The sequence below is a fragment of the Phascolarctos cinereus genome, unplaced genomic scaffold (assembly GCF_003287225.1).
Source record: "Phascolarctos cinereus isolate Bilbo 61053 unplaced genomic scaffold, phaCin_HiC Scaffold_5;HRSCAF=322, whole genome shotgun sequence".
Classification (NCBI taxonomy): domain Eukaryota; kingdom Metazoa; phylum Chordata; class Mammalia; order Diprotodontia; family Phascolarctidae; genus Phascolarctos; species Phascolarctos cinereus.
The window spans coordinates 13,194,466-13,425,490 of record NW_027555958.1 but is presented as its reverse complement, the minus strand read 5'-3'; the positions used below and the strand labels follow the sequence as shown (position 1 = coordinate 13,425,490).

Genomic DNA, 231,025 nt, shown 5'->3' with positions numbered 1-231,025 from the left:
GGATGGACTCAGAGGTTATTCTCAGTCTTAGAGTCACTGAGTCTGGGAGTATGTCATCTCTGCCAAGCCTCAGTTTCCTCATATGTAAAATAGAAACAATAATACCAGTAGTGCTTTCTTCATAGGGTGGTTGTGAGGGTCCAGTGAGATAATGCATGTAGAGTACTTTGTAAAACTTAAAGCATTATATAAATGTGTTGGGAACAATCTAGCTCTCATGATTCTGGGGTCAGGAGACTTGAGTTCAGATCCTTCCTCTGATGCTGACTATCTGTCAGACCTTAGTCAAGTCAGTTGACCTCCCTTGACATCAGTTTCCTCAAGTGCAGAAAGAAGGAATTACACTGGATGGCCCCTGAGATCCCTTGAAGCTCAACATCTATTATCTTCCTCATATATGTAAGGCACAGCTCTGCCTCACTTAAATCTGACTCGTGCACAAGTCAAAATATCATCCTCATGATGTCATTGGTGCTCTTTGAGAATGAAGGTTGAACAACAAGGTAGGTGTCCGGCTTTAGACTGAGCCCTTACTCCTGACTGGGGAGAGCAAGGTGCTATAAAATACAAACTGTTCATTACGGAGGAGGAGGAAGAGGAGGAGGAGGCCTCATTACCCACCAGACCCTGATGATGGGTGGACATCTGTGGGATCCTGGAAGATTTAGCCTTCCAGCATGGTCCTGAGGCCCTTGGACAGAGGAGCATAACTTTCAGATTGCATAGAGGCCTAACCCAGGGAAAGGAGTCGTCCCTTGTAACAACCAGGAAACTTCAGAGAACAGAGATAGCCAATGGAACACAACTAAGGATCAGTTGATTAAAAGCCTTAGTTTGCTCTGAAACTCTGCCAGAGGAAGACCTTTGCCCAAAAGTTCTCCAGGGTCCTGGCAGCTTTTCCCTGAAGCTTTCCGAGAAAGCAGACTGCTACTATTGCTTGTCTGTGCTGGCCTTAGATCAGCCACTGTATTTCAATTTATTTCAAGACTGGCTATAAAAGATCTTCAAAGCAATGCTGGTTTACACCATGAGAGGCGGCATAGCATAGTGAACAGAGAGTAGAGAACAGGCCTCAGAGCCAGGAATGCCTGGGTTCTGAGGCTGCCTCTGGGGAAGTCACTAGATAGTTGGTGCTCTAAGCAACTCTGTAAAACTGTAAGTGGGAAAGGTGCCAACCTGCATGGGCAGAGGGAGTCTCATTACCTGGTTCCCTGTACCAATAGAATCACAGGTCTAGTCCCTATATCCTTACATGTATTTATGTATATATAAACACATGGACATATATGTATGCATGTATGTATGCATGTACCAGGGTGCCCCCAAGGAATTGTGGTATCTTTAATGCTGTTGGCTCAAGCATCCATTCCAGTGTGATCTGCCTACAGTTAGCTGTCTGTGATTAGCACACCTAATCAATTTAACCAATTATCATCAGTTAGCTTTCACAAGAGACATTTACTTCAAAGAAATAGCAGGAACAGAAGTAGAAAACCAACATTCCTCCCTCCCTCCCCCCATGCACACATGTCAGGGGAGCATTCTCCCCTACACTAGTTTAGTCCCTGGGAGAATGGGTTCAGACAACATCATTTCTGCATAGCATCGGTCCCATCAATTTCATGTCCACATGCAGGATTGTGGCTGCATGACTCCTTGTGTCAGCTGCTGCTGGTCTAGGTCCTGAAGGTTCTTCATAATTTCTCAGGGTCACAAAGCTGGACTGGCTAGCTATAAACTCCAGGATGGGCTCCACTCCCAGATCTCCTGTTGGCTCTCTTTCCTGACCTCTCAAAACTAACAAGGTTGTGGCCTCTAATATCCTTTACCTAAAATAAAATAACAAATCCTGAGGCAAAGAATCAAGGACATTTCGTAGGCTGTAAGTAAGCCTAGGATGGGGAGGGTCCAAGGGCTCTCCTTGCCCAGCACTGGCTCTCCTCTCTTAATGGAACACAGACTGGAAGAAGTAGGTAATGTTCTGGTTGGCCAATGCCTTTAGGATGCACCCTGCCTTTGGCCTGTGTGCCATCTGAAGAGACTTCTCTGTACCCCAGCAGAATGAAATCAATGATAGAATGGCTGCATGTGCTTCAAAATCCATGGAGAATGCATTAGCCAAGCACTCTGCATATGCTTAGAAGGACTGGGCTCATTAACTAGTACTCCGTTCTACCAAATGTGTACTCTTGGCTTCGTGGTGCTGGCTCAAGGAAAGAGCCAGCTCCCACATTATATATATTGACACGCACACATGCGTATGTAACGATACACATACCCATGCACTACTCCCCCTGTCTGGAGCTTGGGGACTATATCTGTATGCATAAATACAGATCACATTTATACACATGTTGCATATACACATCTCCATGTAGGTACATATGTATAGATACAAATATATTCTATGTGTATATACTCATATTATATATATGTGCATGTATGTATGTATGTATGTTTGTATGTATGTACACACACAGAGCCCTAGGCAGGTGGAGTGGTTCCCTGAAGGAGAGCCTTCTAATGCAGCACTCTATGGATGTGGAAAAAGATAGCACTTCTGACTAATGGAGAGCCCTTTCAGCTGTATGAGTGTAGAAAAACTTCAGAGGAAAAGAGAGACAAATTGAATTGAAGAGTAATGGAGTGGTGAGTGAGAGGCAAGACAGGACCTTTGGAATGGCTTGGGGGAGCCAGCTAGAGATGACAGCCCCACCCAGATGCCCCTTGATGATCCCACCTGGGCTCCTGGAGACCTCTCCAAGCAGACTTTCCTGGGGGTTTGTTCTCTCCTTGGCCAAGTTGGAGTTTGATTTTGCTTCCAAGTTGAAGAGCTCATTGACTCTCATGTATTCTATCATCTATGCTAATCTCAGAACTTCCCTGATTTCTGTTTAATGTTTGCTCAGATAAATACATTTGCTTAATATGTAAGATTATTTTGTGTACAATCAGCATTTGGTTGGAGGAAGCTACATGAGCTGAAAGTAAGTTACCTGGTACTTTCCCCTTCAGAGAGACCAGGAAAGAGAGCACAGTACCCCTGGGTAACAAATATGTGAATGTGACAGATAGTGTAATTCTATTTTTTCAAAAGTTTTATTGATGTGCTTAGGTTTTCCATCACATAGATTATGTAGACCTTCATGAGAGGTCTCTTGTAACAAAGGAAAAAAAGTTTGGTAAAACTAATAATATGTTGATCTCGTCTGAAAGTACATACAACATTTCACATCTGTGGCACTCTCTCCCCTCATTTGAAAATTAACAATAAATATATTTTCTCTCCCTCTCACCCCAACCCCATTGAGAAAAAAAAAACAAACGTATTCCTGGTAACAAATATGCATAGTCAAACCAAACGAATTCCTTCAATGACTGTATATAACAATAGATGTTTCCCTGTGCACCCTGAGTCCATCGCCTCTCTGTAACAGTAAGTTTCCTCCTCAGAACTCTGGAATGATGGATGATCATTATACGTGTGCTAGTTCTTATAGCTCCAAAGTGATTTCTTTGGCTAGTTTGGTTGCCAGTGTTAAAGTTGTTCTCATGGTTCTGTTCATTTCATTTGCACTATGAAAATGTTAGTCCTCTCTGCAGAGCGATTTATTTCAAAAACTTAATGAAAATGGACAATTGTTGCCAGTGGGCTGGAGGCTTGAGCAGTAAGGGAATTGGAAATGAACAGAAGGGTTGGGGAAGCTGGAAAGGATGAGAACAGAAGCCTAGTTTGGGGGTAGCCAAAAGTTTCCGTATCAATGGGCCTGAGTTGAGTGTGCAGACTGAGACAAGGACATGGGAGGTTCTTAGGAATGGGTATGGCCCATGACTGGCCACTGGAGGAGAGCTGAAGCTGGAAGCTGACGTTGGCAGGTACAGGGGAAGCCCCATTTCTAGGTTCTCCAGAGGGCAATGACTGTGATTAAGGAGGTCACAAACAACAGGTAAAGCCAAAAGAGCAATGTGTCCAGAGCAAGGCTAAACTTCACCCACATGTCCATGGTCCTGTGCCTCTGGATCTGCTGTTCTGACTCTGCCCATGTGGATTGTGGGTCTTCAGTCAGCTCAGCCTTACCTGGGCCTGGCTCCCATCCTGCCAACGCCACTGGGTCCTTTTGGCCTGTAGCAAGAATAGGAACTCAGACAGCACCACTGGAAATAGCTAAGTTGGCAGCTTTAGAATGGTGGGCCAAGGGGACATTGCGAGTGGGGTTAATGAGGCTGCTTACCTGGCAGATGGGTGGAGTTGGGTCCAGGGCCCCTGTTCTCTTTCTGGGATCCTTTGTTAAAGCATCCTGTAGCTGCGATGTACCTCAACACCAGTGAATAGAGCCAGGATGGCATGGGAGGGGGCTGTGTAGTGACCGTATGTAAGAGATAGGTGAGGAGGACTGACTCCAGCAGGCTGGTTACCATCAGGGTCAGACAGAGAGCAAAGTATACACCTGAGGAACATGCAGGACTGCTGTAAGACAGGGCCACAGTGATTTCCACTTTCCTCCTTTGTCATCTTTCCCCAGTCCCAACCTGGCTAGGACCATGCTTTCTCCCCAAGAACCCTTCTCCCCTTGAGTTGGTGAAATCAAATATTCCCCCTTCTCTTTACTCCTTCTTTCTTTTGGCAGTGGAAGGAGCCATACTTATCAGTGGGATACCACTGGCAGGAAGTAAGTCGTTCATCATGAGTAGGAAGACGGTGTAGCCCAGCAGAAGGGTCATCTTGAATGGGACTTGGTTCCCACTTTCAGCTGGCAGAAGGAAGCTCAGGGCATCGATCACTATCAGAAATCCACTGGGCACCATCAGGTTTATCACATAGAGGCCAGGTCGGTGTTTGATAGCCACCTGGAGGTGAAGGAGAAGGAGGAAGTGGGGTATTTTGAAGAAGCTAAGCTTGATAGGAAGAGCAAGATTTGTTACAAAATATATTGGCCTTTTTGTCCAGAGCCCAATGGGAGTATTGCTCCAGACTGCATTGAACACAAAGTGCACATACGCAGAGGTCACAGACAGGTCTCAGGAAAGGGTTACAGTTTAGGGCCTCAGGACAGAGCTATAGAGGGATCATTGGTAGGAGAAGCTTTCCAGGCAGAAGCAATAAGAATATTCTGAACCTAAATATTCATAGAGAAGCCAGTTCTCTGATACAAACACCAGATGGTATCTGAAAAGGGCCCTAAATAGACTGGTGACGAAGAAAATTGAAGAGGAAAAAAAAAAAAGCTAATTCTCCCATCCAGCCCAGAACTATATGAAAATATAGCCAGCAGAGGCTAGTAATGGGGTTGCACCATGGAAGCCAAAGCAAACTCTGGACAATGGGCCAGAATCTGGACAAGGAGATATAGAAGCGAAGCCAGTACAAACTCCTACACGTGGACCTGAAGCAAGCCACTGCTCTCAACAAGGGGATTGCAAGCCAGTGGGAGCTCTAGTCATGAGGTGGCCTGAAACCAGATCCCAGCCCTCGTCTGCCAGAACAGGAGCAGGGGACAGAGCCAGTCCCTATGCAGGGAGACAAGGTTGACCGTGCACTTCTTTGAGCACTGGGAGCCACAGTAGGACACGAGACTAATTGGATTCCTTGGTGCAAGTACAGGGTGGGAGTGAGGGTGCCCTGCGAGGAGACTGAGACTAGAGGATCAAAGCAGCTCCTGAACAGCGATTGGGCAAGAAGGGGACAGGACCAAACAAAATCTATCCAAAGCATCCGGAGGAGAATGAGCTGAGCACAAAATCCCAATCAAAGAGCAGAAGCTGGAAATTCGAGTAAACAAAAGAAAACACTGAACATGTTGAAGAAATACTGGGGTCAAGAGAAGCCCCAAGAGGTAAGCCCAGAAGAAAAGAATTACTCCCAACTATAGAGCTCCTCAGAGAAAAAAAAGTGGCTTGGCTAGGAGGAACCGTATAGGAAGCCATGATTACAGACGTGTCTGGAAGAAATGAAGCAAGTGATACAAAATGACATTTTAAAGGAAATAAGAGTTTAGGAGTAAAAAGTTGAAAGGAGAATAAATAGCTTAGAACAGAAGGTGGAAAACTTTACCCAAGTAATGAACTCCCTTTAAGACAGAATGAAGTGAAGAGAACTCAGTGTTGTCATGAGAAAACAATTCAAAAGTCAACAGTTTAAAAAGAAGATGAAAATGTAAGGCCTCTACTATTAAAAAAAAAATTGACCATGGAAAACACGCTAGAGAGGGATATTTTCAGCATCATTGGACTCTCTGAAAATCATGACCAAATAGAAGCCAAGATGTCTCAATTTACAGTCTGTGAAACCCAAAAAAGGTTTTGGTTTGATAAGATAAGGGTGGTGCTTGGGTGAGCAGGTCACAAGATGGGGAAGTGTGGCTCGCATGAAACATGATCTGGTCATAAAGGCTGGACCCCACTGCCATCTTTGGGGTTGCTTTGTTGATGCTCAGGAGTTCCCACTCCCCTTGGGTCTTGATAAGATTGCGCGATGCGTCTCCCACACTTCCTTTTCCATGCCCAACAGTAGGTCATCCACTGTAAGGGAGAACGAATCAATCACTAAGAATTTATTGTCTTCTATGTGCCAGACACTGTGCTCAGTGCAGGAAATACAAAGACAAGAGTAACACAATTCCTGACCCTAAGGAGTTTATATTCCAATATGGGAAACAACATTTATAAGTGCAGGACATACACACAATGAATACAATCACATCCTGAGATACATGGGTTTTGATCATTTGATTTTACAAGAAGTTTAATCTAGTGGCTTTTCTAAGGTTTATGAGACATTTCTTTGCTTTTTTTTTTTTTTTGGTGGGGCAGTGGGGGTTAAGTGACTTGCCCGGAGTCACACAACTAGTGAGTGTTATGTGTCTGATGCCAGATTTGAACTCAGGTGCTCCTGAATCCAGGGCCAGCACTCTATCCACTGCGCCTCCTAGCTGCCACATTTCTTTGCATTTTTCAGAACCAGTTCGGATTTTCCGTGCTTCTCAAACAATTGAGATAAGAATCATGAGCTACCACACGATTGTTTGCAGTTGTATAGTGTACACATGAAGTGTTAGCACTTCAGACTACTAGAGGCTTCTATTTTGTAGCAGTGACAGTCTTAGCATCACGCCCAGCTGTGGGTCTCCCTCACCTCACCTTTGTTTCCCACCAGAAGTCAAGTTGTTTGGTGAATGGGATATAATCTGCATTCTTTTCAGTGACTTTTGTTTTTACTCTGTTGTTTTTTGTTTGGTTTTGTTTTTGTATTACTGGATCAATTACATAGACTTTGAAGAAATTGTGTCCCTTTTAATAGGATTCAGTGTTTTAGTATAAACATGTTACATTAAGGGCTCAGGAACAAGTAAAAATGTGTCCCATTGTAGTAAATGGTAATTACGTTTTTAAGTTAAAACAAAATTGATCCACAAATGGCTTTTCCAGAAGGAATTACCTTCATCAGGCTGTGAAGCTGGGAAAGACTGTACAAGGTAGTTTGGGGAAAAGGGGATTAGCATCTGGCAAGGTCAAGGAAGCCTTTATGCACAAAATAGAACTTGAGCTGTCTCCATGGAAAACAGATTCCAAGAAGTTCCAGCAAGGTGAGAAGGCATAGAGGATAACCTCTGCAAAAACCCAGTGATGGGAGATGGAATGTCATCTATGGGGAACAGCAAGGACACCATGTCTGGGCCAAAGGATGCATGGAGGGAAGCAGTATAGAAGAAGATTGTAAACCTAGCAAGCAGAGCTTTAAGTGCCAAACAGAGGATCTCATATTTGATCCTAGAGGTGGAGATCTCTCTAGACCTAGGATATTTTAGGGAGCCACAGGGAAGTGACCTTGTAGGACAGTCCTTTTGGCAGCTGAGTGGACACTGGACTGCAGTGGGGCAAGGCTTGAGGCAGGGAGACTAAATTGTCTAGTACAGAGGTTCCCAAACTATTTGGACTACCACCTCCTTTTAAAAAAAAAAATTACTCAGCACCCACCTGGAAGTCTACTTTCTTTAACCCTTTAGCTTTTTTTTTTTGAAATTTGTGTCATTTCAAAAAAAATTTTTTTTTAAAAAAATGATGCCTTTTAAATATAATAATTTATTGTAAATTTGTGGTTTTTTCTGTATTGAAATTTTGATGACACAACATTGTGTCATGTAACCATATAGTATCATATTGTAAACAAGGCATTAAATGCACATATTCCTGCTGATGCATTCTGGACTTCCCACTAATGCACTGCAGGTTCTCCTAGCAACACTTGATTGTTAAGACCTTTCGGCAGACTTGACCACTGATCATTTATAACTTGCATTTTGTGTGCTTATATGGAAAATAATGTAATCACTATGACCTTGTTACACAACAGATGAAACATGTACGAATGGTTTTTCAAAATTTTCTTCTCTTCTCTTCTTTCCTTATGTTTCCACCACCCCCTTATTTTTATTCAATGCCCTCCAATTATACCCAAGGCTACTACAACCCCCCTGGATCATTCCAGCACCCCCAAGGAGCAGTATCACCCACTTTGGGAACCTTTGAATTAATCCAGATGACTTCAGGGACAAACACAGGAGATTTCTTCCTGAAGGTTCAAGGGATACTTTCTTTTCTCTCCTGTCTCAATAAACTTGACAGACCTCTTAGCCCCTTGCTGTCCATCCATCTGAACTATCTCCTGACCTTCAATTGGCCCCTGCCTTGGGCTTTGTCATTGCCTCTCTGTTTCCTTTTAGGAACCCACTGCTTTCTCTTTCTCTCTCTTCTCCCATCCCCACCTCCTACTCACCTGTGTAGAGAAAGGAGCTAAAGGTCAGAGTGCAGTTCTGCTGGTCAAAGGGGAAGCGGAAGATGTCCAGGTTACAGATGGTGGTCACCCTCATTGGCTTCTTATACTTGATGCGACCTTCATTACTCACATATGCAGTGAGACCTGTTGGGGTCTGATCCACATCTACACTGCATTTAAGAGGTTACAGGAGGTAGGAGCTATGGATTCTTCCTTCTACTTCCCTCTTCCTTCCCTCTTATCCCAGGTCCTCCCAATGCTAGGTTCCTTATCTTTCCCTTTCATGCTCAGCCCTCAACCAGTGGTTCTGTGGGAGCCATTCAGTTCGGCTTCTGTTGATTTCTCTGTTGCCTCTCCTGGTCTCAATGGATGCCCTGCTAAAATGCCCTCCCCTCCTTTGCTGGGGATGGGGTGGGTCTCCTTCAAGGTTTTACTATGTCTAATACGCACGACTCTATGACGAAGATGTCTGGGAGCCACAGGTTTTGAGCTGTCATAGAAATTCTCTGAATGCCCCCACACTCCTCTGGGTTCCAGCTGATGAAGTCATTGTCCCAGACCTAGAGTCCAGGGAAGCAGAGCTATAATGAGCTTGGAACAGTCAGGTTATGCCTCCCCTTTTACTTTTTATTCCCTTTTAAACTCTGATTTCTCCATCTCTGACATACATACTTCATGAGTGAGGTCATCTTCTACTTTCTGTCTAACAAGGTCTCATTTGTCATTCCTTGCCCCCTCATTGGCCTCTTCTCTAGGGAGATCTTGACTATGGGCTTGGATGTTTCAGAGCAGAGCATCTGTAGTTACTTCTTGACTTCCTCCCCAGAATCCCTTTCCCTGTGTGGGCTGCTTTTCTTCCCTATGGGTCCCATTTCTGCCTTCCCAGTTGGCTGGCTGCCCAGGAACCTTTGTGCCCCCAAAGCTGGATCAGCTCCCAGTGGCCTTATCTAGTTCCCAGGACCCTGTCAACTTCACAAAATATTATTTGGGCAGCAGGAACAGAGGAAAGAGAATGTCCAAGGAAAGGCAGAATGAGGTTGAGTTTGCCATACCAAGTCCAGCCACAGGAATGATGTCAGAAGCTGGAGCTGTTCATCCTGTTAAAAGATTCCTGTTCTAGGCATATGGCTTGGTAACACATATGTTCCCTGCCCTCTTATTCTTTGTGCTATCCTCCATGGTACCCTCAAAGAACACTTGTGGCTAGAGTATATGATGGAGCAGGGCCAAAAGCTAGATGGCACTGAATACTTCCGATTAAGGGGAGGTGTAGCTAGGCTGACACTGTAATCTTTGCTAATGCGTTACTTACTGGTAGAAGGTTCAGGACCTCAAGATAGGCTAGAAGGAGAGACCGTGGCCTTTTCTGGGCTATATCCTTACCTTGAATCGCACCAGCCCAGTCCTTTGAAGGCACCAGGAACATTCCTAATCTTGAGATGATCCCTTGTTGATATTTGGGTCTTTGTGGTGGTGGTAGGGGAGGGGAAGTGGGAAGACAAGGGTTTCAGTAGGTTATGGAGCCCAAGAAAGGGCTGCAGGGCTAAATACTCACCACATCCAAGATGGAGGACACGGTGAAGGAGACATTGACCTGGGTTGGGACACTGTGGTTGACCACTGGACGAAAGTCCTTTCTCATGATCACAGATGCAAAGACAGTGAGGTTCACCCCTTGGGAGTCAAATCCTGAGCAATTGATGGTGAATTCATTCTCTTTGCCTGTTCAGGATGAAGGAAGTGTGAGATGTACAGTAGAGGTTTTATATTTTGTATGTGATAGAGGTGCTACAGAACAGGTCATTGTTGCATCCATGCGGGGAATCCTGGGGAAAAATGTGAACCCCTCCTTCCTGTTCCTTAAATCCAGATGACCAGAGAAAGTCAACGTCCTGGGGCCCTTCCTTCCTGGGGCAGGAAATAAGGAATGTGATTGGTAGGGAAATGACTGATATGGTAAGCTCAGTCAGTCAGTGCTCAATTCTCAGTTCCATTGGGTTTCTGTCTCCATGCAAAACTTGCCCAAATCTGCATGCAAACTCAGGCCCGGGGCCAGGAACAGCTTTATTGACTTCTGGCCCCAGACCCCAAATGGAATATGCCAGCTATCTCTTTAATTCTGCTCTCCCACACATCCCTCCCAAACTTCTCCTTAGCTCAGCTCCCTGAACCTTCCTGTCTGGAGTAGCAAGATAGCTGCTTCAGTTTCTTCCCTTTGACATTTTTGATCTTTTAACAGGGATTTACAAGATAGGGGGTATCGAAAGGGAGAACAAACATGAGCCATGTAAGATGCCCAGGTGGCATTGCTGCCTTATTCATTCCCAGTTATGGGTTCCCCAAATATCCAGTGAGTGGCCATTGTTTGCATGACTAGGTTGCAGTAGCTATGCTGGTTCTTGGGTCAGATACAGAGAAGTAGTGACTCTGGTCCAGTCTTTTTTCCCCCTCGTTTTGTGGAGGCCATGTAGCAATACGACAGAAGCAGTATGCGATGCCCTTTAGGGCAGGGACTGTTTAGCTTTTGCCTTGCATCTTTAGCACTTCATACCATTGGTATTAATAAGTGTTTGTTCAAATCAAGCTCATCTCTTTCATACTAGGCATTTGCTATTCTGATAGCTTTCCTGCACTTAAGATCATGAGATCATAGATTCAGAGCTGGAAGAGACCCTAGAAGTTGTCAGAATAGTTTGGAGATCCCTTGTGTTCCAGGGCTAAGGCCTAGCAAGCAGGCTGTGTCCCGAGCTTGGCTTAATCCTTGGCGCTGTGGATGACATCACCCTCTGGCAAAGTGTATTGCTTGGACCAGCATCAGGTGTTCACTGAGGGATTTAGCTCCCCCTGTTTCCCAGGGCCATCCATCACACATTCACAATCCCTGTTCGTTGTCACTGACAGGTACTGCACTCCTATTCCCATCACAGCACTATGGTTCTATGCCCCGCAGGTGGGCATGACCCCTAAGATTTGAGAAAATGCTGTTCCTACAGGGGAGTAACTCAAGACCTAAGAATGATTAGGTCATAGTCCAGCCCAGGATGTATCTAAGACCTGCCTTTAGTCCAGCATGTTAAGCCCTCCTTCTTAGGAGGGGGGGGGGGCTTCCGTGTGCATACGTCATTTCTGTCACTTTGAAATTAATTAAACTCCTGTTTTGTGTTCTGACTCTCTTGTCTCTGGCCTGCTCTGTTTGTTTGGTTTCAGCCACTCACAGGTTAGAGGCTGGCTGCAGTCTGGTAGGCAAAGTCACCTAGCCCAACCCTCTTATTTTATAGATGAGGAAAGTGAGGCCAACAGGGGAAGGTGATTTGCCCAACATCAGGCAGGTAACAAGGGAGATTTGGACCAACTTCCTCTGATTCGTGGCAATTTGGTGTAGTTGAAAGAGTTATAAGCATCAGATAACTTGAGTTCGAATCCTGGTTCTGCCACTTTATGTCGGTGTGACCTTGGATAAGTCATTTCACCTTTTCTGTGACTCAGTTTCCCCCTCTGTAAAATGGTTTGGACTAGAGGGCCTCTAAGGTCCGTGATCGTATAATCTGATTACTCTTAATGACATAAAAGTGTTACAGCTGATGTCATTGGGCATCTGACTACTGTGGGGATAGAGGCATAGGCTATTCCTTCAGTTATCAATAAGCATTTACATTACATTGTGAATAGTAAGTCCTTTTTTTGCAGTGCATTCATTGTCTATAGTAACTATTTAAAATATTTGTTGAATGAATGAATATCATGCCTGAGGGTGAGAATGAGAGATGTGGCATAATACAGCAAAGGATCCATCAATCAATCCACAAGCATTTATTGAGTACCTGCTGTGTGCCAGGTACTGCCCTTGGTGCTGGAGATACAAATTCAAAGAATAAAACAATCCCTAGTTTTGAGTTTATCTTGTAATGAGGAAGCCGAGTGCATATATAGGGATATGGGGAGGTGACTACAGAAGGAGGGACTTCTGAATAGGCTGCTTGCCACTCAGGAGTCAGTAAGGACTGATGTCAGCAGATGCACATCATAAGGTTTTTCTTCTTTCTCAGAAAGCTGACACAGGCATTATGGGAACCTCATTATAGAAAAATCCAAGCGCTCAAAGTCGGAGGCATATTCGACAGCCTCCAGTGGCTAGAGACAGAGAGAGGGTACCCAGTTTTCCTCAAAGGGCATCCCTCTTTCCCCTCAACTCTTGCCCTTCCACCATCTTACCTGGCAGTAGAAAGCTGAGGAGACAGAGGAGAAATCCCAGGGGCCAGCACTGCATTCTGCTGTCCTCTCTCCTGCTCTTTGGTGATATGCCTGGAACCAGAGCTCCCTTAAACACTTGAATTTGAAGGAGCACAGGCCACACCCCAAATCTCAGCATTTAATATTGCTGGTGTCAGGGGACCATTAGCATTTCCCAATTCCCTGACAAGTCTTGGTGCCCCGAAAGAACTTGGCCTTGGCCCAAATCTGGCAGCCTTGGACTGGATGATGCTGGCTGGGCATCCACAGAGAGAGCCATTTCATTGGGTTAAGGGGCGATCACAGCAGTGATCAAGGTTGCATCATGCAATGTAGAATTACTCTTCAGGTAGGAAACATAGACTATAGCTAAAGGGTGACTGAGGTCCCCAGCTGTATTGGCTTGCATTTTGGGTAGGTGACTTAGAATCATAGAATCTTAGATTTTGGGGGATTTTCCACTCCAACCTGCCACCCAATGCAACAGTCCTTTCTACTGTATTCCTGACAGGTAGCAATTGATCCGGGGCTTGAAAAATGCGATTTTTTTCAAATGTTGATCCTGCAGAAATAGCATCTGGTTGTGTGTATGTGTGCATGTTTGTGTGTGTGTGTGTGTGTGTGTCTGTGAGAGAGAGACAGACAGAGACAGAAAGAGACAGACAGACAGACACAGAGAAAGAGATATATAAGACCGGTCCAAGCTGCTATGCAGAACAGGTAGACAGAACTGATTAGGGATGGACTCACCACTGCTGTAGCAGGGACCTGTGTAATAGAAAGGCTCTCTGACGCTGATTGTGGTCACCATATGTGAGGTTCGCCTATTGGGGACAACGTGAAGCTCCTTCTGGTAGTTTTTGTTGTGCTCAGAATGTTTTTGGCTGTAATAAATATCCTGGGAGAATTGTGTGTCCTTTTTCTTGTGCGTAATATCCCATTTCGCTTTTTGGGTCTGTGTGAGTTTTGTGGACCAGCTTGTCTAGTGGCCCAGATCCAGCTGCCCTGCTTTGGCCTTGGGGGAGAGAGGAGTGTGATTTCTTAGCAAACCCCACCAAAATGCTCACCTTCAGCACTGCAAGGGCAAGTAAGTTGGAGGCTGGCTGACCACTGGTTAAATATGTTACAATGGGGGGGGTCCTTTTAGCTGTGATTGGGCTGCATGTCCAAGCCAACGTCCCTTCCAACTTTAAAATCCTGTGATTCTGCCTTCTGGCTTGGTACTACACCCCTCCATTTGTCTTGTGTTTCCCCAGCCCAGTCTAAAAGACTATCAAAGTTCAGCTTTTTGGCAGGCTTTGGTACCTTTTAGTGTGTTCATGACTGTTCCCTTTTCTTACAGGTGTAAGACATAAAGAATGTCTTGGTCAGACAGAATAATGGTGGGGACTGAGTCAGTTCCTTAAGAGGATGGACCCTGATGAAATGAAGCAAGAGTTTGTCCCAATCTTGTCCTTCGGAATACTTAAGATGTTCTCCCAACTGCATCAAATATCCCCTTCCCCCCACTTTAACCAAGGTTTCTCTAGACTCAGTCCCTGATTTAAAGTATTTTTAGAAATCATTCTCAAATAATATTTCATAGATCTATCACAAATCTGGCTTGTACCTCATTCCTACCCAGGCTTAACGTCCAAAGAAACCTCCAAGTATAGCCAATATCTGATTTTCCATTAAGATTCTTACCTCTATCCCAGTCTGAATAATCACAGATATGGTATTGAGATTTCTATGCAGTTACGTTGCTGTTCTTGGTATATGGGATGGTTAGCCTAGCAAGATGAATCCAAACATTTACTATTCCCAAGGGAAACCTGAGGTAGCCTGATCTAGGCTCTTCCCACAGGACTCAGAATACCCAGAAGCCATTATGAAAAGAGTGCAATCCTTCATCCCCCCCTTTCCCCCGGCCTTCTCCTCCCTGCCCCAATATTACAGCTAGAGAAAGAGGAAAAGGCTGTCCTCCTGTTTGCCTCACAGCAGCCCCAACTGACTCCTGCAGATCCCTGGTATACTGCCAGGCTATCCTGGAGCCCCCTCATAGGTACAGACATGCCTCAGTGTGGGGTACAGTGATGCGGCACTGCTTGTCTGTTAACTGTTCTTATGGAGTATAATCTCTCAGAAACAACTATGGGACCAACCATCGTCTGCTGCCCTAGCAAAATGACCATCCTGTCTGGCTTCTCCTAGAGACAGCCCCCTCATGAGTGCATCCAATGAGAAGGAATAGGGAACCTGGTTGTTAGATGCCACAGCTCAGGACAGGATTATTTTCTCCTCCTCATCTTCATGGGATGCATTTATATCTTATTTGGTTTTTATGTTCCATCTCTCCCCACCCCAAAGAAAGCAGTTGAGGACCTGCCTAGATTATAGGGGCTTGAATATAGCTATGGCAATAAGATGGTACTTGTTGAATGTTCTGAACTGGGGTCTTGTGGGAGGATATAGAACAGCAAGATCTCTACCCAACTGGGAATGTATAACCTGGTGTGGATGGGAACAAACAATGGTTACAACCAGTACCAGAACCAAATGATACCTGTTGGCCTGGCCAGTGGCCTCACAATATTCTCACACTTTGTGAACAATAGCCTAGTGGCTCTCTCAGATCAGAACGTTATCATCTCCTCGGAGGACATCTTGATCTTTCTTTGGGACTTCATAGGGCACGTGAGAAATGTGTAAGAGGTCCTTTACAGATTGTTAGACCATAGACTGTACTACAAGGCAGTAAAGAGTCAATTCCACCAGATCTCTCTATCCTTTCTAGCAGTTGCTAGAAGGGGCTACAGAGAGACCCATGCTCTGCCATGGCAACTTGGACGTGAGCGCTATCGTAAGTAATATTAATATGTACTATCACATCCTTAGGGCAGCAACCTATTCAGACCAACTTCACCTTGACAGAGCCCCTTTCCCATCCTTTGAAAAAGAGGACTCCATTTATGTTCTCCTGGGCTAGGACCCGACTTTGATGTCCCTGCAATGGGGATCCTAATGAGAGGGTCATTTCTATACCACTTATTCAGCTACAAACATTTCCTTGTTTGTGAGGATGGACTCTGCCAGGAAAGAGGTCAAATCCAGGGAAGACAAATGAGTAAAATCAGCACAGTTAAGTTAGGCTGGTGAACTCTGTCCTTGGGATTCAAGCTATGTGGTCTCCGGTATGCTTTATACGACCCAGTGGGTGTGGGAACGTAGGTAGCTGAGGTGGAAAGATCAAAGAATTAAAGGGGATTCGGTCCCAGACTCAGATAAAATCCAAGTTTAGGGATTAACTCACAGTACCTGCCCTCCTATTTGGGGATGCCTTCTCCTATCCTGTCGGTTGGGCTCTGATGGGAGGTCCATTTTTTGCAGGAATGTGGATGTGTTCTGCAGACTCTCAGGTCTGGTCTTCTGGCTGTAGCCCTTATAATCTCACTGGTGACTGAGGCACTCCTGTGTCAGTCAAGGGTGCGTTGGGTATGATACTATTCTTCATCTTACAGTCGTCTGGCAGAACAAGAATGACACAGCCATGAAAAGAATTGTCCAGCAGGGTTCAAGGTTGGAGAAATATGCAATACGTGTCTCTTCATGAACCACACTAAGTAGTCCCCAGGAACAGTGGGGAGGCCAAGCAGATTGGAGACCCCGCTGTGGACTGCTAAATCTGTGCAGTCCACCAGATGGCGTTCAAAGCTTGAGCGATGCTCCTGGCTTCCAAATTGGGCATGTGCCTGCCCCAACCTTTCCTTAGTCCCCTGAGCTCTGTGTTTAAAGTCCAGGGGGAAAGATTGTTTCCCCAAATAATTCCCGACCCTTTTGGCTCGTGTGCTCTCACCCCTTTGGAGTCCCAGGCTTACTTTTCTTCTCAGCCTGACTCCAAAGAACTCACCCTCTTGGCATATAGGCTAAATGCATAGAGTATCAGAAAATCAAAAGCAAATTATGAGCAATCAATAAATATTTATTAAGCATCTACTACGCACCAGACATTGTGTTAAGTGTTGGGGCTACAAAAAGAGACAACAGACAGTCCCTGTCCTCAAGGATCAGGAGCACTTCACTGCAAAATAGGCTAAGCATGCTATTCCTGGTAAAGTTTGAATTTCCAAATCTAAAGTGCCACCCTTTCACCCTTCATTCAGCCCCTTTACTATTAAATTATTATTCATGTCCTTTGTTTTTATATCATCTTCATTTTCTGATGTGTTTCCCCCTTTGCCCCTCCCGGAGGTTATCCCCTAGAACAAAGGAGAAGAAGAAAAAAAATAACAGCTAGCATTTATTATAGTACCCACTGTGTAACAGGTACCTTACAAATAGTGTCTCGTTTTGTCCTCACAACAACCCTGGGAGATAGGTGCAGTTGTCCCCAATTTATAATTGAGGAAACAGTTTGTTTCTAGCTTTTTGCAAAACTAGGAAAAAATTACAAATAATTTCTTGCTATGAATATTTAGTATGTATAGTTCTTTTCTTTTTTGCAATTGGTGGATCGAAGGGCACAAACAATTTAGTGGCCTAATTCCCAGTTGTGTTCCAGAAATGGTGGTCCGGTGGACAGTTCCACTAATAATGTGTGAATGTGTCTATTTCTTCTTCTGATATTGAATTTTCCCATCTTTTGCCACCTTTATGAAGATCCCACTTTGATAAGGGAAAAAAAAACATTTTCCAAGACCCCTTCATGATAACAGTTAGAGTTAGACAGTTAAGTCTTCACTGATTGGGAAAATACATAACTGGAGAGCTACCCTTTGGAGATAACTCTGTGGTCTCTCAGGGATCTCTGGCTCACACATATTGGGAGTCAGTGTCCAAGGAGAAGGTCTCCACCTTGTTAGGGAGATTCTCCATGAAGGCTTTATGGAAGGACATTGGCAAGGATTTTGAGGATGAGGAGAAATTGATGGGCCATAATCTGTGTCAGGGAGGGAAGAGCCACATCAGTTAGGCCACAGATTGATTCAAGTTGAAGGAATCATTTTTAGAAATTTTTTTTAAAAAGCAATAACATGGGATTCCATTTCTTTTCCTTGCTTCAGTATAAGAAGCAACTATATTTGTCGATATTTTAGGATAATTTATTTAAAATTCATTTTTACAATGAAAATTCTATTTTTAACTCACAAATAGATGCTAGGAGTCTTTAAAAAATGTATAGTTGATTCTTATCTGCGTGGAACAACTCAGCTTTGACTGGATTCAAGAATTGTCTCTACCAGTAATATAATATCCTAAGGAGCAAATATTCCCCGCAAAGGAATTAATTAGGTCAATTCAATTACAGGGCAGCTGAGGCTTGGGTCTGAGCTGAATCATTGGGCTGAAGGAAGGTCACATAAGAAGTCAGAAGGAAGGACATTGGTTTGTGGGAGATGGAGTAGAGCTGAAGTTGGCTGGAAGGAAGGGATGAAGTTGCGTCCCCTGCAGTAGGGATGTGGGAAGTCACTGGAGCTTGGAGCTCGGGTAAGAGGATGAGTTCTGGCAGTCCACAAAATCAGGGAGAGTTCAAAGCTGGCGTTGGCAAGAGCTGGTGGGGGGGGCCATATTTGTAGTTACTCCAAAGGATAATGACTGGGATGAGAGAGGAAGTCATGAATATCAAGTAGATGCAGAAGAGCAGAGTGTCTAGAACAAGGCTGAATTTTACCCAAATGTCAGCTTTCTGCTGCTGTTCTAGCTGTGCTCATGTGGAGTGTGGGTCTCCATTCAGCCACGCCTTAGCCGGGCCTGCTCCCCCCCCCCCCCGGCTCCTTCAGGCCTGTAGAGGAGATGAGAACTTAGCCTAACATTGGAACGGGCACCATAATTAGGAGGACCATCACTGGGGATGAGAAAGTAGAGGGATTAGGAGTTTGGAACAAGAGAGACAGGGGTGGTGCTGATGGCACTTGCCAGGTAGGTGGATGAGGTTGGGGTCAGGACTTCCATTCTCCTTTTGAGATCTCTTAGAGAAGTCTGTAGCTCTGAGGTGATGCAGCAGCAGTGAATGGAGCCAGTGGGGTATGGGTGGTGGCTGTTTAGTAACCAGATTCAGAAGGTAGGTGAGGAAGATAGCCTCCAGCAGGCTGACCACCATCAGAGACAGGCACAGAGCACAGTACACACCTGAGGATCATATGGGGAGGGGGCTCAGAGAGGAAGGGCCAGAGTGACCTCCAACCTCCTCCTGTGGCCTCTTATGCCAATCCCAACTCCAATCCTGTAATAATACTCTATCCCAGGATCTCTTGTCCCCCAGACCCTCCCATTTCTCTCCTCCCCTCTTCTTCCTCCCAACAGTGGAGGGAGCCATACTGATGAGTGGGGTGCCACTGGCTGGCAGTAAATCATTCATCATGAGCAGGAAGACAGTGTATCCCAGCAGCAGGGTCATCTTGAAAGGGGCTCGGTTGCCACTCTCGATTGGCAGGAAGAAGCTTAGGGCATCGATTGCTATCAGAAATCCACTGGGCACCAGAAGATTTATGACATAGAGTCTGGGCCGTCGCCGGATGGCCACCTGGAGGAGGAAAGTGAGAAGAAGGAAATGGGGAATAGAGAGGAAGCTGCTCGTAATATGAAGAACAATGATTATTCCTCAGGCTACACTCCTTTTTGACCAGAACCCAATGAGAATATTGCCCCAAGTCAAATGGGACACAGCTAGTTCCCAAAAGCTGCCTACATGTGCTCAAGGGATTCGGGCTATGTGTAGTGGACCTGGGGGAAGGGGTAATTTGGTGCTCGAGGGTAGGGCAGTACTGAGATGCCTTTGATGGGAGGGGAAGCTGGTCCTAGGCAGGAAGCAATAAGAAATCCTGATTGAAGGCTTCTGGGACTTGAGGGTCTGGTAAGCTCCTTGAGGGCAAGGAATGTTTCACTTTTGTCTTTGTATCCCCAGCACTTAGCAGCATGCCGGGCACAAGGTGGTTGTTTGATATATACTTGTGGATTGATTGATTGATTGAAGAGGTGTGGGTTTGATGAAGATGTCTGGCAAAGGTGGGATTGGGTATTTGTAAGATCCCAAAGTTGGATCCTCCAGGCTCACGTAGAACACGATCTGGTCATAAAAGCTGTATCCCACCATCAACTTTGGGGTTGCTTTGTTAATGCTCAGCAACTGACACTCCCCTTGGGTCTGGATGAGATGGCATGAAATGTCTGCTATCTCCCACACTTCCTTGGCCATGCCCAACAGTATGTCATTCGCTGCAGAGGAGAGCCAACTCATTCAGTTTCTCATATCGCCACTTCTCTCTGGGTTAGCTTCTCCCTTCTTTTCTCTCCTCAAGCAGGAAATTGGAAAACCCTTCATCTTCTTTGCTCTCCTTCCATCTAAACCCCTCCACCACCCCCACCCAATCCACTCAACCTTTGCCTGGGATTTTGTCAATTGGAATTTTCAAAAATTAAATTTTGGTTTTTTCTTTTTTCACTTAACTAACTTGGTTAGTTAACCACTTTCTCTTCCTCCTACCCATATAATAAATATGAATAGCATAGCTAAAGAAATTCCCACCTTGGCCATGTCCAAAAAGATAGATCTTAATCTGAACCTAGAGTCCATCACCTTTTAATTAAGAGGTGGGTAACATTTGTCATTGAATCTGTACAAAATACTCCTTGCTATCTACCACTCCCTATATGGGTGGTCTCCTTCATGAGAATATAAAATCACTGGGGGCAAGTACTATCTTTGCTCTTATATTTGTATCCATAGCACTGAGCAGTGCTTGGCAAATAGGTCATGCTTAATGAATGCTTTTTCATTCATTCATTCATTCGTTCGTTCGTTCATTCTTTCATCCCTCTCAATTCCTCCACTGGTCACCTTGATTCAGATGGCCACTCTGACTCTAGCTTACCTGTGTAGAGGAAAGAGGTGAAGGTCAGAGTGCAGTTTTTTGATGATCGAAGGGGAAGTAGAAGATGTCCAGGCTACAGATGCTGGTCACCTTCATTGGTTTCTTCTACTTGATGTGACCTTTACCATTCACATTTGCAACCAGACCTGATGGAGTCCGATCAATGTCCATGCTGTATGAAGTAGCTGATGGAGCTTTCTTCTCCAATTCCTCTGAGGCCAACTAATCCCCCTCCAGTGGTCCCCATCTCTGCCAGTGACTCACTTTTATCTCCCCAACACTCAACTCTTCTAGGCTAGGTTTTGTGGAAGTGAGCTCACCATAAGTTACCCTCTTGTGAATGTGTAGAGTTTCATCATTGTCCCAATATGTTGGTTTTCCCCTACCCTTGTATAAGATGCTTTGCCTGGGGATAGTTTCCTTCTTGTTTTCCCCAGCTCTGGTACTCACAACTCTACAGTGAAGATGTCTGAAAGCCAGAGGTTATCAGCTGCCACAGTGAGCTCCGTGATTCCTCCACACTCTTCTGGTTCCAGCTGATGAATGGGTTGTCCCAAAACTAGAAGCCCAGGCAATGTAGAAACAGGCATTGAGGAATGACTGGAGCCTAGGGTTAGTCTGGGAAAGTAGCTTCTCCCCTTTCCTCTCCTCTATATGCTTACAATTAGGATCACAGATTTTTAAGGGATGGACAGGTCCCTCTAGTCCAACAGGACCTTAGGAACCATCTAGTCTAACTCCCTCATGTTTAAAGAGGGAGAACCTGAGCTTGAGAAAGGTACAGTGATCTGTCCAAGATCTCACCTTGAATTATTGTCAGAGTTGGGACTAGAAAGCCAGGCTGCCGACTCCTAGCTCAGAACTCTTTCCACTAAGCCTCTGCTGCCTTCCCCTCACTCACTGCTATTCTTGATGATTCCCTTTCTCTAATGTGATCTTATGTACCTTCTATTGATCCTTCAATGACCTTTATCATAAAGAGCCTCAATGTATTTTATATTATATGTGAGCTTCATCTTAGCATGAGGCTCCAGAGCTAAGAGATTATTCTCACTTTGGAGGTTTCTGCCATTGTGATGATACTGTCCTCCCTCACTGCCTTCCTAGCTGTCCAGAAACCTTGTGGCCTCAGATCTGAGCAGACTTGTCTAATTTTTAGGGCACTAATGACTATAGAAAATGTGACTTGATCAGAAAAAGCAAAAGACATTGAGATGAGAGGGGGCCATGGGAAGGGAGGGGACCTTACCAACTCAAGCCAGATGAATGATGTAAGGAGCTGAATCTGTGCATTCTGACAAAAGAGATTCCCATCCAAGATTGTTAGGTCAGTAATCAGATCTAGCCATCCTTCTCCATGTCCATCCCAGGTTATCTTTGAGATAATTCTAATTTTCAATGATGAACCAGGAGAAAAAAGTATAGGTCCAAACAAGTAAGTCATAGGAAAGAGATGGAGGGTTAGAAAGAATAGGCTGACCGTGGGGTATGGGTGACTGGTGGAGGATTTCTGACATGTTCAAATAGAGAAAAATTTCATTTACTATAGAAATGTCGCCTTAGATTATCTCTTCCATAAATTTCAGAAAAATCCAATAGAGGGGGACCTCCTAGGTCAATGCTCAACAGTGGATCAGACTAATTTTGGATGAGGGGGCATGAGGGAAGTCAGATTTGGGTGCTGTGTTCTGGGCCCATAGCCGAACTAAAGGGCCCAGGACTCACCACCTCCAGAATGGCAGATAAGGTGAAGGAGATGTTGACCCTGGTGGGGATCCTGATGTTGACAACTGGTCAGAAGGCCTTTCTGTCAAACACTGACTGAAAAGCAGTTTGGTTCAGTCCATGTGTGTCAAACCCAGAGCAGTTGATGGTGAAAATATTGCTGCTTTGTGTCAAGGTAGGAGAACCTGTAAGATAAAAGATGCTGGTCTTGGGGCAGCTAGATGGCATAGTGAATAGAGCACTGGCCCTGGAGTGAGGAGGACCTGAGTGCAAATCCAGCCTCAGGCACTTGACACTTATTGGCTGTGTGACCCTGGGCAAGTCACTTAACCCCATTGCCTAGCAAAAAACAAACAAACAAAAAAGATGTTGCTCCGTACATGAGAGGGGAGCCAGGCATTTGGGCCCCTCCCATTCAAACCCATGAACCTCCATCACTAGAGATTGAATGCTCTGCCGTTTCTTATTAGACTATGGGAATGGCCACCTTGAAAGGCAGATAGCTGTGTGTGGGAGATGATGAAACTTTTGTCCATAATTATTAATTGCTCCTGGGTTATAAAGGTGCTCGAACGTTATCCTGATGCTGGTAATTGATGAAGCAGGTGCATTAGGAAGCCAATATATGGGTGTTTGCAATGCACTGTAGCGTTTGAGCATTCCAAAAGATGGAAGGTTAGTGTTTGGTTTGTGATGTGACTGTGTGGAAGAGATGACCGTGTGGGAAGAGGTGATTGTGTGGAAGAGGTGAGCATGTTAGCCTGAGGGGAGGGCTGGGGGTAGGTGCCACCCTCAAGAACATTTGAGGATTCATTCCAGATTCCAGGTGAGTTATCTAGACCTGATTCTGTATTCATAGTGGTTGAGTCATTAGAGTTGTGGGAGCGATTCATGGAGACAATGAGAAGTGGGAGCAGAGGTTCCAATCACCATGGAGAAATATGAGCATCTGAGGACACTGATGGTAACTCTTGGGAGATGGTAAGATAATTCAATGGTAGTTCTCAGTCTCTAGTCATTTCTGTCCTGGAAAAGAGAATGTCCGTGGGGATGCAAATGAACCCAGAGCCAGAACATCTCCATGTGTTTGAATGGGTACCTGACCTCTTCCTCCCTGGATCAAAGAATGTGGGATCGCCTAGTAGGCAAGTGGTGGAAGGTGCTGTGGTCTGTGCTCAGACCTTACTTCCCCTGTATGTAAAACTCCCCTACATGCAAACTCAGCCTGAAGCCAGTGACAGCCCCTGAACTCCACCTTTCCTTCCTTCCTCCCCTTCTCCCCAGCCTCCCAAGCCTTGGCTGCCCTCTCTTATTGCTCTCTTCTGCCCTGAACCTTGCCTCCAACTCAAAGATAAGGCTGCCTTGATCTCCAAGTTGTCCACATCCTAATAAGGAAAGAGATGTGAAGCAGCCATGTCATGGGAGGGTGTGAGACGTGTGGGAGGCTAAGTAATGGCCCTAGATCAGTTCCACAAGTATTTTTCAGTCCTTTTTGTTCTTCTCACTCTTGACTTCCCAGACTCCTTGACCTCTTTGAGGATCTGGGGAGGGTTTCAGCTTTCATGTCAGCGACTCTAGCCCTAACCTCTCTCCTGACCTCTAGTCTTGAGTCTCCAACTGCCTTTGGAATATTTCACACTGGATGCGCCGCAGGCGTCTGAAGCATAGCCAGCCTCAGTCAGAGCTCATCAACCCCCCCCCACACACACACCCAAGCTCACTCCTCTTCTAAGTATCCCATCGCTGGTGAGGTCTGTTTTCCCATTCATCCAGGCTGGCAATTGTGGTGCTAGTTCCTAGATTCCTCTCTTGCACTCACCCCATCCGTACAATCTCTTAGCAAACCTTGTCATTATCCCTTTAGCAACAGATCTCATTACTGCCTGGTTCAGGTCTCCCTCTTGCCTGGACTCTTGCAAAAGCCCCCTAGCTGGTCTCCCTCACTCTGATCTCTCCCTACTCTGCTACATCCTCCATTCAGTGATCTTCCTAAAGCATGAGTCTGACCATGGCACCACCCTATCAGTAGCCCTCAATGGCTCCCTATTACTGCTAGGATCAGACATAAAATCCTGGTTGACTTTTAAAGCTCGTCACAACCTTTGCAGGCTTCTTACTCTTTATCCTGCCCATGCTCTCCAATGCAGCCACACAGGCCTCCTTGCTTTCCTCACACAGGACCTTCTGTCTCTCAGCTCTCCCTCTTCTCCAGGTGACCTCTAGCTCTGTAATGACTTCTTTGCTCACCTCTGCTTCTGGCCTTTCCTGGCTTCTTCTGGGAGTAAGCTCAGATGCCACCTTCTGTGTGAGCCCTTTCCTGACCTCTCCCATCGCTGGCACCTTCCCCCTGAGATCACCTCCTATCCACACATTACAGATCTCCTACACCCATTGTGGTATGCAGCTGTCTCCCCCATTAGATTGTGAGCTCCTTGGGGGCAGGGACTGTTTTTTTGCCTTTCTTTGTATCCCGCACAGTGCCTAGCACATAGTAGGTACTTCACAAATGTGTGTTGACTGACTGACCCTTAGACTGTAAGGGCATCTGAGACAAGTTAGGGTTATCATAAGTCAGTCACTGTGGGGATAGACATACCTGGAGAGAGGTGTGTGCGGATGAAAGGATGCAAGGGAGAGGCTCCTGAATGTAAAGAGAGCCAAGAGAGCCAGCGTACGTGTGGGCAAGAGATTGGAGAGGTTGGAGGGTGATTATAAGAATAGCTCTGGGTCTTACATGATTGCACATATATAACCCAGATGAAATTGCTTACCGTCATAGGGAGGGCGGAGGGGAAAGAGGGAGGGAGAAAATTTGGAACTCAAAATTTTATTAAAAATTCATGTAAAAAAGAAAAGAAAAATAGTTAGCCCGTAGTATTTTAAAGTGGGCAAAGTACTTTACAGATAGACTCTTGTTTGATCTTCACGACAACCCTGGGTGGTAGGTGCTTTTATTATCCACATTTTAGAGAGGAGGAAACTGAGGCAAACAGAGGTTAAGTGACCTGTTCAGGGTCACACAGCTAGTAAGTGTCCGAGGCTGGACTTGAACGCACATCTTCCTGACTCCAGGGCCAGTGCTCTAAACACTAAGCCACAGCTGTCTCCCTGCCCCCTCATACAAGAGGCTTTTCTTGGCCTTCCCCTTCACTAGACTGTGTAGCTGCCCCTAGCTCCTGGGTGGGAAGCAAGAAAGCCTAGTGAGAAAGAACAGGCTGGAGGCCTGAGTCTCAGCCCTCCTCACACTTACTACTTTTGTGCCTGTGAGGGCATGGTGGTGTGGGAAGGACCTGGGTTCGAATCATACTTTCAGCCCTTGCTTGCTGTATGAACTTGGGCAAGTCTCTGACTCTTCCTGTGCCTCAGTTTCTTTATCTGTAAAATGAAGGGGTCAGGCTAGGTGGCCTCCAAGGACCTTTCTGCCTCTGGATCTCTGATTCCAAAGGTCATCCTGCCTTTGCTTGAAGGTCTTTTCTCAGGAGTAACAGCCGAGCCTTAGTCTCCTCATTTGTAGGATGGGCAGGATCATATTTGTACCCCTTCCCTCACTCCCAGGGTGATTGTGAGGAAAGTACTTTAGAATCCCTAAAGCCTCTGAGAAGCCTCTGTTGTCATTATCATTCCAGGTTTTCTTTTTTTTTTTTTTTACAGGAGGGAAGCTGAGGCCCAGGCGTTGATGGAGAGCAAATGTGGGGAAAATGTTATGCTGATTCTAAGTATGCCCGTTGGCCTGGTGCTGCGGGAGCTTCCTAGATGTTCCCCAGCAGCTCCTCCTAGCTATAACAGCAAGAGCATTGGCACTTGAGTCGGAGGTCCTGGGTTCAAATCCTACCTTTGATGCTTACCATCTGTGTGACTTTGAGTAAGTACTTAATCTCCTTGAACTTTGGGTCCATCAGCTGTAAAACGTGAGGTTTCTTCCAGCTCGAGAGCCAAGGTCTTGTGATCCTCTGAGCTTGACCTCCCTGGCCTCAGTTTCCTTGGCTGTAAAATGAGGAGACTGGACTGGAGTTCTCTTTCATCTCTAAATCTACTGACCCCACTTGCCTTGAAGCAAAAGGCTGAGAAGGAGACACAGTAGCCATCGCTCCTGGTGGGGCCAGCCTCCTTCCATCTTTTGTTGCTTGGATTATCTGGGGATTCAGCCAGAGCTCAAGAAGCCGGGGCTTAAAGGAACAGAGGCCACACCTTGAGTTCCATCTTTGAATATTGCTGGTTTCAGGTGACCACTCCCTGGTGAATGGCCTTAGTGGCCAGAGAAGGTCATGGAAAGAAGGTCCAACCTTGTCCGCAGCTTGGGCCATAGCTCTGGCTCTGCTCCAAGATGGAGAGGAGTTTTGGCCGACATCGGGCCAGCTAGCCTGTGTCTGGCAGCCCTGAGACTGATCACTGGGCCAAGGAAAAAGTCTAATTTACAGTAGCTCTGAGCCACTGTCCTTGAGGGGAGAAAGCAAGGACTGCAAAGGAAGGACTGTCTAAAGTTCCCCTGGCAGAGGGCCCCACAGTCCCAAGGGAGGCCACTGCATGGATTGGCTTGATGTTAGGCACGTACAGATATATTGTATAAGAATCTTAGTAAGAAATTATTTTTGTTGCTTGGTAGGATTTTTAGCACGCATAGAAACTGGGTCAGCATTTAAATCTATCCATGCCCTACTGCAATCTTGCAGTGACTCTTTTGCTCTCCACAGTCTCTCAGATAACACAGATGGTGGCTCAGAAATCATGCCCCCCAGCACTCTCAGGACCGGTTCACTTGGGCCAGGTCAGTGGAACTCCTCAGGGGCTGCTCGCTTACTGTCTGCTTTGTTATATTGGATGTCCACTCCTTAATTAGGATTTTGTTTTATCCCTTCTCATCCTTGGCCGAGAAAGCAGAAGCAAAATAAAATTGAGCAACTCCGCTTTCTCTTGGCGTCTGGCCGTCGCCATCCCATCCACCCTAAACAGCGGCCACATTCTTTCTCTTGTACTTCTCTTTCCCCTAAGACAGCCTTAAAAAGCCCCTTTTGTTGCTATCCTTGGCAGCTAGGGGGCGCAGTGGATGGAGATGTATGTCTAGAGTCAGGAAGACCTGTGCTCAGTTATGCTTCTAGGGCCATGCCATGCGTGTGTCCATCCTATGTGATATGGCTGGCGTACATCTTCACAGAATCACGGGATTTTAGCTTTGAAAGAGACTTTAGTGTTCAACCAGTTGAACCCCAAACCTGCAAAGGGCTTCCCAGCTGACAGTTGATTCTTACTGCCTGATCAGCTCCCACCTTTTGGCTGTTGCAGCAGCCTTCCCATCAGCCTCCCTGCCTAGAGGACCTCTGTGTGGGACAGAGACCACCTACCCAAATTAAAACCAGAGTCTTGACAAAAATTTGCAAAAAGAAGAAATCTCTTTATTGACTTTGTCGAGAAAGGGCACCCCCATGCTGCCTAAGCTGCCCCAAGAGTGAGAGTGCTCTTTGTTTAAGGCAAGATTATAGAGACCCTAATGCAGCAGCCCAGCCTAACCCCCTTCCTGTCGGCTCATTGGCTGAGCCTCAGGTGTACAATCTATTCGTGTAAAAACTACCCCAGTAACAGAGAGAACAAAGAGGTATAGAAATTGTGTTAGCACGTTCCCCTTTTCAGGGCCTCACAGCTTCGGCAGCCTTTTATCCAAGGTCATATAGCTAGCTAGAGGATGAGATAGACAGGGTGCTCTTATGGCTCAGGAATTTCTGCTAACACTATCTAAGAGTAGGGGAGGGAGAAGGCTAGGGGAGGGGGTCTTGCATTCTGAGGTGTCTCCACTACACACATGTACCACTCAAAAGCAACAATACCAGAACCATTGACAAGAACTAATGACCCTTTGAGGAGGCTTCACTTCTGAGAGATCATCTCTCACAATTCCCCCTCTCTTTTCTTACAGTTTGAAGCCTTCTCACACCCACTAAACCTTAATAACCATCAGGGTGGTCTCGAACTGGCACCCAACTCTGACTATTCAGAACCATCAGCTTAATTTCTCCTTTCCCTTCTGTCTTAACCAGGCAGGACAGGGAGTCCTGCAGACAGGGGAGACACACCGAGAGTAGGATAATAATTCCCCTCCAATTTTACAATCTAAGAGTTTTAGAAATACAATGCAATTTAGAAATAGCAATAACTTTTGTAATACTAACAATAAACTTCAGATAACATCAATTGCATTTCCATATTATCACATATAGAAATTATCATTCTTATGGTAACTTTAACACTTGGCACTCTTGGTACCTTTAACAATTACATTAAATAATAATAATCCCACATTTTAACATATGCCATTGTATTAAGCATTTTACAATCACATAATAATTTTTATAACAATCATTATTATTATTATTATTATTATTAATTTTTTTAACTCTAAACACATTGCCCCCGGGAGGAACACAAAGACAGCAATTCAAACACCTAGCCTTAGGATTCTATTAAATCTGAATTCAACTTCTTCTCAGCTCTTTTTCTTCTCTCTCTAGCCATCACCCCTTTTAAGTAAATATGGGAAGGATTGATCTACACATTGACAAATCAAAGGGGCAGTCCCTTTATAAATGCACATACAGAGACCCAAAAGAAAATAATAATGCAATTGGTCCTTTAAGATTCAAAAAGTCTTTTCCTATACAGCTGTTTGGCGGGGAATATCGTCAATGAAGCCCTCTGGTTCCAGCCATCTCCAGCACAGCATCTCAGCATCTTCTTCTTGTCTTCTTGTAGGAACCAGCTTTCTGTCCATTCTTCTGCAAAAGTGACCTTAGCACAATTTTAAATTACCATTTCTAATCCTTATAACCCTGATCATTTTTACAAACTCAAAATTGGAACCATGGTCAATTGTCATGTTTAAGAAATTCACCTCAGAACCCAGTGTCTTATACTTTACATTAATCCATTATTAATTTCCTCACCAGGAGGATGAGATTTCACTAAGGGGTTAATAACAGGCTCCAGTACATACATAAATATATTAAATAATCAATTTTTAACACAGTACATATAAAATCTTAAACTTTTAGTCATGCCATGTTTCTTTGATGGCATTTACAAAATAAACCACAAGCCATTCTTCTTTTGACATTATTAATTGTAACAAAACTTTAGACAAGTATCATATTAACCAAACAACAAAATAACCTTCTCACAAGCCCCTGACCTAATTGTCTCCATACCATTACCAAGAATTAAAGGACCCTAACTCATATGGGAACACACACAGGAACACTAGTCCCAGTTCTATAGTAATCTAAGATGTTCCATAATCAATTATTTTAGTAAATTTGTTACTGTACTTACAAAATCTTCTGATTATAGAAACTTGCCACTAAGAGATTAGAGACTTATAGTAAGGGAACAATATTTCCCCCAACTTCCTGTCAACTCCAGGCAGAGTGTTATGTCAAACTGCAAACTGCATTGAGCCAGACTTAAAGTCTGCCAGGTTTCAGTTAAGGAATCAAGTCAAGAGGGTCCCACCTCAGCACATGCGGAACAGTTGCCCTCTCAACCTTCCCATGAAATCATACCTGCAGTTCATACTTGCCCCTCACAGGGCTACTGGCATCATGGATCAGTGGCTCAGACAGCCTTCCTTGATATTTACACCTGGAGTTAGACTCAGAAACAGTCAGTCATTAGTCCCAGCAAGTTCCAACAATCAGTTTAAGATATGACTATAATCTCACATTGCCTAAAAAACATCTCCAAAGTGAGCCCTAAATAGCTTGCATGCATTTCCACTCTTGTTCATGAAATCTTACTAAATTGGTGCAAAAGTCCTTAAATAACACAAATTCCAGAGTATTATCAAGAAACTAAATTCCTAGTTATCACAGAATCCCTATATATCACAAAGTTCCTTGGTCAAAAGGTGTTATAATAGAATCTCACATTGGTAACAGTAAGAGACTGATTACATGAAAAATACTACTGCTCTTAGAATTCTTTTAAACAAACAGAACATCTTAAGGTGAGTCTTAAGCAGTTTGCATAAATTTCTGCACAGATTCTAGTTCTAGATAAAAATATCATTAGATTTCCCAGTAAGATAACACAAAAGAGCTCATATCTTATACTGACTACTTGCTCTAATCATAGAAACTTACTATAGAAGGAAAAAGAGCAGGGACATGTGACATATCAAATATAACAGGATAAAATATCCTTAACTTTGTTTAAGTTCAGATAGAGTTGCAGTTCTCCAATCATGCAGTACTGTTTCTCCTCATAGCCAGACTCAGGAATAGTCAGGTGGGAAACATTCCTTTCCAAAGGAACACAATGGGGAAACTGAGCCCGGAGGATCCCATCCTAGATTGAGGCTAAGATTGTCCCCTCGGCTTTTCCCCAGATGCAGACCTCCACCTGTTTGGGGTAGCTTGTGGCATTTCTCTCAGATACTGATTTAAGTAGACAACTATACCCAAATTCAAACTCAAAACAAAATTAGTTGTAGTCCCAAGAGGCTTTTACCTCAAACAGCAAGTCTCACTAATCACAGCTTAAAGCCAGATACAGTTAATTTTACTCTCATGGAGTTGCAATAAGGAATAAAGATTTACCAGGACTCATATACATAAGAGATTTCATTTAGCATATTTCCTTCTCAAATTTAAACTTGTCCTGGTGTAAAAGCCAATCATTAGAAATCATTTCTATACACTTGAAAATTCTCAGCAAGCTAAATTCATTGTCTAGGAATTGCATAATCCTAACAAGTTATTTTCTCAGGGCAGATGGCCTTGCCCACACAGATGGTTTCCAGGGACCTTGGCAAGTTTACAAAATGAGGAGAATTGACATTGTCCTGAGAGAGGGCTGATACTGCTGCCCTTGAATGGGCAGAACCAACCAATAAGGCTTTACACTATCCCCTTCTTTCCACATACAGTAATTAATTAACCCTTTTAGGTTTTAGCATGAAAACAGTAACCCCAAATAACTTAGTTAACAATCTCACAAATTTCATAAATGATAGCAAAACAATTTTAACTGAAAATTCCCTTTAAATAAAGATGAAATTTGGAAATTTTATGATTTCTTAAATTACAGTACTTAAAAGGAAATGTTACAAAACAGGATCACATAGATGGCCCCAACAGCCAAATTAATTCCTTTTTCTCTTTTCTTTGAAGGCACAATTAATTTAACATTCTAGATTATAAAATAAATTGCCCTTTTCAGCAACATAACTGATACAATTGCTTACTGATTACATCACATAAGAAAATTCAGAAATATGTAAGCAGTATATTAAAAACTTAAAACAGACCCAATAAAAACATCTTTCTTTCTTTGTAGACCCCTTTACCAGGTCCAACAGTCTCCTGGGCCACTCCCAATCAAGGTTCTTCAAGGCCTAGACTTCCCCACGACCACAAGTCCCTGCCTTAAGAGCGTGGCTCATACTGTCCATCCCCCAACAAACCCGGTTGTTAGCCTTAAGAAGGCCTGGGTTAAAAATTTTTTTTTCCCTTTTACAGTACAATTCTTAACCTAACAACATTTAGATTATAAGAGAAATTGCTTTTCTGACAATGCAGATGATACAGTTGCTTACCAAATTATGCAATAAAGGAAAATTTTAGAAATACAACAATACCATAAAACAACTATCATCTATTTAAACTTTAAAACCAAAACCAATTAATTATCACTCTGGTGGCTTTACTTTAATCGGATGTGTTCCCAAATTGCCTTACACAGAGAATCATTCATCTCATCACCATTGACATAAACTTCACTTCAAAGAAAATCCACATAAAGTTAACAAGTATGAAGCAATTACATTTAACTTAAAACAGTTTACATTCAGATGGCATTTGTTTTATGCTAAGCATTGTGCCAAGCACCTTTACAATCATGTGATCTTTGTAATATCCATGGGAATGAATTCCACCACCATCCCCTTACTGAACAGTAAATTAAAGTAAATAGAACTTTCTTGGGGCCATATAGTTAATAAATTTCTTAATGCCAAATAACAATATGTGCTCTTAAAATTATATAAATACACATTTCTAAGTCCAATACCCTTGACCCTTTATAAAGGAATATTATCCACAAGTTCATGTATTTCTTCAATATTTCAGTTCCCCATTCATGTCCACATTTTCTTGCGAAAAAGTTTTACAAACAGTTTGGAATCACCTATTGTAATCAGGTCAGTTTAAAATGTGCTGGGCCAGTATTCTAACTACTTCTTTTTGGCCCAGGAAGAAAAAAAGCAAGCCTAAGGAATCTGAATCAATGCTGACAAAGTATGATCAGCTTTCCCTCCAGGTAGACACCTCTGGAGTTTGATAATTAATTGAACAGATATAATCATAACTCACAAGAACCAATATCTTTATTGTAGCTAGTATCCATATTAGATTTAATAGAACCCACCTATGGATCTAGCCTGAAAGGTGGGTGGACATAATTCCTTCCATCTTTCCATAACTTTATCTATTGGGTTTTAAATTAGGCTAAGAAAAAAAAGAATTTTATTTTTCCATCCTTCTACTTTTAAAACATACCACTTCTTCACACCTTCTCAACTTACTTAAACTATCTAAAGCTATTCAGAGGATATTCTCATCCAAGGGTGGGGAACTTAAGACTCCCACCCAAATTACACTCACCAAGACTACTATACAGCTTTCTTTTTGCAAATCTGAAGGGAGATAATTGAATAGGGCTCTCCCTCCCCCTCTCTCTTCCCAAACTGCTTCTACAACTTTATTATGCATTCTAAACCATTCACTCGTCATACACATTTTTTTTCCACTGTTCTTTAGTTTCTTTCAGTTTACTTTAATGACATTCAAATTATGGAAAGCTACTTGACATAACAATACAAAAGTTTACCAATTTGAAACAATACTAGAGGTTTAAAACTTTAAAAAAAGACACGTTACCCACCAGGTGGCTCCAATCCTGTTGAATGCATTTCAAATTGGCTACATCTAATTAAGGAACTAATAATGATAGCAGTTAACATTTATAGTGTCTGCTCTCTACCAGGCATTGTGTTAGGCACCTTCCAACCATGTGAAATAAACTGAGGTAACAGATTTCAGAGCCTTACATTTTCCCAATTTACCTTAGTGCCAAACAGTGTAACAAGTTCTGAAATTAAAAATGTCACATTTTTACCAATTTGAATGAGTTGGGGCTCCTGGGGAAACATCATGTTCTCGGCAGCAGCTGAACCCAGTCATCCCCAGCAAGCCGCCCTCAGTACAGCCCCCAGCTGCCCATAAATTACCTTTTGTTTGTGTTCTGGTACACAAAACCTTTTTCTCTTTTATAGAGGCAGAAAAGATTAGGTGCTGTTCAATCTGCCTTTCTTTTTCATCTGGAGAAACCTTTTTCTCTCTTTCCTTCCACACTCAAAATTTTGGCCAGAATTAGAGTGCACAGAGAGAGAGAAATTTTTTTTCTCTAGTTTCCAAATCTTTTACTGTCAAACACTGTTAACACTCATTCATGCCACAGACACAAACAGGAAGACAAAATGACATACAACAAATTGCTGTAGAATCCTCAAATTATCAAATCATATTTAATCATTTTCTTTTTATCTTTCCCTTTATACTTTGGAAGTTCATCCCAATCGCTAAGCTTAGATCCTAAAGAGCTGTTATCTGGAATATTTGGTAAAGGATCCTGGTCCTTGCCACCCTGAGCTTTCGTTTTCCCCATGTCTTACAGACTCTAATTGCTTAGAGCTTCCCTTTTTCACCCCTCCCCCAGCCTTACGGACTTGAACCGCTTAATAGGGTTGGGACCAACCACCCAGGGGCTCACCGATCTTGCCCTTGGCTACCTTAGGGACTCGAACCGCATAGGTGCACCAAGGACTCACGGGTCTTGCTTACCTGCATCTGTGGGCACAAACTTACACGGCCACTTCAGTCTAACAGGTGGCTTTTGATTTCTCCACTAGTGCAGTGGAGCTCCTCGTTTTTTGCCTAGTCAAGACTCTCTTTGGGTCTTTCCCTCACCAAAGGGGATCTCAGGACACCAACCTAGGGACCACCAGAAAGTGCTGGCAAGGTGCCTGCCCCGGGAGGGGGTCAAGAGAAACACCTAAGGAAAGGGTTAAATCCCTGGCCGAGCCCCCCAAAACTGTGTGGGACAGAGACCACCTACCCAAATTAAAACCAGAGTCTTGACAAAAGTTTGCAAAAAGAAGAAATCTCTTTATTGACTTTGTCGAGAAAGGGCACCCCCATGCTGCCTAAGCTGCCCCAAGAGTGAGAGTGCTCTTTGTTTAAGGCAAGATTATAGAGACCGTAATGCAGCAACCCACCTTAACCCCCTTCCCGGCAGCTCATTGGCTGAACCTCAGGTGTACAATCTATTCGTGTAAAAACTACCCCAGTAACAGAGAGAACAAAGAGGTATAGAAATTGTGTTAGCATGTGCCACTTTTCAGGGCCTCACAGCTTCGGCAGCCTTTTATCCAAGGTCATATAGCTAGCTAGAGGATGAGCTCTTATGGCTCAGGAATTTCTGCTAACACTATCTAAGAGTGGGGGGGGTCTTGTATTCTGAGGGGGTCTTCACTTAGTGTTGGTACACATGTACCACTCAAAAGCAACAATACCAGAACCATTAACAAGAACTAATGACCCTTTGAGGAGGCTTCACTTCTGAGAGATCATCTCTCACAGCTCCCTATTCCGATCCCTCTCCTGCACAGCTGCCAGTGATTTTCCATAAGTTCAAAACTAGCCGTGTCAATTAAAAACAACCTACTACTTCAGACTCTGGGATCACATGTCTCCTCCTCAGACTTTTAAAGACCTTCACAATTTGCCCTCCACCCATCCTATCTTTCCTGTCTCCTTGGATATTCTTCTTCTAGCCACATTCTTCAGTCCAGCCATATTAGTCTTCCTTCTGTGCATCATACCTGGTGTTTCACCTCCTGCCTACACCTTTGCTCTGGGGCAGCCCCCAGTGCCTGAAATGCACTCCTCCTTCACCTCTGCCTCTTTATGGTTGTTCAGTCATTCTTCAGTTGTGTGCAACGCTTCATGGCCGCATTTGGGGTTTTCTCAGCAAAGTTGCTGGAGCGTTTTGCCATTTCCTTTTCCAGCTCACTTTACAGATGAGGAAACTGAGGCAAACAGGGTGAAGTGACTTGCTCAGAGTCACACAGCCAGTAAATTTCTGAGGCTAGATTTGAACTCAGGAAGATGAGTCTTCCTGACTCTAGGCCCAGGGATCTACCGACTGCACCACCTAGCTACCCTGCCCAGCAAAAAGTAGGCACTCAATAACCACTTGTTGAGTGATTGATTGTTATGGATAGTACTCAAGGTGCTTTGCCATTCTGGTTGCTCTAAGGCTTATCAATGCTTATTACAGCTTATTATTAAACAGTGGTACCCTGAATTGAATATAGTGTTCTATATGTGGTCTGACTGGGAGAGAACACAGCAGGACTAGCACATCCTCAGGAAACTAGGTGGTGCAATGTAGAGAGCACAGGGCCTGGAGTCAGCAAGACCCGAGTTCAAATTGAGTCTCAGATACTTACTAGCTAAGTGACCCTGGGCAAGTCACTTAATCCTGTTTGCCTCAGTTCTTTCATCTAGAGAAGGAAATGGCAAACCACACCAGTATCTTTGCCAAGAAAACCCCAAATGGGGTCATGGAGAATTGGGCATGACTGAACAACAACAAAATAGCTCTGCCTCTCCAGGCAGCCCGAAGTCCCATCAGCATCCCTAGGTTGCCACATCATCCTGCTGACTCATACTGAGCTTGCAGTCCACTGAAACTGCCCAGATCGTGTTTCAGGCAAAAGGTCATCTAACTCTGCCTTCCCATCTTGTACGTGTGAATTGAGTTTTTGAACCCAAATATAAGACTAATGTGCATCTATTGAATTAAATCTTCTTGGATTCAGCACAACATTCTTGGCTATCTAGATCCTTTTCCATTCTAAGCAGAGGCGTGCTGGAGCCAGCTTGAACTAGCTCTCGAGGGCCAATTGTTGAATTTTCAGTATGAACATTACAGAAGTAGGGAAATACTACAAAGCTAGGCTTGGTTTATTTGTTGTCTAGTTTTAAGAAAGTGATGAATAAAATGCTAACGATGCAGATTAAACTTAAAAAATGCATGCGTGTACATTTTTTTGGGAGAACTAGTTGTTAAACATTTACCAGTACACCTCTAATTCAAACAGTCTTATCCACTATGTTAGTGATTCCTCTTAACTTTGAGTCCTCTGTAAATCTGATGAGGAGAGAGATAAGAGACAGAGAGGGAGGGAGAGAGAGAGAGAGAGAGAAAGAGAGAGAGAGATCAGTCTTGAGACTCATGTGAGATTACTCCAGCAGATGTCTGGACAATTGAAATTTCCTGACCATCACTGTTAATATCATGCCTCAGTGCCAGACTTGTGATCTATTTCCCAAACCAATTTCCTCTTTCTGGCCAGGTGGTCCTGTAACATACTCCGATGTCAAAATTGCACCACTGACCCTGTGAAAAAAGCCCTTACCACGCTGGTTCCTAGATTTTTCTCCCTTATAAATACCCACGCTGCCCTTTCCCCTTCCTATAATTAGGGGACAGGATTTTACTTGAGGCATCAATTGGCTACCGTCCTTCACAGTGGAAGTGTAAATTAAACTGAAATGTTGCACATTATGCTTTCTTGCTGTGAAAGCTAGCTTACGTTGGTGTTTAGCAAGATGGCTAGTGAACAGCATCTGTGGACCAAAAATACCTTCATGGTTGAGATCCCAGCTTTTTCAGAGCATTGGAGGCTCCATGCCCATAGAGCCTGGTCAGAGAATCAAGAATCTGTTTGGATTCCTCTTTGTTTATTCTTTTTTGGGGGGAAGGGAGGAAGGGAAGATCACAGATGAGGAAGCTGAGGAGGTTGAGTGTTTTGCCCAGATTCACAAGCAGTAATGGGGAGAGCCAGGATTCAAACTCAAGTCTGACTCCAAAGTCCTCTGAGCAGTTCTAATTATTAGGAAGGTCTTTAGGGATTTTTCTCCCCGATATCAAACCTAAATCCACCACTTCCACTCTTCACTTTGCTTCTGCCTTCTGGAGTCAAACAAAGCACTTCCCCAAACACTTGGAGACGCCTCCCTGAGGGTTCTCTGAAGGCTTCCCTTTTCTGAAGGATACATTCCTGATTACTTCAGCAGATTCATGTCCAAATGTATTTTAGACTTCCTTTACCTCCCTGGTTTTCCTCCCCTGGATGTGTTTAATCAATGCCCCTTGTCAGATGTGGCACCTAAAATGGAATATGATGCGCTAGATGTGGTCTTATCAAAGTGGGCACCTCTCCTTCCAGGCCTTGGTCCCCTTCCTGAGACCCTACCCCAACTCAATAGGGGCTTTATTCTCGGAAAACTATTGTTCTGCCTAAAATGCTATCCAAAAGAGTATTGCCATTCTACACCCCACTCCCCCACAAAGGTGCAGGCATTTTAATGGGGAATGTCCAAAGAACCTGGCTGCCTCCATTAAATCACAAAGTGGTGATGGTCGCTTGGCCTAGTTGATAAAATCATGGTGTGTGGGGGGAGCAGGGCCCAGGAGAGAATCAAGACAGGAGGTGGCCATGAAGGGTGTGATCTCTGGCAGGAGAGGAGAAAGTCAGCTAGTAATTCAAGAGAATTCACCCTGGCAGTTGGGAGGTGAGATGTGGAGAAGGTCCAGGTAGCTTAGCTGAGTGACCTACTCAGCCAAGGTGCTACACCCAGGGGGAGCAGTGTGAGGACACCTGAAGCAAAGAGAGGCCATCAGCTCTGCTGTGCCCAAGGAATGAGTCACACAGCCCATGTGTGTTGTCTACACGTGGCTATCCCTCTACCTGCACGCTCTTTGTGAGAGCCCTCCCTTCCCGCTGACTCTGAAAGTCATCAGAGCAGAGCACACCCCAGATGTATGGGATGATCTTTTGTTCCTATGATGTTGTCTCTGAAAGTGCCTTTGCTTTGAGCTAATTATGTCTATTAGGAGCCAGGTGGCACTGGGTACTGGGTGTGTATAGTGCAATGTACAGAGTGCTGGGCCAGGAGCCAGGAAGACTTGTCTTCAGGAGTTCAAGCCTGGCCTCAGACACTTACCAGCTATGTGATCTTGGGCAAGTCACTTCACCCTGTTTGCCTCAGTTTCCTCATTTATAAAATGAGCTGGAGAGGCAAAAGGTGTAAACCACTCTAGCATCTCTGCCAAGAAAACCCCAAATGGGGTCAAGAAGAATCAGACAAGACTGAAATGACTGAACAATAACAAATTATATCTCTTGGCAGACTATAAAAAACATGCAGGGATGGGGGCAAGGGGATGTCATGAGCTATATCGTTTTAGGAATAAGAACCTAGAGTACCTTATGCCTGGGGGTGGTTAGCTCTCTGGAGAATCAAGCTGTGTGTGTATGAGTAGGGGGTAGTAGCCAGGAGGGGAACTAGGGAGGAGCCTACAATACTATAGCCAACAGAAGAAATGTGCCAAGTCCAAACAGCATAGGGTTCCTTCCAGCAACAAAATTTAACATCCACTGGGGCAGGTTTGGTTTTGCTTTTAATTATTTCTAAAATGTGTGTGTATACAGAAATATTCTGATTTATGGCATGTCTTTATTCACTAGATTTAAGTAAACTAGCTATTTCAGATGGACGAGAAAAGAACATGGGGTTCTCATTAGTTTTCCCCCTAGCATATCTCCTTTGTTAAGGAATCTCCTACTGTCGGTGCTAAAAAGTACCAGCAGGGAAGGAGACTCAAGAAAGGTCAGGAGAAGCGTTATAACCAAAGGGAAGGTGGCTAGCTACCCTCTGGGGTCCTTGATCCACTTTGCACATGAGCTTTCTTTGTAATTGAATTTACTTTTTTTGGTGGCCTGCCTGAGTGTGGTAGGTCACAGCCTACTGACATACAATAAAAAGGGGGGTATCTCTTCCTGGTAGGGAGTGACTTTCTAGCTACCACCCCCCAGTAGATGGTAACAGAGATAGCAATAGTTGGAGTTGGAAAAGCTGGCAAACTAAAGCCCAGCACACATCAGGAGATCAGAAGATAATAATGGCTCACATTCATATTGATGGAAGATACTGGTCTACAATGGGATGAAGAGACAATGTGGCAGCAGAGAGCAATGAGATAAGACAGCAAGTGGCTGTCAGGGACTCTGCTCTTCCAAGATATGAGCTGGCCCAGCAATGAATGGTCTCTGCCCCCGTGAGTTCTTGGGGTTCTCTCTCTCTCTCTCTCTCTCTCTCTCTCTCTCTCTCTCTTTTTTGTTAGGCAGTGGGGTTAAGTGATTTACCCAGGGTCACACAGCTAGTGAGTGCTGTGTGTCTGAGGCTGGATTTGAACTCAGGCCAACCTGACTCCAGGGCCGGTGTTCTCTCCACTGCACCACCTAGCTGTCCCGGGGTTCTCTTTCTCCCATATTCCCTGGCCTCTGTGTTGCCCACATGGGTGCCTTCTGTGCGTGTTCCCTGGTCAGGCATTCCTCATGGTCCAGTTTCCTAAATTAGCCATGTTCTCTGCACATGGTCCCCACCTCACTCATGGTGTGGTAACCTGGACAGTGTATGCCTCGTGGTGAATGGGGGGATAACGCTTTTAGTCACTTTATTCACTATGCTATTTGATTTTTTTAAAATTGAATTTAAGTTAAATTTTCAATTAAAAGTTGTTTGAACAAACTCGTCGCCTGGATGGGAGGGGCTTGTGAGCCAGGTCTTTGCCCCATCCAGAGTGCCTGGAATGAGGGATGGGGAGGTTCCTTTTCCATGCAACCAACACGTGAGAGGTTACTCCAAGTTCTGCATAACAAAGAAATAGAATGATCTATTTTTAAAAACCTATCCTTTGCCTTTTTTGAAGCCCCTTTGCTATGAAATCATGTGGAGAATGAATAATCAGAAGAAGAGAGGTAGGAAGAAGAGAAAATCATCTCCTGGTGCCTGGTGGGCTTTAGTTTGCCAGCTTTTCCAAGTCCAACTAAAATGGGAAAAGCATTAGGAGTTAAAAGTCCTGGATCTAATTCTGACTCTGCCTTTTAGTGGCTTATGACCTTGGGTAAGTCATTTCCTCTCTCTGGGAGACAGTTTACTTTCTTGTATAATGAAGGGGATGGATTAGATGATCTCTTAAGTACCTTAGCTGACATTCCATGATTACAGTTACAAAGCAGCCTAAGTGATAGACAAGAGAAGGATTAAGTAAGTGTAGAAAGGTCAAATTAGAAATTTACCAAAAAGTTGTGTACACTTGTAAATACTTGATAGGAATATAAAATTAGAACAAAACAGTTGTTTTCCCAAGAAAAGTCTGGGAAACAATCTGAGAAATCTTAAAAAAAAAAGATTCTCGTTAGTCTGGGGCAATAGACATTTTGCCATGGTCAGTGGGTAAGACTGTCATCCCAAGAGTCTCAGCTCATCAAAATGCTCATCTCTAGCATTCTGCCTGCTTATAAAAAAATACTCCGAGGCTCTGAGAGAATACTCCGTGCTCTCTGCAAAATGATTTATTAGGACAACTCAGTGACGGATGGCTCCCCTTGACGGGATCCTCAAGGGCTAAAGAGGTTGGGTCTGGACAGAAGAGGCAGAGGAAGCTAGAGGAGGGAAGGAACAAGGATATTGGCTTTAAAGGAGTCAGAAAAGTGCCTAGGGCTGGGCTGAAGCTGGTTAGTAGGGACTCGAGTCAGGGTGAACTGAGGCACAGACAGGAGTGGCCATCGGGCCAGAGGAATAGGGGCTGGTTTGTCGTTCACCAAAAGCCAATATAAGCGGACATTGAGGGGTGGAGGGGTCACTGTACATCTAGGAGCTCCAGAGAACAATGACTGTGATGAGAGAGGAGCTCATGAACAGCAGATAAAGCCAGAAGAGCAGCGAGTCCAGAATCAGGCAGAGCGTCCCCCACAAGTTAACCATCAGCTGCCCCTGGGCCTGCGGTTCCAATGGCGCCCTTGTTGATCCCAGGTCTCCATTTAGCCTGGCTTCGCTAGAGCCTGGTACCCATGCAGCCATAACCACTGGCTCCATCAGCCCTAGAGAGAGAATCATGGCTTGTTAGAAGTGTGTGTGTGTGTGTGTGTGTGTGTGTAACCTCAGAAATCATTTAATGCAAGCCCTACCTGAAGGGCATCCCCAAGTGGTTATATAAATGCTGTTGGAAGACTTCTGTAGATGGGAACTCACTACCACCTGAGGAGATCTATTACAATTTTGGATGGATCTATTGCTTGGGAAATTTTTTCTTCTATCAAGCTAAAATCTGCAAATTCCAGTCATTCTACTTCTTCCTTCTAGGTCAGACAAAACAATTCTGTTCCGTCTTCTACATGGCAAGCTTTCAAATATTTGAGACAGTTATCCTGTCCCCACTAAGTGAGAGGTAGCATGATGTAGAGAATAAAGCACTGGATCTTAGGTTCAAATCCTGCTTCTGACATTTAATAATGTGTGTGTGTGTGACCATAATTAAGTCACTTAAATTCTCTAGGCCTTACTTTTCTCATCTGTAAAAAGGGAATATTACCTGTGGTGCCTACTTCCAAGGATTATTTGTGAAACTTGGATGTGTTTTGTGAAATTTAGAGGACCACGTAAATTCTAGCCACTTTTATTAATTGATCCCCGCCCCCAGAACCAGGATTTGGTGTGCCTTCGCCATCCTGGTTGCATCTCTGAGCGCTGCTTATCACGGTCCTTCCTGAAGTGTGGGCCCCTGAATTGACCAAAGCATCCCTGATGTGCCCTGACCAGAGTGAAGTCAGCAGGACAATCATCTCTTTTGTTTGTAAGCCTGTACTTGAATCAATGCAGCATCAGATTACATCCACATCTTGGACAATCTGGCCAAGGTGTTGATTCATTTGGAATTTGTGCTCACCTGAGACCCCCAGATTTTTTTCATGTGATTTATTATCTTGCTCTGGCTCCCCAGTCCTGTACTTGTTCATTTGATTTTTTTTTGAACCCAAGCGTAGGGCTTTACACGTAAACTCCTTGTGTTTCACTTTGTTCGAATTGACCCATTGTTCTTAGCTTCTCGTCACCTGAGGAGGAGGGCTCAGTCACGGGGTAGGAAGGATGTCTCAGTCAGGAACAGAGAAGTGGAACTATTTAGGGTGTTGGGCAAAAGAAGATTAGTAGTGTTATTGTATTGAGGCCAATTACCAGGCAGGTGGATGGGGTTGGGGCCCGTGCCCCTGCTTTCTCTCTGGGACCTCTTGTAGCAGTCTGTAGCTCTGAGGCAGCACAGCAGCAGTGAATGGAGCCAGTAGGGCATGGGTGGTGGCTGTTTAGTAACCAGATTCAGAAGGTAGGTGAGGAAGATAGCCTCCAGCAGGCTGACCACCATCAGAGACAGGCACAGAGCAAAGTACACACCTGAGGATCATGTGGGGGAGGAGGGGCTCAGAGAGGAAGGGCCAGAGTGACCTCCAACCTCCTCCTGTGGCCTCTTTCCCCAATCCCAACCCCAATCCTGTAATAACACTCTTTCCCAGGATCTCTTGTCCCCCAGACCCTCCCACCTCTCTCCTTCCCCACAGTGGAGGGAGCCATACTGATGAGTGGGGTGCCACTGGCTGGCAGTAAATCATTCATCATGAGCAGGAAGACAGTGTATCCCAGCAGCAGGGTCATCTTGAAAGGGGCTCGGTTGCCACTCTCGATTGGCAGGAAGAAGCTTAGGGCATCGATTGCTATCAGAAATCCACTGGGCACCAGAAGATTTATGACATAGAGTCTGGGCCGTCGCCGGATGGCCACCTGGAGGAGGAAAGTGAGAAGGAGGAAATGGAGAATGAAGGGTGTCTGAACTTGGGGGAGAGACCAGTTAGGGATAGTCTGTATCAGAACTTCACAGTAAAGAAAGATTCCTTCCCTCTCTGCCTAAGCTAGGCCCTCTCATCTCAGATTCTCTGGGCTATTGCCCCTTATCGACAATTGGCTATTAATTTTTGATAATTGGTTATTTTTTTACAATTGGCTATTAATTTTCTAAATATTAACAAAGATGAGTACACTCCAGCCTAAAAACATCCAGAGGCCCGGATCCATTACTAATGAGGGGATGAGGGTGTGCTTATATATTTTTCAGAAAACTTTGATAAACCTGCCTGGATACCGGAGAAAAATGTCAGAGTGTGTATATAACAACTCACAGCTCGAATGCAGAGTATGAGAATTCAGGGGAAGTGCAGAAGGAGCCAATCTACAGTGACGAGTCGCCTTCCCCCACAGAGGTCCAGTGAAAGCTCCCTCTCATCAAGTGATAAAAGACTCCTGAACTTGCATTTTTAGCAGTAGTAGCTTTACTTTCTGCTCAAGTGTGTAATGTACAGACTGCTCAGCACTGGACTTTTTTTTGCTTTTCCACCCTGGTTGCAACCTATCACAAATATGGATGAATTGGGACCATGTATATACTAATAACACCTGTATATTCAGAAGACGAGAAGATCCCTATCTCCAGGACAAAGTCAATGTTATGATTACCCTCAGATGTCTAGCATTCAGGACACCTATATGTTTATCAAAATGTAGCAACAATATTGAATCATGTCTTTTCTTTGTTACATCATTTTTTTAATACCCGTTTGTCTAATGGATATGTACATTTTATTAAATCTGGTTTTGAATTGGAATATTACTTGTGTCAATTGTACTCTCAAACAATGTATTGATCATAATGACTATATTGTACTTTTGGTAAAACAATAATCATTTGTTATTTTCCCTACTAATGTTTCACACGAATAGTTCCAGAACTCTGGAAAACATGCTCCTAAAATTATTATTTCCTCCTTAAGTCAATCAAAACAATTTATTGGTCTCCTTATTATTGGTTCAATCATTGTTGCTTCTTTTATTGTATCTCCTACTGTTTTATCTATTGTGCTTCAATCTAAAATTTAAACTGCGTAATTTGTATATTACTTAGCAGTGTTTAATACTTAAAGCTTAAGAAGCTATTGATTTATTGTATAAAGTCAATTTATTAGAGCAGTCAGCATTGTAAGTTAGAACCCTTGAAAACAAGGTTGCTATTGCAGTGTGATTATAGAATATTTACATTACCCTGCTACGTTATGATGCTTCATGAGACAAGAGACTTACCCGCCTATTGAGGGCATGGCACAATTCTAATATTACCCTCAATATTAATACCCTTCATGATATTACTGCCAATTTTGAACTGCTCAGTATGCTAACAATTGGTCTACGATTGTACAATATTAAATTTATATAGATACTATGGTGCAACAAGAATTGGATCTTTTAGAACAATCAGTAATTGCATTAGGTAATCATAACAACAATTAGAAATGCGCTTCAATTTGAAATGTGATTATCGCTATTCATTTATCTGTGTAACTCCATATGTGTATTCAAACTTTACTAATATAACTATTGAACAGATATTAAATAAGCTCTAAGGTGCATGGCACTCTGACAATATCACCTGGGACGTTAATCAGCTATCCAAAATACAACATGAAATTGCTGATTCTCATATTGATGGTATTGATCCTAAAGATATTGCAAACAGATTGTTAGATTGGATTGATCAACTTAATCCTTTTAAGAATGTATTGAGTTTGCTATTACATTTTTTTACCTTGACTATGTTTTGTACTAATTTTGTGTTTCCTCCTTCCCTGCTTGTTAAAATGCACTCGCCATACTTTAGATGAGATTTTTTCATCCCTTCATCTTCTCAAGTTAAACAGTCAGAGGGGGGAGATTGTTGAGGGCTTGCACTGATGGGTTTGAGAGTATGGGTCATGTAAGGATGTTCCTGTTCCTGTCCATTATCTAAGAGCTGTCTAGGTCAGAACGTAGGCTCTCTGACCTCTTCCAGGCACTGTCTGTCCCTTGAGAGGATGAAGGATTTTCAATAAACCTTGAAAGATAATCGGGAAGCGAGGAGACGACTCTGGGGGGAAAGCCCCCCAGTTAGTGTTACCAGGAGAAAAATTAATTGTTGATACTTGGCTTTTTCCACTCTGGGTTCTGTTCCCATGAATGGGGTATAATAACCCTAACCCTCAGATCAATAAACGGAGCTTGTTCATAACTTGCTACCCCCAGTCCATATGATTTCTCTCTCTCTCTTTTTCTTTCTTCCTTTCTTTCTTTGTTTCTTTCTTTCTTTCTTTCTTTCTTTCTTTCTCTCTTTCTTTCTCTCTTTCTCTCTCTCTTCTCTCTTCTCCTCTCTCTTCTCTCTCTCTCTCTCTCTCTCTCTCCCCTCTCTTCCTTCCTTCCTTCTTCCTTCCTTCCTTCCTTCCTTCCTTCCTTCCTCCTCTTCCTCCCTCCCTCTTCCTCCTCCTCTCCTCTCTCCTCTTCTCTCTCTCTCTCTCTCTCTCCTCTCTCTCTCTTCTTTCTTTCTTTCTTTCTTTCTTTCTTTCTTTCTTTCTTTCTTTCTTTCTTTCCTTTCTTTCTCGCCTCACCAGAGATTAAACATCGTAGTGCACGTAGGAGTCTGTTACAAGATTCACCACCAAAGGCAGGAATTAACACTTAACACAGTGCCTAGCACACAGCAGGTGCTTAATAAATGTTTATGGACTGCCTGACTGACTTACCTCTACCGTAGTGTGAAACTGATTTATCCTCTACTTTTGCCATTGCCTACTTTTTGATTTTTCTCCCTCCAGTCCTGTCCCCACACAGACACCAGTGATAACCTGAAAGTCTATATTGATCCATGTCCCACACCCGCTTGGTCAATCCCAATGACTCTCTATTGACCCAAGGCTAAAACACAAATACCTATGTGATCATGAGAGCCCTACACAGCCTGGCTCCAGCCACTTCGTATTGGCTTATCGTGCATTCCTGGCCTTCACCCACTCAGTATTGTATCCAGACTGTGCTAGTTGCTATTCCTTGGATATGCCATTCCATCTCCAGGATCTCTGTCTTTGTACCAGCTGCCCTTTCCCTCCTCACTGCTGCCTCATAGGGTCCCTAGCCTCCCTCAAGGCTCAGTGCAAGGACCACTACCTACTTGTGAACTATCCTGAACTTCCCCCTGCCCCAGGTGCTAGTACTGTCTTCCCCAAAATTCCTTTATATATTTACTTTTTGTTTATTTTACTTGCTTATATAATCCGTATATCAAAAGTGGCTTTAGAAACTACTACTGTCTCTTTAAGAAGCAAAGAAGAGTTACAGTTATAACTGTCATTCTATGAGGGGAGTCTCCATATAGAGTCAAGAAAAGTTCATGTTTTAACTTTGATCTTTGAGGATTTTGTAGAGGAGATGAGGAGGAGAAGAAGGTGAAGAGGAATTTGTTTCCTGTTAGAACTGTCTTAACTCTTCTTCTACAAAGAAACATTATAAAATTTTTTTTTTAGGCAATTGGGGTTAAGTGACTTGCCCAGGGTCACACAGCTAGTAAGTGCCAAGTCTGAGGCCAGATTTGAATTCAGGTCGTCCTGATTTCAGGGCCATTGCTCTATTCTACTGTGCTATAAAAATAATTTTATGAAGGGTGAATATAGAGGGAGACTCTTAAGAGTCGGGGTTTGAGAAAAGTTGAAGAGGTTGTTTTCCTGGCATGGTAGGAGAAAAGCTGAAGAAGACACAAAGAAAGAAGATGAAGATGCCCTTTGTAGTATTGTAGCCTTTATCTTGTAAAGAAGATGAGGGGGATTCTTGTAAAGACTTTGTTATCCTAAGTGTACTAAATGGTATGGGTCTATGTTCTCAGAAGTGAAGAGAAGTCATCTGCTGCTACAGGGACGGTTTGAGATGACTGTAGCTGTGATTTGCACAGTTAAAATAATTATTATAAATGATTATATTACCATAAATAATTATCCATCTTTGTTTTATAATTGATAACACTATTAATAGGGTAAGGATAGGAATTGGAGCTGTGGTTTTTATTGGCATAGGAAATTCCAAGATGAAGAAACTCCCTCTAACAACCATGAAGCATCATACCCTCTCTTCGGCTTAGGCTTAGAGATTTGCCTGGACTGTCTCTAAGGCCAGCCCTCTTTCCACTGTGACATGCTGTCCATTGGCATTAAAGAACTTGCTATTTAGAGAGATATGAAAATGACTATTAGGAAAAGTTTCTCCAGCTGATTTTATGAACTAGGGTAGGGATTCTAAGCTCATTTCATTGAGATATATGTTGAAGTTTTATTAATGAATCCCTGGATTACCCTACACCTCAGGATTATAAAATTAATTATGGGAATTAGTCCTTCAGAACTCCATGTGCCAACTTCTGAAATTGAACATCTAGTCGACTGTAACGTACCACAGGCAGAACTATAGATCCCATACAGATGACTTAGCTGCAGTACATTTTCACTGTGGCTTCTTGGGACAACACCTGACTTTGTTGTCTAACTCAACAATTATTCTGGACTTTCCTAATAAGGGAGGGAGGGAAGACTGTGCTTTGTCTCACACCAGTCAGTAGTTAGGATAACAAAGTCTCTTAATGATAATCCTCCTTAAGTTTAAAAAAAAGAAAAACACAAAAAAGAAAAAACACAACAAAAAAAGGAAAAAAAAATAAAACAAAAAAATGAAACAAAACAAAACAAAAAACCCAATAATCCTACTCGTCCTCTTCACAAGATAAAAGCTGCAATACTTTCTGAAACAAAGGGCATTTTCATCTTCATTCTTCATATATTCTCCAGCTTTTCTCCTGCCATTCCAGGAAAACAACCTGTTCAGATGTTTGGGGGCAGACAGGACCTCTTATTGCTCACCCAATCTGGTGATAATTTTCTGATTTCATAGATTTAGAAATGTCTTCAGAGTCATCTAGTCATTTTACAGATGAAGAAACTGAGACCACAGTGCTTAAGTGACTCACCTCAGCTTATATAGGAAGAAAGTCTGGACTTTAACTCAAGACCTCTGACTTGAGGCATCTAGATGGCCAGCTCCATTCTTGACATTAGTGCTGCTTATAAGCCTTTCCCTACACTTTCTGCCCAGCTGACAGTTCTCCTCCAGTATAGATGGGAAGGAGAGCATGCTTAAGTCATGGGACCTGCCAAGATAGATGCTAGCCCTCTATTGGGTGCCTCAGGAACAGGTCACAATGGCACTGCTTGGGGAGAAGGGATCAAAACAAGTATATCTGGACTCACATAGAACATGATCTGGTCATAAAGACGGGAACCCACTGCCAACGTTGGGGTTGCTTTGTTGATGCCTAGGAGCTCCCACTCCCCTTGAGTCCGAATGACATCACGCGAATTGTCCGTGATCTCCCACACTTTGTTTTCCATGCCCAGCAACAGGTTATCCACTGCAGAGGAGACCCAAGTGAATCAGCAGAGCTGGGACTGAGGGTAAGTAAGATAGACTGGCATTTGGGTACTCTGTCCTCCGGAGGACATTGACGGGCACTTTCAAATACCAGTTTTTACAAATGCACTCTTCACATCCGAAAGTGTCATTCTCCATGGCAGAGCAGTATAGATTTTGGGATCAGCGGAGTCCCCTATGTTTCAGTGAACCTCCAGTGGACAGAGACGAACAGGGGTGCAGATTTCATCCTCATTTTAGGGTGCCAAGATGCCTGGTTCCCACTCTGCAAATCTGTTTCCAAGATTACTCCTGGCTCAGCCACCCCCATTTTGAGCCTTCCTCCTCTCTTCTAATCTCCACAAATCCTCTTCAGCTCATTTTCAATATTATCTTGAGACCGCTTTCTGGGTCTTTACTAGCCCTTGTGATTTGGAGAGTGTCAACCAAAAGTAATAATAATAATAATAATTAATAATAACTAACATATATAGTGCTTTGTTTGCAAAGCACTTCACACACACATACATACACACCATCTCATTAGATTTGACCAGTTAGCCAACAAATATTTATTAAATGCCTACCATATACCAAACACTGTGCTAAGCCCTAGAGTGTCTGTGAATTCCCACCACACTGACCTGTGTACAGGAAAGAGCTGAAGGTTAGGGTGCAGTTCTGTTGGTCAAAGGGAAAGTAGAAGATGTCCAGGTTACAGATGCTCGTCACCCTCATGGGTTTATCATATCTGATCCGGCCATTGCTGTGCACATACGCTGACAGACTGGACGGTGTCTGGTCCACATCCATGCTGCATAGGAGATGTGTGGAAAGTGAGGCCACAGATCCTACACCTAGAGCTGGATGGGAACTTAGAGGCCATCTAGCCCAACCCCCTCCATTTTACAGATGAGGAAATTGAGGCTCAGGGAGAGTAAATGACTTGTCCCAAGCATCAGAGGTGGGATTTGAACCCAGGTCCTCTGACTCCAAAACCATTGTTCTTTCTATCATTCTGTATACTTACCTTCTAGTTCCTTCTCCCTTTCTACTTTTCCCAGGACATCATAGTCTGGTTGCACCATGCTCCCCAATTCTCCCCCACTCCCCAGCCTCTCTTCCATCCCACTATTCTAGTCCTGGAAGCCCACACCCTGTTGGTGCATCCTCTTCAGGACACTGTCCTTCCCTGAGGGATAGGGGAGGAGTCCCTCTTCTCCCTGTTGGCCTAATACCCACAACTCTATGATGAAGATGTCCGGGAGCCAGAGGTTCTTTGCTGCCACGCTGATCTTGGTGAGGCCCCCACACTCTTCTGGATTCCAGCTGATGAATGGATTGTCCCAAATCTAAAGTCCAGAGCAGTGGAGAATGGCTAAAGATGACCAGGGCCTGCTGTCTGTCTAGATAAGTATCTGTTTCCCTTCTCATGCCCTCTTAAACTCTGATCTTTCTACTCTCTCACTTCTAAACCCTGGACCCACAACAGTCTCCTCACTATTGAGCAAGGTCTCACCTGCCTCCCCAGTGGCTTCAATTCCAGGGAGACCTTAAGCGGAGTTTCCAGCACCTTCGAGCTGAGAGCCTGTACTCACCTTCTGCCTTCTGGTCCTTTGGTCTGGGCTGCCCACCCTCTCTGGGCCTTTCTTTCATCTCTGCCTTCTTGGCTGGCTGGCTGCCCAGGAAACTTTGTTTGTCCAGTCAATAAACATTGATCAAGCCCATACTCGGTACCAGGCAGTAGGCTAAGCACTTAGAGATCCAAATAAAAAGCAAAGGCCATCCCTGCCCCCAAGGAACTTACACCCTAATGGTGGAGATAAACTGTGCAGAGAGAGGTCTGGCTAGATACAGATGACTGACTCAACATGGAGTGGCCTTGTCTAATTCCCCAGGCCCCAACAGCCATCAGAAATGTGATCCAAGGAGCAGAAGAAATGGAACTCAGCGGAGGAGTTGGCCTTACCATATTCACCCAGAGAAAAGATGTCAGGAGCTGAATCTGGGCATCCTAAGGGAAGAGGTTCCCATCAGGCTCAAGGAGCCCAGGAAGACCAGCCCCATACCAGCCACCTTTCCTATTCTTAAGTTCCCAGGCTATCTATCCCATGTGACAAATATGTCTTTCAGCCATAAGCCAGGGAATGAAGATGAATCCAAGCAGATAAGTAAGCCAAAGAGATGAGAGTAGGATTTGGGGCAGGGGTAACAATAATAATGCTTGGCATAAAGGTTTGAAAAGTACTTTATGCATGATATGCTTTAGAAAGTATTTTATAGTTTTTACAGGTGGGGAAACTGAGGCCAGAGAGGCCTACATAATGCCTATAAAGTCTTCCACTAATGTGGATATCCTAACAATTCCCATTTTACAGATGAGGAAACTGAGTCTTAGAGATTTCAAGGGATTTGCTGATTGTCACAGAGCTAGTCAGTGTCAGAGGCAGGATTTGGATTCAGTTGTTAGCTCACTCCAAGCCCAGTACTTTATCCACTGCCCCATGGAGACCATTGGGTCTAGGCTGCTGGTGGAAAATTCCTGATAGGATTCAACTTGGGAGAAATCAAATTCATGGGAGAAAGGTCATCTTGGGCTAGACCTACACAGGAAAGTGACTTGTCTACCACCACACAGGTAACAGGAGGGCCAGGAAACTGGAACCAGTCCTCTGACCTCAGGGCCAACATGCCCTCCGTATTTGGGGTCAGGGCTTACCACATCCAGAATGGCAGAGAGGGTGAAGGAGATGTTGACCAGGGTGGGAACGCTGTTGTTGATAACTGGACGGAAAGCCTTCCTATCAAATACCGACTGGAAGGCAGCAGGGTCCACACCATAGAGGTCAAACCCCGTGCAATTGATGGTATAGGCATCACTGCTCCCAGTGTGGGGTGGGGAACCTGGAAGACAGAGAATGCCCCTCCTCTGGTTTCCTGCATAAGAGGGCTCCAGGCCCTGGGTTATGGTGACCTTTTCAGAAGGAAGACTGAAAGGACATGTTAAGGGATCCATGCAAACCCTCCCCAATCTCCAGGTGACCACTGATTAACAATGACCTGACTCTCAGTGCTCTCAGGCCAGGGCATATGAGATGGTCTCGTAGGCAAATGGCGGAAGCTGTTGTGGTCAGTAGTTCTCAGACCTCACTTCCTGTAGGGTTCCTGCTGCTATGCAAAACCCACCTGAAGAGTCAGCCCTGGGCCAGTGATGGCCTACCCCCAACCTCCCCAGCCTTGTGGGCCATCCCTAGGATATCTTGTCTTGCCCTAGACCTTCCATCCAGGTCAAGGAGCGATCAGCCTTCATTTCCCCTCACCACCCAGGTCTGTCCCCTTGTGCAGGAATGCAAAGAAGCACCAAGATGAGAATACCTGGGCAGCTAAGGCACCTAGATATTATTATTATCATTATTGTTACAATTCAGGGTGTTATTTGTTATTTAGGATATTACCTGGGCCGTGCACTCAGAGAATCCCATCTCAGAAGGTGAAGGGGCCTCAGAGGCCATTCCATCTCTGTCATAACTGAAGCAGAAACCGCTCCACGTTTTGTTTTTTTTTAGATTGGGCTCGTGTCTTCATAGGGACAGAGAACCCTTTCTACTGGTATAGATCAGTTGCTTGAGGAACGGAAAGATGGAGTGATTTAACCATGGTCACAAAACTAGAAAATGCCTGAAGTGACATTCGAACTTGCATCTTCTTCATTCCAAGGCTAGTGCTCTATCTCCTATTTCATGTGGTGTAATGGATAGAGAACCAGCCTCAGAATTAATGGAGACCTGGGTTCTAGTCCTATGTCTAACATATACTGGATGTATGATCCTGGACAAGTCACTTCATCTCTAAATGCCTTCATTTTCTCCTTTGTAAAAGGAGGAGAGTTTGCCTTATGGCCTCTAAGATCCCTTCCAACTCTAGATCTAGAATAATAATAATGATATCTAGCATTTTTGTAGCACTTTAAGCTTTGCAAAGTGCCTTCCAGATATTATCTCATTTGATAACAACCCTGGGAGGTAGGTGCTGTTATTATCCCCATTTTACACATGGAGAAACTGAGGCAGGCAGGGTTCAAGTGACTTGCCCAAGGTGACACAGCTCTAAGTGTCTGGGACTGGATTTGAACTTAGGCCCTCTTGACTCTAGGGCCAGCACTCTAGGTACTACACTACTTCATCTCTTCTAGCAAACGGTTATCCTGCTTGTATCTAAAGACCCCCTTTCCCTGGGAAGGGTTCACTTCCCTTGAAGTTGCCTACACTGCAGAGGAGCTCTGATTGTTAGGATTTTTTTCCCTGCTGGTAAGTCTAAATTTTCTGCTCTGCCTTCCCTAGTCATTTCCTCCAACTTCTAATCTCTCGGACCAAAGAAAACAAATCTAATCTCTCTTCCATATGACAGCCTTTCAAACACTGGAACCCAGCAAGAATGTCCTCCCTAAGTCTTTGCAGAATTATAGAATGAGACTTGGAAAGGTGGTCATACAGTCCAACACCCTCATTTTACAAATGAGGAAACTGAGTCCCAGAGAAGGGTAATTTACTCAAGGGGTACCTAGGAGGCTCAGTGCGTAGACAGCCAGACCTGGAGTCAGGAAAACCTGAGTTCAAATCCAACCTCAGACACTTACTGTGTGACCCTGGGCAAGTCACTTTACCCAGTTTGCCTCAGTTTGCTCATCTGTAAGATGAGCTGGAGAAGGATAGCAAACCACCCCAGTATCTTTGCCAAGAAAACATGAGAAAATGGACGCGACTGAAAAATGACTTGACAAAAGTCTGCTCAGGATGGGCACAGCTGGGATTTGAACCCAGCTCCTTCAACTCCACACCCAGCAATCTTTCTTCTCCAGGATAGGCCTCTGTTTCCTTAACTGTGCCCTGAATGGCACGATGTCCAGGCCCTTCCCTTATCCTGGTTGCCATCCTCAGACTGCATTCGTCGTGGCCTTGCTCTTTCTAAAGTGATGCAGCCGGAAGTGAGCCCAGCACCCATGGAGCTGGTCCCTGAGCCTCTCTTTATGTAGCCTTGGCTTGCGTTAGCATTTCTGACATTTGTGATGTGCTGTTGACTTGTGTTGTTGCTGCATCCCACTAGACCCCCAGCTCTTCTTCACATGGATTGTTTTCTTGCCACGGCTCCTGTGTTCTACACTGTGAAGTTGGTATTTTGAGTCCAGGAGTAGTATTTGATATTTATCCCAATTAAATGTATTGTTTTCCTGTTAGACTTGCCCTATCCTTCTGACCCATCAAGATTTTGGGGAGCTCTGTTGTGTTATCTAACATAGCTGTCCCTTCTAGTGCCATTTCATCCACAAATTTAATGAGTATGTTATTTCGTCCTTCATGCAGTTATCTGGAAGGATGGTAGTGAAAGCACCAAAGGGTGACCCTTGGCTCATCCCTTCACAGGCCTCATTTTATAGGGTTCCCAGACTCAGTCGTCTTTCCAAGGAACCATGGAAGTTGCCATCACCGACATCTGGGGCCCTCACTGATCAATTACTCTGCGTCCAATTCAATGAAACTCATCAAGCGCCTATTCTGCGCCAGGCACTGTGTTGGGTGCTGGGCTTACGGAGACAAAAATGAAACAATTCCTGCCTTTGAGGAGTTTATATTCTACTATGTAGATGGATCCCGTCAGGTGACCTACAGATCTACCCTCCTCTTGGGCCAGGGGCAGAATCCCTTGAGGGGGGATCTTCTAGTGGTGTCTGTTACCATTTCTCATTTAATATCGTCTTTGACCCTCCTCCTGCCATATCTCACTATCCCTTTGTAATATAAATGGCAAAAGAGATCCCAATGAGTTTAATGGGATTCCAGTCCCATTCAAAACAGAAGTAGGAAGACCTGGTTTGGGGATTCAGCGTCTCCATTTGTTAGCTGTGTGACCTTGGCCATCTTATCTCAGTTTTCTGATATGTAAAATGAAGCTAATGAGACCCACACTACTAGCCACACAAAGTTATTCTGAGTAAAGCACTTGGTAAAGCACAAAGTGCTTGGGGATAGAGATAGAACCAGACTTATAATTTCCTCAGTAAAGGGAGCTTCTCAGGTGAGGAAACTCCCTCCATCAATACAGATCAACACCAGCTCTGCAACTTATGGTCCATGAGAGTTGCCAAAGACATTGAGAGATTGTGGCTTGCCCAGGGTTACAGAGTCAGCTCCAAGGTCTGAGGGCAGCTCTCTGCCTTTCATAAAATGCAAAATAAATATGATAAACAAATTTGTAAATAATAATAATAATAATAATAATAATAATAATAATAATAAATGTATAAACCCATCTATTTGTAGCAGCCCTCTTTGAAGGAGCAAAGAACTGGAAAGAAAGTAGACACTCCTTGATTAGGGAAATAGTTAAACAAACTGTGGCACATGAATGTAAAGAAATGTTATTATGTTGTAAGAAATCACGACTATAACGGATACCACAGAGCCAAGGAAACAAATCTACCCAATGACTACAACAATGTAAATAGAAAGACAAGCCACAACACATCAATTGAAAACCAACGCTACATGATCATAATGACCAACCTTGGCTGCAAAGAAGAGATATGAGAAGGCCCCTCCCTTCCTCCACAGGCTTCTTTGCATAGGTGGGGGACTATGGGCATGGAATGCTGAATATATTGTCATACTTTGGGGGGTATGTTGATTAATATTGCTTATTTCCCCTCCCCCCTTTTTATCCTTTGTTATAAAGGATTGCTCTCTGGGAGAGCAAACAGAGGGATGGGCTGTTGTTCAGTTGTTTTCAGTTGTGTCCAGCTTCTTCAGGACTCCATTTGGGGGTATTCTTGGCAAAGATACTGGAATGGCTTGCCACTCCTTTTCCAGCTCATTTGACAGATGAGGACACTGAGGCAAACAAGGTTAAGTGACTTGCCCAGGGTCACACAACTAGTAAGTGTCAGTTCAGGTATGAACTCAGGAAGATGAGTCTTCCTGACTCTAGGCCTGGCACTCTATCCGCTGTGCCACCTAGCTGCTCCCCTAGAGAGATGGATATATTTGGAAATATAGGTGATGTAGAAACAAAATATATCAATAAAAAATTTAAAAATATATTTCAGTATCACTTAACCCACATCACTTGTCTCCAGAGGTTGGGAGATGACATAATGCAGGTGTATTAGTTTCAATGTCAGTGGGCACCTGGATACTGTGGGTATAGGTGCTTTACGTGGAATGAAAGAATTAGAGAGGTGGGCAGCAGAGATGAAGTGGCTAAACAGAAACAGAGGAAGGCAGTCAGGAAGGGTCAAAGCCCAGCATAATTAAGTGTCTATCTGGGACAGAAGCAAAGTCAAGAGATAGGTATGATGGGGGAGGGGAATCAAATGAAGGGGTTAGGGTGAAGCCAGTTCTGCTCCATCCCCATCCCCTGCTCCTGTCTTACCTTGAAGCAGAACTTGGAGAATCAGGCAGAGGAGAAATCTCTCCCTGTAATGCTGCCTGTCTGCCATCCCTCTCTTCTAAGAGCACTCTGGGGACTTGCCAGGGGGCAGCAGCACAGCAGAAATAAAGGACTAGCAGCCACACCTCAGGTCCTGACTTTGAATACTACTGATGTCAGGTCACACTTGCCTCCTCATTGGCAAGTAAACTTGGTGGCTTGAGATGTCAGCAGAAGAATGCCTCACCCTGGGCCTGCAAGTCAGAGGCCAATAGGAAGCTGGGAAATCAGGGCAGAAAGCAGCTTGGTTGAGGATGGTGTGGTTATTGGATCACGACCAGCTGGTGGACAGTGAATAGAATACTGAGCCTGCAGTCAGGAAGATCTGAGTTCAAATCCATCCCCAACTCTGTTTGCTTTAGTTTCCTCAACCATAAAATGGGGATAATAATAGTGCCTACTTTGAAAGGTTGCTGTGAGGATCAAATGAAATGTTTGTAAAAAGTACTTAGCACAGTGCCTAGAACATAGTAGGTCCTATATACATACTTATTCCTTTCTGCTTCTTCCAAATAATGGCCTCTGTGTATTTGATAGTCATATATAAAGTGTAGCTATAGAGTCAGGGAAGCCTGGAATCTTAGAGTGGGATTTGAGCTCAGAGTCCAGTTAGTTTAACTTCCTACCTGAATAGGAATCTACTTTGCAACACCCTGGCAAGCGATCCACCAACCTCTGCAATCTGGCTCAGGTGTTTCAAACTTTCTATTGATTCGCTGATCTGCTCACAATCTGCCATCATGATCTTTTGTCATCTTCTGCAAATAAGTTTAAGTTCTAAACCCATTTTGCCCTTGGCGAAGAGATCAAGTGTTTCTTGCTGGCTGGTTTGTTTTCTGGGATCTTTTGACCTCCTTATTGTGATGATTGCTTTGTATCAGTTATAGGATATGGTAATAGTTTTGTATGTTTTTTTCTTTGTCCGTTTCCCATTTTTTTTGGTAACAGTAGATGTTTTTGGAGTAGCTCAGGTTAGAGCTGCTGTAATTCCATCCAATGTCTTCTCATGTTTATCCTTTCTTTTGATTTGCTATTGATTCTTAAACTATGCTCTATAAAAATAACTACCATATTGGTATCTGGCATTTCCTGTCTGGTAAATCGATCATACGAGGAAAAGGGTGATGAGGTTCAATATTCATCCTATTCAGTGTCTTCTGACTCTCTTCTAGAAAAAAGTATGAGGCTTCTGAGTTTCACCCTGAGCTTATAAGTCATCAACCCCTTAAGGCCATTTCTTAATTCTCAACCATATTTTCTAATATTCTCTTTCATCATCTTCTCTTTGCACCAAAGACATTGAATATAAATCTGGATGTTGACCTGGTTTAGAAGATAGTTTCAAACTCTTGGTGGACTTTCTCAGCCTTTTTATCCTCTGCAACAAATGTTGGCACAGAAGCTGCATTTGTCTTCCTGGCAATCTATTTACTTATGCTAATAATGCACTCTATAAGACAAGATGGAAGGCCAAGTGTTTTATGAAATAATGATTCTTGTTCCCTTCAGCCTCATAATGAAGCAAACTGCCAACTCCTTCATTTGATTTTCCAAAGAGGACCTTTGAGCCACCCCTCCCTTCGTTTGTGACTTCTTTATGTCTTTTGGATTCAATGATATCATGAATATCAATGTCACTATGGTTCAGTTTCTCCAGTAGGATTCAAATCCATGGTCACTGGATCAGGGCCTCACATTGAGATAATCAATCATTTAGTTACTAATTATAGATGATCTAAAAACTATGTGATTCTTATCACCCTCTGTGGATGATAATATAACAACTTCAGTCAGTCAACTATTAAACATTTATTAAGATCCTACTATGTTCCAGGCACTGGGCTAAGTATAATTTAATATGGGTATTGATCTTTGTAATTTACAAAACATTTCTGCAGATATGATTTCAGGATCTTATCAGTCCTATGAGGTAGGCAAATCAACTATTATTACGACTCCCATATTACAGATGAGCAAACCAAGACTCAGAGAAATTAAATGAATTGCTCGAGGTCATTGCAGTCGACATGTGTCAAAGCTAGTGTCCTAGAGACAGCATGAAATGTGAAAGGAGTCTCAGCTCTGGAGTCAAATCTAGGTTCAAACATTACCTCTGATGCCTACTATTTGTGTAACCTTGAGTAAGCCACATAGTCTCAGTTTCCTCAAATGTAAAATGAGGAGGTTGGACTGCATGACTCATGAGATCCCTCAAACTCTAGATTTAGGAACCTAAGTCACTTAACTTCCTTAGGCCTCAGTTTCCTCCTGTGTAAATTAGGATGTTGGACCGGATGGTCTCTCTAAGTTTCCTTCCAGCTCCAGAGCCATGAATCTACGACCCCAATTGGGCTAATAGTCCAGGTGGATTTCAACACCAAATCGGATGCTCTTCCTCCTAGTCACAGTGTTGGTGGACAGGAGGTCATCAGGATGAGTGGCTGCTTTTATGACTGAAGGTCTTTTATCCTGACCAGGTCAAAGCCACTCAGTCAACTATGTTACTAAATACAGTAGCACCTTCTATGATTAAGGGCAACTATGGCACCTCCAATTTCCCTGGGCGGGGGAATAGTCTTCTTCATTCATGCAAAAGGGTCCTTTCATATTTTTGAAATGAAACTAGAGGGTACTTTTAAAAAATTTTTATTTTCAGTTTCAAATTCTTTCTCTTCCTGTACTCCCTCCCCCACCCACTGAGAAAACAAGAAACATTATATCTATTATATATATGAAGTTGTGCAAAACATATTTCTACCTTAGCCATGTTATTTTAAAAAACCCAGAAAAATAAAGAAAGAGGGGAAAAATATGCTTCAGTCTGTACTCAAAGTCCATTAGATCTCTATCTGGATGTGGATTATACTTTTTATCACGAGTTCTTTGGAATTGTCACGAATCTGTTGTGAATGAAATTTAACAGAGGTAAACTGAGGTAATTTTCCAAGCAAAACATAATTTATTAACAGGGGCATGTGGCCTGATAATAAACAATAGGTCGAATGGCCTTGCCTCTGACTGGAAGACCCTGAATTGAGGGTGCAATACATTTTTATAAGCATAGAATAAAGAACAGAACAGAAATCATCAAATCGGCCAGCATCACGGAGATGAAAGATCATTATTGGTTGCACCAAAGGAAGTGGGCATAGCCCCCACATATCATGAGGACCACCTCTAACTCTAAAGAATGCCTTTGTAAATTTACAGGTCCTAGCTGCCTCCTGAGGTTGCAGATAAGGGCAGAATTGCTAGTGAGTAGGGAATTAGACAAGGCCATCTCAGTTGTTAAGATGGGATGAGATCAGATTGTCCCGGCTTCTCAAGGACATCCCAAAAACCTCAAAGGAAATGCTAAGATAGTGTTTTGTGAGAGCATTTAACTAGCAGCACTTGTGAAAAAGCTTAACTTTTGATGTCTAACTAGAGAGAGAGAGAGAGAGGCTGAACTTTAGCACAAAGAAGAGGCCCAGGCTTATTATATGGCATGCAGAATATGGTGACAGAATAAAATCACAGAGTAAAATCAAACATAAAATACAGGACCAAGAATGAATTCCCTCGGATCATTGTGTTGATCAGAGTTCCTCAGTTTTTCACTCATAGTGAGCTGATTATTATTACAATATTGCTGTTACTGTGTACATTGTTCTCTGAGTTCTGCTCATTTCACTTTGCATCAATTCTTAGAAGTCTTCCCCAGTTTTTCTGAAACCATCTCCTTAATAATTTCTTATAGCACAACAGTATTCCATCACAATCATATGCCATCACTTGTTTGTCTGTTCTCCAATTGATAAACATCCCCTTAATTTCCAATTCTTTGCCACCACAAAAAGAGCTGCTACAAATTTTTTTGTGCATATGAATCCTTTTCCTTTTCCTTTTATCTCTTTAGGGTATAGACCTAGTAGAGGGATTGCTGAGTCAAAGGGTATGCACAATTTTATAGACCCTTGGGAATAGCTCCAAATTATTTTCCAAATATTCTCCAGAATGGTTGGACTAGTTCACAGTTCCACCAACAGTGCATTAGTGTACCTGTTTTCCCACATCTCCTCCAGCATTTGTCATTTTCCTTATCTGTCATCTTAGTCAATTTGGTGGATGTGAAGTGGTACCTCAGACTTGTTTTAATTTGTATTTTCCTAATTATTAGTGATTTAGAGCATTCTTTACATATTTTACATATTGATAAGTTTGATTTCTTCTTCTGAAAACTGCCTGTTCATATCTTTTGACCATTTATCAACTGGGGAATGGCTCTTATTTTTATGAATTTGGTTCGGTTCCCTATATATTTGAGAAATGAGAACTTTATCTGAGAAACTTACTGTAAACCCCTTCTCCCCGCCCTATTTCTTGCTTTCATTCTAATTTTGGCTGCACTGCTTTTTTGTTTGCAAAACCTTTTAAATTTAATAAAGTCAAAATTATCCATTTTGCCTCCCATGATCCTCTTTATCCATTGTTTGGTCATGAACTCTTCTCCATCCAAGGATCTGACAGGTAAATTTTTTCCATGCTCTTAATTTGCTTATGGTATCCTTTGTGTCTAAATCGTGTATCCATTTTAAGTTTATCTTGGTATGCATTGCAAGATATTGGTCTATGTCTATTTTCTGCCAGGCTGCTTTCCAGTTTTCCTAGCAACTTTTTTTTTTCAAATAGTAAGTTCTTGCTCCTATGGCTGGGATCTTTGGGTTCATTGAACACTCAGTTACTGTGCTTATTCCTTTCTGTGTATTGTATACCTAATCTATTCCATTCATCAACCACTATTTCTTATTCAGTGCTAAATTTGTTTTGATGATTACCTTCCTTCACATTTTTTTCATTGATTCCCTTGATAGTCTTGACCTTTTGTTCCTCCAGATGAATTTTGTTATTATTTTCTAGCTCTATAAAGTAATTCTTTGGTAATTTAATTGGCATGGCACTGAATAAGTAAATTAACTTAGATAGTATTGTCATTTTTATTATATTGACTCAACCCACCCATGAGCAATTACTTTTCTGCAATTATTTAGATCTGTTTTTATTTATGTGAAAAGTGTTTTTGTAATTATGTTCATATAGTTTCAGTGTGTGTCTTGGCATGTAGACTCCCAAATATTTTACCTTGTCTGTAGCAATTTTAAATGGAATTTCCCTTTCTTTCTTTTCCTGCTGAGTTTTGTTGGCAGTGTATGGAAATGCTGATGATTTGGGCAGTTTTATTTTATATTCTATAATTTTGCTGAAGTTGTCAATTGTTTTGACTAGTTTTTTAATTGACTCTAAGGTTCTCTAAGTATATCATCATAGGGTCCTCTTTCATCTGCAAAAAGTTATGATTTTGTTTCTTCATTGCCTATGCTTATTCCTTCAGTTTCTTTTTCTTGTGTTATTGCTATAGCTAGCATTTCTAGTACAATATTGAATAATAATTGTGATAATAGGCATTCTTGCTTTACCCTTGATCTTATTGGGAAGGCTTCTAGCTTATTTCCATTATATATAATACTTGCTGACAGTTTTAGATAGATACTATTTATCATTTTAAGGAAAGTTCCACTTACTCCTATGCTTTCTGTTGCTTTAATAGGAATGAGTGTTGTATTTTGTCAAAAGCTTTTTCTGCATTTATTGATACAATCATATGATTTTTGGTGTTTTTGTTATTGATATAGTCAATTACGCTGGTAGTTTTCCTAATACTGAACCAGCCCTGTATTCCTAATATAAATCCAACCTGGTCATGGTATGTGATCTCTGTAATAGATTTCTATAATCTCCTTGCTAGTAGTTTATTTAAAATATTTGCATCAATATTCATTAGGGAAATTGGTCTATAGTTTTCTTTTTCTGCTTTTGTTTCCTCTAGGGTCCTTCCATTTTAAAGAGGAAAATGATGTCTTTCAGTAGTTACGTGGCTGGACTGATAGGAATGTAATTCTCTCCCATAGCAGAGCATCTGAATTTATCAAAAAGACCTGGTTTTCTTTGGTTTAGTGTCTTTACTATCCATGATGCAGTCATCTTCTGTGATGAGAATGGACACTTGGGGCATGAGTGCTCCATCTCCTTGGAGTCCTCTAGCAAAAGAGACGGTACCACTATTAGGCAGCTACATGACATGTGAATGGGTAGTCAGAAAGACTGGAGTTCAAATCCTATTTTGAACCTAACAAATATTAGTAAATATGAACATTTCCATATGCCAAGCAGAAAAAGAGTATAAAACTGTGACCTTCTATTACAGACAGCTTTAAAAACTATGTTAAATTTAACTTGATAGTAGCAAAACTGTTCTACATGTCTGTGCCCCAATCTGAACATCCTTCTGCTCTCTTCTGTGGATTTTTAAATGTCTCATTGATGTTCCTTTCTGTTGTTATTGTTATTTTTATATCGCTCTCCTTACCTACTGTCTTCTCTCTCACAATTCTCTATTCAACAGATAAAAACCTACACCCATAATGAAGAAGTTTAGTCTGGCTAAATGGCTGACACGTTGGTCTCCAGAAATGTATGACTCACTCTGCATTTCTAGCCTGTCACTTCTCTCCCCAGATACAGAAACATGTTTCCTTATCAGTCCTCTGGAGCCCTGGCTGGCCATGTGTTGATCAGAGTTTCGGTATTTCACAGTTGTTTTCCTTGGCAATATTGTTGTTACTGTATAAACTGTCCACTTGGTTCTGCTCACTTCATTCTGCCGCTGAAGTCGCCATTATACCCCTATGGGTGGTATCCACTGATACCAGTCTCCCCAGTATATGAGGATCTGCCCATTTTATCCATAACATTCCTACGCCATAATTTGCTTAGCCATTTGCATTTGATGAGTACCCACTCGGTTTCCAGTTCTTTGCTATAGCAACAACAAAAGTGCTGCTAGTACATCCTTCTTTTCTTTGATCTGCTTGGTATATAAACATATTAGGAGAACTGCTCAGTCAAAGGTAAGCCTAGCTGAATGGTTCGGGGGAGTGGAGGTATACTTCCAAACTGCCCTCCGTGTTGGCTGGACCAGTTTCTAGCGCCATCAAGAGTACATGAGTGTGCCTGTCTTCCCGCAGCCTCTCCAGCAATTGTCATTTCCCTTTTATGAACATCTTTGCCACTCTGAGGGGTGTGAAGTGGAACCTCAGAGTTCTCTTAATTTGCATTTTTCTCGTCATTACAGATTTAGAGCAGTTTTTTGGTATGCTTGTTGATGGCTTGCATTCCTGCTTTTGAAAACTCCCGTTCATACCCTTTGATCATTGATCCATTGGGGAATGGCTCTTGCCTATCCAACGTTTTGGCCCAGCACATAGCGTGGAGGAACTAAGTAGACCACTCTCCAGTTCCTAACCTGCAAGATTTTTTGTTTGTTTGTTTGTTTCTATCATTAGCCTTGTTCTTGCATGTGACCTTGGTTCAATGTAGGAGCATTTGGATGTCAGCTGGTGAAACGTGGTGTCGGATCAGAATCTTAGCCAGGGGCTAGTTATTATGAGTGAAGCTAATCTAGTAAAAGAGACATGATGTGGCAGCCAAGAAATTGAATTCTGTCTCAGTCTGAATTGAGAAAGGAATAACGTAGAAGGTGAGGAAGCTAAAGAAGTAAGACTTCAAGCCTCACTTTACTCCACCCTTATCAGACCACATCCGGAGTATTGTGTTTGATTCACAGGAAATGAACCAAAGTTAGTGCTGAAGTAACCTTAGAGCTCTAGAGTTCAGCTCCCTTCATTTCACTGACGAAGAAGCCGAGACTCAGAAACATGAACTAACTTGGACAAAAGCAAACAAGGAGTGACTGTGAGAGCCAGAATTTGAATTAAAGTCTTATGACCCCAGACAGCTAGGTGGTGCAGTGGACAGAGCCCAAGGCCTGGAGGCAAAAAGACTTGAGTTCAAATGTGATCTGACACCTACTAGTTGTGTGACCCTGGAGAAGTCATTTAAGCCTGCTTGGCTTAATTTCCTTATCTGTAAAATGAGCTGGAGAAGGAAATGGCAAGCCACTCCAGTGTCTTTGCCAAGAAAACCCCAAATGTGGTCACAGAGAGTCGCACACAGCTAAAATAACTCAACAGCAACTTCTGACTCCAATTCTGGGAACAGGGATTCCTTGGTCCCATATATACTAATGTCCCATTATTGTCATCATCATCATCGTCATCATTAATACCAAAATGTTTATAGCAGCTGCTTTTGTAATAGCAGAGTCATAGGTAACCCCAAGCATTTATATAATAGCACTCTAACACAATATCACTCTATTTATATAATATCATTGTATTATATATACATATACATTGTATATATCACCATATTGTCTATGTGATAGATAATATTACTGTATTTATACAATATCACTGTATTATATACGTGTATACATCGTACATACCACTATATTGTCTATATTATATATATCACTGTATTTATACAACATTGCCATATTATATACATGCATGCAGTGTATATATCACCATATTATCTATATGATATATAGTATCACTGTATTTATACAATATCACCATGTTATATACACGTATAGATTGTATACACCATTATATTATCTATATTATGTACAAAATTACTGTATTTATACAATATCACCATATGAAATACATCTATATATTGTACATACCACTGTATTGTATATATGATATATAATGTGACTATTTATACAATACTACCACATTATATACATGTATACAGTATCTATATCAGTGTATTGTGTATATGATACATAAGCTCACTGTATTTATACAATCGCACCTCTCAGAACTTAGCTAGGATGGTCTCCAGACAATAGACACAAAGCCCATTTTCAGGCCTTTTCTGCTCAGCAGGCCCTTCCAGAATTCCTAGACTCTTACTCTAGATCTGGAAAGGAGCTCAGAGACCCTCTTTTCTCACCCTTTCCTTTTACAGATGAGGAAATAGACGTTCCTAGAAGTTCAATAACTTGCCCACAATTCCCCAGATGGTAAGTAACGGAGTCAGGATTTGAACCCAAACACCAATTCTAATTCCAGTCTATTTGCCACTCCCCCACTGCCACTGTATGCTCTGCTATCATAATCTTCAGGGCCCAGGGTCCCCTCCTAGCCACTGCAAAGCTCCAGAGAAGGACTTCTGTGGAGGGGCAGTGCTCACTGGCTCTCCACATTTGATGGAACTTAAGAAAGCACACATTCTGCCCAAACCCTACAGTGGTGGTTCGGATCTTCCCTTCTGTTTTTAACTTGGGGTAATGTACATAGCAGGGGGTCAGGTGCACTCCCCAGCCCCAATCCTATTTCCCAGTTGGCTTGGGGCTCATGGGTGTCTGTCCTCATGGGATAAGGGCAGCATCTGTGAACTTCCCCAAATTGACCAGGGCCTGCATTCAGAGTGATCAGGGGTCACAGTCACAGAGCTATTTACCAATGAGGAACTTGAATTGCTGAGAGGGTAAGGTCACACTGCTAATGAGAAATCCCAGGTTCAGAAAGTCTCAGAGAAGTTGCTGGGCTGGAGATTTGTGGACCACAGAAGCCCAGATTTAGGTCTGAAAGGGACCTTAGAGATCACCTAGTCCAACTCTCATTTTACAGCTGAGGAATCAGGCCCAGAGAGCTTAGGTTAAATGACCACCCCAAGGTCACCCAGATGGTAATGGCAAGGCCAGGATCTGAACACAGATTTAGATTTAGGGCTGGAGGAACTTTAGAGGAACTTTAGGAGGAAGCAGAGGCCCAGAGAAGTTATGTAAACCCAGTGGCAGAGCTGTTATGTAAACCCAGGTCTTCTGACTCCCAGCAGAGGGTTGGACTCTGCCTACACAAAAGAGTGCCATACCCAGCTCACTTTTGTTCACTGTCCCACAGTAACCACAGCTATTGCATCAGGAAGCCAGAGACTTGTTTGGCTTAATGGGCAGGATACCGGAACACCAGAATGGAAGGGTGTCGGCCTACTCCCACAGATGGGCTAGGTGGAGCTGGGTGTTCTTGCTCACAAATCCTGCCAGGCCTGAAGGGAAAAGTTTTCTTGAAATAAAGGGCAATCTTCCCAAGTAGGGCCTTGCTGTCAGCCTGCAGGCCCTGGAGGGGAGTCTAGAGGTTGTCTAGAGAGCTGGGTTGTCGAAACGACAAAGGTGAAACAGTACAGAGCAGGCCCCTGCACACCCGAAGGTCCTGCTTTGGCCAGCAGAGGGCAGTAGCAGCATGGCTGAATGCACCGGGCCAGCAGCTGGCATAGACAACCAGTGAGGTTTCTTTTTCTTTCTTTCTTTCTTTTTTTTTTTTTAAAGGCAATTAGGGTTAAGTGACTTGCCCAGGGTCACACAGCTGCAGTGAGGTTTCTTATACTCTGGCCCCCTGAAACTTGGGGGTAATGAGCTAATCAGTGCTAAAGGTCCCGGAATCCCTGTAGACACAAAAGCATTAGCGTTTCAGTGTTTATTTAGTGCCAGCAAAATACCGCATCTGACTCAGTGTAAGCAAACACAGTCTCTGTGAGCTGAAGGAGTGAATATTAGGACTCCCACACTTGGGGAGAAGGGTTGGTACCATAGATCTCACTGGGGGAGGGCACTACTCTAAGGACACTTGATCTGCCCCTTCAGATCAGCCTCTTCTCTACAACTGACTGTCAGAGTTGCCTGGTCCAGGCTGCATCAGAGGATGGATCTGACAGATCCCAACCATGTCACCCCCTACTCTATAAGCTTCAATGGCTCTTTTCACCTCCAGGATCCAGTGAAAAATCCGCTGGTGTCCAAAGCCCTTCACAATCTAGTACTACTGTCCCCATACATACACACACACACACACACTCACTCACTTCTTTCCAGTCTTTCCTCCCCACTGTGTACTTGTACATGTAGTAACAATGAATCTACTCCTTGCTGCTCGAATAAGAAGGCACCCATTTCTCAGCTCTGGACATTTTCTCTGACTGTCCTTAATTCCTGTATTGCTCCCCTACGTCATCTTTGTCTCCTGGTTTCCCTGGCTTCCTTCAAGTTCCAGCTAAAATCCCACCTTCTACAAAAAAGCTTTCCCCAACCCTTACTTAATATCTATTATAATTGCAACCTTGGGCAAGCCATTTACATTCTTGGAGCCTCAGTTTCCCCATATGTGAAATGGGTCAGGAGGAGATGAACTCGACAGCCTCTAAGGTGACTTCCAGCTTGAAACATCCTATCCTGCCCACTATGGCAGGTTGCCAATCACTGATGTGATTGGGGGAAAGGATGGTTCAGAGTAGCAGATCAGCGGGGGAGGGGGATCCTGAGGCAGATAGATAGCTTGATAATAAAGGATAGATAGATGATAGGTAGATGTAAGATGGGTAGATAGATTGATAGCTAGGGAGAGAGAGAGAGAGAGAGAGAGAGAGAGAGAGAGAGAGAGAGAGAGAGACAGAGAGAGAGAGAGATGAGAGGTAGATATATAAGATTAATAGATAGATATAAATACCACTTCCTTTGCCCCCAGTTACGAGCTCTTGAATGGAACTGGCAGAAATCATTAAATCATGCTCCCTGGGCCCATCATAGTAGGTAACCTAGTATCTACTGGACCCTCACTCCAGCAAGGCAGACGTTCTATTCCTCCCTAATTTATCCCCTAGCCCATTCTCAACAGCAGCTGTTCCAAATCATCTCATTTTCCCTCAAGCCTCCTGGCACCCTTTGTCCCCACCCTTTCAACTGCAGAACTGACTTCATACTTGACCAAAAAAAAACTGTTATCATTCCCCTAGAACTTCTCCTTCTCCCATTCTCCTCATCTCACATGATTCCAACTTCCCTTACTATCTCTTCCTCACCAGTCTGCAATGAAGAGGTAGCCCTTCTCATCGCCAAGGTCAGAGGTAGCCCTTCTCATCGCCAAGGTCAGAGGTAGTCCTTCTCATTGCCAAGGTCAAAGATAGCCCTTCTCATCACCAAGGTCAACCATTCTACATGAATAACTGATCCCATCCTGTATCGACTTCTCCAGCAAATTGTCCCCAACCATCTCTCCATTCTTCCTCTTATCTTCCATCTTGTATATCACCGAGTACTTTAAAAAGACATCCTCATTATGTCCTATTATTCCAGCTATCTCCCAATATCACCTATCCTCTCATCACCAGCTAAATTACTTGAAAAAGTTACCTACATTCAATGCCTTGACTTTCTCTCCTCTCATTCTCTTTGTAATATCATCCTTCTCTCTCCAAAGTTCCTAAGGCTTTCTTAATTGTCAGGTTTCATGGCCTTTGTCAAGCCTCATCCTCCTTGACTTCTTTGCAGCCTTTCACACTATCGATCATCCTCTTCTCTTGAATATTCTCCCTTCTTGAGGGTTTCAGGACACTGCTGTCGCTTGGTTCTCCTTTCTTCTGGTTCCTTTGCTGGTTCCTCATGTCATGGCTACTAACATTGGGAGTTCTCTCACACTCTGTCCTGGGCCCCCTTTTCTTTTTCTCTCTATGCTATTTTGTTGGTGATCTCCTCAACTCCCGTACTCAGCTATCATCACGTGACTCACAGATCTACATTCCCATCCGAAATGTTCTCTTGAGTCGCGTACTTGAGTCCCACTCCAATCCCACACATCACTAACTACTCATTGGATATTTAGTACCACAGGCATCTCAAACTCAACATGTCCAGAACAGTGTGGTGCCAGGCAAGCAGGCAAACACCAGCACCAGACCCCTCATATGCATTAGCACATGGGCAGATGACAGTGTTGGGACACCCCCCCCGCCATGTGCTTCAGCACACCAGGTAAGCTACCAGACTCCTGCGGCCTCAGCAGCATCAGCCACCCCACCCCTATTCCACCCCCCTCATCACAGCACCAGGCAAACTGCCAGGGCCTGCAGCCCCCGGCATGGGAAACTTGGGACAGTGCCCCTTTCCCCTCAGGAGCACAGTTCAAATTTAAAGGTAAGAAAAGAGGCTGGAAAAGATGAGCAAAAAGTTTTAAAAGTCTGACCATAGAAAGTTATTATGGTGACAGGGAAGATCAAGACACAAACTCAGAAGAGGACAATGGTGTCAAAATGCCTATGGGCAAAACCCTAAAGAAAAATGGAATTGGTCTCAAGCCCAGAAAGAACTCACAGAAGAGCTCAAAAAGGAGCTTAAAAATCATTTAAGAGAGGAAGAAGAAAAATGAGGAAAAGAAATGAGAGTGATGCAAGAGAATTGCGAAAAAAGACTCAATAGTTTGGAAAACTGCTTTAAAAGTTGAATTGGCCAAATAGAAAAGGAAATACAGAAATCCACAGAAGAAAACAACTCCTTAAAGAGTACAATTGGCCAAATGGAAAAGAAAGTACAAAAGCTAATTGAGGAAAACAACACCTTAAAAGTTAGAATTGGGCAAGTGCAAGTGAATGACTCTATGAGACATCATGAATCAATGAATCAAATTCAAAAAATGAAAAATGGAAGAAAATGTAAAATATTTCATGGGAAAAACAGCTGACCTGGAAAATAGATCCAGGAGCGACTAATATCAGAATCATGGGACTACCTGAATGCTGTAATCAAAAGGAGGACCTGGACAGCATCTTTCAAGAAATTATCAAGGAAAACTGCCCTGATGTTCTGAACCAGAAGGCAAAATAGGCATTGAAAGAATCCACTAATCATCTCAAGAAAGAGATCCCAAAATAAAAACCCATAGGAATGTTATAGCCAAATTTCAGAACTATAAGGTCAAGGGAAAAAATGCTGTTAAGTGGCCAGGAAGAAACAATTCCAATATCAAGCAGTGTCACAATAGGATCAGATAGGACTTAGCAGCTGCAACACTGAAGTATCCGAGGACATGGAACATGATATTCCAGAGGGCAAAAGAGCTAGGACTACAATCAAGAATCACTTACCCAGCAAAATTCAGTATAATACATCAAGGGGGAAATTGGCCATTCAACACAATAAAAGGATTTCAAGCCTTTATAAGGAAAAGACCAGAACTAAACCAAAAATTCGACCTCCAACATAAAGACCCAAGAGAAACATAGACAAGTAAAAAGGAAAAGAAAATAGAAGGGATTCAATGGAGCGAAATTGTTTATACCCCTGCATGAAAAGATGATACTTTTAACTCTTAAAAATTGTATCACTGACAGTGTAAATAGAAGGAATAAACATATACAGAGGGTATGGATATAAGGTGTATTTGAGGGACTGACAAAAAAAAAGGTTGAGAAAGAGGAGTGAAATAGGTGCAGAAGGAAGGGAGAGGTAAAATAGGTAGATTATCTCACATGAAGAGGCAAGAAAGACCTATTACAGTGGAGGGAAAGATGGGAGGAGGGCAATGGGCATTGCTTGAACTATTGGCTCAAAGTGGGAATAATATGCTATACACAATCAGAAGAATATAGAAATCTATCTTACCCAACAGGGAAGTAGGAGGGGAAGAGAATAAATAAAGGGAGGGGGTAGGGACTGCCAGAAGGAAGGGCAAATCAGGAGAGGTGGTAGACAGAAGCAAAACATTGGTGATATAGAAAAGAGTGAACAGAGAGAGAGGACAAACAGGAGGAAGAATAGGATGGAAGGAAATACAATAATCAGAATGGTGAATGCGAATGGGGTGAACTCTCCCTTAAAACAGAAGCGGATAGCAGAGTGGATCGAAAACCAGTATCCTACAATATGTTGCTTACAAGAAATACATCTGAAGCAGAGAGGCACACACAGAGTAAAGGAAAACCTGGAAAGACTTGTACAAACTGATGCAAAGTGAAATGAGAGAGAATCAGGAAAACACTGTACAAAGTATCAGCAACATCATATGATGATCAACTATAAATGACTCAGCTCTTCTCAGCAGCACAATGATCCAAGACAAGTACAAAAGACCCACAAAGGAAATTGCTGTCCACATCCAGATAAAGAACTGATGGACTCTGAATGCAGATCAAAGCATAATTTTTACTTTCTTTATTTTTTCCATCGTTGTTTCCTTTTGGTCTGTTTCTTTTTTCACAACATTACTAATATAGAAATATGTTTTACATAATTGTACATATATAACCTATATAGAATTGCCTACCATTTTAGGAAGAGGGGAAGAGAGGGAAGGAGAAAAATTTGCAACTCAAAATTTTGTAAAAATGGATGTTAAAAATTATCTTTACATATAATTAGAAAAAAAATAAGATATTTTAAAAAAAAAAGAAAGTCTTCCATTTGGCATTTAGTGCTCTTCAAACCCTTGGGTCCTTCCTATCTTTGCAGTATTCCTATGCATCACTCCCCTCAACTCACTCTTCTGGTCATATCAACCTACTAGTTGGTCCTCATACTAACATATTAACATTACCCTCCACCTCTGCTCTCAGGGTCATTGTACTGGTAGTCTCCCATTGCTGGAACACTTTCACTTCTCATCTATGCTTCTTAGTTTCCTTGTTTTACTTCAAAGCCCAGCTAAGCCCTGACCTTCTGCAGGAAGTCCATCAGTATCCTCCCCCTCCCCCAGATGCTGCAGCTTTCCCCTAGAAGGCTAACTTCCTTCTGCTTTGGGTGTATCTTAAATACATTTGTGGATTTATGATTGCTTTCCTCTTGCAATGTAAGCTCTTTGAGGGCAGAAACTGACCTGGCTTTGCCTTTGTACCTTCTCTAGGGTGTGCTACTTAATCATTGGCATTTATTAAGGGCTTACTAAGTACCAAGCACAGTGCTAGGGCGTGTGGCTACAAGGACAGGCAAAACCAAAAAATCAGAGCCTAGTCCCTTCTATGTACGAGATTGTATGTGTAAGTAGATACATGCAGAATTTTCAGAGTTAAGGAAAGGTGTCATGGGAAGGCTTTAGCAACTGGGAAAATAGAGAAAGACTCCTACAGAAATGGGATTTGAGCTTGCGTATTGAAGGGATCCAGGGAAGCTAAGAGGCAGAGCTGAAGGTGTGGAGTATTCTAGCGGTCAGTAAGTCAATAAGCATTTATTAAGCACCTACTATGTGCTGGGAGAAGTGCTAGAGATGCAAAAAGAGGCAAAAGATAGTCCCTGACCTTAAGGAGCTCACAATCTAATAGGGGAAACACCAAGCAAACAAATATATATGAACAAGCTATATACAGGATAAATAGGAAGTAATTAATGGAGGGAAGGCATTAGAATCAAGAGGGCTTGGGAAAGGCTTCCTATAGAAGATAGGACTTTAGTTGGAATTTGAAGGAAGCCAGGGAAGCTAGGAGACAGACGTGAAAAGGGAGAGCATTCCAGACATAGAGGAAAGCCAGTGAAAATGCCAAGAGCCAAGAGATGGTTGTTCTGTTCCTAGAAAAGCCCCAAAAGTCAGCGTCACCAGATCATGGAGTATGTGTAGGGGGATGAGGTATAAGAAGACCTGAAGGTATGGGGTGGGGAAAACAGCTAGGTTATGAGGGGCTTTGAACATCAAACACTGAAGGTGATAAGGAGCTACTGGAATTTTTTGAGTAGGGAGGGAGAAGTGCTAGAGTGCTAGACATGATCAGACCTAGGCTTTAGGAAAATGAGCCACTTCAGTGGCTAAATGGAGATGGATTGGAGTGGGGAGAGACCTGAGGCAGGCAGACCCACCAGCAGGGTATTGAAATAGTCGTATGCAGACTATCCAGTACAAAGGAATTGGATGAGAGATGGAGTGTAAAGAATGAAAAGGTAGAAAGGAGTGAGGCTGTAAAAAGCTTAAAAGCCAAAGGACTTTATATTTGATCCTGTAATAATAGAAAATCATGGAGTTTATTGGGGGAGGGAGGAAATGACTTGGTTAGACTTGTACTTTAGAAAAATCACCCTGGCAGCCAGTGTAGGCTAGATTGGGGTGGACAGAGACAGCGACCAACAGGTATTGCAATAATCCAGGTGAAAGGTGCTGAGGGCATAAACTAGGGTGATGGCTGTGTCGGTAGAGATAAAAGGATGTGGAAGAGACATGTTATTGATGAGATCAGCTAAAACCTTTCTGGAAATGATGAGAAAAACAGAGGCTTCTCCACCCTAGGTAAATGGACTAGTCAATGAGATAATGAGATTCAAATAGGCTGATCAATGAAATACAGAAACTAACAGGGGTACTTCCCCCATGGGAAAATGGGCTGAACAATGGAATAATGATGTGCCTAGATATGCGGAAAAACTCTGAGCCACTGCCCCCTTGCTTATGTGTCCCTGGTTACCTCACCTTCCTGTCCCTGATTACATTACCTTCCTTTCTGTCCATGATTACCGTAACTCTGCAGTACAGCAGGTTTTCCTTTGTAAGAATCTCTAGCTTCTCCTTAGGGGGGCTGCCTCCCTTAGGGGTCGAGGAGGAACCTGCTTGGTGTATTATCCAGAATAAATGCCTTTATTTGACTCGGAGGCAGCCTAAGTGAATTCTTTCGAGATGACCCCACCAAACACACCTTGTACCCCAACATTTTGGGATGATCTTGCACTTCACCATTACAATGGTAGAAACAACAGGTCTGGAAACAGATTGGCCACATGCAGCATCTGTGAATGAGTTGAGGATGAGAGCTGTGAGCCTGGGTAACCAAGAGGAGAGTGGTGCCCTTGATGAAAATACATAATTTAAAGAGGGGACGATAATGAGGTCAATTTGGCAGAGACTCGGCTGTGTTTGTTGGCATCAAGGAAGAACCAATAGGGAGAGATTAAAGATTGGAATGAAAGAAGAAAAGTTGTAGGGCAAGTTACTTTTGGGTGTAAGCCAGTTCTCTTGTATCTGCATATCTACAGCATCACAGTTCCTGACATGTTGTAGAAGGACTAGAAGATAACAAAGATGGGTGGAACAGCTAGAATAGACCAAGTGAGGGCCTTTGGAGAAGAGACACAGGTGATATTCCCCATAGGCATTACCACTCCCTTCTTTAAGAGCCATTGGCATAAAATACTTGGGAGTCCACCTGTCAAGACAAACCCAGAAACTATATGAACACAATTGCAAAGCACTTTTCACAGAAATAAAATCAGATCTAAACAGATGGAGAAATATTCATTGCTCATGGGTAGATGGAGCCAATATAATAAAAATGACACTTCTACCTAAATTAATTTACTTATTCAATACCATACCAATCAAACTATCAAAAATAATTTGATAGAGCTAGAAAAAAATAAGAAAATTCATCTTGGAAGAAGAGAAGGTCAAGGATATCCAGGGAATCAGTGAAGGTGGCCTAGACCAGATTTCAAACTTATCACAAAGCAGTAATCATTCTTTTCAGAACTTCTGCCTTGATCTTCACTCTTCCCACAATAAGAATCTATTGTATGTTTCTTTTTGCTCATGGTGTTTGCTCATTTCTTGGCCTTTGAAGAGATTGAGCTCTCCTGCTGGGGAGCAGAGGGCACTGACTAGTCTAGGGCTTGGTCACTGGCTTTGTATGCTGGAACCTCCAATGTTGGCAGTTGGGTTCTGGCAACTTACCTGGTATTGGGCTGGAATCAGCAACACTGGAACTCTAGAGGTAGGATTGGGTAGTGTGGTTCCTGGAGATTTCCTGCTCACCCGGGGCCTTTCCCACTTTTCCCTTTCTTCAGCTCCTTTCAGATGGATCTTGTAGGGTGTTTATCCACCTGGGGCCCCTTGCAGCACTGCTTCCCTTAGCTTTGCTGAGGCACTGGGAGAGCCGGTTGCTGTAGAATGCCCAGGCACCTGGTGGTTTTCCAAGCTGGTTTCCACAAGTTCCCCCACCCTCAGTGAGGCAGCCAGGGGTCCAGGTGTTGGTGTTTGCCTGCTCCACCACCTGGGCTTCAGGATCTCCTCCTGGTATGCTGAGGTGGGGCTTTCCACTAACTTGCTGGGACGCCTCCGTTCTGCACTGCTCCCCTTCCCCAGGGTAAGAGGGGCCTTTCCCATTCATCCCTCAAGGTACCTGGGCTACTAGACTGCTGCACCCCGTCTTTCTTCTGGTCCAGCTGTTCCAGGGTTTTTCGTGGGGCACAAAGCAGTAATCATCGAGACAGTCTGGTACTGGCTAGGAAGTAGAGAGGTGACTCAGTGGAATGGATTGGGTACACAATACACAGTAAATGACCATAGTGATCTAGTGTTTGGGAAACCTAAGACCCAGGCTTTTGGGACAAGAACTCACTATTTGACAAAAATCACAGGGAAAACTGGAAAACGGTTTGGCAGAAACTAGATATAGACCAACATCTCACTGTATATACCAAGATGAGGTCAAAATGGGTACATGATTTAGATATGTAGGGTGATGTCATAAACGAATTAGGGGAGCATAGAAAATTTTACCTGTCAGATTTATGGAGAAAAGAAGAATACATGATCAAACAAGAGACAGAAGGTGTTACAGGAAGTAAAATGAGTAATTTTGATTACACTACATTACATTCAAAAGGTCTCGCACAAATAAAACCAGTGCAGCCAAGATGAGAAGGAAAGCAGAGAACTAGAGGGAGCATGGGGAGAAATTTTACAGTAAGTTTCTCTGATAAAGGTCTAATTTCTCAAATATATGGAGAAATTAATCAAACTGATAAGAATGTGAGTCATTTCCCAATTGTTAAAAATGGTCAAAAGATACGAACAGGTAGTTTTCAGAAGAAATTGAAACGATTGATAGTCATATGAAAAATGCTCTAAATCACTACTGATTAGAGAAATACAAATTAAAACAATTCTGAGGTACCACCTCACACCTATCAGATTGGCTAATGACAGAAAAGGAAAATGACAAATGTTGGAGGGAATATGGAAAAAATTGGGACACTAATGCGCTGTTGGTGGAATTGTGAACTGATCCAACCATTCTGGAGAACAGTTTGGAACTATGCCCAAAGGCCAACCAAACTGTGCATACCCTTTGACCCAGCAATACCGCTACTAGGTTTGTACCCTAAAGAGATCAAAGGAAAAGGACTTGCACGTACATAAATATTTATAGCAGTTCTATTTGTGGTGGCAAAGAATTAGAAAATGAGAGAATGCTCATCAATTGGGGAATGGCTGAACAAGTTGAGGCATGTGATTGTGATGGAATACTGCTGTGCTATATGAAATGATGAGCAGGATGGTTTCAGAAAAAACTGGGAAGACTTTTATGAAATGATGCAAAGTAAAGTGAGCAGAACCAGGAGAAGATTATATAAAGTAACAGCAATTATTGTATGAGGATCAACCATGAATGACTTAGCTATTCTTAGCAATACAATGATCCAAGATGATTCTGAAGGTCTTATGATGAAAAATGCTATCCACCTCCAGAGAAAGAACTGATAGAGTCTGAATACAGATCAAAGCATAGTATTTTTTAAAACTTTCTTTATTTTTCTTGTTTTTTTTTTCTGTGATTCTTTCTTAACATGGCTAATATGAAAAGATGTTTTGCATGACTGCACAATCTACATTGTTTGTCTTCTCAAGAGGGGGAAGGGGAGGGAAGGAAAGAGGGAGAGAATTTGGAACTCATAATTTTAAAATATGAATGTTAAAAATTGTTTTTACAGGTAAGTGGGAAAAAATAAAAATTTTCCCCAAAAATCATTTGACAAAAATCACAGGGAAAACTGGAAAACAGTTTTGATTCTATGATTCCATTTTGATTCTATGATAAATTATAAACTTCTCTGTTTGGCTTTTAAAGCCCTTCACTGTGTAGCTCTAAGATCATTACTCTCATTACTCTTCTTCACACACTCCTTGATCTAGCCAACCTAGAATTCTTGCTGTTTCATTTTCCTCTCCTACCTCCATTCCTTTCACTCAGGCTGTCTCTGATGTCTGGAATGCATTCCCTTCTCACCTCCATCTTGTAAATTCCCTCACTTCCTTCAATGCCACTTCCTACAGAAAACCTATCCTAATCTCCTCAGATGCTTGTTTTCTACTCCCCCCCAAAAAAATTACTTTGTATATATTTTGGGTATAATATTCTCTGTGTTAATGTTTCCCACCAATAGAATCAGTCAATAAGTATATGTTAAGTGCCTACTACGTACTAAGCACTGGAATGTAACTTTCATCTTTTGTCTTTGTATATTCAGTGTCTAGCACAGTGCCTGATCACTTGATAAATGCTTGTTGAATGAATGAATGAATGAATGAATGAATGGTAAAGATTTTCCCTCAGTCACTTCTCCACATCCATTTTTGGATAAAGAAATAGATGGCATGATGATAAAATTTGCAGATGATGGACATGTAGTTGAGAGAGATAGCAAACATATGGGAAGATAGGATTTAAACAGATCTTGTGAAGTTAGAACAGAGGTCTTTACCCTTTTTTACCCGTATGATTGTGGCACAGATCCTTTGGGTGGCTGGGGGAAGCTTTGGGAGCCCCTTCTCAGAATGTGTTGTTAAATGTATACAATAAGATCTACACAATGATGAAACAAGGCAATTACATTGAAATAGTTATTGAAATGTTTAAAAAGCAAGTTCATGGACCCCAGGATAAGAACCCCTGAGTTTGAACAATAGGCCAACTTTGATAAGACTAAATTTAATATGGATAAATGTCAAGTCTTACACTTGGATTTAAAAGCTCAACTTCACAAGTACAAGATGAGAGAGGTTACAGAACACTTGGTTCATCTGAAGAATGACCTGGATCTGAGAGATTTCAAGGACTGCAGGCTCACTATGAACCAACAGGGCTATACGGTTGCTAAGAAAGAGAACCATTGTTCCTTTTCAGTAGCAAAGAATTAGAAACAGTGGGTGCCCGTCGCATGGGGAATGAGTGAACAAATTGTGGTACAGGCACATAATGGAATATTTTTATGCCATAAGAAATTGTGACTATGAAAGATTTAGAGAAACTTCGGAAGATTTATATGAACTGATGCAGAGTGGAGTGGGACCAAGAGAACAATTGTCAGACATTCATAATGATGTAAAGGAAAACGACACTGAAAGATGTCAGAACCCTGTCTACACCACGACTGATCATGATCTGAGAAGACTAAAGATTCTAAAGTATGTTTCTTTCCTCTGGTCAGAGAGGGGATGGACTAGAGCAGGTTCTTCATGCAGGGTGCAAAGACCTCAAAAGAGTCTCTGGATAGATTTCAGGGGGTCCATGTGCTTGGATGGGATAAAAAATTATATCTGTTTCAATAGAACTGCTTTCCTTGGTAATCACTGTATTTTATTTTAATCATCTAAAACATGATTCTGAGAAGGGATCCATTCATTTCTCCAGACCATCAAAGGGGTCCATATTAAAAAAAAAAAAGGTTAAAAACCACTGGACTGGTGGTACAGAAAAAGATATATTCCCAAATGGGATCAATCAACATGTTTTGCTTGACGGTACTTACTTGTTACGGAGCTGGGGTAGAATGAGAGGAATGAGTTAATGGGCAGTGATAGAGAAGCAAAAGGAGAAAAAAAGAGCATCAATATGACATTTCAAACACGAAGCATTTTTATTCTCACAACAGCCCTGGGAGGCAAGTGTATTATTAGGCTAATCTTACAGATGAGGAAACTGAGACAGGCAGAGGGTAAGTGACTTGCCCACAGTCACACAGAGAGTAAGGGTCTGAGCCTAGATCTGAAGTCAGGTCTTCCTGACTGTAGGCCCAGTGGTCTACCCACTGTTCCACCTAGCTGCCCTAGGGTTGTTGTGAGGATCAAATGAGAGAATATTTATGAAGTGTTTGGTACAGTGTCTGGCACATAGCAGGCACTTAATAAATGCTTGTTCCATTTTCCACATGCCAAATATGTACCTTTCTTTTTCTGTTTTACTTTATATGTGGAAATGTTCATTTCAAGTGTTTATTAAGTCAGAATTTTTAGAAATTTAAAAGAAAAAACACACAGAAGATGAAAAGAAGTTTAGTTTAAAATATATTAGCCATTGCTTGTTAAAAATGTATGTTCATGCCTTTTCCATTAGAAAAAAAGTTCAGAAGGGGGCAATTTTGTTATTACCTTTTTACAGTTTTTTCCCCCATAAATTTATTAAACATTAATCTTTTATTATATGCATTTGATGTGATGTCTGGTATATCTAGCTAATCCGTGGATCTCTCCTTTTTTACCTATTAGCAGCCAATTTTTTTTACACTTTTATTTAAAATTTTGAGTTCCAAATTCTATCTGTCCCTCTCTCTCCTCCCCCATCTCAGAGACGGTAAGCAGACATAGGTTATACATCTCTCTACAACATTTCCGTATTAATCAGTTTGTGCATGAAATAATATCTCTTCTTTAATGCCATTTCCACTCAGGAAATCCTATCTGTTTCTGACATTGAAACGTTAGACGATGCTGAGGTCTTTGGTGGACAGAACTTTCTTTCCAGGGTCTTCAGAAGCCCTTGCCAGATCACACGTCCAGAGGAGATGCTTCCTGGGATGATGGTTGTAGGGGCTGGGCTGGAAGCAGGACCAGGTGGGCGGGAGATATTGCAGCTCTCAGGGCTCTTAGGCTTCTTAGCCCTTCTATAGCAGGTAGTGCTGGTGAGGGAGGTGGGACCAGGGAGTGCTGGGAAATGTTTAACAACCAGTTCTATGAAAAGGCAGGACACACTTTTAAATTTAATCTGAATTATTACTATATTCTTCATCACTTTCTTAATTCTAGATCATCAAAACAATAAGTCAAGCCCTGATTTGTAGCATTTGCTGATTTCCATGGTGTAAAGGCTCACGTTGAAAATGTAACAATCTGCTCCCCCTAGCTGGTGGGAGCTATCTCGGCAGACTTTGACTCTTCTCTGTAGTGATTGTTCCTCGCAGTGATGACTTTGGGGCTGGGCTAGAAAGAGGGCTGGTGGTCTGAGGGGGTATTGCTATTCCCAAAAGTCTTGGATTCAAGGGCCTGGACTATCTCCATTGGGACAGAAGAAAGCTACTGGTGGTGGTTTGACTTACCTGGCTTATGACACGTCCTGAAATGTACGAGTGGAAGAAAAAAATAAAGATGAACTGGTCATATGGTGAAAGTGAAGGATGGCCTGTGGATAGGGTGGGTACTTTACTGATACCTCTCAATATAAAAAGAATGTAAGAAATCCCTCTGGCCCCACCATTGGTGAACTTGTGATGAATTTATGGGAAGACAGGGCTGTGAGGTGCACAGGATGGGCCAGGCATGCTGGGATTGCTTCTCTGATATCCACATTGATGCCATCATGGATCCATGGGAGGATGGTGTACGTGCCATCTTTATCACAGGAGTAAACTGTTATTGTTATTATAACGTAGGCATTTTTCATTACACTGTCTTAAAATTTCCATATAGACCTATACTTCTGTTAAAATCATATCATTATCATTATCTGCTTTTAAAATTAGGTAGCATGGTGGAATGAATAGAGCGTAGGCCTCTAGGTAAGGAAGATCTGGGTTCAGGTCACACTGGCTGTGTGACTTTGGACAAGACACATCACCTCTCCGGGCCCCAAGGATCTCTTCAAGTATAGAGGCTGGAGAGCAAGTGTCAACCGAAATGAGTGAATAAATGAATGAAAAGCATTTATCAAACGCTAATAGGGGCTAAACGTTGTGCTAAGCACTGGGGATACAAATACAAAAGCAAAGAGAATCCCTGTCCTCAAAGACCCCCTCTAATGGGGGAAACAACACACGGTAGGGGAATGGGAGCAGGGAGGGCCATCTGGGTTTGGAGAGGTGCAGGGTTTCTTGTTGTTTAGTCATTTCAGGTGTTCCGGACTCTTTGTGACCCTTTTTGGGGCTTTCTTGGCAAATACACTACAACGGTTTGCTTTTTCCTTCTCTAGCTCGTTTTATAGATGAGAAACTGAGGCAAACAAGGTTAAGTGACTTGCCCAGGGTCACACAGCTAGTGTCTGAAGCCATATTTGAACTCAGGTCCTCCTAACTCCAGGGCAGGCACTGCTATCCATTGCGCCACCACCTGCTCTGATGAGAGTCCTTGTCCTCAAAGAACTTACATTGTAATGGGGGAAACAATACATGTGGGAGAGTGATGGCTAGGAAGAGGCATCTAGATTCGGAAAGGTACAGGACGATGGTTCTAGAACTGGAAAGTTTGGCAGGTACAGGACTGTGGTTCTACAATTGGAAAGTTAGGAAGGTGCAGGATTGTGGTTCTAGACTGGAAAGTTTGGCAGGTACAGGACTGTGGTTCTAGATTGGAAAGTTTAACACATACAGGACTATGGTTCTAGACTGGGAAAGCAGGTGTTTCCACACTGAGAGTTTCCTACACAAATGAAATCACAGGTCCGGTCCAAATGTCACCACAGAAAAGAGGCAGCCTGGTTACTACCTGAGGTCAGGGACACTTGGGCTGCAATCCACCTTCTACCATTTAATAATAGAGCAGCTGGTTGTGTGATAATTTTGCTTCCTGGTGCTTCAGGCAATGCTTTAAGACATTCATCTGCTAAATTCTAGCAGATAGCCGATCATATCTGCATCTGTATTGGGAGTTCCCAGACTGAAGAAATCCGATTCTCCATAAGCTGCCACTGAAGCCAACCTTTCATTTAAAACTCACATTCCTAAAATGAGTCTACATCAACAAACAGGAAGCAATCAGTACTGACATGAGAGTTGCTTCAGAATCAGCTGTTTGTATGCAGACTGATTAGAAAAAAAAGAGACACCAAATTGGGACATAAATGAGAAGACACCGAGTGTGGGGGGAGGGCGCTGATCAGTCCCCACCAAGGGGCTTACATCTTTTAACTTACTCTTTTTCTCTCAGATCAGCAAAAAGGTCAGTGCTACAAATGTTCGGCACCTAGGTGGGTGCAGTGGATGGAGGGCGGGGCTTGGAGGCAGAATGACCTGAGGTCAAATTTGACCTCAGACACTTACTGGCTGTGTGACCCTGGGCAAATCACTTAACCCTGTTTGTCTCAGTTTCCTCATCTGTCAAATGAGCTGGAGAAGGAAATGGCCGACCACTCCAGTATCTTTGCCAAGAGAACCCAAAAAAGGTCCTGTAGAGTTGGGCACAACCTAAAAATGACTGCATTTTTTTTTCCATTGCAAATGTGCCAGGGAACATTGCTTCGAGTACATCCCATATACCTTGTTATATAAAAAATGAATGAATAAAGCATGCAAATGGAAAAATAAGGCATGATCCATTGATCATGATTTGGATGATATTACACGACATTAGAGACAGGTAATAGGCAATTTCGCCCCTTAGGAAACACTCATTGTGAGTAGGGATCTTTTCATTCTTTGTACTTGTATCTCCAGGCCCCATTCTAGTGTCTGGCACATGGTACAGGCTTAATTAATATTTTTTGATTGATTAAAGAGTGGGCTGTCTCAATTCTCCAGCTTGATTGTTAGTAGCAAGGTCTGCTCCAGATCTATGTATACATATGTGCGCATAGACACACACATGTATGTATGTATGTATACATACATATATTTTATTTCCAGTTCTTTTGTATTACAAAAACTGATGCCACAAAAGTTCTTCTGTGTAACACCTTGTTCCAATAACCAGCTTGTTTTAAGCCTCTGAGAACAATGGAATGATCCCTAAGGTCTACTTGGTTCCTTTTTCTGGCTTTGGGGAGTTTCTTTAGCTGGAAAGTTCTGGGCTCCGACACCACTGATCTAAGTGCCCAGTTAAGTAAACCTGCTGACACTTTGAGGTTGGGCCCCCTGCCTAATCTCACATCAACATCTCTCTCTAGATATCACTGATTTCTTGGCGGTGGAGGCAAAACTTGGTTTACAAGAAACATTTGAGTAAGGAAACAGCAGATTATATTATAGTATCTGTGGATAGGGATCAGCTGGGGAAGTTGGGGAAAGAACTGCCCTTTTCTTGGGATTTCCCTCAGCCTGGGCAAACCTTCCCCTGAGTAACCCCTTCATCCCAATGGCCCTCCTCCAAACCTCCCTTTGCTCCATCATCCCTTTAACCTCTCAGATACAGAGAAGCTTGATAGGAGACAACTTCTTCCTTTTATACAAATTACTTAGGGCATGACATACTCCCTCTCCTTACCCCTTCTACCTTCCTCCCCTTTGATTGAGTCAATCATTTCCAGAGTATATAAAGCTAGCATTATTATGCTGAGTCTCTCTTTGTTATTGCCTTTGCCGGTGCCCACTCCCCTGGGGCTTGGACCACTGCCCATTATTGCTGGAGCCCCGTTCCCCAACCTCGCTGTGACTAGGACCTGTACCACTGACCATTCCACTGCCCTAATGCCCCAAGGGCCATCACTGTTTTCCCCTGTGGCCAGACCCAGCAATGCTCCTCTGTCCTGTGGCCTCAGTGTTCCCCAGGCTGGACTGAGTACTGCCATGGGCCACTTCTCTCTAAGCTAGGGCCCAGTGAGAAAGGCCCGGTGCTCATTCCTCACAAGTCCCAGAGAAGAGAGTTATGGTTTATAGGAGCCATTGAGGAAGCTGTCTCTCCTTTAAAATTTGTTAAATTGGGGCAATTTCCCCCACTCCAACCTTACCAAGTTGACTGGGGTGCATTTGGCACATTCATCTTTATACCTGACTCTAGAAAGATCTCAGGGCCCCTAGGGAGGATCAAGCATTGTCCTCTCAAGGGCTACCTCCCAACCAAGTCCTTGTGACACAATTCTCACTAGCCTCTGAAATGCCATATACAAAGTTCAAGCTGTTCCTTCAGCATAGCTCTTAGATAATTACAAAATTACAGGGCATATAGAGAGCCCAGGCCTACTACAGATGATAGGCCAAGAAAACAAACACCATCAAATATGCCAGTTGATACCATGTTGTACCTTCAGGGCACTATTCTTAAAAGGGCAGAGCACACTTATGTTTGCCTGTTAAACTAAATATCCACAGGCAGTTTATTTGCTAATTCCCCCAGGGCAATTTGGGAGATGGCTCAGGGCATTTGGCCAACACTGACAGAAACAGGGAGGGCCCTTAGAGCTGAGGATCACCGGGTTGGAGTCGGAAGGAAGCTCAGCAGCCTCCGGTCAGAAGGCATGAAGGAATCCCCAACGAGGGTGGTCTAAACTCTGCTCGAAGCCCTCCAAGGAGGGGGAAGCCATCACTTCCAGAAGCAGTCCATTCCGCTTCCCACTTCTCTAATTGTTAGGAAATTTTTCCTACCATCAAGCCTACGTTGGGGCCTTGATAGTTCCCATCCATATGTCTCATTCTGACCATAGAGAACAAGCTGTCCCCATGAGGGAACACAGCCATGACATCGCCTTCCTTTGCAACAGACTCCCACAGCTTCCTGAGGCCAGCCCGAACTACTCCTGTCATCAGCCGCTTGTAGGACAGGCCAGTCTGGTGCTGGAGGTTCAGAACCAGAATGAAAGGCATTGGCAAAAAGAGGTTTACTTAGCCATGGCGTGGAAAAGATACCCAGCAAGGACACAGCATTGATTCTGTCGAACGCGGCTTCTCTTCCTCTGAGTTGGCCAAGTTGATATGCTAGCCAAGTCTGAGGAACAGCAGCTCCTGCTCCTTTGGCTGACTTTGTATTTATGCAGGCCACCAGCAAGCCACATCAATGCCTCCAGGCCTGGTCCCCTGAGCCAATGGTTTCCACACTATTTAAGGAAAAATTAGCCTAGCCTGCATGGCAGATATTGTCACTGACACAGTATAAACTCTCAAGGGGGAAAGATTTCTGAGCAATCAAAAGTAAGGGTCTGGAAGTGGAAGTGAGGAGCAAGGACTCTGCCAACTCTTCCTCCTGGCTTGGAATGTTGGGGTCTGGGGGGGCATCTAAGCACTGGAGAGGCTGGCACAGGATGCGTGTCTGGAGCTGGCTAGGTTTTAAAATGGAGGGAGCAGAGGTCCCTTCCAGCTCGAATCTATGATTCTACTTCAGACAGAGATCTGGGATCTTTGTGAACATAAGTCATTGCCCGCTGTTCATACAGAACAGGTTTCGGCTGGAAGGCTTATCAACACTTTCCTCTTTGGCTGCCTTCTAGCTCTTGACAAAATGTTCTGGCTCCCATGCAAATATCAGTCTTCCGAGGCATGGCGTAAAGTGTGCCAAATGCAACAAGAGATGCAGAAAAGACTCGCACAGGAGCCTGCAGCCTCAGGGGTTCTTCTCCTGAGTTCCGTGAACTTTTAACAAAATGATTTAATAACTGCATTTCAATATATTTTGTTTTCATTGTCATCCTACGTATTTTATTTTATGCATTTAAAGACATGATTCTGGGCAGAGGTCCATGGCAGCTTCACCAGACTTCTGTCAAAGGTGTCTGTGAGACAAACAGAAGTCAAAAATGCTTGCAGAGAGAGTCAAGAAAACCTTTTCCTTTGGTCAATCCTACCTCTTCCAGGCACCTGTAAACAGGTGCTTGACTCTGAATATCACCCTGGGGTGGAGGTCCTTTTGGCAGGAAAAAGAACTTAGGGTTGCTAGTGAGTCCGCACATACCTCTGATGAGTGCCCCCTCCTCCAAGGACTTACACAGTCTCTTCAGACTTAGGATAACACGCTTGAGCTCACCACCCACCTGGAGGTTAAGAACTCTGAGTCATTGGAGAGTTGATTCTTTCTCCCTTGGACCTGCACAACCCCCATGGCTCACAGTACACTGAAGCACAAGATACTGGTTTGATCCTCCATATAATGGCTTCTTCAGGTTCTTCTCCCATAGTTCATCACCTGAAGCAGGAATTCCTCAATGCTTTCCTGGCAGCTCACCATAGTAGTGAGTACTTACCTGTGAGTACTTACCATCCTCACATCTAGAGATATTGTTAGAATCACCTAGTCCTGGTCAGTAGGTCTCTACACAAGTTAACAGCTTCCTAGGTCTTTTGCTCATCAAGACCCACAGCACCAATTCAGGCTGGAGTCAGCATTGGTTTCTTTTTCCATCTCCCCCCAGCCCCGCCTCAGTACCTTTGGAGGTTTTTCAAATGCTTGGTAAAAACACCCACATCTTTTTCCATTCTCCTTTCTTATTCTTATCATCCCCACACTGTTCCAACCTGGTGGGTGATTAGGCTGTGAAAATTATCCTTGGGGCTTGGCAAAAGCCTCAAGAGCCACAGAGGAGGATGGGCAGGGCTGGGGAAGTGGCCGGTGAACTACTTCTACCTGGTGACCTTAGAGGCTCCCATCAATTGCATTCTCCTCTCTGGGCAGTTGATTTTTAGCTCTATATGGCCAATCCTACTTAACCTCTCTCTTGACCACCAGTCCCACATCTCCAACTCTGCCTATTGGGGATCTCAGATGAGTGTCCCGTAGCCATCTTAAACTCCACATGTCCAATATTAAATTCATTAACTTTCCCCCCTAAATGCTTGCCATTTCCTATCTTCCCCTTTTTCTGGTGAGGTCACCACCACCTTCTTGCCTGTCACCAGGCTCACAGCCTAATCATCATCAACTCCTCATTTTCTCTCGCCTTCTGTATCCAATCAGTGGTCAAGTGCTGTAGAATCTCCCTTTGAAACATCTCGTCTACATTCCTCTTTCTCTACTCTGACTCCCGTTGCTCTAACTCAAGCCTTCTGGCCCGGACTGTTATACTAGCCTGATGATACTAGTCTGCCCGCCACAAGTCTCTCCCCATTCCACTCAGCAGCCACATTAGTCTTCCTAGAGTGTAGATCTAACCAGGGCGCCCCTCTCTAAACTTCACGGGCTCCCTATTCCTTTCAGGACCTCACATCTTCTGGCTTTTGAAGCCCTCCAGTCTATAGCCTTCTGACACTTTCCTCACCCCCGGGCACCCCTTGATAACCGTCACTGGCTCCCTTGCTGTTCCCACAGACCTCCATCTCCCTACTTCAGGTGCCTTTACAGGTCTCTAGCATGTCTGGAGCAGTCTTCCTCCTCACTACTTCCTCCTGGCTTCCTTCAAGTCCCAGGTAAAACCCCATCTTCTACAAGACAACTTTCCCAAGCCCCCTTAATGCAAGTGCCTTCCCTCTACTGAGTCTCTTACACATAGGAGATCCTGCCTCTATGTCCTGTACATGAATGTACAACTATTACACATAGTTGTTTGTGTGTTGTCTCTTCCATTAGAATGTGAACAGGCACTTGAGAACAGGGATTAGTATTTTGTTTTGAGGGAAGGCCATTCTTAGTTTCCCCAGCATTTAGCCCAGAGCCTGGGGCATATGAGGTGCTTAAAAAATGCTTGTTGAGGGGCAGCGAGGTGATGCAGTGGATAGAGCACTGGCCCTGGATTCAGGAGTTCAAATCCAGCCTCAGACACATAACACTTACTAGCTGTGTGACCCTGGCAAGTCACTTAACCCTATTGCCTAGCCTCCCCCCCAAAAAATGCTTGTTGACTTGTCTGGAGCATTGTAGGTGCTTCATAAATGCTTCTTGACTTGTCTTGAGACAATAGTAAAGGATTGTAGAGGGCATGGTAAATGACCAGGCCTCGAAAGAGGAGGAGAAGGAAGATTATAGGGACTGAGACAAGGTAGTGCTGATTTGGACAGATAATGAGATCTCCCTCCAGCAGAGGCAGCTGGAGAAAGCTGTTTTTGCCTAGGCAGTGCTGACATTAGCTAGGAATTAGCTAGAGGGGACGCGGGGAGAACTAAGTCAAGAGAAGCTCTTGGACTAAATTGGTCCCAGAGGTTCGCAGCAGAATGTTGTTGTTAAGACACCTTTGCTGTGTCCCAGGTGGGAGGTTCACCCCTTCCCCCAGTGCAGGGCAAAAGAGCAGGAAAGAAAAGGGAGGGATGGGAAAAGGGGAGGGAAAAGAAGGGGGAAGGGAGAGAAGGAAAGAGAGAACGGCATGGGCCAGACCAGGAGGGTCTTGAAGAAGGCCCACGTAGTTGTCCTGAGTAAAATGCTTTGCAGACCTTGAAGCAATATACAGATGTGAGTTGTCGTTCTCCTTTGGTTACTTTTGTTCCACGGAGGTATAAAGGAGTGTTGCTAAATCAAAAAGCAGGATTTCTCTTTCTTCTGCTTTTAATCTTAAGCATCTCTGAAAGCCAACAGCATTCCTTCCCCCCAGCCAATCCAAGATAGGTGCTTTGCCCTGAGATCAAATCCTGCCCCTTAACTGACCTGCCTTTTAGATGTTCTCCCTTATAATTTATCTGTAGTCATCCTAATTCTTTTCATCCTTGTTCTCTTTCTGAGGCAGTATAGCAGCAGTGTGGAACACCCCAAAGTTTCACCCAGCTTCACCCACCCCATACACTGTGCCCTCTGGAATGCCTGTTTCATGGGCAACAAAGTTGCCTCATTTAAAAAAATACTTTATTTTTTCCCCAATTACATGTGAAAATAATTCTTAACTTTTTTTAAAAAAAATTTTGAGTTCCAAATTCTCTCTCCCTCTCCTTCCCCTCCCTCCTCCCTGGGACAATAAGCAATCTGATATAGATTATACATGTGCAATCGTCTAAAACATGTTTCCATAATAGTCATTTTGTGGAAGAAAACTCAAACAAAAAAGGAAAGAACTCAGACTCCACCAATTCTTTCTTTGTAGACAGATAGCCTTTTTCATTATGAGTCCTTTGGGATTGTCTTGGATCGTTGGATTGCTGAGAGGAGTGAAGTCATTCACAGTTGATCTTCTCACAATATTGCTGTTATTATATACACTGTTCTCCTGGTTCTGCTCATTTCACTCAGCATCAGTTCATATAAGTCTTTCCAGGTTTTTTCTAAAGTCCACCTGCTCATCATTTCTTATAACAATGAAATACAACAGTATTTCATTACATTCATATACCACAACTTGTTCAGCCATTCCCCAGTTGATGGGCTAATTATGCCCTTAATCTACAATTCTTTGGCACCACAAAAAGAGCTGCTAGAAAGACCCTTATACAAATTGCATCATATTTTACAGAACAATTTGAGGCCATTAGCCGTGAGCTCTCCCCCTCCCTTCTTCCTCATGCCCTATCATTCAGTGCCTTCTGCCCCTCTCTCCTCCTTCACCCCCTCTCACATGAGGAGCTGGCCTTACTCCTTACCAAGGCCAACTCTTCTACCTGTTCAATGGATTCCATTCCATCTTGTCTCCTACAACAGATCGTCCTCCTGGCATCCTTACTCTTTTACCTGTTTGCAACCTTTCTCTCTACTGGATCATTTCCTACTACCTGCAAACATACCTACAACTCTTTCATCTTGAGAAAACCCTCCCTTGATCCTTCCATCTCTGCTAACTACCATCCTATATTTCTTCTGTCCTTTGTAGCTAAACTCTCTTCTCACTCTCTTTTCTGTTCCCTTCCATTCTGGCTTCCAGCCTTATCATTCCACCAAAAATTCTCTCTCCAAAGTTCCTAATAATCTCTTGGTTGCTAACTCCAATGGCCTTTTCTCAATCCTCATTCTCCTTGACCTCTCGTCAGCCTTTGACGCTGTTGATCACCCTTGTCTTGAGACTCTCTTCTCTCTAGGTTTTGGGTCACCCTTGTCTCCTGGCTCTCCTCCTCCCTCTCGGATTATTCCTCCTCTATCTCTTTTGCTGGATCCTCCTCCAGATAATCAGGCCCTCTAACCACAGGTGTCCCTCAGAGTTATGTCCTGGCTCCTCTTTTCTTCTCCCTCTATAGTACTTCACTTAGTGACCTCATCAGCTTCCATAGATTTAAATTCCATCTCTCTACTGATGATACATTCTCAAATCTACCTATTTTGCCCCCATCTCTCTGCTGACCTCCAATCTCCAATCTTCATCTGCCTTTCAGACATCTAGAACTGGTTGTCCAGTATGCATCTTAGACTCAGTGAATTCATCATCTTCTCTCCCAAATCCACCCCTACCCCCATCTTCTCTGTTACCATAGAGGACCCCACTGTCCTCCCAGCCCTCGGCTCACAATGTGAGCAGCGTCGTGGACTCTTCACTATCTCTGACTCCCCCTCCCCTAGCCTGGCTGTTGCCAAGGCCTGTCAATCTCACCTTTGCAGCATCTTACAGATGCACCCCCTTCTCTCCCCTGACACTGCTCCCACCCTTATGCGGGCCCTCATCATCTCCCACTGGGACTGTTGTGATAGCTGCTGGGGGGTCCACCTACATCAAGTCTCTCCCCACTCCAGCCCATCCTACATTCAGCCACTAGAGTGGCTCCCTCTTACCTTCAGGATCAAAGACAAAATGCTCTGTTTGGCATTCAAAGCCCTTCATAACCTGCCCCTCCTCCCTTTTCAGTCTCCTTATGCCTTGCTCCCTGACACATACCCTTCAGTCTGGTGACAGAGGCCTCTTGGCTGTTCCACGAACAAGACCCTCCATGTCTTGGCTCTGGGCATGAGCTCTGGTTGTCCCCAGGCTTGGAATGCTCTCCTCCCCCCCCCTTTTACTGGAAGCCTTCCCTAAGCCTTCTGCATCCCAGCGCCCTCTGTTTCCTATCCACCCGGCTATGCCTCGTTAGTGCACATTGTCTGCATGGCGTCCGCCTTGTTAGATTATAAGCTCCTTGAGGTCAGGGACTGTCTTTTGACTCCTTTTCTAACCCCAGCTCTTAGCAGTGTTTGGTACATAGTAGGTGCTTAATAATGGGGACCGATTGATTGCTTGTCAAGAGTTCTGGGTTTCACCACTGCCTCTGTTAGCTGTGTGGCTTTGGGTAAATCATAGGGGATCAAAGACTTGGAAATAAAAGTGAAGCCTTCCTTCTTTTACAGATGAAGAAACTGAGGTCCAGAGAAGGGACCGGGTCATACAGGTTCTGAGTAACAAAAACAGGATTTGAACCCAAGTCCTCTGATTCCTAATTCTGGACTCTTTCCACTGGGCCTCTGAAACCCTTTAGGTCTCTAAGCCTCAATTTCCTAATGTGTAAAATGACAAACCCCCCCCCCCCATTTTCTTGTGAGAGAAGCACTCTGACAACCAGAATGCTGAGAGGAAACTTGGGTTAGTGCTCACTGGCACCATTTGGTAACTTGACTGTGATGGGGAAAGGGGTTCTGGGACCAGGCCTGGTCCCCTTCAGCCCTCTGGACCCTCTCATGCAGGTCACGCCAACACTCTTGCTGTGACAGTCTCCTTTACTTCGTTGGGTTTGATCAGTCCACGAGCACTTATGATGGATTTACTGGGTGCTGGTCTGGTGCTAAGCACGAAACAAGGAAAAGACCAAATTGATCCCTGTCCTCAAGGAGCTTACATTCCAGTGGAGCCGACAATCCCTATAAATCAGTACACACGAGAGAAATAGAGAATGGAGGGAAAGTCACCTCTAAGGGGATGCCCCAGGCCTCCTGTAGAAGATGGAGCCCGAGCTGAGTCCTGAAGGAAGCCAGGAGGCTGAGCCCAGCAGGGATGGAATTCCAGACATGGGGAAAAGATGGGAGAGGAGCCAGGGTTTGTTTTTTTGTAAAGACTTGGGTGTGTTTGTAGGCAGTTATCAATTGACCACTTATTAATCGATAGGGAAGGAACCAGGAGAGATTGAATATTAGAGAGTAGGGGTGGGGGTGGGTCAATTTGCTGGAAAAGATGAGAGAGGATGGAATAATAACAATGATGATGGTGGTGATTATGATGATGGTGATGATGTTGATGATGATAATGGTGAAGGTGATGGTGATAATGGTGATGGTGATGATGATGGTGGTGGTGGTGGTGATGATAATGGTGATGGTGGAGGTGCTGATGATAGTTATGGTGATGGTGGTGATGATAATGGTGATGGTGGCGGTGGGGGTGATAATGGTGATGGTGGAGGTGATGATGATGGTGATGGTGGCAGTAGTGATGGTGATGGTGGTAATGGTGGTGATGTTGGTGGTGGCGATGGTGGTGGCAATGATAATGGTGATGGTGGAGATAATGGTGATGGTGGTGGTGATGGTGATGATGGAGATGATGGTGATGGTGATGGTGGTAGTGATGATAATGGTAATGATGATGGTGATGGTGGTGTGGAGGTGATGATAATAGTGATGGCCGTGGTGGTGATGGTGATTGTGGAGGTGATGATGATGGTGATGGTGATGGCGGTGATGATGATGGTGATGGTGATGACAGTGATGATGATGGAGATGATGGTGATGGTGGAGGTGATGATAATGATGATGGTGATGGTGGGTCGTGGAAGTGATGATAATGGTGATGCGGTGGTGATGATGGTGATGGTGATGATGGTGATGGTGATGGTGGAGGTGATGATGATGGTGAATGGTGATGGTGGTGATAGTGGTGGTGATGGTGGTGATGATGATGATGGTGATGGTGATGATGATGGTGATGGTGGTGGGGGTGATGGTGATGGTGAATGGTGATGGTGATGGTGGTGGGGGTGATGGTGATGGTGATGATAATGGTGATGGTGATGGTGATGGTGATGATTATGGTGATGGTGGTGGGGGTGATGGTGATGGTGAATGGTGATGTGATGGTGGTGGTGGTGGTGGTGATGGTGATGATGGAGATGATGGTGATGGTGAATGGTGATGGCGGTGATGGTGGTGGCGATGATAATGGTGACGATGATGGTGATGGTGATGGTGATGGTAGAGGTGATGATAATGGTGATGGGGGTGGTGGTGGTGGTGACGGTGATGATGGAGATGATGGTGATGGTGGTGGTGATGATAATGGTGTTGATGATGGTAATGGTGGTGGTGATGATAATGATGATGATGATGATGATGGTGATGGTGATGATGGAGATGATGGTGATGGTGATGGTAGAGGTGATGATAATGGTGATGGGGTGGTGGTGATGATGATGGTGATGGGGTGGTGGTGGTGGTGATGGGGGTGGTGGTGGTGGTGATGGTGATGGTGATGATGGAGATGATGGTGATGGTGAATGGTGATGGCGGTGATGGTGGTGGTGATGATAATGGTGACGATGATGGTGATGGGGTTGGTGGTGATGGTGATGATTATGATGATGGTGATGGTGGTGGTGATGGGGATGGTGGTGGTGGTGGTGATGGGGATGGTGGTGGTGGTGGTGATGGGGATGGTGGTGGTGGAGGTGATGATGATGGTGATGGGGTGGTGGTGGTGGTGATGATGAAGGCATCTGTAGTTGCTACGGATGCCAAGTGCTTACAAATATCATCTCATGTGATCCCCACAACAACCCTGTTATTATCCCCATCTTATAGTGAAGGAAAAATGAGATTAAGTCATTTGCCCAGAGTCACACAGCTGCTAAGTGTCCGAGGCCAGCTCTGAACTCCTGTCCAGTCTGACTCTATGCACTGGCCCACCTCACCAGCAAACGCAGGGCCAGCCTGCCCGAGGGGAGGGTCCGAGCGACTCAGGCTCAGGGCTGGGGGGAAGCGACAGCTCTTATCCGATCTGTAGGACCTCAGTGGGGGGCTAGAGCCAGTCCGCAGGCGGTGGTCACGTCCTTCCTTTGCTCGCCCTCCCTCCACATCTCTCAGGCTTTAGTAAGCCGTATAGCTGAAGATAAAGGGTGTTAATGAAGCGCCAAGGGAACAGCCACCTGGATCCCAGAAAAGGTAACCACCTCATTTACCTGCCTTCCTCCCAAAGTGAGTCACAATAATCCACATGAGCAGGAAGGTGTAGACTCCTTCCTACCTGCTAACAGCTGCAGGAAACTTAATCCCCCCCCACCGCCAAGGTGATTGGGGGGGACGGGTGGCAAGGCTGCTGCTCCTGGGAGCTACCAAGAAAGGCTTCCCGGAGGAGGTGGTGCCAGAGCTGAGTCTAGAAGGAAGCCCAGGATTCCACGAATTCCAGGTAAGAGAATGCGCGTTCTAGGCATGTGTGTGGACAGCCCATCCAAAGGTATGGGGATGGCAGTCTGAGTGTCCTACGTGAAGTCACAAGGCAAAAAGGGCAGTTTCGCCAGATGGTGGTGTGCGTGCAAGGAAGTGATGTGCGAGAAGACAGAAAAGGTAGCACAGGAGATCCCAAGGGCAATAGGGAGCCACTGCAGCTTTAGGAGCTGGGGAGTGACTGGTTAAAGCTGTGCTTTAGCAATCTCACTTTGGCAGCTGTGGGGACGAAGACTGGGAGAGGGGATCCTATTGTGGTCCTGTCCACCCAAAGCCGGAGGGCCTAGGGCTTTCACGCAGGCGTGTCCCACTTTAAGCTTATTCACACTACAGCAACAGCCAGACCTGCTCCCCCGACCCAGTGAATTGCTGGAGCTGAACGTTGTGAGGGCGGGGCTGCCGGCCCCTCTTCCAGCCCTCCCCAGCGCCTCCTGGGAAATGTAGTCCTGCGCCTGGAGACGTAGGGCCTCACCGAGCCCCAGACCGCGCCCCACTGAAACTACACTTCCCGGCAGCCATCGGGAAGCGCTCAGAACAGGGCGCAGGCGCGGCGCGGCGGCATCGGCGGCCGGGGCCGCTATAAGGACTTGTTTTTGCTGCGGGGCTGATGCTCGGCTGTCGGTCCGACGGCCGCTGGTGGGGGCAGGTAGGTGGCGCTCGCCCGGACGGGGCGGGATGAAGGGCGGCTCTGGGCCCGTCCGCGGGCTGAGACCGACGGACCTGGGATCCATCTAGGTTCTGTGGCGGGAGGCGCAGGTAGGAGCAGCAGCAGGAGTCGGCGCTGGGCCGGGCTTCCGCCGCGCAGCAGCCCCCGACCTCTTCGGGTCCCCGCCTGGGCCCCGGCCTGCGGAGAAAGGGGCGGCCTCGGGTCTCTGGGCGCGGGGCTTAGGGGCTCCTTGGTCTCGAGCTGCGGGGACGGAGCCGGCCGGGCCGGGAAGGCAGCGGGGCTGGAGGCGCGCACCCGGCCGCGGCCGCCAGAGGGCGCCGCTCCCGCTGGCCATTGCCCATCCTGGGGGAGACGGGGGCGGAGGGGAGTTTGCGCGAGGACTCCCTCCGCGCACGCGCCCCCGCCTTAGCCCCAACCCCCTCCGACCCCCGCCCGCGCCCGCCGGCCTGCGCGCCTGCGCCTTCTCCCGGCCGCCTGCCAGTGCGCGAGCCCCTGGACCGACCCTTCTACCCCCTCCCTCATCCTTCCCTTGCGGGTTTGGGAGTGCTTCCAGGCCACCCCACCCCTCCCGTTTTACGAGTGGGGAAACTGAGGCCCAGAAAGCCGGGTGCCTGGGGCAAGGAAGGCCCAAGTAGTGGCGCTTGGGCTTCGAGCCTGAGGCCCGCGGGCTTCAGGGTTGGCCACTCCCTCCCCCTCCTTAGATTCCGAGGCTCGGAGCGCCTGAGGTCACAAACTGAACCCCAAAGGGCCCCACCTTCTCATTTTGTGCTTGAGGCAACTGGGAGGTGCAGGCCTAGCTGTTCAGTTCCTAGGATGGGGGGTGTCTTGGGGACCAGCCAGCCAGCCCTCCCCAAAGCGGGGGGGGGGGGGGAGCCGAGCAGGCGATGTGGAAGGGGCATCTGGAGGGCCCGAGAAGTGGCCTGTCCAAGGTTACAGCTGCCCCCCAGGAGGGGAAGGCCAGGGCAAGGCCAGCGGGGGCACAGCCGTCCAGTTGGAGGCCCACCGGCCTTTCCTTTGGTGCCCTTCATCTTGATCTGGGTTACAGATCCAGGCGGCATTTGGGGCATTTGGCTTCTGCTTGGGTCAGCCTTCTGTGTTCTGGCAAGGCGATTAAAAAGCCCTAGAGACCGTCCTGGCAAACTCCTTGTATAGAGGAGGGTCAGCCTAGCGGCCCATCCAGGTGTCAGGGCCCAGTTTTTCCCCCTTCCTGCTGTGGGGCACCCAGGAAGAAAAAGGAGGATGGTTACAGGCTTGTGAACAGATTGGGGGGTGGATGGAAGTGATAGGGATGCAGTATGAGACGGACGGCTGTAATTGGTTTGGAGACAAGAACAGAGAGGCTTTCAAAATGATTTGACTGTAATTTGGGTTAGTTGGGAAAGCCTTTATCCAGGCTTTGTCTGGGATTTCAGGGGAGGGAGGGGAGGTCCTGGCATGGTAGAGTTACCCTGATTCTAGCTGGGGAGAAAGCAGTGGTGGAACTTGACAGTCTAGGATGACGCCCAGTGCTTAAGGGGAGAGAAAATCCTTGAAGCCGGGGACTGCTTTTCATTTTGGCAATTGTAGCCCCAGCACCTAGCAAGCAATGCCTTCTTCAGAGCAGCCTAGTAAATGCTTGTGGCCCCCGAGCCGTCACTAACACCCTCTGGGGGGCTGTTGATCTCAGTCTCTCTAGCTCACATTTGGAGCTGTCAGTAAGAGGACAGAGAGACGTTGCTTGGCTCCTTCCCTTTCTTTGCCCAGACTACCCCATCTCTCCTTCCTCACCTCTATCTCTTCAGGCTCCCCAGCTTTCTGGGACCCAGCCTGCTGCCTCCTCCCCTGAGGCCGATTCTGGTCTTCTTAGAGCTCGTTGGCAGTGGGAGCCCACTTCTGTTTGGTTGCTAGGGTCCTTACCCCCAGTCACTTTTTTAAAGTGAAATTTTATTCTACCTTCCACACCGTGGAAAAAAGGCAAAACCTTTGTAAAAATATGTGTAGTTAAGCAAAACAAATTCCTACAGTTACTTAACAAGCCCAAACTAGGTGCATCGCACTGTGCTGAGGACTGGAGATGAATGAATTGTCTGACTAACGGAGGAATAAGTGATTCACTCTCTCCGTGAATGTGGAGAGCTCCAGCTGTCGTTGACCTTGTTTTATTTAGATGGAGAATGTCTTGACTTAGTTGGAATTTGGGATGAATTGATAGACATCTCTGTGCTTCTTGTTCTAACTTGCAGAACAAGATGTATTTTTTGTATGTGAGAATTAGAGATTTTTTTTCAAAAGGAAACCAACGTCTGCCCTTTCCTGGGCGGTCTTCTTGGCGAGGAGAGCTGCTTTCTGGGGCCAGAAGGGTTACTGGAACCTCAAGCTGCAGCTTACCTTGGGCTGGGCACACAGGCCAATGAGTCTGCTCAGGTTATAGTTCAGGCGTGGCTGATTGGTGTTAGGATCCTGAGAAGCCCTTGAGCTCCACCAAGCAGGCTGGCCAAGGTGACCCTTTTTAAGACAAACAGCTTCACTGACTCAGATTACAGCAGTTGGCACTGACCTCTTCAAGAGAAGCCTTCCTTATTGCCATTCTCTTTGGTCCAACACCCTGTTTCTTTGAGGAAAAACATCCTGAGGTTTTGGAGTCTGGTCTATTTTATTTTCATGAAGAGGAGAAACAGTGGAATTATGAACCTGAATGCCACCAAGTACTTCCTGTGTCAGCCAGGGACTGTCATAGAGGAGAGGTGCTGCTTTTAATAACTTTGGGTTTTGGGGGGTCTGGCAGAGTCCGGAGATGGGGAGGGAGATGAAGCCTTGGGAAGATCAGAGTGTGCTGAAGGGCTCATGATTGGAAATTGGCACAGCCTTGATGGAAGGGGTGGGGAAGAGCCTTAGGGTACTCCCCCTCCTTTTTTTTTTTTTAATGTGAAGTATATCATCTTGGGTGATTCTGCTGGAGTCCTGCAGAAGGTGAGGCTCGGTAGGCTAGAGGGTTCTCTTTGTGGCATTTCTCCCCAGACACTTCTGGAGGGAGACCTTGCAGTCAGGGGAGGAGGCCTCAGGGGGCTTTGGGCCCAATTGGCCTGCTCTGAGAGTGGGGTCTGGAAGGGCAGCCCAGGTACTTTTCCATCTCGGGATGATTCCAGCAGTTCTAAGCTACTGTCATTAGTCATGCTTTAGGCTGATTTTATTTCAGTCTTTCAAATATGCTGATGCATGAATAATGAGATTTGGGACTTTTCTAGACATTTTTCAATTTTTTTTTACTGATAATTGGCATTACCTACCTCCTTGACTGACTTATTAATGTATTTTTCTGAATGTGTTTACCTAATTGAGATACATGTAATCAAACTTAATTTGATCTTTAGTCACTGGGCTCCATTTTCCTCCCTTTTAAAATGAGAAGATAAAAGCGAAATGATATTCGTAGACCTTATTAAAGGACAACGAATGGCATCAGCTTTTCTTGTGGAAGGGATTTATAAAACCTTATTCCTTTGCTAGGAGCTTTAACAGATTCCACTTTTAATGAAATCTTTTTCAGAAATTCTAAGGCAAAGCCAAGTGTCTGTGAACCCCAGGACTTTCTGTCTAAGAAGATGAAGGATATTGATATGGGAAAAGAGTATGTTATACCCAGTCCTGGGTATGGGAACGTGAGGGAGAGACCATCGTCCTCTGGACAGCGCAGAGAGCATGAAGGAACCAAGTATGAGCAGACGCATCCGGTGAGTTCTCTCCTCCCCCTACTCTTTTTTAACCATCGGGGTCTTGGAAAGTATGGGCTCTGGGTTGCATTTTAACGTGTTCTGAACCTACCAGGTCACGCTGCTAACCTTGTACTTACCTCTGCACAGGAAGGGTGCTTAATACAGATGCACTGGTAATTTGTTCTTTTTGTCCCTTACTGGGGAGTCTGTTATAGGGAATCCCTTCTGTCAAAGACGTCAGCCTCCTCCGGCCCGGTCCTAGAGACGCTGGGCCTCTGCCTTGTGCATTTTCCGGGTTAGCCAGTCTGTCTGGGTCAAGCTTGAGACTTGCTGACTCCAGGTCACTGTGGCCTGCTGCCCTTTAGCAGTCACTGCAGTGGATACCCAGGTGTAATTCTTATGCAGTGGCCCGGCCTACCCACCCACAACACCTTAGCACTCCTGCTCTCCCTCTTATTTGCCCTCCCCTCCCCCCCAAAAAAATCAAAGCAATAAAATCTATGAAATCTAATTTTTCAAAATTTTAATTTAAGGAACAAAAATTGCATGGGCAGAGGAACATCCATAATATACTAATTTAGTCAAATAAAATTGGCACTCATTGTTTTGTGCTTCCTTTGTCTTTAGTATACAAGCAGTTTACAGAAGGGTCAGATGTTACCTGTTATATAGACAAGGATAGTTACCTTTCTAAGTAAAATCAAAACTTTTGTGACTCCTTCCCAAGGTAAGTGGTACAGGTGGTTTGGTATTGGAATCTTTGGAGAAAGGTGCAAGAAGATTGGGGGTTTTTTAGTTAAAAGTCATCTTTTTTGGGTGAGGATTAGTGAATTAAACATCCGACCTCTTAAAGGATCGTACTTTTCTTTTGGAAGCAGCTGAGTTTGGGAAGGGGGAAGCATGGGGTGGGAGGGAGGGGAGACTGTGACTTCCTTGGCAGAGGTCACCCCCATCCTTTGCCATCACAGATCAGTCTCTTGGGGGCAAGGGGGGGAAGTTGAGAGGCTGACTTGTCAGGATGTGTTTGAAGGCTTAGATCGACCTGACTTTAAAGTCCTCTCTCCAATGCAGTTTGCCAGAGGGCGTTTATAATCACACTGGTCTAGTCCTAAGGTTCACTCCCTCTGCCCATGAACCTTGGAGCCTCTACTAGAATCTGTCTTGGTGAGAATCTGCACTTGAACCCAGGCCTCTGTGGCTCTCTCCCCACGATGCCACAATGATCATTGACTGACAGACTTAGTGATAACACAGTCCAGTTCCCTTCAGTCCTTGACAGAATGGATCCACATAAAATGCAATAAACAACTGCATGTGTTGTCGTCCCCTTTTCCAGCTCCTTTGGGGGCCTCGCCTTCAGCTTAGGTATCTTTACTATATACAAAGAAAGTCAGTCTGGACAGTCCTGGTCTTCAGTTTCAGATCTGTGGAGGTCTGTTGCATCATTTGGTGGAAGTGTTTCTGTGTTTCCCTAGGCTGAAGGTGTTATTCTAACTTCACCCTGATCCACTGTGTTAGTGGGCCACCATTTAGCCATTTTCCCAGTGTTGAACAGAGATTCTTTTCTTCTTCTGAGGCAGCTGGGGATTGACGGCAGCTGTGGCGGAGATAGGACCTTTCCCTTTTGGGGGATGGTATTTTTAGGGTGACCTCTTAGCAATAACATAACCTGATTCTGAGCTTTTAATTCTCAAGAATTTATTTTTACAATTCATCAAGCATTGAAACACCTACTATGTGCAAGGCATCATGAGGTGCCTGGACCTGCTCTGAAAACACTCTCAGTCTTGCTGGGGCTCAACACCTTGTGTGTGTGCATGAGCGCTCGATCACTGGCCACGGTGGAAGGGGCCTGGTGGGCAGAAATGGAAGTTATTCCTAGCAAAAGATGGGAAAACCCCAAAGTCAGCAGCTTGTTCTTTTCAATTAAGGAAGTGCTGGGTCTCACAAAGCAGCGAGGGGGGCTGGGAGCAGGCCTCTGTCCCACACTGCCCTCCTCTGCTGGCCAGTGGGCCGTCCCTCCTGAGGGATCTGCAGGCATTCCTCAGTACTGTGGTATTAGTTGTCACCAAGTCCTTGTCTCCCTGTTAGAGCGTAAGCTCTTTGAGGGCAAGGGCTGGTTCATCTTTATGCTTGTGTCCGGCAGCGCCTAGCTCGGTGCCTGCCTTATTTTGTACAATTATTTAATGAATGCTTGTTGGTTAACTAATAGGAAGTTAACCAGACTGTGGTGAAAAGTAGGGGGTGTGTCTGCAACCCCTGAATGCCTGCAAGGGCTCCTTCCACCTCCCTGGGGAGGAAGGGAGGGAGTTGGCAGGTGAGGAAATAAAGCTGTGAGTGCCTTGCTCCAAGTCTTCTGTTCCATTTCTCTCCCTGGATTGCAGCCCAGGGCTGGATCATCCTGGTTCTGCTTGCTGACTCATTTTGCCTCAGTTTATAGAAGTCAGGAACATTCAGTTACTTTTATGTGCTTTTATATTTGTTTCGCTGTGTGCTTCCCTCTCACTTTTTTTTCTGCCACAGAAAGTATCGCTGAGCGTATGGTTGTGTACAAGGAGGCGTCTCTGGGATGTCCCTGGCAGTGGGGACTCGGTGTCTTAGGTTTTGGCCATCTTCGTCGTCATCTTGGAGCAATTTCTTCAGGCCTTGCTTAGCCTTTGAGCCAAGTTTCCTTTTTTTCCCCCCCTCACGTCTCTCCTCACTTTGAGCTCTTCTAGACCTTCCATCAGTCCTCTATCAGTCTCATCTGTCAGGCCATGGGACGCCTCCAAGAAGCTCTAGAACAGGATTCTTAACCTTCCTGTCATCTGCACTCTTCAGAGTCATTGTTTTGTTTTGTTTTGTTTTGAATCCGAAGTTGAAGGAAATACCAAATATCTGATACAGGTTAGTGAAAAGAATGTAATTTTTCTGTCATTCAAAATGTTGCCCCCAGAAATCTCTCCATAAACCCCTACTTGAGGACTCTGGCCCTTCATAACATGGATACACCTTTTAGAGGCCATGGCAGATCTCCTCCCATAGGGCTTTGGGAATAGGGTGGTAAGAGGTAGAGCCACCCCTGACCCTTCTGGGGGGAAGCAGCAGAAGAGGCTGACTGCATGGCCTGAGATGCTGGCCTGGGGATTCTGACGTTCTAAATGAGGTGCTTAAAGTGGGAACATACTGGGCCCCATCCATCTCCTTTGACCCTCAGACAAGCTTCTAGGCTCCTTTCCAGATCCAAGCTGGGGGAAAGAAGCTTACAGCCCTGTGGCCAATTAAGGGTTATTAAGCCTTCAAATCCAAAGCTTGGATTAGTTCCTGATTAGCTCCACACCCCACAGGTGCCTTTGATTTCCTGCTTCTTAAATAAGGATGGACTTGGCTGTAATGAGCTTTTTTTTCTCTTTTTTTTCTGAGAGGAAATATAATACTGTGGGAGTGAGGGCCTGGAGGATGAGGAGCTTCTCTGTTCATGGAGGGGGGTAGTGGGAGGGAGCAGGGAACATAAGCTGGCTTTGGGCACCCACCCCCACCCGCCTGCCCAGTCAGTGCCCTGCTTGCAGCTGAGGGCACGATAACAAAATTAATTTGCCCTATTTGCCAGTTGGATCATAGAAGTAAACAGAAGGGGAAGAAAAAATTATAAATTGGGGAAAAGGCCATAATATAGTTAAATTATGAATGCTAGATAAAATTTAATTTAAAATACTGAATTAGGGAAAAATAAAATTAGTCAAAATGTTAAATAACAGTTTCATATAGCAAAAAAAGCAACAAGGATAAGAGAAATTTCAGAAAAATATTTAGCACCGATAAAAATTGATCAGACATTGTCATTGGTGGCCCTTCTATGGCCCAGGTCAGAAGTGGAGGGATAGGAGCGGTTGATGAGAGGGTTTGAATGAGAAGCTGCCTAGCCCAAATGCCTAGGGTCTTTAGGGTAGCTGGTTACACAAGGCCCCAGCTGGCTGGACCCTTTGCTGTTGCTGGGACAGTTACCCACTGGCAGAGGCTTTTTCTAGGGCATTAGGCTGTATGTATAAGGCAAGAGGCACCAAGATAATCTTATCCTTTGACCAAATAATTGGTCACATCCTCAGTGTCATAAAGGGGGAAGACATAGCTCTTCAGAAATACATGGCAGCAATAGTTTTCAAAAGATTTGTAAATGAACTGAGCCTGCTTCAGATCCCGAATAGAGAATGTAAATGAAAAGGATTCTGGGCCTCTCTGGCCTCCGCCTCATTGAATCCTTGATTTCCTTCAAGCTTCTGCTGATGCCTGATGTCCTTAGCCCCCCTCTCTCTTTGCCCTTTATTCAGTATCGTTCCATGCATGGCCTGTCTTCCCAGCCCCAAGGCTTGTAAATGCCTTGTTTGCCTGGTATATCCTAGAGGTTGATAAATATTTGAAGAGTGATTGGCTATGCAAATTGGCAAAGATGGGCCCCAGTAGTGGTACTTGGAATTGGGCTCAGCCTTCTGGGACGTCAGTTTGAATTTTGTAGGGAAAGGAACGAAACTGTCCATACCCTTTGACCCAGGCAGCTCAGCGCTGGGCTTTTTATGGTGCGGAACTAGAGGCAAAGAAAAAGAAAGCCTTTTCGGTAGCAAAGACTTGAAAACGGAATGGATGCCCATTGCTTTGGAAACAGCTGAGTTCACAAGCATGTGGAAATGCAGTCGATGGTTATGGTCCAGGAAAGAAGGCAGGAAGATTTGTGGGGACTGGTGTCATTTCATAAGCGGGGGGAACCGAGGCGCATTGCTGTGCCGGGCAGAACCAGTGCCAGCTCAGCTTCCCCAGGCCCCATGGGTCTGGCCGGGCAGGCCAGATGGGGGAGGGACCTTCACGGGCCGCTTCTAGCAGCATTTCCTTGCTCCTCTTCTGGGCCTGGCAGGGAATTCCTTTCCTGAAGGTCATGGCATTTGGCCTGCCTCCTTGCTCCCACCCGCCGTATGTGTAACCTCCAGTCTGTGCACTAGCTGTTCATCTGCCCTCTGATCCCTCAGTTCTAATAAAAACATCCTAAAGGCCTGATATGTGCTGGGCATGTCCTGGGCCAGGTGCCAGGGATAACATTCTCCCTGCCACCCTGCCTCCCGCCCCAAACCCCACCAGCTTCTGTCTCCAAGTGAGATCCTGTGGACAAATTATTCTGCTGCAAGGAAAGGAAGAAGGGCCTGGGGTGGGGCGTGGGGGTGGCAGGGAAGGATGGCAGGAAGATCTGGGGGGAAGAGGGAGTGCATTTGAAGCGTGGGGGTGAGCTCCTGGAAGGAGGAACGCCAGGGATCCACCCCCTTGTTGGCCATGTCCTAAGTGGGGGAGGGGAGGGCTGGAGCCAGGTGGGTCTTCGGACATTGGGTATGTTGCCGTGGTGGATCCTCCCACAGAGGTCTCACCCTGTCTCACCCCGTCTCACGGCACAGCCACAAAATGCTCCGAAACACCAGGCACTTCCCACATGATCCTGACCTGTTATCAAGTTACAAATGCAGATTTAGGGGCCGACAATCAGCCCTCATTTGTGGTCCATCAGGCATGAGATGACTGTTTGTTTATCAAACAATAGAAATGCTATTTGCTCTCCTTGGGTTTTTCTTTTCAACAAATTTTATCCCAACACCTGAAAGCAAACAGTTTACTTATTTGCTAAGATTAAGATTCTGGCTTTCAAAGCAAGGAAGTTTATTTTGTTCTCATGCCTACCAACACCCAGGGTAAGGCTAAGTCACCAAGGTTGTTGGTACCAAGTGTAGGCAGGCCAAGCCCCTCCCTGCATGGCAGTTTCCTTGACAGTAATTTGGCTGGAGAGTATGGCCACATAAAATGCGGCTTCGAGCTTCAGCGTCTTAAATCAACGCTTGTCCAAGCCAGTTCTCTGAGGGGATTGGGAGCTTTACCAGGAGCCCATTGTGTGCCAGGCACCATCCTGGATCCTGGGGACAGAGAAAAATGAACGGTCGTTTCCCTTAGGGAGCTTGCTTTATAGAGGGTGATGACAGGTAGGACAGGTACACACATCAATATATTCAAAATAGAAAACAAGATCATTTGGGGGAGCACATACCAGCAGTTAAGCTTGTGTTTGAGGCAGGATTTGAACAGAGCTTTGAAGGAAACAAGGTGGGGGGGGGGCAGGGCACAGCCTGTGTAAGCTCCCAGGGAAGGTTGATGGAGGTGGTGCTTTGGGGGAGTGGGGTGCAGGCCTGCCAATTGGGTGGATCACAGAGTGGACGGAAGGGAGGAATGTGTATGCTTGGGGTGCCCCCCTCCACGTGGAGCAAAAGACCTCTAACCACTGGTGCCCACCCTCCCAAGCCACCTGGTATTTCAGTGCTCCGCGTGTGGGTACACATTTTTCTATGTGCTTACTGGCTTTGCGTTGGAATGTAAGCTCATTGTGAGGGGGATTGTTTGGTTCACGTGTAGTGCTAGGATCTCCAACACCTGGAATAATGCCTGGCAGGCACATCGGTGCTTAAGTGACAGAGTAAGACCCAAAAAGGTGGGTGGGAGCCATGAAGTACTTTAAATGCAGGGAAGTTAGTATTGATTCTTGGTAACAGAGCACCCCTGCAGGTGATTCAGCTGGGCTGCCACACGGTTGGCATTCTGCTGTAGCTGTGCCCAAGCTGCGCCCTGGCTGGGAAAGCGACCGTTTGTTTTACCAAACAAAAACCCAAAATGACGCCTGGGGTTGAAGACAGTACCTAGGGTTTGATCTGACCACTCACTCGGTTGGAAGCCTCCCTTGGCTGCCAGTTACCGTACAGGATAATTTGCTCTTTCAAACTGGTAACCTGGCCTTTGATCTGTACGATGACCTGCCTGAGCTCCTGCTGCCCTGCATGGTGCATTCCCTCCTGTCTACTTGGGTCTGCTCTTGCTGTCCCTTGAACAGCAGGGCTTGGTGTTTTCCTATTTGTCTTTGCCATGGCCTCTTCCTCCTGCCTCTCCTCCTCCTGGAGTGCCCTTTTATTCCTGTAGCCAATCAGATCTTCAAGACCCAGCTGAATTCTGGAGTCACCTGAGCCCCAGATGATTTTTCCCTGCAGTCATAACAGGGTTGATTCCACTTTGACAGTCCCTTATACTTACTTTGACGTCTGTCACAATGTTGTATTTGTCATTACAAGCACGCTTGTATTGCTTAACTTTTCATCTTTTTAGGTGTCCGCCCAATCAGACTGTCATGTCCTTCTGTGATGCTTGTAGCTGTTTACATTTCATCTCTAGAGCTCCATTTTAAGTTCTAAGCTTAAACAACAAATAAGAACAATTTAAGTACATGAGTGTAGCTGACTTTGAGAATTATCCAGCTTGTCTGTTTCCTTCTGTTTCTTCTTTCATTTAAAAATGTTTGAATGACCTTTTGTTTTTTGGGGGCAGCCTGATTGCCAGCCTTCTCTCCCTCCTATTAAAAACTAATTTATTTATAACAAATGTGTGGTCAACAAAAGGAAGTCCCGGGTTGGTGCAGTCCAGAGATGGGTGTCTCGTTGAGCACCTTGTGTCTATTGTCTCGTCTGGAAAATGGGGAGCTTGCTTCCTCACTCTCCCTGGGGAACTGTGGTTGGTTTTTCAAGGTGGTGGTTGTAGATAATAACTTTGTCCGCCTGGTTCTGTTCATTTTACTCTATAGCAAATCTTCCCAAGTGTCTCTGAAACTGGCCCTTTCATTATTCCTTGTGGTTGCACTAATATTCTGAGCTCCTTTTTTCCCCCCCTAGTTAGACTGTCCATTGAGCGAGAAGAGCTGCTGACCGGCATTCAGCCCCTGCTTAGTAGGAGGGAACCTTGGGCATATTTTCCACTGTCTTCAGTCCAATCATGTTGACATTTATTAATTTGGGATAAATTCTACTGGACAGACAGAGACCTGTTCTCTTTTCAGGATTTAATGTGTTTCAGTGTATTATTTATGGTGTGTACTAAGAGGCTGTGATTGAAAGGCCTGTTAATAGTTTACAAGTCTCTGTTTCAATATAACTTTAAATCATTCTGAATTTCAAGCTGGTTTTCAAGGGTATAGAACCATGAATGAGAATGTTTCATTAATGTTAAGAAATAAATGGACATAAGGCTGACTCGGTGAGTTCGCTTTCTTGAAATGGCAGAAAAAAAAAAGACCCAGATGTTTTCCGCTTTTGATCACACAGTGGGATTCTCCACAACAAATCTTGGTTTTCTTATTGATGTCGCCACTTCCCTCTATGCACGTTAGAAAATCCCTCGGAAAGAAGACATTTGTCTCTTCCCCTATTTTGTGGTAGAAACAGTGCTGGATTTTGGAGTCGTGACCTTGGGCAAGCCATCAAACCTTACAGTCTCAATCTCTTTATCTGTAAGGAGAGGACTAGATGACCTCGAAGGTCCCTTCTAGCTCTGAAATCATGGCTGGCTGAGGGTTAAGAATGGCCAGCTTCCGGAGAAAGCTTTTCACGACAGAACTGTGGCTTCGTTGTTTTGTTGGAAGTGAGTAGTTGAAATCTGCCCACCATTTGGAATGCTCAGTGATTCGGTAATGCTTCCAGAGTGGGGGGAGCTTGGAAAGCCCTCGTTCACGTGTATGTGGGGGGCCTGTGCAGCAGCAGTTCTGCCTTCCCAGAGCGGGAGTCATCTTCCCCAGCTCCCTCGCTTTAAACGTGAATGTAATACGTGCTTACAGACACACGTACAGATGCCTGTGCTCGACTGTGCCTTCTTTCAGAGCATTCAGTTTGGCTTGTCATCCCCTGTAGGTTCTCTTACAGAATCACAGAATGGGAGTTGGAAGGGTGCCAGTGAGAAGGGGGTCTTCGGGTGGCCCACAAGCTCCAAAAGTGGCCTGTTAGGCTTTTGCCAAGCTCTGGGTTTTCGGAAGTTGTTCCTAAATTTCCCTCTTCATTCTTTTGGGGATAAGCAGAGCAAGGCTTCTTTGTTCTTAAGATGGGTTGTTGAAGCTCCTTACAGTGTTGTTTTCTTTTTACGTTATTGTTCTGGTTCTAAGTGTTCCCATCTTTCTGTCTTCCACTCCCTCGGTTTGAGTTCAAGGCTCCCCAGCCTGCTAGGTTGTGGGTCATCATTTGGCAATCCAGAGCTGGAAGGGATTGAAGAGACTCTGCAGGCTGGCATGGTGAAAGACTGCCTGGGTCACCCACCTGGTGAATGGCAGCTGCCTCTGGGCACACCCACGGCATAACAACGTGGTCCAAGAAGAAGCCCTCTCACTTCCAAATGTCCCCCAGAGCACCTCTTGCAAAGCAGTCTTCATGTCCCATTGCTTGGGGAGTGTCCATCGTACAGTGGAGACTCACAAGGATGGTTTGCTAACAGCTGCCCCGTTCCCCAGATCCTACTGATCTGGGAGCCCGGCCTTGTGTGACTTGTTCTCAGGGGATCCAGACTGACTTTTTTCTACACATTTGTTAATTCTTCCTTTAACATCGTCTAGAATCGAGCTGAGAAGCAAAGTCAAGGTCACCAGGCTCTGGTGTTGTTCAGCACGACCTTGGGGCGTTGCAGAGCATGTGCTCCCCAAGGCCGCCCCTAAGCCGGCTCCAAAGGGAGGCCCAGTTTGGTGGGGGCAGCCTCCTCGCTGCCCAGCTCTGCCAGAGCCTCTCTGGTAGGTTTCTGCTCCCACTCAAAGGGGGCTTCTTTCTTGGTCCCTCCCACCAAGCTGCTGTGGGCTGTCTGTCATTCATCTTCCAAGTGTTTTGTGTGGTCATTCTGCAGCAATGATGCTCACACCCACTTGCTCCAAAGTAATGTAACTGTGCATCTGGCCTTGCTGTGGTCTCCCGCAGCCTAGGAGAGCGCCCCAGCCGGGCCCCCTTTGGCGGCTCATAGCTTTCCCTGCCTTCTGGGGACCAGACAGTGCCCAGCAGAGGAGCAGAACAGAGCATGCCCCGCAGCTTTCTGGTCCCTTGCTCTGTCCAGTCCATCTTCTGTGGAGCTGCCGAAGCACAGGCCTAACTAGATGGATCGCTTTTGTGCAGGAGTCCTCTGCTGGGTCTGGAAATCTCTCTTCAGGCCGAGCCTTCCTTTTTCTTCCCCTTGTTATTCCAGAGACAGGCCTTTTACCCCTTACCTCTTTGCTTTTTACACAGACTGCCCTTCATGGCTGGGACGTTCACTGTCCGTCTTATCTTTACTTTTGGGAATCCCCTAACTCTGCAAGGTGAGGCGAGGCTCAAATACCACCTCCTTCAAGAGGATTGGCCCTGTACGTTGTGAACATAGCCTATCTGTACTTTTCTGGGTTGGATTCTTTTGGTGTAATGTAAGCTTCTAGAGGGCGGGGACTGCCTCATTCGGCATTTATGGCTCCAGTGCTGGCACTTGGTAGATGCTTAATAAGTGTTTGTTTACTCAAAAAAGGTGTCCCGTGGTCAACCTGTTATTTAAAGGTTCAGTTTAGCACCTTTATTCCTGTTGGCCTCAAATTGGCTGAGAGTGATAACTTTCTCCAGAGTGTCTATAAACTACCTGTTTATTAATCTGTTTAGAGATTTTTCCTGGGCGCAGTGGATAGAGCACAGGCCCTGGAGTCAGGAGGGCCTGAGTTCAAGTCCGGCCTCAGACATACAACACTCCCTGGCTGTGTGATCCTGGGCAAGTCACTTAACCCCAATCACCTGGGCTCCACGTCAAGCACTACCTCATGTTTTCTAGATTTGCTTTCTTCCCCTTTGTATTTGAGCCCGTTTTTTCCTGACGGTCCCTGGATTTTGTGCTAGATTTCTTAGATGGGTTTGACCTGTGATCCGGAGGGACAAAGGTCATCCAGATCGTGGCTCATTGGGCTGCTGGGCTCCTGGGTGTAGAGCCAGTGCTTTCCCCATTGGTGTTTGGGCAGTTAAAAAGTCATTGGCGGCTCTGGGTGGGTTTCCTGACCCAAGTACGCGTTGATCTCTCCAGTGCCAGGGAGGGGATACAGATTTTACTTTCTCTTACCCACCTGTGTGGTTGTTCATGGTTGCTCATTCTTTCAGTGAGCACAGTAAGTTGTGTACTGATGCACTTAGGAGGTCCCTTCTCCAGGTCCAGGCACTTGGGTTAGGTATGGAAATGGGAAGATTGATGTTATTAGCGTGTTACAACAGATCCCACGTGAATGAGATCGCTCCTTTGCCTGCTCAGCTGCTTGTGTGTCCTTGTGTAGGTGGCGTCCTCTGGGTTGCTCTGTTCTCTGCATTTCCTCCTCTTGGTGACACCTGAGAACCTGCTCCTGTCTTTGTCTCTTTGTGAACAGTTGGAATGCCAGGATGCCCTGGAAATGGCCGCCCGAGTAGAAGGCCTCTCGTTGGACGTCTCCATGCATTCCCAGCTGAGATTCCTGGACAGTGAGCATCCCAAGGGGAAATACCACCATGGCCTAAGTGTCCTGAAGCCCTTCCGGACTACTTCCAAGTAAGGACTTGGGCTGCTCACTCCCTGCAGTGATGGAGTGCCAGAGGCCTTTTTAATTAAAAAAAAAAGTTTTATTTAGACGATTGGTAACAATATTAGATTATTTGGAGGCCTGGGATTGTCTGAAGTTGGGGGATTTTGTTGGCTGCTGCTGCACTCTGGATGTCTGGCTTATTTGCCATTCTGGTGATTTTTTAAACATTTTCTCTCTGTAGACACCAGCACCCAGTAGACAATGCTGGGCTTTTCTCCTATATGACCTTTTCTTGGCTCAGCCCTCTGGCCCTCGTGGCTTACAAGAAGGGGGAGTTATTAATGGAACATGTGTGGTCTTTGTCCAAGCACGAGTCTTCTGATGTGAACTGCAGAAGGTAGGAGCCTCTGGTCCACCCTTGTCCTTCCTCCCTGCATCTGGATGCAGCCCTTGGGCCTTTAGCAGTCAAGCTAGCCTCTTGTGGGGTTGGGCGGGAAGGTGGCCTGGGCTCCCCTGGGATCTTTGCTTTGATCTTCTTGACCTCCTCTTCAGCTCTTCTCTCTGTTTTAACCAAGGGCTTTCTCTCTTTCTCTCAGCCCCGCTTCTCCTGAGTCGGCAGGGAGGTTATGTTGCTGCATTGGGTGGTAGCCGCGCGCTACGATAAACATTGAGTTTTTGGTTTTACGCTTTACTGCAGGATCCTTCAGAAAGGGATGGGGACCCTGGAGAAAGGAGGAGGGTCTTGTCCCCAGCCCCATTATCCTCAGGACTAGTGGTGATGGGTGGAGGAAAGGGCTCTGGGCTTGGATTTCTCTAGAGATTCCAGAGAGAGGGTGCTCCCCAGGCAGACTTGTAGATGCCCGGGACGAGCCTGTGCAGGTGAGACTTTGTCCATAAGTGCTGGGAAGCAGAGTTTGTCAGTCCAGTCCTGAGGGAGCTTAGGGTCGGTGTCCTCCCCGGGAGAGATGGGTAACGGAGGACCTGTGCCCTTGTCAAGACTAGAGAGACTGTGGCAAGAAGAGGTGAACGAAGCTGGGCCTGAGGCTGCCTCCCTGCGAAGGGTTGTGTGGATCTTCTGCCGCACCCGGCTTGTCCTTTCCATCGTGTGCCTGATGATCACGCAGCTGGCTGGCTTCAGCGGACCAGTAAGTCAGACCCATCCTTTCTCACAGTCACCCAGGGCCCGGTAGGGCCCAGCACCTGGCCAGCGCTAATGTTCTTCAGTTCCATTGCAGGGCTTGCACAGCCACTCGGGCTAGTTAGTGACTTTTAGGCAGCCCTCAACCTGTGGAAGGGAATGACTGTGGTTGGTGTGAGTGGCAGTCTTTCCGTAGCTGGTGAACCCTTCCCTGGATGGACAGGCAGAAGGATGGAAGGGCCGTAGTGCTGCCGAGGGAGCTTGGCTCTCCTGAGGGTGAAGCCCTATGGTTATGTTTTGACTGGACCATTATCTCTGGTAGCGTGTGTTGGCATTGAGTGGAAATCTTGGTTCTGGAAGTCAGGGTAGTGAGGCCGAAAGCAGAGGTGGGCTGTGAGGCTGGCTGGCTGGCTGGCGAGCGAGTGAGCCCGTCTCGAAGGGTGGGCCTAAGAGGCTGTCATCGGTGCTTCCCCATGGCTGTGCAGGAGCCTCGGGCCGGCCGCAGAGCCTGGCTCACCAGAGCTGCCGGGTCGGTGTGGAGCCGGCGGGACAGAAGGCGCGGCGGTGGCCAGGTGGGCACTGCCAGCCGCTTCTCTCAGAGGCAAGGATGACTGCGTGGCTGTGGGCTTGACACCAATACCTTCTCCCTGGTCACCTGTTTTTTGCACCTGCTGTGCTGATTTACAGTGGAGACCTTGATTAAGTTTATTCTCCACAAACTTGCCTTGAGGCCTCAGGAGCAGTGATACTGCTTGTAGTGTGCCTTGCCCAGGTGGGGTAAGCTGGAGGTTCATGACCTGGGTAAGTACCCACTTGCTGTGCATGGTGACCTAGGCTCAGGCACTTCCAGGTGGTTTTTTTCTTGTTAATTACAATTCAGAGTTTTGCCCTGCTCCCTGAAATAGAGAATTGCTTTTCTTGAATGGTAAAAAATACTTTGGTGTAAATCAGAGCACGCAGTGCCGTGTAACCGGATGTGATGTCATTGACCACACTCAGTAGAGGTTTAAATAGGACTGACCGTCTTCCCCAAGAAGAGCTTCTGTCATTGCTTCACTACAGGGGCTGGGAACTGCGCTACTCTGGTGTGCGGAGTTCTTGCAGCGGGGCTTCCTGGTAGTCCCCTCCTTCCATTCTGATTCGGGCTCTCCCGGCTGGATGGCCAGTACAGGTCATGTCGGGGAAACATCCAGGCGTCGTGGGAGCTCTTTTCTGGTGCATGTTCAGTTGACTTGAACCCCTGCATATGTGTTCTCTCAGGCCAAGTGCACTGGGGCACCTACCTTGGGTCAGCCTGTCCATTCACCAGTAAGATCTGAGAGCCCTCTCACTTTTCAGAGGGGGCAGTGTTCTCCCTCTGCCTGCCAGCTCTGGTAAGCAGTGCTATCTGGCCAGCGCTGTCTAGCTAACATCCCATCCTCGTGCAAAAGGGAATCCTTGACAGCCCAAGGCCAGGCCGCGTCCACTCATGCTCAGAATATAACTAATGAAAACATTTGGTACAGATTTAGACCTGAATTGCCATTTTAAGAAATGGAAATGTCAGTGAGCGATGCCAAGAGTGAGGCACTGGGCACAGGCATATGCCCTCCTGCATCTCTTTTTCGGAGGTGCACCTGTTTGGATCTTTGGGCACATTTTTTTCCAACTTGAATAAACTGAAGCCTTAAGCTAGAATGTACAAAAAATTTGTCTACCAGTCATGCAAAGTATCTTTATTGCCTTTCCTCCACTGGGCAACAGAAAGCCTGTCATTAGGTCAAGACACAATGAAATCCAATGCTTTTTGACCTCTGGCTTCCTTACTCTAGCTTTTTTTCAAGCTAATAAGCGTATCCAGAGGCACTGTGGGTGTCTTCATGCCAGAGCGGCTCTCCAGGGGCTTCTGAAGTCCAGTAGTATGGGTGGATAGATGGTCACCGTCGTTAAGATCTGACGGTCCTGGCCTGTGGCACCCCGCAGTGCCCGATGCCTCTGTTTTTCGGTGGCACTTTTTGAGCCCTTCTGGATCAGCTGCCCTTGCGAATCCAGTCCTGTCCAGGGACTCATGTGGAAAGGCTTAGCATTCACCCTGTAGATATTGGGGGGCCGCCTCTCGCAGTGCTCACTGAATGCTAACTCTCCTCGGGGGCCTTTTAGGGGAAGGGAGAGTGGGAAGCCATTAGAGGTAAGTCTCCCACTCTCCCCCCTGTCCCCAGCTGCTCATTTGGGGCGGTCAGGTGCTGGATGTTGGGGGGTGGGGGAGGCTCTCTCTGTAGTGGGACCAATGACAGAAGCTGTTCTCTAGAATTTTCAGGATGGCTGTAGCCTGCGGTCAGAATGAGAGAATCAAGCTGGGCGGACTCTCTCGCCAAGAGTACAGGTAAGGTCCTGTTTCTTCACCGGGAATCCTTCCCAGAGCCAGACCCTGAATGCTGCCAGCCTTGCTAACAACCTCAACTTTTTTCCAGTTTATTTAAGTTTAAATGATAACGCTGTGATTCTTTTTCTTTTTTCTAAGTTTTGGTTGGATTTTTTCATGAAAACTTTTCATTTTGATCTCATAACTGAAATGGTTTGAAATGTAACTTTTGAAAACCTGAATATGTTTTAGAAGTTCTTTAATTTACTGTTTGCTCTTTTTTTCCCTTTGCCCATTTTACATAGTCTAAGTCTTTGTGTCTCTTAACCGCCTTTTTCCTCCCTCCCCCGATCCCGGGAGGTGCTGAATATTGGCATTTGGGCAGAGGTGTTTAGAAGGAAAGAGCCCAGTTCACCAGCCTGCTGTTTTTTTCGCCTTCCTTTGGAGGAGACTGTTGGCAACAATCGCGTGGTGTTACTGCCCTGCCCGCTTACTGAGTCACTTCACAGGAGGAGAAAGGGGCTTTTGGCCCTGACCACTCAGTGACTCAGTTCCACATGTTGGATTGAATGCTGGAAAAGAAGCCAGTCTCCTCCTTAGTAAACCCACGACCCAGCTGTGTACAGTTGTGACCCCAACACTGGAGGCCAGCCTGAAACCCAGGGAGGGGACGGGTGGAGTGCGCTAGCTGAGCGTGAAGCCTATTCCATCCCGGGAGCATCCTAGAATCTAGTGGACGTGTGGCACTAATGAGAAATGCCAGATTATCCGGGAGGGATTCTGGGCGTCGCGCTAGCCCCCCAGGAAGACCGCCCCTGCTGGCTCCGTTTCCCCTGGTCCTTGGGTGTAGGCTCCCAGCTGCAGCCCTCGTTGTTAACCCCAGTGAGTTTGTTCTGGTTCAGTGAGGTTTTCTTTCTTCAGGGGTTGGGGAGTGGCTTGTTTCGTTCTTCTCTTTTTTCTTTTTTTCCTCCCCCGAGATCTGTTTTAGCTGCAAAGACTTGAAAAGACTCTGAAGGGTATCCGTCTGTCCCCAGTGCTTTTGGGGGGGGGGCCTAGAGTTCAGGGAGCCTTGCGCGGCAGCCCAGGGAGCTCCTCGGGCTCTTCCTGAACCAGTAGCCCCAGCCACTGGGAGCAGGGCAGCTCTGGAGGGAGTGTTCTTAGAGCCTTTGCAGCGAGGTCTTCCTCCACTCTCTTGCCAAGCCCCCGCGGCTCCACGCACCGTGAGTGGGGGGTGCTGCCGCCAGCTCCCCGTCCTCCCCGCAGACCCTTGCTTCTGTGCCCGCTGTGTGTGTAGCTAAAGAACAGTGTGTAGGCCTCCTGTTAGCTGCCGGCCCGGTACAACACTCTGTATGTTTACACTGTATGTGACTGCAATGCTCCCCTTGTACAGCCTTGTGACATGCTCTCTGAACATGGTCCTTGTGTTTTTTTATTTTCAATAAAAATGCGTTACTCCTCAGTTGCTGGTATTTAATAGTGCTGCTGAGTGGGCCTTGTGTGAGTGTGCGTGTGCTCCCGCGTCGCAGGCCCCAGAGCTGCGGGCAGCGGTCCTGCTTCCCCTCTGCAGGTGGTGTTGGGGATGTGCTCCCTGAGGTAATGGGTTTTTGTTTTGGGGAGGGCCTCGGGAGCGGGGCGGACCCACGGGTGGGAGAGTCTGTTTTGTCTGCCTTTCTCTATTATGCCATTAAATTGCTGGTGTTTATTTTCAGGAATATTTTGCAAATGTTCTTCTCACTCTTCCCCAGTACAACTGTAGGTACACTGTTCCTTTTTATCAACTAAGCACGTTTGAAACAATCCAAAAAAGGTCTGAATTTCACTTTAAAAAATGTCTTTTAACGTGTGAAAATATGGTCGATCTCATCTTAAGAGTGAATCTGCTTCACGTTCCTTTTAGCTCACAGACAGGTTTATGTTAAGTTAGAAGGCGTGATGGTTTAGATGGCGTTCTCTAGAAGCAACGGGGTTTCTAATGCAGCCCCCCACCCTTGTGAGATGCCCTGAGCTATCTCCTGGGGGCAGGGAGGTCTCCACACAGGGTAATTGGTCTGCGGGATGGATTCTCTCTCTTGGCTTGAGTGAGAGCCTCCCCGCTCTTTCTAACTTAACACAAAACTGTTGAGTTGCGTGGAGAGGACCGAGGAGGCGTTCACGTGCGCCTGTGTTTCTCCCTGTAGGCCTTCGTGGTGAAACATCTCCTGGAGTACACGCAGGGGACCGAGTCTGACCTCTCATATAGTTTATTGCTGGTCTTGGGCCTCTTCCTGACGGAAATTATCCGCTCCTGGTCGCTGACGCTGACGTGGGCGTTGAACTACCGTACCGGGGTACGCCTGCGGGGGGCGATCCTGACCATGGCATTTAAGAAGATCCTGAAGCTAAAGAACATTAAGGAGAAGTCTCTGGGGGAGGTGAGTGGCCTGGCCTCTTCTCCAACACCGTTGCTTCCCCACGTTTTCTCCTGCCTTTGCAAGTCGGGGCTTTGTTGTTGACCAAGGCCTCCCGTGGCTCCTTTGTTTCTCAGCTCATCAACTTGTGTTCCAGTGATGGCCTGAGGATGTTTGAGGCCGCAGCGGTGGGCAGTTTATTAGCGGGTGGCCCCATCGTGGCTATCTTGGGCATGGTTTATAACGTAATTATTCTGGGACCAACGGCCATCCTAGGATCACTTGTTTTCCTCCTTTTTTACCCAGCAATGGTGAGTAAATATACTCAATATACTCAGCTCCTATCTTTATTCTGGTGGTTCCTCATTGTGGATTCAGTTGCTTTAATTGGGTTTTTAGATTTTGAGGCTATTAGATGATTGGACTGGGAACTTCCAGGAGAAGCAGGTGGCTTCTTGATCGGAGCACCTAGAGTTAGAACATTGGCCTGAGCGGAAGCACGGAGACCTTGGAGGAAAGCAGGGGAGGCAGCCAGGCGGCCTCTGGTGGGACTCTGCTCCTTGGTGGCGGGAGGAGACCCACCCGAGTGGCTCAGCCTGATATGGCCGCTGCTCCTCCGGCCTTGTGATAGTTTGAAGTGGCAGACTCGCGTGCTCCCAGTGCTCAGGTTCAAAGCGGCCTCGACTTGACATGGCATCTTTTGTCCTTTCAGATGTTTGTTTCGAGGCTCACTGCCTATTTCAGAAGGAAAGCTGTGGCTGCCACAGATGACCGAGTACAGAAAATGAATGAAGTTCTCAACTACATTAAATTTATTAAAATGTATGCTTGGGTCAAAGCGTTTTCTCAGAACGTCCAAAGTGAGTATCCAGAAAGGGGGTCTTCTAGACCTCAGTTGTAGGGAAGGCCTTTATCGGGGCAGTTCCCCAGCCACTCAAGAGGGCTTTTATTTTTTCCTTTTCGAATTTTTTTATTTTAAACTTAAATAATAGAACTTAAATATGAAATAAGAAAAGAAAAAAAGGCATGTCATGTGCACAGAATATGAGAGGACTCAAAATATACAGCAATAAATTTCCACTTCAAGAAAGCCTTATATATAGCTGCGTGACCCTGGGCAAGTCACTTAACCCCATTGCCTAGCAAAAACAAACCAAAAAAAAAAAGAAGAAAGCAAGCCTGTGTGATAAGTACTACACATTGTGTTGAGAGCTGTCCATCTTTTCTTTGCTTTCCTGCCGATTTTCTTTTGTTCTCTGCTGCACACTTTTTACTTTGTTCTTTTTTTCTAAATCTACCAACTCGTCATTTCCTGTACCACAGCAGTGTTCCAGCCCTATACAGTCTAGTTATTTTAAATAGTCTAAAACAGTATTGATTAACATGGCTGCTATATAGTGTTGCTTGCCTATTTTTCTCTTTTGATTACATCTGTTTTAGTTTTAACTTAGTCTGAGATCATGATTACTACCCCTGCTTTTTTTTCCCTAATAAATTTTATTCCTGGTCTTTATTTTATGTTTGTGTGTATCTCTTATTTCCTTTCCCTCCTTACTCCTCTACTTTACTACTACCCACTCCCTTGCCTACCCCCTCTCTAAGGATCCCTCCCTTATTCTCCCATTCCCATCAGTCTAAATACCTCCATCCTATTCCCTCATGCTCTCCTCTAAAAATCCCTCCCTTATCCCCTCGCCTCTCCGTATCCCCTTCGACTTTTATTTCTTTCTGAATTTAAAAGACTTTTATACCCTTCTAAATTTATATGTATTGTTCCCTCTTTAACCCATTCCTGATGAAAACAGGGTTCCAGAACTACCAGCCCCCCTCCCCCATCTAATTCCTCTGTGTCACACCTCATTTGTACAAGATAATTACTCTTTTGACCTTTTCCTAAACGGTTTTATTTTTTATAATTCTGTCATACTCAGGTCTACCCCAATCTTTCTTTTGAACTGCCCAGTTAATAACGGTCTCAGACGTGCATTTACATTTCCTCATGTAAACAGTAAGCAGTGTGTCCTTATGGAGTCCTTTGTACTTGGTCTTTGATGTGTACCTTATATTTCTCTTGGATTTGTTTTTTTGGGGTTTTTTTGTTTTTTAACAAAATCCCTTGGGCAGCTAGGTGGTGCAGTGGATAGAGCACCGGCCCTGAAGTCTGGGGGACCTGAGTTCAAATCTGGCCTCCGACCAAACTCTTTGACACTTACTAGCTATGTGACCCTGGGCAAGTCACTTAACCCCAATTGCCTAAAAAAACAAACCCTGAGAAATCTGGCAACTCATTAAATGTCCATTTCTTTTCATTCAGGATTATGCTTAACTTTGGGTATGATGTTTTCGGCCACAACACTAATTCTTTTGCTCTTCTGTATATAGTGTTCCAAAACCTGTGATCTTTTAATGTCACCACTACTAGATCTTGTGTGATTCTAATTGTGGCACCATCATATTTAATTTATTTTTTTTCTTGTTGCTTGTAACATTTTCTCCTCGAGCTGGAGGTTTTGGAATTTGACTATAATACTCTTGTAGGTTTTCCTTGTAAGGTCTCTTTCAGGTGGTGATCAGTGGATTTTTTCTGTTTTTACTTACCCCTGTTGTTCTAACACTTCAGGACAGTTTTCTGTCATTATTTCTTGTATTATTGTATCAAGATTCTCTTTTTGGTTGTGGCTTTCAGGTAGTCAGAGTATTCTTGTGTTTTCTTTTCATGATCTCCTGTTCTCCAGATCAGTTGTCTTTCTTATGAGATGTTGCATATTCTTTTCTATTTTTTCATTCTTTATATTTTGTTTTATTATTTCTTGGTCTCATAACTTTGCTGGCTTCCGCTTGCCCAATTCTGATTTTCAAGGATTGTTTTCTTCCTTAAGATACTGAATTTCCTTTTCTAATTGGTTGACTTTCTTTCTGTAATGTTCTTGTTTCTTCTTGGATTGTTCTTATTTTTTTTCTTTAATTTTTCCTCAATCTCTCATTTGATTTTTAAAGTCTTTTTTGGGTTCTGTGAATTCATTTTGCGCAGGTGACCATTTAATGTTATTCTTGGGGGTAGGAGAGGATTTTTTCCCTTCGGCATCGTCCTGAAGATGAACCCTGATCTTCTGTATTCCCAGAGTCGCTTTCTGTGGTTGGATTCTTTCTCCTTTGCCTGCTCGTTATTTTTTATTTGTAGCAGCTTATTTTTTGTCATCACCTGTAGTCCTGGGGTAAGGGTGGTGCCTCTGGCCTCATATCTTCCTTCAGTTCTCTCTCTGGCCTGGAACTGAAACCAAGACCTCTAACCTTCTATAAGTTTGCACTGCCGGCGGCATCCCTGCCCCGCTGCTTCTGCACTTACCCAGCGTGTGCTGGTTCCTTCTTGCCCAGGGCTGGGTCTTAGCAGCACAGCGGGATCTGGTGTTCCTCAGCAGCAGAGGTTCCCTTAATCTTCCCTGGCTCAGACTCAGACTCCCTACGCTGACTGGGAAGTGAAAGTTCCTGTGGCTGAGGCTACCCCCCCAGCCCAGCTAGGGCCCCCTCACCCATCCACCTTGCTGTTTTAAGTGGAACTAGCCTGGAGGTGTTTACTCTTCACTGGGACCAAGCCTTGGTCCTGGGATTTTTCTTTGGATTTTCTCCCAATTGTCCCAGGAGGGCCCGCTGTTCTGCCCCAACTCTTGTTTATTTTTACTGCTCTACGGTCTCCCTGATGCGCTGTTTTGTCTTGTTTGTGGGAAATCTAGAGACTTTGGAATTTTCTGACCTATTCCCACCATTTCCCAAGAATCCTCTCCGTGGCTTTTGTTACTGGACAAGTTTGAAGCTGTGAATTCTGTAGTCATTGGGTCACAGGACCTTAGGGTGAGACGTATCCTGAAGGAGGCCTCTGCCCTCCTCCCACCTTGCTTTACAAATGAGGACATGGAGACTTGGCCAGAGCAACCTGTTGAGGTCAAGGTTGGAACTTTTGTCAGTGACCTTTCTCTCCCACCCCTCACCTTCATAGAGGAGGCCCCTTCTAAATTTCTGTCCAGTTGAGAGCTAGAGAAGCAAGACGCTTCTCCACATCTGTGACGTCCCCATAACTTGATGGATGTGTGTGGCCTGTGGGAGGCCATAAAAAAAACCCGCTGCCACATCTGCATCTCTGTCAGAATTTGGGATGAGACAAAGTTAACACATTGGGCCACGATGGCCAGAATAGCAGGTCACAACCAGTTGTTGATGTAGAGTTCTGCATTTAAGGTCAGCAGACTAAATGGAAGTGGATGGGATGGGAAATGCTGTGACGGTACTTGAGGTGGAAAGTTCTGGAAATTCTAGGCTCATAGAGGTCCATGGGGCATATCTATGTAAAATAAAGGCTGGGCTGCAGCACTGGAAGATGGGTCAGGCCAAGCTTCTCTTAAATTCTGTATCTGAAGGCCTTCCTTTGTTAAGCAGGGGCACGGTGAGGGGAAACACCTGTCTTTACCAATCTCCATGAGAGCCCATCAAGGAGAAGTGGGAAGAGAGTTAGATGTGGGGCCCAGGACCTGGGTGAATGCTGGCATTTACTACTCAGGTGACCCTGGGCCTCAGTTTCCTAATTGGCAAAGTTAAGTAGTTAAACCAGATGACCTTGAAGGCCCCTTTCAGCTCTAGATCTCTGATGCCACAAACATGATGATCAATCTATGAGAGCAGTGGGCAACAAAGCTTTTGTCTCACAGTGCCTTTGGCACATGACCTGACAGATGGTCTGGGTGCAACAAGCAGATCTGTGTCCCCAAATCTTTTGGCTCCTTGGTGATCTGACAGTTTGCTTTCTCTTCCTAGAAATCCGAGAGGAAGAGCGCAGGATTTTAGAGCGGGCGGGTTACTTCCAAAGCATCTCTGTTGGAGTGGCTCCTATTGTGGTAGTCATCGCCAGTGTGGTGACGTTTTCCGTGCACATGATCTGTGGCTACGATCTCACTGCTGCTCAGGTGAGCAGGCTCTCCTGGACTCTCAGGAGGCTTCAGAAACTCAATTAGGCATGTTGTTGAATACTCAGTCCCTCAAGGTTTGATAAGCCAAGGGATGGAGAAGGGCTCTTCTCCAGGCACAGGGAGGGTGTGGTGTAAGGAGGGTTGGGCGTAAAGCTTCTTTATGCTTTGGACCCTCCCTTCTCGTCCTCTGTAACAGTGACTCTTAACTTGCAGTCTGTGAATTTTGTTTTTAAAAATCTTTTGGTAATTGTATTTCAAGGTAATTGGTTTCTTTTGTAATCATAAGTATCTTATGCTTTTAAAAACACTGCTCTGAGAATTTGAAAATCAAAATTTTAAAGAGTGTTAAAAATTTTTTACATATAATTGGAAAGTATTTAATGAAATAAAAATTCTAAAAATTAAAAAAACCCCATTGCTCTGAGAATGGATCCCCAGGCTTCACCAGGTTACCCTGCCCTATGGACATGGGGGTCTGGATTGCATCCAGTTCATGGAGGAGTTAAGATTGTGTTTTCCTGTGTGTCTTATTTCCTTGTTCTTAGGCTTTCACGGTGGTTACTGTCTTCAATTCAATGACATTTGCTTTGAAAGTGACCCCATTTTCAGTGAAGTCTCTCTCAGAGGCATCTGTGTCTATTGAGAGATTTAAGGTACGTGGCCCTTCTGCCATCTTGTCTTCTCCCAGAGCCAGTGTCTTAGTTAGTGTCCTCTGCCTTCTTTTCCATCTTGTCACTGGGGTCCAGCACTTGGATCAGCTGCTGTGGTGACCAGATCCCCTCGGATTTTCCTAGAGAAGCTAAACACCCAGACTTCCTTTAGTTGCTTTCCGTGACTCCAGTTTGGATTCCCCTCCCCCTTGCTGTTCTCTGCCCCTCTCCCTCACATCCTTCCCGAGAGGAAGGCCTGGCCAGTCAGTTGCAAGGAGGACGGCGAGACGGCTGCCGCTGATGCCTGCCTTCTGGACCCAGGTCCGCTTCTCGTGATGTAGCCCAGGGTCAGGGTGGCTCTCTTCAGGTGCCACCTTTGGGCTCAGTCTGGCAGGAAAGGTCACAGCAAGTGGAAACAGCTGAGGAGGAGAGAGGGAGGTCAACAAGATGCCCAGGCTGCCTTGTTTTGCAGATGGGGAAACTGAGGCCCAGAGGCTAAGTGACTTGTTTGAGGCCTCCAAGTCCACTGCATGCTCTGTTATTGATGGGAAGCATTTGAGAAAGAAGTTTAGTGTTTCAGAACAGTTAGTTTCAAGGAAAGAAAAGTGTAAACAGTACCCAGAGCTCTAGAAGGAAAGCTTATGCTTTGAGTTTCTCCATTTGAAAATAATTCTGTCTGCTGAGCTGGGTCGGTGCTAGATTGTCATCTCCCTCGGTTCTTTCTGCCAAGTCTAGGCTAAGCAGAGGACCCTTGCCCTAAATGGCTTCTTAGAACCAACAGAAACCCAAACCCTCTGTAGGGAAAGCAGTGGGGCGCAGGGGGCGGTTAATGCAGCCAGGGTTGAGGTTCCTGTCCTGAGACTGAGTGCTCCTGGTTCAGGTCTGAGCTTGACGAAGTGTGTTCTTGCCCTCTTCTCTGTAGGGCACAAGAGGGCTAGGCCGTGCCAGGGTCCTCGCTTTGTAGAACAGCCAAGCAGAGGTTGCAGCGGAGGAAAAGCGAGCTTAGGACACCCCGTGCTCTAGAATCCAGGGTGACCGCCTGCCACTGCCCGGCCGCCAGCTTGCGGCCTGCCCTCCTTTCTCCGCCCCTTCCCCTTCGGCAGGCGGAGGGGGCAGGGCGGTCTGGGCTGTCCTTGCCTGCTGATCTCATGCCTTGCTCTTGTAGCATGCCACCTGCCATCGTTCACGCTTGTCTGTGAGAGAAGCCGCCGACCATTCTGCCCCACCCGATGACCAGTGGCAGCGCCCAGGGCCCGCAGCGGGCCGCGCTTATTTCCCACTGCTGGGGCCTTTTTGCTCTTGAGTGCCGTCCCGTTCTCTAGCGTGCTGTGTTCTGCTTCATGAGTGTGCCCCTAGGCTTGTGTCCCCGGTCTTGATTGAGTGTTCCATCTTTGCACCTCTCTCACGACTCCTATCAGAGTTTATTTCTAATGGAAGAGGTTCACATGGTAAAGAACAAACCAGCCAGTCCTCACATCACGATAGAGGTGAGAAATGCCACTTTGGCGTGGGACTCCTCCCACTCCAGTATCCAGAACTCTCCAAAACTGACGCCCAAAATGAGAAAGGGTAAGAAGTCCGCCAAGGGCAGGCGAGAGAAGGCCAGACTGCCTCACGTGGAGCAGCAGCAGGCTGTACTGGCCGAGCAGAAGGGTCACCTCCTGGTGGACAGCGATGATCGTCCCAGCCCGGAAGAAGAGGGCAGGCCCATCCGCCTGGCAAACCTCCGCCTCCAGAGGACGCTGTACAACATCGACCTGGAGATTGAGGAGGTGAGGCAGCCGGGTGGGGCTCTGGGCAGGCGGGAGACAGGAGCCGAGAACTAACTAACTGCACCCAGTTGGCGGCCCAGAGGGCTCTCCTCTCCAGCTCCTGCACCGGTATCGCCGGTCTGTCTTCCATGGTTATGTCTTAGGATAGAACTCTTTGTCCCCCAACTTGGACAAGTGCCTCATTTTCCGTTACGTGCAAGGAAAGTCCCCGAGCACACGTGAGTCATCACTGTGTCTTTCCAACACAAAGGCAGATATTCAGGGCAGAAGGGAGCCCAGATCCCAGCCCCCAGTTTCTGTGTTCAAGATCAGGCCAGTTTCTTCCCAGAGGTGATTTTCCTGAACTCGTTCCCCCCCTCACCTCCGTTGTAGTCTGGGCCTGCAGAGCTGTGTAGAGCAAGTCTCTCTGTAGTCCTTACCCCAGCAAGTGTCTTCAGTCTCACTTCTTGTCCCTGTTGGGAAAGTGAGCCATTCAGAGCATGTTTATTGCTCTGTCCTGGTGCCTACCTGTTTGGAGCTAGAAGAGAGGATCGTCCCAGCATGGACGTGGCAGCTAAAATAGCGGTTCTGCCCTCAGATAAAGACAAGTGAAGTTAAGGAAAGGTTTCCCAGACATCTGATTTTAAAGGAACACGTTTGAAACCTCACGTTGCTTTATTCTTTTGCAGGGGAGGGAAGGATGGATATGAGTGTTTTTTAAGATGCCTTTACTAATATTTAAGGGAAAGGTGAAATAACCAGCCAGCACTTCAGAGACTCCAGCCTTATTTAATTACAGAAAGCAGGGTTCACTGCATTAGAGATGCAAAGTACTAGAAATCCAAGAATCTGTATTCAGAATATTAGGAGATGCCCAGAAAGAGGCCCCCAGGAATCCTGATGCATGTGAGACCATGTCACAGACTAGTGGCACATAGTAGGTCCGTGCAGCATCTATGCCTGGAGCAGAGACATGTAGGCCAGTGCCCTCTTTTTCCAGAGGAAGAAATAGATTCAGAGAGGGGGCCTGTTTTGTTCAGAGCCATGTAGGAAACTAGGAGCCGGAGACTGCTCTCTAACTCAGGGCTCTAGGGGACCTCCTGCAAAGGCCTGGGGAGGTAAAATCCAATGCCCCGGCCCACTGCCTACAACTGGAGCAGTCTAGCTTCTAAGCTGGCATGAAATGGTGTACTGAGTCAGAGGAGCCGAGACTTTTGATGATGGCTTTTTAAAAGGTCTCATTCTATAGAACCATTGAAGGAGGAAAACATTGACTATGGGGCTGATCTGGCCATGGTGGCGGGATTTTTAGTACTACTCTAGTAGATATGTTTACCTTTTCGATGTCTTCATTTCCATTTTCTCCTAAGTCTGGGGGAAAGGATTGCCTTTGTCCACCACTTGAAGATGGGGAAAAGAGGTCAAAGGGGTTGGCCTGAGGTCTTAGCAAGGGCCTGCTTTGGACATGGTTCTCCACATTATAAGCACTCTCATTTTTCTACTTGTCAGAGAATGCACATGACCCTTTGAGGAAGAATTTGCATCTATTTTAACCTAGTGCATCCAGGGAAGCTTCTGAATGGCATTCTGGCTTAAAAAGGAGATTAGGCTTTTCATTAATGCTCTTCTTAGCTAACACTATAGTTGTGACTGAGCTACAGTCATGCCTCTGCTTGTTAGAAGTGGAATCTCCATGGTGCATCCTTGTCTCCTGATGACCATTTCTCTCTTTGCATTGGACCAGGGAAAGCTGATTGGCATCTGTGGCAGCGTGGGAAGTGGGAAAACCTCGCTCATCTCTGCCATCCTGGGCCAGGTGAGGTTCTGTCCCGGGCCAGTGCTGTGCACTTGCCATCTTCCACTTGCCTCAGGGCATTCCTGAGTTCGGAATTGTTCAAAAAGAATTGGTAGAGAAGGGACATTCCTGCATGTAGATTCTCATCACTCCCTCTAAACAGATCCTGCTTCCTGTCTGCCCTTTGTAAAATCCACAATCACCCAGGGAATTTTCATTGTGTGCAGAGCTGTTCATCATTCCAACCAGTCGTTGTCCCTGGCTCCCAACCCTAGCTCCTCCTTGTACCCCCTGGGACCAGGCTGAATCTCTGTGGAAGGCGGCTGGTTCTGGGGGCAAGCTCTTAGGAGCCAGGGCGCAAGCCTTCTGGGCTCCCTGGCACAGCCAGTCTGCCTCCTCCCAGGTGTGGGCCGTGGGTGCAGTGGCTTGTTAAGGTGTCAGTGAAGAGACAGGCTGCCGGCAGAGATGCCCTCGTGCGTCTGTAAAAACAAGAGACACTCTTGGGTTCGCCGGGCTGCTCAGACGCACACTGAGCTCTTAGTGCCAGTGACCCAACCCGAAGGACACCTCGTGGGTTTTTAATGGGGCTGTCTCTTTTTGTCCCCCGATCTTTTGGGGGGGACTTCTGTGCTGTTGTTGTGAGTCACGTGCTCTCTCCTCTTGTAGGCTGTGAGCTCTTTGAGGGGCAGGGACCTTGCCTTATCTCAGTCAATACTCTGTACACAGTAGGCACTTAAGAAATGTTGGATGTGTTGAGTGAAGCTTGTGTTTTGGGTGTGATGCCATTTGGCAGTCTCTCTCTCTTCCCCTTAGATGACCCTTCTAGAGGGCAGCATTGCTGTTAATGGGACCTTTGCTTATGTGGCCCAGCAGGCCTGGATCCTCAATGCCACTCTGAGAGACAACATCCTCTTTGGGAAGGAGTTTGATGAAGAAAGGCAAGGAATGCTTGGTTTCTGACCTTCCTGACTCGCCTTCTTGGGGTCAGCAGAGACAAGACAGCCTCAAGTGGTGGTGCCTGTTTGCAGCCTGTCTCTGACCCCAGGTTTCTTTGTGTCCTTCAGATACAATGCTGTGCTGAACGGCTGCTGTCTGAGGCCTGACCTCGCCATCCTTCCCAACAGTGACCTGACTGAGGTACCTTCAGAAGGAAGTAGTGGTGTTAGCCTGGGGCTCTGGCTGAGGGTGGATGGAGGGGACCCCAGAGGTCACAGAGTCCCAGCTCCTCTTTTGACAGAAGCGCCTGACTGTTTGCCCAAGGTTACCTGAGTGGGAATCAGCAGACCTTATGCCAGCTTAGGACCAAGGGCCTCTTCCTCTCTGGGCCATGCACCCTCAGGCCAACTTTGCAGGAGCCGATGCCCGGGCAAAGTGAGGCTGAAACTCTTTTTCTCAGCCTTCTACCACAGAGGAGGGTGGGTACAGTGGGGAGAAGGCCAGACTTGGAGTCTGGGGTTCCAACTCTCCTTCGGCCCCTTCCTTCCTGGCTGGGCAGTCATGGGCAGGCCCTCCACTCTCCTGGAGCCACTGTTTTCTTTCCTTTTTTCCTTTTTTTTTTAATTTTAAAATTAATTTATTTTTAGTTTTCACCATTCACTTCCATAAGCTTTTGAGTTTTAAATTTTTCCACCTCCCTTCCTCCTCCCCAAGGTGGCGTGAAATCTGATATAAGTGCTACACATACATTCTTATTAAATATATTTTCACATTAGTCATGTTGTAAAGAAGAATTAGAATCAGTGGGAGGAACCACAAGAAAGAGAAAACAAAACAAGAGAGAGCGAATAGTCTGCTTCGATCTGCATAGTTCTTTCTCTGGATGTGGATAGCTTTTTCCATCATGAGACTTTTGGAGATGTCTTAGATCCTTGTATTGCTGAGAAAAGTTAAGTCTATCAAAGTTAGTCATCGCACAACATGGCAGTTACTGTGTACAATGTTCTCCTGATTCTGCTCACTTCACTTGGCATCAGTCCATACAAGTCCTTCCAGATTTTTCTGAAATCCACCTGCTCATCACTTCTTATAGCACAATAGTATTCCATTACATTCATATACCACAGCTTGTTCAGCCATTCCCCAGTTGATGGACAGCCTCTCAATTTCCAATTCTTTGCCACCACAAAAAGAGCTGCTATCAATATTTTTGTACACCTGGGTACTCATCCCATTTTTATGATCTGTTTGGGATATAGCCCTAGAAGAGGTATTCAGAACTGCCATTTTCCCAAGCATCTCAAGGACACATGACGCATTGTTGGCAGCTTACAGGGCTGTTATGAGGAAAGCTCACAGAGCCTGGGCTCACCCCTTCCTCAGGTGAGGTGAGGTCTAGTTCTGGAGGAGTTGGCCTGAAATCTAGAGCAGAGAAAGAGCTCATTGAGGACAGTGGCGAGAGGCCTTGGGTTGAACCCCTGGCCCTGCCTTGTGACTTTGGACAGGCCAGCAGATCTTGGGGCCTCCATTTCCAGAGTGCTTGGAGTTTTATAAAGAGATCTTTACAAAAGTCTCTTTGCCTTTCATGGCATGACTACACGTGTATAACCTGTATCAGATTGCTTGCATTCTCAAAGTGGGGAGAGGAGGGGGGAAGGGAGAGAATTTAGAGCTCACGATTTTTAAAAAGCGAATGTTAAATTGCTTTTATATGTAATTGGGGAAAAATAAAATATTAAACAGGAAAGAAGTATCTTTGCACATGAGTAAACTGAGGCCCAGAGAGGTCAGTTTCTGGCTAATAGGTGAAATGTGAGGCCCACTCTCCTCTCTCTTGGGCTGCTGCTCCTCTCTCTGTAAAGGGAGGCCTGGAATGAGCTGACCAGCATGGTCTGTTACCCCTCTGGCTTTCTGTGCCTTTAAATGACCTTCCCATTGGTACATTTGGTGTGTGACTAATGGGTTGTAGCTGCATCTCTCTCCCATAGGTGGGTTCCTTTAAGACCCCTTTAGCTAGGAATGCCCCTTCCTCCTGAAGCATAGCTACTCTTTTAGTCCAAAGCCCCAAGAGAGTGAAGGAGGGTGGTCTTACTTCTGAAGTGGACCTCTCTCTGGGAACTTGGTATCTCGGTACTCCCCGTTCAGTGGTGGAGAGAGACCTGTGCAGCTCAGTTCAGCTTTGGCTGTGCTGGGTAAGCGGCTAGCTCTAATTACATCCAGGGCCATTAGCCAACTCGTCATTGTAAGCAAACTGATTTCTTCATACTTAGTAGACGCATTTGTCGAGCCCCACCATCCTTTCCTGGCTTGGCTTTTTGGTGTCTGGAAGGTGGCCTGGAGGCCATGCTGAATTCCCTTGTCCCATTCCAGATCGGTGAGCGTGGGGCCAACCTGAGTGGAGGACAGCGCCAAAGGATCAGTCTGGCTCGAGCCTTGTACAGTGACAGGAGCATCTACATCCTGGACGATCCCCTCAGTGCCTTAGACGCCCACGTGGGCAACCACATCTTCAATAGTGCCATCCGAAAATACCTCAAGTCCAAGACTGTCTTGTTTGTTACTCACCAGCTTCAGGTATGAGGCCCCCACCTGAAACTTCTTTCCTGGCTCCTTCCTGGGCATTGTGACACGGAGATTTTGTTTTCAGTTTTCCCTATTCTTAGTAAATGGCACTGTGTCCCAGTGCCAAGTGGAAAGAAAAGAGCCCACTTTGGGAAAGGTGTTAGTCTGGAGTCCACAGGTAAAGGGCCTGAGAGTTTGGGAGCCAGGATAGAACAGTTGGCAGGCCTGCACAGAGCTCGTAGTAGAAAACCAAATCTGCTCGGTCTTGCTGTTCCATGTGGCAGCTCTGAAGCAGGCTCAGCTGTTTTCTGTAAATGTTTAAATACATCATCATCTGTTGTGGAGATGAAGGAAAACTGAGGACCGCTCATTCCAAGTCCGCATGAATGCAGCGGGTGAGGAGGGATTCTGGCCCAGCACCCATATGGTGTCTGGACAAGGTGTGTCAGGGAAGCGGACACACCCCTCTAACTGACCTGGTCGGCTACGCTTTCTAAGCATCTATCAAGTGCCAGGCACTGTGCAGGGTGTTGGGACTACAAAGAGAAAAAAAGCAAAGGACGCAGCAGTCTGATGGGCAAGGCCACTTTTAAACAAGATATAGGCAGGAAGAATTGGGGATGGCCCCAATATTCAGGAGGACTGAGAAAGGCCTCTTGCAGCAGGTGTGAGTGAAGGTAGAGAGGAGGAGGGGAAAGTGGATACTTTCACGGCATGGGGGCAACCAGGAAAAGTGGCTGGAGCTGTGCCAGGAGATGACTGTGAACCTTCTTGCTAGGGATCCTTAGCAAGATGATGTGTCTCAGTGGCTCTGGGCTGGGAGAGGGGCTGACTGCTCTCATCTCCTGGTTTTCTTTTCTTTTCTTTTTTTTTTTAATATAAATTTATTTATTTTTAGTTTTCAACATTCCCTTCCACAAGTTTTTGAGTTCCAAATTTTCACCCCATCTCCCCCCTTCCCCCACCCCAAGATGTCATGCATTCTGAATATCCCTTCCCCTACTCTGTCCTCTCTTCTATCTCTTTCCCCTTCCCCTTCTGTTTTCCTGTAGGGCAGGATAGACTTCTGTACCCCATTTCCTATATTTATTTCCCAGTAGCATGTGAAAACATTTTTTTAAAAAAACATATGTTTTTAAAACTTTAGGTTTCAAATTTTCTCTCTTCCTCCCTCCCCACCCACCCTCATTGAAAAGGCAAGCAACTCAATATAAGTTGTACACTTGCAGTTATGCAAAACACGTCCATAGTAGACATGTTGTGAAAAACTAACTCTATTTCCCTTAATCCTATCCTGCCCTCCCATTTCCTGGTTTTCTCTTCAGTACCTGGTTGACTGTGATCAAGTGATCTTCATGAAGGAGGGCTGTGTCACCGAGCGTGGCAGCCACGAGCAGTTGATGGACCTGAATGGCGATTATGCCGCCATTTTTAATAACCTGCTCCTGGGAGAGACCCCCCACATTGAGGTGAGCTTGCTGTGTTCACATTGCTTCTGGGATTTGTGTAGCCCCAGTGGGTCAGAAAGGAGCTGAGATGGAAGCCAGTCCCTGTAGCTGGTACCCAGGGGCTGTCTTAGGGTTACTGTGGGGTCATGCTGTGATGTCACCGCCAGTGTGCCCCATTAGCTGGGCAGGGGTGAGCAGTAGCCATCCTGCCGTGGTCTCCAGTGGAGGATGGATGGACAGATAGATGCATAACGTAGAGGGGATGGCAGTTCATAATCTGGTGTCATTTACCAAAAATCCTTCTGAACTTGGGGCTAGAAATGTAGGGGTCCCGGTGAGTGCTCAGCCACTGCAGCTTTTGTTGCTGAAATTTCTGCATGTCTTTTTGTTTGAGAACCTTGTCGGGTGGTGGAAACAAAACCTGTTTCTGGAAATGTTGAATCTGCCCTGGACACACAGATAATCCTCCTGCAATTCAATCTGAGTCTCTAAGCCTTCAGCTCACCGTCATGGGACAACACCCTGTTGGTCACTTTTATTCTGTAGTCCTTGTCTTTGATGGCACGGAAACAGTTACCACTGCGGGAAAATTCTCTATTTCGGTTTTGATTTCTATAGTGTCCTTTCCTGGAGGGTCTCTAAGCACTGGGACGCCTTCAAAATATGTGTACAACTCTAGAGAGGTAGAGAGGAGGAGAGACGAGTTAGAAAGCACATGAAGGAAGAGTGCTAGACTTGGTATAAGAAGTCTTAGTCTAGATAAGTTATATGGTGCCTCATCCTAGAGAAGAGACGTGTGGTCCAGAGGTGGCTCCTGATTCTTACTGTATGCCTTGGCTGTACTCTCCTTCTGTTCCCCCAGACCCCCTGAGGCACCCGACTAGGCTGGGGCAGTCGGGGACGGGGGGGAGGGCAGATGAAGAGACTGACAGAGAGGGGCCCTTTGGTCTCTTCTCAAAGAAGCAGTTTGTTTGGCGGCCTCTCCGGTCCTCGTGTGAAAGTCTGCCTGGCACTGGTGTGATGGCCTGATTTTTGTTGTGATAGATTACCTCCAAGAAAGACATGAGCGGTTCCCAGAAGAAGCCACAAGACAAGGGCCCGAAAATGGGATCCGTGAAGAAGGACAAAGCGGGGAAGCCAGAGGAAGGTAAGGACCTCGTCCAGGCTTCAGCTGTCTCTCCTGAGGGCACAGGCGTGCAGCCGGCCAGAAGGCAGGTGTGTTGTCGTCCACGAAGACAAGGTGCTCCAGGAACCCATTCCTGTCCTTGCTGTGCTGGCGGGGAGTCAGGGAGGGGTGGCTATTACTGGGTGGCTCTCTTTTGTCGACCAGCCCCATTGGCCTGGACATGTGTGTCTGTTACCATTAAGGTCAAAATGTAGCTGTAACTGAGATTAGAACGAGTCTGGGGCAGGTCCACAGTGTTGTGGTGGGGGCCTGGCTGGGGGAGGAGTGGGGATGGAATTGAGAATCGCATGCCCAGAGGTTTGAAGGTGGGGGGGGGGGCGCGCCTCCCAATCTTGGCAGGGTGGAGGTGGCGGGTTGAGACAGAGGCCGGGTGTTGTCCATGGTGATAATGAGGATTAAGGCTGTCCCACACTGGAGGGTGGGCTGCAGCTGCGCAATCCCCGCCCTGCCCTGACCCGTAAAGACTCAGGGAGGCTCATCCTGCCAAAGCTGATCCTCGGCACCACTAGTATAGAAAGACACCACATGGAATCTGTTGTCTTGTCTTTAGTTTTTTTAAATAAAGTTTTATTTTTTTTCAAGTTATCAAGGATCTATTCTTTCCTCACCTCTCCCCACCCCCCAAAAAGAAAAGAAAAATAAAAGCCTGGTAACAAAGCACAGTTGAGCAAAAAAATTCTATATTGGTCATGTTCAGAAACATGTCTCATTCTTCTGCATCATGTTGTACGTCAGGACCAGCTCCTTGATGTATTTTTTTTAATTAATATTTTTATTATGAATTTAAACATCTACAAACACGACCGTTTCGATATACAAAAAACAGAAAAAGAAGATTGGTGGGGAAAACTTGGGTGTACAGTTTTTTTGTTTATATTTATTTGACCACGAAAGAACCCACTTGCCCTGCTTGGGTGTGGCTCCTCCCTCTCACCTCTCCTCTCCCACCCTGTCTTCTTTCATGCTCACCATCCCCATCCTCCCACCTTCTCTTTAACAAATAAGTAAAGTTAAGGAAAAGAAGTGCCCACAGCAGTGCCTGAAAATGTGCAGGGCGACATTTCTAGTGGCTTGGGGCTACAGGAACTCTTGAATGTCTTTCCTGGGATAATCAGCTCACTCACAAGCCTTCATGGCTCATTTCTCTGGTGAGAGCTCTTCTTAAGCCCTTCCCTTTCATGAGACAATAATTAAGTTTTATTTGTTTAACAAAATTTTACTGATGGTTTTTTGTTTTTACATGGCTTGAATTTCCCCTTAGATTCCTCCCCTTCCCAGAGAGCTCTCCCCAGTAACAAAAGCTTCTTACAATAACCTCTGATGAAGAACAGTGAAATAACAGGGCAGACTGGAGACGTGGGCTTCTGTCACGGCCCACCTGTGAGCAGCCTTTCACATTCACCCCCAGCAATCATCTTAGATGCTCGAGATGGCTTGGTCTCAGCTAGAGGCAGTCTTTCTGGCTTTTCCTCTCCCAGGAGATGCGGAGCACCCCCTCTGCTCTGCTGACCTCCCTGGCCTTCTTTAAATCTCAGTTAATATCCCACTTTCTACAGGAAACTCTTCCCCAAGCCCTCTGCATTCTAGTGCCTGTTTAACCCACATAGAGCTTGCTTTGTCTGTATTTGTTGAGAGCAAAGACTACCTTTTGCCTCTTTTTGTATCTCCAGTGATTAGCACAGGGTCTGGCACATAGTAGGTACTTAGTAAATATAGACTGATTGTGATGATGTGGTGCTCCCCTCCTCCTCCTCCTCCTCCTCATCCTCCTAGTCAGGTCATACTTGAGGATTATAAGCACTTGTCAGGTTCTTCCAAGATGAGAAGATGGCAGCTCTCGGGATGGACGTGGCCTTGTGAGCCGAGGACTAGCTAGAGAGGGCCAGATGTTTGGCTATGGCAACTCATTAAACTGTCTCCTGAGTCCAGGAGGATTGGCTGGGCCTCTTCTCTGCAGAATGACCCCAGCAAGGGTCAGAATGGCCCAGGGTAGCAGAGGGCTTATGACTTCTTGAAGTCTCAATGATAAGAAGGCCTGGATGAGTTAAGAACAGAGAAGTAGCTAGGTGGTAGCAAGGCCATTTGCCCATTTGCTTGTGAGCCAGACCTTGGGGATGGATGTCGGTAAGGCCAGCATTGGTCCTGGTGCTCACGCATCTCTCTTCCTGTTTAACGCCTTTTTAAACCAGGACGTCTGATGCAGCAAGAGGAGAAAGGACAAGGCTCCCTGCCCTGGTCTGTATATGGCACCTACATCCAGGCCGCTGGTGGCCCCTTGGCTTTCCTGGTCATCTTGTCTCTCTTTATCCTGAATGTGGGCAGTACAGCCTTCAGCACCTGGTGGTTGAGTTACTGGATCAAACAAGGCAGTGGGGTAAGGGCATATTGACCTGCGGAAGCTGGGAGGCTAGGAAAGGAGCCATCTCGGTGGCTATCCTAGAGGGATTCCTTAGGAGGGAACCCTCTTTGGTTTTCATTTAAAAGAAGCGAATGGCCAGGGTTCCCCAGGACGGAAGAGCTCAGGCCCTAAACTCACGAGGCAGAAAAATCACCGACCAGCTAATGGGGGAACAGAGTTCCCAGTAAGTATAAAACAAGGCCAGGAGTCAGTTTTCCCCCATCTGGAGGGTCTGAGAGCTGTATTCCCAGGATGTCGTCCTAAAATCTTGGTTGCCCTCACCGAGGAACAGGGAGAGGAATGGGGTGACACAGAATCACTAACCCGGCCCTGTGTTTGTCACCTCCATTTCCCTGAGGTGATATCCAGTTAATCCTCACAGCCCCACCTTGAGATGGGAATAGTGTTTAGTGAGAGCTCTTGGCTGCAGGACTCGGGAAGGAAGTGGCCCACGAAAGCTTAACCTCGGAAGCCTTATATCCAAACAGAACACGACGGTGACCAGGGGAAACCTGACCCTATTGAGTGACAGTATGAAGGACAACCCTCACATGCACTACTACGCCAGGATCTACGCCCTCTCCATGGCGCTCATGCTGATTCTGAAGGCCATTCGGGGAGTCGTCTTTGTCAAGGTAGACACCCCGCCGCCCCATTTAGAGACTGGTAATGGTGGCTCTCTTCATGTTCCTCACAAGTGCCCTGTTTCGGTCTTTCTTTCTTCTGAAATAAGCCACTTGTTAATCAACAATCAGCAAGCATTTCTTACGGGGTCTGGCCTTCCCAGAAGGGTTGCCAGGCGGCCCTGGGGTGATGCCTGTTTCAGTAGGGATAGGGTGGTTCCCATACATTAGCCAGGCAAATGACAGAATTTCTGCCTTGGGTTGGCCCTGAAGGTCTTTGTATGCCTGGATGGGCTGAAGCATGGTCAAGGCTGGCTGGCTGGACCCAGGGGCCCAAAGGGTGGGTGAGGGGCAGCTAAGGCAGTTCTGACCCAGGGTGGATCCCAGAGTCATGACCCTACAAGCCCCCAACAGTCTGTCTTTGTCCTGTGCTCTCCTACCCAGGGAACATTGAGGGCCTCTTCCAGGCTCCATGATGAGCTTTTTCGAAGGATTCTTCGAAGCCCCATGAAGTTCTTCGATACGACTCCCACAGGAAGGGTCCTCAATCGATTTTCGAAGGACATGGATGAAGGTATTTCTTGCCTTTCTTTCTTCCTTCCTTCCTTGCCCTTTTTCCCTTCCTTCCTTCTCTCTCCTTCCTGGCTTCTCTCTCAGTGAGTTGCCTTGGGCTCTTATAGCCTTTGCTGTGGCCTCCACGTAGACCTGGCAACCAGCAGCTCCCTCCTGTGTCTGGGGGCCCCGAAAGTTTATCTCACTTATCACTTGTGATTAAGTATTTATTGTGTGATTAAGTACATTATTTTGGCAAATGGTGTAGATCTGTGAAGGCCCGGTGACAAGCTCTGACCCCTGTCCCTGCTTGTTAAAGCGACCTCAGAAGCATCCTCATGGCCACAGAGGAGGAGGAAAAAGAGGAGCAGCTCTGCGGCTGGGGGGATGAGAAAAACTGAGACGCAGATGTTCTAGACCCACACTGGCCCTGTGGTGTGGCTTTTTGCTGGTCTCCAAGGTGTGCGTCACCCTGTGTTCTTCCGCCTCTTCTTTCCCCAGTTGATGTCCGCCTCCCGTTCCAGGCTGAAATGTTTATCCAGAACGTTATCCTGGTGTTCTTCTGTGTTGGCATGATCGCAGGCGTCTTCCCCTGGTTCCTGCTGGCAGTGTTGCCACTCACCATTTTCTTTGCAGTTTTACACATTCTCTCCAGGTAAAGGACTTCTCATTTCTATGGACAGTCAGCACTTACCTGCCTCGCTGCTGCCACGCCTTGGCCCTCCTTGACATTTGCCCCATTCCCTCTCCAGGGTGCTGATTCGAGAGCTCAAGCGCTTGGACAACATCACCCAGTCCCCCTTTTTGTCCCACATCACCTCCAGCATCCAGGGGCTTGCCACCATCCATGCCTACAACAGAGGGCAGGAGTTTCTGCACAGGTTAGTGCTGTGTGTGGCCCAGGGTTGGAGAGGTGGTCACCACCCTGGCAAGCTGTCTCCAAGGCTTGAGAGCCTAGGAGTCCTGGCATCGTCAGAAACTTTTTAAGGCATGTTTGAGATTAGAGTTTGGGTGAGACCCAAGGGTATTAGGAGCCTAGCTGAACCTGCTTCAGCTCCAATTCATTTGCCCTACAGGAATTGCTCTGAACAAGTACTGGAGGAAAAAACCAGTCTGCTCTCTAGAAGGCAGGCAGGCTACTCAGTCTGTTAATCTCATGGTTCTGAAAGGCCTAGTCATGTAGACTGGCCACTTCTCTGGATGTGGAGTGGACCTTCTGACCCCACCTGCCTGGACTGGATGCAGGCTGGTGTAGCTTCTGCACTGTCCTCGCTGCCCGACTGCAGAGCCGAGCTTCCTAACCCTTGCATGTTCGTTTTGTTGTCCTCAAGCCTTTTGTTTACAAAAAGTCCAGCTGGGCGCTTTCCTGCCTCACTGGGGCTCCTACACAAGTCATTGCTGGCTCCCAAGCCCTTCCCCTGTCTGGTGCCTGGTCCCTATCCCCATTCTCTCCAGGAAGGTGCTGAGCTGGCTGCAGACATAAATCACCCCCTCCTTGGGGCTTAATGTGCTCGTTGTCTGGCCCACAGGTACCAGGAGCTTCTGGATGACAACCAGGCTCCCTTCTTCTTGTTCACCTGTGCCATGCGGTGGCTGGCCGTGCGGCTGGATGTGATCAGCATCGCCTTGATCACCACCACGGGCCTGATGATCGTCCTCATGCATGGCCAGATCCCCCCGGCCTATGCAGGGCTGGCCATCTCCTACGCCGTCCAGGTTGGTATCCAACTATTTAGTAGGGAGGGGCATTTGGGAAGCCTCTTGAGGAAGGGGAGAGGCCTGCCAGTCACTGGAGAGTGGAGCAGCTCTCTCAGTGGCACCATCGTGGATTTGGAAGATGAGGCTTTAACACAGCTACTGATTTCAAATGATTCTGCCAGATGCAGACAAGCTCAGTTGCTGCTGAGGATAAGGGCTCCAGCATTGGCTGACTACACTTGGCAATGGACAGGCATCACTTGTTCCTTGGCCAAAGTGTTTCCTAGAAACAAGATGGCATTGATGACTATTAGAAAGTAAAGATTCCTGCAAAAAAAAAAAGTGGGATTCAATATATTTTCATTGATGGAAAACCTTCTTTTTCCCTGATTTCCCCCTTTATTATCTACCTCTTCCCCCTTTTGAAAAAAAAAAGAACACATCCTCAACATGATTCCAGTTTTCTAGTTATTTGTATTTTCCAATAAAAACTGAAAGGCTGAAAATGCACTTCTTGGGCTGTTAGGCCCTTCCCGTCCCCAAGTGGTGGCTAACGTAAAGAACCTGGAAACCTGTTTGGCAGATAGGTGGAGGGAATCCTCAGAGCCCATTGAGTTCACCCACGTATGGCTTGAGTTGCTCAGCACGTGAGAGCCTAGGTGGAGCCTTCATGCCCGCGTCCTGCTGCAGCCCAGCTCGCTGCAGGCCTGCTGCTTCCCACTTATCTGCAGTTTCCAGCTACGCTTTTGTTCTGGGGACTGGTTGGCCTTGCCCTTGGGCTTGCTACAATTAACTTTATCACCTAAATGTACTGCGAACTTTTTTCCCCCATTTGTTTCCAAGATGTATAAGAAACTGATTGAAATTTGAAACAAGGAAAAGCCATTCTACAATTTGATGAGTAGTCTAAAGATATGAACAGACAGTTCTCAAGGAAATAAAACCTAGCTATTCCTAGCCATATTAAAAATTGCTTCAAATCACTATTAGAGAAATGCAAATTAAAATAGTTCAAAGATTCTACTTCATACCCATCAGAATGGCAAAGATGGAAAAAAAAAAAAGGAAAATGATCAATATCGGAAGGGCATGGGAAAACAACCACATTACTGCATTATGGGTAGACTGGTGAATGGGTACAACCATTCTGGAAATTCTACAGAAAAAGTCACTAAACAGTATACCCTTTGACCCAGCTATGCCCAAAAGAGGTTAAAGATTAAGGAAAAAGGGGCAGCTAGGTAGCACAGTGGATAGAGCACCAGCCCTGGATTCAGGAGGATCTGAATTCAAATCTGGCCTCAGACACACAACACTTACTGACTGTGTGACGCTGGGCAAGTCACTTAACCCCATCGCCTAACCAAAAAAAAAAAAGAATAAGGAAAAAGTCCTTAATGTACAATGATACTTATAATATAGCTCATTTTGTGGTGGCAAAAAAAAAATCCCTGGAAACTCAGGAGATGCCCATCAATTGGGGAACAGCTGACTTGTGGTCTGTGAATGTGATGGCTTCTACTGCAAGATAAGAAATGAAGAAACCATTGATTTCAGAGTGACATGGAGAGACTGGGAGGGACCGGTATTGAGTGAGCAAAACCAAAGAACACTTTATTCTGTGACGTCAGTGGTAGAGAAATGAACACTTTTGAGGGCTTCTGTAGATGAGCAGAGCTGGGAGGCAATTTATACAGAAACAATGATTAGAGAGTGGCACAAACTAGGAGTAGCACAATGGAACATGTTCTCCATCACACAGGGGTGAAGGACTTAGGATCTGGGGTGAGACATAAGGGAATTGACTTTGCTTGACTGTATTTGTTATAAGAAGCCGGTTTTCTTTTTTCTTTCTCTCCCTCCCTCCCCCACACCCAATTTGAGTGTGTGTGGAGGAGTCAGGTAGGAGGGAGAGAAAAGAATGAAAAAATTGAATGTGCTTTCAGATGGGATTACTGTATTATTAATTTTCCCTGTTTTCTTTTATTATAAGAGATCTCATCTCTCATGAAGTAGGAGTATTCTGTAAATGTAATGTGAACAAAGCACGTCAATTAAAAAAACTTTGAAGGAAACAGTTTGCTTTAGAAAGTCTAATGTGTGATTCAGTCTGACTGTGATAGTAGGAATGTGGGTCTGCACAGAAAATCCGTGCCCTCAGGACTAGTGAAATCCAGATGGAGGAGTCATCATTTAATGCTTGGAGTGGTTTTGCTTCTATCTGGATGAATTGTGTTTAGAAAGAATTGGTTGTCTTGCTAAGTGACAGTTCACTTACAGTGGCAAGCAGGGAACCAAAAAGGACTTTGTTTCTATTGTCTTTTTTTTAAAAAATCCTATTTTATTTTTAGTTCCAGATTCCCTCCCTGATCTCTCCCTTATTCATTGAGAAGACAAGAAAAATAAAACCCGTTACAAATATAGTCATGCAAACAAATTTCCATATTAACCAGGTTCTGAAGGAAAAGTAAGAAAAAGGGAAAAATGCTTCAGTCTGCCCTCTGAATCTGTTCCTTCTCTTTATGGAGGTGGACAGCTTGTTCACGATTCCTTTGGAATTGTGGTGGGTCATTGTGTTGTTCAGTTATTAAGTGTTTGACATTGTCATTACAACGTTGCTGTTTGCATGGATTGTTCTCCTGGTTGTGTTCACTTCACTTTGTATCAGTTCATACAAGTCTTCCCAGGTTTTTCTGAAACCATCCCTTTCACCTCTTGTCCTTTTTAATCAACAGCTAACAGGGCTCTTCCAGTTTACAGTTCGATTGGCATCAGAGACGGAAGCTCGATTCACATCAGTGGAGAGAATTAATCACTACATTAAGGTCAGATCGCCTTGGAGCCAGTCTTTCCTTTCTTGTGGGACTTTGTAAAGAAGCTCTCCGGTTTTGGCCACCATAAAACGCGTAGAAGGAAAATAGAGTTTTCTGCCCTGTTTTGTCATACATATGGTGTGTGTCTCAGAGAAGTGAAAGGCACCCCTGTACACAGTTACTGATTCTGTGAGGATTGGGTTCAAATGACTGATGTGAGCTTGTGTAACTTGGCTTATATAACAATGTCCAAAGCAATTTTTTCCTTATGTTATTCTGATTCTTAGCCAGTGGTTTTGACTAGTGTTGAAATTAGCCAGCAATGTCAGCGGTTCCCACTCCAGATTTTTGTTTCTCAGTTTACGTGGAATATTTTACTGAGGCTGTAGCATGATTATACTTAGTAGAATTAGTAAACTTAAAAGTTATTCCCTGATAACTTAGCCTTTCATTATATATATATCAGTGCTTAAATTACAGATGTCTTAAGAGTATGATTTTCACAGACATCTTAAAAATCCCCTTTGTTTAAGCAGTTGACTTATGAATGAACTCTATATAAAGGAGTCTAGGCCCCAGAGCTCTCTCCATCCTTTGTTCATAGTGAGGAACCTTTCCCCAGGAAACTGTGGAGTTACCATACCTTTGATGCTTAGTTATCTGTTCCCCCGAACAGTCAAGGCACTTCTTGGTTCTCATGCCAGAAAGGAAAGGATGCGTTTCTAGAGTCTCAAGTTGTAACGTAGAATGCCCCTTCCAGGGGCACAGTGTTAGGAGTGAAGGTTAAGTGGGGGTGAGGTAGACATGGAAACCTGATGACTCTGTTTAACTTGGAAGGAAAAAGGATCACCAGTTGAAATTGCCAGCTTACCAGCACATTTCTCTGTTCTCCCTTGACCTGGATTTGTATTTGTGTCTTTTATCTCAAACATTTATCAACGCCTTGAGGTCACATAGCAGGTCTTTATCATCTTAGTGCCTTCCACATTGTAGCTAATCAGTAGATGTTTGTGGAGCTGAATTACGCCCATAAAGATAAACTCGGGACACACTGCTGGATGACTTGCATGGATTTCACATTTTGCAAGGAGGAGTGGAGCCCCACTTGTTGCTTGATGACAAGCTTTGATATCTGATAGAAGCTAACAGATGATTACCCTCCACAGAGAACTGCAGATTTGTTCCTCTCTTTCTGGGTATCAGTTTCAAGTTATTACTTTTAGCAAAAATCTGCATGTAAAAACAAGGACAGGTATATATTTTTCTCTAATCTGGCCAGTCTTTGTCCTGACTTTACAGCACCTTCTTTTCCCAGACTTCATTTGGATCTCATGTTCTTGTCCTGTAGTCTGGGCGTGACTCGCTAGCTCTCTTCTTGGCCACTAATTCAGTGCTTCAGAATTCTCACCACTCTTGAGTCACAGGACTAGCTGCTGATCCTGGTTGGGGGGCCAAGGGATCGGGCAGGGGGGGCCTCAAGCTATGGAGACTCGGGTTTCAGGAACCACACAAGGGGCTAAAACACTGTTGGTGATAACGATTGGCTTCTCCGTCACAAATGTTATAATTTTAGGGTTCATTTAGTCCAAAAGTTGAAGAAAATCAGGACTAGAAAACAGAAATAAATGACCTGCCCAACAAGGTTATTCTGTTACATTGAATAGTCTTGCTCTTGGGGAGAAAAAAGTGTTTAAATCCTAGGAGAATTTGTTCTTTGATAGGAGTAGGGGTGGCTTGTGGCCGCTGTCCTTGAGTGCTGATTTTACTGAGATGGGAAGGCCTGCTGTGATCCCAAGGGTCTGTTGGCTTGCTCTAACGAATCTGTTGTTTCTCTAGACTCTCGCCTTGGAAGCCCCTGCTCGAATTAAAAACAAGGCTCCCCCTCCTGACTGGCCTCAGGAAGGAGAAGTTGTCTTTGAGAATGCAGAGATGAGGTATCGAGAGAACTTACCTCTGGTCCTGAAGAAAGTGTCTTTCACCATCAAACCCAAGGAGAAGATTGGCATCGTGGGGCGGACAGGCTCAGGTGAGCAAGCCAGGAGGAGGAAGCGGCCTTAGCTTCTCTTTATGTTCGGGCTTTGCTTCTGGCTCTGCCTGGCTTGCTCTTCACTTGGGTCCTTTGGGTCCTTCAGCCCAACTCCCCAAATGAGTGGGTATGGGTGGTGTCAGGCTCCTGTTTGAGAAAAAGGAAACACAAAAATTGGAGGCAGGATCAACGTGGAGTTATGGAATCCGGGTACCAGGAAATGGAGAACCAGAAAAAGGAAAAGGACCTGGCCCAGGGAAAGGGGCCTTCCAGGTGATAAGACAAGGGCAGAAGGGCTCTCATTGGCTGTAGAAGCCAGCAGTGAGAGCCAGAAATTAAGCAGCATCAACATGAAGTGAATAGGAGGACGAGGGCCCAAGGCCAATGCCTATTCCACTTGTGAGACTGCCTGCCTTCTTGGTTCACACCCCCCCTCGCCTCCCACCAGACAGGCAGGCACCCCCAGAAGGTCAGGAGAGTCCCTGGAGACCCGGGCTTCAGTCCTCAACTATGTCCAGACATTTCTGTGAACCAGGTATTGGTTCTAAAAGCTTATGTTAGCTTTTCTTTGTAGTTTTCCAAAATTCTCTCTGCTTCCCCAGCCCTTTCTCTGTGTCTCTTATCTCAGGAGCCTGTTTCCATATAACCCTTTGAGTTCTTTAGCCCATGTTAGGAAACCATCCTTTCTTAGCCCAGCACAGACACGATCCCACTGAGCCTCCGACAGCATAGAGGAGCCGAGTGCTAGGGTGTTCTTTTACAAGTGAGGAGGCTGAGAGCTGATTTGCCAGAGGTGGGATTCCTAGCCAGGTCTTTGCTGTCCAGCCTGCACATCCTGCACCTGGACTACCCCCGGTTGATTTTGTAGAGTCAGTGCCCAGAGGAGGCCTTTTCAAAATGCTCTGGAGCTCTGGCAGCCCCTAGTCACTCAGTCTGAGCTGCAAACCACAAGCTTTTCCTCAGGCTCACTCAGATTGAACCGTGAGCTTCCTCTCACAGTTTATCAGATCTATTTATTGAATTCTTCTTAACCAAAAATATTTTTCTTTCATTTGTTTGTTTATCCCTCTATGTGGTTCCTTCCACTCAACCTCTGCTGGACTTTGTTGGAGGCCTTCCTGGTAGCCTCAGCCTAGCCCTTTGTATTCAAGGTCTGGAGGATTCATTTCACAGGACCATGGACATTAGAAGAGCTCTTCTACCTCCACCTCTCTCTGCAGCTCCTGCTTCTCTCCCTTCTATGCAGAAGATGCAAAATGTCCCTTTACTTGAGAAACAGAAAACCTTTGTCTTTCTCCTAAGAGTTAGGGATTTTTCCCCACTTGATCCTCAGAAGATGAATGAGACAAATCCTTTGCTGTACTTAGTCTCCTTCAAGCTCTCTGTTTAACTTAGATAATTAACCTCCACTACAGAGTGGAAACTGGGCAGCTTTTGATGCTTTTTATAAGCCTTTGCTGCGTGATTAATAGTTATATGAAATTTGAACAAAAACAACCTCTGACATGCCTGTCAAAGGTGATGAGGATTAACCTGTTGTTTTACCTTCTCTTGTGTCTCGCCAGGGAAGTCCTCTCTGGGGATGGCCCTCTTCCGCTTGGTAGAGCTCTCTGGAGGCTGCATCAAAATTGACGGGGTGAAGATCAATGACATTGGCCTCGCTGATCTCCGTAGCAAACTCTCTATCATTCCTCAAGAGCCGGTGTTGTTCAGTGGCACAGTCAGGTGGGGACAGAGGCCTTGAGAAGTCACCACAGGAACTTAGGCAGATGTCAGACTGTTGTGTTTTCTAAAATAATTCTGTGGTGGGCCTTCTCGACACATCTTTACTTGGTAGCTTTCGTTGTTGTGTGAGGTAAGCCTTGAATGATAGGTAGGATTTGGAAAGGCCAAGTTTAAGGGAAAGTAGGGATACAGTGGAGGGGTCAGCCATCAGCACAGGACAGAAGAGAAGATTCGGTTTAGCAGACAGCCAGTGTTCATTTAAGTATCTACCACATGCAAAGTCGGGCTTGAGAAGCTGAGGTTACTACGATGAATGCCAGTGATCCCTAGAGGCCAGAAGCTTTGTATTTGGCCAGGGGGTGAGTGGGGGGTGTCAAGGGGAATGCTTCTCCCTCATGGAAGAGGAGGTAAAACCTGCCAAATAAGTAGAGGTCAACCTTGGGTGCAAGGGGGCCCAGGAGAGAGAATGGCAATGTGTTTTCACAATGTTTGGGGAAGGAAGGAGCATGAGCTGTGGGGATCGTTGTCAGGAAAGGCTTCCTTAGCACTTGAACTACACCTTGAAGGCAAAAGGAAAAGGCTTGAGGTATTAATTTAGTTTGGCTGGGATGTAGAGTGTGTGAAGGGAGTGATGGGGAAAAAGCTTTGGAAAGATAGACGGGCACCTGAGTGTAGAGGGCTTTAAATTCCAAGCTAAGGAGTTTATTCTCTGTCCTAAATGCAGGAAGGAGCTACTGGAGGATTTTGAGAAAGAGTGACATGGTCAGAATTTGTTGATGAGAAAAGGGTTTTTTTGTAGCTTTGGGAAGTATACGGTGGAGAAAGAAGAATTTCCTTGACCTAGGAGCACAATCTAGGGGCTGTTACCATAGTCTAGCCTGGCGGCAAGGAGAGTTCGTCTGGTGGCAGAGTGAGAGGGATGAAGGGGCAGGATGTTAAAGAGGTTGGATTGGGGAGAGTGTGGGATGGGGAAGCCAAAGATGGGAGGAGATGGTGGGATCCTTGCCTGAATTGCCTAAATTGGGAAGATGAGATGAGTTTAGAAGCATTGTAAGTGCAACACTTGCATGAATGATTTCTACTTTGAAAGAGGAAGGTGTCTGATCTTTGAAGCAAACCAGTGATGAAGATAGGATGTTGGCCTTGCAGGTGCCACTTCAGCATGGTGGCTGAAGTGGTGACTTTGACTTGTGCAGGCATTGGGTGAATGGTTGGAGAAGAGGGGAGATGGCCGAGAGCAAACCTGGGCTTTTGGTCCCCTGGTAGGCTCTTGGAGCGTAGCCTCTGCCCAGGCCAGGATGGTGCCCAGCAGCTTGTAGGGCAGAATTCCTTTTGTGTGACAGTCTTGCTTATTGGTAGGTTGTCTTTAGAGGCCTCTGCCCCAGATTTTGGTTTTCAGTTGTCAAGTTCAGGGTGCTCCTGAGCCAGTATCTGCCAAGAAAACCCCAAATGGGGTCACGAAGAGTTGGACTTGACTGAAAAAGCAACTGAGCAGTGAGTGGGGAAAGAAGTCAGGAAAGGCCTAAGTAGAGGGTGGCGTGGGAGCTAAGAGTCTCACTAGGTGGAAGTGACCTGGGGCAAATACTTGAACCTCTCTGCCACAGTTTCCTCTCTGGGGCACCTGCTTTACAGGGGTGTTGTAAGGCTCAAATGAGAGAATGATTTTAAAGGCTTATTATAAAAGGGTCAGCTCTCATTCTTTAAATTCCCACCTCTTTTGAGCTTCCTCACCAATTCAAGTATTTATGGAGCACTTGCAGGTGTCAGGCACATTTTAGGCACTGGGTATATAAAGACAAACCCCTCTCCCTCAGTTACGTTCACACGTCTGACCATTGCACTGGGCCTTGTTAAGGAACAGCGTCCACGTGCTGCAGCGTGGGCCTCTTTCAGTCCAATCAGTCAAAAGTCTTTTAAACACTGACTCTGTGCCAGGCTCTGGGGATACAAAGGCAGAAGTGATACAGTGCCTGCCCTCAAGGAGCTGTCATTTTTCTGAGTCAAGGGGCTTTAAGGTCTTGATAAGAGTCTGTTATTAAGAATGAGAGGACCAAGAACTTGTGGTCAGTTACAGTTGAGAGAGATGTAGGTGTCTGAGACACTGTCACGTTTGGAGTGTGGTTGAAGAAGGACACATTTGTTCACTGGATTGTCTGCGCGTGTAAGGAAAGTCCTGAGGATGGAGTGTAGAAGATAAAAGCACATTATTAAATGGATTGTATGGACTTCAGAAAAGCTCACTGAGGGACACTGGAGAAATTGTTTTGAAGCAGAGGGGAGAGTAAGTAGAGGTATGAGAGAGTAAGGCCCAGGTCCTCCTGGCCCCATGTGGTAGGCAAGGTAGGTTAGGAAGAATGGTGTTCTGGTCATTGCTGTGGCCCCTTCGGGTTTCTGACCTCTGTGCCTTCCTGGTGGCCCTGGACCGTGGGCCAGGCCAACTCGGTCTCCTTGTGTTCTCCCTCCTCTGAGGGAATCCTGCTTTGGCAGGCCGCCCAGTTGAGTCTCAGTCAGGAACGAGGACTTGATTCTTGTCTGGTGACATCAGACTCCGTTTCTGCCCTCTAAGATGTGATGTCGCTCTATAGCTGTCCGTGGCCTTATATGACTTCTCAGCTTTCACTTGTGCCCTCCTCCCTCCCTGCTACCGGAGGAAGCCCTGAAACCTGTGACTCCTTCTTTCTTCCTGCTTCTCTTCTGCCCAGGTCAAACTTGGACCCTTTCAACCAGTACAGTGAAGACCAGATTTGGGATGCTCTAGAAAGGACGCATATGAAAGAATGTGTAAGTCACCACACTTCTCTGCCCATCTGTGGTTACTTACCTCTTGGAGGAAGGCATGCTCTGCTTACTCCCCAGGCGTTTCTCTTCCGAGCCAATGCTTGTAGGGCCTCTAGATCTGTCTCCTGCTTCTCATGCAGACACTGGGCAAGGTGTGGAGGAGTGGAGCCAATCCACTGGCCTTAGTTGCATTCCCTTTCCTTCTCTCCAGGTTGCTCAGCTACCTCTGAAACTTGAGTCTGAAGTGTTGGAGAATGGGGATAACTTCTCAGTGGGGGAACGGCAACTACTGTGCATCGCGAGAGCCCTGCTGCGGCGCTGTAAGGTAAGGCTCCTGAGTGATTGAAAGGTGTCTTTCCTGCTTTGTGGAGTACGAAGGTCCTCGAGGCCTCCATGCTTCCAAACCTTCTGGTAGTTTTGGAAAGTGTGCCCTGGTGAAGAAGCTGTTGGCTTTGTGTTTCAGCAAATTTTCAGGCTCTCCTGGTGGTGGACCATAGATGAGCTGTTGTATTAGGGACAGATGATTGCTAACAACTCCTAAAATTTCCACCGGTCTGCAACCATACTTTGGCCCATTGATAGGTCCTGATACTAGATGAAGCAACAGCAGCCATGGATTCCGAGACCGATTTGCTGATTCAAGAGACCATCCGGGAGGCCTTTGCTGACTGCACCATGTTAACGATCGCTCATCGCCTGCACACGGTTCTGGGCTCCGACCGTATCATGGTGCTGATGCAGGGTCAGGTAGAGCACAATCCCTCCAGGGGCCCCCACCCTGCACGGTGCCCCCTCAGCCCTGTCGAAAGGTCCCAGATGATGTCTCTGTGAGGCAGCTGATGACGCGCTTTGAGAGCGTGACTTGGGGAAGGCTGGGGAGTCTTCTTGGATAGACTGTGCTTTGTCCCTTTTGGCACTACTCAGTCAGGGTGGCACTCATGCAGATGAGGTGACTGGACGCCCAGGCTCTCGGCTGGGCCTTGGAGGTAGACGAGAATGAGGACAGACGGTATCTTCTCGGGCTCCAGAAATGCCAAGGAGGGGAAGTGCTTGCTTAACGGGAAAAAGCAAAGATTTATAGACTACTACAAGTGGAAATGGCTCAGAGAACGTTGAGTCCAATTTCCTTAATTTGTAGATAAGGAAACAGGCTTAGAGAGTGGAAGGGACTTTTCCAAGGTCATCCTGGAAGTGAGCGGTAGGGCTGGGGCCTGATGTTAGCCCGCAGTGCCTCCACAGGCTCTCTGGGGGCAGCCAATGAGCAAGGAGCGAGGGAATCTGTTCCCCGCTTTCCCTTTCAATGAGAAAATATCAAAGGGAGGCCATAGCAGAGGCATGTGAAGAGCCCAGGGGCTCACTGCCCATGGAGCAGCCTGGCAGTCAGAAACTGGAAGATGTGCAGAAGGGGATGGTGCGGGAGACTCTGGCCTCCCTGTTGTTGTTCAGGGCTTAGTCCTCCACCTGTGTGGCTTGTGTGGAGAGAGGTAGAAGCTTCAGGGAATCCCCAGGCCCCTCCAGCCCCGCTTCCGTCTGCCCCTTGAGCAGGGGCTTGGTCCCGGGAGCCGGGATGAGTTCATCCCTGCTCTGCTCCTCTCTTCCAGGTGGTGGAATTTGACACTCCGTCTGTGCTCCTGTCCAACGATAGCTCCCGATTCTATGCTATGTTTGCTGCTGCGGAGAATAAAGTTGCTGTCAAGGGCTGATGTCCATGGCTGGGTGTTGCCTTCTGGAAACATCCCCCGACATCCCCTGCCTGGGGCAGGGCCTGCATCACTTTTCCTCCTATTGAAACCCAGATCTTGCATTGCCCAGCTTTTAAAACTTTGACACAGCAGTTCAGGACTGGCTTGTGTTTCACTATAAGGGAGATTCATGTTTTAATTATTGTATTTATTCCATATTCATACAATCCTAAACTTTGTTTTTGTCCTTACTTGCACTTCAAAGGTTCAGGGAACCATTATTATCAGTGTCTCAGAGGCCTAGAATGCAGCTTTATCCATGTAGCTCTATCTCTACACAATTCTGTACATAGCCTGTATTGACAGTGAAAATGTAAACTCTATTTTCTGTTAAAATGAGCACCGCGCTCATAGGGCATCCCCCTTTCTATCCCTTCCATACACTCTGCTGTACCGAGATCTGGATTTGCCCTCAGACTGTAGAAATGTTGGTGATTCGCCTTTTTTAAGCTGGTCTCTCAGTGGTGGCAGATCTTCTACGTGTTAGGATGGATGGACAAGCGTGGTTGTGGTCTGCCCTACCAGAGGCTCCAGCGAGGTTGGGTCCTGGAAGGGGAGATTGCTAAAGGATGCGGGGCTTGCACTGGAAGCACTCAGGGCTCCTGCTTTCCCTTCTGTTTTCACTTGCTGGGGGGGCAGGGGCAACCCACGGCCTGAGCTCCCAGCTCCCGCCGTACCAGCCTTCCATCAGCAATGGGGAGCTCAGAAGTGCCCATGGCAGAGGACGCACTTTTCTATCAAAGAATCGTGCCCTCATGCCCTCCTTTCTCCAGCTCCTTGCTGGGCGGCCGCTGCTGGCCGGGGGAAGGGGGACGGGTTTCAGGTGGTACTTTGAAGCTCTCCTGCCCCCCGGACCTCCCACTCTACACACTACTATTCTGTGATAGAATTCAGGATTTTGCAATCCAAAGCCTGCACCACATTGAGCTGCTCCTGCTGAGGGATCCGTCACACACTGAAGTAGAAGCTTTGTTTGCCTTTTTTTAATTGTCAAGAGACCTACCTCCGGTGGTTGACGGCTACGTGCTACACACCTACAGTACATTTCTGGGAACCGTCCCGGGCCGTGGGGCCTCTCGGTCCGGAGGACGGGGCTGCTGCTCCTCTAGCAGCGATTGGCTGAGGAATCAGCACTGCATGTTTCTGTCTGCTAGACAATTTGTATAACCTTAGCATGTTTGCTAAATTCCTCGTGGAGACAAAGATCTGGGGGGTAAAATAAAACTATTTTGGGTTTTACAAAGTGCTTGGTGTGTGCAGGATTTCTCGGGATGTTGCTGTGGCTGACCTTTCCTTGGTGGGCGCTGCCGGGGCCCATGGTACGTTGCGGAATCAGTTGTATCTGAAAGACCCTGTCTGGGCTTGTGAGTGAGATCGCTGACTGGCCTCCATGTCCATTAGCTGGTACATGGTGCAGTCATGTCAAGACAGATTGATTTTAGCCCACCTCATCTGGGTGGGTGGGGAGAGTGACAGAAAAGCTTTAACAGTTTGTGTGGTCCTCACTGAAGCCCATAGGTGCCTTCAGCTGGTGGAGTCCTGGCAGAGGTGGTGCTTGCTGGCAAACCCTTGAGAAGCTAGGGTCCCCTTGGGCATGGCACATTGGAGGGGAAATTTAGTTGGTTCCACTTGGCCTCATGGTGGAGGATGAGCCGGAGCAAGGCCCCCTCAGACTAGTGGGGGTGTATCTGAATCTACTGCAAGTGGCCTTCTTTGCTTTGGAGCAGTGAAGAAGAAACTGCTGCCCACGGCAGCCCCTTTTTGCTTTGGGGGTCACCCAGAAGCTTTCCTGGCATCAAGCTGAAGTCGGCTTCTTTCTTCTACCCGTCGGCCCCTGCTCTGCCTTCTGGACCAACTGGACCAATCATGATAGCCGTTCAGATGCCTGAGGCGGCTCTCCTGACCCCTGACCCCCAGCCCCAATCTAGTCAGATCTAAGCAGTCCCGAGAGAATGAAGACTTCATTCATGCAGCTACCGGTCCCTTGTCTTGAACAAACCCACTGACTTAGTCTCATGCTTCCCCCTCTGGCTATTGAGCTGGACTCCCAACGCTAACCTTATCAACGGAATGATGGGCAAGCGTTTGTGTGCTGGCCTCCCAGCCTTGAGTTCCCTTTGACATATACTGGCCGTGTAACCATAAGCAGGCACTTGTCCTCATGTAGGGAAGGGGCTGACCAGCTGTGGCAGAAGGATTTAGCTCCCTCTCTGTGAAATCACAGGTTTCTGCCATCTGATAGCCCCTCGAACACAAGACAGGAATTGGATCTTTTCTAGACCATCTCACTTGGGCCTCAGAAGACTGCTCAGGGCACCACTGGGAGTGAAGCTACAGTGGAAATCGAGGTTTGCTGCCTTCCCTCTCAGCAAGACTAGCGAAGGAAGACGGCCGAGTCTGGGTGAGAGGCCAACGCTAATAGTAAAGGAGGCCCAGGGCCACAGGTGCCCATTTTAGCCCGGAGGGAGGAATAAGTGCACAGAGAAGCCACGCACAGGTGTTGGGAGAGGGCAGCTGTGGAAGGCCTGTCTGAGACCAGAGGGCACGAGGAACCAGTGCCAGCAATTTGATCGCACGATCATCTTTTGCAAATTAAATCGACAGCTCGCTGAACTGGTCTGACCAAAAAACGTGTTATTAGAAAAACATGGGTGTGCTCCTTGCCCTGTGCAAGGGGGAGAGGAGGAACCAATGTCCATTGCTCAATCCCTTAAGATATGTGAATTCAGCCAAGAACAGAGGGCAAAAATGCCAGCGGGAGTAGAGGCTTAGGGAGCTAATGGGGAGGGGAAGAGGTCCTTCAATTGGTCTGATCCTTGCGGGTTACTGGGGAAAGGCAGAGCATTGGAAGCATGGGGTGGGGAGGAGAAGGAATGAAACCATGAAACCACTGCCTCACCTTTGTGAACTCTCCAATCAAAGTCCAAACCAATGTAAGTCAACCAGCGTCTTTCACTAGTTGTCCTTCTAGAAATGAAATTCTCTTGAGTATTTTTTTGAAGGGCAGTGGGCAGCTAGGTGGTGCCAGACCTGGAGTCAGGAAGAGTCATCTTCCTGAGTTCAGACACTGTCACCCTGGGCAAGTCACTTCACCTCAGTTTCCTCATCTGTCAAATGAGCTGGAGAAGAAAATGGCAAACAGTTCCAGTATCCCCCAAATGGGGTCACGAAGAGTCAGACAAGACTGAAAAGAAACGACTGAATATGAGATGGTACCAGTTTGTACTGCTGTTTTTTTTTTTTTACCTTTTGGTGAGGCAATCAGGGTTAAGTGACTTGCCCAGGGTCACATAGCTAGTAAGTCAAGTGTCTGAGGCTGAATTTGAACTCAGGTCCTCCTGACTCCAAAGCCAGAGCTCCATCCACTGTGCCACCTAGCTGCCCCTGTGCTGCTATTTATTTGGTTAAATGAGGCATCCTGGTGCATTGAAAAGATTGTTAGGAGTTGGAGGATCTGGGTTCTGGACCTGGCTCTGTTAGGTTCTCCCCACATCATCCTGGGCACGTCGCTTCTCAGGGCTTCAGGTTCCTCACCTATAAATGAGTGTGTTGGACTAGGTGACCCCTAAGACCCTTTTCAGCTCTGAACCTAGGCTCTATTTTTCACACTGGAGGGTGTGAAAAATAACACCAAAGCTACACATTCATGCTATATAAGAATAACTGACCTTTAGGCAGCAATGTGAAGTTTGTAAAGGGTTTTACCTATTTCATTTGAGAGAGAAAAGAACAAGCATCTGTGAAGTACCTACTATGTGCCGGGCTAAGTGCCTTACAAGTATTATGTTATTTGATCCTTACAACAACTCTGGGAAGTAGGTGCTATCATCACCCCCATTTTACAGTTGAGGAAACTGAGGCAGACAGGTGAAGTGATGTGCTCAGGGTCACACAACTAGTATTCATGAGTATCTGGGGCTGGACTTGAACTCAGATCTTCCTGACTGTAGGCCTAGAGCTCTACCCACTGTACCACCTGGCTGCCTCGCTACAACTTTATGAGGGGGTAACTGTAGGTATGGTCCCCACTTACAGATTAGAAAGCTGAGGCTCATAAGCATTAAGTGACTTGCTCAAGATCACATGGCTAATGGGCATCAGAGGTAGAATTTGTTCTTTTTTAATTACAATGTTTAAATTAAATTGTATTCAATTTGAATTAAGTTGAATTTTTTTTCAATAAATAGCATTTACTTTCTCTCCTACATCCTCTGCTGAGGAAGAAAAGAAGAAAACAAAACTTGGCAACAGTATGTATCACCAGGCAGAGCATGTTCCGAAATGTTTGTTTTGTTCTACGTCTGTCAGGAGGTAGGTAGTAGCATCATGGTTCACCATGGTTATCGGTGGTAGAATTTGAACCCAGGTCCTTTGGCTTCAAGGTCAGTGTTCTCCGCTTCTCCTGGAGGATGTCTGTGGACCGCTCCTTCCCTTCCAGGTGCACTTGGTGGTGGCCGCTGTAAAGTAAGCATCTTTGTGGTTTTAGGGAGTTTCAATGTCTCAAAAAGCATGCTATGCAGGAATGGCCTGGGAGTCACGGGGGGAGGGGGGGAGCGCTGCCGGGCTGAGAGTCAGAGGGCCTTCCTTGCTTTGAGTCCTCCCGAGTCCATCAGCGAATCAAGGACTGAGCTTTTGGGTGCCAGGCTCTGTCCTAGAAGCACCCACGGACTACCTGGGGAGGAGAGAGAAGCTGCACTCGGAATTAGGAATGCAGGTTCCAATCCTGCTTCAGATACTTACTACCTATGTGACCTTGGGCAAGTCACTCTCTGAGCCTCAGCTTCCTAATTTGTAAAATGAACCAGCTGGGCTAGATGACCTTTAAGGTTCTTTCTAGCTGTAAATCTACCATCCTGAGGAGGGACTCAGTTTCCTTATCTGTTAAATAAAAAGAGGGCTGGACAAGATGGTCTTTGAAGATTCCTTTCTGCTCAAAATCTTTGATCTCACCTTTGGTACTTGTCACCCGAGACCTTGGCCAAGTCCCTTTCCCTGGGCCTCAGTTTTCCCAGTTGTAAAATAAGGGGGTTGTAGTCAATGGCTTCTGAGACTCCTTCCAGCATCAGATCTGTGATCCAGTGACATCAGTGTTACAGGTCACAGCCCGCTTGAAGGCAGATACCATGGAATTATGCGTGTGGATGACTGTTGAGTTTTATAGTGGAGATGAGTCACACCTGGCTGTTAGAGGGGGTTATTTGGGAAGACCCAGTAGTAAGAGTATTGAGCACAAAATATGCCCTTCAAAGTCTGTCACATAGGCACCTGCCCTCCCCGAATCGGTGCAGAATTCAGAGGAGTGTGGGCCCAAGCTTACAGAACTCGGAGCCCCTGCAGCCGTTTGCCTTTAGGTTTGATTTATTTGCTGAGTGCCTCTCTGAGGTTTATCAAAGTTTGAAGGTACTTTTAATAAGTAATACATACTAAAGATGTGTCAGGCCTCTCACCGTGATCTAGCGCGGAGTGAGAGCTAGGGACTTTCTGTTGAGGGAGAATCAATTTCTTAAGGTCTCGGAACCACCACAGGTAGACTGGGAGCAAGCAGGGAGGAGTCCTGCCTAAGGAAAGATGTGAGTGTGTGCTGAGTGGCTGTCGGTCTCCTTTCCTCCATTTATCCTCAGGTCCCACAGTAGACTCTGTCGGCTGTTCCAGGGACCTCGCGAGGACCAGGGCTTGGAAAGGAAGTCCAAAATCCTCTGACTCTGAAGTTGACAAGTCAAACAGGGTTGGGCTTGAGGAAGGAGACTGACTTCTAGCTGGGATAAGGCCAGGCAGGGCAGGGCTCTTCTCCTCCCAAGTAATTCCTCCTCTGGGTTGTGTCTGCAACATTCCACCCTAGCAGGTCAGAAGCTCAAATTCCTGAGCTTTCAATCACTTGCTATTTTATATAAACCCGCAGGGCATGACTGGTCTCCTGGACCAGACCAGATCCCTCCTAGGCTACATTATTTCATTTCATCCAAGGACTTTCAAGGACTTCTAAATTAACCAAAGACTTTTCACAGTCAGTCCAGAGCAGGAGTTCTTCAGCTTTTTGTGTGTGTCAGTAGTCTGGTGAAACCCCTTCTCAGAATAATGTTTTCAAATGTATAAAATAAAACACATATGATTACATTGTTGTTTGGTCATTTTTCAGTGGTGTCCAACTCATCATGACCCCATCGGGGGTTTTCTTGACAAAGATACAGGAGTGCTTTGCCATTTCCTTCTCCTGCTCATTTTACAGATGAGGAAACTGAGGCAAACAGGGTTAAGCGACTTGCCCAGGGCCACACAGCTAAAGTGTCTGACTCCAGATTTGAACTCAGGAAGATTAATCCTCCTGATTCCAGGCCCAGCACTCTACGCTGTTCCACCTAGCTGCCCTACATACAATTACAAAGGACATTAATTAAATTCAAATATAGCTATCAAAAATATATTTTGAAGTCAAAGACTGTAAGTTAAGAATCCCTGATCTAAAGTCTTTGGTTGATTGGCTGATGCAACCAACATGTTTTCACCTGGTTAAAGGAACAGCGTCTATAGCGTCTTGTCAGCTTAAGGGAGTAGGGTGATAACGAGGGAAAATCAAATAGCAGAATCATTTCCCACATCTTCCACATACAGAGAGAGGTGCAAGCTCCCAAAGAAGTCTTCGCTGCTCTTTCTGTGATCATTGACATTGTCGTCATCATGTACATTGAGAAAGAGGGCACCACGACTGGAACATCTGCCTGGACAGTGACTCACTGACCCCACTCTGCTTCCCAAGCTACCATTTATTACTTCTCCACTGCTCTAATGCTGCCATCTGCTGGAGCTCTCTCCGATGCTGAGGCTTCTTCCTCCTGATAGAGGAATCACATCACCCTTTTATGATATTGCCCCAGTGATGAATCAACATATACTCATATCTTTCCTTAGGCAGGACTCCTCCCTGCTCCCAGTCTAACTCTCTGGTGACTCCAAGACCTTTAAAAATTGATTCTCCCTCAACAGAAAGTCTCTAGCTCTCACTGATAGCTAGATTAGGGTGAGAGAATTCCTTTTGATGCCTGACATATCTTTAGTACGTATTACTTATTAAAAGTACCTTCAAACTTTGATAAACCTCAGAGAGGCATTTAGCAATATTTGTAGTTACCAGGTTAGAGGTGGCAAACTTTTCCATGCTTTGGCAAAGGCCTGTGTCCCCCTTACTCTTCCATCAAGTCTAAATTTACCTCTATGTAACTTTAGAAATTTAGAAAAACATTTTGTTTGACCAGTCAATTCTATCCTCCTGCCTTCCCACCTTAACCAACCTCCCCACCCTCCCCATTGAGAACACAAGAAAAACAAAACCCATTATACACATGTACAGTCAATCCAAACAAATTTCCACATTAGCTGTGTCCAAAAAATATTTGTCTCATTCTTCTTTCTGAGTCCTTCACTTCTTGAACAGTCATCTGGAATCTGGTTGTTTATTATGCTTATAAGAGTTCAGCACAATATATTTCATCACATTTATATGTATAACTTATTTATATACACATAACTTGTTCATCTGTTCTCCAATTTATGGACAGTTCCTAAGATTCCCCTTCTTTGCCACGTCAAGAAAAGCTATAAATATTTTTGTACATTCTTAGAGTTTGTTTTGCTTAGAACTAATCCGTCCCTTAATCTATTCTCCCTCTAACTGCCTCTCCCCCTTCTCCTCTTTTCCTCCTATTTCTTTATTGAATGAAATATATTTGTTTACCCATCTCTCTCTCTCTCTCTCTCTCTCTCTCTCTCTCTCTCTCTCTCTCTCTCTCTCTCTCTCTCTCTCTCTCTCTCTCTCTCTCTCTCTCTCCCTCTCTCTCTCTTTCTTTCTTCCTTGTTTTGACCAGTTCAGATGAAAATGGATTTCAAGTGTTAGCTGTTCCCCCACCTCCTTGTTCATAAAGATAACTAGTTGTGCACTCTGATTATGTGAGAGTTTCCCCTAATCTTATTTCCCCTTTTCCCCCTACAATATATTCCCCTTCCCCTCTCTTTCTATTCTTTTCTTAAGATCATCAAGACATGACAGAACTACTTCCAGGCTTTCTTGAATTGGACTCACCTATGGACCTTGCTGATAGTAGGGTTCGGAGGAGAAACGAGTATTATCTCTTCATGTTAGAATTAGATTATAAGTAGTTTTTAGCCCTTTTATCACTGTTTGTTCACCTTTAGCTAATTATGTTTCTCTTCATTCCCGTGTTGGAACTTCAAAGTTTCTCTACAACACTGGTCTTTTCATCAGGAGTGCTTGGAAGTCATCTATTTCATTAAAGGTCCATTTTGCCCTGTATCATTATGCTCAGTTTTGTTGGGTGGATTGTTCTTGGCTGTAAGCCTATATCCTTTGTTTCTGGATTATCATATTCCAAGTTCACTGCTCCTTTAGACTGGTGGCTGCTAAATCTTGTGTGAACCTGACTGTGGCTTCTTAAGTACTCGAATTCTTTCTCTGGCTACATGTAGTAATTTTTGTTTGACCTGAAAACTCTAGATTTTAGCCCAGAGTTTTCATTTAAAGGTTTCTTTTAGGAGGTGATGAGTAAATGCTTTCTATTTTTACTTTGCCCTCTGGTTCTTAGAGATCTGACAGTTTTAAGATTTTTTGAAATAGAATGTCAAGGCTCTTTTTAGTCATTATGTTTAAATAGTTCAATGATTCTTAATATTTTTCTCCTAAATCTTTTTCTCAGATCAGTTGCTACCTTATATTATCTTCTTTTTTAGGTTTTTTGACTATATTTTAATATTTCTTGTTGCGTCGTGAAGTAATTGACGTCTATTTGGTCCTTTCCGATTTTCAAAGGATTTGTTGTCTGAGCAATGTTTTGTACCTCTTGTGCCAAGCTGTTAATTTCCTTTCCAATTCTTTCTTCCATAGCTCTTAGGGCAAACTCTTTTGAGTTATTTCAGACCTTTCCCAAGAAGCTCTGGTGCTCTGGATCTTGATGCAATCAGCGCAGTGTCCTCTGCAAATGGACAGGATTTGAGCATCCACAGGGAATATTTCTTCAACTTAGACCCTGTGCTGGATCAGTCAATCAGTCAATATCTATTAAATGCCTATTGTGTGCCAGGCACCATGCTGAGCACTCAAGATACACAAAGAGGCTAAAAACAATCCCTGCCTTTAAGAGTTTACAATCTAAGCTGGGGAGAACAACATGCAAACATATACATATGTGTGCATGTGTGTGTGTGTGTATATATATATGTGTGTGTGTGTGTGTGTGTGTGTGTGTGTGTGTGTGTGTGTATATGTACACACACAGGATTAATAGGAAATTATTAAAAGATAGATTGCCTCCATCACCATGGCAAATACGTTGGGGAATATACACCACTGAATAATTTCTGTTATATATGTCAAGGAATCTTGAATGATTATGATGAGAGACGCCTTATTCTAAAAGACACTGCAAAGGAGCATTTTTGTTCCATATGTTTTTTCATAATCAACAATAATTATCTCTGAAGATTATATATTCTCAACATTTTTGGCTTATTGCAAAAGGGTAAAAAAATGGTCCATTGAATGTGGCTTAGGAAAGCCTGCTGAAGGTCCCTCTTAGTACCTTCCTCAAGGAGGCCCCGGTTTCACATAGACGACTCTCCAAGATTTGCTGTCGATAACAGAGCATGCATACAGCTTGGTGGCTATTGATATTCTTTTAGTTACATTATTTTAGGTGAAATCAATAGCTCACATTCTCAGAGCCTGAAGATTCGCAGAATGCTTTACATAGCCTATCTCATTGGATAGCAACCCTTTCAAGCAGGTGCTATTTTTATCCTCATTTTACAGATGAGGAAATTGAGGCTGAGAGAGGTTAAGTGACTTGCCCAGGGTCACATAGCTAGTCACAAGCTAGTCTGAGTCTGGCTTTGAACTCAGGTCTTTTCAACGTCAGTCCAACATTCTATCCACTGCATCACCAAGACGCTCAAGATCTTACTTGTACCTTTGGTAGCTTTCCCTCCTTCAACTATTTTGTATGTTGATCTCCCAATAACTTCCTAATTGTATCAGCTGTAGCACCCATCTTCTCTGTATGCATACTGTTCAATTCAGCTCCTTTTCTAACTTTTATCCTTCTTGGTGTTATTTCTACTTCTTCTATAAGCAAATCCGGGATTGTTGTTGGGGTCCACATCTTGTGGTTCCATTATCTTTAATGGAGAAAAGAGTACAAACTATATGATGATTTTGGCAAAAATTCTCAATTTCCCTCCTGTTTGTAGTCTTTTTGTCTTCATTTTCGAACATCCTTGGCATGACTTTGCTTAGTTGGGTAGAGTTGCCAAGGTTTCTTTAAGTTAGTTTTACCCTCCGCCACTTTAGGAGACAATGCTGTCCACAGTCATCTATCGTCCTTCTTCATAAGAATCTATGGAGAGTTTGTATTCAAGCCCAGATGCCAACTTTGGCAGCACCCTCTCCATTTTTTGGCAAGCAATTTGCTACGAGTTTTTAGTCTCCTTCCTGTGGCAATTAATTTACCCTGGCAAATTAATTCTTCTGGATAAAATTATTCTAGCTGGTGCTGATGTCATGTCTGCTATCCCTTTCCAATTTTTTATTATCAATGACTTATTTAAATAGTTCAAGGTTAAGTTGCTTGGTTTTTCTGATTTCAAGCCCAAATTTTCCTCTTTGCAAATCCCAGCTGTTGTTCCTGGTTTTGCCCTCTGAGGCCAGAAAGAAGTCTAAGCCCCTTTATGCACAACATACCTGAAAGCAGCTGTTATGTCTGTCACCATCTTTGCTCCAAGTGAAGCATCCTAACATAGACTAAATCCCCTTCACCATCTGGTTCCCATTCTCTGGATGCTCTCCAGCTTATTAATATCTCTCCTCAACTTAGGCATCCAGAATCAAGCCCAATCTCCAGATGTGGTCTGATCAGGGCAGAGCACAGTGGGACTTTCTGCCTGTGTCCTGACTCTGGGCATTGATTGAACCATGCCTGAAATTCACCCCTTTCTCACATCTGCCTTTCAGAATCCATCCTTAGTTTCCTTCACTCTCTAGTTCAAACCTGCCTTTGACAAGATCCCACCAGCTGGTAATGCCTTCCTCGACCCAATCACTTTGTGTCTACCTTGTGTTATTATAGATCTGCCAGTTGTTTTCCCCAATACAATGGCATCTCTGTCTCTGTATCCCCAGAGTCTGACAGAGTCCAGTACAGAGCAGAAGCTTAATGAAGCAAAGACAAAGGTGATGTTCCTGCCCCTGAGGAGCTTATATTCTATCAGGGGCAATCAATAGCAGTCAACAGGAGGTCGTGTGTCCATAATGTCTCCATTTTCCTGCCCAGGATGCCATCGTACTCCTGATTTTTTCTGTGGCATTATTTGACCTTGCACAAGCCCCAGAAGGATGAGGTCATTCTAAATCTGAAAGTCTTGGGAGCCTCTCTGCCCTGTCCCAGAGAAAGACCCTGGGTGGCAAGTGTAACTTCTTATTCAGGTCAAGTCAGCGTGTGTGACTGACTCCTACTTTCCTCTCAAGGGGAAGCCACCAACCACAATTACTTGTCTCTTCTTCCTGTGGTGATTACAGGGCCCTTTCCCCTGTGGTGCTTGTGGGTCCATATAGCATCCCTTCTTCTGCTTCAGGGGATCAAGTTCCTCCCTCGGTGGTGAAAGCCTCAGATGTATCACAGTCCTGAAGGCTTAATTGGCTTTCTCTGCCCTTTCTTCTCTGTATTATATTATGACCTCAAACCTCTAGAGAGCAGATCAGGATGCCTCTTTAGGTCTTTGGATAATTTTCATCTTTTAACTCAAATCAACAAACCTTTACTGAGTTCCTACTATGTTCCAGGCGTTGCAGTTAGGGGCTGAGGGTATGAAGACAAAGAAAGAAGGAAGGAGGAAGGAAGGAAGGAAGGAAGGAAGGAAGGAAGGAAGGAAGGAAGGAAGGAAGGAAGGAAGGAAGGAGGAAGGAAGGAAAGAAGGAAAGGAGGGAGGGAGGCAAGAAGGAAGGAATGAAAGAATCTTTACCCTCAAAGAGCTTGTATTCTGATGCAACATTCAGTTCAATTCAATAAGCAATTATTGGACTCTTACTCTGTGTCAGGCAGGCACTGTACCAGGTACTGGATTACAAAGACAGAAGTGAAACTGTCCTTGCTGGGCCCAAGGGTCCTATGCCGCTCATCCTCTTCTTTTCCTTCTCTCACTAAAAGGCACCCCTCTCTGGACCCCTGCATGTAGACTGGGTTCAGTGCTGGGGGAGCCTGGTCTCTGAAGAGAGAGGTCAGATCTTTTTCCTCTCTCCCCGCCCCTCCCACTCCCTGGCTTTTTGCACACTCTCCCTAGTGCACTGGGGCAAATCATTTAATGCTTAGGTTTGGCTCATGTACAGGTGTCCCCAAAAGGGGGAGTAGAAAGCTCTTCAACAACAAAAAGATCGGGCAAAGGGCAGCTATTTATTTCCTCAGCACAGAAGAAACTTTTAAAAATGTACAAAGATACGAAAGTGCCTGAACAGTGTAGTTAGTAGCTATGTGAGTAAGAGACCAAAGTGGATGCGACAGATTCAGTAGGACTTAGTTAATGTCACATGGAGTAGCTGGGTGGTGCCATAGTGCATAGAGCTCCAGGCCTGGGATCAGGAAGACCTGAGTCCAAATGAGACCGCAGACACTGGCTGTGTGACCCTGGGCGATTCACTTCACCCTGTTTGCCTCAGTTTCCTCATCTGTAAAATGAGCTGGAGAAGGAGATGACAAATCCCTCCAGTATCTTTGCCAAGAAAACTCCAAATGGAGTCATAAAGAGTTGGGCGAGTCAACAACAATGCCGTAAGTCCCTCTGGGTTAACTCTCCTGACTCCCACTTCCACCTGTATGTTGGGTCCTCTTGACTACTATTCCCCTCATGGAACTAGGGCTCCGGAGTATTATGGCTTTTGCTGCTGTCACTCTTGAGCTCCCACTCAGTGTGTTCCTCATTATCAATAGAGCTCTCTCATTTTTTAGAAAAGGGATTTACTGAGGAAGTGCAGGAAGAACAAGTCGTTGCACAATAGCCCCAAACGAGGGCTCACTCTCCCTCTGTATATACAACGTCCTCGGGAGAGGGGGGCCAAATTTTCAATACAAAAGGCATGGCCGAGTGGTACCTCTTGACTTCTCACCCTGGAAGGCCTTGTCTTCCTTTGTGGAACCCATCCAAGGCCACGTCTCATTCCCTTTAGGCTTCAGAGCCCAACAGCCAGCTGCTATGGCTTTTCTAGAGTCCATGGCCAGCATTTCTTTCTGCGATGAAGGGCCGTGATCTCAGAAGCTGCCGCCATGCTCAGGGGACTGTTTCTCCACCTCTTCCACAGGTACTTCCTTTATCACTGGCCACCACTGCTCTCTGGTCGACTCTGCCACCAATTCTGGGGTCCTGGAGGGCCTCTGATGCTCTGATGAACCTCCCTGCTGTCCTCTCTTAGAATGTTCGCTCACCAAAGATAAGGGAAGACTAAACCCAAAAGAAATTGAGATGTCATGTGTGGAGGTGGTGGCTGGCTGGGAGAGAGAAGTGTGGTGCCACTCTCCCCCCCAGAAGGTCACAGTAGTTCTGCCTGCACCAGCTCCTCAGTCACACAAACCTGTGCAGAGAGTTGGATTGGAAATAGGCAGAGAATATCTGGGCATGTCCTTAGGAGTAAAGCTAGTCAGGGAATATCTGCACCTGCTTCAAGGATTCCCCCTCTCCCAATTTGGCAGTCCGCCATTATACCAACCTGAACGATTGTAAGGAAGATGGTGCCCTCAAAAGAAACAAGGGATTTGATGGAGGGGCAATTGGTGATGTAAGACTGGAGCTCATCATAGAGGCTGGGGTGAGATAATTTACATCTGGGAATCATCTGCACAGAGATGATAATTAAACTCATGGGAGCTGATGAAGCCAGAGAGAGAGTACCAATAATAATAATGACTTTAAAAGCTAACATGCTTTAATAGGCTACGCACCTTTCAACTGCCTTCTCATTTGCTCCTCACTACAACCCCGTGAAGTAGGTGCTATTGTTATCCCCATTTTACAGATCAGGAAACCAGGCAAATGGAGTAGTTCAGTGACTTGACCAGAGTAACACAGCTGATAAGCATCTGAGGTTGAATTTGAACTCAGGCCTTCTCGACTCAAGGCCTGGCACTCCATCTACCATGTTACCTAGCTGCCAAAAGAAAGAAGAGGGTCCAGGACAAGGTGTTTAAGATCAGTAATTAGTCGGTAGAGGAGAGACATTACATAAGCCAGCAAAGGGAACAAGTGAGTTCAGACAGGTAAAAGAAGAACCAAGGAAGAGCAGTGTCATTGAAGCTGAGGACAGTGTGTGTGTGTGTGTATGTGTGTGTGTGTGTGTGTGTGTGTGTGTGTCCACGTGTGGGCACTACTGTGTGTAGAGGGGAGAAGGGGCAGGGGCATCAATGGTGCCCAAATCAATGGTGTCCAAAGCTGCCAAAGTCTTAAGCTTTTATCCTTTTTTTAAAATAATATTTTATTTTTTCCAATTACATGTAAAGACAATTTTTTTTTTAAATTGGCAAGGCAGTTGGGGTTAAGTGACTTGCCCAGAGTCACACAACTGGTAAGTATCAACTGATTAAGCATCTGAGGCCGGACTTGAACTCAAGTCCTCCTGACTCCAGAGCCAGTGCTCTATCCACTGCACCACCTAACTGCCCCTAAAAAACATTTTTAACATTCATTTTTAAAAATTTTGAGTTCCAAATTTTTCTCCCTCCCTAAAACAGTAAGCGAGCTGATATAGGTTACATATGTGCAATCACGTTAAACATATTTCCATATCAAGCTTCCATTCTTTCAAAGAATATTTCCTCCTTGCCGATGAAGTGGAATCAGTGAGGTGTTCTTCCAGCCCTTTGACCTTCTGTCATAGGGAGACCAGCCTCTATTTTGCGCAGATATAACAACTACTTGACATGGGCAGAAACCAACACAGTATTAACCTTTCACCAAATTCAAAATGCACCAAGTCCCTTTCCCTCCAGGCTCGTGGAAGCGCCATCCTCAGTTCTCTGCCGCTGTTACCGGTGGGTCTCGTGGCAAGCTCACGCAGCTGAGGGCCAGGGCTGCTGTTTGTAGCATTGGGTTCTGTCCTGGAGACTCCTGATCAGGCTTTCATTTAGTGACCTCTGCCAGTTGGGCTTGTTTTTTGCCCTAAGACTTTCCTGCTAGAGGGTGCTGTCCTACTCAGCTGCCTTTAATCCATGATTAACAGAGTTCTGTCACACCCTTAATGCAAAAATCTGCCTTCAGAGACTCTGTGTGCAGGTCATATGAGAAGCCCCAGCTCCCAGCCTCCTTTGGCCTCTTCCTTTATCTTCTCTCCTCGCTCCTGGAACCCCACTCCGGGATCCCTTCTCTTGCTACATTGCTGCTTCTGTGTCTTCTTCCCCTTCTCGGTAAAGACGCTGGGGAATGCGATGGATGTGCATGCCAGAGTGCCTGACCTGACTGGTCATGGGAAGAATTGCAGGTGACTGTCATGTCTTCTGTCCCTCGCTGAAAGGCTCCTGGCTGCCTTTCCCTCTACAGGAGACCTCAGAGAGTACATGAAGGAGAACAGAAAGGCCCAGAAGAGGGTAAGAGTAGCCAGATTGGGGTGGCCAGCAGAACCCAGCTAAGACTTGTTCCTTTCCCAGAGACATTGTCATGGAGACTTCCTTGGAATCACAGACATGCTGGGCAAGAGTGGATGTGAGTGTACGTTCCAGGACCTTGAGGGGAATTTCCACAAAGGGACCACCATGCAGACAGAAGAGTAGGAGGAATGCAAGCTGCAGCCAGTCTCTAGGCTTCTGCCAAGCCCAGCAGGAGCTTGGGATGGATGCACTGTAGACTGGGGTCTGTCAAAGGGGCCAAGAGCAGACAAGGGCCAAATCATCTGATGAGGCAAATGAAGCCTAGTCCAAAACTCCTTCTCCCTGCTGTGACTTCCTAGAGGGTTGTGTTGGGGAAATTTCTGCCCAGGCTTTAAGTCTCACTCCTTTCTTCCTCACCTCCCTCAGACCATCTGGAGGAGGGCAAAGGAGAAGAGAGCCACCCCTGCTGCTGTCACTTACTGAAGCCTTCCCTGTATTGCCTGAATGATCATCTGTGTTTTCTAGGCTATTTGATACGCCTAATAAAGTATGTGGTCATCAACAGTGATTTGTGCAATCCTATGGGGCTGGAGGCACAACAGTGAGAAAGAGAAAGTTAGCCCTGGGAGAAAAATAAATGGGGGCTCAGAATCAATTAGAAATAGAGTTTGATATAATTTCTTGGCATATTCCAGAGCATATCCTTCCTCACTAGCTTCTCTTTGATCCCAGAGAGAGTTCGTGAGCAGGTAAACCTGTGGAGGATGGGGAACGTAGGGTCTCTAACTGCACCTTTCAGCACTGAGCCTTGCGTGGAATTCGACGACTCCTCCTCTCCAACCAGACTCATAGGAGAGATAGCTCTGTCATATGCATGTGTCTGCTTTCCCTCCTTCTTCACTTTTCTTTTTCCTCTTTGTCTTTCAGAGATTTCTGGGGCAGCCATTCCTGCCCATGGAGCAAAGGGAGTGGAAAGGCTGGTGAAAGGAGGCAGAAGACTTTCACCCATTTTGAGGGAAGGTGGCAGGCTTTGGGGGTTGGACCCTTCTGTTTGTAGTGAGTGGGACCTGCACTTTCTCCACTTTGGCTAGGACTGCTGAAGCCAGGTTAAGGGCAGACTGGGGATTGCAGTCCTGGGTGTAGCCTGAATTCTTGCCCATGGAAATTAGCCAGGACCAGTATTACCAGAAGCCTCAATTCAGGAGCAAGGGGATGGCTTGAGAGATCATCTAAATTGCCAGGGATTCTCAGCTGTCTCTAAACATGGAGAAGCGGCGAGCTAGGGAGAAGGTCTTCTCTCCTCGTGCTTCTTTCTTATTTCAACTCTGAGGTCCCAAAATGGGGCCCTGGATTGCTGGCTCCCCCATGCCCCTCGGTCTGTCTTTCCCCTCGTGCCCTCTTTACAGCATAGGATCGTGGATTTAGAACCTCAGAAATTATCTAATTCAAACCTATGTTCCCAACATTTCACAGACAAGGAAGCTGAAGCTCAGAGGGGTTTAGTGACTCACCTGAGGTCACACAGATGGTCAACAGTAAAGTAAGGATTTGAATCCCAGTCTTCCTGATTCTCGTGTCCATCATTCCCTCCACTATACTAGTATCATGAACAATCTTTATTTTTTGGAGGGGTTTTTTGTATTTTTTTCATGAACAATTTTTTAAAGAAGAGAGTTAGAGGGGCAGCTAGGTGGTACAGTGGAAAGAGCTCCAGCCTTGGAGGCAGGAGGACCTGAGTTCAAATCCAGCCTCAGATACTTGACACTTATTACTACCTGTGTGACCCTGGGCAAGTCACTCAACTCCACTGCCTCACTAAAAAGCAGAGGGAAAAAAAGAGAGTTAGAAGGTGGTAGATATGTCAACTACCAAGTAACACCATGAAAATGAAATAGATTGTATTTTAACAGACCAGAAATGACTTGTTATAGGTATGGGAGCAATTTCTGAATCGGCTATTTCTGTATAATCATACTACTGACTTGTTAGCTCAAAGACCAAGAAGTAATACCAAATTAAAAATAAATAGTAAAAATGGGGTGATATGGTACACCCAGCTCTAACCTGGGCCCATTTAAACAAGATGCTGATGCCCTCGAATGGAAAATGGGGAAAAGAAAAGGTAGTAACACAAATTTCCATCATTTCCTAAGAAAAATTAACTAATACAGATGCTTTCCTGGCCAAATAGAGCGATACAGCAACTGGGTGTGGTTAGGTAATACGGTGTCATTTGTAAAACCATACACAGAGAGACAGTGGAAACTTATACATGGTGTATGTAGCCTCATAAAGTAGGGAAGGGGAAGGGGAAGGGAACAAACATTTATTAGGCATCTACAATGTGCTAGGCACTATGCTAAGTGCTTTTTTATTATTATTACAAATAATATCTCATTTGATCCTCGCAACAACCCTAGGAGGTAGGTACTATTGTTACCCTCATTTTATAGTGAAAGAAACTGAGGCAGACAGAAGTTAAGTAATTTGGCCGGGATCACACAGCTAGAAAGTGTTCAAGGTTGGATTTGGATTCAGATCTTCCTGGCTCCAAGCTCAGCGTCCTGTCCTAGAACAGTGCTTTTTAAACTGTGAGTCTCAACCCCATATGGGGTTGTGTAACTGAATGTGGGGGGTTGTGAAAAATTTGGCAACAGTAAAAGATTTTAGAATGTGCAGTGATCAAAAATTAATTCAAAATCAAACGCATAATGAATCCAAGGTGTTTATGGTAATGCTTACCCATGTTGCACTGAGTGATTTTATTGCAGTCTTGGTTCTGAACACACAACATGTGCACTTGGCACTTTGCGTGCCATCATGCCACGCCACGCAACGCCAATGAGTGCTGCCAGAAACACCTTGCCTCAGGTTTGAGACTATTATGTGCTATGAACTGCAGTGTTTTTATTGTGCAAAGTTTTCTGCTCTCATACAAGCATAATAGTTTAATTACAGAAAATAAAGACTTTTAATATTTCCTACCATAAAAATAATCAAACACACCCATCTCATTAGTATGCAAATTTGTTTTTGTCTTTAAAAATGATAAAATTATATATATACCAAAGAGTTGTTTTAAAATAAATTTCTTTATGATTTATCATCAGTAAATGTTTGATTTGTACACCTATTTTATATACCTATATATCCAAGGTCACATAAAAATTTTTTGGGCAAAAAGGGGTTGCGAGTGAAAAAAGTTTAAAAAGGCCTGGTCTAAATGGAGCTTGTGGGGAGGGACAGATAGGTATCTCTGGAGTCTTGTCCACCTCTCTCCAAGAGAGCCTTTGATTCCTGTCTGGAGTAGAGCAAGCAAGAGAAAAGGCCAAGAGGCTGGCCATTCTATTCTTTGAGGGAAGGCACCAAACCAAAATTATATCATCTGCTCCTCTAAATATTGTTGATCTTGGGGCATGATTTTAGGTACAAATCACTTTCCTGGCTGCTATCCTTTAAAAGGAGAGGGTAGCCCAAAGTTTACACTCACTGGATTGCTTCTTTCCCACTAAATGCTAGTTACACAAAAGACCATCACAAATAGTCAATAGTGAGTAAACTCATTTATCCAAGCAAATAACAAATAGAAACTGGAGACGTTATATAGATTAGAATATACCAGAAAATACGCAGTCTGAATGGGCTTACCTACCGGGAGCCATCTATCTCAACTCAACAGAGGGGCTCCAATCTTACCCAAGTAGAAATCCCCAAAGTTCCTAGGGAGGTAAGCCGGAAATCTGGGACATATTGAGGCACTGGTCCCTCTACATGCTTTCTGCCACTTCCTAGTGTTTTTATTCCCCTCTCTTCATGGGTCTCTCCCTAAAGAGGGTCTGGAACCACATGTGTCTCTCAAGCAGGAATGAAGACTATCTCTCTGCTCCAAAGCTCTCGCACTAACTCCATTTCTCATGCAGGGCACACGTTTTTGAGAAATTATTCTCTCCATCAATTAGGAAAGTCTTACGTTAAATTCTCGGGCTTAAAATCTGGGTTACATTTGTCAAGTGCAAAAAACTATAAAAATTCAAGCTGTTATCATGGAGCAAATATTACTCAATAGATATTTGTTAAATGGCTACGGTATGTTGTTTATGTGGTCAGCAATATGAGGGATACAAAGAAACAGTAAGATAGAATCTCTGCCCTCCTGGAGTTTTTAGTCTAGCCTGGAAGTCAGCTGAAATCAGAGAATTTATAATGAAATTACCAAAAAAAAAAAGACAATTGAACACTAGGTTATATGGTATCAAGCATAATTACAGTCAGAGGACAGAGAAATGAGACAACAAGGTGGACTACAATCAGGGGCATGCTGAAGCCAGCCGATCATTGAATTTTCATTGTGAGCATTTATACCTCAGATATCAGCAAATACTACAATGCAGGCCTTGATTTATTGTTTTCTTGCTTGTTTAAACTTAACAAAGTGATGGAGAAAATAATACCACTTCAGATTAAACTTAAAAGTGTGTCAAAGGTACATTCTCCTCCCTCTCCTTGCTCCCCTCCCAAGCCAGTTGTTAAACATTTACCAGCACACCACTGGAATAGTGATGGACCATTTCAAGGATAAGTTAGGACTTACACTGGACTTAAGGTTAATACTGAAGGATGCTGTATTTGGAGGCAGAGGACCTGGGTCTGAGACCCAGAACTGCTACATATTAGCTTTGTGTTCTTGGATGAGTCCTGTCCCCATTTTGGGCCTCAGAATTTCTATCCATTAGGCAGCTAGATGGCACCATAGTGCATAGAACACCAGGCAGGAAGCGTCAAGATCTTCCTGAGTTCAAATCCAGCCTCAGACACTTACTAGGCTAGGCTGGTCATTTTACCCTGTTTGCCTCAGTTTCCTCATCTGTAAAATGAGCTGGAGAAGGCAATGGCAAACCACTCCAGTATCTTTGCCAAGAAAAGCCCAAACGGGGCTATGAAGGGCTGGATGTGACTGACATGAGTCAACGACAAAAATTTCTATCTATAAAATGAAACAAAAGGGTCAGGCTAGGTGATTTTAAGGTACTTTCCACCTCTAGTAATACTGAACATAGATAGTCTTTTAATTTTTATAAATCATTTTACATACATTATTGCATCTGATCCTTACTATGAGAAGAGAAGCCCAACCAGCATGAGATTGGAAGTCAGGGGACTGGAGCTGGAATCTGGAATCTGTCATTTCTTACCAGGGTGACCTTGGGCAAATCATGTGACTTCTCAGCACCTCATTTTCCCCAGATATAAAATGAGTTGTTCAGGCATTTTTCAGTTGTGTCGGACTCTCCATGACCCCATTTAGGTTTTCTCAGCAAAGATACTGCAAAGACACTGCCATTTCCTTCTCCAGCTCATTTGACAGATGAGGAAATGGAGGCCAACAGGTTTAATGACCTGCCCAGTGTTGCACAGCTAGTAAGTGTCTGAGGCTGGGTTTGAACTCAGGAAGATGAGTCTTCCTGATGCTAGGCCTGGGGTTGCACTAGATGGCCCTCAAGGTCCTTTCCATTCAAGGCACTATAATCTTATGACTGGGCCCAGTACCAGGCACAGCAGGAAATAAATCAGCATAGACAGGAGCATGGTGGGGGGGGTGGCCCAGAGCCTACAGACTCTGAAATGGCACGCCTAGGAGTTAGGCCTTGATGCATTGAATGAGTAGAGAACCTTTTAAGTTGTTGAAGATGTTGGGCAAGAGATGAGTAAGGACCTGAAGCATGCATGAACAGAGGATAGCATGAAATGGAAATGCCTCATTATAGAGTCAAGATTGGAAAGGAAGGAAATGAAGCATGAGGAGAGATAATGGCCTACCAAGAGGACTGGAGATCTTGATGAAGGCCAAGGATGGGATGAGGTGGAAGAAATCACATGAATCAAGGCTTTGGTCAGATAGAGAAGTTTTTAATGAATGAAGCAGAACACTTGTGGCTAACTGTGCATACTGGGTGTGACCATCCCTGTGTGTGGCTGAAGTAGAGTGAAGGTCAGGGGATTTCTGGAGGCGTTTGAGAGAGCAGCCCTGTGAATGCTGAAGTCCTCTAGTTTAAGGGCAGGATTTGAGGAAGAGAGGAAGATGGTGAGCCAGGTAGTGACTTCTTGAAAAAGGAGGGAGAATGACTTGGAAGGACCAGGATGTAAGAGCCACCGTAATCTGGATTGGGTGGAAATTTCTGATACCGCAAACTTCAAAGAGAAGGATGCTGAATGATGATGGTAAGGAAAAGTCTAGAAAGGACTGTGGAGAGCAAGGGACTATTCCAATTCCCTCTCCAGTACGGAGGGGTTGGGGGTTTGGGTGCAGATACAGCCAGTGGTACCGAGAAGAGCCATGGATATTGTACCATGAGAGTGGAGCCCAGTCTCAGAGAAGACTTGTAGAAAGAAGGAGTGAGAGAGAAAGAGGTCTCAGAAGAAGGGCAGTTTGTTCAATGTGGAAGGGAATTTCAAAGGGCACAGTGGAAGGGTCAGAAGCAGAAGGGGATGCATAGTAGGATATGGGTGGGAAAGATGGGGTTGAGAAATAGGGGTGAGGGAACAGGAAGTAGAGGTTGGGAAATGTTTGCTTCTACATGGCTGGTGATTGATTAAAACAGGAATAGGAAGGAAAACAGGAGGATGGAGATTGTTAGCCATAGGGCTTGTTGTAGGTGGCAGATGAATAGCAAAGCTTTCAGTCTCTAAGGGATGCTGCTGAGAGTCCTGGACTGGGCCTGGGTCCGGCTTGCCTGGACCCAGTGCTGTAGCTTTTCTTCCTCCTGAAGAGGCAGGTCATATGTTGGTACCAAGGCTCACAGGATCATAGCTTTAGAGCTAGAAGGGATCTTAGAGGCCACTGATACCCTCTGAGACAGTCAAAGAAGGGCAAGTCTTCCCATGTGTTGTGTGGATCCTTTAGGAAGACTGGAGAACATGGGGCATTACTCTTTGCATGAGAAAAAATACCCAAGCCAGTGGCATAATAACATTGGACACTTCAAGCAAAGTCTCTGATATGCATGAATGGGCCAATCAGTACGCCCATCAGTACAATGAGGCCCTGTGATTTCATGGCTGCAGAACTACTTTCATCAATGCAAACCATCTATGACTTATAGTCTTGGAATGTTGCTCAAGACTCGGGGATGTTCAGTGACTGGCCCATATTCAGGTAGCCAGGAAGTGCCAGAGGGGTATTCTAACACATGTCTGTCTTCTTGACCCTGAGTTCAGCTCTCTACCCATCACAGTGAGTGGCCTCAAAGCACCAGTGCGGTTTCCATGCATAGCATCAAAGTATCTGCTGGACATGTCATCAGTCTTTGTTCTCAAGGAGCTTTTGGCCTCTCAGGGGAGATGACACACACCTATATTAGCACATACAAAATATAAGTCAACCAACCAGCAAGCATTTATTAAGTACTGATTATGTGTCAGGCACTGTGCTGGGCACTAGCAATGCAAAGACAAAAATGAAACGATTCCTGCCTTCAAGGAAACCTACATTTGGGGGAAAGAATGGGACGTTTAAAAAATTTCAAGAGACATAATTTCTGGGCAATATAATAATTTTATTAATAAGGCCAGCATGCTTACTAATGAAAGGATGGTCATTTGGCCATCTCTCTTAGGCCAAAGCCCCTTATTGTGGTGGGCTCACAGTTCATATGCCCATGGAAGAATAGGTGTTCCTCAGGGTGGCAATCAACTCCGATTGGTGAACAATTAATGAGAAAACGAATATTAGAATGAGAGTGTAGGCTATATTGAAATGAGGGTCTTTGGGTATGTGACTTGAATCACCCAAATCTTGGTCAAAGAGACATCAATTTCCATGTCACCTGTCTGACAAAAGGGAGGATCCATATTTCCTCAGACCTGTCTGAACAAACACAATGAGCAGGAATGCAGTCATTAACTTAAGCTTAGAATTTCTTTTACTGTCTGATTAGATCTTAGCCATCCTGGCAAGGTAAATCTTTAAGACAGATTTCCCACACTTGTTGGTTTCTGGATGAGGAAGTAGAAAAGGGGGAAAACCTTGGTCCTAATACAATAATTAGTTATTAATACCAGAAAGAAAAAATAATTTCTCACAGGAATAAGAGTGGGAAAAAAAAGACTTTTCTCCCTTTGGTGTTTGCTCATTTCCCCACCCTATTTCTTGACTTCTAGCTCTTTGTTAAAGTAGGGCTCTGCTTCCAGGGTGGAGGGCATACTTTCCCAAGCTTCGGGTTTTTTGCGCAGCTGTTTTCAGAGCTAGTTCTGGGGGTCTGTAAGCTTCCAGTTCTTTCAGGGTGGTATGATCTAAGGAGAAGTGTGTTTGCTCCTGTGCTTGATCTGTGAGTGACTGTAAGCGGTCTGGTCTCCCCTGGACCTGTGACAGGGGGCCTCTCCTCTCCTGCAGGACAAGCTTGGCAGTGCAAATGCTATTGCTTCTCCTTACCCTGGTAACTGCCTTCTAGGGCTGGGACCTGGATCCCAGTGTGGGCAATGCAGCAGAGTCCTGCCTCGGTGCTAGCACAGAGACTCCTGTCATCTCCTCCTGACGAGTTGTTCAACTCCCTTACCATCTGGGGGCTGAGAGCTCCGAAAGCAGCCACTGCCACTGGCCCTGCTGATTCAGTGGCTTGCAAGGCCTGCTCCTGGTTTGTTGGAGGCTGTTCTGTGCTGGTGAAGCCCAGGCTAGACTGCGCTCCGCTCTCACCTTGGTGTGATAGACCTTTCCCACTGACCTTCTAAGTTGTCTTGGCCTGGAAAATTGTCTCACCCCATCCTTTTGTGGGTTCTGCTCCTCCAGAATTTATTTGGAGGCAATATTTTAAAGGTATTGGGAAGGGGTTGGGGATTTGGGAGAGCTCAGATGAGTCTCCTTCCTCCCTTTGGAAAGGGAGACTACAGGAAGAAAAACCAGATGGTTTCACTCCAGGTACAGCCTGCAGTAGTGAAGACCTGGCCCAGAGCGGTAACAATGACCATGGAAACCCCTGGCTTCTGTCAAGGCATAGCCAGGTACCACCACAAATACCTGTTCTTTCCTTCCCCCCTCACCCTGAATCAGCAGTGGAGGGAACCTTCGAGGTCATCCAGTCCAATTCCCCTCCTTAGCCACCCCCTGGTGCAGGCCCTCATCCACTCACACCTGGAGTTATTATTGCACTTATTACAGCAGCCTCAAGTCTCTCCCCATTCCATTCTGTCCCCCACTCTGCTGTCAAGTTGAGCTTCCCTAAAGCACTTGTCTGACCATGTCACTCCCCATTCAGTAATCCTCGGTAGCTCCCTATTACCTCCATGATCAAATAAAAAATCCTCTTTGGCTTTTTTAGCCCTTCCTAACTTGGCCCCTTCCAACCTTTCCAGTCTTATTACACTTCACTCTCCTCTACAAATTCTATGACTTAGTGACACTGCACTGCTCCTAGTTTCTCACACAAGACACCCCACCTCCCAACTCCACACAGTTTTTTTTAAAATAATTTTTTTGTTGATTTCTCTTTTCACATCACCAAAATTTCTTCCCTTTACTCCTCTCTCTCCCCTTCCTAGAGATACATCCTATGTAATAAATAATCTTTTTTTTTTTGTAAATAGAATTTCATTTTTTCCAATTACATATAAAGGTAGTTTTCAACATTCATTTTTTTACAAGATTTTGAGTTCCAAATTTTTCTTCCTCCCTCCCCCCTCCCTAAGACGACAATCAATCTGATATAGGTTATACATGTGCAATCATGTTAAACATAACAAATAATATTTTTAAAAGAAAGAGAGAAAACAATCAGCAATGCTGATCAACACATTAAAAAAAAAGTCCGTACACTGGTGGATCTCCTCTGCCAAGGAGATAGGTGAAGACATCAGCTCATACCTCTTTGGAGCCATGCCAACTATTTGTAATTTTGTAGCATTCACGTTCAGTACTCTGAGGTGGTCATTCTTTCCAGTTACATTGTTGTCAACATTGTGTATATTGTTCTCATGGCTCTTCTGCCTTTATCTCGCATCAGTTCATGTAAATCTCTTCATACGTCATTGTATTCATTATATTTGTTATTTCTTACAGCAAAGTAAAATATTTTGTTACATTTATGTACCAGTGTTTGCTTAGTCATTCCTCAACCAATGGGGATCTACTTTGTTTCTAGTATTTGCTACCACAACATATGTGTGTGAATGTGTATCTTTTTGTGGTAGCAAATGTATATGGTGCATATGAGGACAATCTTATGAGTGACTTCAAGAAATAGGAGCCTCAGACTGGAATCTGCTTTAAAGGGCACAGACGTGGGGGCAAAGATTGGAAATTGAGGGGATGCCCATCCATTGGGGAATGGCTGAACAAGTTGTGATGTGTGAATGTAATGGAACACTGTTGTGCCATCAGAAACGATGAGCAAATGGACTTCAGAAAAACCTGGAAAGACTTGTATGGACTGAGGCTGAGTGAAGTGAGCAGAACCAGGAGAACATTGTACACAGTAACAGTCACATTGCACAGTGACTGGCTTTGATAGACTCAGCTCTTCTCAACAGCATTCTAAGACAGCTCCAAAAGACTCATGATGGAAAATGCTATCCACATCCAGAAAAAGAACTATGGGGTCGGAAAGCAGATGGAAGCATGCTATTTCCTCTCTTTCTCATTCTTTTGTTTTGTTTTGTTTCTTCTTTCTTGTAGTTTCTCCCATTGGTTCTAGTTCTTCTTTACAACATGACTAATGTGGAAATATGTTTAATCCAAATGTGTTAGTAGAGCCTATATCAGCTTGCATGCTGTCTTGGGGAGGGAGGAAGGAGGGAGGGAGAGAAAATTTAAAACTCAAAAGCTTATGGAAGTAAATGTTAAAAACTAAAAATAAATTAATTAATTATAAAAAAAGGCACAGATATTTTAATTACTTCATTTGTGTAATTCCAAGCTGTTTTCCAGAATGGTTGAATTCATTCCTAGCTCCCCCAACAATGCCCTAGTTCTGCCCATCTTTCTGCAACCCTTCCAGCAATAATGATTCTCATTTTTTTGGTCATCTTTGACAATTTGCTGGGTGACATAACCTCAGGGTTATTCTGATTGATTTTTTCCTCACCATTAGTGATTTAGAGAGCTTTTACATAAGATTGTAAATAGTTTATGATTTTTTCTTTTGTTCATATAATTTGACCATTTATCCATTGGGGAATGGCTCATATTCTTATAAATTTAACTCAGTTCCTCATATATTTTGGAAATAAGGCCTTTATCAAAGAAACTTACTGTAAAGATTTTTTTCCCCCTTCTGTTAACTTTCCCTTCTAATCTTAGCTGCATTGAATTTGTTTTTTGTGCAAAAGTTTTGCATCCTTTTAAAATACTTTATAGCAGTTTAAGTAAAACTAGCCTCATATCTTTTTTTAAAAGTAGAGTTCTTGAGCTGATAGATCAGAGCAATGCCATGGATTTAACATATTCTTGATTCCAACAAAGTGTTTTGAAGTTCCCCATGTTATCCGTGTGGATAAAGTGGCAAATATGAACTGCTCCTAGATGATGCTACTTTGTGGTAGACATAGTTAAGTTAAGTTGGTTAAGCAACCATTCTTTCTTAAAATTTATTATTATTATTATTATTATTATTATTTTTTTTTGGAGAGGCAGTGGGGTGAAGTGACTTGTCCAGGGTCACACAGCTAGTAAGTGTCAAGTGTCTGAGGCCAGATTTGACCTCAGATCTTCCTGACTCCAAGGCCAGAGCTCTTTTCACTGCACCACTTAGCTGCCCCCCCCATTTTTATTTTTTAATGTTCATTTTTAAAAATTTTGAGTTCCAAATTCTCTCCCTCCAGTCTTTCCCCCCACCCACTGAGGAGGAAAGTAATATGACATCAATTATACATGCAAAGTCATGCAAAACATATTTCCATATTAGTCATGTTGCAAAAAGAAAAAAAGGGGGAAAAAAGTATGTTAGTCACCCATTCTCGATGGGTAATGATTAATGATTCTTTCCAGCCTGAGGGCAGTTTCTAGAAGCATGCCATAAGACTTTGTCATTGACCCTGTGCTATTTCACATTTTTATCAGCAACTTGGATGAGACATCAACTTTTCAGATGATACAAAAACTGGAAGGCATAGCTTATACCATAGACAGGATAGGAGATTCCTAGACTTTCATTTTGACTCCTTTCTCCAGTTGCTGATGAAGAGGTGGCCCTTCTCTGCCAAGGCCAAACCCTCTGTTTGCTCTTGGCCTCATCCCCTTCAGTAGATTCACCTCCAGCATTTTGTTGATTGTGCCCCATGCCTGGAATGCTCTCCCTCCTAATCTCTGCCTCCCAGCTTCCCTGGCTTCTTTCAAATCTCAGCCAAAGTCCCAGCTTCTGCAAGAAGCTCTTCCAGGGCCTCCTCAATCTTAGTTCCTTCCCTGGGAGATTACCTGCAATTTACTCTGTTTATACCTTACTTGTATTTAGTTGTCTGCATCTTCTCTCTCCACTTAGAATGTAAACTTCTGGAGAGCAGGGACTATTCTGCCTTTTGTGGTGTGCCCAGTGCCTGGCACACAGTAGGTGCTTAATAAATGCTTGTTGGCTCAACAGAATCCGGTCTTCTAGTCAGACAAAGGGGATTTCTTGAGCATTCTCTGCCATGGCAGGGGCGTGGGGATAGACCCTAAATTTAAGAATTGGGATGTCATTCCTTCTAGAAAGAGAAGATAAAGTTCCTGAGCAGTGAACTTCTTAGGAAGAAAAGATCATCTGTTTGGCCTCAGAAACTGGAAAAGCAACAAGAGACTACCCTCACAATGTGGGGAGGCAGACGACGTGTACTTGACTCTGAGTTGTGCAGACAGTGCCAGCCAGATGGAAAGGGGGATTGCCTGTCCTATGGAAGAGGGTGATTTTACTCTCTGAAGATGTTGCTCTGCTGACAGCCCTGAGCTGAGTCCTTTCCAAGATAAGTTCAGCACATGAAGTGGTTCTGAGTCAATAGTCTGGGACACGGGTAGAAGAGGGGAATCCAACAGAGATGGAACTGTGTTAAGTAATCACATGCTTGATGTGTTTTCTGTATCTCTTTAGGTCTCCTGTGAGCACTTTGAAACTTCTATGTTTTCTGTGAGATGAAATAAAGGCTGTCCTTTAGCCAATATGTTTTTGTTACCTTGAATGCTTGTAAAAGGACTGGGGGACCTGTTGCTCACATTTGTGGAAACAAAAACTTTCTATGTTATATTTAGAGATTTTCCAGAGTAAACTTTGGTTGGAGGCATAAAAGTAAAAAAAAAAATCTTCTAAGCCCGCGTCTGAGAATAAGCAGGTAGCACAGCAGATAGAGTGCTAGGCCTACAGTCAAGAAGCCCTGAGTTCAATCCAGCCACAGACACTCACTAGCTATGTGACTGTGGGCAAGTCACTTAAGGCTGTTTGCCTCATTTTCAGTTTATTCACTGAAAGGTCAAATAGTGAAGCTGAAGCTTATATGCTTTGGCCACATAATGAGAAGATGGGAATCATTGGAAAAGAGCCTGATGTTGGGAAGGATTGAAGGTAAAAGGAAAAGGGGACGACAGAGGATAAGTCATGGAAACAAAGAACATTAACTTGGACAGACTTTGGGAGACAGTGGAGGATAGGAAGGCCTGGTGTGCTGTGGTCCATGGAGTCTGAAGAGTTGGACATGACTGAACAACAGCAAAAACGAGCTGGAGAACTGTCTTTGCCAAGAAAACCCCAAATGGGGTCACACAGATTTGGACTTGAGGGAAACAACTGAACAACAATGAGGTCTACCTCTGAGATCGAACCTGCTCCACATGAACCTAAGCCCTGGGCTCCACTATCATACATCCCAGCTCATTCAGAAATTCTCCAGTGGATCGGCTTTCACTTGGTTTCTAACTGTTTTGTTTTGCTATCACACACCCCGAAAAAATTGATGCTGTTAATATTTTGGTACAGATGGAGTCTTTCTGTCTTTGACTTGGGGTATGTGTCTAGATCACTGGGTCAGAGGGCATGACCAGTGTTCATAGGAGCATTTCATCCTGTTCTCAGAGACCCAGCATGTCTGCCCCATGTTCTCCGAGCAGTATTCTGGCCCTTTTTGCTTCCACAGCTGGAAACTGCAGGGTGATGGAAGGAGCAATGGTCCCTAACTGACCTTGACCTCTAAAGTCTTTTCCAGTTCTCAAGCTGTTCCTGTGTTAATATTAATGCTGCTTTGGGAGGCACACAGGTCTTAGGAATCATAGGATTTATAACTCAAATGGACCTCAGAAGTTATCCAAACCAACCCTCTCATAACAACATAACAAGTTAGAACAATGATAACAACATAACAAGTAGAGACCCAGAAAGGGGAATTCGCTTTTCCTGGTGTTGATGTTCAGTCATGTCCAACTCTCATTTGGGATTTTCTTGGCAGAGATGCTGGAGTGGTTTGCCATGTTCTTCTCCAGTTCATTTTACACACGAGGAAACTGAGGCAAACAGGGTTAAGTGACTTGCCCACAGTGATGGAGCTAGGAAGTGTCTGAGGCCAGATTGAAGAAGAGTCTTCTCGACTTCAGGCCCAGCACGCTACCTGCTGCCCTTTCCAAGGTGAGACAGATAGTAAGTAAGTAGCAGGGCTGGGGTTTAAACCCAGGTCTCCTGACTTTAGTCCACTAGGCTGCCTCACTTTTCCTGCCTGTCAAAACATGCTGTGTTGCAATAGCTCATGCCAGTTCATTATTGTTACCTGCCTCAGTTTCATCTTGTCCCAGAATTCTCCAGGTCATTTCAGACTCACAAGAAGCTCCCTGGGAAACCACAGGTTGGAATTTTGGTAAGAAAAGGCCATGGCTGAGTAATCATTGGGGACCACCATGCTGAAGTCTAATCTACAGAGTTGTACAAAGTAGATTAGAGTGTCATGGGATCATAACTGTTAGGTGCTGATGTAATGAAGACCTTATTGCTTTGATCATTTTGAGCCACCACGCCCATTTGAATTATACCTTGTGTAACATGAATCTCCTGAAAGCCTCCTGAGAACTCTGTCCCTGGAGCGCTTGCCTACCTTTACTAGGTTGAATGGGGGATATCCTGGGTAATCAAGTAAGCAAATCAGAGTTAAAGCCCCCACAGAGCAATGCTTTCTACTCTCAGACCATAGGAGAACCACAGATCAAATAGAAAAGTATTTAGTGAAGAGAGAATAACAATAAATCTGAAGTAACGTTAGACTACATTGAAAGGCATGGTGGCCAGGGCTAAAGAAACTTCTCTTGGAAGCACGAGTTCCTCTGCAAACTCATCTAAGAGTGCAGTACTGACTCCTCCACATTCAGTCCCTTCTACCTCACCTGTTCTCTGAAACTGAGATGAATTTGTAAGGCCTCTTTCACCATAGTCTCTTTCTTACTCCCTTCTCTTCAACCCCTTTTGGTGTGTCATGGATCCCTTGGGCAGCCTGGTGAAGCCCTTTCAGAGTAATATTTTTTAAGTGCTTAAAATAAAATTACCAAGGAAACCAATTTTATTGAAATACAGTTATCAATTTTTAAAAATGGTTCATGGACTCTAGTTGGGAATTCTTGCTTTAGACTCTCTTTTTAGGAATAGGACTTCTTGATGGAGACAGCTGGGTGTAGTAGGGAGGGCCCTGTATCCCAAGTCTAAGGGACTGTTCTTTAGTTGTTTCTTAATCCCTTGTCCCTTTTGATATCATCCCCTCTTCTCTTCAAATTTACACTCTACTCTTTCTTGCGGTCTTCCTTGACACCCCCAACCACTTCCTCTCCACTGGTGGAAGTTAGTTTGAAATCAACGGATTGTCTTACAACCTGGCCTCAACCTACCTTTTCAGTCTTACTACATATTAATCCTCTACATTCCATGATCCAGCCAAACTGGCCTTCTCCCATCCCTGTATTCTTTCAGTCTACATGGTTGTAGCCATTTTATATACAATTTCCCCAGCTCTACCCACTTCACTTTCCATCAGTTTCATATAAGTCTTGCAAAGCTTCTGTATTCATCATCTTCATCATTTGTTACAGCACAGGAAAATTCCATTACATTCACAGCCCACAGATTGGTCAGTTATTCCCCAACCATTGGGCATCTACTTTTTTCCACTTCTTTGCTATCACGAAAAGTGCCACTATAAATATTTTGGTGTATACAGAGTGTATGGAGCTTTTCTATTTTGTCAGTGATCTTCCTGGGATATGTTCCTAGCAGTGGCATCCCTTGGTCAAAGGGTATGGGCATTTTAGTTACGTTAATCACAAAATTCCAAATTGTTCCCCAGAATGTTGTTTCCCACAACTCTACCAACAATGCAATAGTGTTTTTCTTTCCACACCCCCTCTAGTATAGATTATTCCCATCTTTTGTCATTTTAACCAAATTTTCTGGGTGGGAGGCAAAACCTTAGAATTGTTGTGATTTGTATTTATCTTTCATTAGTAATTTAGACTTCATCTTATGAATATTTGATGACATGTTTAATTTATTCTTATGGATGAGATGGAAAGATGTGAGTTAGATAATAACAAAGATTTACTGGAGGGGCCAAAGAGTAATTCAAGGTCATCTTGGAAGGCCTCTAGAGCCCTAAGGCCCTGTCTTTGGCCCTCTTTTGTTTAAGATTTGTGTTATTGACTTGGATAAAGCAATAAATGGCATGCTTTATCAGATTTGCAGATGAAAAATTAAGGCAAGTTGTCAGATGACTGAGTCCCTATCCAAAATAATATATTTGGGTTAGTGCGTTGCATTGACCCAAATAACATGGTTTATTCTAGGGACAAATGAAAAGTCTTACACTTGGGTTTTAAGAAATCTCCCTCGTAAGTCCAAGGTGGGGGAGACAGGATTAAGAAAAATGCATCTGCAGGAGACCTGGAGATGTTAATGGCCAGAAGCATATGATGAATCACCAGAGTGATGGGGGAGCTGCCCAAACTGATCAGAATCTTAGGCCTCCAGGAGTGTCCAGGAAAGCGGGGTGCCCCCCACATGGTCTATCCTGGTAAAACCCTATCTAAGGGGGCTTTGTTCTGTTCTGGGAGCCACATTTTAATATAGACCATGATTAGCTAGAGAGTGTCCAGAAAAGAGGGACCAGGATGGCAAAAGGCAGTATTAGGGCCCATTGACAGGAGTGAGGATGTGTAATCTGGAGGAGAAGCCTTAGGAGGACTATGAGAACTGCCTGCAATGGGGCCATGGAAAAGCTGAAGTTGTGAGTGTCTCTCACCCCCATAGACAATCTGCTGCCAAGGCCCCACTGATTTCACCTTTCGACATCTCATCTCTAATTGGCTGTCCCTCAAGCCTCTCCTCGTCTCTGCCTCCTGACTGCCTTCAAGACTCAGTTCAGATTGGACCTGTTGCAAGAGACCTTTTCCAACCCTCCCCACACCCCACCCCCATTATGAGAGCTGTCCCTCTGAGATTTCTTTATATCTGCTCTTAGAATGGTCTGTCACTGACGCTGAAACTGTGGGATGTTTCATTAAGATCATAGGTTAAGAGCTGGAAGGGACCTCAGATCTTCTAGTCCAACCCTCTGATTTTATAAAAGAGGAAACTGAGACTCAGAAAGGTCACATGCCCTGTCCAAGATCACACATGTAGTTCAGATTGGAATCTAGGGACTTTGACTTCAGAGCCAGTCAGTGCTTTTCCACAGAAACACCCTTAGTAAGATGTCTACTAAAATCACTTTGCATCTGTGGTGTGTGTGCTCCTCTGAGGGCATTGTACTTGGAGGGGGTAGAGGTGGCACTGTCCCTCTTTGTCTCAGCTCAGGAGGTGCCTTGGCATCAGCAGGAATTTTTTTTTCCTTAACAGTATTTTTTTTCCAATTATATATAAAGATAGTTTTCAACATTCATTTTTGTAAAATTCTGAGTTCCAAAATTTTCTCCCTCCTTCCATTCCCTCTCCCCTCCCCAAGACAGCAAGCAATCTGATATAGTCTATACGTGTACAATCATATTTAACATATTTCCACATTAGTCACATTGTGAAAGAAGAATCAGAACAAAAGCGAGAAACCACAAGAAAGAAAAAAGAGAGAGAGAAAACTGTCCACTTTGATCTGCATTCAGCCTCCATAGTTCTTTCTCTGGATGTGGTTAGCATTTCCCATCATGAGTCTTTTGGAATTGTCTTGGATCATTGCATTGCTGAGAAGAGCTAAGTATCAAAGTTAGTCATCGCACAATGTTGTTACTGTGTACAGCATTCTCCTGGTTCTGCTCACTTCACTCAGCATCGGTTTATGTAAATCTTTCCAGGTTTTTCTGAAATCTGCCTGCTCATCATTCCTTATAGCATAATGGTATTCCATTAGATTCATATACCACAACTTGTTCAGCCATTCCCCAATTGATGGGCATCCCCTCAATTTCCAATTCTTTGCCACCCCAAAAAAGAGCCGCTATAAACAGTTTTGTACACATGGGTCCTTTTCCCTTTTTTATGATCTCTTTGGGATACAGCCCTAGTGGTATTGCTGGATCAAAGAGCATGCACAGTCTGGTTGTCCTTTGGTCATAGTTTCAAATTATGCTTTAGAATGGTTGAATCAACAACCAAGAATTACCTACCCAGCAAAACTGAGTATAATCCTTCAGGGGTAAAAATGGACATTCAGTGAAATAGAGGACTTCCAAGCATTCCTGAGGAAAAGACCAGAGCTGAATAGAAAATCTGACTTTCAAATACAGGACTCAAGTGGAACATGAAGAGGTAAACAGGAAAGAGAAATCATAAGAGACTTAGTAAGATTGAACTGTTTACATTCCTGCATGGAAAGGTGATATTTATAACTCATGAGACCTTTGTCAGTATTAGGGTAGTTGGAGGAAAACAATTATATGTATGTATATATAGACAGGTAGATAGATAGATAGATAGATAGATAGATAGATAGATAGAGGGCACAGGGTAAGTTGAAGATTAAGGGGTCATATCTGGAGAATAAAATTAAGGGATGAGAGAGGATTATACTCAGAGAAGAAGAAAGGGAGAGGTAGAATGGGGTAAATTATCTCACAAAAAAAAAAACAGAAAGGAAAAGTCTCTACAGTGGAGGGGAAATGGGGGAAGGTGAGAGGGAATGAGTGAATCTTATTCTCATAGGATTTGGCTTACAGAGGGAATAACACACACTCAATTGGGTATGGAAATCTGTCTTACCTTACAGGAAAATAGGGGGAGAAGGGGACAAGAGAGCAGGGGGATGATAGAGAGGAGGGCAGATTGGGAAAGGGGGTAATCAGAAGTAAATACTTCTGAGGAGGGACAGGGTCAAAAGAAAGAATAGAATAAATGGGAGGGCAGGATAGGATTAAGGGAAATAGAGCTAGTTTTTCACAACATGTCTACTATGGAAGTGTTTTGCATAACTGCACATGTACAACCTATATTGAGTTACTTGCCTTTTCAATGAGGGTGGGTGGGGAGGGAGGAAGACAGAAAATTTGAAACCTAAAGTTTTAAAAACATATGTTTAAAAACATGTTTTCACATGCTACTGGGAAACAGGAAATACAGGAAATGGGGTACAGAAGTCTATCCTGCCCTACAGGAAAATAGAAGGGGAAGGGGATAAAGAAGGGGAGAGATAGAAGAGAGAACAGACTAGGGGAAGGGATATTCAGAATGCATGCCATCTTGGGGTGGGGGGAGGGGTGGGATGGGGTGAAAATCTGGTACTCAAAAATTTGTGGAAGTGAATGTTGAAAACTAAAAATAAATAAATTTATTTAACAAAAATGGTTGAATCAGTTCACAACTCCACCAACAATGCATTAGTGTTCCAATTTTCCCACATCTTCTCCAACATTTATCATTTTCCTTTTCTGTCATATTAGCCAGTCTGATAGGTGTGAGGTGGTACCTCAGAGTTGTTTTGATTTGCATTTCTCTAATCAATTGTGATTTAGAGCATCTTTTCATATGATTATAGGTAGCTTTAATTTCTTCATCTGAAAATTGTTCATATCCTTTGAACACATCAACTGGGGAATGACTTGTATTCTTATACATTTTACTCAGTTCTCTACATATTTTAGAAATGAGGCCTTTATCAGAAACACTGGCTTTCGGCAAGAATTTAGCAAAGCTTTGTTGAATGGATAGGGCAAAGAAGAGCCCCAAAGACCTGGTCTTCGTGGGCAGTAAGAGTGAAGTCACAAAGGGCAGCCATGAAATATCTCTTGGATAAGCTCCTTGGACTGGTCCAAGGATCGGGAAATACAGAAGCTGAGCTAGAAGGGGCCTTGGAAGCCAGCCAGTCCAGTCCCCTTCATTTTGTAGATAAGGAACCTAGGGCTCAGAGAGATTAACCGATATAAGGAGCATGATGTTGCATAATCACAGGCCTAGTGATTTCCTAGTTTTACAAAGTAGGAAACTGAGGCCTGAGGAGGTGAAGTTACTTGGTCGTATGTGGCCCAGCTGGGGTTTCCACATTCATCATCACAGTATCGAGGGTATCTTTTCTCTAAGTGACCTTGGACAACCAATGTCTCCCAATATGAAAGGGACTGGGCAGACCTGGAATTTCCTTGGCAGAGGGAAGTCATGCCAAGGAAGGAGACTCCCTCTACCAAGGCGGGTCAGCACCTTTCCTTGAACTTCAAGTCTTAGAAGCAGCTGGTAGCACAGTGAATAGAATACGGGGCCTGGAGTCAGGACAACCTGAGTTCAAATCCAGCCTCACACATTTCCTAGCTGTGTGACTGTGGGAAAGTCAAGTAATCTGTCTGCCTCAGTTTCCTCATCTGTAAAGAAAGGATAATAATAGCCACTCCCTCACAAGGTTGTTGTGAGGCTCAAATGAGAAAATATTTATGAAGTGCTTAGCACAGAGCCCGCACGCAGTGAGCTCTTACTAAATATTAATTCTCTTTCCTCAGATGACCAGAGCCCCTAGAGGTTGTGATTTGTCCCAGGCCACCCAGTCTTTAGGAGTCAGAGATAGGGCTCTAATCCACATCTCCTGGGCTTGAGACCAGCTCTTTATCCAGAACCATACCCTGCCTCTAATCCTAATTGATCTGAACATCAGAAGAAGACTGCAAACTGGTGCTCCCAAAGAGGATGAAGGTGGTGATAGCTGCTATTTCTACTGGCAATAGTTCAAATCTGGCAGGTGTATGACCCTGGGCAAGTCACCTAACCCCATTTGCCTCAGTTTCCTCAGCTGTCAAACGATCTAGAGAAGAAAATGGCAAACCACTGCATTATCTTTGCCAAGAAAACCCGAAAGGGGTCATGAAGAATTGGACTTAACTGAACAACAATAGGGTTTAAAGCCTGGCTCTGTAAGGGAGGTGATTTATTTTGTGCATTTTCCAGACAGGAAATGGAGGCTCTCAAGAGATCTGTCCAGGGTTACATGGAATATAGGAGGTGAAAGGAAACAAGTCTTTTTGACTCCAAACCCAGGTGTCTCTTGGAATTAGGCTACCCCTCCTTAAAGAAAGTATGTCTGAGGTGCTCTCTAGATGGTATGACCTTAGTACATTAGAAAGACAAAACAAAACAGGCCTGATTGCTGAAATCCACAGGCAGCTTTCTAGCCAAGAACTCGGAGTTTTTGAATGCTTTCAGTCAGCTGTTGTGGGGAGGGGAGATGAGAGGAACGGAAAAGCAGTGTGGTGGGAAGAACAGCGGACTGAGTAGAGGTCAGGAGTCCCCCTCCGGAGGCCCATTTGCTGTCTGTCTCTGGGCAAGTCATTTCCTCTCTCTGTGCCTCAGTTTCCTCATCTGTAAAAGGGAGGGACAGTAAGATTTGGATTACAGGACCACTTTCCCAAGCAGTAGAACAATGATCTTAGCCCAAGTTCTCTGAAGTGAGACTGACGTCGTCAGGAGGAGCAGAGCGCGTTGGTTCAGACTGTCAGAGACGGTCAGAGGTCCAATTCCCTTATTTTACCGTACAGGATGCTTTATCCAGGGCCGGCTTGGGAACGGGGCTTGTCTCGGAGCCCAGGCCTCAGGTTACCTCTCTAAGTAAGCAGCGGGACCAGGATTTGAACGTGTGTCCTCATGTCACCCGGGACACCAGACTGTCACTAGGTGGCTTCTAAGGACCCTCCCAGGTCCGGAGAGCCCATAATTCCCTTGGCTCTCTGTCTCCAGCTGCCACTCTCGGAGACCCCTGATCCCCGGGGCCCGTCGGTGAACGTAGAGCCGGAGGAGTGGGCCAGGCGGACAGACGCGCCTCCCCAGGGGCCGGCCCTTCTCCTCTTCTCCTTCCTCCTCCCCTCGCCTCCCCCACTTCTCCTTCCCTTCCTTCTCCCCACCCAGCCGGGCGCGCGCACAGGGCCCCAGGGGAGCACAGCCGGCCCTGGGCTCCGCGGGGATCCGGACCCGGGAGCCCACGCCTGGGCCCGGCCATCTCCGCGCCGGAGACTTCCGGGGACGGTCTGAGCAGCCTGGGCCGCCCCCGCCTCCTCCCCGCTCTCCGCTCCCGGCGGGCCGCAGCCCCGCCCCGCGCCCCGCGCCCCGCCTCCGGCCCCCGGCCCCGGCCCCGGCCCCGCCCCGCCCGGCCCCGCCCGGCCCCGGCCCCGGCCCGGCCCCGGCTCCCTCCGGAAGGCCCTGCCCGCCCATGGATTTCACATAGCGCCGGCCCCGGCCCCGGCCCGGCTCCGGCCCGCCCGGCCCCGGCTCCGGCCCCGGCCCCCGCCCCCCGGCCGCGCCCCCGGCTCCGGCTCCGGCCCCGGCCCCGGCCCATGGCGGCCCAGTGCTGCTGCCGCAAGGGGCCGGGGGCCGCGGGGCCCGAGACTGCGGCGGCTGCGGCCGCGTCTGCTGCGGTGGCGGCTGCGGCCCCGGCGGCCGCCCCGGACGTGGCCTCGGCCGCCAGCTCGCAGCTCTTCCGCCTGCGCCATCTGCAGCTGGGGCTCGAGCTGCGGCCGGCCGCGCGGGAGCTGGCGGGCTGCCTGGTGCTGGAGCTGTGCGCGCTGCGGCCCGGGCCCCCGGCGCTCGTGCTCGACGTGCACCCCGCCGTGCGCCTCCACTCGGCTGCCTACCGGCCCGCCGCGCCGGGCCAGCCGCCCTGCGCCTTCTCCTTCGCGCCCGACCCGGACCCGGACCCGGACCCGGATCCGGACCCGGACCCGGACCCGGACTCGGAGCCAGGCCTGAGCCCGGCGCCCCGCTCCGCCGGCGAGCGCCCGGGCCCCGCGCCCTGCTGCGCCCCGCCCCGCGGCCTGGACCCCGCCGAGCCGCCAGACCCTGCCCTCGGCCCCTGCCCCGACGCCGGCCAGCCACCCGAAGCTGTGCTCGGACACTCCTCCGACGCCGGCCAGCCTCCGGACCCTGTGCTCGGCCCCTGCCCCGACGCCGGCCAGCCTCCGGACCCTGCGATCGGCCCCTGCCCCGACGCCGGCCAGCCTCCAGACCCCGAACCCCCTCCGGCACCCAGCCCCCCGCCGCCCCTGCCCACTTTTCCGGGCGCGCCGCCGGGGCCCTGCCACCCTCTGCTCTTCCGGGTGGAGCCCTTCACGGACTACGGCTCATCCCTGACCATCAGCCTCCCCGGCGCGTTGCAGCCCCACCAGCCCTTCCACATCGTGCTTCGGTACACCAGCAGCGACGCCCCCGCCGTGAGTATGGGGAGGGCGTCACACGGGGAGGGGGACACCAACCCCGGTGGGCCGCCTCAGCAGCGGCCTGCCAGCCTGCCCGCCCCTCTGCTCCAGGCTCGCCTAGGGACGCGGCACCCCGAGGTGGAGGGGGAGAGAGGTTGGCGGCTGTCAGGTAAGAACTCCTCCCCACATCTCCGGAGGCCAGATGACCTCGGTCTTCCCTTTTTTTTTTTTTTTTTGAGAAGAGCTGGAGCATCTAGCATTGATATGGCCCGGAGACCCTGGGGGACTGCCAGGCCAACCTCGAGGCATTTTTATGAGGAGGAAAGTGAAGCCCAGATGGGGGTCGGGGAGGGATTTGCTGAAGGTCAGACAGGTAGCCAGCTGCAGCAGAGCTCGGGATCTCGGAATCCCGGTTCTGGGGCTTTTCGGGCTGGGTGTGGTTGGGTTTGCCCTAGAGCCTGGGGTGGGAGCTGCAAGTGTCCAGGGCTTGTCAGGACACGAGGCAGTGGCAGGCGCTGCCGGCCTCCCCTGCCCACTGGCCAGAGGAGGCCCAGGCTTCCCAGGAGTGGGGGTGGGGAGGGGAGCTGCGTCTGACAGCTTGTGGGCCAGGCCTGCGGTGTGCCATGCATACTTCCGCCTGCCCAGGATCACCCAGGAGCCCTTGCAGGCGGCCGGGGCGGGCAGAGCCTCCTGTGCATATCCCAGCCTCCCATGGTGCCTGAAAGGGCCCGTGTGGATCCCGAGGCGGGTACCCCTACCCTTTTTCAATTCCTATGCAAAAATGGATCAGAGCAGTAACTTCCCAGGGACTTGACCCTCTGAAAGGCCCAGATTTCCTAGCATCAAGCCAGGATGGGGGAGTTTCAAGGGAGAGTTTGACAGTTTCAAGGAACCTGGAGGAGATTGCTGTTGAAATGCATTTTTCGAAAACCAGCTTCATTCTTGGTTGGGAGAGAACCAGAGACAGAACATGCCCCTCCCCCGGGGCATATTTCTGCAATCTAAAATTATTTTTCTAAATGGCTCATCTGTTGCTATTGAGAGTGAGGGTGTGAGGCACAGGGTGGTACTTGGCTCTGCCTGGTATCTTCTCTTAGGCTGAGCCCTTGGCCCTCTTTGGACTTTGGGGAATCACCAGCTTTGCTGGGCGGGGGCAGTGGGCAAAGTTCTAGGCAAACCATGGTCTCTAGGGTCCAGAAAGGGCATCTGTTGGGGCTTTTTTTTTTTTGAGTTTTGTTTTTGGTTTAGAGAAGTCTGGCATGTGTTTGGTGGGTGGGGTTCCTGGCACCCTGTGGGAGAATGAGCCATGGGGTAGATATGGGGCCGCCTCTAGGAGGGCTATGGCAAAAACCACTCCAGGGTTCCTTAGCATCCTAGATGGTATTAAGGATCTGACAAGATCTGGAAACCCTTCTGCAGGGCCTCTCCTGCCCATCCCCCCACCCCCCAAACTGCTGGATTCTGCACATCTCACTGTCTCCTCTAATACCCTGAGCTAGGCAAGTTTGTAGGGAAAGGCTGTCAAATCTGAACAATGGACTTATCTTCCTCTTATCAGAACTGAAGGGAGAGCTACTGCTTAAATAGCAATAAAGTAGGTTTGAATATTTCAGGGGTGGATCAAGAACCATGTACTTAATGCTAGAAGGGACATCAGAGGCTTTATAATCTGACCTGCTCATTTTACAGATGGAGAAACTGAGACCCTAGGAGGTGAAGTCATTTGTTTGAGGTCATCTAGGTAGGAAGTAACAGGTAGGATTTGAACCCAGTGCTCTTTGTACCATCTCACACTGGGCTGAGGGGGAGGCCTTCTCCCATCTCATTCTGTGTAGGAGTAAGGTCTGAGGATGTGCAGCTTGGTTGGGTCAGTGAGCAAATGAGGCCAGCTGGTCGAGCTGGCACTCACGTTCCTAGCCAAGCCTGTCACTGCCTGTGAACATAACTGTGTCTGGAGAGGTGGGTGAGCAGCCCTTCCTTACTCATGCCAGCATGGGGCAGCCTGCCCTGGTGTCAGTCAGCCCTGTGTGTGGCCCTGGGAAGATGACTTCTGTTTCCTTATCTGTAAAGTGAAAGGGTAAAACTTGGCTGCCTCCAAGGCCCCTTCTCATTGCAGGCTGATGAGCCTATGAATGGCATTCTACAGTATTATAAAATCAATTCTCCTAAGCAGTACAATGGAAGCTTGAGAACAAAGCTTTTCCCCGCTTTGTGTTTCTAGTGACCGGCGCACGTTAACATTTTTTCTTTAGTTTGACTTGTGATGTGTCAGTTTAGGAAATTTGCTGGCAAGGAAATGCCCTTTACCAGTATACAGCAGCATCTTCTAGTCTTAGAACACTAGGAGGATTAAGTGACTTGGCCAGGGTCACACAGCCAGTGTATGTCAGACACTTGAACCTAGGTCTTCCATGCTCTGAGACTGGCTCTTCACCAGGCTAGGAGTCAGCAAATTACAGCCCATGGGCCAGATCCAGCCAGAGCTGGCTGATTCTTGCCAATATTAATGTTGTTTGTGTTCCCTAGGGGCAGTTTAAATCCCAAATCTTGATGCTAAGATTTCCATTTTAAAATCTGAAGCATCCATTTAGAAAACAAAAGCCTTAGCCTTGGAGTTTGCCCTCCTGACTCATTTCCTCCAGCCAGATCTCTGGTGTGGGGCCAGCCCTTTCCTTCTTCTGTGGGCTCCGTGGTAGCTCAACTCGCCCGAGCTGCCTCTGTTCGTCCAGTGCCCATCTCTGCGGTACCCAGGGGCTTCTGGCACTCAGGGCTGCCTGGAGTGGACCAGCTCAAAGCAGGAGGAAGAATCTGGCTTCTTTTCTCCCTTTAGGATGGTGTCCACGTGTAACACACACACTACACACATTGTAGATTGTTCACCAGAGGCTTTTTAAAGGCCCTGAAAGAGATGGGCCCGGAGACTCTGGACCAAGAGAACCCTTCAGCCCATTCTCTGGGACTGACTAGAAGACACACGGGACCAGGTAGATGCTGACAAATGTTTGGGTGAACCATCATACAGGAAGAACCTCTCGACGTCTTCTGGGAAGGGGCAGGTCCGTGAAGTCAGGCTTTTCAGTGGCTTTTCACCTGGATGCTGGGAGCAGACTGTGGAATCTCTGGGATCGCCTCGAGATGGGGTCCAGCCTGCTTAGGAGGAAAGGATGGTGTTTTTTAATCACTTCATCCCTGGCACTCTGCTGGGCCTGTAGGGGCTATGGAAAGGCAAAAATCAAACAGATCCTTCCCTCCTCACTCCGCCCCCCTCCCAGCCTTTTTCTTCTGTAGCATGTACACATATCTGTCAACCAACCCAGAAACACTGATTAAGCCCCTGTGAGGTGCCAGGCAATGTGCTGCATGCTCAGATGCAGACAGAGTGAAAAGTCGCTGCTCTCAAGGGGCTTACGTTCTACTCAACTGTCAATCAACCAGGAAGAACCTGTGTGGCACCTCTAGTTCCAGACGCTCTGTTTGGTGTGCAGATACAAAAACGGAACACTTCCTGGCTTTAAGGGAGAATATTGTATATAAAAAATGCAAAGTCCACTCAGAATGATACAAAGTAATTTCGAGGGAGAGACTGTGTTACTAAGGGAATCTAGATTAGCCTTGTCTAGGCAGGTGAGTGTGATAAAGCAGAAAGCCCAGTCTTGTCGTTTTACAGATAGCGATACTGAGGCCCAGAGACTGGACTTGAATTGCCCAGGGTCACATGGCTAGAAAGCATCAGAGCTGGCAAAATTCCAGAAACTGGGTGGCCCTGGTACCTAGTTTTTTCACTACTGGGACCCATATGTCTAGTATATTCTTGGTTTTGTTTTGAGGCAATAAGGGTTAAATGACTTGCCCAGGGTCACCCAGCTAATAAATGTTAAGTGTTGAGGCTGGATTTTTCAACTCAGGTCCTTCTGACTCCAGGACTGATGTTGTACCCACTGTGCCACCTAGCTGCCCCTGTCTAGTGCCTTTTTAATGGAAGACACAGCCTGTTGCTTCTCCTGGCTCACGGGAGTTCATGTTTGCTCCTTCTGATAATTTGAAAAGAAGCCCATGTCAGAAGACGTGGCCACGTGGCTGCCTGGAGCATATTTTGGGTTCCTCAGCTGCCACCACCCCACGTACTTTAGGTGGGTCTTGAGCACCACTCCCTCTGCATGCCCAAAGGCAAGGGATAGGTGGGGCTGCTGGCAACCAGGCCTTCTGCCCATCCCTTCTATGACTCCAGAAGTGCCCTGGCACACATCCCCTTTCCAGGGAATCCATGGAAACCTTTGGCCCCCTGAATTTGAATTGACCGCAGGCTGCGGACCCCTTCCCTTTAGCCAACAACCTGCTGTCTTGTTTTGTTTTGTTTTTCCTTGAAAGTGGAAAAATTCCTTTCCTTCCGAGAAGCCAAAGCGCACGTGGCCAGCCTTTTTTAAGGCAAAACATCCCCTGTACTGAGGCTCACTGGGACAGTTTGGCAGTGCCAGGCCCTTGGTTTGTGTTAGCAATAAGGGCTGGCACTACCCGGTATACATTTGACAGGCTTACAATGTTCAGTGGGTGGTGCCAAGCGATGCTGAGCCAGAGTTACTGTCCTTTCTGGCTAGGCAGACTTCAGTACACCAGAGACAATAGAAATTGGCCCTGGAAGTGAAAAAGATTTCTGGGTAGGGAGGAATGTACAGGATGGTGGTGATATTGGAGGTGGGGTATTTTTAGATTCCTGACTTGCTGTCCATCTGAAAGCATGTGGTGCCACTTCTACCTAAAATAATGAAGTCAGTGTGAAAGGAAAGAGCCATACAAGCTTAGAATCTGTAGGGACCTCATAGATGAGCTGGGCCACTTGGTGCCAGGGCAAAAAGCCCCTCAGTAATATTCCAACAAGTGGCCTTCTGGCTTTCGATTGAAGACCTAGTGAGGGGAGAATCCACTGTTCCCAGAGGCATCCCATTGCCACTTTTGGGCAGCTCTGACTGTTAGAGATTCTTTCCTTTTTCCTTTTCAGCTGCTGTATCAGACTCCTGATGTACCGAGTTTGCTGGCCCACTAAAACCCCTAGATCTTTTTCAAACCAACTGCCTTCTCTCCATCTTTTTCATGAGAATGGCATGAGAAATTATCAAATGCCTTGAAAAAGCCCAAGTAGACTAGATGGCATTCCTTAATCTCCCCTTTTTAAAAAGGTAATAAAGTTAGTCTGGCATGACCTAGCCTTGGTTAAGCCATGTTCTTTGTGGTCACTGCTTCCATTTCTAAATTTTCATGAACCATCCCTTTATATTCGTTCTAGAATGTTTCCAGTATTTGAAGTCAACCTCAATGGTCTATCATTTGCAGACTCTATTTTCTCCTTTTTTTAAAAAAAAATTAGTACCTTAACCCTCCTCAACTCTCTTTGGATCCTCCGTGACCTTTCTAAAGTCTGTCAGCTCTTTTCAGTAACCTGGGCCTGGTGCCTTGGACTCCTTAAAGGTAGCCAGGTGCTCCCTTTCTGTCTTTCTACTCATCTTGAACATCACCTCCCTATTATCTACTTTTGTTCTATCCTTGGCAAGGAGAACAGAAGCAAAATGTGAATTGAGCAGCTCTGACTGCCTTCTCCTCCTCATCGATCACCATTGTCCTCCCCTCTCCCTTGTCCTCTCCCTCCTTGGAGCCTCCCCTTTCCCCTAACAGAGTACAAGCCCCTCATCTTCCCCCTTGATGTTGTCAATTTTCTTCACCAACCTCCAGCCTTAGAGTTTTAGTACACCTGATGGTGTTCTTCTTTTTTTTTTTTTGGCTAGGCAGTAGGGTTAAGTGACTTGCCCAGGGTCATACAGCTGGTAAGTGTCAAGTGTCTGAAGCCAGATTTGAACTCAGGTCCCCCTGACTCCAGAGCTGGTGCTCTATCCACTAGCTGCCTCACCTGATACTGTTCTGATAGGACTATGTCAGCCTCTATTATGGGCCCTCAGTTCTGTCTCTTACACATATATTTTATTTACTCATTTCTTTGAACAGATTCATTCAGATTTTTGAAAGATGAAAACATTAAAGCAAATCACAAAATGATTACCTACTCTGTCCTGGGGATGTACAAATAATTGAACTCCCCAATCACTGCTCTGTCATGCCTCCATTCCATCCAGGCCTGTGATCTGTTTCCGCAGCTCCTCTATTTTCCTGTTTCTTCCCAGATGGTCTATATTCCACTGACAATATCAGTACTATTCCTACCTCCATTAATCTTCACCTGAATGTTCTCCACAATGCTTCTCTTCCTCAGTTTCTGGATTTCTTCACATGAGTAGATCTATAATTTAATTACATGGTTTTAAAGCATCTACTATGTGCCAGGAACTGTGTTAGGTACTGGGGATGCAAAGATGAGAGAGACAGAGAGAGAGACAGACAGACAGACAGATAGAGAGATTCTTTGATTCTTTGTGCTCCAGGAGCTTACCCCTCTACTGGTGGGTGAGGGAATGTGATAGAATATGTGCATAAACAAATAAATATAGTATGAGGAAAACTGAGGGAAGGGAGCACTAGAGGGACAGATTTGGCAGAGGAGATCATGAGTTGTGATCTGGACAAAATTTGTTGGCGAAACCTGCAGGACATGGGAGCCACCAGGCAGTTGGGGGTGTATTCCTGGATTGTGGCAGAGAGATTAGGGTTAATGCTATGGACCTGGCAGTCATCTGTAGAGAGCTCCAGATTGGGTCCATGGGAGCTGATGAGATTTCTGAGAGAGGAGAGAAAGAGGGAAAAAATCAGATGAAAGACACAAAGTCCGGGGAATACCCATGCTAACTGGCAGGATCTAGATGATGAACCAGTAAAGGAAATAAGAAATTAGGAAAGAGGGGAAACCAAGAGAAAGCAGTGCTAGGGATACAAGCCATCCCCTAAGTGGAAGGGAGTGAATGGAGAAGTCAAGGAAGGTGAAGACCATGAAGTCAAGGAAGGTGAAGACCAAGCAAAAAGCCATCAGATGAGACAAGGAGGGAGTGAGATCAAGGGAGGAGGGAGGAAGGACGGGATGGGTAGGTGTGTTGGAGGATTTGGGGGCATGAAGTAAAGAAGGACCTTATCCTTCTGCTTCCTACATAAGCGGTTCGGATGCCTACTGAGAACAGGGTTGAAGAGGGTTGGGGGAGTCATGGGTGTCTTGAGGAGGGAAGGAAGGGAGGAAGCCTTGAAAGAGCCGGCTTGGATGGAGCCAGTCAGTGATGAAGAATACACCTTTTGTCACCCAGCAGTGAAGGATGAGTTTGAGATTGGATGAGGATAATTTCTGTCCTGATCAGCACAGATTTGTTGCTTCCTCTGGCAGTGAAGAGTAAGAAATAAGAGAGGATGCCGTGAGGCACTCTGGGATAGCAAGTAGAGCCTGAAGGACAGGGACCCAGGCATCTGATAGCAGTGGGACTGGCACAAGTGACTTAACCTCCCTCTTCTTCCATTTCCTGCTTCACAGGATGAGGGCTCAGACTCGGTGGCTCCTAAGAGCCCTTCCAGGTCTCAGGCTATTCTTGTATGATCCTGTGAGCTGAGAAGGAGTTTGAACCTGGTGCTTACCTGGCAGCTGTGTCTTGCTCTGTGATACCAGGAGAGGACGGCAAGGCCAGAGGACAGTGTATTGTGGAATTAGTCAATTCCACATCAGTGACATTGCTGTCATATTGCTTGTCTTCTCAATGGGAGGGGAGGGACTAGAGGGAAGCAGAGAATTCGGAACTCAAATTTTTAAAAAATGAATGTTAAAAATAAGGAAATAATTAATTTATTTTAAAAATGTCAGTTACAAGTAATAAAGGGAGAAAAGTGAAGCCAGAATAAAGAGAATGAACTGGGGGAGCAGGACTGAGCATTGCAGTCATTACAGAGAATCAGTTTAGGACAAGGTAGGCAGAGGGGGAAACAAGGCTAGGCTCTGGGCGGAAAAGGGCATTTTCAAGTTCCCAGTGCTGGAGGTGACACAGCCCTGGTGACTGCCGAGGGCAGTGGGGACAGAGGAAGGCTGTAGAGCATGATGAAGGAGGCCAAGAGAATTGGGAACAGATCCATTGGTATATTGAAGTGTCTAACTAGGAAGGCCAGGAATGGCTTGGGGAGAGAGGGCTTAGCAGGTGTTGAGAAAGGAGGGAGAGCTAGTGAAGTGGGGCCTCCGGATCCCAGCAGTGAGAATCTTAACTGCCTGACACAGACAGATGGTCTGAGCCCAAGAGGAGGAGAGGTTGCTAAGTGATGGTGTCCAGGGGGGAGGGTCTGCAAATGGCAGGAAAGAAGAACAGGAAGACTGCCAATTCTACTTCCTGGCTCAGAGTGTCCAGGGACAGAAGAGAAGGAGCATCGAAGACTGAAGGTGGCAGCAAGGGATGAAGTGTCTTGAGGAAGAAGCTGGTTTTCTCCAGGTCACAAAGAATATGGAGAGAATCAGAAAAGAACAGAAGAGATTAAAGATAAATTAAGACTGAATACGGTGCCTCCCCTGCCTCCACAACACAGACACACACACACACACACACATACACATACATACAAACACACACACAAACTCACACACACAAATTCACAAACACACAGACTCACACAAATTCAAACACACACACACACACACACATGCACTTCCCCCTTTGTAAATTCTGTTTCTTGTTTTTCAAATTAAGCTTTTGTTTTTACATCACATTTATTCTCTAATTGCCCTGCTCCCAACCATTCCTTATAATAAAAATAGCTAGTGTTTATAGGATGCTTTAAGGTTGCAAAGCACTTTACAATTATTATCTCATTTTATCCCCACAACAACTTTGAGAGGTAGGTGCTATTATCACCCCCATTTTACAGATGAAGAAACTGAGGCAGACAGAGGTTAGGAGATTTTTCCCAGGGTCACAAACTTAGTGTCTGAAGCTATATTTGAATTCAGGTCTTTCTGACTCCCCATCCTGTTCTCCTTCCACTAATAAAGCCACCTGAATGGAAAACAAAAAAGAAAAAGGAAAGGCTGAGGGGATGGCAGTTCAGCAAAACTAACTCATACATCAGTCAAGCCTTACATTATATTCAGTGTTCTGCATCCATAGTCCCCCACCCCCAGAAGTGGAGGGGAGGAGAGTTGTCATATCTCTTCTTTGGCGTCAAGCTTGGTCATTCTGATTTCACGACATTCAGTTTTGATTTATTGTTTTTTCTGTTTACATTGTGTCTGTTGTTTCCCTGGTTCCATTTCCTTTGCATCAGTTCTTATAAGCCTTCCCAAGCCTCCCTCTGTTCTGCATCCTTTTTGATTCTTGAGGCATAATAATATTCCATCACACCCATGGACCTCAGCATGCTGTAGTCATCCCCAGTTAACGGGCATGGACTTTGCCTCTGCCTCTTCACTACCACAAAAAGGGACACTAGAAATATTTTGGTATATGTAGGATTCTTTTTTTTCCCCCCTAGCTTTGACATTGTTGGGTACACGGCCCACGCAGTGCCTCTGTATCAAAGGAAGTGGCCTTTTCCTCACTTTCTTAGCACAGTTCTGCATTGCTTCTCAGAATTGTGGACTAGCCATAGGGGAGTGTGCCTGCCTTTCCACAGCTCCTCTAGCATGCACCATTGCCTTGACTGTATTTCTTTTATTATTCGTGGTTTGTAACAATCTTTCATAGAGCAGATCTGCTCCTCGTTGATTAGGCATTGCCTGAGCCATAAATCAGTTGCAGCTTTCATCACATCATGTCTCTGTGATGTGTCTGATGCTAAATTTGCCTACCAGTTCATCTTCCTCGTTACCTAGCACACAGTTTGGTTGGGACATTTGAGACTACGGGTTTTTATTGCTGGCTCCTCTCATGGATTTTCGCTCCTGTGAATTGCTGGGCATAATCTACTTTTCTGTTCTTCCTCCTACATTATAACGGCTCTCTCTGGTACCAAGCTTGGGGATATAACTATATCATTGCAGGCCTCTCCCATCCCTTCCAGCTCAAAGCCCCTTTGGAGAGGTAGTGGGATTCAGTGCAAAGAGTGCTGGGCTTGGACCAGAGGACTAGAAGTCAGACCTCTTCTTGGCCATGTATTGCTTGGGTGATCTTGGCAAACCCCCTCCTCCTTCTCTGAGTCTCAGTTCCTTCATCTGCAAACTGAAGGTATTGGCTTCCATGAAGGAGGTCCCTTCTTGCTCTAAAGCTACTTAGTACTTGCATAACCTTAGGTAAATCACTTGCCCCACTCTGGGCCTCAGTTTCTTGTTGATGTGCAGTCATTTTGTAGGCATCTGACTCTCTGTGACCCCATTTGGGATTTTCTTGGCAGCAGTACTGGAGCGGTTTGCCATTTCCTTCTCCGGCTCATTCTACAGATGAGGAAACTGAGGCAAACAGGATTAAGTGACTTGCCCAGGGTCACACAGCTAGTAAATGTCTGAGGCTGGATTTGAACTTGGGAAGGTGAGTCTCATTGACTGCAGGTCCAGCACTGTATGCACTATGGCGCCACCTAGCTGCCAGGCTTCAGTTTACTCATCTGGGAAGTGAAGGGGATGGACTGGTTCCTTAGGTGCCACCTTTTGACTCAGTCCAAACTTCACAGAACAAATCTTCCTAATAAAAGCATTTTGTTCTGTGAAGTTTGGATTCAGTCAAACGGCTGCACTTGAGGACCTAGAAGCTATGTATGGCCTAGAGGCCACAGGTTCCACACCCCACCCCACTCTAAGGTCCTTGTAGCTCCAAATTGGTGATCCTCTCATTAGATTTCTTAGACACAACCTTTCTTTCCAGGTCTCAAGAGATACCTCCATCCCTGGCCAGAAGCTCGCTTTTCCTGCATTTGAAGCTATTTCATATTGATAGCTGTAGAGGAGAGAAGGGGCCGACTTGAGCGGAGAAGGGAGGTCAGCCGGGTGAAGGGCATGAGTCTAAGTTGGTCTGAAAGGTGGACTAAGGGGAGGATGATCAGGGGATTATCGCGGATTTAGAGTTGGAAAGGACATTCGAGTTCATCTGGCCATCGTACGCCTCCTGTTACAGAGCAGGAAACTGAGGCACAGCTGAGGCAGGGACTTGTTTATAATGGCACCAGGGACAAGGAACAGAGCTGGGATTTGAACCCAGGTCCCAGGCCCGCAGTCCAGAGAAAAGCTGGGATTCTTTAGGGTCAGTCTGGAGCAACAGTAGCTGTGGTCCCTGACCTTCGGGAGTAGGAGGGCCCCTCTTGAACAACAGAATGTCTGGTGGAGCTCCGTATTTGAGAAAATGCACGATAGTGGCGTGAGTTCAGACTTCCAGTGCATTTGTGTTTGAGTTATCCTAATGGCCCCTGTGGGATATGGGAGAAGCAAGTGCATGGAGCAGACCGCTGGCTTTGGCAGTCGGCAGAAGGGCTGTTTACTCATTTATTTGACTGAGTCATGTGGCATATTTGGTTGGAGCTAAATAAAGATCAAAAGAACAATGCCTGGTGCCCATTGGCTTCTTGGCTCTCTTGTAACATCTCTTGTCTTCCCTCCCCTCCCTGCTGGATCTGTCACCCCCATGGGCAGGAGGGTGGGATGAGCAAGGAAGACCCAGTTATCCCAAAGATGAAGAGAGGGAAGCAGTCTCGGAGAGGGCAGAAAAGGGCTGGATGGCAGAGGTGGTCGTCATTGTGGGAAACGATAGAGGGATGAGGACAGCGGCTTGGGATTTCCTTACCCTAGGGAATTTCCAGAGGAGGAAACTCCCTCCACCAGGCAGGGTAGCACCTCCTCTGTGGCTTATCCTCTTAGAGAGTTAGTCCTTCAGAGCACTCAGAAGCTGTGACTTGCCCAGGATCTCACAGCCAGTAAGTTTAGGGAAAGGAATTGAACCTGGGTTTTCCTGGCTCTGAGGCTGATTATCTGCTAGGCCATGTGGCTTTTCATGTAGTGTGTGTGTGTGCATGTGTGCATATGTTCACATAAGCAAAGAAATGCGATTCAGGGGCAGGAAATAAGGCTGAGGTGATTGGATCACTGGGTGATGAGAGGCTGGAGGCTTGGAAGAGAAAAGGGAAGGTCAGTCCTGGGGTGCCCTTATAGGCGATAGTGAGAAGTGTGGGCTCTGCTCAGGTCCTGCCCCCCAGAGGCCTTTCCTGACTCCCTTTGTGTCTCCCACCTATAAGGGTCCTACCCCCTGAAGGAGCCTTACTTTTCCTGTTGTGTCCATGAGTGTTATTTCCATTCCTGAGAGAATGAGAGAAGGGATTCTCTCCATTGTATCTTTGCTTTTCTAGGGCTTGGTATGTGCCTGGCATAAAGTCCCTGTTAAAACTCTTCTGGGATTGAATTGAATGAACGCTCAGAGTCACAGGCACTGCTAACGTTTCTAAGGAGGGTACATAGTCATAAATGGCAGGAGAGAGAGAGAGGTCTTGGAGCAGGCAGGGAGTTAGGATTGGCGTTAGTGGATAGATCCGTCTTGGGCATTATGCCCTCCAAACAAGATAATGACCTGTAAGGGGAGCAAGTTTGAACCCAGGGTTTTATAGACAACTGTCCTGGGATGTTGGGGGGGTAGCCAGGTGGCTCAGTGGATAGCTCTGGGTTTTGAGTCAGACAGGTTTGAGTTCAAGTTTAGCCTCAGACGCTAGCTGTCTGACCTTGGGCAAGTCACTGAATCTCTGCCTCAGTTTCCTTATCTGTCAAATGGGGATAATAAAAAGAGTGCTTCCCTGTCAGGGTTGTTGGGAAGCCCAAAGAGCTTTTTTTAATGCCTAATGCCTAGCAATCAATCCATCCATCTGTCCACACTGATTAAGTGCCTACTATATCCCAGCACAAAGAGGATTTACAATCTAACAAAGTAGCCAACTGCAGAATAAACAGGGAAATGGTTACCTGGGGGAGGGCCCTGGAATTCAGAGGGCTTGGGGAAAGTTTCCTGTGACACACAGTAGGTGCTTAATAAATGCTTCTCACCTCCCCCCTTCTTATGTACCTGAGGGGCGCTGAGGAGACAGATGGGCCTCAGAGCAAATGTGGCGTTAGAGAAAATACTTCCTGTTGTCGACTTTGGTATTGAGCTGTTTTGAATCCCCAGTTCCGTCTCCGTTGAGTGTCAAGGGCAAGACTTCATCAATCTCAGCATTATGCAGAGGTGAATATTCTCCATGACTGTCAGTCCCATTGCTTTTTATTTAGAACAAAATAAAGTCTTTTGAATCTCTTTTTTTTTAAAAAAAGAGAGAAATCAGACGAGCCCAAAGATCATGGACATAGAGTAAACACGATTTATGTCTCTACACACACAACCATGAGCTCGACTGTTTTGCTTTCTTGTCTTTGTATCCTCAATGTTTTAGCTCAGGCCTGGTGCATAGTAGGTATATAATAAATGTTTGTTGACTTGACCTGAATTTGGGGAGGAAGCAGTAGGAGCCAAGGAAGGAAACATGACAGTTGACAAGAGTAAGGGATTCTGGGAGGCAGAAGTGAAGCAGCCAAACATTTCAGGCGTGGGGTGCAGCTTGTGCAAAGACCCAATAGGCCAGGGCTAGATTGTACAGGGCTTTGAATGCCAAGCCCGGGAGTTTATTTGTACTAGCTCCTGCAGGCCCTAGGGAGCCTCTGGTGCTTGGGCTGTGACGTCTGATCTCAGTCTTGTGGGCCTTTCATTGGCTGCCCTGCCCTGCCCCCCACCCTATAGAAGCCCACTTTCTGGGTTCTCCTTCCCCAACTCTCATCATTCCCTCATGCCTCCATCCAATGGAGCCTGTCCCCGAGCCCTTCCCTGGTCCCTTCCTTCCCTCCAGAGTCTCTCTGGCTGCCCCAGGCAGAAACCCTTGGTTTCAGTCATCAGGAACAGCTCTTCTTGTGTTTTCCCTCCAGGCAACTGGAGCCCTAGAGGTCCCCCAGGTGCCCCCAGCCCTGGCCCCAGTCTCCTCTCAGCTTCATTCTGCTCTGGGAAGTAGCTGCCACTTCTAAAAGGGGGCCTGGACCAGGCCCTGGGAAACTCACCAAGAGTGGTTAATTCATTCTGGGGGCATCCCTCTCGTTACCCACCTGGACACAATGGCTCATTTCTCCCTGTTTCTCACTAGCATTTCCCACCTACTATCTGCCCCAACATATTTTTTTCCTCCCTCATCATTCTTGGTTTCCTCTGTTTCTCTGAGAGGGAGCCTGAAAATCCTCTGGCACAGGCAGGCATGTGGATGGCCACAATCCATCCACTCCCAATCCTCTGCCTTTAACATTTAAAAATGTTTTAATTGAAATCTTTTGTTCATTTCCAAATATATCCCTCCTCTACTCCTACTCGGCAAGCCATTCCTTGTAACAAAGGATTAAGAAGAAAGAGAAGGAAAAAATGAAAAGCATTTTAACAAAATGAATCAGTCCATCCATCTAGTGGGAAAGTATATGCATCGTTCCATATCTGTAGACCTCCACCTCTTCAAAGAGGGAGATATAGTTCTCATTTCTTCTTTGGGGACAAACTTGGTGATTATAATTAGTGTTCACTTTTTGGGGGGATTCTTTCCATTTACATCCTTGTTGTCGTATATATTGTTAATTATTGTTACACACATTCATTTATTATGTACCTTCTGTGTGTCAGGTACTGTGCTAGGCTGTGGAGATTTAGGGACCATAGAAAAATGGGGCCAGTCTTCAGGGAGTTTTCATTCTCTTGACAGAAATACCACTTGTGTGTGTGAGCGGGGCGTTACCTAAGCGGTTCTCAGTTACGATAGTACTTAGGCCTGCCAAAAGCATCCAGACAGTCCATGTGATGGAGGGTTCTTGAGCCAGTGCCAGAAGGGTCAGCTTTGCTGGCAGGGGTGGGCCATCCCTTGGTTGGAGGGAGGTGAGGCTGAGGCCCACAGTCTGTGCATTGGAAGGATACTCTCCCCTCTAGCCTCTTCACATTTCCTCTGCTTGGGTGGGGCCATCCTAACTGTTTCTTTGGCCTCCTAGGCAATCTTAAGGGAATTTGAGGACAGAAATAGCTTTGGGAAAACCCCTCTCTGTGATATTCATTTGGCTTCCAGACACTAAACAAGGTGTTGGCCTCTCTATCGGCCCCTTCCTCCATCTATTGCCCCCGGCTCTGAGTCCAGCCCATGTTTGTGACAGGCAGGTACCATTTGTGAATCGGAGCTCGGGGGCCTGATCCCTGAGCTGGGCCCTGCTTGGTCTGTTTCCTGGCCGCAGCCTCCTGTGGCCCGGCCTGAGTGGTATTTATACTGGACGAAGGCTGGGGGCTGATGGTACAGCTTGGATGTACCTGTCCTCTGGCCTGCTGCTCCCTCAGCTTGCCTGGCACCTTGGCCATTTCCTCCTCCTGATAACAGACCAAGCTGAAGCTGGGGTTTCACACAATCAGATTCCCGGTTAAGACTTTCTTTTCCTCCAGCTCCAACATTCCAGTCATTCTCTTGGTTCAAAGAACAGACTTGGATGGGGTAAGCATCTTGGATGGGGGCTGCTGGCTTTGGAATTCAGGCTCCAAGCTCATCTTCCACCCTCTGACATTAGCCCTGTGACCTTGGGTGAGTCCTCTGACTAGATCCCCACTCTTCTTCCTCTTCAGCCTCATGAGAACATGGTAAATATCTGCTAGGACTGGCCAAATCCAATTGTTGGTCAGGCCCAGAGGTGTCAAACTCTACTAGAATGGGATAGCCCTATTGACTTAGAAAATCATAAATTAACATTATCTGTGTCGGATTGTATTTTTCTTTATTTTGTTAAACATTTCTTAATTACATTTTAATCTGGTTCTGGCCCAGCAGCAATTTTAGCACTTCTGGCTTTAAGCCATTCTGGTTATTTCTAGGATTGTCCAAAGAATCTGAGAAATCTACTTTGCCCAGCTCAGAGGGTAAGAACAATTCAGTCCTGTTTTCCGGGTGGACTCACTTAGAGCCTGTGTGCCCATCCTCCCACAGCCCCTCCAGCATAGACTGCTTCCCTCTTAGGTCATCTGTGTTGTATGAGTTTTTAGTTTGCCTTTTTCTTACTCTGAGTAACAACCCCTTGACTTTACAGATGATGAAACTGAAGCCTAAAGAGGTTGACTTGTCCAAGATCACACAGTTAGAACACGGTAGAGCAATATTCAAACCCAGGTCCTCTGACTCCGAATTCATCTCTCTTTCTGCTGTGTTGTTCAGTCGTTTTTCAGTTGTGTCCAACTCTTTGTGACCCAATTTGGGGTTTTTTTGGTATTTTTTTCCATTTCCTTCTCCTTCTCATTTTACAGATGAAGAAACTGAGGGAAACAGAGTTAAGTGACTTGCCCAGGGTCACACAGCTAGTAAGTGTCTGAGGTGGGATTTGAACTCAGGAAAATGAGTCTTTCTGACTCCAGGCCCAGCTCTCCATTCACTGAGCCACCTAGCTGGCCCCAAAATGAACTTAATGGCTTCGAATTCCCTTCTACCTCTGGGTCTTTGGTCCTAGGATGTACATGGTAATTTGAGGAGGTTTCATTGCATTTCCAAAGGGCTTTGAGCTAACCGAACAGGAAATGTGCTACTGCTCCAGGGAAGGGACCCTGGGCTGGTGGGTGGGAGTAGACAGAGTGTGTGTCTCTTAATAATCCCCTCTTTCTTTTTTCTTTGGTAGCACCTACTGTTTGTTAGGACTAGAGGGCAAAGCTGGAATAAACATAGGTGAAAAGGCCTCTGCACCGGGGTACTGACATTTGGTGGGGGCATATTTCATTTCTGTGGTCACTGACTGCCATCCTCCATCTTGATTCCTGGCCCCCATTGGTCCATCCCACTGTGTGGCCTGTGTGATCTCACTCAGTCCTTGTACATGACCCTGCTTCAGATTCAGCTGCTTCTATCCCCAGTGAATCACTTTCCCATCATGCCTCTCCCTTCTCCTTCTTGCCTGGTTTCAACTGTTGAGGTAGGCAAGGGCCCTGGGCTTTGAGAATTAGAAGTGTGAGTTGTAATCAGAGCCTCCTCCCCCATCCCCAGTGACTTTGGGGGAGTAAGCCAGCAGCCTGGCTCTGAGTCTCTTTCTCATAGCCAGTCCATGTTTGAGGCAAGACGACCAGCGCTCTGTCCTGTGTGCCACCTAGCAGATTTTCCCCTGGGCCTTCTCTGGCCCTTGTCCCCCCCATTCCAGCTGCTCTTCTGTTGGCAGCAGCCTTAGCCTCCTTTAGTTCCCCTCCCCTGGGGTCCCATTGGCACTAAGCTCCCCCTCTCTGCCTCACCTAGATAGGAGAGACCCTGACCTGATGCTGGACTCGGATGTAGAGTTGGAAAGGGTCTGGGCCCCCTCCTCTTATAGGAACAGACACTGAGGGCCAGAGAGAATAGGTAGTAAGTGTCAGAGGTGAGATTTGAACTCAGCTTCATCCTTTGACTCCAGAGCGAGATGTAAGCATGTGAGTACTAGTAATCATGGAAACATGGACAGCATTCTCAAGTTTGCAAAGCTTGTTAGGTGGATTGTCATCTCATTTGAGCCTTTGATGCTCTTTGGGCATCTTCATACCCTTTGTATTGATAGGGAAAGAGACTCAGAGAGGCAGAAATGACCTGTTCATGGTCACACAGCAAGTGTCAAAGGTAGGATTTGAACTCGGGTTTTCTCGACTCCACATCCAAATGGTGCCATGTGAAGCCATAGCCCTGGAAATCTAGGGTTAGTTCCTGCCACCCGACCCCAGTTGGCTGCTTCATTGTTTACTCTCTCATTGCTGTGAGGCTTAGCTTGACCTCGAGGACGCCTCTGATGTGCCAGGGACTCCTGAGCCAGGCACGGGAACACAGATCCTTTGCACACTCTCTGTTGCAGGAAAGTGGAGCTGCTGGGGCATCCCTTCCGTCCTCTGCCTCGGGGACAGCGGGCTGGGCTACACTCCCTCCTCATACCCCCATCCCCAGAGCCCGAGCTTCCTAGAAAGGCTGACTCCCCCCCTGCTGATTATTGGCAGTATTCCACCAGTAGTCTAGTCTGAAAGCTCCATGGATGGATGGGTGCCTTCTTCATTGTTAGGCACCAATTCTTGTTGAAGTGACCTGAATTGGATTGTTGGATACTTCTGCCTTAACTCAGCTGAGATGTAGTGAGGGTTGTTTCTTTGTTTTGCTTTTTTTTTTTTTGATAACTTTCTTAGGAACTTGAGGGAAGAGTAATATTCAAATAACTGATTGTCGGTCAACAAGAATTGAGAAGCCTGCTTCACTGCCCTGTAGGTACCAGCCTCTGCTGTCCGGTCTCTGCTTTCCTGGCTGTCTCAGTGTCCTCTAAATCCTTGCCTTTGACATCAAGGTTCCTATGGTAGCCATCTTTGGCCAAGTGAGATGAAGTCCATCTGGCCTTTGGGAAATTACTTCTCCTGGCACATTCCATTTGGTAGAACACACACACACACACACACACACACACACACACACACACACATACACACACACACACGTGCACTCCCCTTATTTCCTTAAGACAAACCACTGTCAGTCTCTCTGCTGACTTCCAATCTCACATCCCCAGCTGCCTTTCAGACATCTCAAGCTGGATGTCCAGTAGACATCTTAAGCTAAGTATGTCCAAAACAGAACTCATTATCTTTCCCTCTTTACCATCCCTATTCGTGTAGAGGGCACCGCCATCCTCCCAGTCCCTCAGACTCCCAATGTAGGAGTCACCCTGACTTCTCACTCTTTCTCACTCTTCATATCCAATATGGTGCCAAGATCTGTCAGTTTCACCTTGGTACTTCTTTCTCTTGTCCATTTCACCTCTCCAGTACTCCCCCTTCTCTCCTCTATGGCCACCCCTCTTGTGTAGACCCTCATCACCTCATGCCTGGACTATTGCAATAGCTGCTGGGGGTGGTGTGTCTGCCTGCCCCCAGTCTCTCCCCACTCCAGTCTATCCTCCATTCAGGCACTAAAGTCATTTTCCTAAAGCTCAAGTCTGACCATGTCACCTAATAAACCCCAGTGGCTCCCTGTCACTTCTTGGATCAGATACAAAATTCTCTGCTTAGCATTCAAAGCCCTTCACAGCCTCCTCCCTTCTCCCTGTGCACTCTTCTTATGCCTTACTTCCCGACATATTCTCCAGTGTTCTCCAGCCTCCTGTCCACAAACAAGACCCTCCGTCTTTTGGCTCTGGGCATTTCCTAAGACTATCCCTCATGCCTGGAATGCTCTCTCTCCTCTGCTCCTGATGACTGACCCCTTGGCTTTAAGTCCCAGCTAAAATCCAATCTTTTACTTCTCCAAACCCTCATTAATTCTAGTGCTTCCCCTCTTAAATATTTTCTGTGTATCTTGTATGCAGGTTGTTTTGTGTAGATTTGTTTACACATTGTCTCCCCATTAGATTGCAAGCTCCTCGAGGACAGGAACTGTCTTTTGCCTTCTTTTGTGTCTGCCACTGATTAGCACAGTCCTTGACATGTAGTAGATCTTTATTGATCGACTGAAGTGAAGCCAACTTAATCTGTGGTTTTATTGATAAATAAATGGTTGTAGATTGGTTAACGGATGATTTGGGGGAAGTTCACGGTAGCCCTTGAGAGGACCAGGGATGCCCTGAGGCTGGGCAGAGCCACAGTGGCAATCATACGCCTCACCGGTGTGGCTGGGTAGTTTTAGGTAGTGTATGTCTGGCTGCCTTAGGTTCTTGAGATTCAAGGTTTAGAGTTGGAAGGAACCTTTGAAGTATCTTAGTTCACTCTCCCCATTTTAAAGATGAAGAAACGGAGACTCAGATGTCACGTGACTTGGCCAAGGTAACCCGGCGAGGGAGGGACAGGGTCCTTTAACTCCAAATCCACTGCACACCCCTGGCATGTGTGGGAGGGAGCATTCTTCTCTAATTCTTGAGGTGCCCGGCACAGGGCCCCATGCAGACAGTCTTGGATCTCCTCCCTCAGCTGCTAATGTTTCCCACCATAAAGCTTCCTTATGCCTCAGGCTTCTCACCTGTAAAGTGGGATTTCTGACAAACCTGTCGGTCCACATTTCTCAAGCATCTCCTTTCTGTAGGGAGGGCTGGGTCCCCCTGTGTGGGAAGCCAGATGGTCTGAAAGTGCTTGGGGGGGCCAGAAGGAAGGAATTAGAAGCCAGCCTGCAGGAATGGCCCCAGGGGCCTCAGGACCATAAGGGATGATGATGAAGAAAGCCTGAAGAGGACGACCCGGTGAGGATGCCGAATGAAGCGACCCACGGTGGAAAGCTCAGCCTTTCCCTTCTCCCACCCTCTCCTGTACCGGCACGGGCCTCCCACCCTTGGTTCCTCTGCCTGCCCCGTCTCATACGGATGCCTTTATACTGCCCTGCCCTCCTCCCCTGCTCTTAGGAGGGGCCCACATTTCTGTCTCCAGGCTCCCTCTGGGTTACCAAGCACCTTCTTCTCAAGCATCCCTCAGGAAATAGGGAATGTGAGAGTTTTCACTCTCATTTTAAAGATGAGGAAATTGAGCCTGGAGTGATTGGCAGGGGCCGCACAGCTGGAAATGGTTGGTCAGTTCTGGCCCTTGGGCTCGAGTCTCCCATTCCAAGAGGAGCGTTCACAAGGTTGGAAAAGTGATGTGTCGTCATGGGGCCTGGGGGGTGTGCAGTGGGCCTGACCAGTGACTTCATATGTGTGGGGAACTCCCTCCCCCAGCGCAGGTTGGCATCTGTTCTGCACGTCCCAGTTTTAGACCGTTGCCGAGCCCAAGAGAGCGGTGACTTGACCAGGGCCACATGGTGTTGGACTGGTGATGCCAAGGCCAGCCTCTGCTGCTTACATTTATCCAGCTCTCTAGAACTGACCAAAGCCATAATCCCATGAGGGAGGGGGTATTGTCCCCATTTTACTGAGGGGGAAACTGAGGCTGAATGAGGTAACATGACCTACACTATCAGCAGGACACAGAGTGTCCCAGATCAAGAGGCAGAAGGGACCTCACGCCACCTGGTCCAACCCCTTCATTTTATGGATGAGGAAACTGAAGTCACGGGGTTTACCCAAGGTCACAGGGGTGTCAGTTAAATGGCCAGGGTGGCTTTGAGCCTGGTCTGGCACAGCCTGTCTTACTGCCCAGGTTGTACCCTCCACTGTGACCCAGTCCCAGGCCAAGGTGGGTGTATAGCAGGTGCCCCGAAGGACTTCCTTCTGGGGCAGACTCTGACCTTGTCCTTCTCCCTCCTGTCTTTTAGATCTGGTGGCTGGATCCCGAGCTGACCTACAGTAATTCCAAGCCATTCGTCTTCACTCAAGGCCACTCTGTATGCAACCGCTCCTTCTTCCCCTGCTTTGACACGCCCGCAGTGAAGTGTACTTACTCTGCCACCGTCAAGGTGAGTCCTGCCCCCTCCCAGGAGGGTGGCCGGGGGCTGCTTGGCCGTTTACCTGGGACACGTCCAGAAGGTGAGAACCACCCCCCTCTTTCCTGTGAGCGTGCCCACAGCTCATTCAGTCTCCTGGGCTCCCAGGCCTGGATGGGCCTCGGTTGGTCACCTAGTCCAAACCCATCATTTTAACAGAGGAGGAAGATGACCTAGATGGTGGGATCCCAAGTTTGGAAAGGGGATTCATGTCCTCCATCTCCCTCATTTTTTTTTTCAGCCAGAGGCAAGGTTAATAGCCAGACTCTTAAGGAATCTGAGCATCTGTGAGCTATTGGCTAGATTGTAAGACTCTGAGCACCTTAATGGAGATGAGCTGGACCTCATATACAGAAAGACCTAGGATGGATCTTCATGGAGTGACTGGGAGGTCAAGAATGGGGTCTCGATAGAGTTAAAGGTGGGGAGTAGCCAGGGGCCATAGGGAGGTACTGCCATGGGGGCAGGGGCTGAGGCCAGGGCCTGGGTGGTCCTTGCCTCAGGGGAAGGCCAAGGGAAGAAGTGCCAAAGCAAGGCCCTTGCTCAAGGCCTGAGTAGAAGTTGCCTCCAGAGTGGGGACTTAGGGAGGAAATGCAGGGTAAAACAAGGCAGGAAATGAGGGGGGAGTGGGCTAGAGGAAAAGGGAAGGAAAACTGAGGGAAAGAGGGAGTGGGCAAGGAGGTGGGGGCAAGGGGAGAATAAGGTGGAGATAGGAGCTGGGGCCACCTCTCTCATTTTACATTTGGGGAAACTGAGGCCCTGAGAAGAGAAGTGATTTGAATTAGAAGATCTTGCCCATAGCTAGAAAGGACCTAGAGGTCATCTAGTCCAATTCCACTATTTTATAGAGGAGGAGATAGAATCCGAAGGAGAAGTGACTTTCCCAAGGCCACTGAGGTAGTAAGTAGCAGAGCTGAGATTCGAACCCACACCCTCTGGTTTGTTACCTTGTGCTTTCCTCACTGGACCATACACTGTCTGTCAGACAGAGGTCATAGGATCATGAGATTGTAAATTTTGAACTGAAAGGGACCTTAGAGTCAGATCTTCCCACTTTCCAGATGAAGGTACTGAGACAAGACAAGCTTAAGTGCCTTGCCCAGAGGCACGCAGCCAGTAAGTGTCTAAGGCAGGTTTTGGACTTGGGTCTTCCTGACTTGGTGTCCAGTGCCCCAGCTACCTCTCTCTACAGCAGGATTTCTTTACCTTTCTGTGAGTCCTGGAGCCCTCGGGTAGCAGCCTGGTCAAGCCTCTGGACTCCTCTCAGAATCATATTTTTTAAATCTATAAAACACAATACAGAGGACAGCAAAGGAAACCAGTTTTAAAACCAATATCAACATAGAGTGATCAAAATATTTGAAACAACTAAAGCCGTTTATGGCCTGCAGTTAATGACCTCTTCTCTAGGCGATAGCCACTTAATAACCACCAAAGGTGGGATGATCCTGGGATGATCCATCTGTCCAGCTGGGAGCTGACCAGGCCCAGGCCAGCAGGACCTGCCCCCGTCTTCCCTCCTGCTCCCCCATGTGCTTCACCAGATGCTTTTCTCAAAGCAGCCCAGGACGGCATTAACTCGTTTGGCCTCCAAATCATGCCTTGTCCTAACCTTGAAATCCAGGTGCCCCCACAGGAAGGGGTCCAGCGACACCTTTCCTCATCCTGTCCCTTTGAGGTTGACTTCTGCGCCCCATGTATGGTCATCTCCTTTTCTCCTGACTGTATTTTGTCTTCTTGACTCCTGATGAGATCCTGTTGATTGTACGCCTTGCCACTCAAGGTGTCATCTATCTCTCCCCTTGTCGTGACCCCTGCAGCGTGATGAGCAGCCTTCTAGAGCTGCGTTGTGGTCACTGACCAAAATATGGATCCGCCCAAGGTTTGTGACAGATCCCTGGGCCTGTGCTCCCTCCCTCCCTCTCTCCCTGGAGCTTCCTCATTCACAGAATGAGGGATGGGAGATGTGTCAGCAGCAGGGGAAGAGGGTTAGCTGTCTTCCTTCACTGGCGGGAGAGGCGCTAAGGCCATGTTGTGTGAGAGGAGGGTGAGTCCGCGGGGAGGACTGTCTGGGAGCTGAAGGCTGCCTTAGCCTGCCAGTCAACAATCTTCCCCACCTCCCTCATTTTACAGTTGGGAAAACTGAGACCCCGAGAAGGAAAGTGACTTGAATTAGAGGATCTTATTCATCGCTAGAAGGAACCGAAAGGTCATCTAATTCAATCCCATTATTTTATAGAATCCGAGGGAGAAGTGACTTACCCAAGGTCACATAGGTAGTTAAATAGCAAAACTGAGATTTTTTTTATATCTTACGTGACAAGTGGGCCAGGCACCGTGAGACAAAAACTAACATAACCCCTGCCCACAAGGAGCTCGTGTTCTCCTGGAGTACAGATAAAAAGACCCAGAGTGTACACCGGGAACCCCAACATCATTGCAGGGGGGCAGGACTACTCCCAGCTGGGAGCCGATCAAGACGCCCTGTTGGAGGAGGTAGCATTGCCTGAGCTGTACTTGAGGGAAGGCAGGATTACCCAGGGCAGAGGTGGGAAGGGAGGGCATTCCAGGAAGGGGTCCCAGCCTGGGCAAAGTCACAGAGGATGGAGGTAGTGTTGAGGATGGGAGCAGCAGCCAGGTCAGCTTTTATGGAACAGAGACTATGTAAAGGGGTGTGATGGGAAATAAGACCAGAAAGGTGGGGGAGGACATTAGGGGGAGCCCCTGGCACATCATTGGGGCATGCTGTCCTGCCTTAGGTCCTTTTGTTTGCCCAGTGCCCAGCTGTCTCCTGTCCTCCCCTGGGCACCAGGGGTAGAAGCCCAAGTCTGTAGGGCCAGTTCCCTGCTTTCTGCCACGTGGACCTAGACCGGGCACCTTTAGCTTCCCAAGGGCCCCAGAGCCAGATGGTTCCCTAGAGCAGAAGTTTCTCCTTAACCCCCAAAACCATAGGATCCCCAAGACTCCCTGACTTGAGGCCTCCTCTCCTCCCACACACCTTGTCCCCCATCGGCAGCCTTGTGATGTCTGCACCGGAGGGACGGAGTTGGGGAGGAGGGACATTGGCCCCCTCCCCTGGCTCCACGTGCACCTGCCAGTCCTCCATCCATCCGTCCTGGGCCCCAGGAGCCTTTCCTGGGCTGGTCCAGCCTCGTGGGGTAGACTCTGGGGTCTCTGCTGAGAGGGGCTTTGCCGGATGCCTGCTGACAGCAGCTGCTCCGGCCAGCCCTGAACTGTCACCTGGTTTGGTCTTCCAGGCTCCCGCCGGGGTCCAGGTGTTGATGAGCGCCACCCAAAGTGCCTACCTGGAGAAGGAGGGTGTGTACCAGTTTCACATGGAATATCCGGTGCCTGCCTACCTGGTGGCGTTGGTGGCGGGGGAGCTTGTGCCAGCCGACATCGGGCCCAGGTGAGAGACTCTTCCCAACTGTGGGATGGGGGACTGAGAGACCAAGAGCCTGGAGGCACCTCAGAGGTCATTTGGGCCAATCCCCTCATTTTATAGAGGAGGATACTGAGGTGGGGTGGGGGAAAATGCCTTGCCCAGGGTCCTACCAGGGATAAATAGCAGAGTGGGGCCTCTGAGGGAGGTCACGAGACATTTAGAGAGGGAAGGCATCTTCAAGGTCATTTGGTCTAAATTGGCTTTACAGATGAGGAAACTGAGGCTGGTGATTCCCCTCAGGCCACTCAGATAAGGGATTTTAACCCTTGGTGCCATGGTGGGCACCATTTCTTTGTATCAGCTCTGGCAGTGTGAGGGAAGGAGTTCTGGGTGTGGAGCTGGAAAAAAAACCCAAAGCCCCGAATTTGGATCCTGCTCAGAGGCTTACTAGTGATGTAATCTTTAGCAAGTCCTAACTGTTGTGGGCTTCAGTTTCCTCATCTGTAAAATGGGCCTCTGCGATCCCTCCCCACTCTAAGTGCCTGATCCCACGAGCTGATGAATGGAGGCCCTTTGCCATCTTTTCTGGGGATTTTGCCTCAGGGGACCAAGGCTGGAGTGTGTCAGTCACTGGGAGGGGGTGGTTTCCCCTCTGTGAGGGGCAGAGTTATCGCCTTTCTGTCTTTTACACATGGGGAGTAGAAGAGGACGGGCCGGGGAGAGGGCGGGCACATCCATGGGACCTGACTTGGGGCCTTCCAGCAGGCCTGCCGGCTTCTCCCTTCCCCACTTTAGCTACAGGTGCTAAAACATTCTCAAGTTTTCCTGTTGTACTTCTAGAGATTTGCCCAAGCTGTCAAGGTCATGTCCCCTAAGGGCCTCATTCCCTTTTATTTCCAAAGTGGCAGTGAGCTAATCTGTGCCAGTCACTTCCCTAGAGGAGAGGGTGCTTGGCTTTCCCTAGTAACCAAAAGGCAGTTTTGACAGGGGGCCCTAATGAATCCCTTCTCAGGGTAAGCTCCCTGGGGAATGTGACTGGGCCTGGGGCCAGTTCTAGGCCAAGTGATAGTACCTAAGGGGAGACAGGAAAGATGGCAGAGCTTCCATTCAATAGGGCTTGAAGGGGTAGAGAATCCACTTAGGAATCCCTACTGGTCATGTGACCCTGGTCAAGTCACTGAAACTCTCAGTGCTCTCAGCAACTCTCTGAGGCTGCAGAAGATGGCGACCTGCCTTGGTGGAGGAACTTTCCTCATCTGGGAGTTCCCTGTAGCAGGGACATGCCAGGTGCAGCCCCTCTCCCCTCTTAAAGGTCCTTAAGGTATTCCAGGTGCCAGATTTCCTTAGAGCCACACACCAGCCCTGTTGAGAGACGATGGTTGACAGGGCTGTTTGAAACACTCATTGTCATCTTTTGCTCACCTCCGTATTTCTTTCTCCTCATCCCCTCCCAAAAAGCCCCTCCCCTTGCTGTTCCATGAAATTAACCAACACATTGAAAAACAAAGTCTGCTGTTGTATGCAGCATTTCACAGCCATGGCTCTCCACCTCTGCTAAGAAGGGGCATAGGTGTCATCTTGTATTTGGGGCCAAGCTTCTACAGGTGTTTTTATCCTCACTGGGCCCATGAGGGAAGGGAATCTCCATGAGGGCCGGCTGGGGTCTGAGGCAGGATTCGAACCCGGGAGTCTCTTGGGTGATCTTTCGACTCCTCTAGGGAGGCTGCAGAGACAGCTCTCCGTCAGTCATCAGTCGGGGGGAGTGACCTCCAATCTCCTGGCTGCTTTCTGGCAGAAGCAGAGTATGGGCGGAGCCGTGTCTCTTGTCGACGGCCACAAGCAAACTGTCTGGGCTGGTGGAACAGTGGCTGAGCATAGCAGAGAAACTGTATGGGCCCTACCTGTGGGGCAGGTGAGCAGAGTGGGGCTGGGGGGGGCCTAGGGAGGGGGAGGGGCACTTCCATCATGCACCCCAAGAGTGGCAGCTTTTCCTTAGGGAGATTGGCCGCACAAATGCAATGAAAAATTATCTTTTTAACAAAAATCCATCTTAATTGTTATGCCTTGTTTTACATCACCTCCATTTCCCCTCCTCCCTCACTCTCTGGGAGAGCTATCACTTGTAACACCAAATTTGAAAGAAAGAAAAATAGTAAAACTCCACAACATGTCCAAAATGTACCATTTTATGCGAGCTCCACACCCAGAGTCCCCCACCTCTTCAAAGAGGAGGGGGTGGTGCATTCTCATATCTCTTTTTTGGGATCAACATGGTCACAAAACATTTATTAGATACCTACTGTGTGTGGAACCGTGTGCAAAGCTTTGGGGGAAAGACAAAGGCAAGGTGAGATGTACTTGAAGTACTCACCGTCTAAGGGGAGGCCGAGAATCAGGCATGGGTAGTAGCAGGAATGCTGGGGCGCCAGAATACCTTTGAGAGGTACAGAACAGTGCTCTCTGAGCTTATAATAACTATGGCTAACATTTAACCTACTGTGTGCCAGGCACTGTGCTAAACACTGTAAGTGTATTATCTAATTTGATCCTCACAACAACCCTGGGAGGTGGGTGCTGTTATTATCCCCATTTTATAGCTGAGGAAATTGAGGCAGAGAGAGGTTAAGTGACTTGCCTAGGGTCACACGGATAGTAAGAGTCCCACATCAGGCCTGGAGTGCTACCTGCTGCCCCACCTGGCTTTTAGCTTCCTGCCCCAGGAAGCTTTCAGGCTCAAGAGGCTGAGCCTTCCCTGTGCAACGAGCGTGGTGTTCTTCCAGGTATGACATTGTCTTCCTCCCGCCCTCCTTCCCGATCGTGGCGATGGAGAACCCCTGCCTGACCTTCATCATCTCCTCCATCCTGGAGAGTGACGAGTTCCTCATCATCGACATCATCCATGAGGTGGCCCACAGCTGGTTCGGCAATGCGGTCACCAACGCCACGTGGGAGGAGATGTGGTTGAGTGAGGGGCTGGCCACCTACGCCCAGCGCCGCATCACCACCGAGACTTACGGTATGGCTCCCCGGGTGCCGGCGGGAGGAGATGGCATGGATGTGGCTCTGGAACTCTTCCCCAGAGACCTCAGAAAGGGCCCGAGTCAGACCCTTCTCCTCACACTAACTGCCTCTAGGGACTGGATGTGCCCACCAGGAGCTGATGGTGGGGGGAGGAAGACTCCAGATCAGAGCAGGCCCTCCTTCCAGCAGCCTGGCCCATGAGCTTTTGGGTTTTTATTAACATTTTAATTTATCATTTATTTTTAACATTCTTTTCTTTTTAAATTTGGAGTTCCAAATTCTCACTCCCTTCCACACCCACTGAGAAGGAAAGCAATATGAGATCAATTATACATGTGAAATGATGCAAAACATTTCCATGTTGGCCATCTATGGGCTTTTTTTTTTTTTGGTGAGGCAATTGGGGTTAAGTGACTTGCCCAGAGTCACACAGCTAGTGAGTGTCATGTGTCTGAGGCTGGATTTGAACTCAGGTCCTCCGGACTCCAGGGCCGGTGTTCTATCCACTGTGCCATCTAGCTGCCCCTTCTCTCTGGGCTTCTGACTGTCACCAGCCTCGCCCTCCTCCAGTGTCTTCCACACAGCTGCCACATTGGCATTCCTGATGACTAGGTCTGACCAGGTCACTCTGCTCCAGAAACCTCAGTGACTCCCAGATGCCTTTGGGGTCAAAGCTGGATTCCTGTTTGCCATTGAAGTCCTTGATGACCTGGCTTATTGGACGTTATGCCCCCCAGCACACGTTCTGGCCCAATAGGTCTTTCCCCATAGGTGTCCCATATCTGTGCCTTTGCACAGGCTGAACCCCCAGCCTGACATTCCCTTCCTCCTCTTGGGCTGCACCTCTTAGATTCTCTCATTTCCTTCCCAGTCTAAGTGTTGCCTCCTCCAGGAGGCTTGACTCCCCCAGGTGCTGGGGCCCCTCCCAGTATCTGCTCTTTTTATATGTCTCCGAGCTATCCTCCCACCTCCTTCTGATAGCACGACAGCTCCTGGCGGGCAGAGACACTTTCCTTTCCACCCTTTTATCCTGTGTGCCCAGCCCTGTGCCTGGCACTGGGCAGAAGCTTGTTATGTGAGTGCGTGAATGAATGAATGCATGTTGCCCCGTCCTCCCCAGCCTGGACAGAGCAGTGTGGACTGTCTCCTGCTGGGGCAGGTTCCCATTTCTCCCCTCCCCCTGCCTGCACTCCCAGCCTGAGGTATCACCTCCCATCTGTTCCTCCCTGGACTAGGCGCTGCCTTCACGTGCCTGGAGACAGCGTTCCGCCTAGATGCCCTCCATCGCCAGATGAAGCTGCTTGGGGAGGACAATCCTGTCAGCAAGCTGCAGGTCAAACTGGAACCAGGTACCTCACCCGCACCCTTCTTCTGTCTTGGCACCTACCCATCTTCCTCTGTTTCCCCAGCAGCCCGCTGTCTTTGGTGACTGCTCTTCTGTTTTCAGGGGTGAATCCCAGCAACCTCATGAACCTGTTCACCTACGAGAAGGGATACTGCTTTGTTTACTACCTGTCGCAGCTCTGCGGAGACCCCCAGCACTTTGACTCCTTCCTTCGAGTTAGTGCCCCGTCCCCTCCCTGCCCCTTGCCTCCCCAGCAGCTTTGACTACCATCCCTGTGGGCGGTGAGCTCTGGGGAGGGCAGTGGCCCCAGGCACATGGTACGCTGGACAGAGCCGTGCCTGAGGATTGGGGTCTGAACCCTGGCAGGTCCTATCATCTTTATGGGCCTCAGTTACCTTCTTTGTAAAGCCAGAGAATTGGACCCTGTGGTGGTGTGCTCTGTGCCCTTCTGGCTTTGAGTCCCAGCTCCCTTTGTAGACCCTTTACTTGAGGGTTTTTAGGCCTGTCAAAGAGACCCCATGGATTCCACTGAGGCCAAGCTGGGATTCAAGGCCTGACCCACTTTCTCAGGGAAGGGAATGTGCCAGATGGTTTCACCATATTGGGACAGAGCTCCCCCAGATGGCGTTCCTCATGACTCAGACACCCCCAGAGCAAACACCTCACTTGGGGCTGGGCTGGAACTAGTGTTGTACAGCTGCCGCTCCCGGTCATTGGCTGGGCCTCAGGCTGGCCCTTGCAGATCTCTGCATTTCTTCAATCAGCTGCCAAGATCAGGTGTCCGTGAGCTGTGCATGTTCTGCTCCTCCCTCCCCTAGCTCCGTCCATGGCTGCCTGTCCTGAGGCCTGCCTTCTGTGCTCAGGATGCCCAAGCTTCCCCTTTCCCTGCCCCACTGAGACCCGATGAGTCTTCTTCACTGTCCTGCCACCATCTCTCTCTCAGGCCTATGTGGAGAAGTACAAGTTCAGCAGTGTTGTTGCCCAAGATCTTCTGGATTCTTTCCTGAATTTCTTTCCTGAGCTGAAGGAGCAGAGTGTGGACAGTAAAGCAGGTGGGGCACTTAGTTTTTTGTGCTCTGTCCTTCCCAGGAGGGCGCTGTCCCTGGTGCTGATGGACCAGAGTCTAGGTTCAGGGAAGGGGGGCTTTCTGCTGTTGTGTGGCTGAAGGGTGGAGAGCAGGGCTTATGCTAAGCAGGCTGGCAGAAGTTCCAGTCCAAAGGCTGGTCCCTTGGTGGTTCCCGAGGCATCAGTCACAAGGAGCGTGTGGCATGGCCCAGGCCCTCTGCATAGGGCCTGTCTCCTTACTCACTTGCCTGCTTATCTTTCCAGGGCTGGAGTTTGAGCGCTGGCTCAATGCCACGGGGCCTCCGCTTGCTGAGCCAGATTTATCGCAAGGCTCCAGCCTGACCAGACCTGTGGAGACCCTGTTCCGGCTGTGGACAGCAGAACCCCTGGACCAGGCAGCTGCTTCAGCCAGCAGCATCGACATCACCAAGTGGAAAACGTTCCAGACTGTTCTCTTCCTGGATCGACTTCTGGACGGGTCCCCACTGCCCCAGGGTGAGCACTGCAGAGGGCAGCCAGGGTCCCCAGTGCCCCAGGGTGAGCAATGCAGAGGGCGGCCAGGGTCCCCAGTGCCCCAGGGTGAGCACTGCAGAGGGAGGCCAGGGTCCCCACTGCCCCAGGGTGAGCTGCAGAGGGAGGCCAGGGTCCCCACTGCCCCAGGGTGAGCACCGCCCTATGGTGAATGCTGGTTGGGGTCCCCACTGCTCCCTGGTGGGTCCTGCCTGGGGTGTTTGGGGTTTCCACTGCTGTGGTGTGTACTAGTGGGAGGATCCCCAATCCTCCAGGGTGTGGGCACTGGCTGGGGGTGATGACTGGGGTCCTCGTTGGCCCGAGGCGATTGATCACAGTGGCTGAGGGTCACCAAGGACCAGAAATGAGATATTGGATGTCTGGCCTATCCTGATATGGTTCCCTGGGGAGGATTTTTCTTAAAGTGAGTCTTGTATATTTGGCCTCCTCAGAAGTGGTGATGAGGCTCTCCAAGTGTTACTCCTCGCTGCTGGACTCCATGAATGCCGAGATCCGCATCCGATGGCTCCAAATTGTCGTCCGGAATGACTACTACCCAGACCTCTACAAAGTCCGGCGGTTCCTGGAGAGCCAGGTACCCAAGAGAGGCCTTAGAACAGAGAATGTCAGCTGGGAGGGGGTGGGGCCGTAGAAGGGAAGGGTAGAGCCAGCGTGGGCTTCAGAATGTGGATGGGCAGAGATGAGAGAGACCTTAGAACAGAGACTGTGGGAGCCAGGAGAGAGCCCAGAGCACAGGGATGGGAACTGGAGCCCTGACGTCTTTGGGATGGGAAAGTCCTAGCGAGCCTGTGTGCTGGAGGCATCTTCTGGGGGCTCAGAGGCTTGCCGTTGAAGGCGCCCTCTAGTGGACAGATGGGACAGGCTGCAGGTAGATGTCCCAAGCTGTTAGAGTTTGCCTGTGAATGACGGGGGCTATGCCTTACCTATGGGATGGCCATCCAGCTGAGCCTGTTGTATTACAGATGTCCCGCATGTACACCATCCCGCTCTATGAGGATCTCTGCACCGGCACCCTCAAGTCCTTCGCCTTGGAGGTTTTCTACCAGACCCAGGGCCGGCTGCACCCCAACCTCCGTAAAACAATCCAGCAGATCCTGGCCCAGGGCCTGGCCTCTCCCGCCCCCCACAGACACCCCCCCCTTGGCCATTGCCCCAGACACACCAGCCCTGCTGCTGGAGGACAAGCCCCCCCGAAGCCACAAATGGTGCCATCTCTCTCAGGGACGTCAATGTGTCTGCCTAGCCCCAGCCCTTGTTCCGGGGTGGCCCCCCAGGCCCCCAGCGGTCGTCTCTTGGTTTGGGATTGCTCGGCGGTTCCAGCTACCAAGTTGAATGTGCCTTCCCATGCCCATCCTGGATGGGGCTCTGCAAGGGGGTCCTGGAGTATTCCAACTTCAGCCCTGCAGTGGGCATCCTGAAACCCTCCCTGAGCTCAGAGCAGGGGCTTGTGGGCAGGGCTCCCTGAAAGGACTCCTTGGTACTCTGAGAAGTCTGCCCAGCAGCCGTCCAGGGATGGGCTTTGGTCAAGGGGCAGTTGGCCACTTACCTCAGGGTTCCAGGTTGCTTAGGGGATGGGAAGGATTCTCTGCCCCTTGGGAAATAAGCAACCTCATTGCCACTTCCTGGGCTGGTAAAAAGCTAGGAGGGTCTCCTGCTAAAGGGCAAGACCACTTGAGCCTTGACCCTCCCGATCTGCTCCGCGTTTGCACTTGTAGAGTCTGGAGGAGGGGGCCATCCTCCTGGGAGGCAGGCCTAATGAGTGTCTCATGATGGGGCTTGGGAGCACAGCAGGTGAGAACAACCCTTCCCTCCCCCCCGCCGCCCCCCCCCCCCCCGGCTGCTCCTGCAGGGATGCCCTGGAGCAGCCTTCAGGCTTGGTTTCTTACTCTCTCTCCTCCCCTCCCCTCCTTGACCCTGACGACCACCACACTGTGCCTTACGTCTGCCCGAGAAGGCGTAGGATGAGCCTTTTTCTAGACATGACCCTCTGTTCCCAGTGACCCCCTGCAGCCCAAATTCCTGTCTCCCTTTCCTTCATTCCTGACTCTCCTTTGGGGACAACTTACAAGCTAGGGTCGGGGTGGGCTTTCTATGCTGCGGCTAGGCCCATGGAGAGACTGCCAGAAGGCAGAGATGGTCAGTTGACCAGAGAGGGGAACCCTCAACCTTCCCCCCCCCACCCCACCCAGGTGAGATATGAAACCAGTAAGGCAGATTGAGGAGGGGACCTGGGAGGAGATGCCAATACAAAGGGTCACAGAGGTGGGTAGGAAAGATAGCGGGCACCTTGCCAGCCCAGAATCTCCAGCCAAGGTCAGAGAACCATCACTCTTGGTCAAACAGGAAGATCTAGCCTGGCTGCCCAAAGGTTGAGGCAGTGTGAGGGCTGGGTTGTGCCTGGGCCTCTCACCTCCCTGGATTTTAGCTTCGGGAACAGATGACAGTGACTAAGTGTCCTCCTGCCTTTTATCTATCTGCACCTTGGCTTTAGCCCTGTCTGGGGCCAGACTGGGATGAAAGCAATAAGACCCCCCCCCCAGGATAGGTCCCCACAGGACTCTTTCCCAGCCATGCCCCTCCCCCCTCTCCCACCCCCAACTTGCACCAATCCTGTAATGAATATTTGACTTCACTGCCCTGTCTACAGGGAGATCATGTCAGGGAGGGGAACGTGCAACTCAGCCTTGCTGTTCTCCATTGAATAGAAACTGATTGGGGAGGTACGTCCTCCCCAGGGCACCTGGCCTTACCACTGAGGGGTCTGAAGCCCCAGACACCACTTCTAGGGGCCGTGTCCTGACCAGGAGCGGTCACTGTGAAAGCCAGCCTTGAGCCCTGAAGGAGTGCCCATCCCGCCACCAGCCTAGGAAGGAACCAGTAACATTGGCATGAGAGCCTCATGCTGCTGCCACTACACTTCGTGACTTTGTGCTCTGTGTCTCCTAAGCCTGGCCCATTCTCACCCTTAGCAGTGGGGTTCAGTTCCCCCTGGGGAGCTGGCTGCCTTGGGTGGGGAGCATCCTGGGGTGGGGGTGGGGACAGACTGGATGACACTGTAAGCTCCTTCTTCCTGTGATTAACCCGAGTGGAGAGGTTTTGCATTACTAACCACAGCTTCCTTCCTCACAGGAGACTTTTCTGACATGACCACTAAGGCTGCAGCTGCTGTCTTGGGGAGGGGAGTGGGATGGGCAGGAGGAATTGGAAAGATAAGAGAGAGGTAGTAACTGTGCCGTGAGAGCTCCCACCTGCCCTGCTCTAGAGGCCAGGCCCCTGGAGCCTTGGCAGCTTCTCAAAGGCAGGGGGATGAGTAGGGAAGGCTGAGGTAGGAGAGACAGGGGCAAGGAGAACCCAGGCTGACGTGGTTGGCATGGATGCCTGCTGGTGAAGCATCCTGCTGCAGCAGATGGCTCGGGGGTTTAGTTATGAGCTTTCCCCCCCAGAATTCCTCCTGTGATTTCAGCAGGGCTTGCCCCAGACAGGACGCCCTAGGAGTGTGACAGTCACCTTGGTCCCAGCATTGACCTTCCATTCCTGGTCAAACCTTTCAAGGGAGTGGACTTTGCTGCTCCCTCTCTACTCCATCAATTCCTACTAGACTGTAAGCCCCCTGAGGGCAGAGATTGTGTCTTATCTAAATTTTGTATCTCCCACGGAACCTAGTACCATGCTCTGCACACGGTTGGTGCTTAATAAATGTTGAGTTGAACACTTTTCCTCATCACTGGTCTTCCTGCTGCTCTGAGGGACCCCCCTGCTCACTCCAAGGTCCCCAGAGGCTTCCTTCTTCCTAAATTGAAATTTTTCCATCTTCCTTCTCTTTGACCTCTTTGATATGGATCACTTTACGATCAGATGAGATCTGGAAAGAGCACAGTGCCAGGAGCATAGTAGTTGCTTAATTAAGTACTTCCCTTCCCACTTCCTTAAGCTTCCATTGGCTTCTGAGATGCCAGTCTTCTAGCTCTGCTCCTGTGTCAGCTGCCTCAGATGCTTTCTGCAGCTTCTCTTGTCCCCAACCTGGAGGGTCTCCTGCCATTCCAGTCCTCGGCCACAGGCATTTCTTCTTGCAATAGCTTAGAATGCTGGGCTGAATTTTAGGGGTTATAATGGAACAGCTGCCCCCACTCATTTCCTCCCAAGTGCAGAGCACCCTTCGGAGTGTTGAGAATGATGCAAAGGTGGAATAAAGCCTGGAGCTTGCCTTCACAAACATAGCTTACTGTCTTGGAGGGGGATGGGATGCCAACAAGAGCAGAGTGGCATGGGGAGGCACCTCAGATCCCACTTCAGACCTTTATTAGCTGTGTGACCATGGACAAGTCACTGCCACTCTGAGCCTCAGTTTCTTCATAGCCATAGAAAGGGAGGGAAGGAAGGGGGGGGCGGGAGAGAGTATCTTCTTGCCAATCCCTTTTCCATACAAATGCTGAAGTGATTTTCCCAAAGGCATAGGTCTGACCATGTCACTCCGTTATAAAGCTAGGTGTGTATATATGTCTACATATGTCTCTATCCATCTGTCTGTCTCCATCCATCTTTATCTGTACAGATCTATACAGGGAGAGAGAAGCTGTTACAATAGGTAAGGAATGCCTGATCTAGGGAGACATCTATGTGAGCAGAGAAGAGGAAAGATGGGCAAGAGATGATAAAATATGGTGACTGCTTAGATATGTGGAATGAGCCTAAGATGACAGTGGTGTTGGGACCCTAGGTGAAGGGGGGGGTGCCCTTAACAATAATAGAAAAGTTTGGAAGAGGTGGGTAGGTTTGGTGGGGGAAGGGGGGGAAGATGATGAGCGCTACTTTGCACTTTCTGACTTAGAGTTGCTCAGAAGATGTCCAATTTGAAATCTCCAGTAGGCATTTGGTGATGTGGGACCAGAGCCAGAAGAGAAATCAGGGTAGGGCACAGATCTGGGAGTAATCTAAATAGAAATAATTAAACCCATGGGAGCTGGTGAAGTCACCAAGTGAGAGTATAGAGAGAAGAGGGCCCAGGACAGTCTTGGAGGACACCTGCAGGTAGGAGGTATGATAGGCAGGAACAGTGAAGCAGGAGGACCAGTGAGAGCCGTGTCATGACAACTGAGAGAAAAAGAAGGAAGCGTCCAGGAGGGGAGAGTGATCAACAATGTCATACACTACAGAGAGGTAAAGAAGAATAAGAATGGAGAGAAGGCCACCAGATTTTACACTGATAACTTTGAAAAGAGTAGTTTCCGGTGAGTGAGGAGTCACGTATCATTTGGAGGTTGGAAAGCTGAGAGAATGGAAGGATGGTGATGTCCTCAATGGAAATGGGGAGTTTGGGGGTAGGGGTGGAAATGCAACCCATCCATGCCTCCTCACCCATCAGTACTCCTCCCCCCCACCCCAAATGAAAAGCTTGTGCGCATTTTACTCACTAGCCACTGCCCCAGAACAGATGGAAGTCCAGGATGTGGGAATGCTGAGGTGTGCAGAGGGAGAAGGGGGATGTCTCAAGGAATTGTACCTGTATAGCTGAAGATTTGGGGTTGGGTTAAGTTCTGAGGGGCCTTTGTCTACCCCTCCCCCCCACTCCCACATACTATCACCAGGTAGAAAAGGGGGAGTGGTTGTGTTGGCGACAAGGTGGAGCCATCTTCCTATGCTCTGAGTGGTTGATCACAAACCCCCTTGGCATCAAGCCACAGACCCCCTTTTGGAGACTCCTACCCTGGGCAACTGTCTAAGACTCTCGAGTTGCAGAGGAAGGCGCTGATCCCTGGAGTTTTCTGTATCACGGAAATCACAAGTCCATTTTCTTTTCCCATCCTACAACCAGGTAGGCTATAAGGAAGGATTCCTAGGGCCATAGATTTAGAATCGGGAAGGACTTTGAAGGTTATCCCATCCAACCTCATTTTCCATATTGTTGTGATACTCCCTAAGGAATTTTGTGCACATGACAGATAATCAACATCAGAGACCTGTGGCTTCAGTAAATAGCTTTAACACTCCGCATGACATGATAAATGCGTGATAGTTTAATAAGAATAAATGTGAAGTCAACGAATCTGAGAACTGGGAGGAACTGCAGAAACCATTTAATTTAACCTATAATCTGACTTTAGATATTTACTAACTGTAAGATCCTGGGCAAGTCATTTAATTCGTGTTTACCTCAGTTTCTTCACCTGCAAAATGGGGGTAGTAATAACACCTACCTCCCAGGGTTGTTGTGAGGATTAAATGAGATAATAATAGTAAAGTACCATAAGGCACAGTGCCTGGCACATAGTAACCGCTATATAAATGTTAGCTACTATTAGTAGGTATTATGACTTGAACGCAAAGCTCCGCAATCTTTCCACCAAATGGTCCTCCGACTTCTTGAAGACCTCTGAAGAGGAGGAGCCCACCACCTCTTAAGGAAGGCCATTCCACTCAGGGACAACTTTCATTGCTGGGAAAATTTCCCATCATCACACCTAGATCTGTCTCTACGTGTACTGCCCTGGCTTCTAGTTCTATCTCCAGGGGTCAGGCAGAATGAGTCTTCCATCTTCTAGATGACAGTCTTCCAAATACTTGAAGACAACTATCTTCATCTCCCCCTCCCCCAGGAATATTTTCTTATCCAAGTGAAACGTCATTAATTCCTTTAACAGTGTGCAGCCCATAGGATCTGTGGCTCAGTTTGCCATCCCACTCTAGGACTAACATGTTGGGTATGCCGAGCAATGCTACTACATCTCCCCTCTGGGTTTCCAGGGGAAACCTGACACATGGGAATGCTACTATTGTTTATGAGCCCCCATCTGTGTGTTCCCCTTTCCCTAATATCAACAGACCAGTCAACATCAATTAACTTTTACAAAGGGATAATTACTAAAAAGGTAAAGCAAGAACCAAAGAATAGTAGTATGTTAAGCTGGGAGCACACTCTCCCCTCCCTGGGGATACTGGACACAAATTTAGAAAATGTTTTTCAATTAAGCATTTGGAAAAATTGATCTGTCCCTCCCACATTGAGCAAACATTTTAAAACCCTGAAAAATAAAGCACTCAATAAATATCTGCGTAGTCTGGCAAAACAAAGAAACCAGGTCTGAAAAATGTGTGTCTCTGCATTTTAAGTTCATTACCCTTCTCTCAGAAGGTGAGTGGAGTGTTTTGTTTTCATTCCTTTGAGTTTATAGTTTATCACTGCATTGATTGGAGTTCTAAAGTCTTTCAGAGTTGTTTTTCTCTATAATGTTATCCTTGTTCAGCTTGCTTCACTCTGCATTAATTCATAGGGGCCTTCCCAGGTTCCTCTGAAACTGTCCATCATATACCACAATAAGTGTGTGTGTGTGTGTGTGTGTGTGTGTGTGAGAGAGAGAGAGAGAGAGAGAGAGAGAGACAGACAGACAGACAGACAGAGACAGAGAGACAGAGAGAAAGACAGAGATTGAGAGACAGAGAGAAAAGAGAAAGAGGCAGAGAGACAGAGAGAAAAAAGAGACAGATTGAGAGAGAGAAAAGAGGTAGAGAGAAAAAGAGAGAGACAAAGAGACAGAAAAGAGTCAGTTATGGCTCAGCAGCCAATTACAAGGCTTTTCATCACCAGCAATAAGCCAACCAGAGCCAGAGAAGTGGGGCAGGCGATCCCTTCCTGACCCATTCCAGAAGCAGTTTTATCAAGCCTCTGTGCACTTGGTCACTAGGCAGAGTGTATTGTTTATGATCTAAGGACTGGGCCCTCACCGGCCAGTCTCTCCCATTGCATGTGTATGGCATGGTCTCTGGTCCTCTCACTATTCTGGGTGCCCACTCACTCATCTATGTGGGCCTTAAAATGTGGTACATTGAGCTCACTTCTCCAGCTATGATCTGGTCAGGGAAGGACGCTGGGCGTTATGTCCCTCAGTGCACCTCAGGTTATCGTTGGCTTTATTGGCCAACACGTTGACTTTGACTGAGCTTGGGATGTGCTAACCAGCTCCTTTTCATAGGAATAGTTGTTTCACCAGACTGGCCAGTCCTGGGAAGTTGACTTGTTGAACCTAAGTCTAGAATATCACGTTCATACTTCTTTAATTGGTTCCAGCTTTTTGAGATTTTTTAAAGAGGGATCCTAACTGTTGTCCCTCCAAGCTTCATAACCTCTGCAAATCTTCTTTATCACATGTTCTGTCACTGAGATAATTCAATAAATATTTATTAAGCACCTACTATGTGTCAGGCACTGAGGATACAAAGAAGAAAAACAAAGACAGCCCCTGCCCTCAGGTAACTTACTGTGTAATGGGGGAAGGCAGCACACAAAAAGAAGCTTAGAGGTGGGGGCACCAGGGGGCCCTGTGCAGGGAGGTGTGCTGAATAGGCCAGAACAAGCAGAGCTGCTGATGGAAAGCACAAAGTCAGCTGAAAGTTCTGCCCCCCAGCCCGCTACAGGAAAGCTTTGGAAGGGGCTGAGTGCTTCATGGTCCAGCCCTCCAATCAGAGGGAGAGGAGGAGGAGGAGGAGGGGAAGGGGGAGGAGAACGGGGAGGGGGAGAAGGGAATCCAGTGATGAGGATCCAAATCGAAGTCAAACAGCTGGAGGAGGAGATTGCTGGTGATCAGGTCCTCCTGAGGGGAGGAGGAGGGGGAGAGGGTGCGGTCCTGACCCAGCAGAGCCAAGGGGAAGTGCCCCAAAGTCTCCAGCGTAGCAATCCGGGAACAGGAATGCGAGGGAGACTTCCAGATCTTCTCTTTGCGAAGATCCTTCAGAAACATCTTTGTAGCTTTAACTATAACTTTTATAAGCTTTTATAACTTTTTATATAACTATTTTTATGACTTTTATAAGCTTTAACTCTAAAGCTAAACCCCTAAGTCCTTTCCTCAAGTGGTTTCTTTTTTTCTCTCCTACTACCATCAGCCTGCCCTAAACCTTGGTTGAATTTAAATGTCCCTGGCTGACTGTGGAGTGAGAGGACCCAGGTTTAAATCCCACCTTTGACATCTCCTCCTTGTGTGCCCTTGGCAAAGTCACCGACTCTCCCCGGGTTTGTTTCCTTGTCTGAAAAATGAGAAAGGGGGGCTGGATGCCCTCTGGGCTACCTTCTACCTCTGTGATGCTGGGGCTGGGGTACATGCTATTCTTGGTAATTTTGTTACAAGAGATGGCTCTCTGGCTCAAAAGTCAGAAGACCTGCATTTACATCTTCCTGCTAACACCTCCTGTGTGACTGGGCAAATCACTGAACCTCTCTAGGACTTATAAGGACAAATAAGGACTAGTTGTCCTTATTTGCAAAATGACGGGATTGGACTTCATGACCTCTGGGGTTCTCTCCAGCTATAAGTCCATGATCCTGATAATAATAATAATAATAATAATAATAATAATAATAATAATAATAATAACGACAACAACTACAATAGTGACATACAGTCCTTAGAAATGTGCAAAACTAAGTGATAAAACTAGATGAGAAGGCTAGGTTGTGTAATGGTTAGAGCTCTGGACTCAGAGTCAGGAAACCTGAGCTTGAATCCTGCCTCTGACACCTACAAATTGTATGACTATGGGAAAGTGGTTTTACCTCTTTCAGCCTCAGTTTCCTCATCTGTAAAATGGGAATAATAACAGTGTCCACCTCACAAGTATGCTGTAAAGACCAACCGTGATAAGATGTTAAATGATTCCCAAACCTTAAAAATGCTACGTACATTTCAGCTGTAGATTATCTCATTTGAGCCTCATGACACAGTGCAAAGTAGGTATAATAAGCATTAGGATTCAGATGGGGAAACTGAGGTCAGGGAGGAGAAATTTCTTGCTTCTGTAGATTGCACTGTTTGTAAGTGGTCAGCTCAGGATTCGATTTCCTGACTTCAAGGTCAGCCCTCTGCCTGGATGCATCACAGCATCTCTCAGCCAGAAGCCCTGGGGTGGAGGGTCACCAAGTACCACTCAGTTTGCCACTACTGCGTGTCCTCTCACAGAGTGGCTCCCATAGTCAGTTAATATACATTAAGTGCCTACTATGTGCCACGTAGATCCATACCATCACTCCTCAGAGATTAGGAAGCCATTTCTGGTTGAGTTGTTACAGCTCCCCCCGCCCCATAGGAAAAGCCTTAAGGCCCTTCCTTAGCTCCTAATGTCCAGCCGTCTGTCTCCTCCTTTGTGACACATTCTTCCCCCTCCCAACCTATAGGCCAGGATCTCCCTCTGCCCCAAAAGATCTGGAAAGCAGAGAAGTGTCCAGTGTGCTTATTCTTCTAGAATAGATACCACCAACACTTTAGGCCCCTGTGGTTGCTGCTTGGCACTGCAGAAACCCCAATATTACACAGCCTCTAAGGGTTACCACAAATCCCCTTTGCTCTCCTTTGTTGCTTGGGGCCATATTCTTTGCCCTTTGTTTTAGCTTTCTTGGCTAACCCTTGCAGCTAACTGCTGACATACACTGCCTCTTTTCCATGCCTGCTTGCTGGGCTTCTGGGTAAACTAATCTATCCAGTATTGTTTTTTCCCCCCCACAATGGGATGATGCAATCTGCTCGACTGCCTTTGGGGGGTGCAGTTAGCACATTCTTGCCGCACGCTCACGTAAGCAGAAGCATGGTCAAAGATTTGGAGCTAGAAGGGAGTTTAGGGAATCATTTCGTCCACTGGGGTCAAACACATAGAAACGGATCCTTGTGGGTGCCTTATTGACTTAGAAAACCATAAGTTAGAATTATCTATGTTGTGTTGTATTTTTATTTATTTTGTTAAACATTTCCCAATTATATTTTAATCTGGTTCTGGCTCAGGAGTCTGGTCTCATTTTTGATGAAAGTCTAAAGAGGTGAATGACTTACCCAAAGTCACAGAGGTAGGGCTGTAGCTTGCAGTAATAATTCAGTCATTTTTTCAATGGCGTTCAACTCTTCCTGACCCCATTTGGTGTTTTCTTGGCAAAGCTACTGGAATAGTTTGCTATTTCTTTCTCCAGCTCATTTTACCGATGAGTTACTAAGGCAAACAGGGTTAAGTGACTTGCCCAGGGCCACTAGTGCCAGGCCGCATTTGAACTCAGATCTTGTTGACTCCAGGGCCAGGGCTCTATCCACTGTACCACCTACAGCTGCCTCACCAAATAGTAGTATCACAGAATTGGAAGGGACCTCAACACCCTGCATCATTTTACAGATGATAAAACTGAGGCCCAAAGAAGTTGTGACTTGCTCAAGGTCACACAGGTATTAAACAATCACAAGCTGCCCTATGGGCAGAAATCTAATGGTCTAGTTAGATCTCCTCACCTTGTGATCTCATTGATTTAGGAGTTTTCTCCATTGGCTAGGCAGCAGCCCATCCATACTCTGTCAACTTCTTCAATTCTTGTCCGTGTCCTCCCATAAATGTGCTACAGGGGGTCTACCAAGCACCTGGAGGCATTCTTTGCTCTCTCCTGGCATCATAAAGGTACTGGTGGAGCTCTCTGGCTGTCTACCCAACATTCCTCATTCTCGCCATGTTCCCATCATGCAATGCTTCAGTGACATCCTCTTCTCCAGCTCGTCACGGTTTCTTGTTGTTTATGTATTGCGACCACTCGATAAACATTTATTAAATGCCTACTATGTGGCAGGTGCTACACTAAGTGCTGGGGATACAAAAAGAGGAAAAAGGTAGTTGGCACGCGGCCAGCCGATAAACACACAAAATAACCCCTGGTCCTGTAAATCCTTGTCGGTTCTGGAAGTTACAATGGAGCAGCGGCGAGAAAGAGGGCAGAGGATGCCAGCTCTTGAACAGTAGTGTGACTGGTGGAACTCGAAGGTGGAGATCTTTGTCCAGTGACCAGTGAGCTGAGATACAACTAAACGAGCTGGACCATATCCATATTAACTGGACCGTATTCTTGTTTTAAATGAAGTCAGAAGACCGACAGAAATTTCCACCAAAAGACTGTTCACAAGTTCTTCTCTAAGGGACTAATAAAGGATTCAGTAGAATTGGTTTCATCATTCTTGTTCATCTCACTTGGATGTGCATGGGATGAATATTGGTAGAAAAGGGGGCCATCTTCAACATGATTGTAACTTATGCAACACCTGCTACAGATAATTAGCTCATTAAGCAGTGAACCTCCTAAGATTCCCCCAAACCAAGTTAACAAAGACCTTGATAGGGGGCAGCTAGGTAGTGCAGTGGATAGAGCCCTGGCCTTGGAGTCAGGAGGACCTGTGTTCAAATTCAGCCTCAGACACTGAACAGTTACTAGCTGTGTGACCCTAGGTAAATCACTTAACCCCAATTGCCTCACCAAAAAGCAAAATTAAAAAAAAAAACAACAGAAGCAAAACAAACCAAACAAAAAAAGACTTTGATACTTGGTGGCTTTAATGTGAAGAGGGACACAGAAGAAGAAAAATATGTTGGAAAATATAGCTCAGTGCCAAAAAATTAAAAACGTCAAGGTTGTAGATTACTCAGGAATCCCACACCTGCAGATGATGAATACTTCCTTTCTTTTCTTTTTTAGGCTAGGCAATGGGGTTAAGTGACTTGCCCAGGGTCACACAGCTAATAAGTGTTATGTGTCTAAGGCTGGATTTGAACTTAGGTCCTCCTGAATCCAGGGCCAGTGCTCTATCCACTGTGCCACCTAGCTGCCCCTTCGAAGAGACTTTCAATTAACATACATGCCTCTGCAACCCCTGTGGGACTGAAATCTCAGAAAACTGGTCTGATTCCATTGTTTCCATTCCAAGAGAACTGTCTCTGTGGAATCTATCAGGGTCCTGCCAAATCTGGTTGTATCGCCATATTTCTGGGATTGGGGAGGGAGAGGAGGAAGAAGAGAAAGAGAGAGTGGCTGAACAGGTTGAAACCAGATGGGTGTTAAATTTCAATGCACAGAAGACACTCATTATTAGTTTGAATTTCTATAGCAGAGTGAAGTTTACATACCATTTCCCTCCAAAATATTGATACCTGCGTTTTATAGATAAGGAAATTGAGTTTCAGAGAAGAGAAATGGCTTGCCCAGGATCACACGACTTCAAGTTGCTAATAAATTAAAAGGTCAGTGCTTGAATCAACACCTCTAGTTCTAATGATCTTTCTGACACAATTTTCAATAGCAAAGTTCCCTAATGGGGCCCTGAATTTCACTTATTTAAAATTTCCCCACTAGGTGGCATTTGATAGCCACTATTCTGATCCTGTTCAATGAGATAAATCTGGTGTTCGTTTTTCTCTGCTCACCCTGCACTAGGAGCTGGGGGAGGGGGACCAGGAAAGGCCTCATGCAGAAGGTGGCATTTGGACTGATTTTTGAAGAAAACTAGGAATTCCAAGAGGTAGAGGCAAGGAAGGAGAGCATTCTGGGCAAAAAGAGAGCCTTTCCAAAGACAGGGAGATGAACTTTGTATATGCAGAACATGAGTAGACTAGTAGGGCTGGATACTAGATAGAGAGTAAGAAGGGGAATAAGTGTTAGACTGGAAAGGAGGAATGAGATGAAGTCATGGAGAGCTTTGAATGTCAAAATGAATTTATTTTTTATCTAAAGTGTAAGTAGGGAAGTAACATGATCAGACTCCTGATTTTAGAAAATTAGTTTGAAAGCATTTATAAAGTACAACACTCATTTCTATTAAAAAGCACTTGAAAGTATAAGCATAAATGAACTTTTCCTTAAAGTGAAAAGAAGCACTTGCCTAAATTCATTAGGCAAGCATTATTTGTAATGAATAAGCTAAAAGCTTTCCCAGTAAGATCAGCTGTGAAATAAGGATGCCCACTTATGTCACCAGTATAATTCAATATTGTATTGGAATTCCTAGCTAAAGCACCAAGAGAAGAAAAAGAAATAGGAGGAATAAGAATAGGGAATGAGGTAATAAAGCTATCTCTTTTTTATGTAGATGATAGGATATTATACTTTTAGAAAATCCTAAAGACTCAACTATAAAGTTAATTAAAGTAATTAATAATTTCAGCAAAGTAGCAGGATATAAAGTAAACCCACATAAATCATCAGCATTCCTATATATCAC

At 46.3% G+C, this 231,025-nt stretch overlaps 4 protein-coding genes, 1 long non-coding RNA gene and 1 pseudogene across 10 annotated transcripts; 2 read left to right on the top strand and 4 right to left on the bottom strand.

Annotated features, from left to right (window-relative positions):
- Positions 1-3,896: 3,896 nt before the first annotated feature.
- On the bottom strand, positions 3,897-13,814 carry LOC110221181 (5-hydroxytryptamine receptor 3E-like). Its single transcript, XM_021005578.2, is given in 11 exon segments — positions 3,897-4,123; positions 4,233-4,448; positions 4,644-4,848; positions 6,231-6,233; positions 6,402-6,481; positions 6,484-6,519; positions 8,774-8,943; positions 9,224-9,333; positions 9,826-9,870; positions 10,329-10,495; positions 13,754-13,814. Coding segments are annotated over 11 exon segments (1,320 nt in total).
- A 4,686-nt stretch (positions 13,815-18,500) lies between these two features.
- Positions 18,501-26,692, bottom strand: LOC110221180 (5-hydroxytryptamine receptor 3C-like; annotated as a pseudogene).
- A 14,430-nt stretch (positions 26,693-41,122) lies between these two features.
- LOC110221335 (5-hydroxytryptamine receptor 3C-like) lies at positions 41,123-94,719 on the bottom strand. The gene is made up of 9 exons (XM_078155430.1): positions 94,200-94,719; positions 93,457-93,513; positions 51,610-51,794; positions 50,122-50,242; positions 49,535-49,753; positions 48,731-48,891; positions 43,163-43,367; positions 42,771-42,983; positions 41,123-41,638 (listed from the first exon to the last, which is right to left on the bottom strand). Exons 1-9 carry the CDS (start codon positions 94,717-94,719, stop codon positions 41,409-41,411), a joined length of 1,911 nt encoding a protein of 636 aa, XP_078011556.1. The 3' UTR covers positions 41,123-41,408.
- ABCC5 (ATP binding cassette subfamily C member 5) lies at positions 94,521-148,453 on the top strand. 5 transcript variants are annotated; one of them, XM_021005860.2, is made up of 30 exons: positions 94,521-94,634; positions 98,182-98,365; positions 109,569-109,726; positions 109,942-110,097; positions 110,698-110,845; positions 115,357-115,590; positions 115,704-115,877; positions 116,279-116,426; positions 120,373-120,521; positions 121,070-121,177; positions 122,593-122,946; positions 124,670-124,741; positions 125,534-125,658; positions 125,785-125,857; positions 128,027-128,230; positions 129,544-129,687; positions 130,711-130,813; positions 133,042-133,226; positions 133,739-133,885; positions 134,318-134,447; positions 134,927-135,080; positions 135,178-135,306; positions 135,955-136,141; positions 138,859-138,948; positions 140,773-140,962; positions 142,528-142,687; positions 145,390-145,468; positions 145,677-145,790; positions 146,048-146,212; positions 147,067-148,453. In XM_021005860.2, exons 2-30 carry the CDS (start codon positions 98,237-98,239, stop codon positions 147,166-147,168), a joined length of 4,311 nt encoding a protein of 1,436 aa, XP_020861519.1. In that variant the 5' UTR covers positions 94,521-94,634; positions 98,182-98,236; the 3' UTR covers positions 147,169-148,453. The 5 variants fall into 5 exon arrangements, with proteins under 5 accessions (XP_020861519.1, XP_020861523.1, XP_020861522.1 ...); XM_021005859.2 differs by lacking the exon at positions 94,521-94,634 and adding an exon at positions 97,131-97,378; XM_078154662.1 differs by lacking the exons at positions 94,521-94,634; positions 98,182-98,365; positions 109,569-109,726; ... (13 more) ...; positions 130,711-130,813; positions 133,042-133,226 and adding an exon at positions 133,349-133,434.
- Positions 148,454-182,538: 34,085 nt separating this feature from the next.
- Positions 182,539-185,311, bottom strand: LOC144457467 (uncharacterized). Its single transcript, XR_013486788.1, has 2 exons — positions 184,671-185,311; positions 182,539-184,573 (listed from the first exon to the last, which is right to left on the bottom strand). It is a non-coding gene; the product is annotated as an uncharacterized LOC144457467 (long non-coding RNA).
- A 215-nt stretch (positions 185,312-185,526) lies between these two features.
- RNPEPL1 (arginyl aminopeptidase like 1) lies at positions 185,527-220,734 on the top strand. Of its 2 annotated transcripts, XM_078154661.1 has the most exons (12): positions 185,527-186,118; positions 186,161-186,414; positions 207,511-207,651; positions 210,936-211,087; positions 212,859-212,975; positions 213,844-214,079; positions 215,320-215,433; positions 215,532-215,644; positions 216,373-216,481; positions 216,759-216,989; positions 217,457-217,599; positions 217,988-220,734. In XM_078154661.1, exons 1-12 carry the CDS (start codon positions 185,542-185,544, stop codon positions 218,441-218,443), a joined length of 2,643 nt encoding a protein of 880 aa, XP_078010787.1. In that variant the 5' UTR covers positions 185,527-185,541; the 3' UTR covers positions 218,444-220,734. The 2 variants fall into 2 exon arrangements, with proteins under 2 accessions (XP_078010787.1, XP_020861284.2); XM_021005625.2 differs by having other exon boundaries at positions 185,527-186,414.
- The last annotated feature ends 10,291 nt before the right edge of the window (positions 220,735-231,025 follow it).

Coding starts and splice junctions, on each gene's coding strand:
- LOC110221335 (XM_078155430.1), bottom strand. CDS start 94,719: ATGGATCCCAGGTCCGTCGGTCTCAGCCCGCGGACGGGCCCAGAGCCG. Junction 51,795..93,456: donor GGCTGGCCCTGCGTTTGCTG/GTGAGGTGGGCC, acceptor TCTGTCTTCCAG/GTTCCCCACCCCACACTGGG. Junction 48,892..49,534: donor CAGCTCTTTCCTGTACACAG/GTCAGTGTGGTG, acceptor TCTCCTCTGCAG/TGGATAACCTGTTGCTGGGC.
- ABCC5 (XM_021005859.2), top strand. CDS start 97,296: ATGAAGAGGAGAAACAGTGGAATTATGAACCTGAATGCCACCAAGTAC. Junction 135,081..135,177: donor GTTTTACACATTCTCTCCAG/GTAAAGGACTTC, acceptor TTCCCTCTCCAG/GGTGCTGATTCGAGAGCTCA. Junction 140,963..142,527: donor CGTGGGGCGGACAGGCTCAG/GTGAGCAAGCCA, acceptor GTGTCTCGCCAG/GGAAGTCCTCTCTGGGGATG.
- RNPEPL1 (XM_021005625.2), top strand. CDS start 185,542: ATGGCGGCCCAGTGCTGCTGCCGCAAGGGGCCGGGGGCCGCGGGGCCC. Junction 186,415..207,510: donor CCAGCAGCGACGCCCCCGCC/GTGAGTATGGGG, acceptor CCTGTCTTTTAG/ATCTGGTGGCTGGATCCCGA. Junction 217,600..217,987: donor GGCGGTTCCTGGAGAGCCAG/GTACCCAAGAGA, acceptor GTTGTATTACAG/ATGTCCCGCATGTACACCAT.